Source organism: Dendropsophus ebraccatus, chromosome 3, assembly GCF_027789765.1.
Source record: "Dendropsophus ebraccatus isolate aDenEbr1 chromosome 3, aDenEbr1.pat, whole genome shotgun sequence".
In the NCBI taxonomy this organism is placed as follows: domain Eukaryota; kingdom Metazoa; phylum Chordata; class Amphibia; order Anura; family Hylidae; genus Dendropsophus; species Dendropsophus ebraccatus.
Window position 1 is genome coordinate 7,567,402 of NC_091456.1, and position 279,928 is coordinate 7,847,329.

General features: G+C 44.9%; 3 protein-coding genes and 1 long non-coding RNA gene across 7 annotated transcripts; 2 read left to right on the forward strand and 2 right to left on the reverse strand.

Moving 5' to 3' along the window:
* Positions 1-23,566: 23,566 nt before the first annotated feature.
* Positions 23,567-163,176, forward strand: HECTD4 (HECT domain E3 ubiquitin protein ligase 4). 2 transcript variants are annotated; one of them, XM_069960760.1, is made up of 76 exons: positions 23,567-24,023; positions 44,654-45,168; positions 46,229-46,318; positions 49,789-49,919; positions 52,933-53,041; positions 53,930-54,068; positions 55,852-56,022; positions 57,145-57,337; positions 58,349-58,510; positions 59,573-59,686; positions 60,537-60,677; positions 61,974-62,206; positions 64,664-64,809; positions 67,279-67,349; positions 81,332-81,437; positions 81,647-81,767; positions 83,690-83,818; positions 86,771-86,895; positions 87,808-87,961; positions 88,999-89,099; positions 91,401-91,599; positions 91,757-91,876; positions 94,711-94,815; positions 95,895-96,058; positions 96,430-96,663; positions 97,588-97,780; positions 99,961-100,065; positions 100,166-100,254; positions 100,824-100,999; positions 101,139-101,274; positions 102,243-102,384; positions 102,489-102,655; positions 104,640-104,786; positions 105,748-105,932; positions 106,787-106,940; positions 108,841-109,121; positions 109,918-110,107; positions 110,712-110,793; positions 111,240-111,442; positions 111,735-111,870; positions 112,039-112,221; positions 113,132-113,296; positions 115,893-116,062; positions 116,929-117,044; positions 117,844-117,947; positions 118,030-118,191; positions 118,287-118,435; positions 119,317-119,396; positions 119,982-120,145; positions 121,577-121,814; positions 121,929-122,065; positions 122,682-122,808; positions 123,748-123,885; positions 125,223-125,359; positions 127,422-127,582; positions 127,750-127,931; positions 128,087-128,292; positions 129,072-129,202; positions 129,399-129,604; positions 129,689-129,868; positions 131,387-132,681; positions 133,734-133,941; positions 134,731-134,954; positions 147,335-147,486; positions 148,433-148,536; positions 148,629-148,752; positions 149,440-149,630; positions 150,516-150,662; positions 151,528-151,647; positions 151,796-151,951; positions 153,972-154,075; positions 154,965-155,186; positions 155,349-155,515; positions 157,238-157,433; positions 160,351-160,573; positions 160,725-163,176. In XM_069960760.1, exons 1-76 carry the CDS (start codon positions 23,874-23,876, stop codon positions 160,859-160,861), a joined length of 13,215 nt encoding a protein of 4,404 aa, XP_069816861.1. In that variant the 5' UTR covers positions 23,567-23,873; the 3' UTR covers positions 160,862-163,176. The 2 variants fall into 2 exon arrangements, with proteins under 2 accessions (XP_069816861.1, XP_069816862.1); XM_069960761.1 differs by having other exon boundaries at positions 83,690-83,812.
* On the reverse strand, positions 127,362-134,967 carry LOC138785160 (uncharacterized). The gene is made up of 3 exons (XR_011362080.1): positions 134,900-134,967; positions 129,680-129,846; positions 127,362-127,512 (listed from the first exon to the last, which is right to left on the reverse strand). It is a non-coding gene; the product is annotated as an uncharacterized lncRNA (long non-coding RNA).
* A 15,744-nt stretch (positions 163,177-178,920) lies between the features above and the next one.
* Positions 178,921-205,322, reverse strand: TRAFD1 (TRAF-type zinc finger domain containing 1). Of its 3 annotated transcripts, none has more exons than XM_069960763.1 (12): positions 205,214-205,279; positions 201,210-201,262; positions 200,275-200,410; positions 198,210-198,263; positions 193,950-194,331; positions 192,616-192,873; positions 188,497-188,567; positions 188,221-188,391; positions 187,266-187,407; positions 186,040-186,262; positions 183,289-183,310; positions 178,921-180,699 (listed from the first exon to the last, which is right to left on the reverse strand). In XM_069960763.1, the coding sequence occupies exons 2-12, from the start codon at positions 201,251-201,253 to the stop codon at positions 180,649-180,651; spliced, it is 1,554 nt and encodes a 517-aa protein (XP_069816864.1). In that variant the 5' UTR covers positions 201,254-201,262; positions 205,214-205,279; the 3' UTR covers positions 178,921-180,648. The 3 variants fall into 3 exon arrangements, with proteins under 3 accessions (XP_069816864.1, XP_069816863.1, XP_069816865.1); XM_069960762.1 differs by lacking the exon at positions 205,214-205,279 and adding an exon at positions 204,928-205,149 and having other exon boundaries at positions 201,210-201,264; XM_069960764.1 differs by lacking the exon at positions 183,289-183,310 and having other exon boundaries at positions 201,210-201,264; positions 205,214-205,322.
* An 18,906-nt stretch (positions 205,323-224,228) lies between these two features.
* Positions 224,229-267,702, forward strand: NAA25 (N-alpha-acetyltransferase 25, NatB auxiliary subunit). The gene is made up of 24 exons (XM_069960765.1): positions 224,229-224,352; positions 239,746-239,831; positions 240,330-240,468; positions 241,891-242,009; positions 243,122-243,196; positions 244,175-244,282; positions 247,512-247,590; positions 248,217-248,328; positions 249,046-249,135; positions 250,513-250,682; positions 251,777-251,889; positions 252,920-253,127; positions 254,288-254,374; positions 254,524-254,704; positions 255,019-255,118; positions 255,495-255,646; positions 255,895-256,020; positions 257,588-257,831; positions 257,931-258,054; positions 261,546-261,611; positions 261,697-261,794; positions 263,655-263,762; positions 264,381-264,527; positions 265,992-267,702. Exons 1-24 carry the CDS (start codon positions 224,295-224,297, stop codon positions 266,112-266,114), a joined length of 2,913 nt encoding a protein of 970 aa, XP_069816866.1. The 5' UTR covers positions 224,229-224,294; the 3' UTR covers positions 266,115-267,702.
* The last annotated feature ends 12,226 nt before the right edge of the window (positions 267,703-279,928 follow it).

A 279,928-nucleotide genomic window follows, 5' to 3' on the forward strand; every position in this document is an offset into this window, starting at 1 on the left:
TCAGTTTTCTCAGTATTGTTAGGGTGCTATTACTGCAGGTTTGCCCAGGTTTTGTGAAGATTAAAAGCTAAAACATGTGGATAATGTCATGGATGTCAAACTCGGGCCGTCCAGCTGTTGCAAGACTACAAACGCCCTTAGGCTGGGTTCACACTGCGTTTTTGCAATCTGTTTTTTTTCATCCATTTTTTGGAAAAAACGGATGCATTAGTGTGCATCCGTTTTTCCATTGACTTCCATTGTGTAAAAAAAAAAAAAAAAAAAAAAAAGGATCCTTTTTACGGACACAAAAGTAGTGTCAGCTACGTTTTTGCATCCGTTAAAAAAAAAGGATCCGTTTTGATCCCTTTTTTTTTTTTTTTTTTTTTTTTTTTTTTTTTTTACAATAGAAGTCAATGGAAAAACCGATGGACACAAATGCATCTGTTTTTTGCAAAAAAACGGATGAAAAAAACTGCTAAAACGCAGTGTGAACCCAGCCTTACCGACAATAGGGTGTAAATATACGCCCTTTGTCGTTAAAGGGAACCTGGCATTCTGGCGCAGAGCCCGCCCGACCCCCAGTGGAGCCCTGGATACTTACCCTTTGCTGGAAATCCTGTACCTGAAGCCGGTCCCGGGACGGAGATATCGCCGTGTGCGTGCACCAGAGATGAGTCAGACGCCCATAGAGAATGATGGCTCTGGTCATTCTCTATTTGCATCGGACTCATCTCAGGTAATTGGCATACAGCGTGCGCTCAGCTTCGGACACCTATATCTCCATCCAGGGACTGGATCCAGGAGTGGGACTTGCAGCAAAGGGTAAGTATCCAGGGCTCCACCGGGGGGTTGGGCAGGCTCTGCGCCGGAATCCCGGGTGACAGGTTCTCTTCAACCCCTTTGCGTCCCATGACGTATCTGATACGTCATGGTGCCGCTGGGGGAGTTCAGAGCAGCGCTCTGAACGGTGCTGCTCCCGGCAAGGGTCCCATTGCTGCGGCGGCTAATTAAGCCTCTAAATGCAGCTGTCAAACCTGACAGCTGCATTTAGATGCTGTGCTTCCGGTGTCTAGTGGGACGGATCTCCCCCCCCCCCCGTGTTTCCGGCCTAGCTGGGACACAGTGTCGCAATGATGCTGATCCCGACTCGGTAATACATTGCTACATTGCACTGGCCTGCAGCAGGCCACTGCAATGGATGACCGATGCAATGGATGACAGATCTAATGGATCTTTGCAGTGTATATACAAGTCCACCAAGGGGTCTTCTAGTTAAAGTAAAAAAAATAAATAAAAAATTATTTAAAAAAATCCCCTCCCCTATTAAAAGTTCAAATCACCCCCCTTTTCTGATTTTATAAATAAACAAATAAACATGTTTGGTATCGCTCCACGTGTAATTGCCCGAACTATTAACCACATTCCTGATCTCACACTGTAAACGGCGTCAGCGCAAAAAAATTCCACAGTGCAAAATTGCGCATATTTGGTCGCATCAAATCCAGAAAAAAATGTAATAAAAATGATCAAAAAGTCGCATATGCGCAATCAAGGTACCGACAGAAAGAACACATCATGGCGCAAAAAGTGACATCTGACACAGACCCATAGACCAAAGGATAAAAGCGTTATAAGACGGAATGGAGCGATTTTAAGTGACGTATATTTGTTAACAATGGTTTGAATTTTTTATAAGCAATCAAATAAAATAAAAGTTATACATGTTACATATCGTTGTAATCGTAACAACTTGAGGAACATATATAACAAGTCCGTTTTACCCCAGGACGAACGGCATAAACACGAAACTCCCTGGAATTAAAACAAATTCCTTTTTTTTTCAATTTGACAGCGCGAATAATTTTTTTTTACGGTTTTGCAGCATATTTTATGGGAAAATTCAGCCTGTCATTGCAAAGTACAATTGGTGTTGCAAAAAATAAGGGCTCATGTGGGTCTCTAGGTGAAAAAATGCAACTGCTATGGCCTTTTAAACATAAAGTGGAAAAAGCAAAAGCGCAAAAACGAAAATTGGCTTTGACCTTAAAGGGGTAGTGCGGCGCTAAGAAATTATTCACAGAATAACACACATTACAAAGTTATACAACTTTGTAATGTATGTTATGTCTGTGAATGGCCCCCTTCCCTGTGTCCCCCCCACCCACGCACGCGTACCCGGAAGTGTGGTGCATTATACATACCTGATCCGTGTCGCACCCGTCCGCCATCTTGTGCCACGACGTCATCTTCTGGCGGCCGGCCAAAGCTCTCCGATCATCCCGAGTGCCGGCCGCCCTCTGCCGCATCATCAGATGCTTAGCCGCGATTGGCTGAGCATAACTGTGCTCAGCCAATCGCGGCAGAGAGCGGCCGGCACATGGGACGATCGGAGAGCTTCGGCCGGTCGTCCGAACATGACGTTGTGGCACAGAAGATCGGGGACGGGGGTCGGCACGTGACAGGTATGTATAATGCACCACACTTTCGGGTACACGTGCGGGGGTGGGGGGACACAGGGAAGGGGGCGATTCACAGACATAACATACATTACAAAGTTGTATAACTTTGTAATGTGTGTTATTCTGTGAATAATTTCTTAGCGCCTCACTAACCCTTTAAGGGGTTAAGGGTGCATTCACACATACAGGATCCGCAACATCTTTGATGGTGTATTCTCTACCTGTAACACCACACAGCACACTGTATTCTCTACCTGTAACACCACACAGCACGCTGTATTCTCTACCTGTAACACCACACAGCACGCTGTATTCTCTACCTGTAACACCACACAGCACTGTATTCTCTACCTGTAACACCACACAGCACACTGTATTCTCTACCTGTAACACCACACAGCACAGCACTGTATTCTCTACCTGTAACACCACACAGCACGCTGTATTCTCTACCTGTAACACTACACAGCACACTGTATTCTCTACCTGTAACACCACACAGCGCTGTATTCTCTACCTGTAACACCACACAGCGCTGTATTCTCTACCTGTAACACCACACAGCACGCTGTATTCTCTACCTGTAACACTACACAGCACACTGTATTCTCTACCTGTAACACCACACAGCGCTCTGTATTCTCTACCTGTAACAGCACACAGCACCCTGTATTCTCTCCCTGTAACACCGCACAGCACGCTGTATTCTCTACCTGTAACACCACACAGCACTGTATTCTCTACCTGTAACACCACACAGCACAGCACTGTATTCTCTACCTGTAACACCACACAGCACGCTGTATTCTCTACCTGTAACACTACACAGCACACTGTATTCTCTACCTGTAACACCACACAGCGCTGTATTCTCTACCTGTAACACCACACAGCACCCTGTATTCTCTCCCTGTAACACCGCACAGCACACTGTATTCTCTACCTGTAACACCACACAGCACGCTGTATTCTCTACCTGTAACACCACACAGCACACTGTATTCTCTACCTGTAACACCACACAGCACGCTGTATTCTCTACCTGTAACACCACACAGCACACTGTATTCTCTACCTGTAACACCACACAACACTGTATTCTCTACCTGTAACACCACACAGCACTGTATTCTCTACCTGTAACACAACACTGTATTCTCTACCTGTAACACCACACAGCACTGTATTCTCTACCTGTAACACCACACAGCACGCTGTATTCTCTACCTGTAACACCACACAGCACGCTGTATTCTCTACCTGTAACACCACACAGCACGCTGTATTCTCTACCTGTAACACCACACAGTGCTGTATTCTCTACCTGTAACACCACACAGCACACAGTAACTACCTGTAATACCACACAGCACTGTATTCTCTACCTGTAACACTACACAGCACTGTATTCTCTACCTGTAACACCACACAGCACACTGTATTCTCTACCTGTAACACCACACAGCACGCTGTATTCTCTACCTGTAACATCTCACAGCACCCTGTATCCTCTACCTGTAACACCACACAGCACGCTGTATTCTCTACCTGTAACATCTCACAGCACCCTGTATTCTCTACCTGTAACACCACACAGCACGCTGTATTCTCTACCTGTAACACCACACAGCACTGTATTCTCTACCTGTAACACAACACAGCACTGTATTCTCTACCTGTAACACCACACAGCACGCTGTATTCCCTACCTGTAACACTATGCAGCACGCTGTATTCTCTACCTGTAACACTATGCAGCACGCTGTATTCTCTACCTGTAACACCACACAGCACACTGTATTCTCTACCTGTAACACCACACAGCACACTGTATTCTCTACCTGTAACACCACACAGCACGCTGTATTCTCTACCTGTAATTCCACACAGCACGCTGTATTCTCTACCTGTAACACCACACAGCACACTGTATTCTCTACCTGTAACACCACACAGCACGCTGTATTCTCTACCTGTAACACCACACAGCACTGTATTCTCTACCTGTAACACCACACAGCACGCTCTATTCTCTACCTGTAACACCACACAGCACGCTGTATTCTCTACCTGTAACACCGCACAGCACACTGTATTCTCTACCTGTAACACCACACAGCACGCTGTATCCTCTACCTGTAACACCACACAGCACGCTGTATTCTCTACCTGTAACACCGCACAGCACGCTGTATTCTCTACCTGTAACACAGCACGCTGTATTCTCTACCTGTAACACCACACAGCACGCTGTATTCTCTACCTGTAACACCACACAGCACGCTGTATTCTCTACCTGTAACACCACACAGCGCTGTATCCTCTACCTGTAACACCATACAGCACGCTGTATTCTCTACCTGTAACACCACACAGCACACTGTATTCTCTACCTGTAACACCACACAGCACGCTGTATTCTCTACCTGTAACACCACACAGCACGCTGTATTCTCTACCTGTAACACCACACAGCACTGTATTCTCTACCTGTAACACCACACAGCACGCTGTATTTTCTACCTGTAACACCACACAGCACTGTATTCTCTACCTGTAACACCACACAGCACGCTGTATTTTCTACCTGTAACACCACACAGCACACTGTATTCTCTACCTGTAACACCACACAGCACGCTGTATTCTCTACCTGTAACACCACACAGCACGCTGTATTCTCTACCTGTAACACCACACAGCACTGTATTCTCTACCTGTAACACCACACAGCACTGTATTCTCTACCTGTAACACCACACTGTATTCTCTACCTGTAACACCACACAGCACACTGTATTCTCTACCTGTAACACCACACAGCACGCTGTATTCTCTACCTGTAACACCACACAGCACGCTGTATTCTCTACCTGTAACACCACACAGCACTGTATACTCTACCTGTAACACCACACAGCACGCTGTATTCTCTACCTGTAACACCACACAGCGCTGTATTCTCTACCTGTAACACCACACAGCACACTGTATTTTCTACATGTAACACCACACAGTGCTGTACAGGGGGAGGAGAGCTTCAAACTGCTTTTTCATGATAAAAATGCATTTTTCGGCTAATAAACCGAATTACAAAGTTTCTTAAAATTGCTTCTACTATTGATTTCTGCAAAAAAAAAATGTAAACGACAGTGATGCTTTAAAAATAAGTGGTATGACTGTAGACAATAAAAGATTACACAGGGAGCTGTAGATGTGATATGTTTGGACCTGGGGAGGTTAAATTGTGCAGGTGGATGGTGCGACCGTGCAGATCTGTGCGTCTTTTCGTGCTAGATCCGGCATGGAACGCTCCTATAGATTGCTGCCTCGGAGACCGGAGACAAATGATCCATTCCTGCAGTTCGTATTTCTACACAGCCCCTATAGTGGCTCCTATGAATGGAGTTATCTGTTACACGCTAGCAAGCGTAGCTGAAGTCAGCTGATTCTGGATTTTATGAATGGCAGGTCCTCTGCTATATCCAGGTGGTGAGTCGCCAACTCCGTGACTATGTAGTTTATACTTTCCGTCATTATTAAGAATATTTTTACTTTGGATACCTTGGTGCACCCTCAAATGGACTTTAAAAGAGGTGTATTTATAAAAGGACACTTATATGGACACTTAATATGGACACTTTGCACATAAGTAAGCACAAGCTGTAAAGACTTCTGATTGACATCACAAATAGCCTATCACAGTAAAGGGCCCATTATCTACAACTGTATTTAAAGGAGACCCCAGTCCCAGAGATGAGTCCAACGCCCATAGAGAATGACTGAGCAGTAGAGATGAGCGAACCTGGAGCATGCTGGAGTCAATCCGAATCCGAACTTTCGGCATTTGATTAGCGGTGGCTGCTGAAGTTGGATAAAGCCCTAAGGTTATGTGGAAATCATGGATATAGTCATTGGCTGTATCCATAAATAGATAGACAGATAGATAGATAGATAGATAGATAGATAGATAGATAGATAGGAGATAGATAGATAGATAGATAGATAGATAGATAGATAGATAGATAGATAGATAGCAGATAGATAGATAGGAGATAGATAGATAGAAGATAGATAGGAGATAGATAGATAGATAGATAGATAGATAGATAGATAGATAGATAGATAGATAGGAGATAGATAGATAGCAGATAGATAGGAGATAGATAGATAGGAGATAGATAGATAGATAGATAGATAGATAGATAGCAGATAGATAGATAGGAGATAGATAGATAGAAGATAGATAGGAGATAGATAGATAGATAGATAGATAGATAGATAGATAGGAGATAGATAGATAGCAGATAGATAGGAGATAGATAGATAGGAGATAGATAGATAGAAGATAGATAGGAGATAGATAGATAGATAGATAGATAGATAGATAGATAGATAGATAGATAGATAGGAGTGGCTGTAAAACAGCAGAAGATACAGACACATACTGTGATTCCTGTAATCGCATCATATCTGCTTTTTATTGCAAAGATTAAAAGTACTGTAGTAGCAAAACCACCAAGAGTAGCTGTCCTGCTGGGGTAAATTCTGCAGTGCAGATCACCTTGTCCTGTGGGGTTTGGTTGGACCATTACACTGCTGCTGTAGATTACAGTGGGATAATTGCCAGCAAATCCAGAACACCAATGACATGTCATAAGTTTTTTGTAACAAAAGTGACACTTTAATAAAATGGAAATGCCCCTTTAACTTTGAATTATAATAAGGGTATGTGCACACAGAGTAATTTTGATGGAAACTCCGTTGCGGAATTCTCAGCTCGCGCCCGCGGACTGCGGTTGGCGTGTGTCTCCGCCCCTGTCATAGACTCCATTCTCTGCACGGGCGGATTGTTTCATCCATCCAAAGAATGATCAAGTTCATTCTTTGAACGGATGAAAGAATCTACCCATGCAGAGAATAGAGTCTATGATACGTACTGAGATGCACGCCAGCCGCAGTCCGCGGGCGCGAGCTGAGAATTCCGCAACAGAGTTTCCGTCAAAATGACTCTGTGTGCACATACCCTAAGGCAGAAAGAGGTGGTTGGCAAACAATGCTTTGTTACATTTCTGATAGCATTATCAGTGCTGACTTTAGTGTATAGCTGGTACAACTATGTATTTCAACTCCAACTGTTTTGTAATATTACGTTTGGTGGTAGGTTTCAAAAAATGTCACTGTGTGGCCCTGGTTTACATATTTATTTCATGAAGTAAAGCATATATCTCACAAGGTAACAACTTATAATCTATAACTACCAATTTATAAACAAATTTTTTAAAAAGGAATATTTAAAAAAAATTATGTTCTAACTAAATAAATAAATAAATAACTTCTTTCTGGTTCTTTATTGTACAAACGACAAACACAGATGATCAGGAGGTTACAGAGCAATAGCAGGTGTATTCTATTAGAGCGACGGCCATTTTTACGGCCTCAACAGCCTGAATGTCTCAGTTGTTCTCAAAGGCAAAAAAGTCAAATGGTCTTTTATCAAACTTTTGCCTTTTATACTTTTTTTTTAAACTCTGTGAGCGGAAGTCTACACAGTTGTATCTTCAGTAACATCTTTAACAACAAGTTCAGTTATTCAAACTCTATCAAAATGACTTACCTCCGAGACACCGTCCGCAGCACTGATGAACTTCAACTTCATTCGAATAGCTCTCCGCATCTGCATTCAAGGACTTTTGTGAGTACAATATCGACCGGACCAGTAAGCTAACACCATTTCTAACCACATCATCGGGATCTTAATTATATGTATATCGACATACAGGATCATCATACACACATTTTTCAAGGACTACAGTGGTACCTCCGTTTAAGAGTAACTTGAGTTGAGAGAGTTTTGTAAGAAGAGATCACAGTGGGGGAGGGGCATGGTCTGCATAGCGGGGTCTACAGCCCTGTACTCAGAAACCGGAAGTCTCCCTCACCTTCCAAATCATAGCAGATCCATTTCAGGCTGGGGCTTACATCAGGGGACAGGACTGTAGAGGTAATTTCTTCATAGCTGTAACCCCTCTCACCCTCTTGTGTTTCCCATCCTCTCCATTCCTGCTATAATGTGCCTACACTCAGCTATACATACTGCTGCTATGATATGCCTGCACTTACACTCAGCTATACACACTGCAGCTTTAATCTGCCTGCACTTACACTCAGCTATACACACTGCTGTATAGAGAAGTTTCTCTCTCTGTCCTCCTGCAAAGCTCTGATTCTCACTTCCTGATTGGTCCATGCTGAACACACACCCCTACCCCACTGCTGTCATGTGACCACACAGACCTCTGACAGCAGCCCTGCTTCTTTATTCTAGCCTGTTGTACTACGCTACTGCATTATAGGGATCTGCAGTTCCATCCTGTATCTACAAACTGCTGCTGTGTTATCAGGGTTATGCAGTTACTATATATTATACTCAACATGCTGATTGCTATACTGTACAGTGACTTATATATCACATATCCAGCTGCTGTGTTATCAGGGTTATACAGTTACTATACATTATATACCACATGCTGAATGCTATACTGTACAGTAACTTATTTATCACATATCCAGCTGCTGTGTTATCAGGGTTATGCAGTTACTATACATTATACACCACATGCTGCTATACTGTACAGTAACTTATATATCACATATCCAGCTGCTGCTGTGTTATCAGGGTTATACAGTTACTATACATTATACACCACATGCTGATTGCTATACTGTACAGTAACTTATATATCACATATCCAGCTGCTGTGTTATCAGGGTTATACAGTTACTATACATTATACACCACATGCTGATTGCTATACTGTACAGTAACTTATATATCACAGACTCAGCTGTTTCTCATTGTTTGTTTCATTTGTTTTACATGTTATTCAGAATAAAACATGATTATTTTTGGGGTGTGGAACCAATTGTCTGCATATCAAAAATTGTTATGGGAAAATTTGTTTTGGTTTAACCCTTTGAGGACCAAGCCCAAATTGACCCAGTGGACCGCGCAAATTTAAACCCCCCCCCCCCTTCTAAGAGCTCTAGCACTTTCATTTTTAATATCTACAGCGCCATGTAAGACTTTTTTTTTCCTGGAATAGTTGTACTATGTAATGGCGTCTTTCATTCTACCATAACATGTATGACGGAATCCCAAATATATTATTTATGAAGATATAAATAGGTGAAATCGTAAAAAATGCAATATGGTAACGTTTGGGGGGTTCCTGTGTCTACATAATGCACTATACGGTAAAAGCCACATAATACCATTATTCTATAGGTCAGTCCGAACACAACCACATGCAGGTTACACAGATTTTCTAATGTTATATTTTTTTTTTATGAAATCCTTTTTTTTTTTTTGCAATTAATAAAATGGGCCTATTGTGACGCTTATAACGGTTTTATTTTTTCACCTACGGGGCTGCATGGGGTGTAATTTTTTCCGCCATGATCTCGAGTTTTTATTAATACCATATTTGTGAAGATCGAACGTTTTGATCACTTTTTATTATTTTTTTTTTTTATATATATAAAATGTAACAAAAAAAATTGGTAATCCTGGCACTTTTTTCCCTCTTTTCGTCTACGCCGTTCACCGTTAGTAATGACGCTTGTTACTTTTTAATAGATCTAACATTTACGCACACTATGGTATATTATGGTTTATTTATTTTCATATGTTTTATTTATATAATGGGAAAGGGGGGTGATTTAAACTTCTAAAGTGACTCTGTACCCACAATCTGACCCCTCCAAACCACTTGTACCTTCGGATAGCTGCTTTTAATCCAAGATCTGTCCGGGGGTCCGTTCGGCAGGTGATGCAGTTATTGTCCTAAAAAAATACTTTTAAACTTGCAGCCCTGTGCCAAACGGGCGTATCTGTGCCCTAACTTTGCCCCACCCCTCCGTCCCTTCTCCCCACCCTCTTCATCATTAGGAATGCCACTGAAACATTTTCTCCATGCTGAACATTGCACAGGTGATTAACGATCCAGCCCATCTGCCGGGCTGCAACAGGTGGGGAATAGGAGGCAATCTGCCTGGAGCATTCCTAATGCTGAAGAGGGTGGGGAGGAGGGACGGAGGGGTGGTGCAAAATTAGGGCACAAGTTTAAAAGTATTTTTTTTAGGACAATAACTGCATCACCTGCCGAACGGACCGCAGGACAGATCTTGGATTAAAAGCAGCTATCCGAAGGTACAAGTGGTTTAGAGGGGTCAGATTATGGGTACAGAGTCACTTTAAATCCGCTTGGGGGACTTTTACCTGCAATTATTACATTATACACACTGATCATTGCTATGCCATAGGCATAGCATTGATCAGTGTCATAGGCAATCTGCTGGTTAAAGGGGGACTCCGGATAAGGAAAATTTGTTTTCTATTAAAAGTACATTACAAGTTATATAGATGTGTCTATATAATGTATTACTGTATCTGTACGGTTCTGCTACACTGGTAGCTGATAGAAATCCAGGAAGTGAAGAAAAATGGCCCCTGTGCACATCCACATTGTCTCCTGCTCCTTCTGCTCTCCCCTCTTAGGAGACAAATGTTCCATGCCTCTGTCTCACATTGTGTGTGATTGCTGAGGACAGGCTGATGATGCAGAGAGGGGGGAAGACGTGATTCACCATCTCTGACCGTCCAGAATCAGGTTTTTCAACTTCGCTGATTGTGCAAAACTCTGCAGTGACATTAGGGCTGTGTTCACACATGCTGGAGTTTCATTGCAGTACTGCAGCATCTTCATAAAAATGATGCAGTAACACAAGTAAATGCTAAACGGCAAAGAGGATGAGAGCCGGCACTGCCAATCCCACCTGGAGAAAAAACAAGGCATAAACAATATATCACATGTAAGATAATATCGGATAAAGTCTTTACTGTGGGAATCAACTTCAAAGATAAAAGATGCTTATTCATAATATGTGTGTGGAGAAAAGAAAAGAAATTTTTTTAAAAAAAAAGTTCTTTGCTTTATTCCAATATCAGCGTTACAGGTAGAGAATACAGTGTGTTGTGTGGTGCAAATAATTCAGTAACACAATGAAACTGCAATGTGTGAACACAGCCTAGGCGGAGGACTGTGATGAACAGCTGAGGGAAAGCATTGCATTCTGGAACCTGTAGTACTGAGTACATCTGCTCAACCAGGAAGGACAGAAACACAAAACAGAACAAAACCCCCCAAAACAAATGGATTAATAACTGGGATATATAGGTAAAATAGGTAAGTAATGCTTCTTTTCATTTTTTTTACCTCTACCTGGAGTTCCCCTTCAAGCCTGCCTGTGGCAGACTTAACCAGCAGAGCGACGATCGGACGGCAAGGAGGAAGATGAGAGACCTCCGGTGGTACGACCTCCGGCAGTGTGACTGCGGGCGTCCCGATCGGTAAGTGACAGAGGACTGCCCCGTCACTTACACTTAAATGCTGCGTCCGCGATCGCTGCGTTTAAGGGGTTAATGACACGCTGCTGCCTGCCAGTAACAGTGAGGTACCGGCTGCTCACTGTAGCTGGCCCCCACCTCCTATGAAGCACGCTCCGCTCCGAAACGCGCTTCATAGGAAAGGACGTACCGGTACGTTGGGGAAAGACTTCCAGGGCGTACCGGTACGTCAGGGACAGACTTCCAGGGTGTACCGGTACGTCGGGGACAGACTTCCAGGCCATACCGGTACGTCCTTGGTCGTCTAGGGGTTAAGAGTGGATTTGGATTACAAGCGCGGTCCCAGAACTCATTTATCAACTTAGCACTACTAATGCACGTATCTTCCCATTTTATTATTTTATTTTAATTATTATGTAAGAACTTACGCGAGGATCGTACGCGGCGCCGTATAAAATGAACCAGACCATTGTTTGAGGACGAAAATGCCGTAACTTACGCCCGTAGTGTAACATGTGGTCCCGTACGTAGTGGTGATTTCTTTAATTTGCCAGCTTTTTGTGCCGATCCAAAAGGTTCTGTGGGGTGTCCGGGGCTAGCCGAAGATTTCCAAGTAAAAGACCGTTTTTAGATCGCTACGTAGGGCGCTCGGGAAGCGTAAGTAGACTTCGGGCATAAGTTCGTGCTCCGTACGTAGCCGGCCGCAAATAGCGTAAATCCCCGGCCGCAGTTTACAGCGTATATGTCCGGACATATACGCAGTGTGACCATAGCCTCATGGTGCGTTTACACAGGCAGATTTATCGGACCAATTTTGGAAGCCAAAGTCAGGAATGGACTTGAAAAGACAGGGAATCTCAGTCTTTCCTTTATGACCTGCACCCTGTTTATAGTCTGTTCCTGGCTTTGGCTTCAAAAATCTGTCAGATAAATCTCTCTGTGTAAACCGCCCGGATGATCTTTAGCGCCGCTTAGTTCTGATGCGGGCGCATCTGCATGCGCCTGCATCAGAACTCCCCACTGCACATAGTGTGCACTGATAGGGTCTTCTACGGCGCCGCTAGTGATCCCAGCCGGAGTGTATACTATGTAAATACACTCCGGACGGGATTCCCTCAGAAGGCAGCACTACGTAAGTTCCGTGGGAATAACAGCCATTGTAACAACGGCTGTGATTCCCACAGAACTTACGTTGTGTGAACATAGCCTAAAGCCCCTATTTCACGGGCCAACTTGAGGAGCAAACGAGCGCTCTCAGCGCTCGTTTGCTCCTCGTTCCCCACTCGCTGTCGCCGATATTCCACACGGCAGCAGCGAGCGGGTGAGTCCGGGGAGGGCCGGGGGAAGCTGCGGGAGAGCTGCCCAGGTGATCACTAGATCGTCCGGGCAGCCCATAACATACGGCAGCTTCGAATACGGACGATAATCGTTCCGTGGAATAGGGCCTTAAGGGTGCGTTCACACTGAGGAATGTACACGGAGAGGTCCCCGCGGATTCCACTGCTCGCCACTGGTGGCACCTCTACCTGACCTATAGACTCCATTCTATGGTCAGGCAGATTACGCCATCTTCCCAAAGAATTGACATGTCCATTGAAGTCTATGGCACGGGCGGAGATGCATGCAGGAGTGAGCAGTGTAATCTGTGGTGGGTTACCCGCACAGATTCAGTAGTGTGCAGGTACCCTAACAGATATGCCTTCAGCTTCAGTACTCACTAGGGAGCTATTAGCAGGTCACCCGCTGATAGTTCCCCTTTAACTCCGGTTCAGGTTATAGCACTCATCACACTCATGCACTGCAGACATCTGCAAGAATGTAACATTGTTCTTTATGAACTGCTTTAAAGTAGTAAATCATACAATCATTAGATAGCAAATAAGTAGTCCTTAAGAGAAATATAGCAGCACTTAAGGCCCTATTCCACGGAACGATTATTGGCCGTTACGGACGATAATCGTCCCATGGAATAGGAGGCAACGATCAGCCGACATCGTTCATGTTGGCTGATCATTGAAGTCTTTTGTCTTACATGTTGAAAGACAAACAACTTATATAGCAACGATCTGCTGCCGTCGCGCCGTGGACCGCCGCTATATGCTATGGGCTGCCTGGGTGATCAGCGATCACCCGGGCAGCCCCCCCCGGGCCTTCCTGCACTCACCCGCTCTCTGCTGCTGCTTGGAGTAGCGACAGCAGCGAGCAGGGAACGAGGAGCAAATGAGCGCTCGTTTGCTCCCCATTGTCGGCCCGTGGAATAGGGCCTTTACCAAATTATAGTGGCTTGGATGCTTTATTTCAGGAAGGTACAAACAATAAAAGCAGGTGCATTCCAATAGAGAAAGCACATGGAATTAGATTGCATATACTGATCTATGCTATGCCATAGCATAGCATAGATCAGTGTTATCGGCGACCTATGCATAGTGCCTGCCGGAGAGCAGACTCTATACATAGATCGCCCATCCGACAGGATGGAGGTAAGTGGATTAGCCAATTTTCGTTTTTGCGCTTTAGTTTTTTCCTCCTTTTGTTTAAAAGGCCATAGCACTTGCATTTTGTCACCTACAGACCCAGATGAGCCCTTGTTTTTTGCGCACCAATTCTACTTTACAACGGCTGACTTAATTATTCCATTAAAATATGCTGCGAAACCAGAAAAAAATTATGTGCGTGGTGAAATTGAAAATAAAATGCAATTTTTTATTAATTTTGGGGGGTTTTGTGTTTACACCGTTTACCCTATGGTAAAACTGACGTTATTTATACTCCTCATGACAGTATGATTACAACGATATGCAGCTTGCATAACTTTTATTTTATTTGAGAACTTAAAAAATTAAAACCTTTAAAAAAAAAACCCTTCTTTAAAATGTCTCTATTCCCATCCTTATAACGCCTTTACCCTTTGGTCTATGAGGTTATGTAAGGTGTCATTTTTTGCACCATGATCTGTACTTTCTATCGGTACCTTGCTTGCGTATATGCCACTTTTTGATCACTTTTTATTACAATTTTTCTGGATTTAATGGAACCAAAAATAAGAAATTTTGCACTTTGGCGGGTTTTTGCACTTACGGCTTTATCGTGCGAGATCAGGAATTTGATAATTTAAATGTTTGAGGGATTACGCATGCGGGGATACCAAATATGTTTATTTATTTTTATTTATAGAATGGGAAAAGGGGGGGCGATTTAAGCTTTTATTAGGGCAGGGATTTTTTTTATTATTTTTTGTTTACAAAGAAAGGTGTAGATCAGCCTTATAACAAGAGGGGTTCAGAATCCTACTATACTTAGTTCTTTAAATTATCCATCTTCCTTCCAGGTTCCCCCAGGTACATCCTCTTTAACTTTACACAGGGATAGAACGAGCAAGCCAGTGCCACAGTCCGTTTTTCAAACCGCGGCCCGGTTCCCTTGTACGGCACCGCTCAATCCACAGTTACCGGCCGGTGCTCAAGCACTGAAGGCAGGCCGGCCCGCCCCCAGTGGGAGGGAATTCCCTCCCCTCTATGACGCAGCTCCATTGATTCTAACAGAGCCGCGTCATTGAGGGGAGGGAATTCCCTCCCGCTGGGGGCAGCCCGACCTGCCGCCAGTGCTTGAGCACCGGCCGGTAACCGTGGATTGAATGGCACCGTACACGGGAATCGGGCTGCGGTTCGAAAAACGGACCGTGGCACCGACTTGCCTGTGACAGCGCCATTCTATCCCTGTGTCAGGTTAAAGAGGATGTACCTGGTGGTACATCCTCTTTAAGGCCCTATTACCCAAATGGTCAATAATCGCTTTGGGTAATAAAAGGCAACAATCAGCCGACATACATGAAGTCAGCTGATCATTGTCTTTCAACATCTTCTTCAAGAGGCCGGCCGGATCGCTCCAGCCCTCCCTCATGCAGGCCCGCTCTGGCTTGTCATCAGCTGCTCAGCCGCAAATGGCTGAGCATACCATTGCTCAGCCAATCGCGGCTGAGCATCTGATGAAGCGCCAGAGGAAGGCCGGCATGTGGGAGGGCTGGAGCGGTCTGGCCGGCCTCATGAAGATGACGACCCAAGATGGCGGCCGGGGTCGACAGAGATTGCGTGAGTATAATGCACCACACTCCCAGGGGTGGGGGGAACATGGGGAAGGGGGCCTTTCACTTAAATAACACACATTACAAAGTTGTATGTATAATCTGATGCTATGTGCAGATGTAAGTTATGTGGCATATGTTTTTTTCTTTTTTTGTTGGAATGTACAATACTATTTCTTCTTTTATATGGAAAATTATATTTAAAGAGGACCTGTCACCCCTGGTGCCGGGGTAACAGGCTCCCGACCCCCGCTAGAGCCCCTCATACTTACTTGATCTGCCTCTGAGATGAGTCCGACGCTCAATTCATTCTCTATGAGTGGCGGACTCACCTAAGTGGCGCGCGCGATATCTCCGTCCCGGGACCGGACGAAGAAGTGGGACCCCGCGATCAAGTAAGTATGAGGGGAGCCTGTCACCCCGGCATCGGGGGTGAAAGGTCCTCTTTAAATAAGGAATTAAAAAAAAAAAACTACATTCTATGACAACATTCTAAGCCAATATTCTATGTCAACACAGTAATATTATGTGGGCTGGGGGGGTAGTTTGTGTGACAGGGCTGATATTTTGTCCCAGTTCGGTCCTGGCAGATTGTCACACTGGGGGCAGGAGGGCCCATCTCCAGTTCTTCAGGTGCCGAGAATAGACCCGCGCCATGCCTGAGAATGCCTCACACCGGTCTATTGATATAAAATCTTAAAGCAATGTACTTGATGGTACATTCACTCATTGAACTTAATGGGAGCCGATGTTTTATTATTGATTTCAGTGAATTTGTGGAAATTTTTTCCTTTTGACACTTTAAAGTTTAATGCAGCTGTAACCGCGACCCGACAGTCACATGATCCACCTCAAACGTCGTTTATGTCCTTACTGGTACTAACTTTCCTGGCTGGACCCCTGAATCACCATGTAGCCCCCAACCTCACAGCAATAGCCGCTTATGTCGGGGAAGACAATGAAGGGGATCTGGTGGGCTCCCCAGTGGTAACAACCGATCACAGAGGGTCCCAGCAGTGGCTCACGTATTACTAATCCATATATATATATATATATATATATATACACAGTTAGGGCCAGAAATATTTGGACAGTAACACAATTTTCACGAGTTGGGCTCTGCATGCCACCTCATTGGATTTGAAATGAAACCTCTACAACAGAATTCAAGTGCAGATTGTAATGTTTAATTTGAAGGGTTGAACAAAAATATCTGATAGAAAATGTAGGAATTGTACACATTTCTTTACAAACACTCCACATTTTAGGAGCTCAAAAGTACAAATAAACATAACCCAAACAAAATATATTTTTTTCAATATTTTGTTGCGAATCCTTTGGAGGCAATCACTGCCTTCAGTCTGGAACCCATGGACATCACCAAACACTGGGTTTCCTCCTTCTTAATGCTTTGCCAGGCCTTTACAGCCTCAGCCTTCAGGTCTTGCTTGTTTGTGGGTCTTTCCGTCTTAAGTCTGGATTTGAGCAAGTGAAATGCATGCTCAATTGGGTTAAGATCTGGTGATTGACTTGGCCATTGCAGAATGTTCCACTTTTTTGCACTCATGAACTCCTGGGTAGCTTTGGCTGTATGCTTGGGGTCATTGTCCATCTGTACTATGAAGCGCCGTCCGATCAACTTTGCAGCATTTGGCTGAATCTGGGCTGAAAGTATATCCCGGTTCACTTCAGAATTCATCCAGCTGCTCTTGTCTGCTGTTATGTCATCAATAAACACAAGTGACCCAGTGCCATTGAAAGCCATGCATGCCCATGGCATCACGTTGCCTCCACCATGTTTTACAGAGGATGTGGTGTGCCTTGGATCATGTGCCGTTCCCTTTCTTCTCCAAACTTTTTTCTTCCCATCATTTTGGTACAGGTTGATCTTTGTCTCATCTGTCCATAGAATACTTTTCCAGAACTGAGCTGGCTTCTTGAGGTGTTTTTCGGCAAATTTGCATCTAGATGTGAACCCTTTCTATTTACTTTCATGGAGTCTTCTCTTTACTGTTGACTCAGAGCCAGATACACCTACTTCCCTGAGAGTGTTCTGGACTTCAGTTGATGTTGTGAACGGGTTCTTCACCAAAGAAAGTATGCGGCGATCATCCACCACTGTTGTCTTCCGTGGACGCCCAGGCCTTTTTGAGTTCCCAAGCTCATCAGTCAATTCCTTTTTCTCAGAATGTACCCGACTGTTGATTTTGCTACTCCAAGCATGTCTGCTATCTCTCGGATTTTTTCTTTTTTTTCAGCCTCAGGATGTTCTGCTTCACCTCAATTGAGAGTTCCTTTGACCGCATGTTGTCTGGTCACAGCAACAGCTTCCAAATGCAAAACCACACACCTGTAATGAACCCCAGACCTTTTAACTACTTCATTGATTAAAGGTTAACGAGGGAGACGCCTTCAGAGTAAAGGCCCTTTTACACATAAAGATTATCTGACAGATTATCTGCCAAAGATTTGAAGCCAAAGCCTGGAATGGACTATAAACAGAGATCAAGTCATAAAGGAAAGCCTGAGATTTTTCCTCTTTTCAAATCCATTCCTGGTTTTGGCTTCAAATCTGTCAGATAATCTTTCTGTGTAAAAGGGCCCTTAATTGCAGCCCTAATGGTGGTTTTACATGGAACGATATTCGTTCGAACTTGCATGATAACGATCGAATTCGAACGATAATCGCACGTGTTAACGCAGCGAACGATCAAACGACGAGCAAGAAATCGTTCATTTTGATCTTTCAACATGTTCTCAAATCATCGTTGATCATTCGCAAAAAATTCGCAGATTGTTCAGTGTAAACAGTCTTTCAATGATTTCCCCTATGTGTGAGATAGGCTTAAGCGATCGCAAAACGAATATTCCGTACGATGTATCGTTCCGTCTAAACGCCGATCGTTATAAAAAAAAAAAACGTTCATTCAAAATCGTTAATCATGCGATCGGGCGAATTATCGCTCCGTGTAAAACCACCATTAGAGTCCATTGTCCAATTACTTTTGGTCCCTTAAAAAAGAGGAGGCTATGCATTACACAGCTATGATTCCTAAACCCTTTTTCCGATTTGGATGTGGAAACTCTCACTTTCATCCCATATTATATATATATAATTGTATTTCTAAACATGTTTTTGTAAACAGCTAAAATAACAAAACTTGTATCACTGTCCAAACATTTCCGGCCCTAACTGTATATATAGGTGTACCCAATGGTACCAGTCCTTGTATACATGTATATATGGACTGGTACCATATATATATATATATATATATATATATATATATATATACATATACATACAGTGAGGGTGACATCCACAGGACCCCTCCATGAACCGTGGAGAGCACCGGGGTCACATGACCAGGATACCTCAGCATTAGCCCCCTGTATATATCCATTGTTGGCAATGACAGAGGTCAAACGTTTTCTGTAAGTCTTCACAAGGTTGGCACACACTGTTGTTGGTATGTTGGCCCATTCTTCCATGCAGATCTCCTCTAGAGCAGTGATGTTTTGGGGCTGTCGCTTGGCAACACGGACTTTCAACTCCCTCCAAAGGTTTTCTATAGGGTTGAGATCTGGAGACTGGCTAGGCCACTCCAGGACCTTGAAATGCTTCTTATCAAGCTACTCCTTCGTTGCCCTGGCGGTGTGCTTTGGATCATTGTCATGTTGAAAGACACGTTTCATAGAGAATGACGGAGCGTCGGACTCACCTGTCATTCTCTATGAGAGTTGGACTCATCTGAGGAGCGCGCACGCCGGGCTTCGGGCGCTGATATCTCAGTCACCCGACCGGCTCAAGAAGCGGGACCCGGCGGGATCAGGTGAGTATAGGGTGCTCCAGCGGGGGGTCGGGAGCCTGTCACTCCGGCATGGGGGTGACAGGTCCTCTTTAACCCCTTAAGGTCAAAGCCTATTTTCGTTTTTGCGCTTTTGCTTATTCCATTTTAAGTTTAAAAGTCCATAGCGCTTGCATTTTTTCACCTAGACGTATATGAGCGCTTATTTTTTGCGAAACCAATTGTACTTTGCAATGACAGGCATTGTTTTTCCATAACATATGCTGCGAAACCGGAAAAAAATCATTTGCGCTGTCAAATTGAAAAAAAAAACGAATTTGTTTTGATTTCGGGGAGTTTTGCATTTACGCCGTTCGTCCTATGGTAAAACTGACTTGTTATGCATGTTCCTCAAGTCGTTACGATTACAATGATATATAACATGTATAACTTATATTGTATCGGATGGCCTGTAAAAAATTCAAACCATTGTTAACAAATATACGTTCCTTAAAATCGCTCCATTCCCAGGCTTATAGCGCTTTTATCCTTTGGTCTATGGGGCTGTGTCAGGTGTCATTTTTTGCGGCATGATGCGTTCTTTCTATCGGTACCTTGATTGCGCATATACGACTTTTTGATCGTTTTTCATTACATTTTTTCTGGATTTGATGCAACCAAAAATGCGCAATTTTGCACTTTGGAATTTTTTTGCGCTGACGCCGTTTACCGTGTGAGATCAGGAATGTGATTAATTAATAGTTCGGGCGATTACGCGTGCGGCGATACTAAATATGTTTATTTATTTATTAATTTATATTTATAAAATGGGAAAAGGGGGGTGATTTGGACTTTTATTAGGGGAGGGGATTTTTTATTAATAAAAACACTTTTTTACATTTTTTTTTACTGTAACTAGAAGCCCCCCTGGGGGACTTGTATATAGACAGCACTGATCTCTCATAGAGATCAATGCTGTGTATATACACAGCAAAGATCGATTAGATCGGTCATAGATTACTATGGCCTGCTGCAGGCCATAGCAATCTATTGCAGAGCCGGGATCAGCGTCATTCCGACGCTGAGGCCCGACACGGGCAGAAGAACGGATCTCCCCCCCGCGATCGCATCGCGGGGGGGAGATCCGAGCCACTAGACACCAGGGATAGTGTGTACAAAGCCTCTAAGTGCAGCTGTCAGGTTTGACAGCTGCACTTAGAGGCTTAATTAGCCGGCGCGGCAACGGGACCCGCGCCGGCTAACAGAGGCACTGCCCGGCTGCACAAGCCAGCCAGGATCAGCGCCGTTCAGAGTGGGGTCCCGGCGGGACCCCGCTCTGAACACCCCCCGCGGCACCATGACGTATCAGATACGTCATGGGTCGCTAAGGGGTTAAAGAAGAAGTTACAGGTCTGTGAGAGCCAGAAATCTTGATTGTTTGTAGGTGACCAAAAACTTATTTTCCACCATAATTTGCAAATAAATTCTTACAAAATCAGACAATGTGATTTTCTGGATTTGTTTTATCATTTGGTCTCCCATAGTTGAGGTCTACCTATGGTGTCAATTACAGACGCCTCTCATCTTTTTAAGTGGAAGAACTTGCACTATTGGTGACTGACTAAATACTTTTTTTCCCCACTGTATGTGTGTTGTGCCCCCTGGATACATGGCGTGAGCCCGGGTGACGGGTAGGTGGTCGGCCCGTGCCCTCACCTCTCCCCTCACACGGCGGCTGCCCCCCCTCCCTGGCCCGTGCCCTCACCTCTCCCCTCACACGGCGGATGCCCCCCTCCCTGGCCCATGCCCTCACCTCTCCCCTCACACAGCGGCTGCCCCCCCCCTCCCCGTGCCCTTACCTCCCCCCTCACACGGCGGCTGCCCCCCTCCCTGGCCCGTGCCCTCACCTCTCCCCTCACACAGCGGCTGCCCCCCTCCCCGGTCCGTGCTCTCACACGGCGGCTGCCCCCCTCCCCGGTCCGTGCCCTCACACGGCGGCTGCCCCCCCTCCCCATGCCCTCACCTCTCCCCTCACACGGCGGCTGCCCCCGTCCCTCACTTCTCCCCTCACACGACGGCTGCCCCCCCTTACCGGCCCGTGCCCTCACCTCTCCCCGGCCCGTGCCCTCACCTTTCCCCTCACATGACAGCTGCCCCCCCCTTACCGGCCCGTGCCCTCACCTCTCCCCTCACACGGCGGCTGCCCCCCCTCGCCGTGCCCTCACCTCTCTCCCCGGCCCGTCCCCTCACCTCTCCCCGGCCCGTGCCCTCACCTCTCCCCTCACACGGCGGCTGCCCCCCTCCCTGGACTGTGCCCTCACCTCTCCCCCCCGACCCGTGCCCTCACCTCTCCCCGGCTTGTGCCCTCACCTCTCCCCTCAAACGGCGGCTGCCCCCCTCCCAGGCCCATGCCCTCACCTCTCCCCCCGGCCCGTGCCCTCACCTCTCCCCTCACACGGCGGCTGCCCCCCTCCCCATGCCCTCACCTCTCCCCTCACACGGCGGCTGCCCCCACCTCTCCCCTCACACGGCGGCTGCCCCCCCCTTACCGGCCCCTGCCCTCACCTCTCCCCTCACACGGCGGCTACCCCCCCTTACCGGCCCCTGCCCTCACCTCTCCCCTCACACGGCGGCTGCCCCCCCTTACCGGCCCCTGCCCTCACCTCTCCCCTCACACGGCGGCTGCCCCCCCTTACCGGCCCCTGCCCTCACCTCTCCCCTCACACGGCGGCTGCCCCCCCTTACCGGCCCCTGCCCTCACCTCTCCCCTCACACGGCGGCTGCCCCCCTTACCGGCCCCTGCCCTCACCTCTCCCCTCACATGGCAGCTGCCCCCCCCCCCACCTCTCCCCTCACACGGCGGCTGCCCCCCTCCCCGGCCGGTGCCCTCACCTCTCCCCGGCCCTGCCCTCACCTCTCCCCTCACACGGCGGCTGCCCCCCTCCCCGGCCGGTGCCCTCACCTCTCCCCGGCCCTGCCCTCACCTCTCCCCTCACACGGCGGCTGCCCCCCTCCCCGGCCGGTGCCCTCACCTCTCCCCTCACACGGCGGCTGCCCCCCCTCCCCGTGCCCTCACCTCTCCCCGGCCCTGCCCTCACCTCTCCCCTCACACGGCGGCTGCCCTCACCTCTCCCCGGCCCTGCCCTCACCTCTCCCCTCACACGGCGGCTGCCCCCCTCCCCGGCCGGTGCCCTCACCTCTCCCCTCACACGGCGGCTGCCCCCCCTCCCCGTGCCCTCACCTCTCCCCGGCCCTGCCCTCACCTCTCCCCTCACACGGCGGCTGCCCTCACCTCTCCCCGGCCCGTGCCCTCACCTCTCCCCGGCCCTGCCCTCACCTCTGCCCTCACATCTCCCCTCACACGGCGGCTGCCCCCCCTCCTCGTGCCCTCACCTCTCCCCGGCCCTGCCCTCACCTCTCCCCTCACACGGCGGCTGCCCTCACCTCTCCCCGGCCCTGCCCTCACCTCTGCCCTCACATCTCCCCTCACACGGCGGCTGCCCCCCCCTCCCCGGCCGGTGCCCTCACATCTCCCCTCACACGGCGGCTGCCCCCCTCCCCGGCCGGTGCCCTCACATCTCCCCTCACACGGCGGCTGCCCCCCTCCCCGGCCGGTGCCCTCACCTCTCCCCGGCCCTGCCCTCACCTCTGCACTCACCTCTGCCCTCACCTCTCCCCTCACACGGCGGCTGCCCCCCTCCCCGGCCGGTGCCCTCACCTCTCCCCGGCCCTGCCCTCACCTCTCCCCTCACACGGCGGCTGCCCTCACCGCTGCCCTCACCTCTCCCCTCACACGGCGGCTGCCCCCCCCTCCCCGGCCGCTCTCAGCAGCAGCAGCAGCAGCAGCAGGTAGAGGCAGCGCGGTGCACGCCGGGATCGCCTCTCCAGCCAATATGGCGTCTCTGTGACAGCTGTGCCGCTGCTGCTGCGGTCCCGGTCACCGGTGTGTGTGTTACGGAGGGCTCCCGGTGCAGTGTCCTTGCAGCCGGTAGCTCGGAGGTCTTCATCGGTCCCCTGCCTGGCCGCGGGGGTCCCGGGCGGAGGAGCTGAGCGGCGGCTGCCCCACCCTGCACCGTGTGTGATGCTGCGGGTCACCGGGTGTGAGTGACGGGCAGGGGATGAGGGAGCGGCCCGCGGGCTGACCACAGCAAGACATGGGCTCGGTGGCGGCCGGGGATTCGGCCCAGTGGCTCTCGGTGAAGGAGGAGACCATCTTCTTACATGACGGGCTCATTCGGGTCACCGATTTGGCCGAACTACCGAGCGAGATCGGGGTGTCGGAGGCCGGGGACACGGAGCTGGAGGTAACGGGGGCGCCTCATCCGCCGGGGGGGGGGGGGGGGGGGGTTATCGTGTCACAGACTGTCATATCGCGACATACCGGGATAGCAGACTGTCCATAGTCAGGGGGCATGTGAGATGGGGGCCCCCCATATTATACAGGAGAAGGGGGGCCCCCATAATATACAGGAGAAGGGGGGCCCCCATAATATACAGGAGAAGGGGGGCCCCCATAATATACAGGAGAAGGGGGCCCCCATAATATACAGGAGAAGGGGGGCCCCATAATATACAGGAGAAGGGGGGCCCCATAATATACAGGAGAAGGGGGGACCCCATATTATACAGGAGAAGGGGGCCCCCATAATATACAGGAGAAGGGGGCCCCCATAATATACAGGAGAAGGGGGGCCCCATAATATACAGAAGGAGGGCCCCCATAATATACAGAAGGGGGCCCCCATAATATACAGGAGAAGGGGGCCCCCATAATATACAGGAGAAGGGGGCCCCCATAATATACAGGAGAAGGGGGCCCCCATAATATACAGGAGAAGGGGGCCCCCATAATATACAGGAGAAGGGGGCCCCCATAATATACAGGAGAAGGGGGCCCCCATAATATACAGGAGAAGGGGGCCCCCATAATATACAGGAGAAGGGGGCCCCCATAATATACAGGAGAAGGGGGCCCCCATAATATACAGGAGAAGGGGGCCCCCATAATATACAGGAGAAGGGGGCCCCCATAATATACAGGAGAAGGGGGCCCCCATAATATACAGGAGAAGGGGGCCCCCATAATATACAGGAGAAGGGGGCCCCCATAATATACAGGAGAAGGGGGCCCCCATAATATACAGGAGAAGGGGGACCCCCATATTATACAGATCATAGAAGGGGGCCCCCATAATATATACGAGAAAGGGGCCCCCATAATATACAGAAGGGGGACCCCCATAATATACACCTCATAGGAGAAGGGGGGCCCATAATATACAGGAGAAGGGGGGGGGCATAATATTCAGATCATAAAAGGGGTCCCCCATAATATATGGATCATAGGAGAAGGGGGACCCCCATAATAATACAGAAGGGGGCCCCCATAATATACAGAAGGGGGCCCCCATAATATACAGAAGGGGGACCCCCATAATATACACCTCATAGGAGAAGGGGGGCCCATAATATACAAATCATAGGAGAAGGGTGCCCCCATAATATACAGATCATGAAAGGGGGACCCCCATAATATACAGATCATAGGAGAAGGGGGACCCCATAATATACACAAGGGGGCCCCCATAATATACAGGAGAAGGGGGACCCCCATAATATACACCTCATAGGAGAAGGGGGACCCCCATAATATACAGGAGAAGGGGGACCCCCATAATATACACCTCATAGAAGGGGGAACCCCCATAATACACTGGAGAAGGGGCCCCCCATAATATACAGGAGAAGGGGGACCCCCATAATATACACCTCATAGGAGAAGGGGGCATAATATACAGATCATAGGAGAAGGGGGCCCCAATAATATACAGCTCATAGGAGAAGGGGGGGGGCACCATAATATACAGATCATAGGAGAAGGGGGACCCCCATAATATACAGATCATAGAAGGGGGACCCCCATAATATACACCTCATAGGAGAAGGGGGCATAATATACAGATCATAGGAGAAGGGGGCCCCCATAATATATAGGAGATCATAGAAGGGGGGCCCCAATAATATACAGCTCATAGGAGAAGGGGGGGCACCATAATATACAGATCATAGGAGAAGGGGGACCCCCATAATATACAGATCATAGAAGGGGGACCCCCATAATATACACCTCATAGGAGAAGGGGGCATAATATACAGATCATAGGAGAAGGGGGCCCCCATAATATACAGGAGAAGGGGGGGCCCATAATATACAGGAGAAGGGGGCCCCATAATATACAGATCATAGAAGAGGGACCCCATAATATATAGGAGAAGGGGGCCCCCATAAAATACAGGAGATCATAGAAGAGGGATCCCATAATATATAGAAGGCGACCCCCATAAAATACAGGAGATCATAGAAGGGGAACCCCATAATATATAGGAGAAGGGGACCCCCACAATATACAGGAGATGATAGAAGGGGGACCCATAATGTATAGGAGAAGGGGGCCGCATAATATACAGATTATAGGAGAAGGGGACCCCCATAATATACAGGAGATCATAGAAGAGGGATCCCCATAATATACAGGAGATGATAGAAGGGGGACCCCCACAATATACAGATGATAGAAGGGGGACCCATAATGTATAGAAGGGGGCCCTCATAATATACAGATTATAGGAGAAGGGGACCCCCATAATATACAGGAGATCATAGAAGAGGGATCCCATAATATATAGGAGAAGGGGACCCCCATAATATACAGGAGATCAAAGAAGGGGGACCCTATAATATACAAGATAGGGGGGGCCCCATAATATATAGATCATAGAAGGGGGACCCCATAATATATAGGAGATCATAGAAGAGGGACCCCATAATATACAGATCATAGGAGAAGAGGGCCCCCATAATATACAGATCGTAGAAGGGGGACCCCATAATATACAGATCATAGAAGGGGGACCCCCATAATATACAGATCATAGAAGAAGGGGGACCCCTATAATATACAGATCATAGGAGAAGGGGGACCTCAAATAATTTACAGATGATAGAAGGGGGACCCCTATAATATACAGATGATAGAAAAAAGGTGACCCCAATAATATACAGAATATACTAAAGAGGGACCCCCTAATATACAGATCATATGAGGAGAGGGACCCCCATAATATACAGATCATATGAGGAAAGGGACCCCCAATAATATACAGATCATATGAGGAGAGGGATCCCCCAATAAAATACAGGAGATCACACATATGGGAAGAGGGACCCCAAGAATATACAGGAGATCATAGAAGGGGTCCACCAATAATATACAGGTTACACATCATATGAAGAGAGGGACTGCCAATAATATACATATCACATAGATCATGTGGGAAGAGGGACCCCCAATAATACACAGGAGATCACACTGATCATATGAGGAGGGAGCCCCCCAATAATATACAGGAGATCACATAGACCACGCAGATCATAAGATTCCTGATCTATTCCCCATATCATGTATACATCTCCTGGGACTGTGATCTATATAAGCTGCTGTTATTGCTGATATTACACAGGTCAGCATGGTCTCTCCTGCACTAAGGTGACATTGGTACAGGATAGCATACAGCTGCCTATAGAAGTGATGACTGGGATCCCTATGGGGCGTGATGACTGGGAACCCTATGGGGAGTGAGGACTGGGATCGCTATGGGGAGTGAGGACTGGGATCGCTATGGGGAGTGATGACTGGGATCCCTATGGCGAGTGATGACTGGGATCCCTATGGCGAGTGATGACTGGGATCCCTATGGCGAGTGATGACTGGGATCCCTATGGCGAGTGATGACTGGGAACCCTGTGGTGAGTGATGATCCCTATGGTGAGTGATGACTGGGATCTTTATGGCAAGTGATGACTGGGAACCCTGTGGTGAGTGATGATCCCTATGGTGAGTGATGACAGTGAACGCTTTGGCACTGATGGCTGTATGATGAGTGTATGTATCTGCCCCTGTGATGCTCCCGATGAGCCATTGTGTGGGGATCAGCACACATGGAGGCTCCCGGCTGAGGCCTTTGTACTGAGCTCTGGGAGAGCAGGTGCTCTTCTCTCTCCTAATGATGAGCGCTCCTAATAGTCGGCCTCCTTCTCTAGAAATCTGCGGCATCTGTTCAGGTTGTCAGGCGCTGACTCTCTGTGACAGAATGAGCTCATTTTGATTTCAGCATTAGGATATTGTGCCTGGGGGAAGGTACACGCGTGACGTACCGGGGCAGGGGAAGATACACGCGTGACGTACCGGGGCAGGGGAAGATACACGCGTGACACACCGGGGCAGGGGAAGATACACGCGTGACGCACCGGGGCAGGGGAAGATACACGCGTGACGCACCGGGGCAGGGGAAGATACACGCGTGACGCACCGGGGCAGGGGAAGATACACGCGTGACGCACCGGGGCAGGGGAAGATACACGCGTGACGCACCGGGGCAGGGGAAGATACACGCGTGACGCACCGGGGCAGGGGAAGATACACGCGTGACGCACCGGGGCAGGGGAAGATACACGCGTGACGCACCGGGGCAGGGGAAGATACACGCGTGACGCACCGGGGCAGGGGAAGATACACGCGTGACGCACCGGGGCAGGGGAAGATACACGCGTGACGCACCGGGGCAGGGGAAGATACACGCGTGACGCATCGGGGCAGGGGAAGAGCATGCAGATACCCCAGGACGTGTCATACATAGTGCACCTGTCCTGGTTGGGGTATGGTGGCAGCTATAAGAAGGGGCAGATATGGTGACAGCTTAGAAACATGGAGGAGACACCTATAGATCATCCACATCTATGTATTCTTCTTATATCTAGTGAACAGTATTCTTTCCGGAAAGATCGGGTTGTGTAACAGAGAAGAATGGAGAATGTCCCAATGTATGTAAAGTGCTGCGGATCTATATATAATATTATAAGAGTGCACAGATAGCCCATGTGATCCCCCCGGGGTTAGTAATAAAGTGTCAGCAACACCGATTATTATGTTTTTGTACTTTCTATTCTTGTGAACTGAACCGATATTGAAGAATAAATGCAACAAAGGTGTAAAAAAAAAAAAAAAACACAGCAAACCATAAAATGTATTTATATGCAGTGTGAACAGCCAGAGCCTGTACTGGGGCAGTGAAGCCACACACATAGACACACACTGATCCTGTTATTATATTTGATTACATTATTGTATTTATTTTCATTTTATATTTAATGTTTTATACATTTTATATTGTAATGAGTGTGACTGATGAGGTGCAGATATCGCCTCCATACACTGAACCTTGTCCAGCTGGGATCATTCTGCCACTAAGTGACTGGAACTATATGAGAGCCGGACTTTGTACCCTCCTGCAGTATAGATGAATATTACTGGGAAATAAACTGCTTGCTGGCGGACTGCGTGTGGTCTCGTAGAGTGACTGAGCCTGCCGCAGTGTATAGTGCAAAACTGTGTAACACCAATATGTAGTGTGAATTTTTGGTGTGTATGTATGTAATATATATATATAAATTTCTTTTTTTTTATTTATTTATCAGGGGTAACAATACTCCTTTTTTTTTTTTTTTTTTTTTCATCAGTTTTTACAAAAAACTGATGCATTTGTGTACATCCGTTTGACCAAGTTTTTGTGTAAGTTAAAAAAGGACACGTTTTGATCCATTTTTCTTTTTAAAATCGAAGTCAATGGAAATACGGATCAAAGTGGATGCACACAAATGCATCAGTATTTTTTTTTGGGGAAAAACGGATGAAAAAAACATATTGTGAACCCAGCCTTAGGCAGCAGATATACAGTCAGCTGCTGATACATAGGTGCTGACCCCTGTCTGCTGCTCATAGTGCTATAATGGGGGTGTGAGGGACAGAGCTCGTCCATGGAAAATTATATTTTGGACTGATGTGTCACTTTTTCTTTTACATTATGTGGATGGGCAGTTTGTGTGCACGGCTTTATCTGGAGAAGAGATGGCAGGACAAAACGCTATGGGACCCTATGTGACGCACTGGGCCGTGTTCTGCTAGGAAATATTGGCTAGTGCTGAGCGGATCTCTCCAAATGTTTGGGTTCAGCAACGTTATCCGTATGCTCACTGTTGAAAACGCCATAGTCCATAGACTGTATCCACCAGGACTTCGTTTGGCGGTATCCAACTTCTGCAGCTGCGGGGAATGAAACGCTGAGTGTTCAGATAAGGTGAATAACCCGAGCGTTTTGACAGATCTGCTCATCACTAGTTGTGGCTTTCAGGTGGATGTTACTTTGACGTGTACCTTCTACCCAATCATTGCTCTTGATGACGTATATCATAGCAGCAGTGTTATCTATAACATCATGTCTATTTGCAATTGGCATTTTTACTGGTGGTCTTTTCCCCCCAATTCTTCAATGGAAATCCTGGAATCAAATAATGAAAATAATGAAAAAATGAAAAAAAAAAACAAAAAAAACGTGCAGGGTATAAAGCATCAGAGATGGCCAGACTACAGACTATGGCCAAGATCACACATTGTATTTTTCATTAAACAGCGGTCTTTGTTGCTGGTTTGTAATAAATGCCGTTGTTTAACCCTTTGAGGACCAGGCCCAAAATGACCCAGTGGACCGCGCAAATTTTGATCATTGCGGCTTTCGTTTTTCCCTCCTCCCCTTCTAAGAGCTCCAGCACTTTCAGTTTTCTATCTACAAGCCATGTAATGGCTTATTTGTTACAGGAATAGTTGTACTGTGTAATGGCGTCTTTCATTTTACCATAACATGTATGACGGAATCCCAAATATATTATTTATGAAGATATAAATTGGTGAAATCGTAAAAAAGAATGCAATATGGTAACGTTTGGGGGGTTCCTGTGTCTACGTAATGCACTATATGGTAAAAGCGACATGATATTATTATTCTATAGGTCAGTCCGAACACAACCATATGCAGGTTACACAGATTCTCTAATGTTATATATATTTTTTTTATTAAATCCTTTTTTTGGCAATTAGTTAATAATATAATGGCCCTATTGCGACGCTTATAACGGTTTTATTTTTTCCCCTATGAGGCTGTATGGGGCATCATTTTTTCCGCCATGATGTCTAGTTTTTATTAATACCATATTTGTGAAGATCGCTTTTTATGAATTTTTTAATATATATAATGTAACATAAAATGGATAAAATGGGTAATCCGCGCACTTTTTTCCCTCTTTTCGTCTACGCCATTCTCCGTTCGCAATGACGCTTGTTATACTTTAATAGATCGGACAATTACGCACGCTACGGTATATTATATGTTTATTTATTTATTTTTATATGTTTTATTCATATAATGGGAAGGGGGGGGTGATTTAAACTTTTATTGGGGGAGGGGTTTTGGGGTAGTGTAATAGTGTTTTTAACTTTTTTTTTTTTACACATTTGAAGTCCCTTTGAGGGACTTTTACATTCACTACTTGGATTTCTACACTGATGATTGCTATGCCATAGGCATAGCATTGATCAGTGTTATCGGCGATCTGCTCATTGAGCCTGCCTGTGCAGGCTCAGTGCAGCAGATCGCCGATCGGACCACACGGAGGCAGGTGAGAGACCTCCGGCAGTCCGTTTTAACGTTCGGGACCCCCGCAGTCACACTGCGGGGGTCCCGATCGGTAAGTGAAAGGGGACTCCCCCTGTCACTTATACTTAAAGCGTAACTGTCATGTTTTTTTTTATTGCAGAAATCAGTAGTATAAGCGATTTTAAGAAACTCTGTAATAGGTTTCATCAGCCAAAAAAGCCTCCTTCTGTACTCAAGAAGCAATCTCCCAGCCTCCCCCCCCCCCCCCCCCCCCCGACTTCAAACACGTCTTCATTACAGAGAAGCCAGTGAAGACGGGCTCTGCTCTCTTCATTGTAAGCCTATGAAGGGGGGAGGGGCTGAGGGAGATGAGGGAGCAGGAAGAGGTGACATGAAGGTCAGCTGTTTGTAGACTCTCTGGGCACCTAAAACGCTAAATTCAGGTGTCAGAAAGGTCAGTGCTTATCTATGAACTTACTGAGAGAAGATTGCAGGGTGTTGTGCTGTGCAGGACTGCTCCGTGCTCACTCACTCCTAACAGCCCCTCCCCTCTCCATAGCCACATAATGGAGACAGAAATCCTGCTTCATTTGATGTGAGGGGGGAGGCTGGGAGATTGCTTTTTCAGTACAGAAGGAAACTCTTTTAGTACATAAAACCTATTAGAGTTTCTTAAAATCGCTTGTACTGTTGATATTTAATGTTTTCAGAAAAATGGTCCTGAAATGACAGTTACGCTTTAAACGCCGCGGTCGCGCTTTGGCGTTTAAGGGGTTAATGACACGCGGCAGCGCGATCGCTGCAGCATGTCATTACCGGTGAGGTCCCGGCTGCTGATTGCAGCCGACCCCCACCTGCTGTGAAGCGCGCTCTGCTCCGGAGCGCGCTTCATAGCCGGAGAAACACCCAGGACGTAGAGTTACGTCCAGGGTAGTCTGGTGACAGACTTCCATGACGTAACTCTACGTCCTGGGTCGTCTAGGGGTTAAAGACAGTGAACAATTACACTGCAGTCTATGGAACCACGGTCGTAGTGTAAACACACTGTATACACTACGGCCGGGATTCCATGGGGCCGCACAGAAAACTGACAGTTCTATTCAGTGAACAGCGACTGGGCACACAATGTAAAGTACGGATCCCGGCCCTCCATGGCCTTAGGCTATGTTCCCACTCAGTATTTTTCAACCAAAAACAGGAGTGGATTGAAATGTTCTCTCACTGTTAAATTTAGTTGATTGCCGTCATTTAATGGCAAATAAGGTCTGTTGTTTTAAAACAATGGCGGTTGTTTTAAGAGGACCAGGCCCAAAATGACCCAGTGGACCGCGCAAATTTTGATCTTAGTGTTTCCATTTTTCCCTCCTCCCCTTCTAAGAGCTCTAGCACTTTCAGTTTTTTATCTACAGGGCCATGTAATGGCTTATTTGTTACAGGAATAGTTGTACTTTGTAATGGCGTCTTTCATTTTACCATAACATGTATGATGGAATCCCAAATATATTATTTATGAAGATATAAATTGGTGAAATCGCAAAAAAGAATGCAATATGGTAACGTTTGGGGGGTTCCTGTGTCCACGTAATGTAATATATGGTAACAGCGACATGATACTATTACTCTATAGGTCAGTCCGAACACAACCATATGCAGGTTACACAGATTCTCTAATGTTATATATATTTTTTAAATGAAATCCTTTTTTTTGGCAATTAATTATAAATAAAATGGGCCTATTGTGACGCTTATAACGGTTTTATTTTTTCCCCTATGAGGCTGTATGAGGTGTCATTTTTTCCGCCATGATCTCTAGTTTTTATTAATACCATATTTGTGAAGATCGGACGTTTTGATCACTTTTTATAACATTTTTTTTATATATAATGTAACATAAAATCGGTAATCCGCGCACTTTTTTCCCTCTTTTCGTGCACGCCATTTACCGTTCGCAATGACGCTTGTTATATTTTAATAGATCGGACAATTACGCACACTACGGTATATTATATGTTTATTTGTTTATTTATTTTAATATGTTTTATTTATATAATGGGAAAGGGGGGTGATTTCAACTTTTATTGGGGGAGGGGTTTTGGGGTAGTGTGTTAGTGTTTTTAACTTTTTTTTTTTTTACACATTTGAAGTCCCTTTGGGGGACTTTTACATCCAGTACTTGGATTTTTACACTGATGAATGCTATGGCATAGGCATAGCATTGATCAGTGTTATCGGCGATCTGCTCATTGAGCCTGCCTGTGCAGGCTCAGTTTAGCAGATTGCCGATCGGACCGCACGGAGGCAGGTGAGAGACCTCCGGCGGCCCGTTTTACCGATCGTGACCCCCGCAGTCACACAGTGACTCCCCCTGTCACTAACACTTAAACGCCGCGGTCGCGCCGCAATGCGGCGTTTAAGGAGTCAATGACACGCGGCAGCGCGATCGCTGCAGCGTGTCATTACCGGTGGGGTCCCGGCTGCTGATTGCAGCCGTCCCCCACCTGCTATGAAGCGCGCTCCGCTCCGGAGCACGCTTCATAGCGGGAGAAACACCCAGGGCGTACAGTTACGCCCTAGGTCGTCTGGGGACAGACTTCCAGGGCGTAACTATACGCCCTGGGTCGTCTAGGGGTTAAAGTGTCACTGTCGTTTACATTTTATTTTTTTGCAGAAACCAATAGTACGGGCGATTTTCAGAAACTTTGTATTTTGATTTATTAGCCGAAAAGTGCATTTTTATCATGAGAACACAGTTTAAGGCTGGGTTCACACTACGTATATTTGAGGCTGTATAGCAACCAAAACCAGGAGTGGATTGAAAACACAGAAAGGATCTGTTCACATAATGTTGTAATTGAGTGGATGGCCGCCATTTAATGGCAAATATTTGCTGTTATTTTAAAACAACGGCTGTTATATTGAAATAATGGTCGTTATTTACTGTTATATGGCGGCCATCCACTCAATTTAACCATTGTGTGAACAGATCCTTTCTGGGTTTTCAATCCACTCCTGGTTTTGGTTGCTATGAGGACCTGACATGAGGACCAAATACAGCCTGATATATACATAGTGTGAACCCAGCCTGAAGGAGGGAGAAGAGGCACCAAAACAGGACAACAAAGAGTTAATTTACAGCTACATCACCGGGCTATCTCCTCTGAGGTCAGCACTGACCTCTCTGACCTCTGAATACTGGCTTTCACACAGATCTTACTGTGTAATAATTTGTTCTCTGCTCTCTGCTGCTTCCTCCCCCCTCCCCTCTCCATACGTTACACAGGGCTCAACTGATGTAAAAGAGATTTCCTGATAATGAGCAGTGGATGAGAAAGAGAGGGGTTGGGACCTGGGGAAAGTCTTTTTGAATGCAGATAACGGCATATTTGCCTAATAAACCCAACTACAAAGTTTCTTAAAATCGCCTGGACTGCAAAAAAATGAACCGACAGTGACACTTCACAGTAACTGTAATGATTTGCCATCAAATGGCGGCTATCCACTAAATTATAACAGTGTGTAAACATAGCCTTTTTTTTTTTTTTTAGCCCCGAGAAATGAAACGTGTGCCAGGCAGGTATATACCATGAGATGTATGACCAGGTTGGCTCAGAATATCATATTTATGTACTAGGACGCCACGGTATGCCTGGGATTTCTCTTTTGGATTCCATATCAGAAATTGGAGCATGGGCGTCCCATGTTACTAAAGTGTTCGCTCCTGGAAAGAATGAGGAGAGAGTATCCCCATAATACTTGCCATACAGAGACTATTGGCGGCTCGGTGATGACTGTTGTTGTGTAGTACAGAGCTGTGAGACACTGGGTAACACTCCTTCTGCGTGTGTTCACATGGTCCGGATTTGCCACATAACATTTTCACCGCTCTTGTCATGCCTGTTTTCCATCCGTCGTGTTGCACCGTCCCAGGGTGCTCTTTGCCGCTCTTTGACTCCCACTGTCTGTTTTTTCTTCTGAGCAATTGGTGGCAGCATTATAGCGATTGAATAGACTGAGCACAAAGACTTTACAGCTCTGCAAACTGTATACAAAGTCGGGTGGGTGTCGATTATTTTTCTTTCTTAAATTACAATCTAAATAATAACTGTTTATAGAGATTTAGAGTATAGAGCTTAAAGGGAATGTACCACTTTACAGGCTAGATCAGGTGTTACATATCGCCCAATCTGCGCCACCACGCTGAATCCGCTGCAGCGGTTCTTATCCTAGTTGGTCGTCCAGTTTCCATTATTTTTGCCTGATTTGTGATATGGTCAGTTGTGCCCAGGAGGTAAGCCCAGAAACAGTAGTTTAAAGATATCTCCTACCTCTTCCCTGATGAGATGCTCCTCCTGGTCTCCTCAGCCCCACCTCCAGTATCCTGCCCGGCCTGTCAGTGTGGCAGCAGCATCTCCCAGCGTCATCATAGCCGTCATGAGAGTGGGTTATGTGTCCTACATAAATTTTGGGGGGCAAAATTTTCACCGAACTTCTCCTTTAAAGTCTGTGTTAGGCCTCATGCACAGGTTCCATGCGTGGTCTGTATATATGGATGGTGTGCAACGGAACGGATTATTATCACAGCTCTGAGTCAGTTTCAGTAAACGACCACGAGGATTTAAACTGATTCCAAGATCCTGTTGCTGGGAGTTTTAATAATCCTTACATAGGAGACACATGGTTTCTTCCATATAACCATCTGTGCTTCCAGGGGTTAGGAAAACCTAATGTATTGCTGCTCTGCACCCTCTCCCATCCCTGACCCTGCTTGGTTGTCAGTCAGGGTTTGCAGCTAATGGTGCGTTTACACAGAGAGATTTATCTGACAGATTTTTTAAGCCAAAGCCAGGAACAGACTATAAACAGGGTGCAGGTCATAAAGGAAAGACTGAGATTCCCTGTCTTTTTAAATCCATTCCTGACTTTGGCTTCCGAAATTGGTCAGATAAATCTGCCTGTGTAAACGCACCATTAGGGTGGTTTTACATGGAACGATTATCGTTCGAAAAATCGTTTGGATTTGAATGATAATTGTTTAGTGTAATAGCAGACAACGATTAAATCACCAATGTGAAATCATTGGTCGTTTAATAGAATTTGAACCTATTTTTAGCGTTGATCATTCGCAAAATCCACATTGTAGCAAAATCTGAAAGAATAAAAAACATTGAAAGTGTTGCTGTTCCTTGGTATTTTTCTGTGTGCACAATCCATCAGGGTTTGGACATTACTGCTGGAACCTGGTCTCCCCCCCCAAACCCCCCCCCCCCGATCTAGATGAGACCATAGAACCTCTATAAGGCTCCAATCCATAACACTGCATGAATATTTTATATGTAACTAAACTCAACTTTTTTTTTTTTTTTCTTTTAACCATTGACTGTGAAGCCATTAAAGCCCACAGTAAGCAGAAGGGACGTTTTATTGTCTTTTTTGGCTATGCGGAGCCTGATGGATATTGATGAAGAGAATGGGCCGCTCTGTAGTTTGATGCTCTCTTTGTAGAGAATGCTCTATGAACGTCGCGGTGTTTTTGCGGGGACGTTGCTGTTTTCTCGTTTTCTCTGACAATAACACATCAGCAGCAGTGTGCAGCGGCCAGATAGCAGCATGACCGCCTCTCCCTCTGGATGCACAACCCACCCAGCAGCTAAGAAAAGCCGACTTCCAGTAATAGCTGATGGCTTATTTATAGAGCCTGGAATAATTACAGAATGGAAGGTGATGCGTCAGCCTGGCTGGTTGGCTAATGCTTTTCAGGGATAGCGCTCCAGCGCATTAGGGTGATCCCCGGACTGATGGGACCATGTTAGTACCATGTTAGTATCATGTGCTGTGTGTTTCTGGTAGGTGGCGGACATAGAGGCAACTGCAGCTTCATCCTCACAAAGAAATAACACAATCATAGTTTTTTTTCTGATTATAATAGGTTGCTGGTGTTTTTGGACCCCCTACCCTAAGGGTACTATTACACGGGCCGATAATAACTGTAAGCGAGCACCGATCTGCACTCGTTTACTGGGCCTATTACACGGCCTGATAATCCTTACTGATGTCCTTGCAGCCCTTGCTTAGGCTGGGTTCACACTACGTATATTTCAGTCAGTATTGTGGTCCTCTTATTGCAACCAAAACCAGGAGTGGATTGAAAACACAGAAAGGCTCTGTCCACACAATGGTGAAATTCAGTGGATGGCCGCCATTTAATGGCAAATATTTGCTGTTATTTTAAAACAACGGCTGTTATATTGGAATAATGGCCGTTATTTACTGTTATATGGCGGCCATCCACTCAATTTCACCATTGTGTGAACAGATCCTTTCTGTGTTTTTAATCCACTCCTGGTTTTGGTTGCAATATGAGGCCCACAATACTGACTGAAATATACGTAGTGTGAACCCAGCCTAAAACTGTATCCATTACCTATCCATGTTACAGGGCTCCTCTTGCCTTACGCTCTGCTTCTCACCCGGTCCTGCATGCTGCAGCTCCAGAGCGGCCTATCTGAGCTGACAGGCTGCTCAGCCAATCACTGGTCGCGATGGTCCCGGCCTGTGATTGGCTGAGCGGCCTGTCAGCTCAGACAGGCCGCTCTGAAGCTGGAGCACGCGGGACCCGGGGAGAAGCAGAGCGCAAGGCAAGAGCCCTGCAACATGGATAGGTAATGAATACAGTTTGGAAATCATCAGCCACTGGCCACGCATCGCTGTTAAACGTAACGATGCGCGGTCGGCGCACGACAATTATAGGTCCAAACCTATATCAACGATGTCATTGGCTGATCGTTGTGTTTATTATGCTGTTTGATAATCGTCCGGATAGGGCCGATTATAGTTCTGTGTAATAGGGCCCTAACCCACACAGATATATGCTGAAGCTGCAGGGGGTATTATCTGACATCTTGTGCAGTGTTAGACTAGGTTGAAGTTGCATTTTTGTATATGTTTTACTGTTTCCATTACAGTAATTTACAGAAATGTAGTTTTAGATTTGTAATTTTACTTCTATCAAAAAAAAATTCAGTCTTCCAGTGCTTATCAGCTGCTGTATGTCCTGCAGGAAGTGGTGTATTCTCTCCTGTCTGACACAGTGCTCTCTGCTGCCACCTCTGTCAATGTCAGGAACTGTCATGCCTGGACGCTCAGCGCATACTATACTTCCTAATCCTTTTCATTCTTTATACATTGTTATACGGGATTAGTGCCTGTTATGTTCTTGTTCTTATTCTTGTTTGTACTTTGATGGTTACTATGTTTTATGCCGATGAGCACTGTTATAGATATATGGATCTCTTGCTTTTCTGTATACATTGTTTCTTACTTGTTTTGTCTGTGATATAACGCATATGTCTTTGATGCAACTTTAATATGATGTTGTAATTTTGAAATTTTTGATATGAAAGTTAAATAAAAATATTAAAACAGAAAACCTCTCCTGCTCTGGACAGTTCCTGACATGGACAGAGGTGGCAGCAGAGAGCACTGTGTCAGACTGGAAATAATACACCACTTCCTGCAGGACATACAGCAGTTAATAAGTACCAGAAGACTTGGTATTTTTTAATAGAAGTAAATTACAAATCTATTTAACTTTGTGGCATCAGGTTATTTGAAGTATTTTTTTTCCCCTGTGGACTACCCCTTTAAGGAAAAAAAAAATCAATAATTTAAATTTTTTGCTACCGGTCCTACTGTGTGTCCCGGGATGACATCTTTCGCTTGCTTTATACTGCTGCTTTTCCGCAGTGGATGCGTCCATGTCAGTGGGGGATGACTCCTGTCCTGCACACATCTGGTGAGAGCGCTGCTTCTGGTCGCTCTCCTTTACAGCCTCTGACTACTTGTCAATCTAATAGCATGGCAGATGGCCAAAGAGGTAGTAAGCGTCAGATAGGGTCTCGTGAGATGCCCATCGCTGGCACAGGAGGACAGGGATGGAATTGTTTAGGACTTGTTTGGCTTGGCTTGATTGACGTCTGTACTGTAATAGTCATAGGGCAGCCCCTCAGTGGATGTTTTCCCCATGTCTGACTCTTTTTAAAGGGGTACTCCCAACGAAAATATTTTTCTTTCAGTTAAACTAGTTTCAGAAAGTTATATAAATTTGTATTTTAGTTTTATTTAAAAATCTCCGGTCTTCCAGTACTTACCAGCTGCTGTATGTCCTACAGGAAGTGGTGTATTCTCTCCAGTCTGACACAGTGCTCTCTGCTGCCACCTCTGTCCATGTCAGACACTGTCCAGAGCAGGTGAGAATGAGGCCTAAAGGTTCCTATACACAGAACAGCAAGGTTAGGCCACGGCTGCTGATTCTAGTGGGTGCAGAAGTAGCCGCTTGTGTCTGCGGGGGTATCAGGTTTTTAAAATGTCCCATCCTTTGTTCCTTTGGGAAATAAGCCACTTCAGAGCAGCTTATTCCCGTTGAGAACACATGGACACCTGTCCGAGCCGTGTGTGTATTCCGGCAGTACTTCCGCCCACTCTAGTCCTAATGTCTTCTAATAACTGATAGATATCTGTGAATGATAAGGTATGGAGCTCTGTTCCCTCACTGACCTGTACCAGGCGGCAGCGCTGTAACCATGGTCCCTGCCGCCAGGAGAGGTCCGATTCCTCATACATCTCTCTGCAGAGAACTCAGAGTAAATGATCTATCAAGGATTGTGATGTATGTGAGTGGGGTGGGGGGGAGAGGGTTCACTCCATCTGGCTGTATGTGAGGCGGGAGGGGGGGGGTCACTCCATTTGCCTGTATGTTAGGTGGGTGGGGGGGGGGGGTCACTCCATCTGGCTATATGTGAGGTGGGGGGGGGGGTGTCACTCCATCTGGCTATATGTGAGGTGGGGGGGATCACTCCATCTGGCTATATGTGAGGGGGGGGGTCACTCCATCTGGCTGTATATGGGGTGTGGAGGGGTCACTCCATCTGGCTATATGTGAGGTGGGAGGGGGGGGTCACTCCATTTGCCTGTATGTTAGGTGGGGGGGGGGGGGGGTCACTCCATCTTCTGGCTGTATATGGGGTGTGGAGGGGTCACTCCATCTGGCTATATGTGAGGTGGGGGGATCGCTCCATCTGGCTATATGTGAGGTGGGGGGATCGCTCCATCTGGCTATATGTGAGGTGGGGGGGGGTCACTCCATCTGGCTATATGTGAGGTGGGGGGGTCACTCCATCTGGCTATATGTGAGGTGGGGGGGATCACTCCATCTGGCTATATGTGAGGTGGGGGGGGTCACTCCATCAGGCTATATGTGAGGTGGGGGGGGGGTGTCACTCCATCTGGCTATATGTGAGGTGGGGGGATCACTCCATCTGGCTATATGTGAGGTGGGGGGATCGCTCCATCTGGCTATATGTGAGGTGGGGGGATCGCTCCATCTGGCTATATGTGAGGGGGGGGGGGTCACTCCATCAGGCTATATGTGAGGGGGGGGGTCACTCCATCAGGCTATATGTGAGGGGGGGGGGTCACTCCATCTGGCTATATGTGAGGGGGGGGGGGTCACTCCATCAGGCTATATGTGAGGTGGGGGGGGGGGTCACTCCATCAGGCTATATGTGAGGTAGGGGGGTCACTCCATCAGGCTATATGTGAGGTGGGGGGGTCACTCTATCTGGCTATATGTGAGGTGGGGGGGGGGAGGGGGTCACTCCATCTGGCTATATGTGAGGTGGGGGGGGGGGAGGGGGTCACTCCATCTGGCTATATGTGAGGTGGGGGGGGGGAGGGGGTCACTCCATCTGGCTATATGTAAGGTGGCGGGGGGAGTGGCACGGTCACTCCATTAGGCTACCTATACATACAGTTATTACAGCTTTCTCGTGTTATTAGGGGGGATTATCTAGTATGTCTCGGTGATGAATGACATAGTTGTGTTCCTGAGCATCTCACTATTACTATTGCTTTAAGCACTTAGACCTACACATGCAGGGATTGGATAGTGACTGGTTCACCCACCTTTACCTGCACTGCCTTATTTATAAAGATGGCGGGACCACTGTAACAATGATGCACTTTGCCCCTCTGCCTTTTGGTCTCGCACCCCCTCCTAATAGTCTGTAAGCTGATGCATGCGAGCAGGACCATCACTCCTCATGTATGGATAAATATATGAAGATCTCTGTAACGTCTATTGTTGTCTATGTATGGACCCCCAGAATTGTAAAGTGCTGCGGAATCTGTTGGCGCTATATTAATAAAAACTATTATAATTATTATTCTCACTATTACTATTGCTTTCTCACCACTATTGCAGTAAAGTCATACGGAGCGTTGGTCTTTTAGATGTGACTTTCCTAGCAGCTTCCATCCCGTTCCATCCGTGTTCGGCCTATTACTTCTGTCCGTTACTCTCATCATGCACAGGCTATCTGGTGGATCCTACTATCAGCAACCTTTCTTTCCCCCATACAAAGCCTCCTCATTGTACCTCTCTGGGGAGTCACATGACCGTGCACTTACAATGCAGGCAGTGACTGTAGCTGTGCAGCTTCTGGACTGCATGCATTCTCTATTAGGGTTCTGACACCATCTAGAATGCCGGAGACCTTTCTTGTTTCTGTACACAGATCATTTACCATTCACACAATATCCTGCTGCGGCATCCAGGAGCATTGGCGGAGTCTCCTCCCTGTCTTCTGTACTTGGCACATGGCGTGTTGTATAAACCTCTGGTGATGCTGCTGTAATATGTGCACAATAAGCACTTACCTGTGTACTCACTGTATATACTGACAGCAGCTCCCTGTGTACTCACTGTATATACTGACAGCAGCTCCCTGTGTACTCACTGTATATACTGACAGCAGCTCCCTGTGTACTCACTGTATATACTGACAGCAGCTCCCTGTGTACTCACTGTATATACTGACAGCAGCTCCCTGTGTACTCACTGTATATACTGACAGCAGCTCCCTGTGTACTCACTGTATATACTGACAGCAGCTCCCTGTGTACTCACTGTATATACTGACAGCAGCTCTCTGTGTACTCACTGTATATACTGACAGTAGCTCCCTGTGTACTCACTGTATATACTGACAGCAGCTCCCTGTGTACTCACTGTATATACTGACAGCAGCTCCCTGTTTACTCACTGTATATACTGACAGCAGCTCTCTGTGTACTCACTGTATATACTGACAGCAGCTCCCTGTGTACTCACTGTATATACTGACAGCAGCTCCCTGTGTACTTACTGTATATACTGACAGCAGCTCCCTGTGTACTCACTGTATATACTGACAGCAGCTCCCTGTGTACTCACTGTATATACTGACAGCAGCTCCCTGTGTACTCACTGTATATACTGACAGCAGCTCCCTGTGTACTCACTGTATATACTGACAGCAGCTCCCTGTGTACTCACTGTATATTCTGACAGCAGCTCCCTGTACTCACTGTATATTCTGACAGCAGCTCCCTGTGTACTCACTGTATATTCTGACAGCAGCTCCCTGTGTACTCACTGTATATTCTGACAGCAGCTCCCTGTACTCACTGTATATTCTGACAGCAGCTCCCTGTACTCACTGTATATTCTGACAGCAGCTCCCTGTGTACCTAATAGAGCTTAAGTCAAGCTCCCCTCCTCCAGGCTGTTCTGTCCTGCTCTGTGGTGATTCTGTCCATAAGATGGCCAACATGGGGGAGCATATGACTGTGCCCCTCCCCCAGTGTCCTCCATTGGCATATACAGGCTCACCAGTGGATACTGGGGGTGGGGCATGATAACGTGCACCTCCATGTCAGCCATCTTATGGACAGACTCGCCACAGAGCAGGGCAGCACAGCCTGGAGGAGGGGAGTCTTGATTTTAGCTCTATGAAGCACACAGGGAGCTGTAAATGCAGGTACTAATACTGGACAGTGAAAAATTAACTATAAAGTGGACAACCCCTTTAAGGGCTTGTTCATATATTCTATCTAGATGTAGATATCTATTTAAGGTCATACTCTTCTCTTCTGCCCTGATCCCCTGCTTCGGAGCCCTGGTGCTTTCTAAATCTTTATGCTTCCAATAACTTGCTGACTTTGCAGGAACTTCTCATTCCGCCAAGCAGCTTCTGAGGCAGGACATTGCTGCGGCCAGTCATTGGCTGAGCAGGCAGGTCCAGCAGGGTTGCAATGTCATCAGAAGCAGAGCATCAGATAGTGAGACACGTCGGAACGGCAGGGGAGAGGAGGAGGAGAATAAGACAAGAAACAATCAGAGAAGAATGCGGCATTATTAAACAGAGCAATAATCGGCAGAATCAGGCTGATATCGCTCCTTGTAATAAAGACAACAATAAGCCGAAGAGCTGATCATCAGCTGATCACTGTCTTTTAGCAAGTTTAAAAATCATCGGCCGACCATGCATCGCTACAGCTACGGCTGATGATTATGTATATAAAATAATAAAGCTGTTACTTACCTGATCACGTTCTCCGATGTCCTTCAGCCTTGTATGTTGACCGCTGCTGTCACTTCTGCTCCCGTCTCTAAAGTGACAGGCCGCTCAGCCAATCACAATCGGGGAAAAACAGGCCTGTGTGATACGGCCCTAAGATGGTTGGCATTAGGAAGGTTGGGTACTTATTGCTTTGAGGGAAGTGCTTCATTTGATTGTTTAGCATTGTGGATAAATTCTCTATGTTGCGGACATGTTGCTTTCGAGCATATAAATCATTGATGAATGGGGTGTGGGCACGTTCAGTGCTTTGCAGTAAGACAATGTGCTGCTGTGGTGGGATGGAGTAGTCCTGTAAGAGTTGTGAGGCAGATTGTCAGTTAAGTAATATTAAAGGGGTAGTCCACAAAAATATAATTTCTTTCGAATCACCTGGTGCTATTAAGTGCCAGAGATTTTTTTATTTACTTCTAATCTGGAGTCTTTCTGTACTTATCAGCTGCTGTGTGTCCTACAGGAAGTGGTGTATTCTCTCTATTCTGACACAGTGCTCTCTGCTGCCACCTCTGTCCATGTCAGGAACTGTCCAGAGCAGTAGAAAATCCCCATAGAAAACCTCTCCTGCTCTGGACAGTTCCTGACATGGACAGAGGTGGCAGCAGAGAGCACTGTGTCAGACTGGAGAGAATACACCACTTCCTGTAGGACATACAGCAGCTGATAGGTACTGGAAGACTGGAGATATTTTAATAGAAATAAATTACAAATCTCTGGCACTAGGTAATTTGAAAGAATTTTTTTGGGTGAACTTCTCCTCTAAATAGATTAATTTAAATGCTGGGTTGGAAGCCCCTTTTAACGTATGACCACAGATCTACCGGATCAGCTTATTGATATGTGCGGAGTGTTCTTCCAGAGATCTGTGACCTGCATTACTCTTTGCATTTAGTGCCTTTTTATTTCTAACCTGATTTATTCCTTTTTTTCTGTAGATTTTGACATTTGAGACCAAGAACCCTACTGAATTAGCAGAACGCTTAAGAGCCGTGTGTGGGAACCAGAGCAATGCTTACGCACGATTACTTGAATATCGGCTCAATGCTTTGCGCGGACTCTGGAACGCACAGCGTCAGCTGGCTCTGGAAGAGCAGCACGAACGGGACGGCTCAGACGAAGAAACCCTGGCACTGCTCAAACGGCAAGGCTTGTTACAGCAACCTGAACAGGCTCCATTCACTTCGCGGATGGGACTCTTGCTGGTCTTTCCTCTTATACAGTCTCAGAGTAAAACAGACCCCTCTCTTTGTAACATAACCGCTGAGGTGCTATTGAATTGCCTTCGGGACTGTCAGCCATTAAGTTTGACTAAAGAACCAGCAGACTGCTTGAATGGGATTGAGTCTTTGCTTTGCTCCTGGTTAGAAGACACATCTACACCGGACCAGCAAGTCGCTTACAAGCAGAAGGAGAACTCTGCCGCAGCTCTAGTCGCATTGGCGTGTGCAAGGTAAGCGTAGCCTGGGCTGCAAGGAAACATGCATCCTGTGATGCTCGCAGAGAAGACCTGCACCCCGTCTGTCAACATGATTCCCTGCAGCACAGTATAGATCTACTGTGCAGCTCACAAAGCATATACCAGCCACGGCTGCAGCAGTAGTTTTAATATGCTGCCCGAGTCTGCGAGAGGTGGCAACTAGTCACTGCTCTCTGCCTGTTAGCACACAGTGCGGGGATGATTAGCCACTAATGGGTCTCCCTGCCTGTCAATCATCCCCGCATTGTGCACTGACAGGCAGACAGCCGTGACTAGTTACAGACGGCCCCCCGCCCAGTTGACTAGTTGCCACCTCTCTCACAACATCGTGCAGTGGAATAAAACCTCCTTTTCTCCTTTGTAAAGTTACTGCTGCGCCCAGGGATAGTATATACTCCGGGAGCTGCACAGTAGATCTGTACTGTGCTGCAGGGAACCGTATCAGCACCATCATACTGATTGGTTCCCTTTAAAGTTATAATATGAAGCCTTGCACAGAACATAGGAGGATAGTATCAGGATGTCAGCTCCTGAGGCCCGAAGGATAATGGCGCTGACAGATTGTGTTAGCTGTTTCTCCGTAGAAATGAATGGGGAAAGCTGCGCACGTGTGGCCACCTTTTCATTCCTCAGGGGTCTGTATATTATTCTGCCTCTGAGTGAACTGTACGTGTAACATTAAAGGAGTTGTCCAGACTGTAAAAATTGTGACCTATCCTCCAGCTCCCAGTCCCCCTGTCGACTTCATATTTCCTATTAGCTAGTACTGAGGCCTCCTAACATTGCTTATGTTTCCTAACATTGCTCCATCAAAGTGATTGGTCTTGCTGCAACTACTCCCAGTATATGCTGGTATGCCAATATATATTACAGGCTAGGTCCCGTTTATGATGTGGACCTAGCCTAAAAGTTACTGATGTCTTCGTGCATCGATGTCTATTCCTCCTTATGTCACGGCTGCTGTTTTGTTCCTTAGCACATACTCATAGGTATTTTTTTACTGTTTTGATAATTTATTTGTGTTCTCTTTTAGAGGGTCGTTGAAAACCTTCATTCACACTGTACACTTACTACAAAAACAGACTGATTTAGGATCCCTGCCAGTGGCAGATGTATTGTATAGGTGAGTACAACTCCATTGTTATATATATATATATATATATATATATATATATATATATATATATATATATACATACATACATACATATATTTATATAAATATGGGCTGTATTACATTGTGAATACTCCTTTACTGAGCTCATACACGGCTCGATTATTGTGCAACAAGGGATATATATATATATATATATACACACTCATTGGCCACTTTATTAGGTACACCTGTCCAACTGCATGTTACCACTTAATTTCTAATCAGCCAATCACATGGCGGCAACTCAGTGCATTTAGGCATGTAGACATGGTCAAGACAATCTCCTGCAGTTCAAACCGAGCATCAGTATGGGGAAGAAAGGTGATTTGAGGGCCTTTGAACGTGGCATGGTTGTTGGTGCCAGAAGGGCTGGTCTGAGTATTTCAGTAACTGCTGATCTACTGGGATTTTCACGCACAACCATCTCTAGGGTTTACAGAGAATGGTCCGAAAAAGAAAAAACATCCAGTGAGCGGCAGTTCTGTGGGCGGAAATGCCTTGTTGATGCCAGAGGTCAGAGGAGAATGGGCAGACTGGTTCGAGCTGATAGAAAGGCAACAGTGACTCAAATAGCCAACCGTTACAACCAAGGTAGGCAGAAGAGCATCTCTGAACGCACAGTACGGCCAACTTTGAGGCAGATGGGCTACAGCAGCAGAAGACCACACCGGGTGCCACTCCTTTCAGCTAAAAACAGGAAACTGAGGCTACAATTTGCACAAGCTCATCGAAATTGGACAGTAGAAGATTGGAAAAACGTTGCCTGGTCTGATGAGTCTCGATTTCTGCTGCGACATTCGGATGGTAGGGTCAGAATTTGGCGTCAACAACATGAAAGCATGGATCCATCCTGCCTTGTATCAACGGTTCAGGCTGGTGGTGGTGGTGTCATGGTGTGGGGAATATTTTCTTGGCACTCTTTGGGCCCCTTGGTACCAATTGAACATCATTGCAACGCCACAGCCTACCTGAGTATTGTTGCTGACCATGTCCATCCCTTTATGACCACAATGGACCCAACATCTGATGGCTACTTTCAGCAGGATAATGCGCCATGTCATAAAGCTAGAATCATCTCAGACTGGTTTCTTAAACATGACAATGAGGTCACTGTACTCAAATGGCCTCCACAGTCACCAGATCTCAATCCAATAGAGCATCTTTGGGATGTGGTGGAACGGGAGATTCGCATCATGGATGTGCAGCCGACAAATCTGCGGCAACTGTGTGATACCATCATGTCACTATGGAACAAAATATCTGAGGAATGTTTCCAGCACCTTGTTGAATCTATGCCACCAAGAATTAAGGCAGTTCTGAAGGCAAAAGGGGGTCCAACCTGTTACTAGCATGGTGTACCTAATAAAGTGGCCGGTGAGGCTCCCCGTAATCCTCCCGCCTTGTTCCTGTGTTCCCCACTCACCTCCGCCGTCTCTGGCACTTCTGGCCAAACATTGGCTGAGATAGGACAACATGGCAGCGAGTGGTTGACTGAGAGGCCTGTTACTGCAGAGACTAGAAAAGAAGTGCTGGAGGTGGCTGAGGGGGAAGGGGACACAGGAACAAGGCTGGAGGACACCGGGGGAGCCATGCCAGGTAAGTATAATCTTAAATTTTTCTTTACCCTCGCATCCTCAGCCATGCATCACGGTTAAACGGAGCGATATACAGAAAATGATTTTTAAACATTTTAAAAGACAACGATCTGCTTGTCACCTGATGATTTTCTTTATTATATGAAGTGATAATCCATCTGATTCAGCAGATTATCGCTTTGTGTAATAGGACCCTATAAGAAAGTGACAAGGAAAGCATTCTATTGATTTCCGCTATTGACTTCCTTGATGAGATTTCACTTGTACTTCTCTTCCACTATGGAAAATCTGTTAGAATGAACTCGTAATTCTATTCGAGATTTCTTCTCCACAAACACGGGACTTGTGATTGTTCATATAATCTAGCTATGCCACCATCAGAGATACCATTCCAAACATTCTTGTGACCTAGTAAGCAATCCTCTGTGAGCAGCGGCCTTAGTAGGGGCTGACGGCCTCCTAGGTGAATTTTAGACCTGGTCATGGCATAAGAAATTTATCAGGACCTATCCTGATTTACCCCCATCCCCCTGATGTCAGTGTTGTTTCATATTTTATTTCCAAACAAAAGAATGCCCAAATAGTTCAGTCCTGAACGCACATAGAAATATATATTACACCAAAACAAAGATACACAAGGGATCAAAAAAGTGCAGGACAATCACAAATAAATATAATTGTATTCTTTATTTAGGTAAATTGGTTGTGGTTGTGTGTGACGCACTGTGTCACATGATCGGCGTTTGGGTCAGGTGCGCTCTTTGGTCACGTGTCCGCGTTTGCGGTCATGTGACCGGAGTTTGCCGGCATAATTTCCGGTAGCGTGTGACGCACTGTGTCACATGATCGGCACGTACTTCCGGTTTTCTCCGTCATACTCTCCTCCTTGATTTCATTGTTACCATCAGGGTGAGTTACTCCACCTGTGCTGAGGTGCTTTGATTGGCTACATCCAGTATAAAAGAATGAGGTTTTCCCCTCATTACTCATATCCCTTGACAAAGCGAGCCACGCGAAACGTGCGTAGGGTGAGTAGGTGTGTGGGACTTGTTGCAATACACGCATCCTCCTAGTCTGTATCTGTATTTATATATTTTTTGGTGATTTCACCTGAGTGTGTTGCTCATTCAGCAACTGCAGCTTTAAATAGGTTTTTTACCTTGTATACTTTATCTTTCGCTGCTAATCACTACTGCTTACATTACTTGTGCCTGTATTGCCACAGTTATTTTAGTCTTTATTAACTTCCATGCATGTGCAATATATGATCTCATAAAAACATTTTTCTATGTCCCCTCACCAATTTATGTATTTGGTTCTGTTTCATTCCATCAACCTCTTTTCATCTTTTTTCATTCATTTTTGTATGTATTTTAAATTAAAATTACCTAAATAAAGAATACAATTATATTTATTTGTGATATTCCTGCACTTTTTTGATCCCTTGTGGATCTTTGTTTTGGTGTCATATTTTATTTGCAGAAATCAATAGTCCAGGCGATTTTAAGAAACTTTTTAATTGGGTTTATTAGGCAAATATGTTATTATCTGCATTCAAAAAGACTGATGCTGTTACACAATCCTCAGGGGCCCAGAACAAGTATGGATATTTTTTGCTCTTTCTTTAAAGTTAGAGGCGGCATCCGCAACAAGCAAATAAGCGTCTTCTTCTGCTGTCCATACATAGTGCGGCCATAGCACAGCATGTTCTCTCCCCTATGAATAATGAATGTTTGCATGTCCCGTGCTGCTTACCTTCTTTTCAGTCTTGTTCTTTTTGCTTCTTAATTCACTTAAACTGCAGGCAGATTCTCCTGTTCAGATGTGTTACTTTTTCTCCAGGTTGCTGCTTCTGGAAGGAGGGCCGGGATCTCCCTCTTGTTTACTTGGAAGCAAGCACATTGTATCCTGGGGTTTTGAGGATATGCTTCCAGCTCCCGATGGGACCAGTGGCTCAAACAATGAAAACAAAGGTGAATGGTCATTGCTCTAAACTAAGATAGGAAGTAAATGGCCTCTCTAAGGGCTGTATTACACGGCCTGATATTAAAGGAGTTGTATATCAAAATCTTTTTTTCTTTCAAATCAACTTGTGCCAGAGATTTGTAATTTACTTCTATTAGAAAAATCTTCAGTCTTTCAGTACTTATCTGCTGCTGTATGTCCTGCAGGAAGTGGTGTATTCTTTCTAGTCGAACATGGTGCTCTCTGCTGCCACCTTTGTCCATGTCAGGAACTGTCCAGAGCAGGAGAGGTTTTCTATGAGGATTTGCTACTGCTCTGGACAGTTCCTGACATGGACAGAGGTGGCAGCGGAGAGCACCGTGTCAGACTGGAGAGAATACATAACTTCCTGCAGGACATACAGCAGTTGATAAGTACTGGAAGACTTGGGATTTTAAGAAATGACAAATTTGATTTGAAAGTACATTTTTTTGGGTGAACTACCCCTTTAACGATAAGCGAGCACTGCTTGCTTACAGAACCTATTATACATAAACGTGCTACCTATTATGTGGCTTGATTATCGTGCCTTAAGGGCTGGGTGTGTATGTGTGTATATAATATGTATATGAATAATGAGTGAGTGTGTGTGTGTGTATGTGTGTATATATATAAATGCGCTACCTATTGCATGTAGCGATGCGTGTGATGATTTTTAAACTTGCTCAAAGACAATGATCAGCCGATGATCGCCTCTTTGGCGGATTGTTGTCTTTATTACACTGAGCAGTACCGGCCTGATTTGGCTGGTTATCACTCCAAGTAATAGGGCCCTAAAACCATCTATAGATATCTTACCCTGGAAATCAATTTCCAACCCATTAAAGGGTTTTTCCGCCTCTTTAAAATTTTTGATATTTTGCTGCAGACAAACGGAAAATAACGAAGAGCGGCGCCTCCAGTGTCCCCACACTGGTCGCAGCCACCGCCACTTCTGAGACAGACTTATCTTGGGAGTGACAGCTGATCTGCTCAGCCAATCACTGATTTAATTGGCTGAGTCATTGATTGGCTGAGTGGGCTGTCACTCCAGAGAGGAGTTCACCGCAGAAGAACGCTGGGAGAGCGCAGAGAGATAAGCATAGGTGTTAGATTTTTTGTTAATTTTAAAACGCCTGATAACCCCTTTAAAGGCCTTTGAAACATGACTAGAATCTTACACCTCTGTTTTGGGGTTCTTACTCCATCATTATATACAGGGTGCTTGCTTAAGGCCCTAAAAAAAAAAAAAAAATCATCTATATTTAGATGAATAATCCATTTTGACTGGTGTTACTATCTTAATACCTAAAAGTCTTCTAGCTGTGTCGGATTGTGCTGCTATGGTAACTCCGTTCCAATCTCTTCACCAGAGTTTTTTCCTTTTCCATGAAATCTAAGGGTATCTGCATGTTGGAATTTAATTCTTAGAAAAAATGTACTGGGTTAGCGAAAGTAAATCCCAACTCACAGGGCTCTGAGGGGGGTGTTGTGCCCCACCAAATGAGATGAGAATGGGCACTTCAAGTGATGCACTCGCCATTTAGTAAATAAAACATTATAGTTAGACTTCACTAATAGGTGGCAATGAAGCTTGGGAAGTCAGGCTGCAAATGTCAGGGTTAATCACTACAGCATTGCCAGCAAGTGCTCTCCTTTAGGGTCCATTTACACAGAAAGATTATTTGACAGATTATCTGCCAAAAATTTGAAGCCAAAGCCAGAAGCAGACTATAAACAGAGATCAGGTCATACAGGAAAGCCTGAGATTTCTCCTCTTTTGAAATCCATTTCTGGCTTTGGCTTCAAATCTTTGGCAGATAATCTGTCAGATAATCTCTATGTGTAAATGGACCCTTAGATCTGACACTGATGCAGCTCATTTACAGCAGGTCAGTTAAAGGGAATGTGTCACCTAAATTTCTTTTTACTGATTAGAGTCAGATATTAAAACTTGTTCTTTTATTGTAATTATTTTTTCTGACTGTATTTTTATTTATTTCACTTTTTGTACATTATTATGGGGGCGGCCATATTGCCTGGGCTGTTCTTAACAGCATTTAGTGACATGCTTTACATGCCAGACTCATTGACATAGAAGACTATAGACAGACTATGTCCCCTTGAGATGAATGTGAGACATTACTGAGCGCTCTGTGACCTGTGAAGAGGTCATTCCACAGAGAGCTGCTATTGTCTCCTCTATCTACTGGTGTCACATGACGCCGCAATGCTGTACAGATCACTTTACAGCAGCCTCCTCTTATCACCATAGACACAACAGGAAGTCTCAACTTAGTTTTAGCCCCAGTGGTGAGAAAGGAAACTGCAAGATATCAAAATTATTTTATACTATAGATAGAAAAATGGAAAATTAGCAAAAAGTCACCAAAAATTCTTTTAAAATATGTTAAAAGCGAATGGACCATTAGGTAAATCACTTTAATATTTTTACATCAATAGTCTGGTGGCGGTGCAGATATGCCAGTGCCGCGGTCCTTTTCTTGAACTGCGGCTTGGTTCCCATGCACGGCGCCAGTATATTTCTGGGAATCGGCTTAGCCTGACGCACTGGAGGTGGGCGCCCTTCCACCCCCGGTGTGACCAAATCCCTCCCCTATGTGATGGAGCTTCATTGATTCTAAGAGAGCCACGCCACAGAGGAGACGGCAGAACATTACACTGGTTAGTCACCTTCTGATGACACATTCCCTTTAAGAAACTTCATAACCAGGAGTCACACAGGATCAGATTGTGTGAGCAAGAAGTCTTCATATCACTGACCAGCTAGATCAGTAAATGGGCTTTTTTAGTTCCTTAGGGAAGCAGAGGAATTATACAGCATATATATTGTTGCCTGTATAGGAGGGATTGTCTATGGGGAGCAAAAATGGAAGCCGCATACTTAAAAAACCCGAGCTGCGGCCAAGAGCTCATTCACACCTCTGTAGCTGGAACCATATGTGCCAGAAAATCTCTTCCTAATTTAGTCTTCTATTACAGATGCAGACTTGGGACGCTGCCTTGCATCTGATGGACTTTACTTATACACAACTAACTCAGTGGGGAGAGGCTTGAGTAAGCTTGGCTCTGGACTGCATGGCACTTTACGGTAAGTACGGTTACAGTGCGGGATTCTAGGAATTTTAAACAGCCATTTTTTTTAAAGCATAGATGATAAACTCAGGCCCTCCAGCTGTTACTGATCTCACCTTGTCTCCCGTCTGAGACTACTGTGATCCTGAGATACAGAGAGTGTTAGTAGTATGAAGTGTGTGTTTCACTCCCTGGCTGGATGAACAATTGACTGTTTTTGCTCCATTGATTGTAATGGAGTGAACAAGTCACATTGGATTGACAGCCAGGGATATGCATATCTCAGGATTGAAGAGGGTCTCAAGAGTGAGACCTGATGCAATCAGTAACTTTTGACATATATGACAGTAATACTTTCAAGCAGACCTGTCAGCAGGTAATTGGGTAAAAAAAAAAGCCGAGGGCGGGATAAAGCTTCTTTTCGCAGTTCAGGGGAATAATTATTATTTTTTTTTAAGGAGAACTCCATGCAGGGGTGATTTTTGGCAAAGTGCTGGTTAGGGGGAGGATAAAAAAACATAACATGCTCTCACCTCCCCCGCTCCAGCCCTGGTGTCGGTATCCTGCAGCTCAGTCAACGACTGAGGCGGAACCCTGCTACGGACGCTCACTGGCTGAGCGGGGCTGGCACGTTATATCCCAGGTCCTCACTCAGACCCCAAAGCAGCCGGAACTAGGGGACTGGAGCTGCAGGATAACGACAGCTGCGCCAGAGCACGGATTGTAAGAGCATGTTAATCCTTTCATCCTGCCCAGCACTCTGCAATCCCAGCTTAGAGTCCTCCTTTACTCTTTTATCTGAGGTTTAGGTGTCCAGGGGGTGTTCCCAGCACAGCAAGAGCCCAGGGTTATCCAACTACTCCTATTCACCACCAGTCACTAATGCTGTGGAATTAATTTTCAGGGGTTTTGTCTACTGTCGAAATGAAGAGCTGGAAGCTGGCTGGGTTGCGTATGGAAGTGGCAAGCTGCTTCACCGACCAGCATCTTTTGACAATAAGCCTCACTTTCTTTTCCAAATAATTGATCAGTACACGCTGCAGGTAACTATGACAAGAGAAATACATGCTTTGTGGGTTTCTATTTAATCTGGGCAGTATTGCATCGTTACAACCATAATATGTAAACACAGCCTTAAAGGGGTACTTCAGGCAAACTTAAAAAAAAAACACAAAGGAGGGGGGTGGGGGCATTGGTAACATAACAATCTAGTGAAACTTACCCATTCTGGTGCCACTGCTTAATGTCGCCCTTTGGACTCCTGGTTCCTGTTTCATACCAACCCAACAGAAACTACCCACTCAGCCAGCCAGTGACTGCAGAGGTGTCCTGCCTCAGTTACCAATAGGGTAAGCGGGCATTTCTGGGTGGGGCTATAACACAGATCACAGAAACCTGAGACACAGGGGACCAGCAAATGACTGTGAGCGGTCGTGCTGCGCTGTGGGGGCACCGGGACAGGTAAGTATCACTTGATTGTTATGTTCCCACCACACCGGTTAATAAAAAGCTTTACGGTTTTTAGAACCTGAGAAGAAAAACAAAAATGAAAAAATTGTCAGTTGTACTACACAATGAACGGCGTACAAACGGAGGCGTTTTGCCTGATGAAGGGGAGGAGAAAATAATTAAAACAAAAAAATGAACATTTGCACCATTCTCTAAGGGCCTTCAGAGTTGATTTCCGGCTTGACCATACTTCTTATTAGAGATGAGCGAAGGGGGATTCGTTTTCGATATTTTAATCCTACTTTCTACTCCCTCTCTGAAGAGGGTGGATACAGCCCGAGGATCGCATGGACTACATGGATACAGCCTGGTTCACATGTTCTGTAGTTGGCAAATTTAGGTCCCATTGATTTCTATTGGGTTATTTACACCCGTCATCAGTGTTACAGATCCACAGTCTGTGCTGCAAAAAAACAACACATAATTGGCTATTTGATTCTCCCATAGAAGTCAATGGAATCTGTGATTTTTACGGACTGTTCGTAACTTCGACAAAAAAAATTACGAATTATGGAACATTTTTTTTCCGTATTGGGGGCGAGATTGTGGACACTGACCTAATGAGGCTTTAGGCTGTGTTCACACTACCTTTTTGCAATCCGTTTTTTGCAAAAAATTGATGAGATAAAAACGGATGCAACTGTGTGCATCCGTTTTGATCCATTTTTCCATTGACTTCCATTATAAAAAAAACCCTAGATCAAAACGTTCCGTTTTTGGGGGGGGGGACACAAAAATGAGGTTGACCACGTTTTTGTGTCCGTTAAAAAAAACGCATCCATTTTGATCCGTTCTCTTTTTATAATGGATGTCAATGGCAAAACGGATGCACACAGTTGCATCCTTTTTTTTTTTATCAGTTTTTCATCCGTTTTTTGCAAAAAACATAGTGTGAACCCAGCCTTACTGAGGATTTCTTGATGCTGTTCTGACAGAACTCCTGCTTAGATCAGGTCTGCATTGCGCTGGGCCTTTAAATCCTAAAGTGCTGAGTCTTCTGTGGGATCAGCAGCTTAAAATTAAAATAACTTTTTGCTGAACCATGTAGCAATATGATCCACCAGCTAAAGAAGCAACGAGGGTATTGTCATAAGAAAGCCCAGTATAATAATAGCCTGCGTTACAAAGGCGATGTCTCCTCCTCACACTGTGGTAGATACGTCTTAAAGGAGAATGCTGACACAGCTGGACCGCATGGGGGATATTACTAGACAATGTATGAATAGATGAGTAAAACAATAAATGATGTGCGGGAAAGCAGTCAATGTCAATTCATCGGGGGCCGAGTGATGGATTTCTTCTTCTCTTCTTCCTCAGATCTCTCAGATAATCACCATGCCAGCCAATCATTTTCCTGTCGGGAGCAACATGACCACTGTACACCTATGTTCTGACGGCTCTTACTTTTACTGGGTTTGGTCTCCAGCAAGTCTGAACGAAAAGACTCCAAAGGGCCACTCTGTTTTCATGGACATCTTTGAACTAAATGTGAGATTTGAAAAGTTTGAGTTTTCTGTGGTCAGTACGGGCTATAGAACTATAGCTGTCTCCGGTTTGTGCCTTACTTGTTTGGTTGCTGATAGGTACATTTTGCCCCTCTATTAAGCAATCGAACAGTGAAATTGCAGTTTTTACCTACTGGGTTTCTGTTTCCGATGAGTTTTAGTTTTTTTTCTTTAAAGAGACACTGTCAGTAGGTTTATAATATCCTATCTAAGGGTAACATAAACTAGTGACAGAGAAGCTGAGCAGAATGCCACATCCATTACATTGTCCTTTGCAGCTCATTTAGAGAGATCCTCCTGAATAACAATTATCTCAATTATGTGTGATCAATAGTCCTGGGTATTCATGAGCAGCAGCAAACTCCACCCACCAGCTGCTAATTGGCAGTTATTTATGCATGCTGTGTATAGGCAGTTAAAGGTCAATCAGCAGCAGGGGGGGAGGGGTGTGGCAAGAATCCCATTTTCCTGCATCCTCTTTTGCATATTCATGTTTCCCAGGGGGCAGTGCACCTAGGACTTCAATGCTTTGAGCGCTTTCACTAGCAGTCGGCAGTGTTGTCGTTTGGCTGGTCTCCCTGAGATCAGAGATGTGTACCTGCATGTTAGGAGAATAGCTAAACAGAATGATCTAAGTAATACACCGATCTGTTCAGCATTTCTGCCACTAGTCTAGCTGCCCTCATTTAGGGGAAGCATAAACCTAGTGACAGATTTCCTTTAATAATGGAGATTTGATGACTGATGTAAACGGTCTCAGTACTCTCTCTCTGGTTATAAGTGGGATTCTCATTGGGAGTGCCCACAGCGATCAGATATTTATCACCTGTTCTATGGATAGACAATGGATTTTGGTTGTGGCAAAAGAAGTCTGGAGAAAAATTTTATTAAAGTATTGTATTGCCCACCAAAAGTTATGCAAATCCCCAATATACACTTATTACGGGAAATGCTTATAAAGTGCTTTTTTCCCTGCACTTACTACTGCATCAAGGCTTCACTCCCTGGATAACATGGTGATTTTTGTATTGTTCTTGCAGTGCTTATAAGCCAAGGAGACCATTTTATTAGTACTATTTAATCATAGCATATATATATTTCCTAGGCTGAAAATGGTGTCTACACAGCCAGTCCTCTTCATGAGCGCATCATACTGATGAGGAAAGAGGGAGAATCTGCGAAAAGTATCAATGAAATGCTGCTCAGTAGATTGTCTAGATATAGAGCTTCACCTTCAGCAACTCTGGCCGCCCTTACTGGCTCGACAATCTCGAACACTCTAAAAGAGGACCAAACTGGTGAGTGTTCCCTAAGATTTTATACAATAGAGGCTCATGGGAGTTATTTCTAGAGGTTTAAGCTAGGAGGAGTTGGTACAGGGCAACTATCAGCAGGTTAGGCGACTCTAAGCTGCTGATACCCCCTATTGCACAGGATAATACAGGTAATGACGGGAAAGAGACCAGCGGGATGATGATGATGATTCACATTCCACATCCCGGTGGTCTCTCTCCCATCCCGCACCAGAGCTGTTACCAGAGGTCACCCAGTTTCACGCTTCCGTCCCCGCACAGTCCAGCCCACACTTCTGTATGTTAGACAGTAGGTCGTGATGTCACCATTTTTGCTGGGCAATAACATACTTAAATATGTGTTGGCCGGACTTCTCCTTTAAAGGGACAATGCTATCTAATCTATCATCATCATGTTAAAGAGCTGGAAGAACTGAGCAGAGTGATATATGTATCTTTATGGGAAAAAAAATCTGTATAACCTGTAACATGTTGATTAATATCCCTGATCATTTTGTGTTAAGGAGTCCAGTGGGCGGAGTCACTCAATCGACTGGACTCTTTAGCCTGGAAACATTAGAGATTTCTATCAATAAATTACACGTTTTATAAATTTTTTCCCTATAAAGATAGATATATGTATGTGTATATATATCATTCTGCTCTATAACATGAGTAGTCAGTCATCAGTTTTAAAATTTTGATATAAAATTCTCACTGAAGTTTACAAGATCTCTAAAGGCGCTTGCTTTGTAGTGAAGCAGTTGGTGCGTCCCATCAAATCCTTGACGTTTGCTCTGATCACATTTATGTCGATCCTTCGGTTACAAAATCCGTCAGACCCAGCGTTGAGTTAGTTGGGTAAATCGAGTACTTTTGTTCTTGGTTCCAGCAAAGCTTAAAGCCTTATGGGGAAATGCTTTGTTGGTAACTAACCCCACGCTAGTGAGCAGCTCACTTGTTGTTAGAGTGTTACCTAATGGTCAGAGTGTAAACCTGTCTTGTAATATCTTGTAGCTGCAAACACAAGCTGCGGCCTTCCTCTGAAGATATTACGGAAGACGCCTATGTACACATGTGGAACATACCTGGTACTTATTGTTCCACCTCCAGGAGGCTCAGGAAGTTCAGCAACAAGGTCTCTGTTTGGTGGAACCAGCGGCTTGTCATCACTAAAAAGTAGGTCATTAAATCCATGTACTTATTCAGATTTTTCTCTTGTTGCATGTATGCTGAGTTACCATTGCTGAAGATGGATTCTCTAGTAAGTCTATGGAGTCCTTCTCCTGCAGTGAAACCGAGAGCAGAAAGCGAGAGAAGCACTTAGCCGAGTACTTCTCCCTGCTCTTTCTGGCAATTGGTGGGAGTCTGAACACCCAGGCCCTGATCGAAAAAAATTAATGTCTTTTTGAAATGTCAAAAGTTTTTTTGTTTCATGTAAAAAAAAAAAATGTATATCTGATTTCTGAGAGTATTGGGAAAAGAAGGCGTCATGGTCCAGCATATTAGACTAAACTCGCATCAATTGTCAAAACAGTGAAAACTGCAGCTTTAACCCACACTGCGTTTTTGCAATCCGTTTTATGGATGGACGTGCATTTGTGCGAATCCGCTTTTTTTTCAGTTTTTTCATTAACTTCCATTAACGCATCATTTATTATTTTTTTTTGCATACATAAAAGCATGGTTCACCACATGTGTACGTTAAAGGAAAACGGATGCGTATTGTGATTTTTTTATTTTTTTTTTAATTGTGTAAGTCAATGAAAAATCCGATAAAAACGAATTTACACAAATGCAACCGTTATTTATCCGTTGTTTTTTTTTTTTTTCTTTATAAAACGGATTGCAAAATCACAGTGTAAACCTAGCCTTAGTGAGACATGTCAATTCTTTGGGTGGAACGCCGAATCCAGACGGAATTTCGGATGGAAATTTCCACTGTGTGCACTAATGTGCAGAAATGCAATAGAAAACAAAGGGGGCTAATTTTTTACGGATGGAATTTTGTACGGATTCTGTGCGCATTTTAGCGCAGAATCTTCTCAAAATTCTGCGAGAATTGCTCAGTGTGCACACACACTAAAGCCAAAACCATGCTGTGACCGCTGTACGTGTATGTGTACCCTTATACAGTATGTACAGATTTGTATCCTCTGTATGCTTCTATGTGTTCTGTATAAGCCAAAAAATAATCATTTTATTGCTAATCTTTTGTCGTTCATGTATTCTTTCTTTCAGTTCTGGCTTCCAGCCTGGTGTTTAACATTTCTGATGGACAGTTCACAAATCGGGCTGACCTTATTGATGCTGCCGGCAGCTCCCTGGGCCGCGGGGCACTAGTCACCGGACTGGGTAAGAGTTAAGGTGTTCGCTGTATGAAGAAAGAGAAGCTGTACATTTTGAGTTAGGCTGGGTTCACACTAGGTTTTTTTCATCCGTTTATTTCATGCATTTGTAAGCCTCCATTTTTCCATTGACTTCTGTTATAAAAAAAAAAATGTATCAAAACGCATCATGTTTTTTTTTTTTTTAACTTGCAAAAAATTGTGGTCGACCACATTTTTGTGTATGTTAAAAGAAAAGGATGCGTTTTGATCCCATTTTTTATAACCGAAGTCAATGGAAAAATGGATTAAAACTGAGGCTTACGAATGCTTCCGTTTTTTACAAAACCAGATGAAATAAATCGATGAAAAAAAAATGTAGTGTGAGCCCAGCCTTAGTATATAGAAGTGGTGTTAGTAAAACAACATATACCTAGCTTAGCATTGCTGCTGTCTTCATGTGGCCACTTGGTTGGCTCAGGTAAGACAAGTCAGGAATTTCATCCGTGGGCCCTGTTCACACATCTGTATTTTGGGTCAGCAATGGTGGACAGAACATGAGAGGACGGATAGATTTTAATGGCCCCGTTTACAGGTCCGAACATGTATATAGGGCTGTGATCCGGGACGGAAAGACAGGTCCTGGTGTTGATCTGTCCCACATTTGTGGCACTGACACTATCTTGTATGTAATGGTCTGTGAATTGCGGAGCACTACAGACGTGTGAATGAGGCCTTAGGATTAGCTCACTATTTTGCATGTGCAGCTTGTGTTTCCCCTCTTGCCCGGGATGGGGGAGGGGGGTGTCGTATCTTATGCTTCTGTACTTTTGTGGAGATTTTGTGATGATAAAATCTTGTTTGCTGTGTGATTGTAGGTGCTTGTTATGATACGATGAATAACATGATCTGGACCTGCTCCAATGATTACATTGACCAGTGGTGTAATCCAGGTAACCAGGCTTTCCATGTAGTGTGTCAGAGACTTGGAGTCACTCACATCATTGCTGACCCCAAAGGTAAATCTCCATGTATTTCTGATGCAATCTGAAATGTAATATGAAATATAATGCACAGGACTAAATATCTACAGAATATTTAGTGTTAGGATAAGTGTTTATACTGGAATTCACCTGTAAGAAAAGAAGAATACCTGGCAACTTAACCTGACAGGACTCGACTGTTGAAGGGCTCTACTATATTTCATGTCAATTAAACCCATATATATATTTTTCCAATGTATTATTCAGAATTTAGAGGGGGGTACTCCGTCGAAAATCTTTTTATTTCAACTCTACTGATTTTAGAAAGTTTATATAGATTTGTAATTTACTTCTATTTAAAAATCTCCATTCTTCCAGTTCTTATCAGCTGCTGTATGTCCTGCAGGAAATTTTGTTTTCTTTCCAGTGTGACACAGCGCTCTCTGCTGCCACCTCTGTCCATGTCAGGAACTGTCCAGAGCAGCAGCAAATCCCCATAGAAAACCTCTACCGCTTTGGACAGTGTCAGACTGGAAAGTATACACTACTTCCTGCAGGACATACAGCAGCTGATAAGTACTGGAAGACTGGAGACTTTTAAATAGAAGTAAATTACAAATCTATGTAACTTTCTGAAACCATTTGATCTGATTTTCGCTGGAGTACCTTATGGAGTAGTTTAACTCTATTTTTGGTACATGGTTGTGGGGGCAGCCATCTTGCCTGAGCTGCTGTTAGAGAGGTTTTTCAGCTGTAACGTGTCAGAAGTTTAGAGGGGTTATCCAGCGCTACAGAAACATGGCCACTTTCTTCCAGAGACAGCACCGCTCTTGTCTCCAGCTTGGGCGGGGTTTTGCTGCTCAGTTCCATTTAAAGTGAATGGAGCTTAATTGCAAACCGACCTGAACTGGAGACAAGAGTCGTGCTAGTGCTGTCTCTGAAAGAAAGTGGCCATGTTTCTGTAGCACTGGATAACCCCTTAAAATAATAGTTAAGGTACAGTTTGAAGAGACTATGTGCCCTATGTAAGGCTGCCTTCACATGTTCACTGATTTTCAAGGTCCTGTTGTTTCACGGATCTGTGAAAAAAAACAGATAGTGTGAATAACGCAATAGAAAGCAATGGGCTATAAAATCCATGGAAAGTATGAATAAGGCCTAGAAAGGTTCCAGCAGGGGGTTGTGCCCCTTTTTTTAATGAAATCTTTCTTTACCTCTGCGTCTCTTTTCTCAGTGTTTCATAGCAACCAGTCGGCAATTCCCATGAAGCCGTTGACATTGTCGTCCTCTATTTTTGTTCTCCGATTTAATGCTGTATGATATTTTTTGCAGGAGAGGCGGTAACCACCAATGAGGTTATAAACCAGTTACTTCATCACGTGGGCGCCATGTGCATTCATCAGCTCAACCTCTTGGCCAATAGCAGCAGCTTACCTATCACAACCTTCCTAGGAAAACAACATCCGATTGAGTCGCATCACCTGAGCAGCATATGTGATATCATGGAGAAAGCGATGGTTAACGGAGATAAATGTATCATCCGCTGCATCCTTGTGGTGTTTCAGGTACTTTAAATTTAATAGGGAAGTTTGCTGATGAAGTTGTATGGAAAATAGTCCCTGGCTGGAGTTTGGCTACATGGTAAGGGGTGGGTTCACACACAACGTATCCGGTGCGGATCCCTTCACTTTTAACTTTCAATGAGATTACATACTCGCAGCATAATTGTCATCCCACTGCGAGTATATAAAAGGTAGCCCCCCTTAAGGAAAATATCCAGCGAAAATTTTTTAAGTGTTGTATTGCCCCCAAAAAGTTATGCAAATCACCAATCTACACTTATTACAGGAAATGCTTATACAGCACTTTTTTTCCCTGCACTTACTACTGCATCAAGGCTTCACTTCCTGGATAAACATGGCGACGTCACTTCCTGGATAAACATGGCGGCGTCACTTCCTGGATAAACATGGCGACGTCACCACCCGACTCCAAGAGCTGTGCGGGCTGTGGCTGCTGGAGAGGATGGTGGCAGCAGCCACAGCCCACATAGCTCTGGGAGTCGGGTGGTGACATCGCCATGTTACCCAGGAAGTGACATCACCATGTTACCCAGGAAGTGACTTTATTAGCATTTTCTGTAATAAGTGTATAATGGGGATTTTTATAACTTTTGGGGGGCACTGCAATACTAAAACATTTTGCTTGACTTCTCCTTTAAGCCCCCAGTATATACAATACCTGCTCCACATTCTGCTTGCTTTGAGGGTTCCTGGCATCTGGATGTCCCGCTCAGCCAATCAGTGCACTTCCCCACCGCAGCCACTGATTGGCTGAGCCGGAAATTCCAGACATCGAATACGTTATGTGTGAAGCCACCCTAAAAGGGATCTGTTACTCACTGCATGTGTTCAAAGGACTTGACAATATAGTATACTTACTCACTCTATCTATATATGCCTTAATGTGTCCTGCGTCGGTTTGTAACAGAAATCCTGTCACCACGTGCTTCAATTAACAAATCACACACTAAGGGTCCCAAAACACAAGCCGATGACAGCCCGATCAATGTAACCTGTGCCGGTCTGCTAGATCAGCGCTCGTTTACCGAGCCTATTAAGACTGCTCAGCAATCGTTTAACAAGGGATATATGTATATATTCATTAGCGATGTTCGTGCAGCTCTGTTAATACCTCTCCACGCTCCCGGTTTTCTCCTGCCTGCAACTTCAAAGCGGTCTCTGAGCTGGCAGGCCGCTCAGCCAATCACTGGCCAGGACCACCGCGGCGCTAGGAAACAAGCAGAGGACAGGAGAAGTCCAGAAGAATGAAGAAGTAGGGGGAGGTTTATCAAACTGTTGTAAAGTAGAATTGTCTTCGTTGCCCCTAGCAACCAATCAGAGTACACCCTTCATTTTTCAAAGAACCAGTTTGATAACTCTCCCCCGTAATATATAATAGTTCATTCAATCCAGCTATTACACATAGTGATGCTCGGTCAGTGGCTGATGATTTTAGGTCTGGACCTAAAGATGTGATCAGCCGAAGATTGTTGTCTGTTACACGGAGAGATTAACGGCCAAATCACGCTCCATAAAATAGGCCCTAAGGCATACTGGACTGTACCTTTCATAACCGTACAGTCCTCTCCCTTCTCTTGCTGGGAGACCATTGACATCAGTGAAGGGCAGAAGAAGAAGCTGGATGTGATGTGCACATGACATCCAGCTTCCCCTACAACTGGATGACTTCCAGTACTACCATACCTGGCCAGAAGACTCAACCGCAGGACCTTCCATGATATCATCAGCATGTGATCGAGGGAGAAGGTGCAGGTCACAGGGTCTTAAAGCGCACCCATTCTGCTTTTTTTTTTTTTTTAAGAAACCAACAGGGATTGTGATCCCAAACTTGTGCTCTATGCTCCCTCTATGCTGATATTTGGGCTTTTCTCTGTTTAAAAAAAGAGGCCAAACACCAGAAGTTCCCGTCCTTTGTGTACTCACACAAGGAAAGACACCTGTCCATCATGCAGGTTGTATCACTTAGAATTATCAAAAGTTAATAATATAATTATGCTCTTTTGTTATGCACCAATTCAGTCAGTATAGTGTCACTGTGTGGTTACAGAGGTTTTGGTGCTGTGTGACAGGAGAGCTGACCATACAATGCAAGCTCCACCACTGAATGTGGATGCTCAGCAGCTGTATACATGTGCAGTGGAGACTTGTCCTGCTCCGTGCACGCTCAGGAATGGCTGTCAATCAATTTCAAGCCATGTCTGTCAGCAAAGGACTGAGAATTCCTGTGTTTGGTCTTCTTTTATTTTGAACAGGGAAAAGACCAAAAATCGCCGAAGCATGGAGCACAATGTGGACACAATATGTATAAGCTGGATTTAAACATAGAATACAATAGTAAAGATTGGTTGAAATTGGAGGTTGTTAACCAAACTTGATACAATTGATGACTAGTTACTAGGTCGCCTGTTATATTACAATGCTACAATACTGTGTTTGCAGGTTGTGTTCAAGTTTTTCCTTAACCCCCAAACTGAGAGGAACAGAGATACCATCCGGAGAGCTGGATTGTTGCTTTGGCAGCTGCTTATGGCACCAAAGGACCAAATCTGCCCAGAAATCCAGAAGGAGGTCTGTCTGGCTATTAGGTAGGTTACCCAGGCTCCATTTACATATGTTCTGGCACATAACACCTTTTTGTGGTATATTCTAATTCTGTGTATCTTCTCATTTCCTTTTTCATATCTCTTCTCCTCCCCCCCCCCCCCCCAAAAAAAAAAAATAAAAAAAATGCAAAATTTAGTACAAAAGTTTAGGTGAAAATATTTTGGTCCATTTGGTTATGATATCGTACTATAGATTTCTCCGGCCATAGCTACAACCCAATATGGCCTCTGCCAAGAAAACTAGAATAGGTCTATCTTGTTTCAGTCAGGTCTGTGTGCTCTGGGTAGTGGCCCCATATAATGGTCTCAGGCCTAGGCTCGGCTCATGGTCTGAACATATGCAGGTTTATTTTTTCTTGTACTCAAACTTGGAAAATGGCCATTATGGTAATGGTATATGTAGTGACTTCAGGCCATCCATGCACAGATACATGTGGTATAACATTTTCACCTTTTTCTGCTGTATCTGTGCTATAGAGGGTGTTGGCTTGGCTTCTTAGCTTCTATAATATTAATACTAGGGGCTTATTTATGGATAGTTATTTCTGTGAACATCAACACATCTACATATTCTAACACCAGTTTAAAGCGGCACTATCAGTATGTTCGGGCCAGTGAACCTGCCAGCCGCTAATGACCGTAAGACTGCAGTGCTGCTGTTCTTTCTCCCCTGGGGTCCGGTACTGTGCCGATATTTGACAATTCCAGATATGCTAATTAGGGTGTTCTGCGCATTTGGGGTGTTCCCCGTCTGCCCGGACACCCGCTCAGCCCATCTAGCCTGCCTCCCCCAGCCCGCCTTCTATGCATATTCATATATGCAGAGTTAGGCATGTGCAGGGAGCAGCCTGTAACAAGCGGCCTAACTATGCATATATGAATATGCATAGAAGGTGGGCCGGGGGGAGGCAGGCTAGGTGGGCTGAGCGGGTGCTCCAAGCAGAGGGGGATGCCCCAAATGCTCGGAACACCCTAATTAGCATATCGGAATTATCAAATATTTTCATATATTTCAGTGCCACAAACAGCGGCACTGCAGTCCTACGATAATTAGCGGCTGGCGCATATCAGCAGGTTCACTGGCCCGAACCTGCTGATAGTGCCGCTTTAAGGGAATGTGTCATCAGAAAATGACATTGTACAAATAATGTTTTTGTTATGTTTCCATTTTTCCGTCTATATTATAAAATAATCCTGATATCTTGCTGTTCTCATTCTCACCACTGGGGCTAAAACTAAGCTAAGACTTCCTGTTGTGTCTGTGGTGATAAAAGGAGGATGCTGTAAAGTGATCTGTACAGCATTGCAGCATCATGTGACACCAGTAGATAGAGGAGACAATAGCAGCTCCCTGTGGAATGACCTCTTCACAGGTCACAGAGCGCGCTCAGTAATGTCTCACATTCATCTCAAGGACACAGAGTCTGTCTTGTTGTCTATGTCCATGAGTCTTGCTGTAAAGCATGTGACTAAATGTTTTTAAGAACAGCCCAGACAATATGGCCGCCCCCATAACAATGTACAGAAAGTGAAATAACAAAAATTACAGTCAGAAAATTAGAGACAGATTAGAAAAAAAAACCTGTAAGGGTGCGTTCACACCTACAGGATCTGCAGCAGATTTGATGCTGTGTTCAGTTATTTAAATGAAATCTGCTGCAGAAAATCAGCTGCAGATCCTGTAGGTGTGAACGCACCATAAAAGAAGTTTTAGTAACTGATTCTTAACAGTAAAAGAAAATTTAGGTGACACCTTCCCTTTAATGTCATTCAACTCAAACACAAGTAGAAAAAGTCTTTTCGACAGCAGTTCTGTGTTTATAGGTGGTGCTCGTAGTAAGAGAAAAATCCCAGCAATATTACGAAAGTTCAATCTCCGCACTCACCATAATGCTTCATAATATTTATTGTAGAAAAAAATTCAATTGATGAAGGCTTGACGCCGAAACGTCCAGTTGCCGTTGTATTTTTGTGATGATTTTTTTATTTTTTTTACAATAAATATTATGAAGTATTATGGTGAGTGCCGAGATTGAACTTTTATAATTCAATTCAAACACGTCATATATTATTCACAGCAATGACTATGTGACCATGACTAAAGGCCGGTAGTGCTCGTATGACCTCGTATGACCCATTATGTCTGTCCAGCCTTGTAGAAGGCCAGTAAGCAGCATGTCTGGAAATCTCAGGCCGCTCATCCGCACATAGATAGAACGCTGTAGGTCTCCTGTTATTGTCCGATCAGCCTGTTTAGCCTCTGCAGACTGCGGCACATCCCAAGTATAATAGCTGAATGATGAGAGATTTACAGTCCTGTCCTCCTGCCATGCTGTACATGGAGATATGAGACATCTGTTAGGGTAAATTATACGACTGCAGCGTGTGTCTGCACTAATGGATGTCCTTTAACGTTAGTGTCCTGACCTTGACTTTTTTTCTTTGATGCAGCTTCGGCTTAAACATTTTAAACCCAGGAGAGATGGAGATCAATAACTTACTCAAGCTGATCTTAACCGAAGGTAAGAACATCTTTGTATAGCACAATCAATCATACGCCATTTATTTAGATTGTAATATTTAATGCGGGATGATAGATTTATTAAGCCAGACATGTAGATGATGTCTACTTAACCCTTTAAGGACATGGCCCATTTTCGTTTTTACGTTTTCGGTTTTTCCTCCTTGTGTTTAAAAGGCCATAGCACTTGCATTTTTCCACCTAGAAACCCACATGAGCCCTTATTTTTTGCGTCACTAATTGTACTTTGCAATTACAGGCTGAATTTTTGCATAAAGTACACTGCGAAACCAGAAAAAAATTCGAAGTGTGGTGAAATTGAAAAAATAAACGCATTTCTTTTATTTGGGGGAAATGTGTTTTTACGCCATTCACCCTGGGGTAAAACTGACTTGTTATGCATGTTCCTCAAGTCGTTACGATTAAAACGATATATAACATGTATAACTTATATTGTATCTGATGGCCTGTAAAAAATTCAAACCGTTGTTAACCAATATACGTTCCTTAAAATCGCTCCATTCCCAGGCTTATAGCGCTTTTATCCTTTGGTCTATGGGGCTGTGCGAGGTGTCATTTTTTGCGCCATGATTTGATCTTTCTATCGGTACCTTGATTGCCCATATACGTCTTTTTGATCGCTTTTTATTACATTTTTTCTGGATTTGATGCGACCAAAAATGCGCAATTTTGCACTTTGGGATTTTTTTGCGCTGACGTCGTTTACCGTACGAGATCAGGAATGTGATTAATTAATAGTTCGGGCGATTACGCACGCGGCGATAGCAAACATGTTTATTTATTTATTTATTTGTTTACTTTTATTTAAAACCTGGGAAAAGGGGGGTGATTCAGACTTTTATTAGGGGAGGGGGCTTTTTACTATTAACAACACTTTTTTTTTTTTTTTACACATATACTAGAAGCCCCCCTGGGGGACTTCTAGTATATACACTTGGATCTCTCATTGAGATCTCTGCAGCATAGATATGCTGCAGAGATCCATGAGATCGGCACTCGTTTGCTTTCGGCTGCTGCAGCCGGAAGTAAACGAGTGCCGAGCCGAGGACGGCGCCATCTTGGACGCGTCCCCGGCCGGCATCAGTAACGGAGATCGCTCCTCCGGGACAAGGTCCCGGAGGAGCGATCTCCCCCACTAGACACCAGGGAAACGTTGCCTCCGGTAATCGGAGGCAGCTGTCAACTTTGACAGCTGCCTCCGATTAGCTAATTAGCGGGCACGGCGATCAGACCGTGCCCGCTAATAGCGGCGGTCCCGGGCTACACGCGGCACCCGGGATCGCGGCACTTCAAAGCGGGGCCGCCGCGCGGCCCCGCTTTGAAGTGCAAGTGAGGACATAGGACGTACCGGTACGTCCTATGTCCTTAAGAGGTTAAAGGGGTAGTTCAACAAAAAAAAAAATTAAGTGTCAGAGATTTGTAATTTACTTCTATTAAAAAAAATCTCCAGTCTGACACAGTGCTCTCTGCTGCCACCTCTGTCCATGTCAGGAACTGTCCAGAGCAGGAGAGGTTTTCTATGGGGTTTGCTGCTGCTCTGGACAGTTCCTGACATGGAGAGGTACAGAGGTACTATGTATAGTGCTGTGGAATATGTTGGTGTTATGTAAAATAAAAGGGAAAATGGAATTCTCCCCCGATCAGTGTAACAAAGGGACAGCTTAGCTAGAATAGCCGACTCTGCAGTGTGAAGATAATGCCGCACAACGGCATGAACCAGCTCTCGCAGTTCTCTGCACAATATCTAGTCTGGAGAAGAGGAGTCGAAATTCTGTTTTCTTGTGCCTGTCATTGGGGGACACAGCACCAGTGGGTATAGGCTACTGCCACTAGGAGGCGACACTAGACAGAAGAAGAAGTGACTCCGCCTGGCAGCCTATACCCCTCCTACAGACACCAGGCTAACTCAGTTTTAGTCTAGTGTCCGTATGAGGTAGACACAGGTGCCACGCACCTCTTTATTATTTTAGTTTTATTTCTTTTTCTTTCTTTCTAGGTTATCAGGGGGACCGTCGGCGTGGGCTGCCACACCAGACGTAGCCTCCCCCTGAGGGTGCACTGGAAGTTTTCACTTCCCATGCGCCGGTCACCCGTCCCCCATTGCCAGCTCCCTGCGCAGGATGCCGGTACCCCACCCAGGTGCGAGGTTACCGAGGGGGTGACCCTGCGAGCACCCGAAGACGCCGGACAGGTGAGTAGTCCTGTCCTTGGGGGGGGGGGGGGTCATCCTGGCTAGGGCAACCAGTAGCCTCTTGCCTGCTCTCCCTAGTCCCCATTGCCACAGTGCACACTTCCCTGCAGCGCAGCCCTCTCTCCTCTATCCCCTGTCCTACTGGACAGGTTGTCTCCTGATCCCCCTTCTCATCTCCCTCCTAGCCTGGGCTGATGCCCACCCCCTTTCATCCAGGAGCCACTGCAGCCCGCAGCGGCTTCATAAGGGACAGCTGGGGGATTGCTGGGCTCCTCTCTCCCTTTCTGGTCGCGTTTTCTGGCGCTCCGCGCCGCCGTCTCACTGCCGCCGGCCTGCCCCACAAATTTAGGCCCCGGCTTCTGCCGGAGCTAGGCCGCGTCGGCGCACGCTAGTGACGTCACTGGGGGCGGGACGCCCGCCCGTTTTTCGGCTCCTCCCGCCACAGCCCTTTCTCCTATTGGCTACTCTGTAGCCCCCACCTTTTTCCTCCTTGCCCCCTCCCTTCCTCCTCTTGCCGGCAGCAGCTTCAGCTCGTGGCCTCCTGCTGTTATCTCTGCCAGTACAGCAGCCTCAGCTCCCTGTGCACAGCAGCAGTCTAGCATCCAGTGCAGCTATTCCAGCGTGCACCAGCTACAGCTTCCAGTGCAGTCGTTCCAGTGCAGCTCCAGCATCCAGTGCAGTCGTTCCAGTGCAGCTCCAGCATCCAGTGCGGCAGCAGCTCCAGCATCCAGTGCGGCGGCAACTCCAGGGTCTGGTAGGCTCACCCAGTGGGTGATATTCCCCTCCTCCACTCCCCAGGCTAACAGCCCTAACTACCATGTCTGGTCCCCGGGATGACCCCCCTAGGCAGCTCGCTCCCGCGGCTGTGGCGACACACTTTGCGTGTGCTCGTTGCAATAAGAAATTCCCCTGTGGTCAGCCTGATTCCCTCTGCCTGCTATGCCTTAACCCTGGTGCCACTTCCCAGGAGGCCCCCCCTCCAGGTCCTGATGTAGCTTCTCCTGAGTGGGCTAGATCCCTGTCCCAGGCGATCGGTGACCTCTCTAAGCTGTCGCAGGTCATGATCCATGCCATTGAGCGGTTGCCCTCCCAGGCGCCTCCAGCAGCAGGACCCTCCAGGGTATCTCCTGACTCCCCTTCCAGAGGACGGTCTCATAAGAGACCTAGACTCTCTGTCTCACGGTCGCCCTCTAGGTGTTCCTCAGACCTTTCTCCTCCCAGATCCACTGCAGGCGGTTCCGCTTCCCAGCGACCCCTCTCCGCCACCTCGGGGGACCCCTCTGACTCTGCTTCAGAGTCTGACAGGGAGGATCAGCTGGCCTCTGCAGTGCAAGCCTTGATCCGTGCAGTGCGAGACACCTTACATATTGAGGAGGAGTCCTCTTCTACCTCCAAGAGTGAGGTTTCCTTCCGTCGCCAGAAGCGACAGCCATTGGTTTTTCCCAGCCATAAGGATTTTGAGGACCTCCTAGCCAAGGAGTGGAATCACCCTGACCGGCGGATTCCATCCTCTAAGCGTGCCGAGGCTTTGTTTCCCTTCTCCCCTGACCTGGTCACTACATGGACAGTGCCCCCATCTGTGGATCCTCCAGTTTCTCGACTCTCCAAGTCAACTACTCTGCCTCTGGCAGATGGTGCTTCACTCACTGACCCGGTGGACAAGAAAATCGACGCTTTTTCGAAGTCTGTCTTTGTTGCAGCTGGTTCGGCCCTACGTCCTACCTTTGCTGCATCCTGGGTCAGCAAGGCTTGTTCCTCTTGGGCCAGGCAGTTAGTCCATGACCTCTCCCTGGACACCCCGCGTGAGGATCTCCTGTCTCTGGCCTCACAAATTCTACATGCGTCCAAATACTTGTGCGACGCTTCTCAGGAAGCTGCTCGTTTGTCTGCGCGGGCCCTGGCAAACTCTGTAGCCATCCGACGCTCTGTCTGGTTAAAATGCTGGTCAGCTGACGCCGCCTCCAAGAAGGCTCTGACTTCTCTTCCCTTTGCAGGAAACAGACTTTTTGGGGAGCGGCTGGATAAAATAATCTCGGACGCTACGGGGGGGAAGAGCTCCTTGCTTCCTCAAAACCGATCCCGGCGCCCTCAGCCTCCCAGGCGTTCCAGCCGTTTCCGCTCTTTTGAGCCTCCGGCACGTCGTCGCCCGGCTAAGGATACGCCTCCAGCTCCTTCTAGGAAGCCCTCCTTCAAACCCCGCCCCATCTGGCAGCCCCGTTCTCGCCCTTCTAAGGGTCCTGCACCCAAGTCTTCTTCCTGAGGGTCCTTCACCACTCGGGTCTCTCCCTCAAGTAGGGGGTCGTCTGCTCTCCTTCAAGGAGATTTGGCTCGCCCATGTGTCCGATGTGTGGGCTCGGGAGGTGGTGTCCTCAGGGTACAAAATCGAGTTTGTGTGCATTCCACCTCCTCGCTTTTTTCCATCAAATCTCCCACGCTCTTCGGCACGGCTTTCCAAGCTTTTTCGGGCGGTTCAGAATCTCCTAGCTCAAGGAGTTGTGGTCCCAGTTCCTCCCTCCGAGCACTTCCAGGGATTCTATTCCAATCTGTTCACAGTCCCCAAAAAGGACGGCTCGGTCCGTCCTATCCTGGATTTGAAACGGCTGAACAGGTTTGTTCGCCTTCGGCGGTTCCGCATGGAATCCTTGCGGTCGGTGGTCGCGTCTCTAGAGCAGGACGAATTTCTTGCTTCTATAGACATCCGCGACGCCTATCTGCATGTTCCCATCGCAGCCAGTCATCAACGTTTCCTACGTTTCGCCGTCGGTTCTGGACATTTCCAGTTCGTTGCCCTGCCCTTCGGGCTCGCCACGGCGCCTCGGGTCTTTACCAAGATCCTTGCACCTTTGATGGCTCTGCTTCGGTCAAAGGGGGTGGCTGTCCTGCCATACCTGGACGACCTTTTGGTAAAGGGCCGCTCCAAGCAGGACACTTTGTCCAGCCTCCAGATCACACTCGATCTCTTGACCAATTTCGTTTGGGTGATCAATTATCAAAAATCTTCCCTACTTCCCTCCCGCTCTATGGAGTTTCTCGGGATGCTATTCAACACCGAGATGGCCCGCGTCCTCCAAACAAAGTTGCCTCCCTGCGCTCGGCAGTCTCTCTGCTCCGCTCGGGCGCCCCCTGTTCGATTCGCCTTTGCATGCGAGTCCTGGGCAAGATGGTCTCCTCTTTCGAGGCGATCCCCTTTGCTCAGTTTCATTCGCGCCCTCTGCAGCAAGCGATTCTGTCGCAGTGGGACAGGTCCCCTCTGTCTCTCCACAAGAAGATCCTCCTGTCCCCTGCTGATCGCAGGGAGCTTCTTTGGTGGTTGACGTCTCCGGTGGTCCTCCTCGGCCGCTCGTTCCTCCCCCTCAATTGGCTGGTCGTCTCTACGGATGCCAGCCTGTCCGGGTGGGGGGCTGTCTTCGGGAGCCACACAGCTCAGGGCTCTTGGTCGCCGACAGAGGCTCGGCTTCACATCAATATCCTAGAGCTCCGGGCCATCTTTCTCGCCCTGTCTCAGTGGACCGATCGCCTGAGGGGTTATCCGGTCCGTGTTCAGACCGACAACGTCACCGCCGTTGCCTATCTGAACCGTCAAGGCGGCACCAGGAGCCGCTCTGTCATGACCGAGGCCGCTCGCATTCTCCGTTGGGCGGAGCGGGTTGTTCCAGCTCTCTCGGCAGTCCACATTCCCGGGGTGGACAATTGGGCGGCGGACTACCTCAGCCGCGAAAGACTGGATCAGGGCGAATGGGCTCTACATCCCGAGGTGTTTCTTCAAATCTGCCGGCGGTGGGGATCCCCAGATGTGGATCTCTTCGCCTCCAGGCTGAACCACAAACTCCCCATCTATGTGACTCGGGCCCGGGATCCTTGCGCGTTCGCGGTCGACGCCTTGGTGACCCCATGGGAGCAGTTCTCCCTGGTTTACGCCTTTCCTCCTCTGCCCATTCTCCCACGAGTCCTGAAGCGCATCAAGGCACTCGGCGTTCCCGCCATTCTTGTCGCTCCAGACTGGCCGCGCCGGTCCTGGTACGCCGACGTAGTGCACCTCCTGGCCGACGCCCCCTGGCGCCTTCCCCTGCGGGACGACCTCCTTTCACAAGGGCCAATATTCCACCCCAATTTACCTCAGCTGAGTTTGACGGCGTGGCTGTTGAGGCCGCAGTGTTGAGGTTTCGTGGGTTCTCGGAACCAGTCATCCAAACCATGCTTAAGGCCCGTAAGCCTCAGTCAGCTCGGGTCTACCATCGCGTGTGGAAGGCCTTCTTTTCTTGGTGCGAACAGAATAATTTTCACCCCTTGGTGTGTTCCACGCCCAAGATTCTTTCCTTTTTACAGTCCGGGCTGGATAAAGGCCTCAGTCATTCCACTTTGCGTTCGCAGATTTCCGCCCTGTCTGTTCTTTTTCAGCGGGCTCTAGCTTTCCGCCCCCAGGTGAAGACCTTTCTTCAGGGGGTGGTCCATTTGGCCCCTCCTTTTCGTCAGCCTTTAGGCCCTGGGACCTTAATTTAGTCCTCGAGGTTCTGCAAGGTCCTCCCTTTGAGCCTCTTCGGGAGGTGTCTCTTTGTTTCCTTTCTTGGAAAGTCGCCTTCCTGGTGGCGGTTACCTCCATCCGTAGGGTGTCTGAACTGGCAGCGCTCTCTTGTCGCTCCCCTTATCTGGTCCTTCACAAGGACAAGGTGGTGCTTCGTCCTCTTCCTTCCTTCCTGCCGGAGGTCGTGTCTGCATTCCACCTTAATGAGGACATCATTCTCCCCTCTTTTTGCCCTGCGCCCTCCCATCCTAGGGAACGGTCCCTGCATTGTTTGGACCTTGTCCGGGCCATACGGATCTAATTGTCAGTCACTGCTTCCTTCCGCCGCTCGGATTCCTTGTTCGTGGTCCCGTCGGGTCCGCGCAAGGGGCTGGCGGCTTCCAAGACCACCATTGGGCGTTGGATCAGGGCAGCCATCGCAGAGGCCTACCGCGTTCGTGGCAGGGCTCCTCCTTTTCGGGTCACCGCTCATTCTACTCGAGCTGTGGGGGCCTCTTGGGCGGTTCGCCATCAGGCCTCAGTGTCCCAGGTCTGCAAGGCCGCCACCTGGTCTTCAGTTCACACTTTTTCAAAGTTTTATCAGGTCCATATCCTGGCTTCCTCTGACGCCAGTCTGGGCCGCAAGGTTCTGCAGGCCGCCGTGCGTTAGGCAGGCCGCATGGGGATTGTAATCTTCTTTCCCCACCCTCTGGGACTGCTTTTGTACGTCCCACTGGTGCTGTGTCCCCCAATGACAGGCACAAGAAAAGAGGATTTTTTTGTACTCACCGTAAAATCCCTTTCTTGTGGCTTCATTGGGGGACACAGCTCCCACCCTGTTTGAGGTTGTGCTCCCGGGGCTTGTTCTGTTCTTGGGGTTTTTTGTTCCCGGGACCAGCCTGGTTTTTTTGCCTGTTTTTGTTACTACTTTCTACTGCTTGTGACTAAACTGAGTTAGCCTGGTGTCTGTAGGAGGGGTATAGGCTGCCAGGCGGAGTCACTTCTTCTTCTGTCTAGTGTCGCCTCCTAGTGGCAGTAGCCTATACCCACTGGTGCTGTGTCCCCCAATGAAGCCACAAGAAAGGGATTTTACGGTGAGTACAAAAAAATCCTCTTTTAGTGATCTGTAAGGGTCATGTATGGCATGTCCTAGTGAACCATGATCTCTTTATCTTTTTTTTTTTCTTTTTTATACCACATTTTATGACGGCAGAAAAACAGGTACAAGGGGCACATCCCCAAGAATGTCAGATCATAAGATGCACAGAAGACATAGAATGTTTACATGGAAAAATGCATGAAGTAGGGCTGGGCGATATTGGCCTAAGTTAATATCGCGGTATATCGTAGATGTAGCCGCGGTAATGATAATTGAACTATAATTATGACACGCCCTGTTGGCAAGCCACACCCCTTTTTCAAGCCACGCCCATTTGGCCATGTCAAACTGACGATTTTGTTTCAATTATTTTTTTTTTAAAAGGGAACTCACTGAGCAGCAACACAAGGCTGGGCCATTTACTCTATAGTCATTATTATTATTTGTCATTATTAGGGGGTCTCAGAAGAGACCTGGACGTGTATAACCAGGTATACAGCCATACCTGTATATACACATCCTGTATTGTGTACATAGCTGTATACCTGTGTGTACACGTCCCGTAAAGTGTACCTAGCAGTATACCTATATGTACACGTCCTGTAGTATGTACATGGCTGTATACACACATCCTGTAGTGTGTACATACGACAGGACGTGTATTTACAGGTATACAGCCATGTACACACTACAGCTGTAGGAGCAGTGCAGACTAGGAAAGCTGGGTGACAACCCCTGTAGGAGCAGTGCAGACTAGGATAGCTGGGTACAACCCCTGTAGGAGCAGTGCAGACTAGGATAGCTAGGTACAACCCCTGTAGGAGCAGTCCTCTTGATCTGACTGAGGAAAATATTCCCCCTCAGATGTGTCATCTGTTTTTATGCCGGAAAGTCGCAGGTTGGTATATCCCACAAGCTGCGCCATATTGTAGCGTATGCACTGCATTAAAATCTATTATGATCAGGTACTGCTGTAAGACAGACCTTCCCATATATACACACACACTGAGGCTATGTTCACATTGATGTCACATTCCATTATCACTTACAGAAATAAAATATGGAACCCAACAGCCCCCCTGTCTGTTCTTGGGGTTCACCAGGTGCAGGTGGTGGTCATGTGTGGCTGGATCCTGCACTGTTCTCAACGAAAACTTGGACACAGGTGTGAAAAGAACAATAAAGTGACAGTACAATAAAGTGACCAGATCACAAGGGGTCCAATCCCATGTAAACAAAGCTCCAGCTCCTGCTAATTGTCAGCGCTATATAGCAAGTAGGCCATGTGATAGCTTCACACTAGGATAGATTCTCCATTTAAATCTCAATTTTTTTCCCCTTTATGCTAAATAAACAGAACATTTTTCTGCCTGCAGCGTCAGATGAAATTTGAGACAACAACTGTATTGCTTCCCAGTGTACCAGTGCTCCCCCTGTGCCCCGATGTAGTAGACAAGCCTCCTTCATAAGTAGGTTTGCCAAATATGTGCCAATCTGTGCCCCCATATAGTATAGGAGATCTTTGTGCTTCCATCTAGGTAGGGTGTAGTAGTGGAGGTATAGTGGATAAGGGTTGTAATAGTACAGGTATAGATATGGGGTGTAGTGGTAGTACAGGTATAGATGAGGGGTGTAGTAATAGTACAGGTACAGATGAGGGGTGTAGTAGTAGTAGTACAGGTACAGATGAGGGGTGTAGTAGTACAGGTACAGATGAGGGGTGTAGTAATAGTAGAGGTATAGATGAGGGGTGTAGTAGTAGTACAGGTACAGATGAGGGGTGTAGTAATAGTACAGGTACAGATGAGGGGTGTAGTAATAGTACAGGTACAGATGAGGGGTGTAGTAGTACAGGTATAGATGAGGGGTGTAGTAGTACAGGTACAGATGAGGGGTGCAGCAGTAGTAGTAGTACAGGTACTGATGAGGGGTGTAGTAATAGTACAGGTATAGATGAGGGGTGTAGTAGTAGTACAGGTAAAGATGAGGGGTGCAGTAGTAGTAGTACAGGTACTGATGAGGGGTGTAGTAATAGTACAGGTATAGATGAGGGGTGTAGTAGTAGTACAGGTATAGATGAGGGGTGTAGTAGTAGTACAGGTAAAGATGAGGGGTGTAGTAATAGTACAGGTATAGATGAGGGGTGTAGTAATAGTACAGGTACAGATGAGGGGTGTAGTAATAGTACAGGTACACATGAGGGGTGTAGTAGTACAGGTATAGATGAGGGGTGCAGTAGTAGTAGTACAGGTACAGATGAGGGGTGTAGTAGTACAGGTACAGATGAGGGGTGTAGTAATAGTACAGGTACAGATGAGGGGTGTAGTAGTAGTACAGGTATAGATGAGGGGTGTAGTAGTAGTACAGGTAAAGATGAGGGGTGTAGTAATAGTACAGGTATAGATGAGGGGTGTAGTAATAGTACAGGTACACATGAGGGGTGTAGTAGTACAGGTATAGATGAGGGGTGCAGTAGTAGTAGTACAGGTACAGATGAGGGGTGTAGTAGTACAGGTATAGATGAGGGGTGTAGTAATAGTACAGGTACAGATGAGGGGTGTAGTAATAGTACAGGTACACATGAGGGGTGTAGTAGTACAGGTATAGTTGAGGGGCAGACTGGCGGGCGCTCACACTAATCAGCTGTTTGAAGGGCCTGCAGCCTTTTTAAACAGCTGATCAGCAAGTGAGCTGACATGCTGACCCCCACCATACCGATACTTGTGGCCTATCCTGAGGATATATATTTTTTTTTTTAAAGATTGGATAGCCACTTTAGGCCACAATCTCACATGCATGCAAATGCATTCTAATCCCAGAAACATTGTGCAACTGCTGGAGAATGCCATTGGTTAGGTTTCAAGCACATGTGTTTGCATGCATGTGGTAATGTGGCCTTAGGGTACAAACACACGCAGCAGATACGCAGCAGATTTGATGCTGTGTTCAGTTATTTAGATCTAATCTGCTGCGTATCGCAGCAGTAAATACGCAGCGTGTAAGCCGTGTGTGTTTGTACCCTTAAAAGGGGTTGGCTATCTTATAGCTGTTCTTAAATAAAATAGCATTGTTAAAAATATTGGATTTACTGCCTCTGTGCTGTATTAGGGTACAAACACACACAGCGTATACGCAGCAGATACGCAGCAGATTTGGTGGTGCAGATTTGATACTGTGTTCAGTTATTTAGATCTAATCTGCTGCGTATCGCAGCAGTAAATACACAGCGTATATGCCGTGTGTGTTTGTACCCTAATAAAACTTTACACCTGTTGTCCCTCATTATAGCGGCCATCTAGATGGCTTTCCTCTGCCTCTCCACAGCGGTGCAATGCATCCACAAAACAGGCACAGTTATGCAGCTGTTGGGTATGCTGGGGGCAGTAGTTATGCGCCGTTTCAGCTATGATGGATGCTGGGGGTAGTAGTTATGCACCGTTTCAGCTATGATGGATGCTGGGGGCAGTAGTTATGCACTGTTTCAGCTGTTGGGTATGCTGGGGGCAGTAGTTATGCACTGTTTCAGCTGTTGGGTATGCTGGGGGCAGTAGTTATGCACTGTTTCAGCTGTTGGGTATGCTGGGGGCAGTAGTTATGCACTGTATCAGCTGTTAGGTATGCTGGGGGCAGTAGTTATGCACTGTTTAGCTGTTGCGTATGCTGGGGGCAGTAGTTATGCACTGTATCAGCTGTTGGGTATGCTGGGGGCAGTAGTTATGCACTGTTTCAGCTGTTGGGTATGCTGGGGGCAGTAGTTATGCACTGTATCAGCTGTTGGGTATGCTGGGGGCAGTAGTTATGCACTGTATCAGCTGTTGGGTATGCTGGGGGCAGTAGTTATGCACTGTTTAGCTGTTGGGTATGCTGGGGGCAGTAGTTATGCAGTGTTTTAGCTGTTGGGGTATGCTGGGGGCAGTAGTTATGCACTGTTTAGCTGTTGGGTATGCTGGGGGCAGTAGTTATGCACTGTATCAGCTGTTGGGTATGCTGGGGGCAGTAATTATGCACTGTTTCAGCTGTTGGGTATGCTGGGGGCAGTAGTTATGCACTGTTTCAGCTGTTGGGTATGCTGGGGGCAGTAGTTATGCACTGTATCAGCTGTTGGGTATGCTGGGGGCAGTAGTTATGCACTGTTTAGCTGTTGGGTATGCTGGGGGCAGTAGTTATGCACTGTATCAGCTGTTGGGTATGCTGGGGGCAGTAGTTATGCACTGTTTAGCTGTTGGGTATGCTGGGGGCAGTAGTTATGCACTGTTTAGCTGTTGGGTATGCTGGGGGCAGTAGTTATGCACTGTATCAGCTGTTGGGTATGCTGGGGGCAGTAGTTATGCACTGTTTAGCTGTTGGGTATGCTGGGGGCAGTAGTTATGCACTGTTTAGCTGTTGGGTATGCTGGGGGCAGTAGTTATGCAGTGTTTTAGCTGTTGGGGTATGCTGGGGGCAGTAGTTATGCACTGTTTAGCTGTTGGGTATGCTGGGGGCAGTAGTTATGCACTGTATCAGCTGTTGGGTATGCTGGGGGCAGTAGTTATGCACTGTTTAGCTGTTGGGTATGCTGGGGGCAGTAGTTATGCACTGTATCAGCTGTTGGGTATGCTGGGGGCAGTAGTTATGCACTGTTTAGCTGTTGGGTATGCTGGGGGCAGTAGTTATGCACTGTTTAGCTGTTGGGTATGCTGGGGGCAGTAGTTATGCACTGTTTAGCTGTTGGGGTATGCTGGGGGCAGTAGTTATGCACTGTTTCAGCTGTTGGGTATGCTGGGAGTAGTAGCTAGACAGAGGAGAGAGAAGACTTACAGCATGGGAAAAGGATACTGGACGCTGCAGGAGTTGCTGAGGAGGGAGGAGGCACACGACCTGGCAGAGGTCACAGGTCACCACACAGAACACCGCAGCTGACTGATTTCTGTCCTGATGACCTGTCCGAGACAGACCAGCAGGCTGCAATGTCGGGGGCTGCAGCGTCCTCCTCACACACCCTGCTTCCCTGTCAGTGTGATGAATTGATTCCCACCGCATTATCACTGATCTCCGCAGCGGCAGACTCCTCAGTCCCGGCCTCCCCCACCTCACAGCCGCGCTGATCCTCACAGGCACATCTCCTCCTCCGCTCTCTGCATTGCCACCACTGCCCCAATCACAGGAACTCAGCTGTCCCTGCGGCCTCCTCCTCCTCCAGAGACCGGAGAGCTCGTTCCGCTATAGGAAGGAGCAGGTCAGTGCCGGCTTCAGCAGCTAGAGCAGCTTCGATTAATCGCCCAGCCCTACTTCACACCCCTCTATCTCCAGCCTCTGGCACCCCCGCAGCGGTACTCTGGGACCTCTCCCTATAACTGCGCGCAGCCCCCTCCCCAGCACGGCACCTGTTGGCGTCAGTGCTCGGTTCACCGCCGGTCCCCGCATCGCGTCTCAAGGCAAGGGAGCGCAGCCCGGGACCCCCAGCACTGCATGCTGTATATAGAAGATGGCCGGAAGGTAAGTATAACCTGTCAGTGTCCCGGGGCGGGCGGGTGAAAATACCGCAGATACCGTCCTGGCGAACTTGAGGTCGGTTAACCGAGGCCAGGGACGGTATCGGTATTTTCACGGTATATCGCCCAGCCCTAGCATGAAGTACATTGACATAACATCTATGTATAAGCTGGTCTAAATTCAGGCAACTAGAGGACGGGCCCCTCACCCCTTCCAACCGCTTTACCACCAAGGGTCTAATAGGACCCTTAGAGACCCAGGACTCCTGCTGCTCCCTTTTTGCTGTACGTGGCCGGACCTTGCCTTCTGTTTCCATGGATTACCATTGGACAAAAGGGGAAGACATGTCAAAACTTGATCCATCTAAGCTAGAATATTTCTGTGCAAAAAAAAAAAATGTTTTCAGCAACAGGAAAGCAAGCCTTCCATGTAATTTATTCTTCATGACAAGCTGGTGGGTCTGCCGGATTCCGAAATATCCCACATTAATGATCTGTAGGCAGCTGATGTATTCACCAGAAAACACGTCAGGGAACATCTATAAGGCAATGTCTATCTATAAGGCAATTGGGAATATCTATAAGGCAATGTACGCCGTTGATTGATTCTTCCATCCATTTCAAATCATGTCCAACAGATATAGACAGCAAAAAACTGGAAACCCTAGACATTTAATATTCAATCTATTTGATTTTATAGGTGACCGGAATTGTGGACTTTCCCAACTGCGAGATGTTATTTTGACCAACTTGACTGAACAGCTTCAGAATAACAGGTTTGGGAGCGACGAAGATGAACATTACAGGTACATTCAGCTGCCAGTGGCCAGAACATTGTACAGGCAGGCTGGGTCAGGGCATCAGTACTTCTGCACAATGGAGTTGTTGAATGGCATCTTCTAGTTCTGTACATCTCTAAATCTATATTTGCTATAAAATATTTAGGAATGCTAAAGAACATTCGAATAGGGGACCTTGACACATAATGGTTTATTTCAGATTTTTTTTTTTTTAGGCTAAATGATGAATTATTGCACTATATTTTGAAGATTGTTGTTCGTGAATCTTGTGTTCTGATCACCAAGTGCCAAACTGTGTCTAAAGAAGAATTCCAAAGACTCTTATCAACTGTGCCTGTAAGACCAGCGCTCGCTATATATATTCTGTAGTTTGCATTTCTTTCTACCATCGCTTTCTTCTGTGTTTATTGCATTTCCAAGCATGTAAAAGTTTCACATCGGTGGTCGTTTTTTTTTCTTTTTCCAAAACACCTTGCAATTCACTAATCAGTCACTCTTAAAAAAAAAAAAAAAAAAAAAAAAAATATATATATATATATATATATATATATATATATATATATATATATATAAACATGTAGAGATGGATTAGCACACTGTGGGATCAGGTTACAGCTGCCTTTGAGAGTCTATAAAGACGGGAGAGGAAGAGACACACAAGAAAAGCATCATAGCATCCAGTCCCTACCTCCTAGCTTAGGGGCAACTGAGAATTGGGGTAGTATTATGAGGGCCGATAATAACTCTAAATGAGCGTCGATCTGCTATTACACGGCAAGATAATCGTTTAACAAGGGCTGCATGGACATCGTTACTGATGTCCTTGCAGCCCTTGCTTAAACTGTATACTTTACCTATCCATGCTGCAGGGCTCCTCTTGCGCTCTGCTTCTCTCCGGGTCCCGCGCTCTCCAGCTTCAGAGTGGCCTATCTAAGCTGACAGGCCGCTCAGCCAATCACTGGCCGCGGCGGTCCCGGACTGTGATTGGCTGAGCGGCCTGTCAGCTGAGACAGGCCACTCTGAAGCTGGAGTGTGCGGGACCCGGAGAGAAGCAGAGCGCAAGAGGAGCCCTGCAGCATGGATAGGTAAAGTATGCACTTTGCATATCGTCAGCCACCGGCCGTGCACTGTTATTACACGTAGCGATGCGTGGTCGGCGCCCAACAATTATAGGTCCAAACTTATTTCAACAATCAGGCGATGATCGCTGTCATCGGCTGATCGTTGTGTTTATCACACGGAGCGATTATCGGACGGATATCGTTCCGTGTAATAGGGCCCCTAGAGATAAAGCCTGCAGAGGGGAAAACTAGTAAAAATGCTGGATACCCGTTATATAGTGTGTGGAAATATACCTCTCTGAGCAGCAAATTATGACTCTTTAGCAATATATATTATTTTCAAATAATTTCCCCAGTGCATTAATTCCCATTGCATATGATGTATTGGATGTAAATGGGCAGTGTTCAGATAGGGACCAATCAGGAGAACAAACCAGGAGAAGTCTAGGCGTTCACTCCCGGCTCAGTGTAGTTTTCTGAATGCATAGACTTTCCTTATGCAGCCATCCAGGTCACATGGCACAGAGCTGAGAGAGATCACGCAGGGTGTAGACTTCTCCCAGCTCATTCTCCTCAGTTGTGGCCTGAACATGCACACCATGACCAATCAAAACTTTTCTAAAGTTTTTTTTCCTTTCTTTAGTGGTACTTCAAAAAATTTTTTTTTTTTTTTAATCAGCTGGTGCCTGAAAGTGCCAGAGATCTTTAATTTACTTCTATTAAAAAATCTCCAGTCTTCCAGTACTTATCAGCTGCTGTATGTCTTGCAGGAAGTGGTGTATTCTTTCCAGTCTGACACAGTGCTCTCTGCTGCCACCTCTGTCCATGTCAGGAACTGTCCAGAGCAGGAGAGATTTTCTATGGGGACTTGCTGCTGCTCTAGACAGTTCCTGACAGGTGGCAGCAGAAAGCACTGTGTCAGACTGGAAAGAATACACCACATCCTGCAGGACATACAGCAGCTGATAAGTACAAGATACATATAATTTACATATAAGTAAATTACAAATCTCTGGCACTTAATGGGACCAGTTGATTTGAAAGAGAAAACATTTTAGTGAACTCCCCCTTTAATGTTAGAAAAGTACTGTATAAAGATGCTGGTTTAGCAGGTTGCTGCAGAAATCTGTGCAGTGGTGAAGGAGGAGATCTCTGTATTGTTCTTCACACATTTAAAATATCTTTGTGTGTTTTAAGGTTGCCTCCCCATGCCTGCGCTATCTGATGGCTGTACAAAATCACCTACTTAGTAATACTGTCTTAATCAAACCTGATGAGAGTGATGACAGTGACAGCTCCCTGCAAGGGGAGACATTGAAGGTACAGGTAAACACCACATTTTATTCTAATAATGGTTTTTTTGTTTGTCAATGTCGCTTGTAGATCATTTCATTGTCATCCGCTCCCATATCCTAGTGACCACTCTATGGTAAATAGAGAAGACTGCAGTGTCTGATTTCCTTTAGCGTATACACGTCTTGCTGGTGCATACATGCTATATTGATCATTTTTGGTCAGAGCGAGCATCGATCCTCCCAACAACCTCCGATGTGTCTTTGAATTAGATATTAGGAGATGTTGTTCTGGAAAGCTGCAAAAACATAGTGTCCCAGAACAAAGAGACCAAGTAGCAATGTCTACACAATGAGGGCTGTGTATACAATTTATTATTCATATATCTTGGGGTTTATTATATGGAGTATTTTGGAGTATATTTGATATATTCTTTGATTAGAAATAAATGCATAACAATGTAGTTTTGCATTATGCTCGCTTTATTTTTATCTTTTTCTATGTTTAAATCAGCGGTCTACATGAAGGCATGCTCTTTGTTATGCAACAATTCAGTCAGTATAATATCACTGGTGCTGTGTGATAGGAGAGCTGACCATACGATGCAAGCACCCCATTGGCAGGGTAGAGAGACACTTAGTGACCACATGTATAGTGTTGATTTAAACATAGAAAGCAGCTCGCAAAGACAGTCCCTGTTGTTTTCTCAAATAATTTTTTCCTATCTGCGTTTCTTTAAAACCTAGATGTTAAAGGTACTGTGCTATTGTAAATTTCTGTCTGCATTGTCTGAAACCCCAAGAGTTGGACCGCTGCTTTACATGTTTCTGTCCCCGATGTCCTCTGTACACGTCTGTTGTATGCTCAGGTGTGTCTGAACCAGATTGTTCGGCATTTAATTACCGGTGGCTGAAGAAGTTTGATGCCGCCCTCGGGAGTCCTAGAAAGCCAGCATACAGCCTATGGCCTATGACTGTATCCATGTTTTCTAGATGGCCTTAGGGCTGCATCCGACTTCTTCAGCCACTAGTAATCCAATGCATAGAGTTTGGGTTTGGATGAACCGGAGCATGCCTGGGGTTCGCTCACTCTAGAGTGGATCTGTCAGCTGCAATTCACGTATCAAACTGCTGATGGTGTTAGGAACCTTTTATATATCCGTCTGCACTTCCAGAACATAGAATAGTGGCTTTACTCCCCTGTGCATAGTGTCAGAGGCTTTCCCCAGCTCCTGTTGTGCTGCGAGCTGGGCTGCCTCCTCTCTTCCCTTCCCATCCCTGTCTCTGCTTGGGATTCCATTTTTAGCTGATAGGCTTTCCAGCTTACAAAAGAGATTTTCATTTTCCACATCTAATGAAAGAGAAGTGAATTAGTCATTTTCCAGTAATTCATTATAATGGAAAGCAGCTCCCTGATACTGCAGAGTCTGCCGGCTACAGGACCTGATCATACATATATGTATGCTGTTGTATGTCTCCTCGCTGTCCAGCCATTGTTAGGTCGGTTCTTGTCTCTTTGCTGATCACAGTCTGTTTTTCTGTGTTTTCTGTAGAAGGTTCTAGAAAACACCTTTACAATATCTGTACTCTGCACAATGAGTCTATTACAACAGACAATGGTAGTTCTGCCAAATAGACGGCTCATCTGAGTATTAGGCTTGCTGCTCTTTTTTTTAATATATACTGAACTTACACACAGCTCGATTTTAAACACACTGATACCTATAGGACTCACTACATTAGTAACTCTAATGCTCACGATCCCCAATAGTTGTGTCACAATTTTTGTGCAGTAGCTTAAAGTGTCACTGTCGTTTTATTTTTTTTTTGCAGAAATCAATAGTACAGGCGTTTTTAAGAAACTTTGTAATTGGGTTTATTAGCCAAAAAATGCATTTTTATCATGAAAAAGCAGTTTGAAGCTCACCCCTGTCCTCATGGTTCTCTTATGGAGAGGGGAGGGGTGGAGGGAGATGAGGCACCAAAACAGGACAACAAAGAGTTAATTTACAGCTACATCACCGGGCTATCTCCTCTGAAGTCAGCACTGACCTCTCTGACCGCTGAATACCGGCTTTCACACAGGTCCCACTGTGTAATCCTTTGTTCTCTGCTGACTAATCTCCCTCCTCCCCCCTCCCCTCTCCATAGCTTACACAGGGCCCGACTGATGTAAAAGAGTTGAGATTTCCTGATAATGAGCAGTGAATGAGAGAGAGGAGGGGGGGGGACCTGGGAAAAGTCTTTTTGAATGCAGATAATGGCAGATTCGCCAAATAAACCAAATACAAAGTTTCTTAAAATTTCCTGGACTATTCATTTCTGCAGGAAAAAAAAATATGACAGTCATGCGGTCGTGCCTCCATTGTGCAACGCCATGCCCTCTTTGCCACAAGTTGCACCTAAACGCAATGCAGATTGGTCAAAAATTGCTAAATTGATTCAGCATTGCTAGGTAGAGATGAGTGAATTTACAGTACAATCGAATCGCTTCGCCGTCTCGGCAGTCAGCTTATCAGCCGGCTGCCTTTGAAGTTCATGCCAATCTGTGCCACTCTGCCCTGGGTGCCTGGAAAAGCTGGATCCAGTCCTGGGAGAAGTCTCTCAGGGCTGGATCCAGCTTTTCCAGCCATCCGGGGTGGAGCAGAACGGACTTCAGAGGCAGCCGGCTGATAAGCAGATTGCTGAGCTAGCGATTCGATTTGTTTGTACTGTAAATTGTCTCATCTTTATTGCTAGATAATAGACTGAACCAGACTGACAAACTGTTATATGAAGAACAATATAAACTAACATCCCAGTTATATGCATCAGTTTTTGCCACTGACCTGAAACGCTGAAGTAGTTTTTAAACTTTTTGGCCGTTTTTATTCGACCGCCACACTAACAAACATTTAGCTGCATTTTTGTATTCAGATGTATATTAACTAATCTAGGATGTGTTTGGTTTCTTTATTCTCTTTATTCCCCCCTTCCTCATATTTAGGAACTCCAGACCAGCATTCTAGGCTTAGCAACGCAAATACTAACAGGATGTGATGAAGTCCTTGAAATGCTCCAACGTGTGACAACTGCGGTCATCAACAGTGATATTCTGGACAGGGACGTTAGGTATGTCAGTGTGTTACTGCTTTACCCACAGCAATTATCTGAGCTCCTATTTGGCGCCTTATTCCTTTAATTTAGTGAAACCTTCATAGTGTTGGTTTTTTTGGTTGTTTTTTTTTTGTCATTTTTGAGAAAATTGTAAAATAACTTGTGTCTCCTTTTATGGGGATTAGGCTTCAGATTGGCAAATAAATAACCATTTTGGCACAGTGTGAATGATTTTATTGCTTTTGTGTTTTGTATATTACATACTAGTGATGAGACATGTTGGTACAGTAGCACTAACATTTAAACAGTTTCAGAGCTCCCGGCATCCTCATTTATAATGGGTACAATACTGTAAAACACAATAAAGCAGCCATACTTACCTGTCTGCGCTCCTTCCGATGCTTGCCCCCCCTCAGTGACAGCTCACTTAGCCAATCTTCGGCTGCAGTAGGGCAGTGATTGGCTAAACAGGCTGTCAGTCAGCAAGTGACCAGAGCTGGCTTACATTGGGAGGAGCGCAGACAGGCAAGTATTGTTTCCTATTGCTTTTTTTTTTCGTTCAAGTTTTTTATATTTTGTTCCTTGAAGGGATTTTTAAATGAAATATACAGAAATTTGAACGAAAAAATGTAACAAAGTATTCTGGCTATTGCCGACGTCTCACTGAAGTTCTAATGTGTCTTGTAGGAACCTATTAGGTTTTTTTTTTGTTCTAATTTTTGTATATTTTGTTTACAATCCCTTCAAGAGATGAAATATACAAACGTCAGAACAAAAAAATGTAATGGGTTTTGCCTGAAAGACGACTTTTTAAATAACATAATTTAGGATCTCTATTTAGTTTCAGCTATACACAATGGGTATGCGTGGGAAATAATAATCATGGCTTATTCTTATTACACATTTAATCATTACAATTTATTTCAGATTAAAGGGTTTAGAACAAATTACAAAGTCCACCATGCTTGGCCATCTCCTTCCTGTTCTCCTAACATCCCTCATGCACCCAAACCTACAGACTTTAACAATGGCGGACGCTCTGATGCCGCAGCTGGTACAGCTGGTGCTCTACACCAGTCAGGTGAGGAAAGCGCATTGTACTCATCACTGAAATGATCACGCTATGTCAAGTAATGTACTGTTAAGGATATCATATTTTGTTATTAGACAGGAATAGACCAGAATCTGACTTTTGACTTTCCTTTGTATTTTCCATTAAGAGGTAGCCTATATATAAGAGGTAGCCTATCTGCTAGAGATGCAATGTGGTAAAGACCTCAAAACACACACACAAAGGGGAAAAGATTGTAAGCCTTTTGGCCTTCAAAGGGGGGACTGTAAAGGATGTGACATCGTTTTATATATAGTGAAGCAATTACAATATGACGCTGACCTGCTAAACACTTAGAAATGTTACATTCCTGAAAGTTCATGTAAGTAACACTAGTGCTATGCAAGTAACTCTTTTCATACCTTAGCCAGTGAAATAATGACACAAGCCTTAGTAGAAGAAAACCTGGCCCCAGGATATATACTGCCTACCATCTTTGAATAAAGGAGATCCACCTTAACCAACAATGTGTTATTTTGGTTTCTCCGGGCACACTTTAAACTATAACTGTTAACTTGGAACAGACAGTCAATATGACGGCGCTCTTGAGGTGCATCCATGACAGTACAAAGGAATATTCCAATTAATATTTTCCTGTTACATGTTTTAGTGAGCATAATAGTTTAGTGTGTATGATAGATAGCCAACTGGGTGTTACCAGCTGGGGGGAGGCGTGTCCTTGCAATGTCAGCTATGACTGGATAGTCTCAGATTGTGTAGGGAGTAGGGACACCCAGTTGTCTATTTAGTTGTATAGAGGAACGGCAAAATAGAATAACTAAAAGAAAAGATGTTTCAGAATTGATATTTCATGGGAAATATAAGTATTTACTAAAACTACTACCACTTTAAAAGGGTTATTTAAAAAAAGGACCTATCGTGCTCACTCATGTTAGTTTGTGTTACGTTATTTTTTTAGGAAAATAAACAGTTCCTCTTCATCCTCATGTTATTATTGAACTTGCTTTGTTTTAAATTGCTTGTATTTTTGTTTTTTATGTTTTCAGACCGCTCTGCTGCTTAAAACCCAGTGCACAACTCTGGCAGATATCGGGAACTCTCCAAGCGGAATATCTGACCAGAAGAGCAAATTATTACCCGATGATAGGTACATTATATTCTGTTAATATGTGACCAAAATAAAGAATTTGGTTTTAATAATTTTTTATCTAGTTCATAACACACGGGACCTTGGCATCACTGACACCCGGGATATCTGTGTGTAAATCGTTCAGCTTCAGGAGGTTATAAGAATTATTGAGAATTCTGTGCTACTTAGACACTTGACACTTAGCTGTAGCAGGGAGGGTAAGGGTCCATTAGAAAGATTATCTGACAGATTATCTGTCAAAGATTTGAAGCCAAAGCCAGAAACAGACTATAAACAGAGGTCAGGTCTTAATGGAGAAGTTTGGCCAAAAGTATTTTTTAAAATGGTATTACATAAGGAAAGTTAGACAAATTCCTAATATACACGTATTATAGGAAATGCACATATACTGCTATTGCACTCACCTATCCCACACCTGCTCCTCTAGCCCCCCAAGGACCCCCCTCACTCGTGCATCCCGCCGGCCGCCCTCTCCACTCTCTCTCCCGCTGCAGTCAATGACTGTGGCTGGAGAAAAACAGCAGGGACCAAGGTACAGCAGCGCTCTATGCCCGGTCTTGGGTGCAGCAGAGAGAGAGCTGCTATACCGTGGTTCCTGCTGAGAAATTGAAGTCTGCCTGCCTACTAAATTGAGGAAAATATCAGTATATATGCGTTTCCCATAATAAGTGTATTTTAGGAATTTGTCCGTTCGCCATCCCCCCACCACCGCCCCGATCGCCCATCCAATCCCCCACCCCCCCGCTCCGATCGCCGCCGCTCCGATCGCCCCCCCCCCCCCTCTCCGATCGCCACCCCCGCCGCTCCGGTGTAGTGATAGGTGCAGTGGCCTGCTTTATTCTGTAATGGCACTGCCGCATATAATGTGTGACCTCCTTAATGACTACAAAATCTGGGATCTATATTCAAACTGTGTTAGCAACATCGCTAAGCAAGCATTACTAAACCGAACCAAGTGTACTAGCTTATAGAGCACCGTGTACCGCTCTGTCCTTACATTTAGGGTACAAACCCACACACCGTATACGCAGCAAATACGCAGCAGTTTGATGGTGAAGATTTGATGCTGTGTTCAGTTATTTAGATCTAATCTGCTGCGTATTTGCTGCGTATCGCAGCAGTAAATACGCTGTGTATACAGTGTGTGGGCTTGTACCCTTAAGGAATATTCTACTCAGGTAAAATACATGTTAAATCATGAACTCCCTTCTGGCGACTAACAATTCATTCCAGGCATGTCGTTACTTTTTCTTTCTCCTTTCCCCAGTTCTAAGCTGCTGATTTCTGCGGATGACAGAGAAATTTGTGTGGGAGCTTCTCTCTGTCTCCTCCTCCTCCCCCCTCCCATCCTAGACAGCACATGTAAAGAGCTGCCTGGTTGGCTGATTCTACACACTGTAATGGGGGAGAGTTTAACATTACTGACCTTACATTGATTAACCTTCCCGACATTACAGAGTGCAGAAACAGCTGACCAGGAAAACTTTTTACATGAGCCGTCTCAAAAGGGAGGGGGAGGAGAAAACAGCAGTTGAGAACTGGTGGAAGGAGACTGAAAAGGTAATAACAAGTATGGAATGAAATGTTAGTCTCCAGGAGGAAACTGTAGACCGGGCTCTCTGGTGGGCTCTCAGCAAAATGTTATGTAAGCATCCCAGACTCTACAACTATAAACATGTTTGGGGCCTATATTTTATAGGCACTTAGTCTGGTATATGTTTATATGATATTTAACACCACATAGATAAGTTAAAGTGACCCACAATCTGACCCCCAAAAACCGCTTGTACCTTTAGATAGCTGCTTTTAATCCAAGATCTGTCCTGGGGTCCGTTCGGCAGGTGATGCAGTTATTGTCCTAAAAAACTACTTTTAAACTTGCAGCCCTGTGTGAAATTGGCGTGGCCTAGAGTGTATGTGCTCTAGGATTGCGACAACCCTCAATCTCTCCTCCCCGCACTGCTCATCATTAGGAATGCCCCTAGAACTATTTTTTTTATTCATCACCTATTTGAACACTGCACACGTGCCTTAACAATCCAGCACCTGTGCAGTGTTCAGACAGGTGATGAATAGGAGAAGTTGTTCCAGGGGCATTCCTAATAATGAGGAGGGTGGGGAGGGGAGACGGAGGGTTGTCGCAATCCTAGAGCATGAGTATTAGCAGTATTTATGTGACCAAATAAATGTCTGCTCACAGTTTCCTTAGATGCAAATCCGATACTACTACTTATGTATGAATTATTATCATTATAATTATTTTTTTTGTGCGGACATAATAAGCCTTTTGCATTGTAGGATATTGGAAGAGAAAGAGGAGCCAGGCTTTCTGACAGGTCTGAAGATTCCTGCCCCATGGGCTGCTGGGAAGACTGTAGAGACAGCACATCCTGTTAGAGATAACTACAAGTTTAAGGAAAGTGTTCATATACCAGGAGCTCGGTGTCTCTATCTGCGCTTTGATAGCAGATGTTCTTCCCAATACGATTATGACAAGGTAGGTTAGTGATTGGTTTCCTCGCTGTGGTACAGCCGCCTTTTTCCATTACTAATTCCATTAGATGTGTCCTTAGCCCTTGTTTATTAGATGCAGAGGTATGAACAGGGCTTTATCCAATGTAAAATATGTTTTCTTTCCTCACAATTCTGAATAGCTGGTGATTTATGCTGGTCCCAATACTAACAGTCGGAAAGTAGCAGAATATGGTGGAAACACTTTAGGATATGGAAGTAGAAGTGTTCTGGGAACTGGCTGGCCAAAGGATTTGGTGAAGGTAAGCTTGTGGTATCTTTTTGCTTTTTGCTGTTGTGTTACTAATAAAGCCTGTTCATGCTGCTTTATCTGAGGGCATTAAAGGGTGACTCCAGCAAAAAAAAAAAAATCTTTAAAATCAACTGGTTATTTAGATTTGTAATTTACGTCTGTGAAAAATCTTCCGTCTTTAGTACTTAGCAGCTGCTGTATGTCCTGAAGGAAGGTGTGTATTCTTTGCAGTCTGACACAGTGCTCTCTGCTGCCACCTCTGTTTATGAAGGACTGGAGATTTTTTATTTTTTTTTAAATAGAAAGTTATATTGATTTGAAAATTACTTATGACACCCGTTGATTTTAAAGAAAAGATATTGCTAGAGTACCCTTTTAAATATCACAATTATCTAGCGATAAAATCATTATATCATTTAAATTTAAAGAGGATGTACCATTAGGTACATCCTCTTTAATCTGACCCTGGGATAGAACGGTGCTGTCATGGAGAAGCTGGTGCCGCAGTCTGTTTTTTGAACCGTGTCCCGGTTCCCGTGTATGGTGCAGTTTTATCCACGGGTACTGGGCTGGGGTGAAGCACAAGTGGCAGGCCGGCCCTCCCCCCAGTGGGAGGGAATTCTCTTCCCTGTATGAAGCGGCTCCATTAGAATCAATGGAGATGCGTCATAGTGGGGTGGGGAATTCCGCCCACTGGGGGAGGGTTGGCCCGCCTCCTATGCTTCACCCCAGCCCGACAGCTGTGGATAGAATGGCGCCGTACACTGGAACGGGCCACGGTTCAAAAAATGGACCACGGCACCAGCTTCCCTGTGACAGCGTCGTTCTATCCCTGGGTCAGATTAAAGAGGATGTACCTGATGGTACATCCTCTTTAAGCAAGAAATGTTTTGGCGTGAACACGGCCTTATCTCGGCAGTGACAGCCCGCTCAGCCAGTCGCTGACTGAGACGGGATAGTGCTGCAGCCAGTGATTGACTGAGCACGCTCTCATTGCAGAGATAAGTTAATCTCTGAAGTGGCTGGGCTGCAGTCAGCGGGGACGGGGAGAGTTAAGCCTAGGCCCTTTATTATTTTCTATATAACTGCAGCTATACAGCAACCCCTTATAATCTGTAAGTATAAGTGATGTGGGGAATTATTTCTGCGTAGATTCTCAAAGAATTTCTGGGAAACACACACACATATACACACACACACACACACACACACACATACACACAATTGGCAGTGTTCCCCGCATTAGTGTGTGGGCAGGTAAGCTGGTCTCGGTGTCTTTTCCTTTGTTCGAATTTTCTCTGCTATAAACTCGGTAATAATGTCACCCAGGCTTATGCAGCATTAGAGAGAGGTACAGTTACAAAGGCCAGAGTTGTAGAATGGTTGCATTGTAGCTTTATGCGGTTCAGGGAAGAAAAAGAGCGCTGCACCTCACACCTATGGCTGATACTAGTGCCCCTAGGCTAAATAAAAAACACATCAGAATTTTGTGTATGAATTGATCAAGCCATACTGCCCCATGTACCTCGTGCCGGTATCTGATACACATGGGTCCCTACACTAAGTCCACACCGTGCCAGTCAGTGGCTACCAACCCCGCAGGCGTGCACAGTCAGGGAACGGGGGCCATGGGACGGCCCTGTGACCCCCATGCCACAGGACCAGACCCAAAAACACCACACCAGAATCCGGCCAGCACCGCCGGCGGAGAAGGTCGCCCCCAAACAGCACAAGTCTGGATGAGGTATTGCGCTCACCATAGCTGCTGCAGACAGAATGGGAAAATACAGCATTGTTGCTTTATATTAGAGCGTTTTTCTGGGACTTGATACATTGATGGTCTGTCCTGGGGTCGTCAATGTTTGATCAGCTGTTCGGCAGAACCGCGGCTCCAGCATATATACAATAAATGGGCCAGAAGCAAATAGGCCATCATTTTTAAAAGTCTAGGAAAACCCCTTTAAGGTTGCAACAATGGAACCCTTTGTGGTTCTGCAAATGTAGATCACTGTAGTGATGTCACCAAACTGACCAACAGAAAGCAAATAAAAGGGTTGTCCAGCCTTTAAAAATTAATGGCATATCGTCAAGAAAAACATGGCCTCACATACACGTTATACGATCTACTGCTTCCCAGCAAAATCTCATTTGCCATCAGGTAGGTAGAATACATTTTGATCAATCTGTACAGGCCCACTTGCCGTTTAAGTCGCTAAACGGCAAGTGGGCCTGTACAGATTGAAGTGGGTCCTGCTAGAGCGCTCTTACCTGCATTGCCGTACTATCAGTAGTGGTAATACAACATACTACAGAAGTCGTATAGACAGGAGTGCTGGTAAATATTAAAAAGGCTGTTGCCCCTTCATACAGATTTTTGCCAGGGGACCAGGATTTGGAACCCCCTCTTATATTGATGGCATGTCATAAGTTTAAACTATAGTTTTAAAAGACTAGATAACCCCTTTAATTTCCATTAAGTATATTATGTAGGAAAGCAGAACATCCACAGTAAGGCATTAGTCACACGTTCGCAATTGAGGACAGGCTACCAACCCACTGAATAGCCCTGTTCACACACCCGTACGTTTTACGGGGCCTTGATCAATGCCAGCAGAACACCTGACAGGTCCTGGTATGGACCATGATTACAGCATGGATCACCATTCACCAGTGAATGAGTCCCTGTATGGGTCCATAGCTATAGAATTTCAAGTAGAATACATGTCAAATTAAGCATGGATTCCACTTGAAATTCCTCCCCTATTCCTCAGTGTGAACATTCCCTTAGAATGGCTGAACCCTGTCTGTCAAAAGCAGTGAATGTTGTGTGTTCTGTGTTGTCAGGTAGAGGGCGACACTGTTACATTCTCCTTTGAGATGAGAAGCGGCCGTGAACACAATACTCCCGATAAAGCCATGTGGGGATTCTCCTGCACTGTCCGAGCTCAGGTGAGTCTATTTGTGTCGACCAAGTGCTTTAACCTGGTTGTGTATAATAGCATGGTGGTAATGAAAAGCTCTATCCTATACCAAAGGCACCGCAGTTGCTCAGGAAATGTTTAAAGCTTTATTTATCACAATAAAAAAAAAAAATCCATTCATGGCAGCAGAATATATGAGGGACCATCCAGGAAACACACCATGATAAATTCATCATGAGAGGAGGCCGTGCCCTGAAGTGAGGCACCAAGCGGCTAAGACTTTCCTGCTCTCTTATGGGGTAGAGAGTCATGTTTGATAAACCAAGTAATTTACAAGCATCTACAGAATCACCTTGGATAGTGACAGGAACACTTTAAAGTGTCACTGACATATACATTTTTTTAAGTACAGGCGATTTTAAGAAACTTTGTAATTGGGTTTATTAGACGAAAAATGCATTTTTATTATGAAAAAGCAGTGTGAAGCTCTCCCCCTGTCTTCATTGTTCTCTATGGAGAGGGGAGGGGTGGAGGGAGGGAGATGAACCAAAACAGGACAACAAAGAGTTAATTTACAGCTACATCACAGGGCTATCTCCTCTGAAGTCAGCACTGACCTCTCTGACCTCTGAATACTGGCTTTCATACAGGTCCCACTGTGTAAAGCTTTGTTCTCTGCTCTCTGCTGCCAACTAATCTCCATCCTCCCCCCTCCCCTCTCCATAGAACAGACAGCATCCGACTGATGTAAACAAGACATGATTTCCTTATAATAGACTGAATTAAAGAGAGGAGGAAGGGGAGGACCTGGGGAAAGTCTTTTTAAATGCAGATAATGGCATATTTGCCTAATAAACCCAATAACAATGTTTCTTAAAATCACCTGGACTATTGATTTCTGCAAAAAAAAAACGATAGTGACACTTTAAATGCTTAAACTTCTGTTGTAATAGAGTAGTAAATGACTAGTTCTGCTGTGTGTTAGAATCCAGGTCCATCCTTTCCACCTATGTAGTGGGTATGAGGGAGGTGCGATCTCTAGTGACTGTAAAATGTAATTACTTCCGGAATTGACCTTTCCTTTCTGTCATCATCTTACCCTTGTAGGAGTCCTCAGAGGATGTGTCAGGTGGTCTGCCGTTTTTGGTTGATCTTGCTTTAGGATTGTCTGTTCTGGCTTGTTCCATGCTCAGAATATTATACAACGGGCCGGAGATCACGAAAGAAGAATTGACTTGTCATGATCTTTTAAGGTCAAAACTTTTACAGAGGCAAGTATCTTCCTTCTATGGCTAGTCAAGTTGCTAATGAACTCACTGTGAATAACCCTCCCAGCATTACAAAAAGCTACAATGTTGCAGATACAGGGACTTGTTTACATCAGCTGTCTCAGAAGGGAGGAGGGGGAAACAGAGAGAGAAGCTGAAAGCAGCATCTCAGAACTGGGGGAAGGAGACTGAATAGATAATAAGTATGGAAGGAATTGTTAGTCTCGCCATGGGCAGCAACAGAGCAAAAGTTTTTTTTGAGTGGAGTACCCCTTTAATATCTGCAATTGTCTCCTTAGTCGTAAATGTGATTTTATATGTTGCATGTATGTTTTGTTATATGGGTTAACAACTGGATCCCTCTCTGTTTGAAGGTGTCAGTGGCAAGTAGAAGCAAATGGTGCATTATCCCCGGCACTCACCCCAAGTCCGTCTCCTCTGCCACTTACCATAGAAGAAGATCGAGAATTTACTTATCCTTCTGATATACTTTTGCCACCATCCGGAAATTACTTTGAGCTGCCTAGAATCAGACTTCCTCCTGGGATCATGATCAAATTGCGGGAAATATCTGGTCGTGCCCGGCCTCAGTTTAGGCCAAGTATAAAGTAAGATATCACCACTTTGACAGTATGTTGTCGTCCCCCCCCCCCCCCCCCACCCCACACTCTTGTCTTTTTATGTGGGCACAGTAAGATAATTAGTTTTTATGTTTTTTGTTTTTTTTTGTCTTTTTGGAAGGATACTTTAGTGACTTTTGATTCATGGCTTGTTCTCCAAATTTTGCCTCCCATAACCAATTTTTTTAAAGACGCAAGACGTCATCTGGGCCAAACAAATCAAAAGGAATGATTTGACTGTACATACAGACTCAGAGCGAGAACGGCGCTATCATAGGTAAGCCGGTGCCGCAGTCTTTTTCGAACCGCGCCCCGGTTCCCCTGTACGGCGCCGTTCTTTCCACGGTTACCGGACGGTGCTCAAGCACTGGAGGTAGGCTGGCCCGCCCCCAGTGGGAGGGAATTAATTCTAACGGAGCCACGTCATAGAGGGGAGGGAATTCCCTCCCAATGGGGGCGGGCTGGCCTACCTCCAGTGCTTGAGTACCGTCTGGTAACCGTGGAAAGAACGGCACCGGCTTCCCCGTGACGGCACTGTTCTATCCCTGTGTCAGGTTAAAGAGGACGTACCTGGTGGTACATCCTCTTTTATGGTGCTGAGAGTTCCTGATATGGAAAGAGGGCGACAATATCACTTTAAATTCATCTAGTAAAATGAAAGCGGAGCTGTGATTGATCACTATGGGCAAATCAGACTCTTTTTTTTCAGACAGATGGATCCATTTGGGCCATGTGTCCAGTTGTAAAGTCCGTCTGATGACCAGATCATTTGGATATCCTGTTACTCATCCGTGCCTTTGTCTCTTTCCTGTCTTCCTCTTTACTTGCCTTCACTTCTTTTGATATCTCATGAGTGTAAGTTGTTTTGCTCTTTCAAACATGTAAAGCTATATCCACTCTATATACATACAGGGAGGTAATCCAGCCAGATGTAATGGAAGAAATGGTAGTATCCTGTGTCATTAAGCACTTAAATTTGGTTGATGCTCTCCAGTCCCTGATAAACTATCAGTATCGAGAGGAGCATCTAGAGGAGTATGACTTGTTGTGTAAAATAATGGGAGAAACATTCAAGAAACTCAATGCAATGGAAAGACAATTACAGGTAAACCTGGTTGTATTCTGTTATAAAGATTAAATAAGAAATCAAATACCACAGTACTGTGCGTCCTTCAGGAAGAGCAATATTACTAATGATAATAAGTCTGCTTGTATGGGATACAAAGTATAACAGTATAACACGCCCTCTGGACCAGTGGCTGTGCAGGGTGTTGGTGCGAGATGGCAGCTGTTGGGGGGGGGGGGTTGGTTTGGGGGGTTGTGTTGGTGCAGGGCCAGGGGCTGGTACGGCGGCGGCTGTCTGTGGGTCGGTTAGTGGGTCAGTTGGTGTTGGTGTGAGCCGTACCCTGAAGGCAGATAACGCTTGACCAGGGTGGTCTTCGTAGCAGCTGCGTGGTCTGCCTCCGTGATAGCTACGCCAGTGCCGCTCAGCCTTGCTTACTGGCTGCGGCGCTGTCCAATCTCAGTTAGTCAGTGAATGGCTGAGCAGAGTGACAGCCCACTCTGCCAATCACTGACTGACTGACTGAGAAGGGCCAGCACCGTGACCAGTGATTGCATGAGCGGGCTGTCACTCTTGAGACACAAGAGTGACAGCCTGCTCGGCCAATCACCAGCTGCAGCCCTGTCTGTTCTCAGTCAGTCAGTGATTGGCAGAGTGGGCTGTCACTCTCCGCTCTCCGTGGTTGGATGAGCATGCGGCTGAAGACACAGAAGAGGACGCCGATGAGCATAGACAGGTATGTATTGATTTGTTAAGTTCGGTTAGCAAATCTTGCGCTAAAAATCCGCAAAATTTTTTTAACGCTTCGCTCATCTCTAGTCACTGAGCTGTATTGTCAGTTGCTGCAATTGGCCATCTCATCTGCAGAATTCTTACAGTATAACAAGCCTCGTCTGTAAAAGCCAGGGGCATAATGGGCAATATAGGAACCAAGTCAGAGGAGAAGGAACCTCTACATTATATTGCACGGTCTAAAATATTGGAGTGCCACTTCTGGGGCTGAGATGGTTAAAATGTCATAATATACAAAATGAAGCGTTATCCACCTGCTAAACCCCACAGGTCTTTGGTTACTTTCTCTCTGCAGTTTCAGGCCCATATACCCATGTTACTGCTGCATCCAGTCACTTGGCCTGGTATACGGACATTGATGCTCTCACAACTGACCTTTGTATCCTGTACTGTAGTAAAGTGCCGGAGTAGTCGAGAATTTATCAGTTTAGTAAGACTTTTTGTTGTTTGCAATCACTTTCTCTTTTAGCCTTTGTTTTCCTTTTTCTTGAAACCCCTTTTAAAGGAGAAGTTACGCTAGAAAACGGTCATAATACAGAATGTATACTTGTGCCCCCCCCACAATGCTGCCTTACTGCTGTCTGACAGCCACTGGCCTCCTTCAGGTCTTGCTGCTGCAACGTCACCACCCAGCTGATGGATTGCATGCTCAGCCAATCGGTGACTAGGACGGGACACCGCTGCATTCCTTGAGTGGCTGAGCGGGCAATCCATTAGCGGGACCATGACATTGCAGCAGTTGTGTCGGGAGAAAATGACATCCGGCGGCTGTTAGCGAGCAGTGAGAGCACCGCTACAGGGACAGGTAAGTATATTTTCTTTATTATGCTGCCGCATCCCCATGCCTGCAGGTGATTTTTTTTTTTCATTTTGCTGGATTTTTCCTTTTAAGCTTTGTTAACACAACATATTTTTTATTGCAAGAACAGCCGTTGTTTGCAATTAAAACAACGGCCGTTCTTGTCATAGGAAAAATCTGTTGCATTGAAGTTAATGCAGACAGCAATCGATCACACAATGTGTTGAACAACAGCTGGTGTTTGCCACACCCCATGGAAATAATTGACACTTCAATTATCTCTGGCCGTTGTGCATTGATTTCAGTGCTATTTTTAATGGAAAAATGGCCGTTGTTTTAAAAGCCAAACAACGGCCAATGTCCGTACTGTCTGTGAACATAGCCATAACCTTATTTTGTTAAGCTATTACAGATAAAAACTTATTTGATTTGTGTTCCAGGTTTATTTCATGTATCGATCTCATTCACTCTATCACTGTACTGTGCAGCTTTCCTCTACATTTGTGTCTGTTACAATTCTTGATTCCAAATGATAAATTTCTTACAATAAGAACTAGTATTTAATTTATAAATAGGGCAACAAATACTGATGAACCTTTTAGATATATAGATTTTTTTAATCTGTTGGCAGAGTGTTGCTGAGCTGGAGCAGAAATGGCACAGCGAGGTGGAGGATGCATCAAATGGCAAACTGGAGAACAATGCTCCATTCTTTTATGACTATCATTTCAATGAGGTAAGCAGAGCCCTCATCCCTTCTCTATACAGCAAGCCTCATTTTACGTATTATCAACTATCCTGTTGTATTAATTCCTTTTTTTATATTATATCCTTAGAGTAAAGTAAAAGAATTAGAGCTGTTATGTTCAATGAAAGAAATTATTTTTGATGGCAGTGATCCTGAGAATATGGTCTTATCTCTCAGGTAAGTTACCTAAAGCTAAATTGTGCTGACACACTGTAACAATATATCTATATCTGTGGAGTAAGCAAAAGACACAAGTCCAGCGAGAACCGAAGATCCACGGTTTACAGGTCAGGTAACACGGGGAGGTGTGAGCAGGCATGGGTGCCTACCTGCTAAGTCCGGTTTGGGATTAACCCCTTCTTTCGGCCAGGAGGGGTTAACCGTACCGTAAACAACCATACCAGGTAGGCACTCGCGCCTGGTCACACATCACCTCCCTGTGTTCTCTGGCCTGTAATAAGCCGTGGATCTTCGATTCTCGGTGAGTGCTGGACTTGTGTCTCTTGCTTACTCCATCTGTCTCTTATCAGTTCGTCTTATGCAGCCTGTACGAAGCCCTGTTATAGTGCTGCCGCTCACACTGGGCTGGTCCTAGTTCACATTGAAGCGCCCCTCACATCGCCAGTGCCAGCGTCTGTGTCTTGTGTTTGCATATGTATATCTATCGGTATTGTCCCATCTATGTCATATAAATGACCCAGAAAATAACTTACCCAGATTTCATTGTAGTTTTGTTTTGTTTTTAGAGAGAAGTTTTTCCAGGATGTGAACTCCAGCGCCCAGCGATCCTCCCATGCCATGGCAAAAACCAAAATTCTGGTGAAGAGTTTGATGAATCGGGCAGAGTTACTGCTGCATGTTACCATAGCAGCACAATCCGGCATCACTAGAAGTATATCTGGCACACCTACAGAGCCTCCAAGTATGGGGAAAAAAAACAATTTAAATATATATATATATATATATATATATATATATATATATATATATATTAAAATAAAATAAAATTGCGACTGTTTTTAATTTTTTTTTTAATTTTTTTTTTTTTTTACATATTTCAGCTTGTAAATCTATATCTGAGGCCAAGGTGATCTCCCATGCAATGCGTCAGCCAGTCTTCCTGCGGAGTATGTCTGCACCCTCTGACCTAGAAATGATCGGAAGTAATGATCTGGAGTTTAATAGATCAAATTCAAGGTAGACATCATGTGTTTGTGTTTTTCCCTCATTCCCACATACTCTTTACAGCTAGCCACACATGGTTCTGTGTTTCAGCCCAACATCGACCTATTATTGACCTGTTTATGGCCAGAAGATGATGGCTAAAAGCAATTGGTGGCATAAAGTTATAGGTCTTTTTGTTATTATGTTACTGAAAGACATGTTAAAGGGTTACTGTCCTCAGAGGTATTCTACTCAAACATAACCTTTCATATGTTGCTGCCTATAGTAAGACTAACATTTCCTTCCACACTTGGTATTATCTATTCAGTCTCCTTCCCCCAGTTCTGAGCTGCTGCTTTCTATACATCAGCCGTCTCTGAAGGGAGGGGGGAGGATGGGGAGAGGGAGAGAAAAGCTCACACACAGATTTTCGTGTCTTCAGCAGAAAGCAGCAGCTGAGAACTGGGGGAAGGAGACTAAATAGATAATAACAAGTATGGAAGGAATTGTTACTCTCACCATGGGCAGCAACATAAGGAAATTTATGATTAAGCAGAATAACCCTTTAGGGTGCGTTCACACATACAGGATCTGCTGCAGATTTGATGGTGCAGATTTGAAGCTGCAGATTTGCTTTGAATCTGCAACTTCAAATCTGCGCCAACAAATCTGCTGCAGATCCTGTACATGTGAACACACCCTTAAAGGGTTTTTCCCCCCATCTGGAGAAGTTATACCTTATCCACAGTATCTACAGGATAGGGCATAACTAAGACATCACTGGGTCCCCCCGGGATGTATGGGGACCTCAAATTCCTGTCTAAATGAAGCTGTGGGCTGCGCATGCATGCTGCCGCTCCATTCATTCTTTATGACGCCGCTGAAGAGAGATGAATGTAGCAGGGATTTCAGGGTTGCCATGCACGAGATCACTCATAACATTTGCTATCTGTTTTGAGGTCTCTTAATAATCACCCGTTCTCTGTATTGCCACTTTCCAGGAGACGGAACGCAGCCAGTCACAGGAGCAGCTCTTTTACACTTCTGCAGTCCCTGGCCATTGAAGATAGCCGAGATAAACCCACATACAGTGTCCTGCTAGGTCAGCTGTTTGCATTCATCGGGACCAATCCTGACCAAGCTGTAAGTCAGACGGCATTTTTAGGAATACCTGATCGGTATTTAGTTTGGTCACATGGTAATTTAGAACCTATATTAATTATACGAATTGTTCTTCCTCACTTAAGGTGTCCAGTAGTGGCTTTCTGCTCGCTGCTCAGACAAGATGGCGTCGTGGAAATACTCGCAAACAAGCCCTAGTGCACATGAGGGAGCTGCTTACTGCTGCGGTTCGTGTTGGAGGAGTAACGCATCTGGTTGGACCGGTCACTATGGTGCTGCAAGGAGGACCAAGGCAAGATCATGTTTTTCCATTATTTTTGAATAGAGACATTTACAGGTAGTAATACAGAGGTCACATCTCACTGTAAGGGGACAGCCGCACGCTGTGAACCCACTGCCTGGGGTAGAAAATCCTCTGCCTATACAATAACATCAAAATGAATGAAAACTGAAAGTATGCACCAAACTGCCGTGTGGAGATTGGTCTCACATGTTACACCCATGGCGTGTCCTTTAATGTTGTGTGTCGGCTTCTCAGTTATTGCAGATTTTTCCTGTTGACTTTATTGGGAAAGTCTCAATAAATCGCAGCAGTTGTGCATCTTGCCCCAGAAACTTCCCCAACAGGGAATCTAAATACAATAGGGGGTATCTTTCCTTGTGGGGTCCTCAGCTTGTCCGGGCATTAGGCTATGTTCACACTGAGGAAAAGGCGAGAAAGTTCAAGCTGAATCCGTGCTTACTTTTACGTGTATGCTGCTTGAAATTTCACCTGTAAAATAGGTACAGAGCAAGGTCCTATTGTGTTCAATGGAATTTCGGCTCTGTTGTTCCCACAGTGGAATCTACGTGTGGAATGTTCCGCCAAGGGTCCAAGGAGGTTGGGAGTGACAGAGCACGGGGAATAGCCTGAAGCTACACTCAGGAGGCGTTGTGGTTGCCACTACATAGCCGGACCTCCCGTGCATCGGGGACGGCACATATTCAACCACCCGTACTCGAAACAGTGGTACGCTATCAGGACTTCTACCACTAGCTCTTAGTCCTATTGGTGGGGTTAAATCTCGGATATTGCGGACCAACCGCAGAGAGCGACACACCAATAATAGGACAAAAAAGAGATGCATATGAGAGCGCAATATTAAATACCGGATTACTCAAAGCCTGGACTAGTGTGCAGATCCTTAACTGGCGGTGACATTAACCCCAGGACACAATAAGCAATATTGTTTTGCGTCTTATTGCACAGACTCATTAACCCCATATCAACCAGTACTTAAAAGTGTAGCGCAACAAAGAGACACCTATTTTAACAAGGAGCACTGTAAATAAAAGTTGCACATTGGTGAAACGTTTTAATACATACAAAATAAAAGTTACGTTTTCCTTTTGGGGAAATAAAGGTAATTTTGTAATTTGCAAGGGTCCGCTTTTCGGCCAAAGATTTGGCATGTCAGTTCTTTGGGCGGATTCCACTCGAGAAATCCCATAAAAGTCATTGGGAAAATTTGCACTCGAATTCCGCAGCTATTCAGCAGGTATTCCGCCAGAGCTGAAGAAAAGGAAATTTCAAGCAGAAAACTTTCCACTTCAATTCCTCACCTATTCCTCAGTGGGAACAATACCGTTAAAGGGGTTATCCACACTTACAAAAACAAAGGCCGTTCCCCCCCCCCCCCCCCCCCCCCCCCCCCCCCGAAACAGCAGCCCTTTTGTCCTCCATTTAAGCGTCATTTTCAAAATCCTCCTGGTGCCATCTTTTAGTTGCAAAACCATTTTTTATTTTTCATCAGTGGTGTCAATGAGGCGGAGCCTAGAGCGTCCATCCCCTAGGCCTGCAAAGCCTCTCTGGTTGTATTCTCTGCCTCTGGTAATGTCCCCTAATCTAGACCTGTGCTTTTATCATTGTGCATGCGCTTTACCGACCCAAGACAAAGCAGACTGGCTTCTCATCCCCAGGCACAAGCACGATGAGAGATGCTCTAAAGTATTACCAGGGACAGATAATACAACCAGAGAGGTGGCGCAGGCCGAGGCCACGAACGCTCTAGGCCCTGACTCATTGACATCGCTGATTAGAATTTAGAAAAATCTGGGAAGAACATCACCTTATCCAATGATTGGTACCAGTGGTTTGGAAGGGGGTTGGGTCAATTGATACAGATTCACTTCAAAGTAAATAAAGCTGAACTGTAATACCACACACAACCTGGGGACAGGGGTGGCGCCTTTTTTGCTAGAAAGTTGCAGTTTTCTAAAAGATGTTTTTCTCACAGAATTGAAGAGCTTACATGCGGAGGAATGGTGGAACAAGTCCAAGAAGCTTTTGGAGAGACAATGACTTCAGTTGTTTCATTGTGTGCCCGCTATCCTATTGCCTGTGCTAACAGCATAGGTCTCCTATGCACCATACCTTATACAAGGTAAGCTAAGGCACCATACACTTTCAATACTTGACGGTCTTCCACATTCACTGGAGCGTTCAGCGTGGCCAAGCTTTCCTGTGTCTTCGATGGGTAGGGCTCTATGTTCGCTATGGGCAGAGCGCTCTCTAAGCCGACTGCCAAGCTAACAAAGCGGTTCGCTTCATTTGTACTGTAGATTCTCTCATCTCTAACCAAAACTGGGACGTCACTTTAAGGGTACCTTTACACGTACTTGATCTACTGTGGATTTGTTTCTCCAATATAAATAAAAAACTAAAATCGGCAGAATCAGATCTGCAGCAGATCAAGTATGTGTGAACGTTCCTATAAATATGTATTTACTTTAAAAGGGATATTCAGGTGTAAATGAACACTTGGAATATTTATTTGATCTCTACAATGAGACCCCGGACTCCTTTGTTTTGAATTGAGAGGCGAGTCGGCCACCACTCCATTTATTGTCTCTGGAGCTGCAGGAGACAGCAGGGTGTGACTGGAGCTCCAATAGAGAGCCAATGGAGCGGCGACCTGGTGGTGGAGTCAGGGCCCCATTCTGGAGATTGCGGGACCCAGCACATGGATCACTCCACAATCTCACACCTCTCATTCTGTTCTCTGGATAATGGGATAAGTTAAAGGAGAAGTCGGGGCGGCGTTTTTTGTTTTTTTTTTCCTTCAAAAGAGTTTGGGCGGAGGGGGCTAAACATAAGAACATGCACTTACCTCCCCGGGTCCAGCGCTGGGGTCCGCTATTCTCCACTGGCCTCTGACTGGCTGGTGGGCCTGACACGTCACGACCCGGTTCCCTGCTCAGACCAGTAAGTGGTGTTTCTTGGAGTCTTTCTTGGTGTTTTTTATTTTATTCATTCTTTTAGCGTAAAATGAAAATTCATTCAGGACTGTTTGCTTTCTCCGAAAACTATGTTTAAAATGTATTACTGTTCTGTTTATCATGAAGGAGTGAAGAGAAGTGCTTGGTACGAAGTGGATTAGTGCAACTCATGGACAGATTATGTAGCTTGAGCAACCAGACCGAGTCAAGCTCCAGCGAAAAACAGACCAAGAAGCAGAAAGTGGCAACAATGGCCTGGGCAGCATTCCAGGTCCTAGCCAACAGATGTGTGGAGTGGGAGAAGGAGGAAGGTTAGTGCCCTTTTCCAGCTATAACATGTATAGATGAATGTGTCTGCACTGGAGATGTAGGTGGCTATTGCAGTCTTGTACGTGTTATAGCACATGCTCTTGCTTGCCTTCTGTAGCTTGATCCTTATAATTTAGCTTAAAGTGTACCTGTCAGTATAAAAGGTTTTTTTGACATGTCAGAGAGATATACCTGGTCCAGGTCTAAATGCAGAGAGCAGAGCTGCCTGCAGTGTTGTCCTCCCCTTACTCATTCTCATGATAGTCCAGGGTCTCAACACTCAGACTCGGACTAACAAAACTTTTGACAATTTTTGACAGTTTCCCTAGAATACATTGCTTTCCCTCATTTCTCCATCACAGCCCCGCTTACTTTCCTCACACAGCACTTTTGCAACCAGAGCTATTGCAGAACATCTCATTTTACAGCAGACTATTGCACAACCAGGTTGCAGCACCTGCTGCATTCACTTCTTGTCAGCTCTTTCTGAGGCATCTTTTATCCCAAGGCAGTAAACGCTCCTCATTTCCCTAAAAGTCCCAATAAAGATGTATATGTGACAAGGAGATAATGATGGGGGCTGTTGGGGCCTGTCAGAGGGGATGACATCACTAAGGGGACAGGGCTTAAACCTAGAGACATGATCCAGCCAAGCCTCCTAAGGCCGCAAAGGATGATGCGATTTCTCAGAGCAGATAGAAGAACAGGGAAGCAGTTCATTGATTTTTCTAATATTGGGATTGCTTATTATGTGATTTCCACTTCATTTTAATGATTTTTTTTTAATTCTGCCAATGTGAATGAAGTATGAAGAATGTTTTCATTTTTACTACTTTGTTGCTGTCGCTATTCATAGGAGGATCCACAGAGGCTGTACATTCGGGTTTGGCTCGACAAGTGTCCACTCTCCTCACCAACCATCTGGCACGAGCCACTGAGTGCTGTGGGAACCAGGCTGCTGGAAATGATGCACTTCAAGACGTCCTCAGTCTTCTTAATGATCTGTCAAGGTAATAGCTTTGGAGGGAGGGGCAACATGGCTAGGCGGGGAGGAAGCGTGGCCTCCCCCCACACCTCATTCATCAAGAACTATGCCCGCTGGCAAGCGTAAATCACGCTTACACAAAGCAGATACACAGAGCAAATGTAGATTTGTGCTGCAATGTATGGGAAGAAAGGATATGCAAAATAGCTCTCACACCACTTGAGCAAAGAGATGTTTCTTCAAGTCTCGCTCAGTCAAGGAGCCTTAAAACATTGACTGGGAATTTTATGCCAAGCCAAACAATCTTTCCAAAAGGAAAGATTTCCCATCTGCAGATAGCTATTTTGGGATTTTTGCCCCCCATCAGTGCAGAGCAGGGTGTTGGTTGGCTAGTGAGAGGTCTATCGACGTGGGTCAAAGGGGTAGTTACTCTCCTTAAGGAGAGCCCGTCATAAAGACGTGTGGAGACTTACGCAACAGGCGCAGGGCCAGTCCAGATTTACTAGGAGTACGCCTCTTAGTAAATCCGGCTGTGGAAAAGGGGACGGGGCTTTATTTAAGACTGGTATACCAGTCCCCCTAAATTTCCTGTGGGTAGGGGACAATTATCAGCAGGTTAGAGGAATCTAACCTGCTATGTCCCTATTGCACAGGATGAAGGTATATCTCTTACCCTCCTCCTCAGCACAGTTCCATTGCAGGTAGTCTTTTGCTCCTCAGTCCTGTCCCCATAGCGCTACTCTGGCCCGCTCTATTCATTAACATTAGAAAGGGGCAGTTCAGCGATATGGGGGCAGGCAGTGCTCAACGGTCTTATTGGACTGTGGAGCAAAAGACTAGTCTAGACTAGATTCATCTAACCTGTTAATAGTTCCCCTTCAAAACTGAAAACCCTTTAAGTCAGGCATGTCCAAAGTCCGGCCCGCGGGCCGCAAATGTTCGAAATGTCCGAACTTTTATGGCCCCCCAGGTATCCAGCAGCAGCAGATACCTTGCGGCTTTGCCGATGCCGCTCTCGTCGCCACGCCACTCTAGTGCACGGAAAAGGAAAGCCGAAATCTTGCCATGTCCGAGATTTCGGCTTTCCTTTTTCGTGCACTAGAGTACTGAGTACTGACATCTCGGACACTGCGAGATTTCGGCTTTCCGAGATTTCAGTACTGAGTACTGACGGTGATCCGGCCAGCTGGAGATCTCGCACGTCGTGAGTTCTAGGGCTGGAGATTCTTACAACTCCTCAGAGGTTAAGGAGGCTGATGACCTCAGCTTAGTTATATATAACTTATATAAATAATATATATTAAAAGTTCCAACGCCACCCTACTCTTCCAGAAGGGTTAGACCAGCAGGGTCCTCAAACAAAATATTTCTGCAGCCATACATAGGTAGTGGTAGTCTCTGAAGAGGAGTTGGCTACTGTAGGCAAGGAAAAGCAGGGCTATACACTCACGATACATAAAGGGAGCATAAAGGAATCTGTGGTAGCAAGCTGTCATACCCTTCATTAACCCCTGACTGCCTTTCACTGTGCTATAATTCCATTATCTGATGTGTGACTATTTCACAGCTTGCTATTATCTGCCTGTGTTATAAAACATATAGCATGTAAAATGGTCGGCCCTCGCACATGTTCACTTCATCAAATTTGGCACTCTTCGAAAAAAGTTTGGGCATGCCTGCTTTAAGTGATAGTCAGCTAAATGGACAAAAAATTGTATAATTTACCCATAACAACCAGGGACAGCTCAGCTTCCATTTTACAAGAACAGGAAGAAATGCTAAGCTATGATTGGTTGCTATGAACAAATCAGACCAGTTTTTATCTCGGAAAGATTGATAAATCTGGGCCATAGCTGGTTGCGTGTGTGTCAGTTTGATTATTTATTACATTCACCGATTTTATAATAACTTTTTTTTTTTCACAGGAGTCAAATAGGTAAAGCAATACTGAGCCAGCCCGCTTGCGTCTCCAAGCTCCTCTCGTTGCTGCTGGATCAGCGGCCATCCCCAAAGCTGGTCCTCATAATCCTCCAGCTGTGCCGTGCAGCTCTGCCTCTCATGAGTGTGGAAGACTGTGGCAATGTGGAGCTTCCTCCATGGAGCTACTCTGTTCCATCGCTTAACAGCGAGCAAGAAGATCCTAGTGACCCAGCTTCAAAGATTGCATCACTCTTATTGGCAAAACTGGCTGACTATGTAGTACCAGGTAAATTAAGAATGAATACACAAAGGGGGTAATTGATCCTATTAAAAATGACTATTGATCCGATATTTTGTATAGCATTACCACAGTCTCGCTTAGTGAGGCCCTCACTTTTACTTAGGTTGTACCGTACATCAGCCTGTACTGTTACTTAGTTTGTACCATCCTGTTCTGTTACTTAGGTTGTACCGTACACCAGCCTGTACTGTTACTTAGGTTGTGCCGTACACCAGCCTTCCTACCTAAAACTAGAGTCTGTAAGAAAGCGCTGTGTAATACATGTGAATTACAAGTGTCCAACAAAGGGTTGCCTTTACATGACACACTGAATTGAAGGGCCGGGTCACATAGTCTTTGCATCATTTGTACAACCAGGAAAAATGGCAGCACAGAAATGTTTATATCTGTTACTATCAGCGCTGCTGTGTGATCCGGCACTGTCGGCTCCTGTTTTGCCACCAATGTAACTGCCGGCCACTGCCCACCTCCTTCCAGAATAAGTGACAGCCGGAGTAGGCGGGGCGGTGTCCTGAAGACACCGCGGTGGCCCGGAGTTGACAATACCAGATCACACAGCAGTGCAGACCATCAGTATGCAATACTTACCAATATATACATTTGTGCTGTCAGTTTCCCTGGCTGCACATCTATTTACCCAGGAGGATGTGTGGCTGATAATGATCAATTTTAATGCTTCCTCAAAAGATGCAATCACTGATCCCCGCTAGCAGTGATAAGTGTGAAGACTTAATGGTGAGTGCTTATCACTTCTTATAACACTTCTTCCTCTTTGCTGCAGGATGCCAGACGGTTCTCTCCCCAACAGCATCTGAACCAGACAGCAGTCTATCCAAAAGCAGCCCCAAAGGTTCTCAGAAGGGCGAGAAAGATAGCGGCGAAGAGAGTGAAGCAGTCGATGGCAAACTCTCCATCTTCATTCACAAGCGAGAAGATCAGTCGTCTCATGAAGTCCTGCAGCCTTTACTGAGGTAATAAAGCTAATGTGTCTTATCCATTCCAGCATAGCCGAGAGGAAAATGACTCCTTCAGCCGTAGTTGGGATAATGTTAGCTTATTTCCATGGACGTTGGGGTGGGGGTCCTATACTCTTAGATTATTCAGGCTCTTAGTTATGCCGTATCTTATGCTATATTCTCATTCAGTACAATTATCAGAAATTACTTTTTTCCCAAATGTATGCCGCCCATAAAATTGTGGCAGCATGCTGGCTCGGTGGTTAGAGATCAAACCCTTGTCACAGATATCTGTAATAATTTTGTATGTCCAACCAGAACATCAACTCGTTTCAGAAAGTTATACAGATTTGTAATTTACTTCTATTTAAACATCTTACAGTACTTATCAACTGCTGTATGTCCTGTAGGAAGTTGTGTATTCTTTTCAGTGTGACACAGTGCTCTCTGCTGCAACCTTTGTCCACCTTTGCTCCTACATTGGTCACATGCCGGCTATAGTACTCGTGTTCTCATAAGGCATTGGTTTGAATGGAGCCTCACAGGCCACTGAGCCCAGGGGCATTCCTAGTTTCTGTAGTTTCTCCCCTGGGTAACACTTATTTCTCTACTTTTATAGTAGTTCTGAGGGTCGTCCATTCCGTCTTGGCACTGGTGCAAACATGGAAAAAGTGGTGAAAATGGATCGAGATATGACTAAAGTTAGTAATTAAATTTATTAATTTTGTACTTTTTAACTTATTGTATTTTGTGTTGTCGCCTATGTGTATTGTTAAAGTGTAACTGTCAATTAATTATTATTTTTTTTTTTTTTGCAGAAATCAATAGTACAAGCGATTTTAAGAAACTCTGTAATAGGTTTTATAGGACAAAAAAGGCTCCTTTCTGTACTCTGGGCTGCCTTTTCTCCTCTCTGCGCTCACTCATCCCCCTTGTTTCCTCCCCTCTCCATAGAGCATAATGGGCACGGAAATCCTGCTTCTTCTGAAGTGTGTGGGGGGGTTGGAAAACAGCTTTCTGAGTACAGAAGGAAACTCTTTTGCTTAATAAAGCCTATTATAGAGTTTCTTAAAATCGCTTGTACTATTGATATTAATTGATTTCTGAAAAATGACATTTACATATTGTATTTATGTGTTGTGCACAGAGCGGCTGCTGTGAGGTTATTACTGAAGAGTCTGCTGCTGCGCTGCGCAAAGCAACCAAATGGGCCCAGTCTGGTTTAATAGTCAGCGTAGGACCGCCCGTGGAAACGGTCAGCCCAGAAACTGCGAGTGGTCTTTCTACTGGAGACAAGAAGAAAACTGCCCAGACTTCTGTCTGTAGGGAGAGAAATTCTGATCTTGCAAGGTACTGATATGTGTTAACATGCTAAAAATTTCGAATACAAGTATAGTTTCACAAAATGTCACCACCAGATGGCAGAATATTATCTTAAAGGGGAACTCCAGCAATCCTATAAATATATAATTATTTACCTGATAGTACATTCTCTTTAACCAGAGTTCTCCTTTAAGCCAGCATTTAGTCTTATCTTGCTCCTCAAGACAATACCTTTCATCTGACCATTTGATGCATTGTATGTATTGGTTTTCTAAGGTTCTTATTTCTAATATCCCTGCCGAATGATTTGTGTTCGTAGAACTGATCCTGTCCGCCCTTTCATCAGTGGACATGTAGCGAACAGCATGGCTGCTGAAGTCATTGCCTTACTTCATAGTTTGCTGATGGCTCCAGAGTCAAACGCAGCCCAGATATGGACAACCACAGCCGAGAAGGTGATCAGTCTTACGGATGTCTTTATCTCACAACCATTTCCCAGTGTGTGATTCCATTTTCATGGCTTATTGAGAATTGTACATGGCGACATATACTTGTTAGCTTTAAAGACTTTTGTTTGTAGTATTTGAAATTGTAGACTGATTATTTTTCCTTCTCCGACGTAGGTTCTTTCCCGCGCCCTCATGCATATTCCACAGCTGGGCAAGTATGCTGAGAGCATATTGGAGAATGGGAGTGGTAGTGGCAGGAAGCTGGCCAAACTGCAGAGCATTGCACGACAAGCTGTTGCTGCTCTCTGTGCCCTCGGAGGGTTCAAGGAGACTATCAAAATTGGTTCTGAGGTCCAGGTAATGTGGTTGATGTGTTAAACATAATCTGTGCCATAGATTTCAGTGCTAGGACAACTGCCTACCTGGCCACTGCATCAAATGGTACGTTTATGCCAGAGATTTGTAATTTACTTCTATTAAAAAATCTCAGGTCTTCTAGTACTTGTCAGCTGCTGTGAGTCCTGCAGGAAGTGCTGTATTCTTTTAGCCTGGAGAGCAGAAGAGTTTTTCTATGGAGATTTGCTACTGCTCTGGACAGTTCCTGACATGGACAGAGGTGGCAGCAGAGAGCATTGTGTCAGACTGGAGAGAATACACCACTTCCTGAAGGACATACAGCAGCTGATAAGTACTGGAAGGCTTGAGATTTTTTTAATAGAAGTAAATTACAATCTCTGGCACCAGTTGATTTGAAAGCGGAAAAAAATTGTGAAGAACCCCTTTAAAGAAGTCCTCCTCCTAAATCCTTGTATTTGCCCCTTTCCCCAGAATCCTGCAGGATGGCATATATACTCACCTGTGATGAAAGCTTTTCTTCGGTGTGGTGTAATTTGGGAGTTATGACGCTGTTCACATTCCACAGCTCTTTCGGCCTTCTTCATTCTTCTGACCGGAAATCAGGGTCTTTAATGCATCTCTGTGAGACCGCTTTCATAGAGATGCATAAAAAGCTCTGACTTCTCGCCTCTGAAGAAAGAAGAGGTCATGTGAGCACCAGTGAGAATCGAACGGCGTTGTAGCACAGGGATAACACCGCGCAACGGCAAAGGGTTCGTCATGGGTGAGTATGCATGCCAGCCTACAGAGGTGGGGGGACAATAAAAGTATATTGGGGGGAGGGCTTCTCTACCCTGTATTTAGTATTCATGTCAGCTGTTTGTCAGGCTTCAAAGGGATTCAAGTCTATATTCTCCTCTTGCTCCATTAGGTACTTGGTAAAGGTGTATCTGGCAGTGTCGGAGTGGTTGTATCTATAAATGAACAAGAAGGTATTGCAACTGTGAAATTTCCATCCCTAGATTTTAGAAAATCTTCTAAAGCATCTGATACACTGACTATCCCATTATTTAGACTCTCTGTCCCACGCTCAGAGGTAAGAAGGTCTATTTTTTTAAGTGTATATAAATGTAATAGCAGTTTTCTTTTTTACTTCAGCCAGCTAAATATAGTGAACCCTCCCTGAGATGCTTATACCATGGAACTATAATACCATGGTAATGGGGACTGCTCATCTCTGGGGAATCGGGTTAGTTTATTTTGCTCTGATAAGATCCATTAAAGAAAAAAATAAGGCTGGGTCCACACTACGTTTTTGCAATCCGTTTTTTTCATCCATTTTTGCAAAAAAAAACGGATGGAAAAAACGGTTGCATTTGTGTGCATCCTTCCTTTGATTGACTTCCATTATAAAAAGAAGGATCAAAACGCATCAGTTTTTTTTTTTAACGTACACAAAAATGTAGCTGACCTTACTTTTGTGTACGATCCATTTTGAACCTTTTTTTTTTCATAATGGAATTCAATTAAAAAAAGGGATCAAAATGGATGCACACACATGCAACCGTTTTTCCATCCATCCATTTTTATTCTTTTTTTGCCAAAAAATGGATTGCAAAAATGTAGTGTTATCCCCCTATCCACAGGATAGAGGATGATTAGCTGACCGTTAGGGATCAATGCAACCTCACTGATCCAGAATATTGTCACTTGTCACCCAAGTGAACAGTGTTGCAGCATGCATGCCTGACCGACCTCCACTATTGTCTATGGGACTTCTGAACATTAGCAAGATGGACTCTGGAAGTCCCAGAGCAGTGACCAAGCATATGCAGTGCAGCTCTATTCACTCAGGGGACAATTGACTTCAGTTCTTGTGATCAATATAACTATCAGTATAATTGAGTATATCAGTCACCGCTGCATTGTTTGCTATCTGTAAAGTTTCTATCTTAATCCCTAGTTTATTACTGTGTCACAAGTTGTTGTATGCATGTATTACTCAGTATATAGAAATCCATTATCTAGCAATGATATGTTTTGTTGGAGATGTTGTCTTTCACACAGCTGCTGTTCCAGAGTCTTCTGGCGCCCTGCTGCCCATCTCTTCCCCCTGCGGTCTGAGACCAGGAGTCAGAGCCGGACCTGTCCATTACCATCACTGAGGTGGGATACCACTGGGCTGGAGGTAATGGTGAGCAGCGGGGAACTGGAAGCTCCAGGAATGGGAGCTGTGGGAGACCCAGGGAGGCAAGTATGACTTTAGTTTTTACAACATCCCCAGCAACATAGAAAAAAAAGACTTAATTACACCACGACCCCCCTTTAAGCATTGTCTAGCCACCTACAGCTCTCTGGACCTCTTTGTCCTTTTCCCATCCTCAAAACCCTCTACAACAAACCAGTTTCTAGGATTCATTAAAGGGGAACTATCAGCAGGTTAGAAAAGGGGAACTATCAGCAGGTTAGACAACCTTAACCTGTTAATAGGCCCGTATTGTGCACGGGGCGCCGAGGAGGAAGGCCTCTTACCTTCCTCCTTGGTGCTATTCCCGTGCTGTTAGCAGTGTAATCTTTGGTCCGGAGCCCCACATAGAGTCCATCTCGCCTAACTGTGCTCTGGACCAAGGATTACACTGCTAACCGCATGGGAACAGCCCCGAGGAGCAGGGGGGGGGGGGGGTTTTACCAGGTTAGGTTTGTCTGACCTATAGTTCCTCTTTAATGCTCTCCTGGAATAGCACCTATTTGCTCAGAGAGAAGACATCAGTCACAGTCATTACTTTGCTCCGAGTCCAGGGTTGATCTGACTGTACAGATTTACATGATATATATAAAGAGCTGTCGCAGTGTAGGTCCATTGCACTAGGCGAGTGTGTAGTGTTTCAGAGGAATTCTGTAGTAGACATTTGGGTCGGTAAATACATGTCACCTGTGACTGATCCTGACACATTCTGTAGATCCCTGTGATCCAGATGCTGCACACTATTGTTTCACAGAACTGACAAGTGTGGCTGAGGGTGATTAGATGTGTCGGCTTTATAGTCCTTTAGTAGACAAAGTACACAATCCAAAGACGACCTCCTGACCGAATGTAACACCATACGTCCCTGATAAGGGGTGTGATAACATGAAGTCCAGTCTTATGCTGTCCTAGGTGATGATATTATTATAAGGCAGGTAGCAGCCCCCTTTGTATCGTATCGTATACTATATTGCTATTCCTGAAAGCCTTTCTAGGTGAATGCTGTTGTTGTTGTTATTATACCATTTTATTAGTTGATTACATTACTTAAGATCGTAAAGACTTTGTGACTTAAAAATAAGATGTGTCTCTACATTTGCCTGAATAAAGCAGTTCTATGCAGCGTTCTTGTTTCTTGTGTCTCGGACACAGAATCCTCTAGTAATCCGAGCACAACCTTGGTTTATTCAGGCAAGAGGGATACAACTCATTTTCCCATAAAATGGTGCTGAGCTGTCATGTCTGCTCTCTCTGCCTGTTCTGTAGACGCCTCTGGTAGCTCAGCACATGACAGTGCACCTTTTTATTGATAACTATCTGTAAGATTCCAATTACTATAGTGGAGATTAAAACCGAAATGAAAACTCCAGATAATGACGTCCCTCATTTCTTAGAAACTAACTGCTTGAATTTAACTTTTTGCCGCACCAATATCCACCCCCATCAGGCATTACCTCTTCATAAACTGTCCATTACTGAGAAGGTAGTGCAGGCAGTCCAGTCCATGTTACTCCCCCAGGAGGGATGCCTGTCTATTCACACCTCACTTCCTGCAACAGGAGATGCCTCAACTCCCGTCATGGCCGTGGTTCGGCTTCTTGCAGAGATCAGGACAAGGTAAGAATCTGTGCTGCTCTCATACAGTATACCGGTTCTATATTTATGTATTGCTCTTCTACTTTCTATTAAAGGGGTATTCCACTCAAGTAAAATACATGTTTAATCATTCCCCCAACAATGTATTGCATACATATTATCATGTTTTCAGTCTCCTTTCCCAGTTCTGATTCTGCTGAAGACACAGAAAACTGTTTACATCAGCCCTCTCAGAAAGTAGGGGGGAGAGAGAGAACAGCTCATACACAGTTTTCTTTGTCTTCAGCACTTTAAAGGAGTACTCCCTTGAAAATATTTTTCTTTCAAATCGACAGGTTTCAAAAAAGTTATATAGATTTGTATTTTACTTCTATTTAAAAATCTCAAGTTTTCAAAGAAAGAAAAACATCTATCCTATGAAATTTTTTTCTGTGTCCCTCCCCAGCTGTTTCTGCACTCTGTGATGCCGGGAGGCTTAATCACAGTAAGGTCACATGTAACTAGATAAACTCGCCTGCATTACAGAGTGCAGAAACAGCCAGAGACACTGTTTAAATGAGCTGTCTTGCAAGGAGGAGAGGGGGTGAGATGGAGAGAACAGCTCACACACAGTTTTCTGTGTCTTCAGCACAAAGCAGCAGCTCAGAACTGGGGGAAGGGGACTGGAAAGGTAATGACAGGTATGGAATGAACTTTTAATCTCCAAATGGCACGATGATTTAACGCGTGGAATACCCCTTTAAGTTCTTTTTTTAGTCCTCTGTGAAACATTAAATTACCAGCCGTACTTCTTTTAACTACAAGATGATTGATGTGAGCTGCTTTTATGCCTTTGTGTCCTAGCTCTTATGTGATCATTGTGATCTTGATGTTTTCCCCTTTCTTAGAGCTTGTCTGGTCATGGCTCAGCTGTTAGAGGACAGCTCATTCTGTGAAGAATTCATACAGCAGTGCCCTGCCGCAGTAGAAGTGCTCAATTTAGTGGCCCAGGAGTGTAGTCCTGGTAAGTCTGCAGTGTTAGATAAGGTAAAACTTCTGGATTACAATCTTCTTACTGCTTTGTTTTCCCATCTGGCCCCCCCTTTCTCAGAGGAGTTTCCTGAGCCGTATGGTGCCAGGAGATAAAAGCTGTCACTGATGTCAGCTGCCGTCCTTTAACTCTTTAGATAAGTGGGCTTTGCAAGACTTTGATATTGATGTCCTGTTCTTAAAATTTGCCATCAGTATCAGATCAGTGGGTGTCTGACTCCTGGCACCCCCCATCTATTGGGTAACTGAAGGGGCTATGATGCTCTTACTGAAGTATATGCCATCACATATCAGAGTCCCATAACCCATAAAAGTCCAATACTACAAACACCTTTTGACAAATTCATACCGAGCACGGGCTTCCAGTATGTAACTATAGAAGACCAGACCGTTTCTTCCCACCTTCCATGTGACCTGTAGATACTTTGTCCTGCAGTGCACTGTGACCGCTCTTTGACTGAAGCACCTACACGTTAAAGGGATTATCCAGCGCTACAAAAGCATGGCCACTTTCTTCCAGAGACAGCACCTCTCTTGTCTCCAATTTGGGTGAAAGTTTTGCAACTCCCTTGAAGTGGAGCTTAAATGTAAACCACACATGAAGTAGAGACTAGAGCGGTGCTGTCTCTGGAAGAAAGCACCCATGTTTTTGTAGCTCTGAAGAACCCTTTAACTGATTCTGCCATTTGCTCTTTAATGTTTATTTCCTTATTGAGCTAATGGTAACCTTGTTGGTGGCAATAGATAATTTTTCTTTTTTTTGTTAATTTCAGGTGAACGCTTGTCTGTGGTGGAAGTCCAGTGTGAAAGACTGAGGATGTTATATCGGGATTGTGCTCGACCACCGCCACCACCTCTCCAGACTGAGCGTAGACTGGTAAGGATTTTGAATACTAGTTATTCGATGGTTACATAAAGCTTGTATTGCTGGGTAATGCAGTCTGTTTTATCGGTAACAGCCCAAAGAGATCACCTGGTGCCCGTCCCGTGTGTTCCCACCAGTGCGAGCCTGCATGTTCTCATCACATCTGACAGCTGTAACTTTCCTGGCCGACCCAAGTGCAGGAGGAGGTTTACCACGGGGGACCTTTATCTATGCAACGTCACCTGTACCAGTACAAGTAAGACTTTCCTGATACTTGTGTATGAACATCCCCCCCTTTCCCTTTATAATCAGTATGAACAGCTTTACTGTTTTCATTTTTTTGTTTGATAGGCTCCATCTTTTTATTGGGAGATTGAAATAGTGTCTTATGGAGATATAGATGATGACACTGGTCCAATTGTCTCATTTGGATTTGCAACAGAAGCAGAAAAGCGTGATGGTGCATGGACTAATCCTGTGGGTACATGTCTATTTCACAAGTAAGTGTTAACGGAGAAGTCCTGTGAAACAAAAAAAACAAAAAAAGGCAGGGTGTGCGGAAACATAATTAAAAAAGTATACTTGCCTGTCCCCATGCTTCACAGTGCTGCTCCTCTAGCTGCAATGTTGCAGCCCGGCTAATGGACTGCCCGCTCAGCCAATCACTGACTAGGGTGGGACACCGCCCTAGTGTGCAGTCCATCAGCTGTGTAGCAGCTGGTGTAGCCGGGTACGTCACATACCCAGATACCGCTCTAGAGGGACACGAGGACAGGTAAGTATGCTTTGTTTATTATGTTCCCACACCCTCCTGCCATGGGACTTTTTTTGAATGGTCATTGCATGTTAAATTAACTATCCTCTAGTCCAGCTGCTGCGATATCATGATCTCAAGAACTTAGTCTTTATCAGCATGGCAGCTCGTTCATTCACGTCACCACTCCATTCATTGTCTATGGCAATGCTTCTCAATTCCAGTCCTCAGGCCTCACCAACAGGTCGTGTTTTGAGGGTATCCCATACAAAGACACCTGTGAGAATACGTGATGCACTGAGTATAATTATATCACCTGTGACATACTAAGGAAATCCTCAAACCATGAACTGTTGGTGAGGCCTGAGGACTGGTAGTCTGCAAATGGGTTAAAAAATCTGCTTCTGAATTTAGAATATATAACTGTGTGTATAAGACTATGTTCACACTACGGCAACAACGGCCGTACTTTGTACTCCTGTGAACACTGCCCATTGATCTATGGGATCCTGGCCGGAGCGTATACACATCGTATCACGGAACGACCGGTCGTTCACGTAATGTGAACATAGCCTAATAGTAGATAGAAATAAAAATGATCTTACCAGTTCTCCTTTCTCCTTTTAGCAATGGGCGAGCCGTGCATTACAATGGGTCAAGTCTTTTGCAGTGGAAGAGTGTGCGGCTAGATGTAGCGCTCTCTCCTGGTATGGTCTATAGATATATATTGATGTCCAGTTTTTGTGTTTATTTGCACACATTCTGTTCTATGTTCATTGTTATAGACTAAGAATATGATTGTTCTATGCTCATTGTTGCAGACTAAGAATATGATTGTTCTATGCTCATTGTTGCAGACTAAGAATATGATTGTTCTATGCTCATTGTTACAGACTAAGAATAAGATTGTTCTATGCTCATTGTTACAGACTAAGAATAAGATTGTTCTATGCTCATTGTTACAGACTAAGAATAAAATTGTTCTATGCTCATTGTTACAGACTAAGAATATGATTGTTCTATGCTCATTGTTACAGACTAAGAATAAGATTGTTCTATGCTCATTGTTACAGACTAAGAATAAGATTGTTCTATGCTCATTGTTACAGACTAAGAATAAAATTGTTCTATGCTCATTGTTACAGACTAAGAATAAGATTGTTCTATGCTCATTGTTACAGACTAAGAATAAGATTGTTCTATGCTCATTGTTACAGACTAAGAATATGATTGTTCTATGCTCATTGTTGCAGACTAAGAATATAATTGATAAACTGAACTGATTTTTATAGGGGATGTTGCTGGGATTGGTTGGGAGAGAACAGAAGGCACGCCGCCACCTCCAGGCCAGCCTGCAAAGGGAAGGGTTTACTTTACCTACTGTGGACAAAGGCTCGGACCCTACTTAGAAGATGTTTCTGGAGGAATGTGGCCAGTTGTACATATTCAGAAGAAGGTAAATAATTCTACATAGTTCTCCTGTGGAAGTGCCAGGCATTTCTTTCTTGGAACGCCCCTTAAGGAGTAGTTAACAAAAATGTTTTTCTTCCAAATTAACTGGTGGCAAAAAGTGCCAGAAAATTATCATTTATTTCTTAAAAAAAAAAAAAATCAGGAAGTGGTGTATTCTTTCCAGTCTGGAGTGCAGAAGAGGTATTCGATGGGGATTTGCTGCTGCACTGGACAGTTCCTGACATGGACAGAGGTGGCAGCAGAGAGCACTGTGTCAGACTGGAGAGATTGCAGCACTTTCTGTAGAACATACAGCAGCTAATAAGCACTGGAAGACTTAAGATTTTTTTAATAGAAGTGATCTCTCTCAATTACAAATTTATGGATTTTTCTTGCACCAATTGGTGTGAAAGAATTTTTTTTTTGTGAACTACCCCTTTAATACCTTTGCTTAGAATTCTCCCAAGTAATCTAGCCAATAAACAGTAAGAGTAGCTATGTGTACTTACTAGGAAACTGCAGTCCATTCACTGTAAGTCCAGGCAGGTTGCAAGCTTAAGTATTTTGGCCAAAATTTGATCTCGGTATACTTCATATTCGTCATGTTTTTCAGGCTGTAGTCTAGTTTACAGATCTAGTTTACGGAGGAAGCGTGGGGTGTCAGTAGTTGTCTGGCATATTTAGAAGGTGCTGAGCAGCCCACATAGAGAGTATAGTAAGCTGTAAGCCAGCATGGTGTGCAACATGTACCTGATATAGACCCCTTATGTAGGTGAAGTCCAGCAAAAATTTTATTAAAGTATTGTATTGCCCCCCCCCCCAAAAGTTATACAATGTACCAATATACACTTATCATGGGAAATGCACATAAAGTGCCTTTTTCCGTGCACTTACTACTGCATCAAGGCTTCACTTCCTGGATAACGTGGTGATGTCACTTCCTGGATAACATGGTGATGTCACTTCCTGGATAGCATGGTGATATCACTTCCCGGATAACATGGTGATGTCACAACCCTACTCCCAGAGCTGTGCGGGCTGTGGCTGCTGGAGAGGATGATGGCAGGGGCACACTGAGGGACACAGGACACTGTAAGAACACTTAACCTCCCTCTGCCATCATCCTCCCCAGCAACCACAGCCCTCACAGCTCTGGGAGTCTGGTCGTGACATCACCATGTTATCCAGGAAGTGACATCACCATGTTATCCAGGAAGTGAAGCCTTGATGCAGTAGTAAGTGCAGGAAAAAAAAGCACTTTAATAATTGGGGACTTGTATGACTTTTGTCATAGCATTTGCCGATTTAGCATTATGGCTCGCCTGTATCATGTTAGGAACTTGCGTTTTACCCGCCCTTGTTCCGTCTTTCAAACAGAGTAAATGATTGCAAGAAGTCACATGGAAGCCATCATTTATGATTCATTTTTTCACAGAATACAAAGATCCGGGCAAACTTTGGATCACGTCAGTTTTCTTTTGCTGAGGGTCAGGCTCATCGTAACGCTGCCGACTTATGCATCGACCTGGCTGAAGAAATCAGCGCAAACTTTGAAGCCTTACCTTTTGCTATGGCGTCAGACAGTGACAATGATGCAGGAACCAGCATAGCATCTGACCCAGGAAACCATGGCCCTCCATGCCGCATTGCTGCAGTAGCCACTGTTTTACAGCGTAAGCACCAGTACTCTTTGGGAGTGTTGTATTGTATTACACAGGAACCCCTCACCTCTGGTATGTGTTATACTAACCTTTCTCTGTACATTTGTCCCCTTCTTCTTTTTTCAGAGTATGACAGTGATGCTTCCTGCAGATATAAGGTGGAACTGAGCTATGAAAACTTTACTACATCTGGTCCCGATCCACATCCCCCTCCTATTGCAGATGATGAAAGCGATGACGACGATGATGATGACATGCCACGGGTCAGAGAGTTTAAAAATATTTTGTATGCTCACTTCTTTAATACATTAGCGTGGGTTTTCTGGGATAAATCAATCATTAACCATCCCGCTCCCCGACTGCTGTGGGGACATGTGACCAATGTATACTTACCTGTCCCGCTCCCCCACTGCTGCTGAATTTAGGGCCGCACAGTCTTCGCATTGTCAGTATTTTGGAAACATCTGGTGACGTCCCACTCCTTCCCACTCAGGGGGGGAGACCGGGCAGCCTGTGATCCAGCAGCAGCAGGGGAGCAGGACAGGTAAGTATACATAGCTCACATGTCCCCGCAGCAGTGGAAGGATCATTAATGACCAGTTTATTCCGGACAAACCACTTTAATAATGGAAAAATAACATTTGTAATGGACATATTTTGTCTTTCCAGCTTGGGCTTTTTAGACATAAGAATTTCCAACTTTTACATATAGGGTTTCGTAAATGGATTTAGTGATTCGCTTTCACCCCAAACACTGGTCTCTTAGGTTTCCTGTTGTTTCCTGATAATGTTACTGGGGACATGATGGACATGTACAAAATGCTGTGATAGCAGTCTATTGTTACAGAACTCATTGTAATCCGTCTCTGCATTGTACAGGAGGATCACTATGCCTTACTGGTGAAAGCTTGGGAGACCAAAGTATTTCCAACCATTCGGAGACGTTTTCGTAACGAGGCTGAGAGAAAATCCGGCCTGGACCAGATTAAGGGAGCTCTGCAGCTTGGTATGAAACCTGTGGTATTTGATGTTATCGATTTGGTTTATAATTTTGGGTTGAAATATATTAATATAAAATTGCTTCCATGTATTGGTACCTGCTTATATTGCTCAGATGTAACTCAATAAAACATATTACCGCAAACTTCAAAGGTTACATATGACCGTAAAAAGTTAATTCTCACTGATACAGCAGAGTACATTATCGGTTCACAGCGGCATGCAGACAAGCTCCAATAATGCACAAGGATGGTCACACAGGTACAAAATTAAAGGGGTAAAACATTTCTCAGATCAACTGGTGTCAGAAAGTTATATAGATTTGTAAATTACTTCTATTTATAAATCTCCAGTCTTCCAGTACTTATCAGCTGCTTTATGTCCTGCAGGAAGTGGCGTATTCTCTCCAGTCTGACACGGTGCTCTCTGCTGCCACCTCTGTCCATGTCAGAAACTGTCCAGAGCAGCAGAGGTTTTCTATGGGGATTTGCTGTTGTCGGGAATTGTATAACTTTCAAACACCAGTTGATTTAAAAGGGTACTCTAGTGGGTTTTTATTTTTAAAGTGTTATCCAGGATTTAAAAAAAAAAAAACAGCTACTTTCTTGTATACACAGCACCACCCCTGTTACCAGGTTGTGTGTGGTATTACCACCCGGCTCTAATCACTTCACTGGAACTGAGCTGTAAAACCCCACACCTAAACTCAGGATGAGATTGGTGCTTTTTCTAGGAGAAAGTGGCCATGTTTTTCTAACAGCCATTTAGGCACCTGTCATCTTGAAAGGGGTGGCAGCACACAGAGAAGGCCACTGACCTGTGTTCTTATGAATAGACCCACTTTCCCCTTTGTTTTAGTGTGACCTGGGATTGACGTTTAACGCAGACTGGTTATTGCTTCATGGATGTACTCTTTTTATATCCATCATTTTGTTTTGTATTACAGGAATGGTGGATATAGCAAGGCAGACAGTTGAGTTTTTGTATGAGGAAAACGGAGGAATCCCCAGAGATCTGTATCTTCCAACCATTGAAGACATCAAGGATGAGGCAAATAAATTCACTATTGACAAAGTTCGGAAAGGTATAACATTTTCCAATTATTTTTTTTTCTTTTTAATTATAATGAATGATATTGCCACATGCACAATTTTTTCAATACGTCTAACAAATGCTCTCACGACCATCTCACAGCAATGTGCAGCTTGACGTAGCATGTAGCTAGGGACGTGGGACATGTATATATTCTTCAGTCATTTGGAAATGCCTCTAATAAAAAAAATTCTACCTGAAATAAGTTATATAGTACTAAGGCTCTGTTCACACTCTGAAACAGATCACTGATCTCAGAAAATCCAGCAGCCAGCGGGGAGAATTTGATAGCAAGCACGCACTTACCTCTCGTGGTGCCTGCAGTGAGCGGCAGGACCAGCTTCGGGACCCTGCTGGAAGGCCTTTTCCCCCGAGCTGTGATGACGTCATGACTGTCAGCTGATTTGACTGTCTCAGCCAATCAGTGACTGGAGCGCTCAAATACAGTGACATCCTAGGTGCATTGCTCCCTGGGAAATACAAATATGCAAAAAAAAGAGAGTCTGTGGAGTCTCATTTAGGAGTCTCGAAACACGGGACGAGACGGGATAAAGAAACAAGTGGATATGGACCAATTAAAGAACAATAGCACACCTGTAGGGATGCATATTCCATGATCCGGCCTGCACCCACTGACTGAACCAACTCGGTGCAATCTGATCCAGTTGAGCATAGTATCTCTGTGGTAATCAGTGGTCATATGACCACAGCCTATCCACTAGAGGCCACGTGCAACTCATGTAAATGTCTCCACTGTAGAAGACTAGGGAGGCCAAAGCATCACAGTGCTAAAAAGAATCTGTTACACTACAATATCTAAGAGGTATGTAATGCAGGTAGAGAGCGTCATCCAATGTGGAATAGTGGTTGGATAAGGCGTCAGTGTAACTATTTATAATACCGAGCGAAACAGCTGATGTAAACAGGTCCATAGTCTGCTTTATCTGCAACATTGTAGCTTGAGTTGTAGCAGTGAGTTCATCAGTAAATTGACCTCAGATTAACCCTTCCACCATTACAAAGAAGCTACAATGTTGCAGATACAGCCAGCCAGGGACTTATTTACTTGAGCCATCTCAGAAGGCCAGGGGGGTGGGGGGGAGTGGGAGACAAAGAGAGAGGATCACACACAGAGTATTGTGTCGTCAGCAGAAAGCAGCAGCTGAGAACTGGGGGAAGGAGAGTAAATAGATAATAACAAGTATGGAAGGAATTGTTAGTCTCACCATGGGAAGCAACATATCAAAAGTTATATATGACTGGAATGCCCCTTTACTATGCTTTATATCAGTTTATTCTGTTATAACTGAACGCTCATTATACCTTTAGGGCTTACTGTTGTCATCAGATCACCTGACAGCAACAATGTCGCCAGCACGGCTGTGGGAACTGCACTACCAAAATTTGCCATCAGGGGTATGCTAAAAACCTTCTCCCTGCATGGAGTGGTTCTGGATGTGGATTCGGTAAGAGAGCATATTTTTCTGTTCCTTTAATACCTGTGTCTAACATGGGCAACCTTTAGAGAGACTGCGCAGCACCTCTCCTTGCCACCCAAACTTATTCTGATACATGGCAGGGGTGGGAAAGTTGCTGGGACAAAGTCCTGGCAGGTATTGTTTTCATACCCTTTGAATCAGAATTAATGTGCGATACCTATGGGACGTCAGATGATTGTGTCAGTATCTGTTCCATCTGGGACGTCAGATGATTGTGTCAGTATATGTTCCATCTGGGACGTCAGATGATTGTGTCAGCATCTGTTCTATCTGGGACGTCAGATGATTGTGTCAGTATCTGTTCCATCTGGGACGTTAGATGATTGTGTCAGTATATGTTCCATCTGGGACGTCAGATGATTGTGTCAGTATCTGTTCTATCTGGAGTGCAGCTTTATTTATCCGAGTCAGATTGGGCAGCAGAGCGATTCTGCATAATGGCTTTAGCCTTAACAGGGTATTACCATCGCAAATTGTTATCCCTTATCCATATTATAGAGGATAAGAAGTTGTGATCACCATGGGGGTCCCAGCAGACTCCTCCTCATGGATTAAATTGTCCACAATCAACAATTCCAATCATTCTCTGTGGGACCGCATAACACTTCCCAGTTGTAACAGCCCTTAAGGGTACTATTACACGGTACTATAATCGGCTGATCATTGATATAGGTTTGGACCTATAATTGTCGGGCACCGACCACACATTGATACGTGTAATAGCAGTGCGCAGCTGGCGGCTGACCATTTGATAAGTGGATACATTACCAATCCAGGCTGCAGGGCTCCTCTTGCGCTCTGCTTCTCCCCGGGTCCCGCACGCTGCAGCTTCAGAGCGGCCGGTCTCAGCTGACAGGCCGCTCAGCCAATCACAGGCCAGGACCGCAGCGATCAGTGATTGGCTGAGTGGCCGCTCTGAAGATGGAGCACAGAGGACCCGGAGAGAAGCGGACCGCAAGAGGAGCCCTGCAGCATGGACAGGTAATGTATAGTTTAAGCAAGGGCATCCATGTCCATGCAGCCCTTGTTAAACGATTATCAGGCCGCGTAATAGGCTCAGTAAACGAGTGCCGATCTAGCAGATCGGTCCTCGTTTACAGTTATTATCGGGCCCCCATCGGCCCATGTAATACGACCCTAAGAGAAACTATGGAAGCCTGACCGCGCACACACTGTACACATTGTTCATTTTGGAACAATTCTTAGGATTAGAGTGATCCCAGCAGTCAGACAACCCCTCATCATCTTTTTATCCTGTATCTCATGGAAGAGGGGTTAACAATTAGACATATGAATACCCCTTTAAGTTATTAGATATTTGTGGTTTGCAGCAATGATTTCAGCTAGTGTCCTATTCTAAAGGGCTGTAAAATGTCTCTGGCTTTGAGGACCACCACCGTAAATTATGAAAAATATAAATATGGAATGTTGCTTTTTTTTCAGACAGGTTATCTTAGCTCATCTAATACACATTGATCACCTGTATTCCTGAATTGTTATTTGTTTCACCCCAGTTCAGCCACATCCGTACATTTTATTACTGCAGCTGGGTCATGTGATCCCTGTTCTGACAACCAGAAAATTTCTTGCGCACATATGTAGGCAAAAAGTTGGTCTCTCCCATCTCTTCTGTGTACACATTCTCTAGTGTGTCATATGCGTGATAAGACTCCACCCCCTCTTCCTCTATAAAGCCAGAGGCATCATGGGAAGTGTAGGCTGCATTAGAGGAATCATAACTGTGAGGAAATATATATCTGGAATTAACCCGTCATTTCTGTCATTGGTCAGAATGCTCAAACTCGTTTGCGCCTGATAGAATTTCCTGATAAATTGCACAATGGAACGCATAAAATTTAGGATTCCTAAGAGTAATATATATTGTAAGCGAAAACCATGTCCGATGCTCCAAAATGTATTTTAACAAGCCCTATACACCACACATATCACTGATGTATAAACCCTTTTTAGTAGCCGGGGTTTCCACCTTGTGTTCTAGCAGTATTTGCTATGTTTTGTATGTGTCCAGGTAAATGAATTGGTGCAAGTAGAGACATATCTTCGGAGTGAAGGGGTCTTAGTCCGATACTGGTATCCGATAGACATGCTGGAGCGTCCACCTGTGGGATACAGAAGAATGGCCACCAATGGTTTAGTGACTTTAGATAGTACAAACATCCAGATTCACAGGTATGTGGCAGTTTATAGCAAGAAGAAAATCGCTACGGGTATCATACCATAATAATGACATGTATTAGTAACTGCTCGAGCCCAAGTACATCTGCAATCCTTATAAAATCTCAAACTGTTACACACCTCATCTAAAGAAAAATTCTATCTCTCGGTCCTCAATTTAGGGAACTACTAAGATGCGAATCTGCACTGGCCAGACTTTACTGCCGTGTTGCGTTACTCAATATCTTTGCACCAAAGTCTCCGCACACATTTACTCGCTTGTTCCATATTCCTGCTATTCGGGACATCACATTGGAGCATCTCCAGCTCCTGTCCAATCAGCTTCTAACGCCTCCCCTTCCTGGTAAGTATATACGTTACTCCTTCTTTGTTACTTAGTGTGTTGATAGTGGAATGTATTGTTTCCTTTTCTTTGTCGGGGTGAATGTTCTGTCTAGTTGTGCCATATTTGTGATTTAAGACTTTTTCTACATTTCCAACACGTTGTTGTGTTCACAGATGGCACCATTAGCTCCTCGTCTATCCTTATAGCACAGTCCTTGCAGCACTGCATCCATTCTCAGAACTGCTCGACCACAGACCTCTTCTATCAGGGCAATGCTCAATCAATCAGAGAATGGCTTGGGGTGGCCATCACTAGAGCCTTACACCAAGGGGAAGACAGTCTTCTGGAACTTACAAAACAGATCTGTTCATTCCTACAGGTTAGTGAGTCGTGTCAAGCGGATTTGTCAAAATGTTCGGGTTTGCCAACATTATCAAAACTCTATATTTTGTAGATAAAAGCAGAGGCAGGGTTGCTCCACAGGTAACGTCCCGTTTTGTGCGCCACGCGCTTCCTTACTTGTTACCTCAGGCCAGTGGAAGCGCGTGATGCGCGAAATGGGCCGTTGCCTGTGGAACACCCCTGCTACCTCTGTGATGTCCCCCACTGTTACATGTCGGTGATCTGCTGCAAATAAACAACCATATTGCATGAAGATGTGAGTGCCGCTGATTTTATCTACAAAATACTGTATGATTGGATCTACTTTACAGCAGAGCACCACACTGGTCAGCTGACATCTGACCCCATTGAGTTGGCTCCCAACTCCGCACACACCTGGTTCAGCGAGCATGTGAGTTGGGCAGTGCCGGATTATTACTCCTTCCTTGTGGTATTATCAAAACACGAATGCTCTGCGTTTGATTCCACGCGGCTGCAGAAGTTTGATGCCATCCTTAGGAGTCCTTGAAAACAGGGATGCAATTCCTGGCAGCTCTAGGACAGCATCCAATTTCTTCAGCCGCGGGGAAGCAAATAGCGAGCTTTCAGGTTTGAATATGGTGCCAAACCCAAACATTTTAACAGATCCACATGACATTACTAGTGAGCTAATAGTCTATTGAGGACTGTGTATCCCAGTCATACATCTTAGGGATTCTTATCCTACAAATGAATACGGTATTGCAGAACATTTATTTTTATTTAATTTTTTTTTAGAATGCTCCAGAGCAATTTCCATCAGAAGAATTTCCAGTCACTGAATCCAAAGTCAGTATGGATGTTAATTTTCCTGGAGCAGCATTTGTCGTGGTGTCTTGTAAGGAAAGCCAGTCTGGGTTCCGCAAAGAGTAAGTGATGCAGCCGACCAGGCTATAAGGCGAGCACTTCCTGTCCAGGATCCCCTTTAATGTCTTGTGACACTGAGATGTTAGTGGACGGCATGTGTTCATCAATTATTAGAATTCTCTTTTTCCATAATTTTTTCCCTTTAAGTTGACTTTAATGAGTATGACTGCTTACATTTTACATTTCTTTTTGCTCTAGTTCTTCTTTGTATAAAGCTCCCTGGGCTCGAGTTCTGCTCTACGGCCTTGGTCATAAAGTGAAGCGAAATGGACAACTGAATTTAATCGAGTCAGCATGTTACCCACGAGACGCCTCCCCTAGCAATACAGGCCTCACACCACCGCCAACAACCAACCAATACCCAACATCAATCATTCCTACGGACAAGATCCATGTCAAACTTGGTATATAGCGCCTGCTAAATATTCTTTATACTGATGTATTTCTGTCAGTCACGGTTATTGGTAATTATTATTTACCTGTTCCAGGTGTGTCTCCAGCTCCAGGAGCGGTGCTGGTAATTCATTCCCTTCCGCTGGAATTTCCACTTGCCATGGCTTTTACGGAGCAGGTCTTATCATGGAAGCTTGAAGATGTAGATGAGAAGTCAGAAGATGAACTTGATACCATTCCTCCGTCTGTCCTCCTGCAAGTGGTGGAATTTTCATGTAAGAAAAACAGATTTTTTTTTTTTACGTGTTCTTAGTTGGTACAATGTGTGTTTGTTAAGAAAATGTTATATAACGTTACTGGTGTAAGAAAAGTTTTCTCTATAAAAGTGAGGATTTTAGGAGAAGATACAGGACAAGAACATTAGACTTAAAATATTTTGTATTTTGGAAGAATTTTCTTTTAAATGGTATGACTGATAGAATATCATTTATTGTTTGTCACTGGGGGTTTAGGGGGCACTTACAGGGATTATCCAGCACTACCTTACCAACCCCTGCCTGCCTCCTGGATCTCCCGCTCCAGCAACGTCACAACCCGGCTGATGCATTGCCCGCTCAGCCAGTCAGTAACTGGGGCAGGCCACTGCTGCAGTCACAGGCTGGCCAAGCAAGCGATCCATCACCTAGGTTGGGTACTTTCTCCCAGGTCGAGATGACACCTGAAACTGGGAGAAAGTGAGTTCCAGCGGCAGTCGATGAGCCTGAGACGCGCCACTTCGGGGCATGGGGACATGTAAATAGAGCTGCTTAACTATGTTTCCCCCTGCCTCTGCCTGCAGTCAGAGTTCCCTTTTAAAGGGTTTTCCAATTCCATCCATTGCTGGCCTGTTCTTACTATAGGCCATCAGTATCTGATCAGCTGTGTGCCAACTTGGTTACATCTGCCAATTACCTGTTCTACAAGGCTGCCACAGGAGGATCTGCACTGGCTCCATTCACTACATAGTGGCTGTGCCTGGTTACTGCAGCTCAGCTTTTATTTACTCCTACAAGAACAGAGCTACAGTATCCCGGGGTAGGCCGTCATTATGTGGAATTGGAAAACCCCTTTAACTGCATAAGTCAAGTTAGTTTTAGTAATTGGACTTTAAACTGGTGTTTAATATCCTGATTATATATAGTAATAAGACATGTTGAAGTGATATTGCCCCCCCCCCTTTCCATATCAGGAGTTCTCAGCACCATTCTAATGCTTATATTCTGGACAGTTCATATCTTAACGTATAAAGGATTTCTTGCTAGTCGTGAATGTTGTTGGTGGACAGTGCTGTATGGGCGGGGCTTCACATCTGTCCTACCCCATATCCCCCCTACCTCTATACAATAAACCCTGCCCCCTCTGTGACATGATTGCCACCTCAGCCCTCGCCCCCCTCTCCAGCATCATCAGAATGGGCCGACCTAGAGGTCTAGTCACAGAGTGGTCGGTCCATTCCGATAATGCTGCTGGTGTGGGCGGGACCTTATCGCTGATGACGTCACTGGGGGCATGGCACCAATGTAGGCGGGGATATGGGGCAGGACGGCTGTGAATCCCCGCCTATACAGCACTCCACTAACAGAGACAACCAAGAAATCCTTTACACGATAAGTTATGAACTGTCCAGAATATAAGCTTAAAAATGATGCTGAGAACTCCTGATACAGAAAGGTGGGGGACAATATCACTTTAAACCTCACTTCAGTAAATACATTACATACATACAAAAAATTTCTTTTGTGAATCCGATTTAGGTAATTTGCTGTGGACCACAGACTTGGCTGCTGTTATAAAGGAGTTACTATTCCACTTGTTGGCCGAACTGCTCCGTAAAATTCACCACCTTGAGCAGAAGAAGAATCCCGCAGGCTTGTCGTCTTCAATAGCTCTTCAGCTTAATCCGTGCCTGGCAATGCTTATGGCTCTACAAACTGAGTTACGCAAGTTGTACGATGAGGAGACCCAAAACTGGAGTTCTGGAAATGCATGTGGGGGCGCTGCTTCCGGGGCTACTGAGCACGGACGTTTCTCGACCTATTTCCATGCTCTGATGGAGGTTTGCCTGGCTGTGGCCGAAGTTACTCTTCCTATCAATATGAGTTCTGCAGTAAGTGTGATGACCTCCGCACCTGCAACAAATCTTAGCGACTCGTCATCATCCTCTTCTTCTTCTCCTGGGCAAACTCCACAAAGTCCAAGCCTGCTTTCAAAGAGGAAGAAAGTTAAGATCAAGCGTGAAAAAACGACATCGGCAAAGCGCACGTCGTCACGGGGTGCTGAGAATGACCCGGCCCTGCTTAGTATGGGCGGCAGTAAGCCAGAAGATATGCTGTGGTTCCACAGGGCGCTAACTCTACTCATGATTCTTAGACATCTAACCAATAAAGATCCGCAGGGATTGGGTGTTACAAATGATGCCATAGCGGATGCCAGTCAGGCGCTTGTCGGACCCACGGCACATAGCCGCTTGCTTGTCATTTCTGGTATTCCTACTCACCTAGAAGAATCCGTTGTGAGAGGTGCCATTAGAAAAGCTTGCAATGCCCATGGCGGTGTTTTTAAAGATGAGATATACATCCCCCTTCAGGATGTCGAAACAACAAAAACCAAAGAGAGAACTGAAGGAGCTGAATGCAAAACCGAAGCCGATAAAGCTCCTGGAGTCCCAGCGCCTGATAACATGGATATTAGTAGTTCCAGCAGCGTGACCCCAGCAGTTAGTGTCAGCGCTTCTGCCTCCACTAGTCAGGCTTCCTTGTGTAGCTCTCAGGGAGTTTCACAAGCTACCAGTGAAGCCTCTATGGAGCAGTTTGTGCCGGAGCTTGCTGTACCTCCAGGTCTATTGGAACCAAATGCAGTGTCGAGCCAGGAGAGCCTGGACCTTTCCATCTGCAGTACCGGAAGTATGGGCAGTTTGGGAAGTCTTGTGGAACAACTCGATAATGTAGATACCACCTCTTTACCAGATGTTGGATCCATGTTTACAGCAGGCTTACTGGACAACCAGTCTTCGGTGTCGAGGCCCATCAAAGGTTTTGCAGTTGTGGAGGTATTTCTCTGCCCTTCTTACTTATCCATTGCTTCCGATAACTATATTGCTGATTCTGTCCAAAAGTTTGGACAAATTTACAGTACTGATACAGAAGTTGCATGAAGCGATACAGCTAGTTATGTTGACAACTAAGGGTCCTATTACACAGAGCGATTTTTAATGATTAACGACTAACAATAAACGATCGCAAACTAGATTGTTTATCATTAACCTGAAATCGTTCACCATATTACACAGAACGATGGTCGTTAGTTACGATCGTTACTACAATCGTTATTGCAATCATTCCTATGATCGTTTATTCCTTCTGATCCCAGCAAAACAATGGACAATGTGCAATTACACTGAATGATTAGTGAAAAAATGCGGAACTTGAGCGAAGGAATGTGGAATTACAGTGAACGATTAGCGAACGATTAACAATGATTTTAGGTTTAGTTCTAAATCAACGACATACTAACGATTTTTCGATCGTCGCCTGCAATTACACAGAATGATTATCGTTTAAATTTGAAGGATATAACGATTTTTTGCACGATAATTGTCTCGTGTGATAGGGCCTAAGTACATTAAATGAACACTGTAGTATCGATAGCTCAGTGAAGTTAGGTCCTTTTCTCCAATCCTTCTGTGTTTGGGCTGTTGAACGGGCCCTGGGCTGCGGCTCCGCTACTACAGCCAGCTCCCGCCATCTTGCTCGTAGTCTACTCGATTCTAGTGACCTCACTCCTTTCAATAAGTCCTGGTACTAATAAGAGTCAAACAAGGATCGAACACGTTTCACTGGTCTCCGGCGGCCTTCATCAGAGATGAAGCTCCTAGCTGTAGCGCTTTATGCAACTTCTGTGTCAGGTGTGAACCATCCCCTATTTAGTTGCATGTAACAGCAGCCTGCATACTACTTCCCTCTGCTGTTCCAAAAAATTTCAACTTTGCTAGAACCAGTCGGTGTCTGTGTAACAAAGTTATGAGCTCTTCTGTATTAGATACTTTTTCTTGAAACCACCAGTGAAATTATTTTCTGATTATATTTTATTTTTGTATTTTAGGTACGTTCTCGAGCCAAAATAGAAAAAATAAGAGCCAGCTTGTTTAACAGCAGTGATCTCATTGGTTTATCCAGTCTGGACGGTGAGGATGAGCTCATGGAAATGTCTACAGAAGAAATCCTCACAGTCTCCACTGTAAATCAGAGCTTATTCGATACACAAGGAATTCCGGGTTTGGGAGATTATTTTACAGACAAGTCCTTGAAAGGTTTGCTTGACTTTATCAATTATCTAATGTTCTGTTCTATTAGTCTATCTAATAAATAATTGCTTATAGCAAGATGAAGTTAAAAATAAGATCATCCAAAATTATCATCGTTGTTTAAATGGTGTGCACACAGTCATCCTGCTGACATTGTAACATCAGAGGGAATGTGTCAATGTAGATAACACAGTATCTGTTACAACAGGTAATGGTCACATGACCCTTCTCCCTGCCTGCACAGTGAACTCTGCAAAAGCCACAGAGCATGCCTAGAACACTTTCCCATTGAACTCAAAGGGGGACATGTATCAAGGCAAAACGGCGTACTTTTTTGCGGAAAAGGGGTGATTTGCGAATATTTTATTCCTTAAACGGCCATTTGCGAATAAAATATTCGCAAATTGCCCCTTTCCGCCGAGTACGCCGGGGGGGGCGGGGAGGGGATGTGGAGGGGGCAGAACAGGGGCGCGGACTCTGAGTCCGCGCGATTTATCATTTTTAACACTAAAATATACCGAGGCAGTCCGCCTCTACATAAAGCTCCGTAGCGCCGGAGATGCGGGTACATTTATAAGTCCGGCGTAAAAAACGCCGGACTTAATAAATATCCCCCATAGTCTTCTGTTTCTAGAGGCAGAAAATGGAATTTGTAGAAAAAATACTTTACATTTTCTAGAAAAAGAAATTGTGTGAGGATAACTTTTTATGCTAGACAACTGGAACTTGTCGGAGAGTAGCACTGGAATGACAGCACCCATTTATTTAAAAAAAAAAAATTGTGCTTTCTTTTAGGCGACAAGTTGGTCCCAGAAGCCAGAGACGTCCTCACAGAAATATTCAAGAGTTGCATTCATGCTGAGCAGATGTTAAGCCTGACTCCTCCTAAGTACATCAAAGTATCAGATATTTATCTCAGCAAAGAGCAAATCAATTCACAGACGCCAGGAAATCTGCTTCATACCTTCTTTACAAATGTTCGACCACCAAAAAAAGTCTTGGAAGATCAGCTGACACAGGTATATCCTTTTCTAGTCAGACAGGTTCTATGTCAGTAATACAGTAATATCTGTACTAGTCATGGGATGGGGGTAGTCCGTCAAACAGTGAAAGTTCAGTTATTTATTTATTGGATACTAGAAAATGTACCCGGCGCTGCCCGGGTATAAAGTGTCAGTGTGTTAATTAGATTTGTTCTAAGGTGCCCAGGAGGCCAAGCTAAAGGTATTGTTTCATCTGAGTTAATCAGTGGAATTAGTGTATACCTGTAGTGCATAGTTGGAGGGGTTCTGTATACCCACAATGTATAGTTTTTAGGGGTCTCGCATATCTGTAGTGCATAGTTGGGGGGGCTGTATACTTATAGTGTATAGTTGAGGGAGGTCCTGTATACCTGCAGTGTACAGTTGGTGAAGGTCCTGTATACCTATACTGTATAGTTCGGGGGTCCTGTATACCTGTAGTATATAGTTGGTGCTGTATACCTGTAATGTATAGTTGGTGGAGGTCTTGTATACCTGTAGTTTATAGTTTGAGGGTCCTGGATACCTGTAGTGTATAATTGGTGGAGGTCTTGTATACCTGTAGTATATAGTTCGGGGGTCCTGTATACCTGTAGTAAATAGTTTGAGGGTCCTGTATAACTATAGTATAGAGTTGGTGGAGGTCCTGTATACCTGTAGTGTATAGTTTGGGGTCCGATATACCTGTAGTATATAGCTGGTGGAGTTCCTGTATACCTATAGTATATTTGGGGTCCTGTATACTTGTAGTATAGAGTTGGTGTAGGTGCTGTATACCTGTATTATAGAGTTGGTGTAGGTCCTGTATACCTGTAGTGTATAGTTTTGGGGTCCTGTATACCTGTAGTGTATAGTTGGTGGAGGTCCTGTATACCTGAAGTATATAGTTGGTGGAGGTCCTGTATACCTGTAGTATATAGTTTTGGGGTCCTGTATACCTGTAGTGTAAAGTTTGGGGTCCTGTATACCTGTAGTATATAGTTTTGTGGAGGTCCCGTGCACTTGTAGTATATAGTTTTGGGGTCCTGTATACCTGTAGTGTCCTGTATACCTGCAGGGTTGTATTTACCCGTATGGCAGTGTTATTCAGTCACAGAGTGTCGGTATTGGTCATGTCTGGTATGGGGGTGTTATCCAGTCACAGTATGGCGGTATTGGTCAGGTCTGGTGTGGCGGTGTTACCCAGTCACAGTTTGCCGGTATTGGTCAGGTCTGGTATGGCAGTGTTATCCAGTCACAGTATGGCGGTATTGGTCAGGTCTTATATGACAGTGTTATCCAGTCACAGTATGGCGGTATTGGTCAGGTCTGGTGTGGCAGTGTTATCCAGTCACAGTATGGCGGTATTGGTCAGGTCTGGTGTGGCAGTGTTATCCAGTCACAGTATGGCGGTATTGGTCAGGTCTGGTGTGGCAGTGTTATCCAGTCACAGTATGGCGGTATTGGTCAGGTCTGGTATGGCAGTGTTATCCATCACAGTATGGCGGTATTGGTCAGGTCTGGCAGTGTTATCCAGTCACAGTATGGCGGTATTGGTCAGGTCTGGTATGACAGTGTTATCCAGCACAGTATGGCGGTATTGGTCAGGTCTGGTGTAGCAGTGTTACCCAGTCACAGTTTGGTATATCTGTTGTGCCCTGTATATACATGTACTGTATGGATGGAGTAGGGGGTCCTGTATATACATGTACTGTATAGATGGAGTAGGGGGTCCTGTATATACATGTCCTGTATAGATGGAGTAGGGGGTCCTGTATATACATGTCCTGTATAGATGGAGTAGGGGGTCCTGTATATACATGTCCTGTATAGATGGAGTAGGGGGTCCTGTATATACATGTCCTGTATAGATGGAGTAGGGGGTCCTGTATATACATGTCCTGTATAGATGGAGTAGGGGGTCCTGTATATACATGTCCTGTATAGATGGAGTAGGGGGTCCTGTATATACATGTCCTGTATAGATGGAGTAGGGGGTCCTGTATATACATGTACTGTATAGATGGAGTAGGGGGTCCTGTATATACATGTCCTGTATAGATGGAGTAGGGGGTCCTGTATATACATGTCCTGTATAGATGGAGTAGGGGGTCCTGTATATACATGTCCTGTATAGATGGAGTAGGGGGTCCTGTATATACATGTCCTGTATAGATGGAGTAGGGGGTCCTGTATATACATGTCCTGTATAGATGGAGTAGGGGGTCCTGTATATACATGTCCTGTATAGATGGAGTAGGGGGTCCTGTATATACATGTCCTGTATAGATGGAGTAGGGGGTCCTGTATATACATGTCCTGTATAGATGGAGTAGGGGGTCCTGTATATACATGTCCTGTATAGATGGAGTAGGGGGTCCTGTATATACATGTCCTGTATAGATGGAGTAGGGGGTCCTGTATATACATGTCCTGTATAGATGGAGTAGGGGGTCCTGTATATACATGTCCTGTATAGATGGAGTAGGGGGTCCTGTATATACATGTCCTGTATAGATGGAGTAGGGGGTCCTGTATATACATGTCCTGTATAGATGGAGTAGGGGGTCCTGTATATACATGTCCTGTATAGATGGAGTAGGGGGTCCTGTATATACATGTCCTGTATTGATGGAGTAGGGGGTCCTGTATATACATGTCCTGTATAGATGGAGTAGGGGGTCCTGTATATACATGTCCTGTATAGATGGAGTAGGGGGTCCTGTATATACATGTCATGTATAGAGGGAGTAGGGGGTCCTGTATATACATGTCCTGTATAGATGGAGTAGGGGGTCCTGTATATACATGTCCTGTATAGTTGGAGTAGGGGGTCCTGTATATACATGTCCTGTATAGATGGAGTAGGGGGTCCTGTATATACATGTCCTGTATAGATGGAGTAGGGGGTCCTGTATATACATGTCCTGTATAGATGGAGTAGGGGGTCCTGTATATACATGTCCTGTATAGATGGAGTAGGGGGTCCTGTATATACATGTCCTGTATAGATGGAGTAGGGGGTCCTGTATATACATGTCCTGTATAGATGGAGTAGGGGGTCCTGTATATACATGTCCTGTATAGATGGAGTAGGGGGTCCTGTATATACATGTCCTGTATAGATGGAGTAGGGGGTCCTGTATATACATGTCCTGTATAGATGGAGTAGGGGGTCCTGTATATACATGTCCTGTATAGATGGAGTAGGGGGTCCTGTATATACATGTCCTGTATAGATGGAGTAGGGGGTCCTGTATATACATGTCCTGTATAGATGGAGTAGGGGGTCCTGTATATACATGTCCTGTATAGATGGAGTAGGGGGTCCTGTATATACATGTCCTGTATAGATGGAGTAGGGGGTCCTGTATATACATGTCCTGTATAGATGGAGTAGGGGGTCCTGTATATACATGTCCTGTATAGATGGAGTAGGGGGTCCTGTATATACATGTCCTGTATAGATGGAGTAGGGGGTCCTGTATATACATGTCCTGTATAGATGGAGTAGGGGGTCCTGTATATACATGTCCTGTATAGATGGAGTAGGGGGTCCTGTATATACATGTCCTGTATAGATGGAGTAGGGGGTCCTGTATATACATGTCCTGTATAGATGGAGTAGGGGGTCCTGTATATACATGTCCTGTATAGATGGAGTAGGGGGTCCTGTATATACATGTCCTGTATTGTTGGAGTAGGGGGTCCTGTATATACATGTCCTGTATAGATGGAGTAGGGGGTCCTGTATATACATGTCCTGTATAGATGGAGTAGGGGGTCCTGTATATACATGTCCTGTATAGATGGAGTAGGGGGTCCTGTATATACATGTCCTGTATAGATGGAGTAGGGGGTCCTGTATATACATGTCCTGTATAGATGGAGTAGGGGGTCCTGTATATACATGTCCTGTATAGATGGAGTAGGGGGTCCTGTATATACATGTCCTGTATAGATGGAGTAGGGGGTCCTGTATATACATGTCCTGTATAGATGGAGTAGGGGGTCCTGTATATACATGTCCTGTATAGATGGAGTAGGGGGTCCTGTATATACATGTCCTGTATAGATGGAGTAGGGGGTCCTGTATATACATGTCCTGTATAGATGGAGTAGGGGGTCCTGTATATACATGTCCTGTATAGATGGAGTAGGGGGTCCTGTATATACATGTCCTGTATAGATGGAGTAGGGGGTCCTGTATATACATGTCCTGTATAGATGGAGTAGGGGGTCCTGTATATACATGTCCTGTATAGATGGAGTAGGGGGTCCTGTATATACATGTCCTGTATAGATGGAGTAGGGGGTCCTGTATATACATGTCCTGTATAGATGGAGTAGGGGGTCCTGTATATACATGTCCTGTATAGATGGAGTAGGGGGTCCTGTATATACATGTCCTGTATAGATGGAGTAGGGGGTCCTGTATATACATGTCCTGTATAGATGGAGTAGGGGGTCCTGTATATACATGTCCTGTATAGATGGAGTAGGGGGTCCTGTATATACATGTCCTGTATAGATGGAGTAGGGGGTCCTGTATATACATGTCCTGTATAGATGGAGTAGGGGGTCCTGTATATACATGTCCTGTATAGATGGAGTAGGGGGTCCTGTATATACATGTCCTGTATAGATGGAGTAGGGGGTCCTGTATATACATGTCCTGTATAGATGGAGTAGGGGGTCCTGTATATACATGTCCTGTATAGATGGAGTAGGGGGTCCTGTATATACATGTCCTGTATAGATGGAGTAGGGGGTCCTGTATATACATGTCCTGTATAGATGGAGTAGGGGGTCCTGTATATACATGTCCTGTATAGATGGAGTAGGGGGTCCTGTATATACATGTCCTGTATAGATGGAGTAGGGGGTCCTGTATATACATGTCCTGTATAGATGGAGTAGGGGGTCCTGTATATACATGTCCTGTATAGATGGAGTAGGGGGTCCTGTATATACATGTCCTGTATAGATGGAGTAGGGGGTCCTGTATATACATGTCCTGTATAGATGGAGTAGGGGGTCCTGTATATACATGTCCTGTATAGATGGAGTAGGGGGTCCTGTATATACATGTCCTGTATAGATGGAGTAGGGGGTCCTGTATATACATGTCCTGTATAGATGGAGTAGGGGGTCCTGTATATACATGTCCTGTATAGATGGAGTAGGGGGTCCTGTATATACATGTCCTGTATAGATGGAGTAGGGGGTCCTGTATATACATGTCCTGTATAGATGGAGTAGGGGGTCCTGTATATACATGTCCTGTATAGATGGAGTAGGGGGTCCTGTATATACATGTCCTGTATAGATGGAGTAGGGGGTCCTGTATATACATGTCCTGTATAGATGGAGTAGGGGGTCCTGTATATACATGTCCTGTATAGATGGAGTAGGGGGTCCTGTATATACATGTCCTGTATAGATGGAGTAGGGGGTCCTGTATATACATGTCCTGTATAGATGGAGTAGGGGGTCCTGTATATACATGTCCTGTATAGATGGAGTAGGGGGTCCTGTATATACATGTCCTGTATAGATGGAGTAGGGGGTCCTGTATATACATGTCCTGTATAGATGGAGTAGGGGGTCCTGTATATACATGTCCTGTATAGATGGAGTAGGGGGTCCTGTATATACATGTCCTGTATAGATGGAGTAGGGGGTCCTGTATATACATGTCCTGTATAGATGGAGTAGGGGGTCCTGTATATACATGTCCTGTATAGATGGAGTAGGGGGTCCTGTATATACATGTCCTGTATAGATGGAGTAGGGGGTCCTGTATATACATGTCCTGTATAGATGGAGTAGGGGGTCCTGTATATACATGTCCTGTATAGATGGAGTAGGGGGTCCTGTATATACATGTCCTGTATAGATGGAGTAGGGGGTCCTGTATATACATGTCCTGTATAGATGGAGTAGGGGGTCCTGTATATACATGTCCTGTATAGATGGAGTAGGGGGTCCTGTATATACATGTCCTGTATAGATGGAGTAGGGGGTCCTGTATATACATGTCCTGTATAGATGGAGTAGGGGGTCCTGTATATACATGTCCTGTATAGATGGAGTAGGGGGTCCTGTATATACATGTCCTGTATAGATGGAGTAGGGGGTCCTGTATATACATGTCCTGTATAGATGGAGTAGGGGGTCCTGTATATACATGTCCTGTATAGATGGAGTAGGGGGTCCTGTATATACATGTCCTGTATAGATGGAGTAGGGGGTCCTGTATATACATGTCCTGTATAGATGGAGTAGGGGGTCCTGTATATACATGTCCTGTATAGATGGAGTAGGGGGTCCTGTATATACATGTCCTGTATAGATGGAGTAGGGGGTCCTGTATATACATGTCCTGTATAGATGGAGTAGGGGGTCCTGTATATACATGTCCTGTATAGATGGAGTAGGGGGTCCTGTATATACATGTCCTGTATAGATGGAGTAGGGGGTCCTGTATATACATGTCCTGTATAGATGGAGTAGGGGGTCCTGTATATACATGTCCTGTATAGATGGAGTAGGGGGTCCTGTATATACATGTCCTGTATAGATGGAGTAGGGGGTCCTGTATATACATGTCCTGTATAGATGGAGTAGGGGGTCCTGTATATACATGTCCTGTATAGATGGAGTAGGGGGTCCTGTATATACATGTCCTGTATAGATGGAGTAGGGGGTCCTGTATATACATGTCCTGTATAGATGGAGTAGGGGGTCCTGTATATACATGTCCTGTATAGATGGAGTAGGGGGTCCTGTATATACATGTCCTGTATAGATGGAGTAGGGGGTCCTGTATATACATGTCCTGTATAGATGGAGTAGGGGGTCCTGTATATACATGTCCTGTATAGATGGAGTAGGGGGTCCTGTATATACATGTCCTGTATAGATGGAGTAGGGGGTCCTGTATATACATGTCCTGTATAGATGGAGTAGGGGGTCCTGTATATACATGTCCTGTATAGATGGAGTAGGGGGTCCTGTATATACATGTCCTGTATAGATGGAGTAGGGGGTCCTGTATATACATGTCCTGTATAGATGGAGTAGGGGGTCCTGTATATACATGTCCTGTATAGATGGAGTAGGGGGTCCTGTATATACATGTCCTGTATAGATGGAGTAGGGGGTCCTGTATATACATGTCCTGTATAGATGGAGTAGGGGGTCCTGTATATACATGTCCTGTATAGATGGAGTAGGGGGTCCTGTATATACATGTCCTGTATAGATGGAGTAGGGGGTCCTGTATATACATGTCCTGTATAGATGGAGTAGGGGGTCCTGTATATACATGTCCTGTATAGATGGAGTAGGGGGTCCTGTATATACATGTCCTGTATAGATGGAGTAGGGGGTCCTGTATATACATGTCCTGTATAGATGGAGTAGGGGGTCCTGTATATACATGTCCTGTATAGATGGAGTAGGGGGTCCTGTATATACATGTCCTGTATAGATGGAGTAGGGGGTCCTGTATATACATGTCCTGTATAGATGGAGTAGGGGGTCCTGTATATACATGTCCTGTATAGATGGAGTAGGGGGTCCTGTATATACATGTCCTGTATAGATGGAGTAGGGGGTCCTGTATATACATGTCCTGTATAGATGGAGTAGGGGGTCCTGTATATACATGTCCTGTATAGATGGAGTAGGGGGTCCTGTATATACATGTCCTGTATAGATGGAGTAGGGGGTCCTGTATATACATGTCCTGTATAGATGGAGTAGGGGGTCCTGTATATACATGTCCTGTATAGATGGAGTAGGGGGTCCTGTATATACATGTCCTGTATAGATGGAGTAGGGGGTCCTGTATATACATGTCCTGTATAGATGGAGTAGGGGGTCCTGTATATACATGTCCTGTATAGATGGAGTAGGGGGTCCTGTATATACATGTCCTGTATAGATGGAGTAGGGGGTCCTGTATATACATGTCCTGTATAGATGGAGTAGGGGGTCCTGTATATACATGTCCTGTATAGATGGAGTAGGGGGTCCTGTATATACATGTCCTGTATAGATGGAGTAGGGGGTCCTGTATATACATGTCCTGTATAGATGGAGTAGGGGGTCCTGTATATACATGTCCTGTATAGATGGAGTAGGGGGTCCTGTATATACATGTCCTGTATAGATGGAGTAGGGGGTCCTGTATATACATGTCCTGTATGGATGGAGTAGGGGGTCCTGTATATACATGTCCTGTATGGATGGAGTAGGGGGTCCTGTATATACATGTCCTGTATGGATGGAGTAGGGGGTCCTGTATATACATGTCCTGTATGGATGGAGTAGGGGGTCCTGTATATACATGTCCTGTATTGATGGAGTAGGGGGTCCTGTATATACATGTCCTGTATAGATGGAGTAGGGGGTCCTGTATATACATGTCCTGTATGGATGGAGTAGGGGGTCCTGTATATACATGTCCTGTATGGATGGAGTAGGGGGTCCTGTATATACATGTCCTGTATGGATGGAGTAGGGGGTCCTGTATATACATGTCCTGTATAGATGGAGTAGGGGGTCCTGTATATACATGTCCTGTATGGATGGAGTAGGGGGTCCTGTATATACATGTCCTGTATGGATGGAGTAGGGGGTCCTGTATATACATGTCCTGTATAGATGGAGTAGGGGGTCCTGTATATACATGTCCTGTATCGATGGAGTAGGGGGTCCTGTATATACATGTCCTGTATTGATGGAGTAGGGGGTCCTGTATATACATGTCCTGTATGGATGGAGTAGGGGGTCCTGTATATACATGTCCTGTATAGATGGAGTAGGGGGTCCTGTATATACATGTCCTGTATGGATGGAGTAGGGGGTCCTGTATATACATGTCCTGTATGGATGGAGTAGGGGGTCCTGTATATACATGTCCTGTATGGATGGAGTAGGGGGTCCTGTATATACATGTCCTGTATGGATGGAGTAGGGGGTCCTGTATATACATGTCCTGTATGGATGGAGTAGGGGGTCCTGTATATACATGTCCTGTATGGATGGAGTAGGGGGTCCTGTATATACATGTCCTGTATGGATGGAGTAGGGGGTCCTGTATATACATGTCCTGTATGGATGGAGTAGGGGGTCCTGTATATACATGTCCTGTATAGATGGAGTAGGGGGTCCTGTATATACATGTCCTGTATAGATGGAGTAGGGGGTCCTGTATATACATGTCCTGTATAGATGGAGTAGGGGGTCCTGTATATACATGTCCTGTATGGATGGAGTAGGGGGTCCTGTATATACATGTCCTGTATTGATGGAGTAGGGGGTCCTGTATATACATGTCCTGTATGGATGGAGTAGGGGGTCCTGTATATACATGTCCTGTATGGATGGAGTAGGGGGTCCTGTATATACATGTCCTGTATAGATGGAGTAGGGGGTCCTGTATATACATGTCCTGTATAGATGGAGTAGGGGGTCCTGTATATACATGTCCTGTATAGATGGAGTAGGGGGTCCTGTATATACATGTCCTGTATGGATGGAGTAGGGGGTCCTGTATATACATGTCCTGTATTGATGGAGTAGGGGGTCCTGTATATACATGTCCTGTATAGATGGAGTAGGGGGTCCTGTATATACATGTCCTGTATAGATGGAGTAGGGGGTCCTGTATATACATGTCCTGTATGGATGGAGTAGGGGGTCCTGTATATACATGTCCTGTATGGATGGAGTAGGGGGTCCTGTATATACATGTCCTGTATGGATGGAGTAGGGGGTCCTGTATATACATGTCCGGTATGGATGGAGTAGGGGGTCCTGTATATACATGTCCTGTATGGATGGAGTAGGGGGTCCTGTATATACATGTCCTGTATGGATGGAGTAGGGGGGTCCTGTATATACATGTCCTGTATGGATGGAGTAGGGGGTCCTGTATATACATGTCCTGTATGGATGGAGTAGGGGGTCCTGTATATACATGTCCTGTATGGATGGAGTAGGGGGTCCTGTATATACATGTCCTGTATAGATGGAGTAGGGGGTCCTGTATATACATGTCCTGTATGGATGGAGTAGGGGGTCCTGTATATACATGTCCTGTATGGATGGAGTAGGGGGTCCTGTATATACATGTCCTGTATGGATGGAGTAGGGGGTCCTGTATATACATGTCCTGTATTGATGGAGTAGGGGGTCCTGTATATACATGTCCTGTATGGATGGAGTAGGGGGTCCTGTATATACATGTCCTGTATGGATGGAGTAGGGGGTCCTGTATATACATGTCCTGTATGGATGGAGTAGGGGTCCTGTATATACATGTCCTGTATGGATGGAGTAGGGGGTCCTGTATATACATGTCCTGTATGGATGGAGTAGGGGGTCCTGTATATACATGTCCTGTATGGATGGAGTAGGGGGTCCTGTATATACATGTCCTGTAGGTGGAGTAGGGGGTCCTTATATACATGTCCTGTATGGATGGAGTAGGGGTCCTGTATATACATGTCCTGTATGGATGGAGTAGGGGGTCCTGTATATACATGTCCTGTATGGATGGAGTAGGGGGTCCTGTATATACATGTCCTGTATGGATGGAGTAGGGGGTCCTGTATATACATGTCCTGTATGGATGGAGTAGGGGGTCCTGTATATACATGTCCTGTATGGATGGAGTAGGGGGTCCTGTATATACATGTCCTGTATGGATGGAGTAGGGGGTCCTGTATATACATGTCCTGTATGGATGGAGTAGGGGGTCCTGTATATACATGTCCTGTATGGATGGAGTAGGGGGTCCTGTATATACATGTCCTGTATGGATGGAGTAGGGGGTCCTGTATATACATGTCCTGTATGGATGGAGTAGGGGGTCCTGTATATACATGTCCTGTATGGATGGAGTAGGGGGTCCTGTATATACATGTCCTGTATGGATGGAGTAGGGGGTCCTGTATATACATGTCCTGTATGGATGGAGTAGGGGGTCCTGTATATACATGTCCTGTATGGATGGAGTAGGGGGTCCTGTATATACATGTCCTGTATGGATGGAGTAGGGGGTCCTGTATATACATGTCCTGTATGGATGGAGTAGGGGGTCCTGTATATACATGTCCTGTATGGATGGAGTAGGGGGTCCTGTATATACATGTCCTGTATGGATGGAGTAGGGGGTCCTGTATATACATGTCCTGTATGGATGGAGTAGGGGGTCCTGTATATACATGTCCTGTATGGATGGAGTAGGGGGTCCTGTATATACATGTCCTGTATGGATGGAGTAGGGGGTCCTGTATATACATGTCCTGTATGGATGGAGTAGGGGGTCCTGTATATACATGTCCTGTATGGATGGAGTAGGGGGTCCTGTATATACATGTCCGGTATGGATGGAGTAGGGGGTCCTGTATATACATGTCCTGTATGGATGGAGTAGGGGGTCCTGTATATACATGTCCTGTATGGATGGAGTAGGGGGTCCTGTATATACATGTCCTGTATGGATGGAGTAGGGGGTCCTGTATATACATGTCCTGTATGGATGGAGTAGGGGGTCCTGTATATACATGTCCTGTATAGTTGGAGTAGGGGGTCTACCAGTTATTACTGTGGATGTTGTGAGGCAGCTTCCCTAGCAACCATTGCTCCCTGTGAAAATGAAAGCAGTAATCCTATTGGTTGCTAAGGCTCCAACTGCCGTGTCTGCTGCAGCTAATTATATCACCTGTGTTTGCAGTGAGGAGATTTTCCCATTCATCTCTATGGGGCGCTCTTTCCCCTCCCCCTCCCCTCCTGTACATCTGGCGGGGACGGGACCTTCGCAATAACCTTCCCGGGCACCCAATGTATCTGTGGGCCAAATTTGGGGTCAAACGGTTCAGGCGTTTGGAAGTCTATAGAGGACAGACAGACAGACAGACAGACAGACTTTGATTTTTATGATATAGATAATATATTGTAAAATAAATCCTGGGGTCCATTCCTCTGCGATACTGACTACTATTAAAGTCTATAGGCATGATTTTGTATCTACTGTACTCTCTGACTTATCAAAGTTCCCCTTTCTGTTCTTTCAGAGTGGCCTAATATTCTGATCGTTCAGCATTTGACCACTGGTGGCTAAAGAAGTTGGATGCAGCCCTAGGGAGTCCAGGATAACATGGATGCAGCCAACTTCTTCAGCCACTGCTATTCAAATGCCAAACAATTGGAATTGAGTATGCTCCAGTTGCAGTTTTTTCTTAGAGATATTATTTTCCTGCAGACCGAGCAAAATTAAAATACTGAAAAATCTATCTATGTAACATTTTATTTTTTCTTCTAAAAGCATATTGTATAAAGCATATTGTATAATTCACGGTAATTGTTCTTATCTACTAAAGATCCTGCGGAAGTATGGTGTTCCAAAACCAAAGTTTGACAAAAGTAAATATAGTAAAACTGGAAAGGAACAGCACCCGGTAAAAGTCGTAAGCACAAAGAGGCCAGTGGGCAAGCCGTCTGCTAAAGACAAGGCTGTGCTGAATAGTGTGCGGTGAGTATTATGGAGTAGACATGGACATGCAGTAATACATTGTAAAGAGAGAGAGAGATTTTTTTCTTTCACCATCAGGAAAGCTTTTACATAAACTTTTTGTGGGTTTTTTTTGTGGTGAAACATGTTTTCGGTGGATGTGATGAGGAGTGTTGCTGTATGCCGGCCATTCTGCTGTAAATGGGGCCTTTATTCTGCTAAAAGAATTAGGTGGACAGTCTAAGAGATTTTGGACGGGCATTTTAAGTGATGAATATTGAATAATTTAAAGTGTACATGAACAGTCATCGGAAAATTAAAAACGTGCATGGTTTTGTTACATAAACCTTCAGAATGCATATACACAGTTTTCTCCTACACATAGCACTAAGGGTTTTTTTATACACATAGTACTATCTAAGACACAGTACTACCCCCCCACACACACTCCCATGCTACCTGCTAGGGACAGAATTCCCCTAACAGGCAGTGGACAGCAGTGTTCAGGGAAGTGAGACACCTAGTGGCCAAGACCTTTTTTTTTTTTCTGGGTTGCGGAGTAATTTTTAGTAGTTGTTTTTAAACAGTGACCACCTAAGGTTATATTCACACATAACATACCTGTAATATCGTGCTACATAAATCCTTATAAATAAATAGATGTTCACAGCATCAGGTCGGCAGCAGATAATCTACGTGTGAATGTGCCCCAATATTACAATTTGCTAATATGTAGATGAAATGGCTCCATGGTAAAGCTTCTCTTTGAATTTATGTCACCTTATAGATACATATGTCACCGTATAGATATACTGTATATGTCTCCCTATTGATAGGTCACCTTATGGACATATAGGTCACCTTATTGATAGTTCATCTTATAGATATGTCACCTTATTGACAGGTCACCTTATAGATATATATGTCACCTTATTGACTCCGAATAAGAAAAAGTATTTTTTTACAGAACTGCCCTAAGTGAAAAGAAGCCAATTGTGAAACCGAAATCTCCTGACAAGAGCAGACCAGATGACAAAGACCCTGATAAATCTCCAACTAAGAAGCAAGAAAGTATGTTACAGTTTATGGGTGGGTGTGGATGGGTTTGTATATGTTCACATTGTGTCCGTCATTTTTACATGTATCTTTGTGCTGCTGTTTAGTTGCAGAGGAGAAGTTTCTAACACTAGATGGATTCCAGAAATTTGTGGTTGATAAAGCGAAGCAGGACATTAGAAGCATCTGGAGGGCCATTTTGTCCTGTGGGTATGACCTGCACTATGAAAGGTATGAACTTGTCTGCATTGACCCTTAAAGGGGTTATCCAGCGCTACAAAAACATGACCACTTTCCCCCTCTCTTGTCTCCAGATTGGGTGGGGTTTGAAACTCAGTTCCATTGCTTAATTGCAAACCACATCTGAACTGTAGATAAGAGAGGGGGAAAAGTAGCCATGTTTTTGTAGTGCTTGATAACCCTTTTAAATGGAACCAGTCATCCATTTTCCCATTGCCCTAACCACAGGCGCACTAAATGGTGTGGCGTTTCAGAAAGGGCATTAGAAATAGAATTTATTAAAATACAGCTGTTGCTTCAAGATGCCTGGGCAATCACCACTGGCTTTTCCTCTCCCCATTGGATTTAAAGCGATTAATTAATTTATTTATTTTTTCAAATCAACTCATTTCAGAAAGTTGTATTGATTTGTAAACTACTTATGTTAAAAATCTCCAGTCTTCCAGTACTTATCAGCTGCTGTATGTCCTGGAGTATTCTTTCCAGCCTGACACAGTGCTCTCTGCTGCCACCTCTGTCCATGTCAGGAACTGTCCAAAGCAGCAGCAAATCCACGGGTGCTGTCATGGTCTCAAAGAAATGAAATGACTGATTAGTAATTTATGTTTTTAATTAAGGATTTCCTCATTTGGAGCTTAGCCTTCCCGTGTCTGTAAAGTCCTTTGTCTCTTTATGTAGATGTGCCTGCATTGATACACGACATGCTCAAAAATCCAGTAGAAAATGGACCCTTGAAATGGATGTGGCTCTGGTTCAATATATCAACCGACTTTGCCGTCACCTTGCAATAACACCAGCCAGGCTGCACCCTCATGAGGTCTACTTGGATATGTCTGATACTGCTGATCCCAGAGTGTCCTGTCTACTAAGTAAGTGGCTTATTGCTTCATGGTGAAAGGAGAAGTCTAGTAAATATAATAATGTGCAGGCAAGGGGAACATAATAAACAAGCGTTACTTACTGCCCCTCAAGTGCCGCATCTTAGGCTCCAGGACCCCTGTCTGAACTCATTTTCCTATGAGTTGCGATGTCATCAATTTTTTGTTGGTTGGAGTTGGAGAACCCTAACTCTTAGGGGCCTATTCCACAGAGCGATTCGGCCGATTATCTCTCCGTGGAATAGAGACAACAATCAGCCAAAGACACGATCATTAGCTGATCGTTTATTAAGGTTCAAACCTAAAATCATCAGGCACCGACCACGCATTGCTGTGTGGAATAGCGATGCGCGGGCAGTGCCTGATGATTTCAAAAGCACCATACATTACCTAAGCATGTTGCAAGGCACCAAAGGTGCTGCTGCGCGCGGGACCGGGAGGAAGAAGGAGTGCAGGAGAAGACCGGCAACATGTTTAGGTAAGTATGGTGTTTAAAACAAGGGCTGCAAGGAAATCGATAACGATGTCCCTGCAGCCCTCGCTAAACAAAGAATAGGCCCAGTAAAAGAGCGCCGATATAGCAGATCTGCCCTCGTTTACATTATTGATCGGGCCCCCATCGGCCCATGGAATAGGACCCCTTGATTGTAATTCAAACAGACTTTAGTGGTGCAGCCACTACTCTGTTAAATCCTATGGTGTCCAGTCCCCATTAACCTCCAGAGGTGGAAGCTGCAGTTGTCAGACATTTGTGGCATATCCTGTTTTTTTATTTTAATGGGAAACCCCTTCTATATATACTTAGATACAAGCAGTATGTATTATGACAAATCCATGTCATTTAAATTTGTTTGTCATTTTTTTGTGTCTATATAGATGTCCCTATTGAGAGTCTTCGGCTCCGCTTTGCCCTTCTTCAGTCACTGAACACCACTTTAGAAACTTTCTTCCTGCCTCTTGTGGAGTTACGGCAAACAGAGATGTATATGCACAGTATCGCGGCTTTGCTGCAACAAGCAAAAGGTGTGAAAATGAACGGTCATGTGGAAACAGCTTGTCGCTTGCATCGGTCCTGTTTACAGGCGGTTATTTTACTGTGGCCCATGCTTGTAAAGGGCCCATACCAGGGCCGACTGATTATTTTAATTTGTAGCCATTGTTATTAAACTGAAAGTTCTAATGTTCAGGAAGCAATGCCTCTCTTGGTAACCTGAAGTTAAAGTTGACTGACTATTTTATGGTGGTTTTTATGTAAGAAATTAAAATTCCGCCGACTGACGTCACGCAGATGCTTCATGGGATTATTCAAGTAAATAAGAATCAGTTTACAGGGAATTTGTCACTAGATTTATGCTGCCTTAAATGAGGGCGACATAAACTAGTGATATAAATGCTGAACAGAACAATGTATTACCTGTATCATTCTGTTCAGCCATTCTCCTAATATGCAGGAGAATAGCATTCTTGCCGCACCCCTCCCCCTGCCCTCCAGCTGCTGAGTGATAGTTAACTGCCTATACACAGTATGGATAAATAACTGTCAGTCAGCAGCTGATGGCCAGAGATTTATGCTTCTCATGAATATACAGGACTCATGAGCTCATGCACATAATGGAGAGGACTACTTATTGTCCATGTTATTCAGGAGGAGATCTCTGGATCAGCTGCACAGAACAATGTAAGTGGATACATCATTCTGTTCAGCTTCTGTCACTAGTCTACGCCACCCTGAGATAGGGCACATTAATCTACTGAGTCTTTTTAAGCAGTGAGGTTGAACGACAACTACTTGTTTATCTTTATGTGCAAATACGGTTTATTGTGTGTGCGCCACTTGGGGTCTTAAAGGGGTAATATGTGCTAATAGCTTTGTGTATTCTGCAAACAGGACTGATCTTCTATGATACAAAAATAACAGTGATGAATCGGGTGTTAAATGCGACTGTGCAGAGAACCGCTGACCATGCAGCCCCAGAGATCAGCCTTGATCCGCTGGAAATTGTAGGAGGTAAAGAAATTCCATGTCTATTGCCTATGTATCTGATGAACAGACCATTAACATCAGATCTTTCACCATAATTTACAGCAGCCTTTATGTTACCTACGTTATGTATTTTGCTCCAGCCTCTGAATTTTTTGTTTTACTTCTCCCATAGGTGAAATCCGGGGCTCTGAGAACTCCTACTTCTGCCAAGCAGCTCGACAGCTGGCATGTATACCATCGTCCCAGCTCTGTGTCAAACTAGCCAGCGGAGGTGATCCAACCTACGCCTTCAATATCCGCTTCACTGGGGAAGAGGTGCATGGAACAAGTGAGTGGCTTCTGACTATGCGCTTTCTCTCTAGGATAGTGTATAATTGGGAAGGGGACGTTCTGCTCAGACGTTTGAATAGACATTCAGGTAACACTTATAACTGTACATTGTGGTGTGGAATTGATATGAAGAAAACAATAGTAATAGGTCCCTGCCCCAGTACCATGTTGTGTACTGATCAGCATGGAGAGACACAGCCGAGTTAACCGTCCCACCCCCAGCACGTTATGTGCACATGCCCTATTCAAATTGATAGGTCTTGTGCATGGAGCTCCCTGCCTACAGCTGAGTCTCTCCATGCTGGTTTGTGGAAAGGACTCAGCAGGGTATCATGGCAGTGACCCTTTAGGTTTTTTTGTTTAACTTTTTTAGTATAAGTGGAAATTAAATTATAACTCTATAATTTACAAAAAAAATAACAATTGTCAACTGAATCCTCTTCAGATTTACATTCTAATTAAAGGGGTATTCCACTGAAACATAACGTTTGATATGTTGCTGCCCATGGTGAGACTAAAAATTCCTTCCATACTTGTTATTATCTATTCAGTCTCCTTCCCCCAGTTCTCAGCTGCTGCTTTCTGCTGAAAACTGACAAAACTGTGTGTGTGCTTTTCTTTCCATCTCCCCTCCCTTCTGAGACAACTGTTGTAAACAAGTCCCTGGCAGGCTTTATCTGCAACATTGTAGCTTCTTTGTAATGCTGGAACGGTCATTCTGAGGTCAAGTTACTAATGAACTCACTGTCAATAACCCTTCCAGCATTACAAAGAAGCTATAATGTTGCAGATAAAGCCTGCCAGGGACTTGTTTACAACAGTTGTCTCAGAAAGGAAGGGAGGAGGAGGAGACAGAGAGAAAAGCTCACACACAGATTTTTCAGTTTTCAGTTTTACATCTTTATATAAAAGTAAATAAATTATTTTTTTTACTCTTTATTTTTTCCAAGCACTGATTCCCCGGAGAGGTTTGGTTTAACCCCTTAGCGACCCATGACGTACTTGGTACGTCATGGTGCTGCAGGGGGAGTTCAGAGAGGGGTCCCGCCGGGACCCTGCTTTGAACGGCGCTGCTCCCGGCTGATATGTGCAGCCGGGGAGCGCCTCTATTAGCCGGTGCGGGACCCGTCAAACCTGACAGCTGCATTGAAGTACTTCAGACCTCACTTCCCTGGTGTCTAGTGGGACGGATCGCATCGCGGGGGGGAAATCCGTTCTTCTGCCCATGCTGGGCCTCACAGTGATGCTGAACCCTGCTCAGCAATACATTGCAATGCATCACCGATCTAATGGATCTTTGCTGTGTATATAGATAGCATTGGTCTCTATGAGAGATCAGTGCTGTGTATATACAAGTCCACCAGGGGGACTTCTAGTTAATGTAAAAAAAAAAAAAAAAAGGAAAGTGTTTCTATTAATAAAAAATCCCCTCCCCTTATAAAAGTCCAAATCACCCCCCTTTTCCCATTTTATAAATAAACAAATAAATAAACTTATTTAGTATCGCCGCTCGCGTAATCGCCTAAACTATTAAATTATCACATTCCTGATCTCGCACGGTAAACGGCGTAAGCGCAAAAAAAAAACATATATAACAAGTCAGTTTTACCCCAGGGCGAACAGCGTAAATGCAAAACTCCCCAAAATCCAAACAAATTCCGTTTTTTTTTGTTTTTTTTTCAATTTGACAGCGCAAATGATTTTTCCGGTTTCGCAGCATATTTTATGGAAAAATAATGCCTATCATTGCAAAGTACAATTGGTTTTGCGAAAAAAAAAAAAGGGCTTTTATGGGTCTCTTGGTGAATAAATGCAAGCGCTATGGGCTTTTAAACATAAAGTGGAAAAAGCAATAGTGCAAAAACGAAAATTGGCTTTGACCTTAAGGGGTTAAAGACTAAACGATTTGATGGCGGATCCATTACATTTAACAGTTTTTTTCTGTACAGCTGATCATCTATTATTATGCTTAAAACCAATAATGTCGTTTGTATGTAATAATTGTCATTGTTTCATAGGCGGATCATTCCGGCATTTCCTCTGGCAAGTGTGTAAGGAACTCCAGAGCTCCTCCTTGTCCCTTCTGCTTCTATGTCCCAGCTCTGCTGTTAATAAGAATAAGGTGAGTCCTCAGTAAGGTGCTCTTTAACCTCTAATCCCTGCACTTAGAGGTGCAAGGAAAACAGCTTAAGGGTATAAACCCACACACCGTATATGCAGCGTATTTACTGCTGCGATACGCAGCAAACTCGCAGCAAACTCGCAGCAGATTAGATCTAAATAACTGAACACAGCATCAAATCTGTACCAACAAATCTGCTGCGTATTTGTTGCATATCTGCTGCGTATACGGTGTGTGGGTTTATACCCTAAAGGGGTTTTCCACTTTATAGTAAAATAGGTCAGTACAAAGTATTAGTAACTGTACTCACTGTATATACTGACAGCAGCTTCCTGTGTACCTCATAGAGCTAAAACCAGACTCCCCTCCTCCAGGCTGTGGTGCCCTGCTCTGTTTTGTTTCAGTCCATAAAATGGCCGACATGGAGGACCATGTGACCATGCCCTGTCCACTGTGTCATACATAGACATATACAGACTCAGTGGTGGACACTGGGGGTGGATCCTGGTCACATGCTCCTCCATGTCAGCAATCTTATGGACCAAAACACCACAGAGCAGGGCAGCCCAGCCTGGAGGAGGAGAGTCTGATTTTAGCTGTATAATGTACATAGAGAGCTGCTGTCCGTAAGTGCAGTGAATACACTTACTAATACTGTGCACTGAGCAATTTTACTATAAAGTGGCCAACCCCTTTAAGGCTCGGTTTGCACTGAGGAATTGGCGCCAAAATTCATGTAACTGGTGCAGAAAAGGTCGAACAGCATCCGATTGGTAGTCCTCAATCTTTATTGAGAGCTAAGCTTACAGAGATGCAACGTTTCAACCCCCTCTGTCTCAGTCCAATTCTGTCATTACTTATTATATACGCACATCATTGTGTTTTACAGGGGAAATACCTACTTACTCCCAGTCCTATAACCTATGCAGAGGAGCAGTTGCTCCATTTCTTTGGTCAGCTCCTGGGTATAGCTATCCGAGCGGACGTGCCCCTTCCTCTTGACCTTTTGCCCTGCTTTTGGAAAATGCTTGTCGGAGAACCACTGGATCCTGAAGCAGATCTTTATGAAGCCGATATTCTAACCCACAACTACATCAAGAAGTTTGAAAATGTACTGTAAATCTTTCATATACCTGTTGTGTCTGATGTCATCTTGGTTCACCTACCTGTTCCTTGTACTGTTGGCCCTTTTGCCCTATTCTTGTATATATGTATTGGTGCTTTTACACTTTAGGTTGACTTTCCTAAAATCTTTTTCTTGTTGCTTCTATAGATAAATGATGAGGCTGAACTAGAAGCACTATGTGCGGAAATAGCATCCCAGCATCTTCCTTCCGAGAGTCCTGACTCCCCCAACAAACCAAGCTGTAAATTTACCTACCCGACAATGACCGGGGAGGAAGTGGAGCTGTGTACAAATGGACGACACATTCCTGTTATGTGAGTACCTGATGTTATGAGCATTGAGAACTGTAAAGTGCTGCGGAATATGTTGGCGCCATATAAATACAAGTTATTATTAGGATCACTTCACCCAAATCGTACCAAATCACTAAGGGTGGGGGAAACTATATTATAGGCCATCCACATCCATAAGGTCCGGAAAATTACGTACGTGTGACCTAAGGCTAAGCTCACACGATGTGTCACAGAACAGCCACACTCTGTGAAATTTAACCCGGCTGGTACTGCAGTACCGGACAGATGTACATCATTTTTTTCTAATTGGAAACCAGGCAGATAGGGGTGTGACCGCATTCCAAATAGCCATTGCAGACAATGTGAAGTCCGTCCGGAGACGCACTTTACACTGTCTGTTTTGTGCGGCTGCTATTTAATGAATAGCAACCGCACAAAACTGACATGTCAGTTTTCTGTGTGGCCACATGGAATCCCGGCCAGAGTGTATACACTCCATCCAGGATTCCATAGTAATGAAAGCTAACAGCCACTTCATTAAATAACGGCTGTTGTTGCAAACCTGTTTCAGCAAGTTCTGGTATCATTTGCAGGGGGACAATCACTCACTCTTTTCCCAACCACAGTCAAAGGATCTGATGACAATAAAAGTAAATATTTCACTATACACAGGCACGAACACAATTGTCTCATGCTGTAGGATTTTACATGGATCCTCTGGAGAGTAAAGTATATACCTTCACTCCCCTCTATGTCTCCCTATGAGGTCACACATATCTCCAGGTCTTGGATTGTTCCTAAAGACGTGTGTAACCTCAGTGGGAGACGCAGCAATGCAAAGCAGATTCAGCAGCGTCCTATCCTTGCCACCCCCTCCCCCCCAACAAACTAGGAATTGAAGAGGGGACGCAGCAGAGCTGAACTGTATGTTCACAGTAGCTGAGAATACCCCTTTAACATAGTATGGGAAATAGGGAGAGAGGGGCTTAAAAGGGCTGAGGGAGACTGTCGGTGGCTGGGCAGCTGAGTTATCGTAGGTTGTAGCCTGTTCCGAAAAGATGGGTTTTCATGTTGCTTTTCAAGGCCTTTATGTAGGTCACAGCCGGATGTGGGTAGTGTGTTTAGAGGATGGGGACGGCTCGAAGAGATCTTGGAGGTGGTTATGTGAGAAGTGGGACAAAGAAAGAGTCTAGGCGGAGGTTTGTGACAATGAGCGTTTGCTTGGGAGGTCACAGGTGTGTGGATGGGGACAGATTGTGGACGGGTTTAAAGGGTCATTAGTTAAGCCCCTTTCATGGTAACAACGAAAAGAGTGGAGGGAAGAAGAAAACTAAGGTAGCCTGTGGGTCCATGGAGGCTTCACTTCAAAATACTATAAGATTACAATCCCCCTTAAAGGAGTTGTCCAATCTGAGAGAATATTTGTGTAAAGGCAAACACTGGTATGAAAAAATAGTTATACTCGGCTGCCCTCATCCCCCGCCATGTCCACAGGAAATATCTGTTTAGCCCAATACTGGCTGTAGAGGTCGCCTTGCCTCATGAAAGAATTGGCTCAGTGGGCATTCCCTGTGCGTTAGGATAAAATCAGCCGGTACTGAGCATAGTCGGCGTGGACACCGCAACCAGTGCCTGTACACAAGTATTTTGTGGGGCTGGACACCCCCTTTAATACCATAATTATGCAGTTACTGACATCATACCGGTGTATTCTGAATAGTTGTCTGGTGCTTTATCTTATAGCTGGGAGAACAAGGATATATACGCCGCTGGAATCCGAAATCTCCGCATGCGTGAGCTAAAGAACCAGGAGTGTATGAACGCTGTACGTGCAGGTCTGGGCTCCATCATCCCCCTGCAGCTGCTAACCAGCCTGACAGCCCTGGAGATGGAGCTCCGAACATGTGGGCTGCCATTCATCAATCTGGAGTTTTTAAAGGTATTACAAACTAAGTGTCAGGCCTAAACCTAGTAATGATAGAGATCATTGAACCTTATGCAACATTTAATTCCCTGCGGCCAGGGCCGTTTTAATACATTGGTGGGCCCAGTGCACAGCCCTCAAGAGTGGGCCCCCCTTCCCTTTCGGCACATTGTATAATGTACTGAATTTGCCCCCACACTGTATCAAGAGCCCCAATACATACAGTAGTTACCTTATAACACTATTTCCACCATACAGTGATTACATATTACATAAAAACTGCACTGAACAAAACAGAAAGATATCACCAATGATACCATTACATAATACCGCCACATCATGACCCCTAACACTACAATCCTATAACAGAGTGCAGTTACATCCAGTGACTCACCGGGGGCGTCTTCTCCGATCAGAGTCTGTCACCTTTTCTTTTTCTCTCCATCCAGCCTGGGCCACCTTGAAGTCTTCTCCTGGCTGTGAATCTTCTCTCCAGAATCTGCCAGACAAATATTTTAGGCTCCAACACATACAGTAGTTAGGTCCCTTGTACCCCTTTATAGTAGTTACACCCCTCTGTACCCCTATATAGTTACACCCCTCTGTGCCTCCATAGTTTTAAGGTGTCCCTGTAGTATATAGCCCCTCATGTACTCCTCCAGTTATATACAGCCCTCCTGTGCGCTCCCCCATTAGTATATAGCCCCCCTGTGCACTCTCCCCAGTAGTGTATAGCCCCCCCTGTGCTCTCCCACAATAGTATATAGCCCCCCTGTGCTCTCCCACAATAGTATATAGCCCCCCTGTGCTCTCCCCCAATAGTATATAGCCCCCCTGTGCTCTCCAATAGTATATAGACCCCTATGCTCTCCCACAATAGTATATAGCCCCCCTGTGCTCTCCCCCAATAGTATATAGCCCCCCTGTGCTCCCCCCAATAGTATATAGCCCCCTGTGCTCTCCCCCAATAGTATATAGCCCCCCTGTGCTCCCCCCAATAGTATATAGCCCCCCTGTGCTCTCCATAATATATAGCCCCCCTGTGCTCTCCCCCATAGTATATAGACCCCTGTGCTCTCCCACAATAGTATATAGCCCCCCTGTGCTCTCCCACAATAGTATATAGCCCCCCTGTGCTCTCCCCCAATAGTATATAGCCCCCCTGTGCTCTCCAATAGTATATAGACCCCTATGCTCTCCCACAATAGTATATAGCCCCCCCCCGTGCTCTCCCCCAATAGTATATAGCCCCCCTGTGCTCTCCCCCATAGTATATAGACCCCTGTGCTCCTCAATAGTATATAGCTTCCTGTGCTCCCCAATAGTATATAGCCCCCTGTGCTCCTCAATAGTATATAGCTTCCTGTGCTCCCCAATAGTATATAGACCCCTGTGCTCCCCAATAGTATATAGCTCCCCTGTGCTCCCCAGTAGTATATAGCCCCCTGTGCTCCCCAGTAGTATATAGCTCCCCTGTGCTCCCCAGTAGTATATAGCCCCCCTGTGCTCTCCATAATATATAGCCCCCCTGTGCTCTCCCCCATAGTATATAGCCCCCTGTGCTCCCCAGTAGTATATAGCCCCCTGTGCTCCCCAGTAGTATATAGCTCCCCTGTGCTCCCCAGTAGTATATAGCTCCCCTGTGCTCCCCAGTAGTATATAGTCCCCTGTGCTCCCCCATAGTATATAGCTCCTTTGTGCTCCCCCATAGTATATAGACCCCTGTGCTCCCCCATAGTATATAGACCCCTGTGCTCCCCACTAGTATATAGCCCCCCTGTGCTCCCCCATAGTATATAGCTCCCCTGTGCTCCCCCATAGTATATAGCTCCCCCATAGTATATAGCTCCCCTGTGCTCCCCCATAGTATATAGCTCCCCTGTGCTCCCCCATAGTATATAGCCCCCTGTGCTCCCCCATAGTATATAGCTCCCCTGTGCTCCCCCATAGTATATAGCCCCCTGTGCTCCCCCATTGTATATAGCTCCCTGTGCTCCCCAGTAGTATATAGCCCCCTGTGCTCCCCAGTAGTATATAGCCCCCTGTGCTCCCCCATAGTATATAGCCCCCTGTGCCCCCCATAGTATATAGCCCCCTGTGCTCCCCCATAGTATATAGCCCCCTGTGCTCCCCCATAGTATATAGCCCCCTGTGCTCCCCCATAGTATATAGCCCCCTGTGCTCCCCCATAGTATATAGCCCCCTGTCCTCCCCCATAGTATATAGCCCCCTGTCCTCCCCCATAGTATATAGCCCCCTGTGCCCCCCATAGTATATAGAACCCTGTGCCCCCCCATAGTATATAGCCCCCTGTGCCCCCCCCATAGTATATAGCTCCCCCTCCCATATAACATTGAAAAAAACAAACACTGTTACTCACCTAGGTCCACGCGTTCCTCTTCTCTTCCCTCTTGTGGCCGCACTTCCTCCGGTCACAAGAGACCGCAGGAAGTGCGGCCACAAGAGTGACTGACAGGGAGGGAGCCAATGGCTCTCTCTCTGTCAGTGTCGCTGCAGGGGGGGCCCTGCAGGGGGCGCCATGGAGGGGTAAGTAGATTACCCATCCATGGCGCTCCCCCCTGACAGGCTGGTGGCCGCAGCGCTGTGCGACCGCATTGGTCGCACATAGCAACGGCCGGCCTGCTCGGGGGGGCCCCTTTAACCAATGGGCCCGGTGCACGTGCACCATGTGCCCTCTGGTTAAAGCGGCCCTGCCTGCGGCTAAAGAAGCTGGATGCAGCCCTAAAGAGTCCTGGAAAACATGGACATGGCCTATGGCCTATATCCATGTTTTCCAGGCAACATTAGGGCGGCAGCCAACAACTTCATCCACCAGTAATCAAATACTGCACGAGAGTCCTTCATCTCTAGTAATGAAGTGTGAATTATTTCATTCCATCCCTCAATGCTCCATTCCTTTGTCCTGTTATAGGCTCACACCATGTATCAAGTCGGCCTTATGGAGACTGATCAGCACATTGAGTTTTTCTGGTGTGCTTTGGAGATGTTTACTCAGGAAGAACTTTGTAAGTTCATTAAATTTGCCTGCAATCAGGAGCGCATTCCCTTCACCTGCCCGTGTAAAGATGGGGGGCCCGATACTGCACATGTGCCCCCGTACCCCATGAAGATTGCACCACCTGATGGAGCTACAGGTAAAAACACACAAGTCACTTTGTATGGGATTTATTTTCTGTTGAAATGTATGTTATATAGTGTTGTGGCGTATGTTATGTTTTTTGCATTATCACCATTGACCGATCACAGACAAATTTGAAATTGACCTTGGAACATACCATTGTTCAGGTTCCCCAGACTCCAGGTACATCCGTGTGGAGACCTGCATGTTCATGATAAAGCTCCCGCAGTACTCGTCCCTCGAGATCATGCTGGAGAAACTGAGGCATGCCATTCATTATCGAGAAGACCCTCTCAGTGGTTGACCCTAACCTAGCAAACAAGAGGAGAAAGGAGAAGAGCGGACTGTTTATGTGGGAGCTCTTACAGCTCACAAGCTCGCCCCATGGACAGAACCCAAGGAAACAAGATGGCTGAACTTTTTGTTTTGTTCTGCCCAAACCTGCACATTTACCTTTGTATTTGTGAAGTCTCTGGTGGGGTTTTTGCCTTGTTTGTGAAATGTTTGTAGAATAATTTTAGTACCGATGATGTGAGCAGACGACTTGATTTACTCCTCAAATACACAAGAGTCTCGGCGCTTTTGATGTTTTGGGGCGATTTAAAAAAAAAAAATTATTTTATACATTGACCGGAGGAACATGAACAAAAGAGAACTGGGTGATCTGTAAATAAGAATCCACAACGTGATATAATGAAATGATAAATTATTTCCAGAGTACAGGAATGTAACACACTGGATAGAGAGCTGTGAAAAAAAAAAAAGTTTGGTTATTTTTTTATTTTTAGTTATTTTGCAAAATGATATTTAAGTTATAATCGTTCTAATAAGCACTGGAAATAGCTGTGAAGGGAATTCACCATCTTAGTGGTCTGAGCTTTTCTCAGTATATATAGGAGCACGAGCTGCACAGGAATTTTTTTTTTTTTTTTTGCTACTTTTTTTTTAATTTAAACCATTGGTTTTATTTGAGATTTCCTGATTAATATTTAGGCTGTGATGGGTCCAGCTGATGGTGAACATTCACTAGAGAACTTGAATCTGTGGCCTTACGCTGGTGAGAATTAGATGGTGTCGGAGCACATGCAGAGTTCTACACAATGCACTGTATTTATTAAGGGCTTGGACCATACGCAGCACAGAGTATATGGCAGACATGATTTGGTGTGGGTAGACTTTTTGCGGTTCGTTTTGCCCCCATGCTTTGTGATTATCGGAATAAGCACAGGACTCGATAATTGTCAATGGAAAAGTTGGATCTTCCCGATAGACCAGGAGGCTCAGAGTTAGAATTTATATGATACTGAACATTGAGCACCAGGGCGTTTAGGAAGTATCTGGTATTATCAACCTGACCTGTCAGTCATCCTGAAGTTACTTATTCCGACTTGTTAATGAGTAAATGGTAATAACACTACTTGACCAAGTGACGCTGCATTGCACTAACCCTTTCAGGTACATTACACTAGAATGTATCAATAAGGTAAGGTTCCACCATGAACTGTATTTTAGTGGGTAGATGCACCCGATCTAGTTAGATGATCCTGTTCACTGGATATTGATGCATACAATCCCTTGCTGACTTGACTAATAATGAAAAGTGATGTTGCACGTTCAGTCAGTGCCGTATTGCACCTCCAGCTTGCAAAGCGACAGACGCTCTTGCACCAGTTCAGAATAGGTCCATATGCTGGGGATATTTTCAGTATTATCTATGCAGAGGCAACCGAGATCAGCAACTGATCCTCTACCATAGCATACATGTCCTGGGGCAATGCTGCCGTTATTCAGTTTACAAAGCATCCATGTAAGTGGTCTCTGGAAATGGCCTATAACATCAGAAGGGTTGTCACCGTCCCATGAGGTCTAGCTATAGCATCAGTAGGGTTGTCACCTTCCCATGGGGTCTAGCTATAGCATCAGTAGGGTTGTCACCTTCCCATGGGGTCTAGCTATAGCATCAGTAGGGTTGTCACCTTCCCATGGGGTCTAGCTATAGCATCAGTAGGGTTGTCACCTTTCCCATGGGGTGCTAAGAAGAGTGTAAAGCTTTACCATGTATACGAGAGATGGAGATTTATCTACAACAACGCCTCAAAGTACAAGATGCCATGGAAGCCCTTTATAGTAGATGGATACCGAGAACCCTGTCCTGTGCCCACGTCACTAATATAAGGCAAAAGACCGCTGCAATAGCGAGAACTACAAGCTGGAAGAACAATATGGAGCTCGGCTTTTTTTGGTTGATAAGTACGTGTGAAAGCCTTATCCTACAATGGAGACTGGAGGTCGCAGTCTCTTATAAACCCCACCAGTCTTGCCAGATACAAGGTTCCTTATGATGGCACTGCGGGTGGAGGGCAGCGGCCCACCTGACATAGAAACACTTTAGCAATGGGTTAAAGTGCAACATATCTACTTTCTGAGCCCTGCGAGTGCGCTGTACAGTCAATGTATATTTATTATTGCAGTTATCTATGGTTGCATATAACAAATCCTTTAACTCGATGCCATTCCCCTTGTCTGTACCGGTATATAAAACACTGCTGTGTAAATGAAGCATACTAAACAAGGAAAGTGTCATGAGAATAAAAAAAAACAAAACTGATTTTGAATGTCCCCCAGTCTGACTTGTTTCTTATTCTGCACGCTACATTAGCTGACACAATGATACCCTGTGCTATACTGATCAATATGAGATAGATAGAGAGATAGATAGATAGATAGAGAGATAGATAGAGAGATAGATAGATAGGAGATAGATAGAGAGATAGATAGATAGATAGATAGGAGATGGATAGAGAGATAGGAGATAGATAGATAGATAGATAGGAGATAGATAGATAGATAGATAGATAGATAGATAGATAGGAGATAGATAGATAGATAGATAGATAGGAGATAGATAGATAGGAGATAGATAGATAGGAGATAGATAGATAGATAGTAGATAGATAGATAGATAGATAGGAGATAGATAGATAGATAGATAGGAGATAGATAGATAATAGATAGATAGATAGATAGATAGATAATAGATAGATAGGAGATAGATAGATAGGAGATAGATAGATAGATAGGAGATATAGCTCCTGCCCACGGAGGGCTCCTGACAATGAAGCAGCCTTCTGTGCACACATTATGCCTTATACTATCTAGTGACTACAGCATAATTCACAGGAACATTCTGGGCTTCAGAGACAAATTATAGCAGATCTGGATGCAGTCCGTAATCCAACAAGATATAGTAGGTTTAGAAGCCTTATTGCCTTTCTGTTTACCCAAAAAGATGATAAACAAGTTTTCCAAAGGTTGTATAAGGCTCTGAGGCAGCAAGAGCTTGCAATTCTCCAACTCTCATAACAGATGTAATTGGCAATAAAAACATAGGGGGAGATTTATCAAACATGGTGTAAAGTGAAACTGGCTCAGTCGCCCCTGACAACCAATCAGATTCCACCTTTCATTTTCCAAAGAGTCTGTGAGGAATGAGAGGTGGAATCTGATTGGTTGCTAGGGGCAACTGAGCCAGTTTCACTTTACACCATGTTTGATAAATCTCTGTAGTCTTCATAGTCAGATTAAGTAGAATTTCGGACAAGGGCTCAAAGGGTTCATTTCCTAAAACCTTTAAAACGAATGACAGGTCCCAAGGGTTCACCGGCCTACATACATGAGGACTAAGGGTGGGTTCATACTGAGGAATTTTTACGGATAATATCCGCGGAATTCTGCCGGCTCCATAGACACCATTCTATGGGCCGGCGTATTCCGCTATCCGCTGAAAGTAGTGACATGTCACTTCTTTCGGTGGATAGCAGAATACGCCGACCCATAGAATGGTGTCTATGGAGCTGGTGGAAAGGCGTGCTGCCGCGCGCGGACAGACAGCGGAATTCCGCTGATATTATCTGCGAGAATTCCTCAGTATGAACCCACCCTAAGGCAAGAGAAAAACTGACATAGCCGCCAACTGAACTCTGAGCGTGCTAGGTGATAGGCCCTTATCAAAGCTGTCCGGAAGAAATTCAAAAATTTGAGGTGTAGAAGGATCACTGGGGTCTACCTCCCTAGAAGAACACAAAGACTGGAAAGTTCTTGTAACTCTACCATACTGTTCAATCTCCAGGCTTTTAGACTGAGGGACTCCAGGTTGTGGCATCTCTGTGTGCCCTGACACACCAGGTTGTGAACTGCTGGAAGTCTCCAATATGTTCCCTTGCTCATAGTCATGAGCTGGGCAGACCAGGACCTCTTTGGCTAAAACGGTATGACCACCATTACCGAGGCCTGGTCCTGACTAATTGTCTTCAACACTTCGGGGATTACGGCAGTTGGCGTAAAGATGAAGGCCAGGCTGAAATTCCAAGAAGTTTCTTAGAAGTCCTGCCACACACAAGAACAAAATAAAACTCATGGTAATGGAGGGGTTCTACCTTTATACCTAAAGGGGGTGGCGGTTAATGAATTTAATTGTGTACTATTGAAGATTCCTTTGTCCTGTCCAGCACACAGGGGCGAGAATACCCGGTTATTGTGCCGCTGGGGGGGGCGTAAGGGGATGAAGTTATGACAGATACGTTTATAACCAGCAAAACATGGTCCGAAGTATTTGTGTTAATGTAAATAAGGTACAGTCCATTTTATGCATCTCTAGAAGGACAATTTGAAACACAAAAATAATAAAAGAAACCGGTGTATGCTGTAGATTCTGTTCATCATGAACATATGAGGCCTTGTGATTAACCCTTTAAGGACTGAGCCAATTTTCGTTTTTGCGTTTTCATTTTTTTCTCCTTGTGTTTAAAAGGCCATAGCACTTGCATTTTTCCACCTAGAAACCCATATGAGCCCTTATTTTTTGCATCACTAATTGTACTTTGCAATGACAGGCTGAATTTTTGCATAAAGTACACTGCGAAACCAGAAAAAAATTTAAGGTGTGGTGAAATAAAAAAACACGCATTTCTTTTATTTGGGGGGTATTTGCATTTACGCCATTCGCCCTGGGGTAAAACTGACTTGTTATGCATGTTCCTCAAGTCGTTACGATTAAAACAATATATAACATGTATAACTTTCATTGTATCTGATGGCCGGTAAAAAATTCAAACCTTTGTTAACAAATATACGTTCCTTAAAATTGCTCTATTCCCAGGCTTATAGCGCTTTTATCCTTTGGTCTATGTGGCTGTGTCATTTTTTGCGCCATGATGTTTACTTTCTATCGGTACCTTGATTGCGCACATACGACTTTTTGATCGCTTTTTATTACATTTTTTCTGGATTTGATGCAACCAAAAATGCGCAATTTTGCACTTTGGGATTTTTTTGCGCTTACCCCCCTGGGGTTAGGGTTATTCCTCCCTGGGGTTAGGGTTATTCCCCCCTGGGGTTAGGGTTATTCCTTCCTGGGGTTAGGGTTATTCCCCCCTGGGGTTAGGGTTATTCCTCCCTGGGGTTAGGGTTATTCCCCCTGGGGTTAGGGTTATTCCCCCCTGGGGTTAGGGTTATTCCCCCCTGGGGTTAGGGTTATTCCCCCTGGGGTTAGGGTTATTCCCCCTAGGGGACTTCTAGTATATACTCTTTGATCTCTCATTGAGATCTTTGCTGTATACTTATACAGCAAAGATCAATTAGATCGGCACTCGTTTGCTTTCGGCTGCTTCAGACAAAAATAAACGAGTGCCGCTCTGAACGCCTCCTACGGACATATGACGTACGGGTACGTCATATGTCCTTAAGAGGTTAAAGGGGTTATCCAGCGCTACAAAAACATGGCCACTTTTCCCCCTACTGTTGTCTCCAGTTCAGGTGCGGTTTGCAATTAAGCTCCATTTACTTCAATGGAACCGAGTTTCAGAACCTGCACCCAAACTGGAGACAACAGTAGGGGGAAAGTGGCCATGTTTATGTAGCGCTGGATAACCCCTTTAAAAACATTCCACGTGCCAAACAGAAACATAGAAAAACACACACGTGGCATGCAGCTATCGTTTGTGCATCCCAGCCGCACAATTGATTGTACCTTGGCCGAGAATCGTGCTGTGTAAGAGGACCTTAAAGGCCCCCATACCCCTTCAATAACTGACGGCTGAACAACTGACGTCCGTCCTCCCTATACACAGTGTGTGGCCTGGACAAGCGTCCTTGCATTCTCTATGTGGAGGGGTAATATAGTGATATCTCTGCAGCCCTAGCTTTAAAAGTGTAAAATAATAAAGTTTACTTACCTCTCCGCGCTCCTAGGTGACCGTAAAGCTTCTCCCACAGCCGCCGCTGATGCATCTAAAGTGGTCTCTGAAGTGACAGGCCGCCAGTGATTGAGTGCTTCAAACGTGCCAGTAGGGGCTGAAGTGAGCGGTGAGAAGCTAGAAGGACACGGGGACTTTATTATCGAGGTTATCCAGTGGTAAAAAAAACATGGCCACTTTCTTCCAGAGACAGCAACGCTTATGTCTCCACTTTGGGTGGGGTTTGCAACTCCGTTTCATTGAAGTGAATGGAGCTTAATTGCAATCCACACCTGAACCGGAGACAAGAGTGGTGCTGTCTTTGGGAAAAAGTGGCCATGTTTTTGTAATGCTGGATAACCCCTCTAAATTTGCTAAAAGACAATGATCAGCTCTTCAGCTGATCATCGTCTTTATTACACAGAGTGATAATCTGACGAATGGAATTGGCAGATAATCGCTCCGTGTAATAGGGCTCTTTCTCCTATAGGCTGCATTCACACTGCCTCTTTTTCTGTGAAAAACACCAATAAAAACCTCATGGCTTTTTTTTTTTTCTTTCAAAAACGCCAGCTGCCAGATGTTTGTTGGGAATCAATGGAAGTTTATGTTTTCCCTTGCACATATGGGGGGAGATTTATCCAACATGGTGTAAAGTGAAACTGGCCCAGTTGACCCCGGTAACCAATCAGAGTCCTCCTTTCATTTTCCAAAGAGTCTGTGAGGAATGAAAGGTGGAATCTGATTGGTTGCTAGGGGCAACTGAGCCAGTTTCACTTTATACCATGTTTGATAAATCTCCCCCATGATGATTTTATTTTGTGGTGTTTTTCCTCTTCTCTTTGACATTTTTGCAGCTCTGTGGCAGTTTTTTACAAAAACACAGCAGTCTGAGGGTTTGGCAGTTTTTCGGCAAACTTCAGCGGTTTTCACCCATAGACTTCAATGGAAGTCTACGGACCGGAAGAAAAAGGAGCACTGCCCCTCACACCCATGGCTGACACTAATGCCACTCAGCTACATTTAAAAACCAACGTCAGGATGTTGATATATAATTTGATCAAACCATATTGCCCCATGTACCACGTGCAGGTCCACTGGTTCACATGGGTCCCTACACCAACTCACCACCGCGTCGGTCAGCGACCACCAACCCCGCAAAGCGTGCACAAACAGGGAAGGGGGGCCATAGGACGGCCCTGCAACCCCCTTGCTACAGGAACAATCCCTAAGGCCCCCCCATAACCCAGCAGGCACCGCCGGCGGAGAAGGCTGCCGCCAAACAACACAAGTGTGAACAAGGTCTAAAACACTCATCATCAGTGGCTGATTGTAATGTGGGCACTTTGGGCGGCCGCCCGAGTCTCCGGGGGGGCCCACGCCGCCCACATTATAATCCGCCACGGCTGATGCGCGGCTGCCAGGGGTGTCCCGTCCTATCCCCGGCAGCGCGTGCATCAGAGAGCTCCCCGTGCGCCTGTGGCTGTGACTTCCGGCGCACGGGGAGCTCTCTGATGCGCGCGCTGTCGGGGATAGGACGGGACACCCCCGGCAGCCGCACATCAGCTGGAGGCTGCAGAAGGAGAGAGGCTTGACGGGAACGAACGAGTTGAGTTGTGTTGTTTTTTGGGGGGTTTTGTGTTATCTGCTGGGGGGGGGGGAGAAAGGGGGACCATCTATAAGGGGAGGGGGGAGAAAGGGGGACCATCTATAAGGGAGGGGGGAGAGGGGGGACCAGCTATAGGGGGGGGAAAGGGGGACCATCTATAAGGAGGGAAGAGGGTGACCATCTATAAGGGGGAAAAGGGGGACCATCTCCTATAGTATTAGCACCCTCACCTCCTGACATCCTCTGTGCTGCTGTGACCTCCCCTACAAGATCAGCACCCTCCTCTCCTGACATCCTCTGTGCTGCTGTGACCTCCCCTATAAGATCAGCCCCCTCCTCTCCTGGCATCCTCTGTGCTGCTGGGACCTCCCCTATAAGATCAGCACCCTCCTCTCCTGACATCCTCTGTGCTGCTGGGACCCTGCGACCTCCCCTATAAGATCAGTCCCCTCCTCTCCTGACATCCTCTGTGCTGCTGGGACCTCTCCTATAAGATCAGCACCCTCCTCTCCTGACATCCTGTGCTGCTGTGTCCTCCCCTATAAGATTAGAACCCTCCTCTCCTGACATCCTCTGTGCTGCTGTGACCTCCCCTATAAGATCAGCACCCTCCTCTCCTGACATCCTCTGTGCTGCTGGGACCCTGCGACCTCCCCTATAAGATCAGTCCCCTCCTCTCCTGACATCCTCTGTGCTGCTGGGACCTCTCCTATAAGATCAGCACCCTCCTCTCCTGACATCCTCTGTGCTGCTTGGACCTCTCCTATAAGATCAGCCCCCTCCTCTCCTGACATCCTCTGTGCTGCTGTGTCCTCCCCTATAAGATCAGCACCCTCCTCTCCTGACATCCTGTGCTGCTGTGTCCTCCCCTATAAGATTAGCACCCTCCTCTCCTGACATCCTCTGTGCTGCTGTGACCTCCCCTATAAGATCAGCACCCTCCTCTCCTGACATCCTCTGTGCTGCTGGGACCCTGCGACCTCCCCTATAAGATCAGTCCCCTCCTCTCCTGACATCCTCTGTGCTGCTGGGACCTCTCCTATAAGATCAGCACCCTCCTCTCCTGACATCCTCTGTGCTGCTTGGACCTCTCCTATAAGATCAGCCCCCTCCTCTCCTGACATCCTCTGTGCTGCTGGGACCCTGCGACCTCCCCTATAAGATCAGTCCCCTCCTCTCCTGACATCCTCTGTGCTGCTGGGACCTCTCCTATAAGATCAGCACCCTCCTCTCCTGACATCCTCTGTGCTGCTGGGACCTTCCCTATAAGATCAGCACCCTCCTCTGCTGACATCCTCTGTGCTGCTGGGACCTCTCCTATAAGATCCGCACCCTCCTCTCCTGACATCCTCTGTGCTGCTGGGACATCTCCTATAAGATCAGTCCCCTCCTCTCCTGACATCCTCTGTGCTGCTTGGACCTCTCCTATAAGATCAGCCCCCTCCTCTCCTGACATCCTCTGTGCTGCTGTGACCTTCCCTATAAGATCAGCCCCCTCCTCTCCTGACATCCTCTGTGCAGCAAGGGACCAAACATTATGTTTATTGGGGCCATCAGGGAGGGGAGGCAGGCAGTGTTTATTGGGGACAGCATTGGCGGGGGCAGTAGTGGATTATAATGTGGGCGGATTGACTGGGGGGGGCCCAGGGTACATTTAATCCGCCACTGCTCACCATTACTCCTGCAGGTAGAATGGGAAAAATAGGAGGGATAGGTCATGTGTGCCCAGGTGTCTCCTGCTGATTGCGGTCATGTGGGTCTTACCAGTGTAGCGTAGAGACCCGTGTGAACCAGTGGACCTGCACGTGGTACACGGGGCATTATGGTTTGATCAAATTATATACCAACATCCTGGCGTTGGTTTTTAAAATTAGCCGAGTGGCATTAGTATCAGCCATAGGTGTGATGTGCAGTAGCTCCCTTCTCTCCATGTCGCATTCGATGGAAGTCTTCAGCTCCACTAAAAAACGCCATAGCTTATGCATATGTTTTTTTTTTTTAGTGGTGCTTTTCAGGGAGAAAAGCACTACTGTCTGGTACCCAGGGGGTTAACTTAACCCCCTGTGGACCAGCCTGTGGTCCAGGGGGTGATAGTCTGGTCCACAAGAGGGACTTACCCTCCAGTCGTCTTCTGATCAGCGGCTGCCGTAGGAATACTGCTTCAGCCGCTGATTGGCTAAGATGGCGATGCTCAACCAATCAGCAGCTGCAGCAGTGTCCTGTCTGCAGCTGCTGATTCCCAGGCTCCATCTTTGAAGAGGCAAGCCTGGCACACTTGTATCTCAGTGTTCCAGGCTCTGCTGAAGATAGAAGATAGCGGGGTGAGTATAAATATATAATAATATAATAATTAACCCTTTCTGGGGCGGGTGCATTTGGGGTCAGCATTTTGACTCGAACACCATGTGTTGCATAGAGATGACCGAACAGCGGAAAAAACTAGGTTCGATCGAACTCGAACCGAGCCGAACCTTCCACATTTAATTCCTGATGCCTTCACGGTCCTTGTGGAAGGAGGGAATTTACAGCCTATTACCTAGGCATCAGGAATCAAATGCGGAAGGTCTGGCTAGGTTAAAGTGACTCTGTACCCACAATCTGACCCCCCAAACCACTTGTACCGTCGGATAGCCGCTTTTAATCCAAGATCTGTCCTGGGGTCCGTTCGGCAGGTGATGCAGTTATTGTCCTAAAAAACAACTTTTAAACTGGCAGCCCCGTGCTCTACAGCTGGAGCTTAGAGTATCTGTGCCCTAACTTTGCACCACCCCTCCGTTTCTCCTCCCCACCCTCTTCACCATTTTTCCTATTCCTCTGCAGTGAAAACTACACAGGTGCCTTAACGATCCAGCCCATGTGCCGGGCTGCCACAGCTGATGAATAGGAGGCAATCTGCCTGGAGCATTCCTAAAGATGGGGAGGAGGGACGGAGAGGTTGTGCCAGCCTAATGCATTAACAATCTAAGCCACGGCCAAAAGGCACGGGGCTGCGAGTTTAAAAGTTGTTTTCTAGGACAATAACTGCATCACCTGCCAAACGGACCGCAGGACAGATTTTGGATTAAAAGCGGCTATCCGAAGGTACAAGTGGTTTGGGGGGGGGGGTCAGATTGTGGGTACAGAGTCACCAAATCTAGCTTTTTCCACCGATGGATCAAGCCTAGTGTTGCATTGGCGTTTTTGTGTCCATTAGTCTTGCTGTAAATCGTATTGTCAAATGTTATTGAAAGCTTGGATGACACCTACTGTATAAGGAAACCATTTGCCATTGCTATGTTATGTCATATGACAATAAAAAATGGGTGTAATTTAGAACAAAATAACACTATATGGTTTTCGCCATTATACAATCACATTTCTCAACTCTCTCCTAGGAACAACTAATAATGAAATCTAAAAATGTTCTAAAACATATAATTAGCATATAACTAGGAAAGAAACAGGGCAGATTCTAGGTTTTCTGCTGCCTGAGGCGAAACCTAAACAATCCAGCTCCTCCATACATCACTCTGTTCCAGCACTACCTTCCATGCTTGGAGGACAGGAAGAGTTGTAAAGTTTCCAATTCCGCCAGTGTGTAACCAATTCTTAAATCTTTATTGCTTCTCCCAGAATAAAAGCCCCTGATATATAGAAGAGTAAATGAATTGTGACTGCTCCTGGTGATCTTATTCATGGTCATACTACTATTACATATAAATGGGCAGCGATCACTTGTATGGGGACACAGGTCATGGGGGTCAATGAAGTTAGTGATGTGTAGCAGACAGTATCATTTATGGCTGCCCCCCTGAGTGGTAAACTCATCTCAAAGACTAGGGATGAGCGAACACAATATTAGCGAAGCACTTCGCCACGCTCAGCTGTTGACTTGTCAGCCGACTGCCTTTGAACTCCGCTCCGGGTGACGGGAAAAGCTGGATGCAGTCCTGGGGAACTTCTACTAGGACTGCATCCAGCTTTCCCAGTCCTCCAGAGAGCTGCTACGCTGTCCCATCTCAACCATTAATTGGCTGAGTGTCCGGTCACTGCAGAAATGGGTTCAGAAGTGTTGGTGGCGGCTGTGGTTAGTGAGGATTCCCAGAACACCAGGGGAGCGTGGAGAGGTGAGTAACATGTTTATCATTCTCTATATACCAGAGTACCCCTCTCATCAGCTATGCACCCCCTATTACACTGAGCGGTACTTGGTCGGCGGCCAATGATTTTTAAACATGTTGGAAGACAACAATCAGCTGATGATTGGCTTCTCGTCTTTATTACAGAGCAATATCTGCCCAATACGGCCTGATAATAGGGCCCAAGGATGCACCTCCAATCAATTTAAACTTTTTAGTCCTCACTGCTGAACTCTGTTTTCTTGTAACCTACTTACTACCTTTTCATTTTATGTGTGTTCCCTTTATAGTTACATAATTAATAAGGTTAGAAATAAAAGTTCCACCTACTGTCTAGATTCAGAGAAAGGCAAATCTGCGCTGCGGAATCTGTTGGCGCTATACAAATAAATATTATTATTATTATTATTATTATGAGGCCGATGCCAATTGCCCCTCACAGGGAGAAAAATTCCTTCCTGACTCCAAAATGTCAATCAGAATAAATCCTCCGATCAGTGTCCTATCACATGTCATCTAATGCCCATAACTTGTAATATTATATTTATCAAGAAAAGCCTCCAGGCCTCCCTTGTACTTATATAATGGCCGTATCAGCATCATGTGGCAGAGAGTTCTATAGTCTCACTGCTTTTTTTTTTTTTTTTTTTTTGTATCATTCTCCGATACACCACTTCCTTTTCCGTCGCGCTATCCCCAGTCCACCTTCCCACCGTACCACCCAACTCGTAGCATTACTATACCTATTACTCATCATCTACCTCACGCCCTGATCGCCCCTCCTGACCCCAGACACCCAGCCCTGCTCCTCAACCCATTACCTTCTACCACTTCCGGGGTTCATTTCTCAGCCAGGATCCATTAATATGACTTCAATCTTCATAGTCTTTATTGTATACAATATTAATCATCAAAAAATGTGTCTAACTAAGCGAGCAGGACGCGAGGAACCCGCCCCATCTATTCTCTCTTTTTGTTACTAAGGTGGTGGGGACATGGAATAGCCCTCAGGTTACATCCACTACACTATTAATATATCTATCTCCTTTTGCTAATCATGTCTTTACATGCAAAGGTCCATGTTATTCTTCCCCAAGCGCCCCCCCAACCCCCCCCCCCCCTGACCTCCAGTAAGTCTGTAGGATAGGACAGTCCCAAAATATATGGGGTAGGGTCCCCCGGTCCCGAGAGCAACGCCAGCACGTCATGGACACCTGAGGGAAAATGCGGTGTAGTAAGTCTGGGGTATGGTACCAGTACATTAAAATTTTGAACTGATTTTCCTTATAGGACACACAGGAGGATGATTTGGCTGCTCGAGACCAAATAATACTCCAGATCTCGGGACAGCTCCCTGCCTAGATAAGATTCCCATTTGGTCATATATGTATGTTTAGAAGAGGGAGTGTCCGCAGAGGGTGCCAAAAGGTCATATATGTCTGAGATCAAACCCCTAGTAGACTTCGTACATTTACATAACCACTCAAACGGGGTAGGCTTGGAGACCGGTTCCGTCCCGTGGAGATCCTCCAGCCACCGAGCGAATACAGCATAATAGGGGTAAGCCTGTGGTGGAAAAAGGTATCTATCACATAACTTTGCAAAAGGTAACAGCTTTCTTTGAAATATATCCACGACGTCCGCCAGGTGGAAAAGCTTAGCTGCTTGCCAGGGTCTAATCATGTGCCCCCGCATACTATCAGGGATATTAGGGTTATAGAGGATAGGGACTAGCGGTGTTCTGGAGGATCTCAACGGGAAAAGCCGCCCAGCGGAAACCCACACATCTCTAGTGTGCTTCATAGGGCCTAAAAGAGCAGGACCAGAACCCCCTGTCAGGGGAGACCAAAGTAAAGCACAGGGGTGGGTTGGAGCAATCCATAGTTTTTCTATCTCAAACCACCTCGAGAAGGCCTGGAGGGTCGTCCAGGATGGGATTCTACGCAAGTGAGTAGCCAAATAATACCGGTACAAGTCAGGGACTCCCAAACCCCCTCTAGTGGTTTTAGAGAGCATTACTGAGTTAGGGATCCTATGACGGCCTTTATTCCATATAAATCTGAACAAGGTGGACTGGACACTCCTAAGGGCAGATCTAGCAATAGGAATCGGAAGGGTCTCCATGAGATACAGTATCTTGGGTAAAATGGACATCTTCACCGCCGTAATCCTACCAAAGAAAGAGAGAGGTAAGGATGCCCATTTAGTAACAAGGCCTGTGACTTCCTTAAAAAGAGGGAGGAAGTTAGCCTTGAATAAAGTAGAAAAGGAAGGTGTGATATTGGTCCCTAAGTATCTAAGCGACTTATCTCGCCACGTGAAGGGGTACGTTCGTTTAAGGGTCTCTACAACTGTCTTAGGTAGGTTAATAGCCAGGGCTTCAGTCTTTGTCTGGTTAACCTTATATCCCGACAATTTCCCATAGCTGTCAAGAATCCTATAGAGATTTGGGAATCTGATTATATCTTAACGTACATATATCTTTCCTCCCTCTGTAATAACTCCAACAGCCAATAGTGGGGATCTAGGACCTTCATTACCTCTTTGAGTTGACTATTCCCAAGCAAAGGTGTAAAGTGATATGAGCCATAGTTATTTTCATATTTTCTTAGGTTTCACCAGATTTACAAACATTGGGAACAGTGTATTTCTCGGATACTTATCCTCCTTTTTCATCGCAAGGAAATCAAAAATATTTTGTGCTAACCCGCCTTGTTGTTTTACCCACTTTCCTAGGAACTCTACATCTTTCCAGGTTACTAACCATGTTGTCAGTATTGCTTTATAATACCTGAAAAAATCTGGCACCCCTAGTCCGCCCTCTTCCTCCTTCAGTCTCAGATCCGTCAACTTCAACCTGACCCTCTTCCTGTTTCATATAAGCTCATTTAGTATTCTGTCTATCCTCTGAAATCCATTCTTCCCAAGCCATATGGGAGCCGCTGAGAAGACATATCAAGTGTGGGAGCCAGATCATGTTAGTTATGGCAATCTTGTCTGATCTTGGTAAGAGTAACCTATTCCACACTTGAGCTTGCTGTTCCATCTTGCTTAATCTGGGGTCCATGTCCAGCTCCCCATACCTGCCGACAACCATATCCCCAGTTATTTACAGGTTTTCTCCACTCTAATACTTTGTATTTCTGAGACATTATCCATCAACATCCGCAACAGTAGTAGCACAGATTTTGCCCAATTAATTCTTAGACCGGAATGATCTCCAAACCGGCCCTCCTCCTCCATTACATGCCTAATTTGATCCATTTCAAGAATACTTCTCCAATACCAAACCTCAGCAACAGCTCCCACACATAGGGCCACTCCACACTGTCAAAGGCTATAGCCGCGTCCAAGGACAGCATGGAGTGGCCCCCTCATCTCTCTGCTGCTTGAATATTTGCTTGCGCATTCATATTATCATTGTGCGCAGATCTTCGGGGAATAAAACCACATTGCTATTTACCTACCTCACTGCTCTTACAGTAAAAAATATATTGTTTAATAGTCTCATTGGCCTTACTGTAAAAAATCTGTGTCTGTGCTGGTGGTGAAACCTTCTTTTCTCTAGACGTAGAGGATGCCCCCTTGTCATGGTTACGGGCCGGGTGTAAGGAATTCACTAGAAAGATCTCGGTACGTCTTTTCCTAGACTAAATAGCCCCAAGCTTGATAACCTGTCCCCTCCTCAGCATCGGAACCAGGTAAGTCATGATATATATATATATATATATATATATATATATATATAAATATTTATATATATATATATATATATATACACAGGGCCGTTTCTGTGGCATCTGCCGCCTGAGGCAAACCTCAGGCGGCCGCCCCACACTAGCAAACCCCCCCCCCCCAAGCCAGAGCTGCATTCCGGCGGGGTACAGAGGGGTCCAAAAAAATGTATCCAGTTTAAAAGTGCATAACTTGCAAACTAATTGACGGAATTGTCTCATATTTGGTAGTGTACTGGTTTGTAGTTCCGTCACCACACAAGCGTTGTATTGTTTTGTCAGATCGCCGGATAGTCTGTGTTGTGTTCGTAGTTGCACCTAGTTACTCGAGTAACCATGGCTGTCGCAAGGCTTACATTCGATGAAAGGAAGTCAGTTTTGAAGTGGTATTTTAAGTACGAAAACATTAATGAGGTTCAACGGCAATGGCGGAGTGAGTATCAAACAGGGCCACCGACACGTTTAACGATTCGTCGCATTCTAAACAAATTTGAGGCCGAAGGCTGTTAAAGATGTACACAAACAACGATCTGGACGACCTGTAACAGTAACAAGTGCAGCTAACTCCCGTCGTGTGTTACAACAATTCACTCGCTCACCACAGAAGTCTTGGAGACAGTGTGTCCGTGAAACTGGAGTGAGTCGCTCAAGTGTTCGGGGAATTTTGAAGACAGCAAAGTGGAAGTGCTACATCCCACGATTGCTACACGCAATGAACGAGGACGACCCAGATCATAGAATGGAGTACTGCGAGTGCTTTAACAACATGGTGCGCAACGATGACGAGTTTGCAGAGATGATTGTGTGGTCTGATGAGGCATAGTTCAAACTCAATGGTACAGTAAATCGCCACAATTGCATCTACTGGGCCGCCGAAAATCCGAACGTCCATGTCGAAAAAGCCGTGAATTTGCCAGGAGTAAATGTGTGGTGTGGGTTGTCGTACCGGGGCTTGATTGGGCCATTCTTCTTTGACGGCACAGTTACCGGTGAGGTGTACCTTCATAAGCTTCAGACATCCATTTTACCTGCCATCCGAGACCTGTATGGAGACGGAAGATTTTACTTTCAACAAGATGGTTCTACAGCCCACTACCAACATCGTGTTAGGGCGTATGTCGAAGAAAATCTACCAGGAAGATGAATCGCACATTGGATGAACTTCGAGAATCCATCCTACATTCATGTGCAAATATCGAACTGAACACGATGCAGTCAGTAGTTCGTGCTGCAGTTCGGCGGCATCGTTTGTGTGTGGATGTGAATGGTGACCATTTCGAACACCTACAGTGATATCTTTAAGTTGGACTTTAAGCTACACTTTCACCAGATATGAGACAACTCCGTCAATTAGTTTGCAAGTTATAGACTTTTAAACAGTGGATAAATTTTTTTGGACCACTCTGTGTATTAGATATAGATAGATAGATAGATAGATAGATATAGATATATATATATATAGATATATATATATATATCTATATCTATCTCAATCACACACACACACACACACACACACACACTAGTGCTCAGTGCTTTACACAGTATATTCCATATGTGGTCTGACCAGTGATTTATAAAGAGGCAAAACTATATTCTGATCTTTAGTATCTCAGCTTCTTCTGATGTATCCCATGATTTCATTAGCCTTGGCAGCCGCTGAGTTTACTGTCCACCAATACCCCCAGGTCCTTTTTGGAAGTAGTTTTACCCAGAGTTTTATTATTTAGAACATAACTGTACTTATTATTTCTACGGCCCAAATACATAACCTTACATCTATCCACATAACTTAATTTGTCATTTCTCTGCCCAAGCCTCCAGCTTCTCCAATCCCTCTGTAACATTTTATTATCCTCCTCTGTGGTGATTACTCACTTAACTATCATCTGCAAATATAGACATTCTACTCTGTAGCCCCTCTACAAGATCCTTAATAAACATATTAAAAAGTGGACCCAACACTGGCCCCTGCGGTACCCCACTAGTAACTGTGATCCAATCAGAGTATGTTCCATCAACGACCACGCTCTGTTTCACATCACTCAGTTACCTTTTTACATATATTTTCCCTTGTCCCAGCATCCTCATTTTATAGACCAACCTTTATATTATTTTAATTAAGATACTTCTGTATAGCATCTCTTACAAAACCCTCAAATACTTTACCCACTATAGATGTTAGAACTACAGGCCTATAGTTTCCAGAATCACTTTTTAAACCTTACTTGAATACTGATACCACATTAGCTATGCGCCAGAATCTTCAAAATATTAGGAATAAGGGTCTGGGTAATACAGTACTTGAGATGGATGCCTTCTGGGCCCGGTGATTTGTGGATTTTAATGCTGGTTGTGCACTTGTGTTTTAGGCAGGTGCGATTTCTTGGAGGATTTAAATCATACCTACTACTGTTGCCTGTAAGGATTTTACTCTGTGAATACAGTAGAGAAGTATTTAGTAGATTGACCTTTTCCTCATCCTCCTCCACCATTATATCCAGATTAATTTAAGGGAACCACTTTTTTTTTTTTTTTTTAAGTTTAAATCCTGTTTCCCTGTAACACTGGATTTTCTAACAATATAGATTCCTGACAGTTTAACTTTTTCTATGTACATAGTAGTCCATTGAATACTAAATAGTAAGTAGACCAAGAAAAAAAAAAAAAACTGTCAAATGCGCATTTAATATTTTATTCACTGTTATATAAAATACATTTAAAATAAGCAACCCCCAAAATACAGCATAGAAACATCTGTTATAAAGTATCAAAAGTAGAGAAAATACACCAGTTATTTGTACACCCAGTATGAAAAGGTTCACTGAAAATCAGGCACTTGGCTGGATTGCAGTCTCCATTACTCTAAGCTTAGTTCATAGTTCATTTTACAACATAATTCCGTCTCTTGCATAGAAGTGATGGATCCACTTTAAGACATTTGAGAAGTTATTTTTCTACCTGTAATTTGGAATTTTTCCTCTCCCTGGCCACCTCCAGCTGCCGCAAACAGACTGGTCGGGTCTGAGGATCCCACAGATGGAACCACATTATCCTATGCAATAAATGTCCTAGATGGGAACACCTCTTTAAGGTGGATGTACGGACATGTCAGATGAACCTTGGCTGAATCTGACAATTTTGCTGGTACCAAGTAATGTGTAAGATGGTGTCACAACCCGGGGGGGGGGGGGGGGAGGTAGAAAAAAAAAAAATCAGCGTGTTATCGTGGCCTATCCTTCTCACATAGAGATGCCACTGCCAGACAGCTCATCTCCCCGCTGAGGACACATGCACGCTCGGCTGGGCTGAGTACGCATGTGTATGGCGGGGGGGGGGGGGGGAATGTTGGGTCAGGAGAAATACCAATTGGCCTTCAGTTAAAAGTGCCGCCTTTTGGGATCATCATATTCATCAATTCCTTGTAAAATTAATAAATATATATTAATCAAAGTCTCCAACCTGATATTTCTGTTCTGTATACAAGTCAGCAGCGAGAGGTTCAGCCACACGTCTACTAAATGGTAGAACAGCAGGTAAACATATATATTCACAAAGAAACAAACTCCGAAATATTCATCCCAGATGCCCCGGACATTTTACAAGACAGAATCCTGTAATTTCCATGACAATTGAGGCTGGATTTTAGTGTAAGTCATTAATGCTAAGTATTACATGGAAATATTGCTTTATATTAAAGGGGTTCTCAGATTTAACCTTACTTGTCCACTTAACCACAGGATAGGAGACAAGTATAAGATTGCGGTGGGTCTGACCTCCATACACCCTGGGGATCTCTCATTCGGCACCCCAGCTCCTTTGTTATGAATGGGGCAGCAGGTCGGCGTGTGACCATTCATTCTCTATGGAGTGCAGCACTTGGCTCTTTCTGGTGGCTCTATACAGAATGAATGGAGCAGAGTGTCACACGCACGGAGGTCTGACTCTCCCCGTGATATCATACTTGTCCTCTATCCTGTATATAGGAGACAAGCTAGGTTAAATCAGAATACCCCTTTAAGGTTCATAAATTGAGTAGGTCAGGTTAACAAACCCTATCAGACCACGGAGCTCAGCTCTAAAACCCAATGATAACAGCCAATACTAAGTCACTAAGCTGAATCACACTGTACAGGTAAGTAAATGCACCCTGCTCAGTTCATACATCCCCATTCTTACACATAAGAGCGCTTTCTGGGGCTGTAACATGTAGGACACATACAAAGAGGTATATACAAAGACACATGACAGACAGTAAGATACAGCCTTCATCTGCCACCATCTACATAAGGAAGCCAGGGAAGGGCTGGGCCTGCACTCTGTACAGCACTGCAGCTCTATAGGACGTCCATTATACAAGTTGAACAGAAGATTATAATGCTCGCAGAGCGGGACTGTTACTCCTCCTTGTCAACGTTTTCTGATCTTGTGTTCATCTTCCTCTCCGGCTAAAAGGAGAAAATACCCACAAATTACAGAACGCTGATGTCATCACAACGTGGCCTCATTCACACCTCCGTATGTTTTTGTGGACTATATTATAAAAGTTAGCAATTTTTTTGGCCCGCAATCCAGAAAAAACATCCATAGTGCACATTGGGGTCATACATTTGTATAATTTGTAAAGTGCTGGTTATTAAAGGGGTATTCCAGCAAGAATGTTCTTCTTTCAAATCATCTGGTTTCAGAAAATTATATAGATTTGTAATTTACTTCTTTTACTACTTAATCTCCACTCTTCCAGCACTTATCAGCTGCTGTGTGTTCTGCAGAAAATGTTTTCTTTCCAGTCCGACAGTGCTCTCTGCTGCCACCTCTGTCCATGTCAGGAACTGCCCAGAGCAGCAGCAAATGCCCATAGAAAACCTCTCTTTTCACCTTAATTCTTTTCTAATTGCTTTATTACTCGTTTATTATTTGTTTATGAACATACTATTAATACATGTATGAACATAATACATGCAGACTTATTTCACTTTTATGAATAACTCTAAAGACATATCGCTGGATTATATGTCACCGTATGTTTTATTGTTTACTTTTCCTTGTTTTTCTTTATACCTTATTTGTACAATGTGCTATATATATTGTCTGCTATGTTTACAAAATTCTATTGAAAAAACTCAATAAAATATATTGAAACAGAAAACCTCTCCTGCTCTGGACAGTTCCAGACATGGACAGAGGTGGCAGCAGAGAGCACTGTGTCAGACTTGAAAGAATACACCACTTCCTGCAGGACACGCAGCAGCTGATAAGTACCGGAAGACTGAAGATTTTTTTTAATAGAAGTAAATTGCAAATCCATATACATTTCTGAAACCAGTCAATAAGAAAGTACTAACTTTACCCACCCCTAAAAAAGGTCACAATCGCTTGGCCACCATTTTCCTTGCCATTTGCAGCCATTTACTAGTTAAAATGGCAGAGCTCCTCAAATTCAGACATACTGGCAATTAGTACAAACCTTTATTCAGAATACATGGAATGAATCCATACCTCTAACTCATGTTGTGGTGGCCGGGGATGGAGATCCCTCTGAAAAACCTATAGCCACAAAATGTATTCATCTTACTCAGTTATTGGCCTTAGAAGACTTACTTCTCATAAAGGTTATGTGGCAGGAGGAGAGGGAATCTATGAAACACTTTTGTAATACTGTTTGGTATCAGACGTTGGAGGCAAAGGACAGCCTAGGAGTACTCAGAGTTCCTTAATTATATTAGAGATAGAGATTCTTTATCTACATTTCTTTCTATCCTGTAGAGCATTTTTTTTGTTCTTTATAGCAAAATTGTTTTCAAACTTACTATATTGTATCCTATTTATATCTTCCTTTGATATGTAACTGTATTGTTATTGATAAAATTTGAAAAATCCAATAAAATTATTTGGGAAAAAAAAGAAAAAAAAAAAATTATCTTTTGCCCACGACCACACCATGTTTTCTTTGGCCATTTTACAGCCATTTTTGAATGGCTGTGGTTTCGCGCTCAGATAACAACGTTATTTCACACCAACGGCCATTATATGCTGAATAGCGGCTGTTGTTTTTGAAACAACAGACATTATTTGGGTGAAAAATTGCTGCCATCCAAAAAAAAAAAAAGCCAAAAAAAGATGTGTGGTTTTAGCCCATCTGCATTTTCAACCCACTCCTGGTTTTGCCTAAAAAATTCTGAACAAACGACTGACTGAAATGTTATATGTGAATGTAGTCTTAGGCTATACAACAAATATCTACAAATAACAGCCATTATTTTGCCTCAAACAGCCCAAAAAGGATGTGGACGTAGCCTTAGGCTATGTTCACATTTGGTATGAGATCGGCCGGTCTCAGAAAAGATCATCCCGGTACTGGCCAGATAATCTTTTGCACCGCCGAGTTCTGATGCGGGCGCTTCAGTGCACGCCTGCATCGGACCTGCATCGGACTCCGTGGTGTGCACGGACAAGGTTTTCTGCGGCTGATATGAGTGAGTGGCGGCCGTGGAGGACTGACATGTCAGTTTTCTGCAGCGCCACTGGGGGGTTCCGGCCGGGTGTATACCATGTGTGTGCACTGCGGCCAGGTTTCCCTCGGCCTGCAGCACGGCGTGGGTTCCGTGCCGGTTACGGCTGTGGCAACGACGGCAGTGATTGGTGCGGAGCTTGTGTTGTGTGAACATGGCCTTAGACTGTAAAAGGATATAGAATGTAGGTGACACTGCTAGATTTATTCATTTTCTACGGTGAATTTGAACAATGACTTACCTCAGTTGGATTTTTTACACAAAAAAAAAAATATATAAATGGCAGAGCTAAAACTGTGATGTCACAAAAAACAGACCCCATTGACTTCTATTGGTGTCAGTGCCACAATTGGTATGTGCACTAGGACATGTCCTTTCTTTTTGCGTCGAGGATCACAGATCTGCAAATATTGCGGACATGTGAATGGGTTCTAAATTCGTGCGTAATTGCGGATGTGTGAATGAGGCCTAAGAATATTAGATTGCCTAGCCGAACCTGAGTGTGGGCATTGGTGGCTTTCTTACCTTGTTTCTGGTGCTGGCACCCCTGCAGAGAGGAGAAATACATCTTAATGTACAGATACAGTCAGCACACAATCCTTAGGGGTCTGCTAATGGGGTGTTCTTATCTGGGACACCCAGAGACATTGCATACACATCTAAATTATTTTGGTTACTGCTGTAGATGTGGCCTCCACTATCACGCCAAGTCAAAACAGTCACATAGAAAGAAAGTCAACATCATTTCGCTCCTAAACAGATTTTCTATTTACTAAACAAATAAAGTCCCATCAGCACAGGTGTAGCAGTCATATACGGGTGGTCCTGGCTGGTGCCGAGCAGACTTCACAAAAGTGTCCGGGTTTGGAGAAGCATTTTACTCCCGACATCTGAAGTTGGATGCAGCCCGAGATTTGTTTGGAAAACACAGATCCAGCCTACAGCCTGTGGCTGTATCCAGATTTTCCAGGACTCCCTAGGGTGTCATCCAACTTCTCCAGATGTCGGAGTTAAATGCTGAACAACTTCTCCAAATCCGGACGCTTGCATGAAGTACCAGCTCAACACTAGTCCTGGTGCCTAAAGGTGCTCAAAGGCTAAACCTCTGCTCCCAATAACCTCCTTAAAGGGAAATGTGAACCTGCTGATATCTCCCCACCTCCTCTTCCCTGTGCCGCCATCCATATCTTCCTATGTGCTGCCGTTTTCGTGAAACAATCTTCAATTGATAAGTAAGTTAGATCTTTAGGAGCACTGGGGCGTTCCACAGCCCCCAAGTGCACCCCCTCCCAAGTGCACACCTACTTAGGCACGCATACTTAATCCTTTAAGGACCATGCCAATTTATAGTTTTGATTTTTTTCCTCCTCGTCTTCTAAGAGCTATAACTCCCATGGCAGAATCTATGTATTGATCACCGATCTGACTGCTGGGAGGAAGGTAAGGGACCTCCGGCAGTCAGAACGATTGGAAACCCCGCAGTCACACTGCGAGGGTCCTCATCGGTTAGAGACAGGAGTGGAGCACCTGTCACTGACATTTAAATGCCCCAGCACTGCAAGGGTTAATGGTGGGCGGCCTGTCATTAAAAATGAGGACCTGGCTGCTGATCGCGGCCGATCTCCATATGCTATGATGTGAGCTCCTGAGGTCACTTCATAGCGCCACCAGACCCACTGGCCAACTGGTACGTCATGGGTCCTTAAGGGGTTAAAGGGGTACTCCAATTGAGAGTTAACCCTGTACAATCCCCACCCATAATCTAAGCTTGTGTGTAACAGGTTTCTATTACATGAATTGGTCGGTTTGTCTGCAGCTCATCCTGACTCTCTGACACCCTAAAGTTGTTGAAAATCCTCACTGCCTGCTCCACTCTTCAGTCCTCCCCATCTCTTCTGAGACCAAACTCATATGATCTCTGTCTCTTCTGTTGCCAGGCAAGCTGTGACACCTCATTTGTAATAGATAGATAGATAGATAGATAGATAGATAGATAGATAGATAGATAGGAGAGAGATAGATAGATAGATAGATAGATAGATAGATAGATAGATAGATAGATAGATAGATAGGAGATAGATGGATAGATGGGAGATAGATAGATAGGAGATAGATAGATAGATAGATAGGAGATAGATGGATAGATGGGAGATAGATAGATAGGAGATAGATAGATAGATAGATAGATAAGAGATAGATAGATAGATAGATAGATAGATAGATGATAGATAGATAGATAGATAGATAATAGAGAGATAGATAGATAGATAGATAGATAGATAGATAGATAGATAGGAGATAGATGGATAGATAGATAGATAGATAGATAGATAGATAGATAGGAGATAGATAGATAGATAGATAGATAGGAGATAGATAGGAGATAGATAGATAGATAGATAGATAGATAGATAGATAGATAGATAGGAGATAGATAGGAGATAGATAGATAGATAGATAGATAGGAGATAGATAGAGAGATAGATAGATAGGAGATAGATAGATAGGAGATAGATAGATAGATAGATAGATAGGAGATAGATAGATAGATAGATAGATAGGAGATAGATAGATAGATAGATAGATAGATAGATAGATAGATAGATAGATAGATAGATAGGAGATAGATGGATAGATAGATAGGAGATAGATAGATAGATAGATAGATAGATAGATAGATAGATAGATAGATAGATATTTTTTTACAGTGTAAAGCAGAAGCAGATTGAGCCAGTGATAGGCAAATACTACAAGATAAGGTGGATACTTAGCAGTTGGCTCTGAAATGAAATGCATGCTGGGAAATGTTGTATGCTGGCCGGCACCATCTTGAATATAGAACGGCTTTTAGAAAAATGTTTAACCCAGGAACGGTGGCAGCTAGATAGATGGGAGAGGGCTCAAAACACTCAGGAGGACTTGGTGGACTATGCACATCAAAGGCCTACCTGCTTATGAATAAGTAGGCGTGCACTTAAGCCAAGCAATGCATGGGGGGGGGGGGTGAGGAGGAATACCCCCAGTGCTTCTAAAGGGCCTATTTATATAATTACGTTTAACAAAAACAGCAGCACATAAGAAGATATCAAAGCAACACAGGGAGGAGAATGTAGGGAGCTACAGGGAGATAGCAGGATCGTCTGCATGAAGCTGCTGATAGTTTCCCTTAAAGATCTGGTTTTAAAAATGGGGAAAATAAGTGGTAGCAAAATTCTGCAGCTAGTTAAAATAAATTTATGTCCTAAAACATAAGCATCAACATAGAGACGGGGCTACCTGTTTGACGCTCCTCCTGTAGGACCAAAAACATCCTGATATTGGTTCCTGACCATTCTGGCATTCTCCTCCATGTTCTTTTTTCTCATCTCGTCAAGGCTGGAGTGACGGGTGGTACTGGAACGATACAGAGCATCAATTCTGCTGTGATCCCTCTGTGCGCTGTTATCTGCTGCCCCCCTTATTGGGTTCCTAGAATAGATTGGAGTATTGCTTCCAAGTGCTGATACAGAGGAGAAAACAAACCAGTTATTTTATAGTTATATAACAATACTGTCTATGCTCAGCCAAAGTTATAAAGAAGAGGACAGCGGTGGACAGTGGGTAGCCTCAGAAACAGCAGCTGCGGCAGAGCGGAAGGGGTAAGTATACAGCTCCGCTATGTCCGCAGCAACATAACAGATTAGCACTTAAAGGGGTATTCCACTCAAACATAGCTTTTGATATGTTGCTGCCCATGGTGAGACTAACAATTCCTTACATACTTGTTATTATCTATTCAGTCTCCTTTCCCCAAGTTCTCAGCTGCTGCTTTCTGCTGAAGACACAAAAATGTGTGTGTGAGCCTCTCTGTCTCCCCCTCTTCCCCCCTCCCTTTTAAGACAGGTGATGTAAACAAGGCCCTGTCAGGCTGTATCTGTAACATTGTGGCTTCTTTGTAATGCTGGGAGGGATAATCACAGTGAGTTCATCAGCAACTTGACCTCAGAATAACCCTTCCGGCATTACAAAGAAGCTACAATGTTGCAGATAAGGCCTGCCAGGGACTTGTTTACATCATCTGTCTCAGAAGGGAGGCACGGGAGACAGAGAAAAAAAGCTCACTCACAGATCGTTGAGTCTTCAGCAGAAAACAGCAGTTGAGAACTGGGGGAAGGAGACTGAATAGATAATAACAAGTATGGAAGGAATTGTTAGTCTCACCATGGGAAGCAACATATCAGAAGTAATGTTTGAGTGGAATAGCCCTCTAATAAAAAAAGAACTTTTGCAGCATATTAGAGGTCAGCCATATTGGAATGATTATTACTTTGATCAAGGTCTGGCCATATCCAACAAGGGTTTGTCTGGTTTATAGAAACCCATTTTAAGATGCTTGCTAGTTTTAGAAATCTGTGATGGTCTGAGCCCAATGACCCTATCAGCATTATCTGAAGTATGGGTTTGTCTTGTCGGAAGATGAGTTTAGGTGGATTTACCATTTATTTATTTTGTATTCAACAAACCTGTTTGGCGGCCCAGTGACTGGGAGGCTGCCGGACCCCGGTGACTTCTGTGCTCGTCCTCCGCTGGGGAGACATTATCGGCAAATGTTTGAGTTGAAAACTGAGATGTTTTCTCAGAGTTTGGCCCCATGTCACACTGATCCTATAATAAACCAATAACCGCAATTAGGATCTATGCTCCTGTATTAAAGGGAATTTTCTTTTACGGATTAGAGTCAGATACTAAAACTCTGTTATTCTGAACTGCTTCAATTTTCTGTCTTTTCTTTTCATTCACTCGTTGTACATTGTTATGGGGGCGGCCATATTGCCTGGGCTGCTAACAGCATTTAGTGACATGCTTTACAGCAAGTCTCATGGACATAGACGACAATAGACAGAGTCTGTCCCCTTGAGATGAACGTGAAACATTACTGAGCGCGCTCTGTGACCTGTGAAGAGGTCATTCCACAGGGAGCTGCTATTGTCTCCACTATCTACTGGTGTCACATGACGCTGCAATGCTGTACAGATCACTTTACAGCAGCCTCCTCTTATCACCACAGACACAACAGGAAGTCTCAACTTGGTTGTAGCCCCAGTGGTGAGAATGAGAACTGCAAGATCTCAGGATTATTTTATAATATAGATAGAGAAACAGAAAATTTGAAAAAATGTCAACAAAAATTCTTTAAAAATATGGGGATGGGGAACCTTTGGTCCTCCAGCTGTTGCAAAACTGCAATTCCCATCATGCCTGGACAGCCAAATCTTTAGCTGTCCAGGCATGATAGGAATAGTAGTTTTGCAACAGCTGGAGGGGTGAAGGATCCCCATCCCTGGCCTAGGGACATGCAGAGTGTATTCATAGCCCCATCATTCATTGCTGGATTACCTTTCCTTTATAGACTGGAATAGGCTAATTCTCTATTGTCTATCTAATCACAGTAGAGAAAGCTGCAGATAGTGCAGGTACCTGGTGGTGGAACAGGATATCCCCTTCCATGAGAATGCCACAGAATTCACACGGAATGAGGACGCTCTGGTGTCTGTCAGCAGGAGGGGGGGATGATCGGAGATTGAAGTCCAGTGGAGGACTGGGAGAATCCCGTCTAACAGAGGAAAAGACACCGGGCCGGCAACCAGACTGCAAACAAGGAAAAGGACAAATGTCAAGTACACCAGTCATTTCTACACTTAATGGAGAAAAAAAAAGTGCGACCACAATGACAGTAATGGAAGAGACAGATACCTGGTGTAAGATCAGATCCTCCTCAGGGAAGAGCTCCTCACAGAACTCACAGGGTAGTTGAATGGCATCAGCTGCAGAGATGTAAAACAACATAACCAACTCAGACTTGGCTGTGACTATAAGGGTAATGGTGCGTTTACACAGACAGATTTATCTGACAGACGTTTAAAGCCAAAGCCAGGAATGGATGTGAAAAGAGGAGAAATCTCAGTCTTTCCTTTATGACCTGTTCTCTGTTTATAGTCTGTTCCTAACTTTGGCTTCAAAAATCTGTCAGATGAATCTTTCTGTGTAAACGCACCCTTAGGCCTAGTGCACAAATAGATTTTAGGTAGAAAAAAAGGCAAAAAGCTGATTGTGCCCCTTAAAGGGGTACTCCGGAGAGAAAAAAAATGTTTTCAAATCAACTGGTGTCAGAAAGTTATATAGATTTGTAATTGACTTCTATTTAAATATCTCCAGTCTTTCAGTACATATCAGCTACTGTATGTCCTGCAGGAAGTGGTTAATTCTCTCCAGTCTGACACAGTGCTCTTTGCTGCCACCTCTGTCCATGTCAGGAACTGTCCAGAGCAGCAGCAAATCCCCATAGAAAACCTCTCCTGCTCTGGACAGTTCCTGACATGGACAGAGGTGGCAGCAGAGAGTGCTGTGTCAGACTGGAAAGAATACACCACTTCCTGCAGGACATACAGCAGCTGATAAGTACTGGAAGACTGGAGATTTTTTTGATGGAAGTAATCTACAAATCTATATAACTTTCTGCCACTAAATTACCCCTTTAAAGTGTACGTGTCATAATGTACACTGAGCGGTTTGGTGTGCGGTCCATTCTACTGCCGGGAGTTCGGGCATTCATGGATATGACCACACAGGTCGGTTCCGTGACTAAGCCTCATTCTGATCCAATAGGGCTCGCACACAGAACCGACCTAGCGTGGTTGCATCTATGGATGCCCAAACTCCCGGCAGCAGAATGGACCGCACAGCAATCAGGTCAGTGCACATTATGACAGGTATGCTTTAAAACCAGAATGCACTGGTGTGAATAAAAGCGAAATTTTCTTGGATGTGCTGCCTCAACACTGCTTTTTCTGGTTTAAAACCAGAACGGATTCTGCCTGCGATTGAGTTCAACGCTATTTCTGCAACTGTTCACAAACAGTAATTTCCACACAGACAATGCAGACACGGACGTGAATTCCACCTGAAGTTCTGACATGGCTCTTCTTGATACAGAATCAGCTAGCAGACATCCAGAGTCAATGGAAATCTATAAATCTGCTTCGATTCTGGTCGTTTCTACTTTAAGACTATGTTCCCACACACAGTATTTTTAGTTAGTATTTTGCAACCAAAACCAGGAGTGGATTAAAAACACAGAAAGGCTATGTTCACAGACTGCTGAAATTAAGCAGATGGTCGCCATTTAAAGGAGAAGTCCGGCAAATTTTTTTTATCAAAGTGTTGTATTGCCCCCAAAAGTTATACAAATCCCCAATATACACTTCTTACAGGAAATGCTTATAAAGTGCTTTTTTCCCTGCACTTACTACTGCATCAAGGCTTCACTTCCTGGATAACATGGTGAGGTCACTTCCTGGATAACATAGTGATGTCACTTCCTGGATAACATGGCGATGTCACTTCCTGGGTAACATGATGATGTCACTTCCTAGATAACATGGTGATGTCACTTCCTGGATAACATGGTGAAGTCACTTCCTGGATAACACGGTGATGTCACCTCCTGGATAACATGGTGATGTCACTTCCTGGATAACATGGTGAGGTCACTTCTTGGATAACATGGGGATGTCACTTCCTGGATAACATGGGGATGTCACTTCCTGGATAACATGGGGATGTCACTTCCTGGATAACATGGGGATGTCACTTCCTGGATAACATGGGGATGTCACTTCCTGGATAACATGGGGATGTCACTTCCTGGATAACATGGGGATGTCACTTCCTGGATAACATGGGGATGTCACTTCCTGGATAACATGGTCATGTCACTTCCTGGATAACATGGTGATGTCACTTCCTGGATAACACGGTGATATCATGACCCGACTCCCAGAGCTGTGCGGGCGGTGGCTGCTGGAGAGGATGATGGCAGAGGGATGCTCAGTGTCCCTCCAGTGCCCTGTATCCCTCAGTGTCCACCCGCCATCATCTTTTCCAGCAGCCACAGCCCGCACAGCTCTGGGAGTCGGGTCGTGACATCACCATGTTATCCAGGAAGTGACATCACCATGTTATCCAGGAAGTGACATGACCATGTTATCCAGGAAGTGACATCACTATGTTATCCAGGAAGTGACATCACCATGTTATCCAGGAAGTGACATCACCATGTTTTCCAGGAAGTGACATCACTATGTTATCCAGGAAGTGACATCACCATGTTATCTATGAAGTGAAGCCTTGATACAGTAGTTAGTGCAGAAAAAAAGCACTTTATAAGCATTTCCCATAATAAGTGTATATTGGGGATTTGTATAACTTTTGGGGGGCAATACAATACTTTAATTAAAAATTTCGCCGGACTTCTCCTTCTTATTTCCCATTAAATGGCGGCCATCCGGTTAATTTCAACAGTGTGTGAACATAGCCGTTCTGTGTTTTTAACCCCTTAACGACAAAGGGTGTATAGGTACGCCCTATTGCCGGTAAGGGCGTTCAGAGCGGGGCCGCGCGGCGACCCCGCTCTGAACCGCGGCGGTCCCGGGTGCCTTGTGTAGCCCGGGACCGTAGGTATTAGCGGGCACGGTCCGATCGCCGGGACCGCTAATGCAGTAATCAGATGCAGCTGTCAAACATGACAGCTGCATCCGATTACCGGATCCAGCATCTCCCTGGTGTCTAGTGGCGGAGATTGCTCCTCCGGGATGTTATCCCGGAGGAGCGATCTCCGTTTCTGAAGCCGGAAGGGGACCGCTTCAAGATGGCGCCGTCCCCGACTCGGCACTCGTTTGTTTCCGGCTGCAGCGGCCGAAAGCAAACGAGTGCCGATCTCATGGATCTCTGCAGCATATCTATGCTGCAGAGATCTCAATGAGAGATCAAAGTGTATATACTAGAAGTCCCCCAGGGGGGAATAACCCTAACCCCAGGGGGAATAACCCTAACCCCAGGGGGGCTTCTAGTATATGTGTAAAAAAAAATAAGAAAAGTGTTGTTGTGAATAAAAAGCCCCCTCCCCTAATAAAAGTCTGAATCACCCCCCTTTTCCCAGGTTATAAATAAAAGTAAATAAATAAACAAACATGTTTGCTATCACCGCGTCCGTAATCGCCCGAACTATTAATTAATCACATTCCTGATCTCGTACGGTTAACGGCGTAAGCGCAAAAAAATCCCAAAGTGCAAAATTGCGCATTTTTGGTCGCATCAAATCCAGAAAAATTATAATAAAAAGCAATCAAAAAGTCGTATATGCGCAATCAAGGTACCGATAGAAAGAATACATCATGGCGCAAAGAATGACACCTCACACAGCCCCATAGACCAAAGGATAAAAGCGCTATAAGCCTGGGAATGGAGCGGTTTTAAGTGACGCATATTTGTTGACAATGGTTTGAATTTTTTACAGGCCATCCGATACAATATAAGTTATACATGTTACATATCGTTTTAATCGTAACGACTTGAGGAACGTGCATAACAAGTCAGTTTTACCCCAGGGCGAATGGCGTAAAAACACATTTCCCCCAAATAAACAAAATGCGGGGTTTTTTTTCAATTTCACCACACTTTGAATTTTTTTCTGGTTTTGCAGTGTACTTTATGCAAAAATTGAGCCTGTCATTGCAAAGTACAATTAGTGACGCAAAAAATAAGGGCTCATGTGGGTTTCTAGGTGGAAAAATGCAAGTGCTATGGCCTTTTATGCACAAGGAGGAAAAAACGAAAACGCAAAAATCGAAATTGGCTCTGTCCTTAAGGGGTTAATCCACTCCTGGTTTCGGTTGCAAAATACTGACTACAAATACTGTGTGTGGGAACATCGCCTATTTCAGCATTGAACAGAATTTCAGAACTGAAATCAAAAAGAGTTTATAATATTGCATTTCACTGCTAGGCCCTAGGGTAGGTAGAAGTGCCACTTACTAGTAGGCGGGCTGGATGAATTTAAGTGCATAGATTCATTACGGGGGAAAAAGTTGGATTTATTTTGTCCTCGGACATTAGTCTTCATTTTATTATCTTTGCAGTAGAAATCGGACCACAAGTCCAGGTCATTGTCAGCAAAGGGATCGGCAGGCTCCGGAGCAGCTTGTGTATTCTTACGGCTTTGAGAGTGGGAATTCCGGAATGTTCTGGACCTTTCTTCCTGACCTAAAAAATCCAGATTAGTCGAGTGTCTCCCTAAAATATAACAGATCACATTAGATATACACAGAACATATTTAATAAGATATGGCAAATGTCATTCTGAGGATCCTTTTAGAAACACAAGATTTCTCAGCTGCGAACAGCCACAAAGGAGTGCCGATCAGCGAGATCAGTGCTCGTTTTCAGTGCCTCTTACACGGCATGAGAAGTCTAGCAGCCGGGCTGCACAAACAATCCCTGTTTCATTCGTGCAGTTATGGAAACTAACAGCACAGATATGTATATAGGATATACATAAAGCATATGCATATATCTGTGCTGTCAGTTTCCATATTACACAGCAGTACATACTTACCTAGTGCGCTGCTGCGCCATCCTATTCTCTGTCTCTCCTGCCCAGCCGCTGTGTCTTTAGAATGATCGACAGCCGGAGGGGCAGGGGCCTGCAAACATTCGGCTGCAGCTGGACAGGAGAGCCACAGAATAGGATGCCGCAGCAGAGTATTAGGTAAGTATGTACTGCTCTGTGATATGGAAACTGACAGCACAAATATCTATATAGGATATACCTGTAACTGTGCTGTCAGTTTCCATATCACATAGCAGTACATACTTACCTAGTGCGCTGCTGCAACATCCTATTCTCTGTCTCTTCCACCCAGCCACTGGGTCTTCAGAATGATTGACAGCCAGAGGCAGAGGGGCCTAAAAAATTCGGCTGAAGCTGGATGGGAGATCTGCAGAATAGGATGCCACAGCAGCGCACTAGGTAAGTATGTACTGCTCTGTGATATGGAACCTGACATCAGGCAGTTTCCCTTTATCGTCATCGGCCTCACACCCCTTGTTTACACAGGAAGATGTGCAGCAGATGATGATAAATTGTAAAGCCTGCTCTAAATAAACCAGTAGCCGAGGATCAGGCTTTTGCCCCATCCTCAGCTGATTGCTGTCACTTTTAACCGGACCGATTATTGGCCAATCGTTTCTAGCAACAGTCATGGCCGATAATCTGCCTGTTTAAAAGCCCCTTGACATGTATCAAAGATTCATAGTCTGATTTGCCTCAATCATATCTGCAGTAAAGCGTCAGTGCTGCAAAATCTCACCTGTGTTTTGGTTTATGTCATCAAATCTCTTTAAGGACTGGGTTAAAATGGATCTTCCATAAAATCGGTCTGGGACGTGTCTTGGTAGCCGAGAATAAAGATCATCAGTGAACGTTCTCCTAGTGTTCAGCCCGGTCAGTGACGGCACCTCGTATTCCCTGCTGTCCGCCCAGCTATTCACTCTCACGGGATTCTTCTGCTGCTTCACTTTACCACACACAGCCGGGTGTTCCTTCAGCTCCTTTATCATCACACTGGAGCCGCACTTTTCACACGGCTCCGTCCTGGCTCCGCAATAATCTTCATGGTTTTCTAGCGTATTGAAGGTCACTTCCAGCTCACAAAACTGGCATTGAACCAGACGCAGAGGGCAAGAAGATTTCTGCAAAAATGAATGTAAAAAAAAAAAAAACCTTTCATATTGGTATACTCTGAGGTGCTAGAATAGCTAGAATAAAGGGGTAATCCAGCAAAAATCTATTTATTTTCAATCAACTGGTTTCAGAAAGTTATATAGATTTGTAACTTACTGCTACTTAAAAATCTCCAGTCTTCCTGTACTTATCAGCTGCTGTAGGTCCTGCAGGAAGTGTTGTTTTCTTTTCAGCCTGACACAGTGCTGATAAGTACTGGAAGAGGGGAGATAGAAGTAAATGACTAATCTGTATAACTTTCTGAAACCAGTTGATTTGAAAAAAAAAAAAAGGTTTTATTCGGAGTACCCCTTAACCTCTTAAGGACATAGGACGTACCGGTACGTCCTATGTCCTCACTTGCACTTCAAAGCGGGGCCGCGCGGCGGCCCCGCTTTGAAGTGCCGCGATCCCGGGTGCCGCGAGTAGCCCGGGACCGCCGCTATTAGCGGGCACGGTCTGATCGCCGTGCCCGCTAATTAGCTAATCGGAGGCAGCTGTCAAAGTTGACAGCTGCCTCCGATTACCGGAGGCAACGTTTCCCTGGTGTCTAGTGGGGGAGATCGCTCCTCCGGGACCTTGTCCCGGAGGAGCGATCTCCGTTACTGATGCCGGCCGGGGACGCGTCCAAGATGGCGCCGTCCTCGGCTCGGCACTCGTTCGTTTTCGGCTGCAGCAGCCGAAAGCAAACGAGTGCCGATCTCATGGATCTCTGCAGCATATCTATGCTGCAGAGATCTCAATGAGAGATCACAGTGTATATACTAGAAGTCCCCTAGGGGGGCTTCTAGTATATGTGTAAAAAAAAAAAAAAAAGTGTTGTTAATAGTAAAAAGCCCCCTCCCCTAATAAAAGTCTGAATCACCCCCCTTTTCCCAGGTTTTAAATAAAAGTAAACAAATAAATAAATAAATAAACATGTTTGCTATTGCCGCGTGCGTAATCGCCCGAACTATTAATTAATCACATTCCTGATCTCGTACGGTAAACGGCGTCAGCGCAAAAAAATCCCAAAGTGCAAAATTGCGCATTTTTGGTCGCATCAAATCCAGAAAAAATTTAATAAAAAGCGATCAAAAAGACGTATATGGGCAATCAAGGTACCGATAGAAAGATCAAATCATGGCGCAAAAAATGACACCTCGCACAGCCCCATAGACCAAAGGATAAAAGCGCTATAAGCCTGGGAATGGAGCGATTTTAAGGAACGTATATTGGTTAACAACGGTTTGAATTTTTTACAGGCCATCAGATACAATATAAGTTATACATGTTATATATCGTTTTAATCGTAACGACTTGAGGAACATGCATAACAAGTCAGTTTTACCCCAGGGTGAATGGCGTAAAAACACATTTCCCCCAAATAAAAGAAATGCGTTTTTTTTTTCAATTTCACCACACTTCGAATTTTTTTCTGGTTTCGCAGTGTACTTTATGCAAAAATTCAGCCTGTAATTGCAAAGTACAATTAGTGACGCAAAAAATAAGGGGTCATGTGGGTTTCTAGGTGGAAAAATGCAAGTGCTATGACCTTTTAAACACAAGGAGGAAAAACCGAAAACGTAAAAACGAAAATGGGCCATGTCCTTAAAGGGTTAAAGCTTAGATGTTAGGGCCCTATCATCTTTAAAGGAGATGTCTGGTTCAGACATTTTTTTTTTTTCAAAAGAGTCGGGGAGGAGGTGGCATAACATGAACCTACCTCCCTGGCTCCAGCGCCGGGGTGCGATGTCCTTCCCGATCCCCTTCCTGCTCTGAGTGGGGATCCTTAGCGAAGGACAGTGGATCCCAGCACTGGAGACGGGGAGGTAGGTGCATGTTATGTTCCGCCACCTCCTCCCCGGCTATTTAAAAAAAAAAAAAAATAAATGTCCGACACCAGATTTCTCCTTTAATCCTTTCCAGTCAGTAACATGTATATATACGTTCCTGCACTGACGGGGCTTCTGATGTGTGCGGGACCGCTGCAGTGAGAGAGGTCCCGCACACATCAGTGTGTCTGTGGCCGGAGGTGATGAGAGGCAGCTGCGTCTCATTAACCCCTTAAAGTTTAAATTCCCCCCTTGTCCATTATAAAAATATTAAAAAATAAATATATATATCGTAGCGTGTGGAATTGTCCAATCTATTAAAATATAACATTATTATTCTCGCACGGTGAATGGTGTAAACAGTAAAAAAAAAAAAACACACCAGGATTGCTGATTTGAATAAATTATATAGCAGAAAAAATAATAAAAAGCTAATCAAAAAATTTCTGTTGCACCAATATGATATTAATAAAAACTAGAGATCATGGCGCAAAAAAAAATGACTCCCCAATCAGCCCTGTAGATGGAAAAATAAAAGCGCTCTGGCTGTTAGAAGGCGGAGAGGAACATTGCACTAATCTGACCCGGACCTTTATGCATCAAAGGGCTCTGTCTTGAAGGGGTTAATACCAGAGATAATTCCTGAATATTGCCTGGACGCAAGCAGGGACACATCACTCTGTATGATACTTATATAGGTGCTTACTGACAAGGTCCTGATGAGAGAACTGGAAGTAAATGCGACAGTCTAATGCGGCCTTTGGTACAGGGTGCAGGGGTGCGCTGTGTTACCACCAGATATAATAAGGCTGGATATAGGCCACATAAGGCTCGCCATACAGAAACATGTGCCATCAGCTAAAGTAGATTAGTCCCCTGTTACTTCTCCTCTCCAATGTTGGACATGTTGCTTCTTGTCTAACATGGTGAACTGGTTTGTTGAGTTTCTCATCTGGCAGCGAGAACTTAGCAGCTGTAGCCCCGACATTCCCCAACTACAGCCGCCACTAAAACATAAAACTATTACATTAGACTAGAAGCTAAAACCAGAGCGGTGGCATCTCTCTTCTCTCTCATTCTATAGGTTAATAATTAAAGGGCGTTATGCTGTATAGAATATAGTTTACTTAAATGACTATATATAGAGACCTATATACTGTCTATACAAGGAGGAGAGCTGCACAGCTGTGTAACAACAATCCTAAATCTGCCCATAGAAAGGAAAACTAGGAAAAGATGAAAATGACCTTTAAGAGAGGTTCTGTGATGAATGTCAGTGGAAGGGAGGGACAGTGGTTTTACAAGGCGGAGTTCCCCCTCTAGTTTTTGACAGGCACTCTATCTATACTACAGGGAGCTAGGAAATAGGAAATAAATTATATATATATATCCTATCTCCCTATACCATTGCAAGTTAATAAAGCAGACACAGATTTGCCGACTTAATCTTAAAGGTAAACTAAAAGCAGCTTAGAGGAATCTAACCTTATGTTAAACTTCCATAGAGCAGGAACCGCTAAGGAAGGTAGTTTACTTCCTTTCACCCTCAGCGTCATTCAAGTCAATACACACAATAGGGCATTTGTATCTCAGCTTGTTACCCCCCCCCCCCCCCCCCCCCCCTTAGTAAAGGGGATAAACCGGGCTTCCGACTACCAGGACGTCCACCAATCCCAAGAATGGGAAAGCGATTATCTAGCAATGAATGGGGCGCTACAAGGTATGCACAGCCACCACAGCCTGCGCTCTAGTCATTCTCTAAGGAAGAGCAATTGTAGAGCACTCCATGATCTTATGATAGAACCCGGCTCCCATAGCAAGATGGAGAGAGCAGTGAGCTGGAGAGAGAAGCATCCAGCTAAGACTGGGTTCACACTAAGTTTTTGCAATCCGTTATTGGCAAAAAATGGAGGAAAAAAACGATGCAAAAAAACGGACGTCAAGTGAATTTCAATGTAACGACCATTAAAGAAAAAAAAAAAAAAATAAATGATGACACCCATAAGAATAATGCATTATAAGCACCAACCAACCTCATGCTCCTCCAGCGCACACTTCTCCACCGTCTTGTTACATTTGCAAGTCACCTGCAATATATAAAGGAAAGGTCTATTATATCCAATGGTCCCGGTGTATACAGTGTATGTGCTCTGTCCGTCATTGGAATATTTTATACATAGTTTACAGATCGCACAAATTATTATTGTTATTACACTAATGTAACATGGAATAAGCGCTTTTTATTTTTCATTTAAAGAGTTTTAAAAGCTCCAATATCTGAATCTGGACACACAGATCTCATCAATGGCATAGTGACATAGAAACAGTATAACAGAAAGCTGTAGAACCGTGCACCACATAATGCTTAGGTAAAACCAGACAAAATATTTAAAGGGCGCCTCTAAACGCATCTAAAATGGTGGCAATCAATTATTGTTAAGGGGAGGGGGGCTAGCTCATGAATGCAAAAGATTGAAATGGAATGTGTCATCAAATAATGACTGAATGAATTATGTTTTAATGTTAAAAAAACATTAAGAATTTTTTCCTATCTATATTATAAAATAATCCTGAGATCTTGCAGTTCTCATTCCCGCCACTGGACCTAAAACTAAGCTGAGACTTCCTGTTGTGTCTGTGGTGATAAGAGGAGGCTACTGTAAAGTGATCTGTACGGCATTGCAGCGTCATGTGACACCAGTAGAAAGAGGAGACAATAGCAGCTCCCTGTGAGAATGACCTCTTCACAGGTCACAGAGCGCTCAGTAATGTCTCACATTCCTCTCAAGGGGACAGAGTCTGTCTATTGTTGTCTATGTCCATGAGTCTTGCTGTAAAGCATGTCACTAAATGCAGTTAAAAACAGCTCAGGCAATATGGCCATCCCCCATAACAACGTGCAAAAAGGGAAATAAAAACAGATTAGAATAAAAGAAAAAGTTTTAGTGCCTGACTATTCAGTAAAAGAAAATTTAGGTGACACATTCCCTTTAAAGGACTTGTCTGGCCTAAACGAACAGTGCGGTATACTTACCTGTCAAAAAAAAAAAAAAAAAAAGTAAGGCCCTCTTCACATGTCTGTGACAGTACTTACGGTAAGGAAATACTGATCCGGAAACCATCTATGTTACCTGGCTGTAAAAACGGAGGAGGCGGAAAAAAACTTAAAAAAAAAATAAATATATACATACCATACTCACCAGCTGCATGCTGCAGCTGTGTTCTCCATCGCTCTTTTCCCTTTGTGAAGTCACCTATGCACTGCAACGCTGGAAAGGAGGTAGCGGCCTCTTGTGGCCAGAAGTATAATGCTACCTACCGACCAAAGAGTCATTGAAAGGTGCCAATGGCGCTCAGTCTGTCAATCACAGCGTCACATTTAATTGTATGTACGTTCCTGATTAGTAATGTATACAGTTAAAGGGCCAGCGTTAGCACAGAGCGGCACTTACGTGGGTGCTAGCGCTGCCCTGGGCTGCCATGTAATGCAACCGGAATTCTGGATGCCACCATAGGATTCTATGGGGCATCTGTGCCGGAATTCCAGACAAATATAAGACCTGTCCTATATCTGCCTGGAGCTGTTTTCCAGCACTGACATCGTCCAGGAAGAATCCTGAAGGGCATCCGAGCCCAATAGGACCCTATGAGTCAGGAAAGGATCCGGATAGATTTTCCTGACCTGTGCATGGGACCTTAGAATGCAACAATGGGAAATAAGGTCAGAATTGGCTTGGTCACTGAAGAGTTAAAGGGGTATTCTAGTGACATATTGCTGGAGCTAGTAAAAAAAGAAATGTAAAAATGTATACTTACCCACCATGGTCCCTGGCGGTGCCTGTCCTCTGCCCGCTCAGCCAATCACTGGTCACAGCACTGTCTCCTGCCTTGCACCCCACAAAACTCTTAACTATTCTTTCCTTTCAGCCATCAACCAAATAGCACAATAACTATTATTCTACCTGGCTACAAAGACATCACTGATAATATAAAACAGTTCTGTAAGTGCATTATGGCGGCCAATCAGAATCATTTTAAGTACTTCAAATCACATCACTAATAAAAAAAACAACAACAACCCTTGTGACCTTTTCTTACCAGGGCATGCTCACTGTCATAGTGATCCTTCATGTCACTTGTGGGAATTGGCTCTTGGCACATCTTGCAGATAGAGATATTGCGTCTGCAATGGATCTCATGGATGGTAAAATTATCCGCAGGAATGTCACGCTTACTAGGGAAACAATACAAAAAGAACATAGCTTCTAAAACTCAGTTACATCAAACCCTTAAACCTAAAACATTTCTAGATCGTAGCCGTTTCTTCCATACGCATTTACAGCTCAATAAAGGGGTACTCCGGAGGGATTTTTTTTTTTTAAATAAGTGGCAGAAAGTTGTATAGATTTGTAATTTACTTTTATTTAAAAAAATTGTGTGGGGGGGGAGGAGGCTACTTTTTAGGGTAAGTGCTCCACTAAGGGAGAGAACTGGGGTTAGAGTGAAGGGACCAGAACTGTCTGTAGTTTCTGTAATCCTACTTACTATCACAGCTTAGATACATAAATGAAGCCGTGAAGCAGGGATGGGGAACCTTCCGGCCTCCAGCTGTTGCAAAACTACAATACCCATCATGCCTGGACAGCCGGAGGCCACATAAACATAAACCTAGTGACAGATTCCCTTTAAAGCTCCAGCCCGATCCCCTCTAAAAGCCAGTGCCGTAACTTCATGTGCAGTATTCTCTAATGTTCTGCCCCCCACACCATAGAGCATTACAGGCCTTGCCATCTTTCTATACGGACACATAGGGGTCAATTCTAGGATCTGACCAACGTTCCATTGTATTGTAGACTCAGCGCTGGAATAGTCCCCCCTGTATTACATACAGAAACAGTCATAGACGGCTCTGACAAGGCCCGCTTTTTTATGACCCCCTTAATAAACCTATCCCTGTTATAACACGGCCTCAGCCCCCCCCCCCCCCCCCCCCCCCCGCCCAGGACAAGCGGCCATTATCGGCCATTACTCACCAGTTCCCGCACAGCCGCGTCTCCTGCTCAGCACTGGAAGCCATTGTCAGCGTCTCTGAGGAGAACAGCACAGTTACTATCACTTTCATTTCTTGTTTATGGAAAGAAAAGGGAACGGACGCTCTTCAGAAATCCCCTCCTGTATAACAGGCAGCAACGTCCTCTGCACATGCCATTAACCCTTACAGGATGGGGGCACATGAACACAGCCAAATAATAGAGCAGAGCTGCACGCTCCCGTAATGTGGCACCCATGAAAACCAATAGCTTACACTATACCCTCAGAACAGGCACAGAGGTTTACCATCACTCGTAGTAGACATACTGGGATTGATAGTGGGCATACTGGGATTGATAGTGGACATACTGGGATTGATAGTGGGCATACTGGTGATTGCGACCGTTTTTAAGATCGCTCAAGCCCATCTCACACACTGATTACACAAAGCGATGTGCAAATTTTTAGCGAACGACCATTTGAGAACATGTAGAAAGATCACAATGAACAATTTCTCGCTCGTTGCTTGATCGTTCGCTCAAATGCGATCGTTATCGCGTAAATTCGAAGGATAATCGTTCCGTGTGAATGCACCATTAGGTGATGTTAATGAAGGACGGCCGGACGGCTATTAAATAATAACTGCAAATAAATTTTGGGAAAAAACTTTTGACATGTCATAGAAACATCAAAGAAACATATCAATGGTTTTGATTGGTACCGATCGGGAGCTGCAGCGCATCCTCTCCCCGCTCTGCGTCAGGCTCCATAGACTTACATTATAGACTCTCTTCTCGACACAGAGCGGCATGGACCGCACTGCAGCTCCCGATCAGTACAGCTGTGAATCCTCACACTCTGACCAATCAAAACTATTGACAACTCTCTATAACATATCAGAAGTGATGCATGCAGTGCACAGGAGCAGGGAGCCCGGCAATAGATAGGAGTCCCTGCTCCTGTAATAATCGCCATGGTGCACTGTACCGCTACATCTGGACTGGACTGGACACACCACTATAACCCTATAATGTTGGAGGCTGAATGTTCTCCTTGGTGATTATTACACAGAACTGCTTTGCGAGTTAAAACTAGAACAAGTTGGACCTGTCACCTCCGTGTGACGTAACCCGTCCGAGTCAGGAGGAGCCGGAACAAAGACATTATAATCAGCTGAATTACACGGCCGTTCACACACAGCAGATGCGAGGCCTCCTGTGTCTGAACATCAGGTCCGTTCACATGAATGGTGGGAATGTAAAGATGAATGGGAGGGTCAGAGGTCTGCACCATGTGACCTCTCCCGCAGGCACAGGGTTCTCTTATTTTTACCCATATTCTGGGATGTAAAATGGCGGCTCACATTGAATCCCCCATCAGTTTAGTTTAACGTCCCCAATAACTCCTTCACACGACCAATAAAACAAATAACGTACAGACCCATAGTCAGGTTATTTTTTGTCTCCAGTTTTGGTGCAGGTTTTGCAGCCCAGTTCCACTGAAGTGAATAGAGCTTAAAGGGGTACTCCAGCGAAAATATTTTTCTTTCAAATCATATAGATTTGTAGTTTACTTTCATTTAAAAATCTACAACCTTCCATTACTTATCAGCTGCTGTATGCCCTGCAGGAAGTTGTGTATTCTTTCCAGTCTGACACAGTGCTCTCTGCTGCCACCTCTGTCCATGTCAGGAACTGTCCAGAGCAGGAGAGGTTTTCTATGGGGATTTGCTGCTGCTCTGGACAGTTCCTGACATGGACAGAGGTGGCAGCAGAGAGCACTGTGTCAGACTGGAGAGAATACACCACTTCCTGCAGGACATACAGCAGCTGGTAAGTACTGGAAGACTGGAGATTTTTTTACATAGAAGATTGTAGATCTATATAACTTTCTGAAACCAGTTCATTTGAAAGAAAATGATTTTTGCTGGAGTACCCCTTTAATTGCAAACCCCACCTGACCTGGGGACAGGAGCGCTGCTGTCTCTGGAAGAAAGCGGCCGTGTTTTTATAACCCTGGATAATCCCTTTATACTGTTCATAACTACAGACAGTACACAGATGGGAACATCGGGTTGTGTGAATTAGTCCTTAGTCAGGGTACACTCCGCATTTTCTGTATATATGTATAAAACACATAGAGCCACAGTGATCATTAAACAAAAAAAAAAACTTGCAAATGATACATCCGGCTAATAAAGTAACTAACATGAAACCTCGTCCGCTCCAAGTGGTAAAAAAAAAGAAAAACGCAACGCCAAATTAGCCAAAATAACAGCGCAAAGAGAACGAAGTGTGCCGCATAGCTGTTATATAGTATCATGTACAGCAGAATCACTTTCCCGCTGACTTATATTTAAACAAAAAAATTACCGCAACATACGTGCCTGTTTTTGTTGTTGCCGGAGTCAATGGCGTCCAGAGGCCACTACACGTTATATACCGAAAAATAAATCACAAAATGAAGAGACAAAGTGCGGTATATTGATCCAGGTTTCTATGAATGTGCCATGTGATGTCAGCGCTCCGTGATGTGATGTCAGCGCTCCGTGATGTGATGTCAGCGCTCCGTGATGTGATGTCAGCGCTCCGTGATGTCACTGCCATGTGTTTCGGTGTCACTATCCTTTGGGGTACAAACACACACACTGTATAGCAGCAAATTAGATCTAAATAACTGAACACATCAAATCTGCTGCGTACACGGTGTGTGTGTTTGTACCCTTGATGTGATGTCACTGTGATGTGATGTCACTGTGATGTGATGTGATGTCACTGCCCTGTGATGTGATGTCACTGCCCTGTGATGTGATGTCACTGCCCTGTCATATGATGTCACTGAGATGTGATGTCACTGCCCTGTGATGTGATGTCACTGCCCTGTGATGTGATGTCACTGCCCTGTGATGTGATGTCACTGCCCTGTGATGTGATGTCACTGCCCTGTGATGTGATGTCACTGCCCTGTGATGTGATGTCACTGCCCTGTCATATGATGTCACTGCCCTGTGATGTCACTGCCCTGTGATGTGATGTCACTGCCCTGTCATGTGATGTCACTGCCCTGTCATGTGATGTCACTGCCCTGTCATGTGATGTCACTGCCCTGCGATGTGATGTCACTGCCCTGTGATGTGATGTCACTGCCCTGTGATGTGATGTCACTGCCCTGTGATGTCACTGCCCTGTGATGTCACTGCCCTGTGATGTCACTGCCCTGTGATGTCACTGCCCTGTGATGTCACTGCCCTGTGATGTCACTGCCCTGTGATGTCACTGCCCTGTGATGTCACTGCCCTGTGATGTCACTGCCCTGTGATGTCACTGCCCTGTGATGTGATGTCACTGCCCTGTGATGTGATGTCACTGCCCTGTGATGTGATGTCACTGCCCTGTGATGTGATGTCACTGCCCTGTGATGTCACTGCCCTGTGATGTCACTGCCCTGTGATGTCACTGCCCTGTCATGTGATGTCACTGCCCTGTCATGTGATGTCACTGCCCTGTCATGTGATGTCACTGCCCTGTCATGTGATGTCACTGCCCTGTCATGTGATGTCACTGCCCTGTCATGTGATGTCACTGCCCTGTGATGTGATGTCACTGCCCTGTCATGTGATGTCACTGCCCTGCACTCAGCTCATCCTGCACGGACATGGCTGCCAGGAGAGGTGCCAGTCACATGACCTCCTAGCACCCTGCCACCCTCAGTGCCCCTTACCCGGGTGTCTCCAGCTGTTGCTGCCCTGCACGCTGGGAGTTGTGGTGCAGCTTCAGATGATGCGGTTATTATAGACCCGGGCGCGGTGCACTGACTGCGTCTTCTCTGGAAACCGAAACTAGCCGGCACTTGTTGCTGTAATCTCTCCCTGAATCACCATGACACAGGAGAAGCCCGGAGCCCTGCCCTGATAGCGGCCTGCTGGGACATGTAGTGCGGGGGGTCCGCAGCACCAGGCGGGGGGCCCTGAGACCCGCCGCTATAACCGGGGGAGCTGCATTGTTACCTGATCGCAGAACACCCGGCTGTCACCAACGGCTTCTCCGCTCCTCAACACACACAGCCCCAATGAGCTGGAGACGCCGCGCTGACGTCACGGTCATCTGACCAGTCACATGGGTGGGAGGAGCCGTAAAGTTTCGTTTGCTGCGGCTAATGGTGGTTTTGTTTCTCTTGTTGTTGTAAAAAAACAAACAACAAAAAAAACCATTGCATTCTGGGGGTTGTAGTTTTTTTTAGACGCCGGAACACGTTTGAATAGATGCTATGGCATTTGTATGGGAGGGAGAACCATGGTGTGTATGTCATGTATGGATAGTATGGGTTAAAGGGGAAGTTCACGCAGAAAAAAAAAATCCTTTCAAATCAACTGGTGCCCAGGTGGTCCGAGCAGCCGTCTGTATCGCCCATATTATCATAGGCTGCAATGTTTGTGGGCAAGCTCAAGAAAATGTATTGATTTCCTTAGTATGGCAAAAAAGTTTGACATGTCTGCTGTACATAATATAATGTGTGCAGCCATCGATAACTCACACACCATGCAATGACTTGTACACATTATCCCTGTGTAGTGGCTGTTTACCATTTAGCTGCCATAGATGCTTTCTCAGTGTTAGAAATAGCAGCAGGGAGGAAGTTACACACCATATCAAATAGTAGACAGTTGGGAGATAAACCTAGGAGGACAGCTCACATAGACTGGAGAGCAGGTATAAGGCACGGGAGGATCATATATGCTGTGTATATAGGCCGAGCTCACATGGTATGCTATAGAGGTTGTTAAAGAGAAAGTAAGCAACATTTTAATAAAGAGCTATGGAGAAAGTTTTTTTGCACCATAATAAGTAGGTAAGTACAGAATACAATTTAAAGGGGTTATCCAGCGCTACAAAAACATGGCCACTTTTCCCCCTCTCTTGTCTCCAGGTTGGGTGGGGTTTTGAAACTCAGTTCCATTGAAGTAAATGGAGCTTAAAGGGGTACTCCAGCAGGGGGGCACTTTTGTGCTGGGACCGGAGGAGGAGGAGGCCGAGGGAAAAGACTTCCACTCACCTCCCCGGTCCCAGTGGCGGGTCCCGTTTTTGTAGCACTGGATAACCCCTTTAAAGCGACTCTGTACCCCTGAACCGGACACGGTGTGACCTCTACAATGTTGTACCAGCGGTTTCACGGTGGCTGCAGGTACAGAATCACTTTAAACTATTTACTCAGTAAAGGAAAATCTAGGCAATACATTCCCTTTAAGATAATTTCATGCCTCACTCGACAAGATGGTGTGACATAGAGGGAAAGAGGGCATGGTATATTGGCAATGGTGGGGGCAGCTGAAATGGGCACAATCATTAAACTTTTGACATGGCTCTCTTGATTGGTGGGGGTCTAAACGGACTATACCGGCCTTACATAAAGCCCCGCCCCCATTTCCCAGACTGATTTACTAAGAGGCCGCACAATTGAACAGTGTAATGCTGCGTTTACAGGGAACGATTATCGTGCAAATTCGCAAGATAGCCATCGAATTCAAACAATAATCGTACGTGTAACCGCAGCTAACGATCAAACGACAAGCGCAAAATCGTTTATTTTGATCTTTCAACAAGTTCTCAAATCGTCGTTGATCGTTTACAAAAAATTTGCAGATTGTTCCGTGTAAACTGTCGTTCACCGATTTTACCAATGTGCGAGATAGGCTTAAGCGATCGCAAAACGAATTTCCGTACGATATATCGTACCGTCTAAACGCTGATCGTTATGAAAAAAAATCATTACTCTGAAATCGTTAATCGTACGATCAGGCGAATTATCGTTCCGTGTAAACGTAGCATAACATAAATGTTGTTTATGCTTTATATTAGTCTATTTTTGGTATTTCATCTGTATTATATACAAAAGGGAACCTACTAATAAAAAACAAAAAAACACCTGTGAGAGACAGAATCTATAGAACATTCCAGATAATCACATTGTGGGATTTATAAACAATTATTCACCATTTTATGTGTGTCTCCTCCTTAGTTGTCCCGGCTGTGTGTTTCCTCCTTAGTTGTCCCGGCTGTGTGTTTCCTCCTTAGTTGTCCCGGCTGTGTGTTTCCTCCTTAGTTGTCCCGGCTGTGTGTTTCCTCCTTTGTTGTCCCGGCTGTGTGTCTCCTCCTTAGTTGTCCCGGCTGTGTGTCTCCTCCTTAGTTGTCCCGGCTGGGGATTTCCTCCTTAGTTGTCCCGGCTGTGTGTTTCCTCCTTAGTTGTCCCGACTGTGTGTATCCTCCTTAGTTGTCCCGGCTGTGTGTTTCCTCCTTAGTTGTCCCGGCTGTGGGTTTCTTTCTTAGTTGTCCCGGCTGTGGGTTTCCTCCTTAGTTGTCCCGGCTGTGTGTCTCCTCCTTAGTTGTCCCGGCTGGGGATTTCCTCCTTAGTTGTCCCGGCTGTGTGTTTCCTCCTTAGTTGTCCCGACTGTGTGTATCCTCCTTAGTTGTCTCGGCTGTGTGTTTCCTCCTTAGTTGTCCCGGCTGTGGGTTTCCTCCTTAGTTGTCCCGGCTGTGTGTTTCCTCCTTAGTTGTCCAGGCTGTGTGTTTCCTCCTTAGTTGTCCCGGCTGTGTGTTTCCTCCTTAGTTGTCCCGGCTGTGTGTTTCCACCTTAGTTGTCCCTGCTGTGTGTTTCCTCCTTAATTGTCCCGGCTGTGTGTTTCCTCCTTAGTTGTCCCGGCTGTGTTTCCTCCTTAGTTGTCCCGGCTGTGTGTTTCCTCCTTAGTTGTCCCGGCTGTGTTTCCTCCTTAGTTGTCCCGGCTGTGTTTCCTCCTTAGTTGTCCCGGCTGTGTTTCCTCCTTAGTTGTCCCGGCTGTGTTTCCTCCTTAGTTGTCCCGGCTGTGTTTCCTCCTTAGTTGTCCCGGCTGTGTTTCCTCCTTAGTTGTCCCGGCTGTGTGTTTCCTCCTTAGTTGTCCCGGCTGTGGGTTTTCTCCTTAGTTGTCCCGGCTGTGTGTTTCCTCCTTAGTTGTCTCGGCTGTGTGTTTCCTCCTTAGTTGTCCCGGCTGTGGGTTTCCTCCTTAGTTGTCCCAGCTGTGGGTTTCCTCCTTAATTGTCCCGGCTGTGTGTTTCCTCCTTAGTTGTCTCGGCTGTGGGTTTCCTCCTTAGTTGTCCAGGCTGTGTGTTTCCTCCTTAGTTGTCCTGTGTGTTTCCTCCTTAGTTGTCCCGGCTGGGGGTCTCCTCCTAAGTTGTCCTGTGTGTATCCTCCTTAGTTGTCCCGGCTGTGTGTTTCCTCCTTAGTTGTCCTGTGTGTTTCCTCCTTAGTTGTCCCGGCTGGGGGTCTCCTCCTAAGTTGTCCTGTGTGTATCCTCCTTAGCTGTTCAGGCTGTGTGTTTCCTGTTTAGTTGTCCCGGCTGTGTGTTTCCTCCTTAGTTGTCCCGGCTGTGTGTTTCCTCCTTAGTTGTCCCGGTTGGGGGTGTCCTCCTTAGTTGTCCTGTGTGTCTCCTCCTAAGTTGTCCTGTGTGTCTTCTCCTTAGTTGTCCTGTGTGTCTCCTCCTAAGTTGTCCTGTGTGTCTCCTCCTTAGTTGTCCCGGCTGTGTGTCTCCTCCTTAGTTGTCCCGGCTGTGTGTCTCCTCATTAGTTGTCCCGGCTGTGTGTCTCCTCCTTAGTTGTCCCGGCTGTGTGTCTCCTCCTTAGTTGTCCTGGCTTTGTGTTTCCTCCTTAGTTGTCCTGTGTGTTTCCTCCTTAGTTGTCCCGGCTGTGTGTTTCCTATTTAGTTGTCCCGGCTGGGGGTCTCCTCCTTAGTTGTCCTGTGTGTCTCCTCCTTAGTTGTCCCCGCTGTGTGTTTCCTCCTTAGTTGTCCTGGCTTTGTGTTTCCTCCTTAGTTGTCCTGTGTGTTTCCTCCTTAGTTGTCCTGGCTGGGAGCCTCCTCCTTAGTTGTCCCGGCTGTGTGTTTCCACCTTAGTTGTCCCTGCTGTGTGATTCCTCCTTAATTGTCCCTGCTGTGTGTTTCCTCCTTAATTGTCCCAGCTGTGTGTTTCCTCCTTAGTTGTCCCGGCTGTGGGTTTCCTCCTTAGTTGTCCCGGCTGGGGGTTTCCTCCTTAGTTGTCCCGGCTGTGTGTTTCCTCCTTAGTTGTCCCGGCTGTGTGTTTCCTCCTTAGTTGTCCCGGCTGGGGGTTTCCTCCTTAGTTGTCACAGCTGTGTGTTTCCTCCTTAGTTGTCCCGGCTGTGTGTTTCCTCCTTAGTTGTCCCAGCTGTGTGTCTCCTCCTTAGTTGTCCCGGCTGTGTGTTTCCTCCTTAGTTGCCCCTGCTGTGTGTTTCCTCCTTAGTTGTCCCGACTGTGGGTTTCCTCCTTAGTTGTCCCAGCTGTGTGTTTCCTCCTTAGTTGTCCCGGCTGTGTGTTTCCTCCTTAATTGCCCCTGCTGTGTGTTTCCTCCTTAGTTATCCCGGCTGTGTGTTTCCTCCTTAGTTGCCCCCGCTGTGTATTTCCTCCTTAGTTGTCTCGGCTGTGTGTTTCCTCCTTAGTTATCCCGGCTGTGGGTTTTCTCCTTAGTTGTCCCAGCTGTGGGTTTCCTCCTTAGTTGTCCCGGCTGTGTGTTTCCTCCTTAGTTGTCTCGGCTGTGGGTTTCCTCCTTAGTTGTCTCGGCTGTGTGTTTCCTCCTTAGTTGTCCCGGCTGTGTGTTTCCTCCTTAGTTGTCCCGGCTGTGGGTTTCCTCCTTAGTTGTCCTAGCTGTTTCCTCCTTAGTTGTCCCGGCTGTGTGTTTCCTCCTTAGTTGTCCTAGCTGTTTCCTCCTTAGTTGTCCTGTGTTTTTCCTCCTTAGTTGTCCTGGCTGGGGGTCTCCTCCTTAGTTGTCCCGGCTGTGGGTTTCCTCCTTAGTTGTCCTGTGTGTTTCCTCCTTAGTTGTCCTGTGTGTTTCCTCCTTAGTTGTCCCGGCTGGGGGTCTCCTCCTTAGTTGTCCCGGCTGTGGGTTTCCTCCTTAGTTGTCCTAGCTGTTTCCTCCTTAGTTGTCCTGTGTGTTTCCTCCTTAGTTGTCCCGGCTGGGGGTCTCCTCCTTAGTTGTCCCGGCTGGGGGTCTCCTCCTTAGTTGCCCCCGCTGTGTGTTTCCTCCTTAGTTGCCCCCGCAGTGTGTTTCCTCCTTAGTTGTCCCGGCTGTGTGTTTCCTCCTTAGTTGTCCCGACTGTGTTTCCACCTTAGTTGTCCCTGCTGTGTGTTTCCTCCTTAGTTGTCCCGACTGTGTTTCCACCTTAGTTGTCCCTGCTGTGTGTTTCCTCCTTAATTGTCCCTGCTGTGTGTTTCCTCCTTAGTTGTCCCGGCTGTGTGTTTCCTCCTTAGTTGTCCCGGCTGTGTGTTTCCTCCTTAGTTGTCCCGGCTGTGTGTTTCCTTCTTAGTTGTCCCGGCTGGGGGTTTCCTCCTTAGTTGTCCCGGCTGTGGGTTTCCTCCTTAGTTGTCCCGGCTGTGTGTTTCCTCCTTAGTTGTCCCGGCTGTGTGTTTCCTCCTTAGTTGTCCCGGCTGTGTGTTTCCTCCTTAGTTGTCCCGGCTGGGGGTTTCCTCCTTAGTTGTCCCGGCTGTGTGTTTCCTTCTTAGTTATCCCGGCTGTGTGTTTCCTCCTTAGTTGTCCCGGCTGTGTGTTTCCTCCTTAGTTGTCCCGGCTGGGGGTTTCCTCCTTAGTTGTCCCGGCTGGGGGTTTCCTCCTTAGTTGTCCCGGCTGTGTGTTTCCTCCTTAGTTGTCCCGGCTGTGTGTTTCCTCCTTAGTTGTCCCGGCTGTGTGTTTCCTCCTTAGTTGTCCCGGCTGGGGGTTTCCTCCTTAGTTGTCCCAGCTGTGTGTCTCCTCCTTAGTTGTCCCGGCTGTGTGTTTCCCCCTTAGTTGTCCCGGCTGTGTGTTTCCTCCTTAGTTGTCCCGGCTGTGTGTTTCCTCCTTAGTTGTCCCGGCTGTGGGTCTCCTTAGTTGTCCCGGCTGTGTGTTTTCTCCTTAGTTGTCCTGGCTGTGTGTCTCCTCCTTAGTTGTCCCAGCTATGTGTTTCCTCCTTAGTTGTCCCGGCTGTTTGTTTCCTCCTTAGTTGTCCCGGCTGTGTGTTTCCTCCTTAGTTGTCCCGGCTGTGTGTCTCCTCCTTAGTTGTCCCGGCTGTGTGTTTCCTCCTTAGTTGTCCCGGCTGTGTGTTTCCTCCTTAGTTGTCCCGGCTGTGTGTTTCCTCCTTAGTTGTCCCGGCTGTGTGTCTCCTCCTTAGTTGTCACGGCTGTGTGTTTCCTCCTTAGTTGTCCCGGCTGTGTGTTTCCTCCTTAGTTGTCCCGGCTGTGGCTTTTCTCCTTAGTTGTCCCAGCTGTGTGTCTCCTCCTTAGTTGTCCCGACTGTGTGTTTCCTCCTTAGTTGTCCCGGCTGTGTGTCTCCTCCTTAGTTGTCCCGGCTGTGGGTTTCCTCCTTTGTTGTCCCGGCTGTGTGTTTCCTCCTTAGTTGTCCCTGCTGTGGCTTTTCTCCTTAGTTGTCCCAGCTGTGTGTTTCCTCCTTAGTTGTCCAGGCTGTGGGTTTCCTCCTTAGTTGTCCCGGCTGTGTGTTTCCTCCTTAGTTGTCTTGGCTGTGTGTTTCCTCCTTAGTTGTCCTGTGTGTTTCCTCCTTAGTTGTCCCTGCTGTGTGTTTCCTCCTTAGTTGTCCAGGCTGGGGGTCTCCTCCTTAGTTGTCCTGTGTGTCTTCTCCTTAGTTGTCCTGGCTTTGTGTTTCCTCCTTAGTTTTCCCAGCTGTTTCCTCCTTAGGTGTCCTGTGTGTCTCCTCCTTAGTTGTCCCGGCTGTGTGTTTCCTCCTTAGTTGTCCCGGCTGTGTGTTTCCTCCTTAGTTGTCCCGGCTGTGTGTTTCCTCCTTAGTTGTCCCGGCTGTGTGTTTCCTCCTTAGTTGTCCCGGCTGTGTGTTTCCTCCTGAGTTGTCCCGGCTGTGTGTTTCCTCCTGAGTTGTCCCGGCTGTGTGTTTCCTCCTTAGTTGTCCCGGCTGTGTGTGCCTCCTTTGGATCATTCAGTCATTGTTGACGTCTCACGGTCCTGGACATGTGCCGGTGTGAGCAGGGGGATCTTGCAGGCCCTGCTGGATTATAATCTATGACGTTGTAGTGTTTTACTAACTGTAATCTTTGAGACTCTTCATACGTCAGTGACCAGGTCCTCCCAAGTAGTCCTGGGTTGATTTCTGACCTTTTTCAGAACCATCCTTACCCCACGAAGATAGATCTTGCATGGAGCAATAGAACAAGGGAGACTGACAGTCATTTTGTGTTTCTTCCATTTTTCTAATAATTGTGCCAACAGTTATTGCCTTCTCACCAAGTTATTTCCATTGTCCTGTAGCCCATCCCAGCCTTGTGCAGGTCTCCAATTTTGTCCCTAGTGTCCTTAGACAGATTTTTGGTCTTGGCCACGGTGGAAGGGTTGAAGTGGGATTGAGTTTGTGGACAGTTGATTTTTTTATACAGTTAACATGTTGAAAAAGGTGCAATTAATACAGGTAATGAGTGCAGAGTAGGAGGAGCTTCCTAAAGGGGTTGGTCACTTTATAGTAAAATTGTTCAGTGTACAGTATTAGTAAGTGTACTCACAGCACTTCCTGACAGCAGCATCCTGTTAGGGGAGTCTGTTAAAATCTGAATCCCCTCCTCCAGGCCGTGCTGTCCGGCTCTGTGGTGATCCTGTTCATAAGATTGCTGACATGGAGGAGAATGTGACTGTGCCCTGCCCCCAGTCAGGGCCATTTTAATACATTGGTGGGCCCGGTGCACAGCCCTCAATAGCCCCCCTGTGCACTTCCCAATAATATATAGCCCCCCCCCCTGTGCACTCCCCAATAATACATAGCCCCTCTGTGCACTCCCCAATAATACATAGCCCCGCTGTGCGCTCCCCCAGTAGTATATAGCCCCTCTGTGCACTCCCCCAGTAGTATATAGCTCCCCTGTGCTTTCCCAATAGTATATAGCCCCCCCCCTGTGTGCTCCCCCAGAAGTATAAAGCTACCCTGTGCACTCCCCAATAATATATAGCCCCCCTGTGCGCTCCCCCAGAAGTATATAGCTACTCTGTGCACTCCCCAATAATATATAGCCCCCCCTGTGCGATCTCCCAGAAGTATATAGCTACCCTGTGCACTCCCAAGTAGTATATATCCCCCTGTGCATGCCCCCAATAGTATATAGACCCCCTGAGTTCCCCTAATAGTATATAACCCCCCTGTGTGTTCCCCCAATAGTATATAGCTCCCCCTGTGTGTTCCCCATAAGTATATAGACCCCCTGTGCTCCCCGATAGTATATAGCCCTCCCTGTGCCACCCCATGCACTCCCCCAAGTATATAGCGCCCCCCATGTATATAGCACCCCCCTGTGTTCTCCCCCTCCAATATAACATAAACATAACAAACAATTATACTCACCTGGGGCCATGCGTTCCTCTTCACTTTCTTGTGGCCGCACTGCAGCGGTCACAAGAGGCCGCACTCCCATTACCCTGGTGCTGGCGCCCAGTGACGTCACTCGGCGCAGACACCAGAGGGACAGTGCAGCCTCTTGTAACCGCAGGAAGTGCAGCCACAAGATCGACTGACAGGGAGGGAGCCAATGGCTCTCTCTCTGTCAGTGCTGCTGCTGAAGGTAGCTATGAGCGCTCGTACAATGTACAGCGCAGCAGCGGGAAGGGGGGGGAGGGGGGGGGGGAGGTCCGCGTGAAAGCCATAATTCTTGCTGGTTGGCCAGTGACCAAATCCTTATTTCATGCAGTAAAATGCAAATTGATTATTCAAAAATAATACAATGTAATAATGCAGTGTAGATACGATAAATATTACTCACCTCACCATTGTTTGTAGATGAGAAAGCTTGCAAAATCGGCAGTGTATCACATACTTATTTTGAGCACTGTAGATAGATAGATAGATAGATAGATAGATAGATAGATAGATAGATAGGAGATAGATAGATAGATAGATAGATAGATAGATAGATAGATAGGAGATAGATAGATAGATAGATAGATAGATAGATAGATAGATAGATAGATAGGAGATAGGAGATAGATAGATACAGGGGCGTAGCTAAAGGTTGATGGGCCCTGGTGCAAAATGTTAGCTTGGGGCCCCCCCCATCTCACCCGATCAGGCAAAGTCCTATCTAACGTTATATCCAATTACTCTAATGTGCCACCATGTTCTAATGTCACTGCCTCCACCTCATGTACTGCACTACTGCCCCCTATAGATAATGGACTGTACTGTGTCATTGTCTAATCATTGTATTCCAATCTTTGACTCTACAGCTGAAAAACTACAACTCTCATCATGAACTGCCAGTTGGATATGATGGGGGTTGTAGTGCTGCAACCTGAAGAGCCAAATGCTGCAAAACTCCCATAATAAACTATCAGCAGGGCACGATGAAGTTTGAACTTCTGCAACCTGGAGAAGTCACCTGATATCACCTGCAGTCCTATGTAACACCACAGATAACAGTGATATCCCTCTGAGTACAGATAATGTAGTAGATGTCACATGCAGTCCTATGTAACACCACAGATAACACAGTGATATCTCTGAGTACAGATCATGCAGTAGTCACCTGCAGTCCTATGTAACAGCACAGATAACACAGTGATATCTCTGAGTACAGATAATGTAGTAGTCACCTGCAGTCCTATGTAACACCACAGACAACACAGTGATATCTCTGAGTACAGATAATGTAGATATAGACCCCCTGTGTAGCCCCCCATAGTATAGACCCCCTGTGTAGCCCCCCCCACAGTATAGACCCCCTGTGTAGCCCCCCCACAGTATAGACCCCCTGCGTAGATCCCCCACAGTATAGACCCCCTGTGTAACCCTCTCATAGTATAGACCCCCTGTGTAGCCCCCCTCCCATAGTATAGACCCCTTGTGCAGCCCCCCCAGTATAGACCCTTTGTGCAGCCCCCCCAGTATAGACCCCTTGTCCAGCCCCCCCAGTATAGACCCCTTGTGCAGCCCCCCTCATAGTATAGACCCCTTGTGCAGCCACCCCCAGTATAGACCCCTTGTGCAGCCACCCCCAGTATAGACCCCTTGTGCAGCCAAGCCCCCGCCCCCCAGTATAGACCCCTTGTGCAGCCCCACCCCAGTATAGACCCCTTGTGCAGCCCCCCCCAGTATAGACCCCTTGTGCAGCCCCCCCAGTATAGACCCCTTGTGCAGCCCCCCCCCCTGTATAGACCCCTTGTGCAGCCCCCCCCCTGTATAGACCCCTTGTGCAGCCCCCCCCCCCAGTATAGACCCCTTGTGCAGCCCCCCACAAAAAAATAAAAAAATAAAAAAAATAAACTCACCTCACCTGGATCCTTGATCTCCCTCAGGCCTGGCAGCTTCTCTTCAGTTCAGTGAGCTTCCGGGATGCCGGCCCCGGCCGGAAGCTCACTGATGCAGGACCGCGGCGCCCGGATTTCTCCTCTCTACTGCACGGCGGCTGACATGTGACGTGATGACGTCACATGTCAGCTGCCGAGGAGTAGGAGAAGTCCCGGCGCCGCGGTCCTGCATCAGTGAGCTTCCGGCCGGGGCCGGCATCCCGGAAGCTCACTGAACTGAAAGAGGTCCGGGGGGCATATCCCCTGCCGCCCCCCCCGGATTGGGGGAGCACAGGAGGAAGTGGCAAGGGGGGCCGTGTGGGCCCCCCTAGCATAGGGGCCCGGTCGCCATGGCGACCCCCTGCGACCCCTATAGCTACGCCACTGGATAGATAGATAGATAGATAGATAGATAGATAGATAGATAGATAGAAGATAGATAGATAGATAGATAGATAGATAGATAGATAGATAGATAGAAGATAGATAGATAGGAGATAGATAGATAGAAGATAGATAGATAGGAGATAGATAGGAGATAGATAGATAGATAGATAGATAGATAGGAGATAGATAGATAGAAGATAGATAGATAGATAATAGATAGATAGATAGATAGATAGATAGATAGATAGATAGGAGATAGATAGGTAGGAGATAGATAGATAGAAGATAGATAGATAGATAATAGATAGATAGATAGATAGATAGGAGATAGATAGGTAGGAGATAGATAGATAGATAGATAGATAGATAGATAGATGATATATAGATATATAGATAGATAGATAGATAGATAGATAGATAGATAGATAGGAGATAGATAGGAGATAGATAGATAGATAGATAGATAGATAGATAACTTGATAGGTAGGTAGAAGACACTCTGTCAGCAGGTTTATGGTGTCCTATCTCAGGGTAGCACAGACTAATGACGAGAAGCTAAACAGAATGATGTATCCCAGTAGTCCTGGATATTCATGAGAAGCCAAAAACTCCGCCCACCATCTGCTGATTGGCAGTTATCTATCCATGCTGTGTATAGGCAGTCACCTTTCAATCAGCAGCTGGAAGGCGGGGGGAGGGGTACAGCAACAATCCTATTTACCTGCATATTAAGAGAACGGCTGAACAAAATGATGTAAGTAATACACCGATCTGTTCAGCATTTCTGCCCTCATTTAAGGCAGAATAAACCTAGTGACAGTCTCCCTTTAAGAAATTCTACCATACAATGCACACTCAATCATAACACCCGTACCACATGAAATCTGGGATAAAATGCCATAATAATACCATAACACAATACCCATGATGATCATATATGTTAAGAAAGTAAAGCCGATAAGAAAAACTGTATATGTGGTGGTCAGTAGCTTTGGGGGAGTTTAGGGTCACTTGGGCACTTGTCACAGTAGCCTGGAGTGGTGTTAGACCCACCCTGGACTGTCGGCACTGCCACAGCACAGAGAAAGAGGATAACCCAAGTGTACAGAGGTGTGTAGTGCAGGTGCTGAAAGAGTAAACCAGAGTCCAGTGCGTTTGACAAAAATAGGATACTTTACTGGAGAGTAACTTGGTGCAAACAGTACATGTGATGACAGTATGGTGGTACAGTACAAATCTTTACAGAAAACTTAAGTGCGGACAGTTGAGAAGGAACCGGTACTTGTAGAAGTAGGTGCTTTGCAGTAAAGAGAGAGGAGAGGAGTTTCCAGAGGGGCCCTGCCCAATGTAGTAGTGTGCTCTGCAGGAACAGGTGAAGTAACAGAAGAGGTGAAAGAGAATGCTCATACTCATGGATGTCTTGTTGTCTCTGAGGAGGGTGATACAAGCCCCAGTCCGTGTTATCTGGTCAAAGCAGACTCCCGAGATTACCCAGTTGTCCTGGACTGCGCAGTGGGATACGTAGACGTACTGTAGCTTTGTCCCACTGGCGTCAGTTCCTATTGCGTCAGGTAACTGCCTTTCAGGTTTTTAAGAGGTTCTTGGCATGGTCAAGGTGAATCCCCATTTGGTTTCTCTCCTCAACTGTAACTTAGCACTGCATAGCTAGATGGTTGCTTGCTTAAAGAAAGTCGTTAGATTGCTGTCCCTGTGTCCCTGATAGTGACCTGGCCAAAGCCAGGCCCTGGCTTAACTTCTCTAGAGACTCTGCAGCTAGCTTCCTCACACACTGAAGACTAACTGAGAACTCAATACTTCCTCCCACCAAGAACTAACTTCTCCTACAGGGGCTATCTAAACCCTTCTGTGAGTGTGTGAGAAAGAGAAGATAGGATAGGATAGAGAAAGCACCCGCATCTGTGACTGGCCAATACATGTCATGTGACATATAACATAGTTAACCCTTGTACCTTCAGCTGGCTCCTCACACATACAATATAAATAACAAATACAAGTAGCGACACTTGCTCAGGTGCCAAGGGACAGCACCCTGTGCTAGGACACCACATATACATTATATTTTATAGTCTAGTTGTCAGTAAGAAGCGCCATCTCTATAGACACTGAATCCCTGCAGTCTGCACCTACATTCTTTATAGTACAATAGGTGCCGCAGCATTGGAGGAAACAGATTGTAGGACAGTGAAAGGCAGTCAAGATATTCCAAGAAAAACAATAAGCTAGAAATTTGTTTATTTGCCAATGAACCTTGGACTGAACCTTTGTCCACCCTTCTCCATCAGCATTCACTCTTATCTAGAACACTGCTGTTATTACGTGGGATCTGTGTATTAGAGATTTGTTAGAATAACAAGTAAACACAATATCTTCAGGATACAGAAAAGGGATCATGCAGAACCTTCCTTTTGTGTATTGATGGAGCCAGAGAAGATCGAAAGGAGCATAATCTTAAGCATAATGTGGTAATAAAATGTTGTCAACATCCCATACCAAAATGATCTCATTTTAGGGCAACCCCAACAAACATAAAGCACAGTTCCGTGATCCGCTTCACATCACCAGTGCATTTCCAGAACCAATGGGAATATTAACTATGGTTTCATGGGGAAAGCCGTCCCATCTTGTCATCACATCAGTGCAGTTAGACAGCCAGCTTGCAACACTAAAGGGGTTATATATAGAAAACAATAAAGAGCCTATACTTACCTCTCCACACTCCCCTGATGTCCTGACGCTGATGTTCCCTGCTAACCACACAGCCTCCACTTCTGAGACACGTCGCAGAAAAATGCCGCAGCAGCAAGTGTCAGGACTCACATTTATACTTGGTTGGGGTGGTATACTGCTGCAGTCAGTGACTGGGGTGGTATACTGCTGCAGTCAGTGACTGGGGTGGTATAATGCTGCAGTCAGTGACTGGTGTGGTATACTGCTGCAGTCAGTGACTGGGGTGGTATACTGCTGCAGTCAGTGACTGGGGTGGTATACTGCTGCACTCAGTGACTGGGGTGGTATACTGCTGCAGTCAGTGACTGGGGTGGTATAATGCTGCAGTCAGTGACTGGTGTGGTATACTACTGTAGTTGTGGTGTTCTTTCTCATGTACCCCTGTTGCAAAAGCTTTTTCTCCAGGTTAAGTGGTGATGAAGGTATTTTAGCGTTTCGCAACAAGATGTCAGTGTTTAATATGTATGCTCTTATGTATTGCACAGCTGAAGCCAACAAAGGGTTACTGTTTTATATGTACGATGTGCTTTTCCTAACCTATGGGGGATGCTCTTTCTTTCTAGCCTATAACTCTTCTTCTTTTCCTTGCTTACATTCCTTTCCACCACTCATAGAGTCCATTGCATAGCCCCTGTAGGAAGTTACTTGGTGGGAGAAGGTGTAGCATCAGTCTTACCCAGACTCTTGTGGGAGAAGGACACACAGAACAGACGTCCCTGCTGTAGCCAAGCCAGGGCCTGGCTCTGCCAGGACCCTTGTCCGGGACAAGTTCAGTACAGTTCAGTCTTGTCTGAGTCTAAGACACACGTGTATGCAGAACCAACCAGAGACACTCAGTTCTATCAGTCTATATACTCTATCTATTATGCAGTGCTAGACACTAACAAGGGAGAAGAGTCGGCGATAATCCTAGCCCACGCCGTAAACCAGTCTAAAAGGTGCAGGGCAGTATCCTGATACACATAGGAACTAGCCTGGATAGAACAAAGCTACCAAGAAGGTCTATGTATCCTATCTTGCAGTGCATGTAACCAGGAAGACTCAGACACTTAGCTTCACCCAGATAACCACGGCTGGGGCTTGTATCACCCTATTAGGATGGGAAGCTCAACACTGTAAGGCAGAAGGTGTTCAGACTATAGTCTAGTCAAGGGTACAAGTAAACGTCTCACTATAAAGTCTATCTCCTCACATTTCGGCAGAGTACAGTTCTACATTAGGTTGGGACTCCCTTGACAAACTCCTCTACACTGTTCTGCTCTGCTCTAAACTCTTCAAGCACCGCTACAACTACCTCTACTCTACTTCTGCAAACATTTCCTCAGCACAGCCAAGTTCAAGCACTAAAGTCTGTACAAAGATTTATCTATTTGCTGCCACAGTGTATTGTACTTCCAAGAGACTGCACAGTAAAGCTGTTATATTTTTTCATCACTGGGACTCAGTCATCTTTTCCTTTGCACCAGCACCTATACACATGAGCCGCACACCTTGGGTCATTTTTCCCCTTTCTGTGGGAGGCGGTACTGATAGTCTGGGTGGGGCAATTGCCACTCAGGACTACAATGACAAGAGCCCAAGGGACCCATAACAACCCGGCAGGTCACCGACCATTGGGCCACACTAAAGCAGGTACTGGTGTCACAACACTTACATCACTGGCTGAGTACCACACCACATAGTCAGTGACTGGCTGAGCGGGCAATCCATCCGCTGGGTTGAGTACTTTCACTCAAGTAGCAGTAGTCAAGTAGCAGGAAGCCAGGGGAAAACGAGTTGTGGCGGTTATCAGAGAGCTGGAGATGCGGTGCTGCGGGGCCATGGGGACAGGTAAGTATACTTTCTTGATCATGTTCCCCCTTCCCTGTGCAGTATTTTTCCCCACCACAATACTCCTTGACCTGTCAGCAGCTTTGTGCTGACTACAGTAACGGCCGTGTATAGAAGGGCTTCTAACAGGAGATATAACCGCACTCAGATATAAGCTTTGGAAATGTTATGTAACTAGGAGATAAAGCCCATGGGACGTTCCCGCTACTCTAACACTGCTATGCCTGCATGTAAACATTCACTCGACAGGTTGAATGTTGCTGGGCTTTTGCAGCCCAGGGGAACGCCCCATGGGTTTAAGCTCCTAAAATGCATAAAACTTCCTAAGCTTATATCTCAACATATATCAACATATCTCAACATATGTGACCAGGACAGGACCAGGCTGTGACACCAGTACATAGATAAGACCAGGGGCGTTCCTTGTGCCGGGGACGTTGGTGGCACCTCCCTGGACCTCACACAGCAGGGTTGGCTAGTGCACCACGTGACCCCCACCCACAGACCGTCACCTGGCCAGGCTGCGGCCCGCCCCCACAGTCTGCGCTAATCTGAGGTCCAATGGTGCCCACGAGGCTCTCCCCTTGCCACTGCACTCTCTTGTGACCGCAAGCATTGATGCTCACACTGCTGGGGATAGGACGGGACACTCCCGGCAGCTGCGCATCAGCCGGGGCCAGACCAGGAGGAGAGAAGCTCGATGGGGGAGAGGGGGCCATCTATAAGGGGGTATAAGTAAGGGGGGGAGAGGGGGCCATCTATAAGGGGGTATAAGTAAGGGGGGGAGAGGGGGCCATCTATAAGGGGGTATAAGTAAGGGGGGGAGAGGGGGCCATCTATAAGGGGTATAAGTAAGAGGGGGCCATCTATAAGGGGGTATAAGTAAGGGGGGGAGAGGGGGCCATCTATAAGGGGGTATAAGTAAGGGGGGGAGAGGGGGCCATCTATAAGGGGGTATAAATAAGGGGGGGAGAGGGGGTCATCTATAAGGGGTATAAGTAAGAGGGGGCCATCTATAAGGGGGTATAAGTAAGGGGGGGAGAGGGGGCCATCTATAAGGGGGTATAAGTAAGGGGGGGAGAGGGGGCCATCTATAAGGAGGGAAGAGAGGTCCATCTATAAGGGGGGAGGGGGGCCATCTATAAGGGGGGGAGGGGGGCATCTATAAGGGGGTATGAGTAAGGGAGGGGGAGAGGGGGCCATCTATAAGGAGGGGAGAGAGGTCCAACTATAAGGGGGTATAAGTAAGGGGGGGGGGGAGGGGGCCATCTATAAGGGGGGAGGGGGGCCATCTATAAGGGGGGGAGGGGGGCATCTATAAGGGAGTATAAGTAAGGGAGGGGGAGAGGGGGCCATCTATAAGAAGGGGAGAAAGGGGGCCATCTATAAGGGGGTATAAGTAAGGGGGGAAGGGGCCATCTATAAGGGGTATAAGTAAGGGAGGGGGAGAGGGGGCCATCTATAAGGGTGTATAAGTAAAGGGGGGATAGGGAGCCATCTATAAGGGGGGGGGGCATCTATAAGAAGGGGAGAGAGGGGGCCATCTATAAGGGGGTATAAGTAAAGGGGGAATAGGGAGCCATCTATAGGGGGAGGGGGGCCATCTATAAGGGGGGGGAGAGGGGGCCATCAATAAGGGGGGAGAGAGGGGCCCATGTATAAGGGGGTATAAGTAAAGGGGGGATAGGGAGCCATCTATAAGGGGGGGTGGGCATCTATAAGGGGGGGGGGAGCGAGGGGACCATCTATAAGGGGACAACATAGGTGAGTGCTTTTATCAAGATTCGCCCTGTAGTCCAAATTACCTAGAAACTCCCCTGGATAAGACATAACCAGGCTGTGACACCAGTATACAGATAAGACAGGACAGGGCTGTGACACCAGTATATAGATAAGACAGGACAGGCTGTAACACCAGTATATAGATAAGACAGGACCGGGCTGTGACACCAGTATATAGATAAGACAGGACAGGCTGTAACACCAGCATATAGATAAGACAGAAACGGGCTGTGACACCAGTATATAGATAAGACAGGACCAGGTTGTGACACCAGTATATAGATAAGACAGGACAAGGCTGTGACACCAGTATATAGATAAGACAGGGCAGGGCTGTGACACCATTATATAGATAAGACAGGACAGGGCTGTGACACCATTATATAGATAAGACAGGACAGGGCTGTGACACCAGTATATAGATAAGACAGGACCAGGCTGTGATACCAGTATATAAATAAGACAGGACAGGGCTGTGACACCAGTATATAGATAAGACATAACCAGGCTGTGATATCAGTATATAGATAAGACAGGACTAGGCTGTGATACCAGTATATAGATAAGACAGGACCAGGCTGTGATACCAGTATATAGATAAGACAGGACCAGGTTGTGACACCAGTATATAGATAAGACAGAACTGGGCTGTGACACCAGTATATAGATAAGACAGGACCAGGTTGTGACACCAGTATATAGATAAGACAGGACCAGGCTGCTGACAATAAGCTGACAGTCAGAGCTCAATAAAGGAAGAGGTGGTTGCCAGAGTTCTGGCTTTGCCCTGTAGAAGCAGCCATGGAGATGAGGGGCACAGAGGGCAGGGGGCACAGGGGGCAGGGCACAGGACACAGAGGGCAGGGCACAGGGGCCACAGGACACAGAGGGCACAGGACACAGAGGGCACAGGACACAGAGGGCACAGGACACAGAGGGCACAGGACACAGAGGGCAGGGCACAGGGGGCAGGGCACAGGACACAGAGGGCAGGGCACAGAGGGCAGGGCACAGGGGGCAGGGCACAGAGGGCAGGGCACAGGGGGCAGGACACAGAGGGCAGGGCACAGGGGGCACGGGGCACAGGACACAGGGGGCAGGGCACAGGGGGCACGGGGCACAGGACACAGAGGGCAGGGCACAGGGGGCAGGACACAGGGGGCAGGGCACAGGGGGCACAGGACACAGAGGGCAGGGCACAGGGGGCAGGACACAGAGGGCAGGGCACAGGGGGCAGGGCACAGGTTGCAGGGCACAGAACACAGAGGGCAGGGCACAGGGGGCACAGGACACAGAGGGCAGGGCACAGGGGGCAGGACACAGAGGGCAGGGCACAGGGGGCAGGGCACAGGGGGCAGGACACAGGGGGCAGGACACAGAGGGCAGGGCACAGAGGGCAGGGCACAGGGGGCAGGGCACAGGGGGCAGGGCACAGGACACAGAGGGCAGGGCACAGAGGGCAGGGCACAGAGGGCAGGGCACAGGGGGCAGGGCACAGGGGGCAGGGCACAGGACACAGGGGGCAGGACACAGAGGGCAGGGCACAGAGGGCAGGGCACAGGGGGCAGGGCACAGGGGGCAGGGCACAGGACACAGAGGGCAGGGCACAGGGGGCACAGGACACAGAGGGCAGGGCACAGGGGGCAGGACACAGAGGGCAGGGCACAGGGGGCAGGACACAGAGGGCAGGACACAGGGGGCACAGGGGGCAGGACACAGAGGGCAGGGCACAGGGGGCAGGGCACAGGTTGCAGGGCACAGGACACAGAGGGCAGGGCACAGGGGGCACAGGACACAGAGGGCAGGGCACAGGGGGCAGGGCACAGGGGGCAGGGCACAGGACACAGAGGGCAGGGCACAGGGGGCACGGGGCACAGGACACAGAGGGCAGGGCACAGGGGGCAGGGCACAGGACACAGAGGGCAGGGCACAGGGGGCAGGCGCCCGGCTGAGGTGACAGGATCCATCACACAGCTGCGCTGTCCCTTTAACGCCGCCGTACGCTTCCTGCCGCGCATGCGCACTCGCGTTCTGCGCTTGTCATCATGGCGGCGCGGGGCCATGTGCAGGACCCCAACGACAGGCGGCTCAGACCGATATACGGTGAGTGTCCGGGGCCTGCGAGGCGGGGAGTGACGGGCGCTAACACCCAGAGGAGCTGAGAAACACACCGGGGCAGTGACGGGAGCGAAGGAAGACACCGGGCGGGTGTGAGAGCTAGGCCTGCACCGGGCACCGGGATCCCCGCGGATGAATGGCTGCTGCCTGAGGAGACTGAGAATCCCGGGCTCATCCGGGCACCTGAGGCGGAGTCCTGCGCCCAGTGTCACATGGCCGTGTGTGCAGCCTATGTATATATGTATGTGTGTGTGTATATACCTGCAGCCCCTATACATCTATATACGTGTGTGTGTATATACCTGCAGCCCCTATACATCTATATACGTGTGTGTGTATATACCTGCAGCCCCTATACATCTATATACGTGTGTGTGTATACCTGCAGCCCCTATACATCTATATACGTGTGTGTGTATATACCTGCAGCTCCTATACATCTATATACATGTGTGTGTGTATATACCTGCAGCCCCTATACATCTATATACGTGTGTGTGTATATACCTGCAGCTCCTATACATCTATATACGTGTGTGTGTATACCTGCAGCTCCTATACATCTATATACGTGTGTGTGTATATACCTGCAGCTCCTATACATCTATATACGTGTGTGTATATACCTGCAGCTCCTATACATCTATATAAGTGTGTATATACCTGCAGCCTCTATACATCTATATACGTGTGTGTGTGTATATATGTATACCTGCAGCCCCTATACATCTATATACGTGTGTGTATATACCTTCAGCCCCTATACATCTATATACGTGTGTGTGTATATACCTGCAGCCCCTATACATCTATATACGTGTGTGTGTGTATATATACCTGCAGCCCCTATACATCTATATACGTGTGTGTATTTACCTGCAGCCCCTATACATCTATATACGTGTGTATATACCTGCAGCTCCTATACATCTATATACGTGTGTGCATATACCTGCAGCCCCTATACATCTATATACGTGTGTGTATTTACCTGCAGCTCCTATACATCTATATACGTGTGTGTATATACCTGCAGCTCCTATACATCTATATACGTGTGTATATACCTGCAGCTCCTATACATCTATATACGTGTGTTTGTATATACCTGCAGCTCCTATACATCTATATACGTGTGTTTGTATATACCTGCAGCTCCTATACATCTATATACGTGTGTGTGTGTATATACCTGCAGCTCCTTTACATCTATATACGTGTGTGTGTATATACCTGCAGCCCCTATACATCTATATACGTGTGTGTGTATATACCTGCAGCCCCTATACATCTATATATGTGTGTGTGTGTATTTACCTGCAGCTCCTATACATCTATATACGTGTGTATATACCTGCAGCTCCTATACATCTATATACGTGTGTATATACCTGCAGCTCCTATACATCTATATACGTGTGTGTGTATATACCTGCAGCTCCTATACATCTATATACGTGTGTGTGTGTATATACCTGCAGCTCCTTTACATCTATATACGTGTGTGTGTATATACCTGCAGCTCCTTTACATCTATATACATGTGTGCGTGCGGCCTGGCCCCTATACATCTATATACATGTGTGCGTGCGGCCCCTATACATCTATATACGTGTGTGTACAGTGTATGTGCGGCTCTACACTGGAGTCATGTCATGGGCTCCTGCTCTGTGATGGGGGGGGGGGCGGCTGGGGCTGCATATAGGTGCAGTGAGGGGCTAATGGTGGTATATATATGGCTGGCTAGTGAGGTATGTGGATGGCTATTGGTGGTATACAGCATGTGCTGCCTGCTATGTGAGTCAGCTGTGCCCTCTGGTATATACCTGTATCCGCTCTCATACACCTCAGACTCTGCTCCTTAGTTTCCTCTGGTATCCTGTGCGCTGTTATCTGAGTGTTTGTGTGTATGAATCTCTCCGCAGCGCATGGTCCCCGTCAGACATTCATCACCGATGGGGACCGAACACTGAAGAGCACGTAGCATCCCGCTATAGGTGGCTTAAAGGGAATCTGTCAGCTGTAGTTCGCCAAAGCCAGGAATGGATATGAAAAGAGGAGAAATCTCAGGCTTCCCTTTATGACCTGTTGCCCGTTTTACAGTCTGTTCCTGGCTTTGGCTTCAGAAATCTGTCAGATAATATGTTGGTGTAAAAGGGCAGATCAGGAGCTTGGGGAAGCACAGATATATATATAATCAGGTGTCTCCTTGAAATAACCCTTATATACCGGGGTCAGCTGTTTAGCATGTCAGATGCAGCTGACAGATTCCGATCATGGTTGGTGGCGCCTCCGGGGTGTCAGACTGCGTCCCTCCAGCTGTTACTGAACTACAATTCCCATCATGCCTGACTAAAGCTTTGGCTGTCCACACATGATGGGTATTGTAGTTCTGTAACAGCTGGAGGGCCGCAGTCTGACCCCTGTGGTGTAGAGCAAATCAAAGTATTCGGCAATATTATCTGCGCTTGATTCCCCGCAGCTGCAGAAGTTGGATGCCTGGAAAACATGGAGACCTCCTATGGCTTTGTTCACACAACGTATTTTTATGAAAAGAACGGCTGCTGTTTTCAGTTAAAACAAGATAAACACACATTGTGTGAGCAAAGGCCGTTGTTTGTATTGACTTTAGTACAACACATTTCTCTCTCGAGAATGGCCGTTGTTCACTACAACCGTGGAAACAATTGACATGTTGATTATTTCCAGCTTTTGTGCATTGATTTCAATGCAACAGTGGCCGTTGTTAGTAAAAGGTGTCATGTTTGTACAATGTGTGAACGTAGCCTATGGCTGTACCCGTGTTTTCCAGGACTCCCTCTGGCTGCATCCAACTTCTGCAGCTGCGGGGACTAAAACACAGTTCTGATAACACCAAAGCGTTGTGACAGGTCCGCTCAGCACTACTCCTGAATGTTTGCGCGCAGACGCAGCTGCTGACGGCCGGTTAAGTTGCTGTGGGACCAAGCTAGTCAGCTGTACTATGTGATTTCTTTCATGAACACAAATCACATCCGGCAAAAATCTTTTCCTTTCAAATCAACTGGTTTCAGAAAGTTATATAGATTTGTAATTTACTTCTGTATAAAAATCTCATGTCTTCCAGTACTTATCAGCTGCCGTATGTCCTGCAGGAAGTGGTGTATTCTTTCCAGTCTGACACAGTGCTCTCTGCTGCCACCTCTGTCCATGTCAAGAACTTTACAAAGCAGCATCAAATCTCCATAGAAAACCTCTCCAGCTCGGGACAGTTCCTGACATGGACAGAGGTGGCAGCAGAGAACACTGTGTCAGACTAGAGAGATTACATCACCTCCTGCAGGACATACAGCAGCTGATAAGTACTGGAAGACTAAAGATTTTTAAACAGAAGTAAATTGCAAATTTATATAACTTTCTGAAATCAGTTTATTTGAAAGAAAGAGAGTACTCCTTTAAGGTTCTATTACACACACACACACAGGTTTATCTGACAGATTTTTGAAGCCAAAGCCAGGAACAGACTATAACCAGAGAACAGAAAGCCTAAGATTTCTCCTCTTTTCCAATCCATTCCTGGCTTTGGCTTCAGTTAGCAGATGTGTCTGTGTAATAGTCACGGTGTGGGTACATGGCTGCCCCCTCCCTCTTACCCCGCGTGGCCCAGTTGGGGTCAGCACATGTCTGGGGGTCGTGCTCCCTCACCTGCTTGTTCTAGTTTAGCTGCAGCGTCGCTGTCATCTCTGGAATGCGGCTTCCGTCTGTCCGTGGATCCCGTCGGCCGCTGTCACACACCGCAGCTTTATTTGGAAATCTGTCAGTGCAGAAGTATAGGAGCAGGTTCACACTGCGCTTCTAGTTCTGAGTAACATATATCTGGTATTTTAGTCAATATTTTTGTTATTTTTCAAAATCAGAAGTGAAACCGACACCAATGAAATGATGATGGGGAAGGTTTGCACAGTTTGTGTTGGTTGAAAAAATACTGTGGAAATACTGAGCGTTACGGAGGTTTTCCACTCAAAACTAACTTGTCCCAAGTAAACGATTGTGAGGGGTCCGACCTCTGTACCCCCGGCGATCAGATCAGAGTCTGGCTCCTTTGTTTGAATACAGCCGTGGGTACGGCACAGTATGGCTCCAGTCATTCTCTATGGAGCCACCGGGGGACAATCGAGATCGCCGGGAAGGGGGGGGGTACAGAGGTTGGACCCGCACCACACCAGTAAACACTGTGTGACCCGCACCACAGTCTCCTGGCGGCACATGCGTAATGGTGCATTTACACACAGATTTTTGAAGCCAAAGCCAGGAATGGATTTGAAAAGAGGAGAAATCTCAGTCTTTCCTTTATAACCTGTTCTCTGGTTATAGTCTGTTCCTGGCTTTGGCTTAAAAAATCTGTCTGTGTAAACCCACCCTATGACTCCTTTTCACATTCCTCTAAGAAATTGAAGGCTTGATGGGCCTCTCCAGCTATAAACTACTTTTTATAGTCGTGCGGTCTTTCATTTTTCAGTCTTTCATTCAACACTGTGATTTTATGGTGGTAGAGGGGTAAATAAATGTTTGCGCACAAACATTCATTCAAATTTTTTGGTCAACAGTCCCTTTAAGTGATAGTTTGAGCGAGTGCCGCTAGCATTTCATTTTTATCCGTTGTGTCACGGTAGTCATGTATACGGTATATTCATAGTCAGGTTGGTGGAAGTGCTGAAAAATCCTCTTCCCATATGTGTTGGTGCTGGACGGAGGCGGCAGAGTGACCGGAGGTGGGTGTCACTGCCGCGTAGGGTATTTACTATCTGAGCGTACCATTTGTCACTCGTATGTTCTATATGGAGAAGCTCATCCGCTGTTATGACCAGTTGTCGCTGTCGGGTCACACACAGGAGCTTCTCTGGGATTCCTACATAGTAGTTTCTGAGCAACAGGTGGTCGCATCGGGGTCTTCCATATATCTGACGCACGTGCTGCCTGGTCTCATGATCAGTATATAGACTTAAGTGTTTCTTGGTGATGGTGGAGGTGATCGCCTAGGCAGCCCATAGGGGATAGCGGCAGACTGCTGCCGCCGCTTCTATTCCACGGAGTGACGGCAGCAGATCGCTGCTATTAGTCATTTGTCTTTCAACATGTTAAAAGACAAACGACAGCAATGATCAGCCGACATAATTCATGTTACCTTCTATTATACAGGACGATTATCAGCCGAATAAGCTCTCTAGCTCTGTTCCCGGCAGTTAACCCTTTAGATGCTGCGGTCAGTAGAATTGCAGCATCTATAGGGGAGAATTCTCCCTCTGTTCACCATCAGAGCCCCAGTGGTAGCTGTGACAATCAGAGGCTTCCAGTTTCATAGCTACAGAAGCAGATCTGTACTGACAGACGCATAGCTGTATCAGTACAGTCCCGTGAAGATTTAATTATACCACCTGATGCCGGGAGGCCTGCGATTCCACAGCACGGCTGCACAGTGCTTCATGGGACGTGTGCTAGAGGCCTTAGATTGCCCCAGCACAGCATTACGTAGGCCGCTAGAGCAAGAACCACTTACTCTGCTAAATAACAGCCAGGAAGGCTATCATGTCGTCATCTTCACTCTAGAAGTACTGACACAGCGGGACACCTCCAGTATTTACAGTACAGCAGTATCCTATAAAGAAAAGAGAAGGTGCACAGCACGCCATAGAGCAGGGGTGCACAATTCGCAGCCCTCCAGTTGTTGCCAGACTACAATTCCCATCATGCCTGGTTTTCCAAGGGGTTTCCTGGCTTGTTGAAAACAATAGTTTTGCAGCCTTTGGAAATCCGCAAGTTGTGCCCCCCTGCCATAGAGCGACACCTGGTGTGATGGTATTAGTGGCACACATGTCAGGTGGGTAACTTCTAGGCTGCCTTTACACAGATTTATCTGACAGATCATTGAAGCCAAAGCCAGGAACAACAGACTATAGACAGAACAGGTCATAAAGGAAAGACTGAGATTTCTCCTCTTTTCAAATCAGTTCCTGGCTTTGGCTTCAGAAGTCTGTCAGATAAATCTGTCTGTGTTATAGGGCCCTAAGTCTGGCTGTGCATATCTCTAATAAGCCGTGAAATAAAGCTGGAAGCTCCGGCTGTTCCTTCAGCAATGCTCCAGCACACACAGATGAGGCAATGCAAGACTGCTCTCTCCATCAGCTGCATGCTAGGACCACGGTCACACCTTCTGGACGGCCATAGGATTTAGGTGATGTCTTCTGTCTGTGCCATTATTATTATCTTTTTTTTAATGTGAACTCATCCTAATAGTTTGTAGCTGTCCATTATCTCTTAAGCAGGTGTTAATCTGGCTTCCACAGTGAATAACTATTTAAAGGGATTTAAAGCTCACCATATAGGCTGCTGTCACACACCGCAGTTTAGCTACTGCTGCAGTTATTGAGCTAAAGCCGGGAGTGTATCCAGCAGGAAGAGGTAGAAACATAGATGATTGTTGGCAGAGGAAGCCCCCCCCTCCCCCCGCACTCCATCTAGTCTGAACTTATATTATTTCCCTTCTTATTATCTTAATATGTATGTATATACCAGGCAGTTACATTGTTGTTGTAGATTTAGCAACCACATCTGCTGGAAGTTTATTCCAAGTATCTACTACTCTTTCAGTAAAGTAATAGTTTCTCATGTTGCTTCTGCTCTTTCCCCCAAATAACCTCTCACTGTGTCCTCTTGTTCTTAAAATCAGTTTGTAATAAAAACACTTCTCTTCTGAACTTTATTTAGTCCTGTAATATATATATATATATATATATATATATATATATATATATATATATATATATATATATATATAGGGTTCTGTCACGTCCTCCTTTCCCTTCTTCCTCCTGTAACATATATAAAGGTTTCCATCATGTCATCCTTTCCCTTCTTCCTCCTGTAACATATATAAAGGTTTCCATCATGTCATCCTTTCCCTTCTTCCTCCTGTAACATATATAAAGGTTTCCATCATGTCCTCCCTTTCCCTTCTTCCCTCCTGTAACATATATAAAGGTTTCCATCATGTCCTCCCTTTCCCTTCTTCCTCCTGTAACATATATAAAGGTTTCCATCATGTCCTCCCATTTCCTTCTTCCTCCTGTAACATATATAAAGGTTTCCATCATGCCCCCCCTCCCTTTCGCTTCTTCCTCCTGTAACATATATAAAGGTTTCCATCATGTCCCCCCTTTCCCTTCTTCTTCCTGTAACATATATAAAGGTTTCCATCATGTCCTCCCTTTCCCTTCTTCCTCCTGTAACATATATAAAGGTTTCCATCATGTTCTCCCTTTCCCTTCTTCCTCTAGACTATACAGATTTAGATCCTTAAAGGAAACCTGTCACCCCCCATGCCGGGGTGACAGGCTCCCAACCCCCTGTTAGATCCCCCTATACATACCTCATCGCGCCAGGTCCCACTTCCTGAGCCGGTCAGGTGACTGAGATTTCAGCGCCCGAAGCCTGGCGCACGCGCTCACAGGAGAGTCCGATGCCCGTAGAGAATGACGGAGCATCGGACTCTATTCATTCTCTATGAGCATCGGACTCTCCTGTGAGTGCGTGCGCCAGGCTTCGGGCGCTGAAATCTCAGTCACCCGACTGGCTCAGGAAGTGGGACCTGGCACGATGAGGTATGTATACAGGGATCTAACGGGGGGGGGGGGGGGGGGGGGGCGGGAGCCTGTCACCCCGACACGGGGGTGACAGGTCCTCTTTAAGTCTTTCCTGATATGTTTTATGCCTCACACCCTCCACCATTCTTGTAGCCGTCTTTGGACCCGTTCTATTTTCTCAGTATCTTCCTGTAGGTGAGGTCTCCAGAACTGGCCAAGTATCCACATGTGATGTCACTAGAGCTGTATACAGCAGGATCACAATCTCCTCTTCCTACTAGTTATACTATATATATATATATATATATATACCTGTTGCCAAGGGGTGCCTCCCAGTGGGGAGAGCACCAAACCACCCTGAGGGATATCTGGCTGTTCCCGTGTTTTGAGACTCGTAACTGGGGCTCCATGGACCCCTTCTTTGCATATTCAAATTTTGTGTGTGTGTAATATATATATATATGGCCTCGTGACCTTTTGTGACACGAATCGCGCCAATAGCCCGATACCAATCAATGGGCCCTAAATTGTCTGTGATTGCATATCAGCAGTCACGGGCAACTTTGCGGCACATGTGAATAAGGCCCTAATTTCACATGTCCCATAAAGTTGCTTGAGATTACAGATCCACAATCACGAACAATTTTCAGGTCCAAATGGCGCACAAACAGCAGATCGGCACTTACTACACGTGGCGCGGCTTACTTTAGTGATGTTTTACCTAAAGGTAACGTATCCACTTCTTTACGCTTTTTGTACAACTGTATCAATCTTCATGTCTCGGTTGCTTCTCAGCCGGCCAATAATGATAGAAAAGATGTGAATAGTTCTCGTTCCTTCAGAGGAGGGAAGAAATGGCGTCCTCATATTTATCACTGGCCGCAGCTCCCCAGTTTCCCCTTCATTAAATGTACAAGGCAGATACCATGAGTAATGTGCAGGATGAAGCCGGGAACATAGCTGGCTCCCGTCCATGGATTACCCAAGACCTGCGCCTCCTGCACACGGCCGCCCGTGGCTCCGAGCCATGAACAACTAATGAAATCAGAGGAAAGGGCTCCGGAGAGGGGCGGCACATGGGCACAACACAATGCCCATACCACTGCATACATCTATTAGCTGCTTTGTATCTAATGATGACGTGAAGCACACCCAACCAGCTCAACCGCATTTCCACGTTCATGGCGCATTTACACTATGGAATCCTTGCGGATAATATCCTGTAGATTCCACCGTAGATTCAAGCGGGGGGAGCGGCGGAATCCACAGGATATTATCCGCAAAGATTCCATAGAGTGAACGTGCCCTTACCAAGTGCACTGAGGATTTTCTATTCACCTCCGTCAATGTCAGGGACTGTCCAGAGCAGGAGAGGTTTTCTATGGGGATTTGCTGCTGCTCTGGACAGTTCCTGACATGGACAGAGGTGGCAGCAGAGAGCACTGTGTCAGACTGAAGAGAATACACCTCTTCCTGCAAGACATACAGCAGCTGATAAGTACTGGGAGGGTTCAGGATGCAATTGTGTGCAATTCGTTTGGATCTCTTTTTTTTCCATTATTGAAAAAAAGGATAAAAACGGATGTTTTTTTTCTTCCCCTTTTTGTGATTGACCACGTTTTTGTGTACGTTAAAAGTAACCATTTAAAAACGGATCCGTCAAACGGACTGCAAAAACACGACGTGAACCCGGCCTAACAAAAATAAAAAGAGCTTTTGCGAATGGCCTGAAATCATTTACAATAATACGCAGAACGATAGTCGGTAATCGTGATCGTCCGTACACCGAAAGATTTGCGAACGATAAACGACCAATTTGTGATCAACTCCTGAATGAGTTTTTGTTGGTTGTTTGACCGTTGCCGGCGGACACACCGAAAGATTATAACTTGGATTTCTCCGGTGTATGAAGACAATTTTTTGGCTCCATTTTTAATTGATCATTGATTTGTTCACTTGGGGCCAATCTCTAGGAGTGTGCTCGGTACTTGAGATGAGGTTGGGGTTCGTACAAACCCGAACGCTAGGCTTTTGAATCTGGCTGTCTGCCCGCCCCGTGGAGTAGGTGGATACAGCCCGAGTTCTGGTGGATTATACTTCCGCAACCTACAGTGTGAATAGCAGCGTGCTTCCCCATTAAAAAAGTAGGACACGTTTTTGCGTTGGACAACATGTCTATACTGCAGAAATTAGTTTTATCTATAATATATATTTTATATCTATTATAAAATTATATTTAATTTTGGGTGGATTGTCTTATAGGTGTTCATACATTTACTGCAACGTATGGTGTGTTTTTTTTTTTTTTTTTTTTTTTTTTTACAGAAATGGATTATTTATTTTATTTTTTGAACTCTCATCCCTTTTAGTTCTAATGTAAATGCTTTGGGTTTGCCATGTGCTTATAAACCACCAACCACTCGTGTTATACACGTCAGCTGTCCGTCTGACTCTGTACCATAAATAGAGAAGCAGCTGTCACGCCATGCTGGTCCTTCCGCCATTTCACTTAGCATTATTAAAGGGGCACTCCAGAGAAAATCTATTTCTTTGAAATCAACTGGTTTCAGAAAGTTATCTAGATTTGTAATTTACTTAAAAAATCTCCAGTCTTCCAGTACTTATCAGCTGCTGTATGTCCTGCAAAAAGTGGTGTATTCTCTCCAGTCTGACACAGTGCTCTCTGCTGCCACCTCTGTCCATGTCAGGAACTGTCCAGAGCAGCAGCAAATCCCCATAGAAAACCTCTCCTGCTCTGGACAGTTCCTGACATGGACAGAGGTGGCAGCAGAGAACACTGTGTCAGACTGAAGAGAATACACTACTTCCTGCAGGACATACAGCAGCTGATAAGTACTGGAAGACTGAAGATTTTTAGATAGATTTGTAATTTACTTCTATCTAACTTTTTGAAACCAGTTGATTTGAAAGAAGTACCCTTTAATCAGATTTACCTTCTCTGACTACTTGCATCTGTTTGCTCTGTTCATTGTGATCACCTGCTTAGTTCCTCTGTATTGCGGCCTCAGCTATTCTGGTACAGATGGTTCCTTCAGACACTCAGCAGCTATTTTGGGCGCCGTTTCTCTTCGCTTCTGCAAAGCGATTACGTTTTGTCCGCACTTCAGCGATTCCAATTTTCACCTAGCACGGTGCAGGAAAATGTGGAATTTTACACAGCAACAAATGTGATTCCTTAAAGAGAATGTACCATCATTTTACCTTAATCAATCGCCGGTGGTCATAGAGGGGAGAGGATATTGCCGCCTCCTCCTCCTTCCCCCTGCCATCCCTGACCCTTCTGGGGACTCGGCTTCCAGGTGTCAATCAAGCAGAGAAGGGAGAGATGAGATATTCTAGCTTGTATTTATTCAGCAGCTCACCAATACAAACTTCTGACGTGTCACAAGTCTAATTGAAAAGGTTGTTGACAAAAAAAAATCTTTCCAATCAACTGGTGACAAAGTTTAGATTTAATTTTTTTTTTTTTAAATATTAGTAAATTACAAATCTCTGGCAGTCTTCCAGTACTTATCAGCAGCTGTATTTCCTGCAGGAAGTTTTGTATTATTTCCAGTCTGACACAGTGCTCTCTGCTGCCACCTCTGTCCATGTCAGGAACTGTCCAGAGCAGCAGTAAATCCCCATAGAAAACCTTTTTCTGCTCTGGACAGTTCCTGACATGGACAGAGGTGGCAGCAGAGAGCACGGTGTCAGACTGGAGAGAATACACCACTTCCTGCAGGACATACAGCAGCTGATAAGTACTGGAAGACTGGAGATTGTTTAATAGAAGTAAGGGGCCTATTCCACAGGAGCGATAATCGGCCAAATCGGCCCCATTTGAGAACGATCAGCCGATGACACGATCATTGGCTGATCATTCTCGAATGGGGCCGATTCATTTAGTTCATTTAGTAAATTTAGATTCAGACCTAAAATCGTTGTTCGCCACCAGTGCATCACTACGGTTGAATAGCTGTGCGCGGTGGCGACCGACGATTTCAGCAGAACCATACATTACCTGTCCGGGCAGCAGATCATCTTCCTGGTCCCGCGCGGCAGCATCGGCTTCGGAGTGGGGCTGTCTATTGAAAAAGAAGGGTGACAGGTCCTCAAGGAAGACTGTATAGGTGTAAAATGGTATAAAACATAAGGTTTATTTACTATATAAATCGTCGTCTATAATAAATACATGATAAACTAATACGTCATAGAAAAATTGAAAAAGCAGTTTATATGTTGCAAATAGACAGAAAAAACTTCAAGGAAAAGGCATAAAATCATAAAAGGATAGAATAAGTAGTTATAGAGCCAATAAACTTTGGGGTGATCAGCCTCATGAGGTATTGGAAAATATAAAAATTGTAAGTATATAAAAAATTATGAGTATTGTACTTTCTTATCCATAATAATGTATTAAGATGGTTCTTCTCTAATTCATTGTCCTACTATAGATACCGCTATCATGTACTGTCCTTGTCCTATAATTTATCACAGAAACACTACTCAAATCAGTCTGTCTATTATTCTCAATTACTATAATTTAGACTATACATCTTTATCTACTATGTTTATCAGTCCACGTATATATTGTACGCTATCATCGTGTATTTATATACATATTTTTATGCATTACTTGTCTTATACAATTCATTCAGCTATTACAACCCAGTCCATGTATTCCAGACCATTGCTTTGCACTGTCTATCAATTAATGGCCTAATTACAGAACATCAGTTACCAATAAATGGCCCAATTACAAGACTCTGACTTGAATAAGTATCGGACAGTTGCAGGTCCAGCACTACTACTAACTTGCTGCTGAGGAAAATGTCTAGGGAGACTTTGAAACGCGTCCAGCTTGATTTACACTTATATGACTAATTTTTGATCTTTTTTGCCGCACAAGTGGACTTACCGCCAAAAATACCCACGAGGTCCGGCGGCCAACAAAGCACAATACGCATGCGCAGGTTTTTTCCATTACAAAAGGAGCTTCTACTCATTGCCCACGTGAGCGCCTGAAGTGCTGACAGCAACCAGAAACATCACGCACCGACAGCAGCTTATACCAGGATACTCCATCAGCCTGACACCGCAAGGAGATTCCAAAGCCGCCACACGGGTGAGCGGTGCACACAGCACCACTAACTTACCACATCCAGTAAGATTTGATTGAGTAATCGGGCCGAGCTACACTAAACAACTATCCTAACTTTCTTCTAAGAAGCCGGCTATTATCCGATGAATGACTTTTTGCTGCACATTGCAGAGCTTACAACATCAAAAGACGCGCTCGCCAACGGGCTCTATGTTCTGTACATATATCACCAGCGCAGATTTATAACAATCCACTTTTACGGCTAAACTAAATACTCATAATTTTTTATATATTTACAATTTTTATATTTTCCAATACCTCGTGAGGCTGATCACCCCGAGGTTTATTGGCTCTATAACTATTTATTCTATCCTTTTATGATTTTATGCCTTTTCCTTGAAGTTTTTTCTGTCTATTTGCAACATATAAACTGCTTTTTCAATTTTTCTATGACGTATTAGTTTATCATGTATTTATTATAGACGACGATTTATATAGTAAATAAACCTTATGTATTATACCATTTTACACCTATACAGTCTTCCTTGAGGACCTGTCACCCTTCTTTTTCAATAGTCACTTCCCCTCCTAGGGTATAGGAGAATGACAGGTTTACCTTGTTAGACTTTCTATCTGTTGATCTCACACATAACCTTTCGTATTTCGCTGGTTTAGCTGTCTGTCAGTTCAATCACTGGCCGGGACTGCCGCGGCCAGTGATTGGCTGAGCAGTCTGTCAGTTCAGACAGCCCCGCTCCGAAGCCGATGGTGCCGCGCGGGACCGGGAGAAGACCTGCGGCCCGGACAGGTAATGTATGAAACGAGGGCTGCAAGGACATCGGTAACGATCTCCCTGCAGCCCTTGTTTCACAATCGGGCCGTGGAATAGGCCCAGTGAACGAGCGCTGATCTAGCAGATCGGCGCTCGTTTACGTCGTTGATCGGGTCCTGCTCGTCCGGTGGAATAGGACCCTAAGTTACAAATCTCTGACCTGTTTGGCTGGTGTACGTTGCATGTATATATCTCTTTATCTGGATTGAGCAGTGTAGTGCTTATTCTTTCCATATCCCGCAGACAAATCGCACTGGTGGAACGGCCTGGACGTGTCTTGTCTATATACTGGAGTTACCTCTTATTGTAATCCTGCCAGGGATGATAGTGAGGAGGCATTGTCCTCGTATTGTAATCCTGCCTGTGATGATAGTGAGGAGGCATTGTCCTCTTATTGTAATCCTGTCTGTGATGATGGTGAGGAGGCATTGTCCTCTTATTGTAATCCTGCCTGTGATGATAGTGAGGAGGCATTGTCCTCTTATTGTAATCCTGCCTGTGATGATAGTGAGGAGGCTTTGTCCTCTTATTGTAATCCTGCCTGTGATGATAGTGAGGAGGCATTGTCCTCTTATTAGGCCAGACTGAGAAATACAAGGTTTCAGGATTATTTTAAAATAGAAAACTGGAAAAAAAAAAATCACAAATAATTCTTAAAAAATAAATGGGTTGTGACCACAGCTCATTGTCTGATGCTACATTGTTCCCTGTAATTGTTGATCCTCTCGGCCTAATACACGGCTCCCATGAGTGTCTGTCTGCTGTATAGGTCCTAGTAAAGGAATCGCAGGTGTCGGCCTAATCCCTATAGCTAATAATGGCTTTTATAATAATTATATGTAAGCAGCTGAAATCTTCCGGAGTCATCCGCTGTCATGTAGGTCAGGCTGGTGACAGCGCCGAGTGTTATGGCAGATTAGAGGGATGGATTTATGGGATTGTATGAGGTTTCCTATGAGCAGTGTGAGAAGGAAGACGCTACGCCTGACTCGTCATATCTTTTGATGATTTAGTTTTTATCTGTTTCCCTTTTTAAAGAGAGTTAAGAAAAAAAACCCATTTCAAATCAACTAGTGCAAGAGATTTATAATTTAATTCTATTAAAAAAATCAAGTTTTCCAGTACTTATCAGCTGCTGTATGTCCTGCAGGTAGTGGTGAATTCTCTCCAGTCTGACACAGTGTTTTCTGCTGCCCCCTCTGTCCATGTCAGGAACTGTCCAGAGCAGGAGAGGTTTTCTATAGGGATTTGCTGCTGCTGCTCTGGAAAGTTCCTGACATGAACAGAGGTGGCAGCAGAGAGCACTGTGTCAGATTGGAGAAAATACACCACTTCCTGCAGGTCATACAGCAGTTGATAAGTATTGGATTTTTAAGGGTGCGTTCACACCTACAGGATCCGCAGCAGATTTGATGGGGCAGATTTGATGCGGTGTTCAGCTATTTAAATGAAATCTGCTGCGGATCCGGTAAGTGTGAACGTACCCTTAAAAGAAGTAAATTGCTAATCTCCAGCACTTTCTGACACCATTTAAAAGAATTTTTTTAAATTTGCCTGGAGTTCCCCTTTAAATGTGTTCAGAACGCTTTGGAAACCATTGCCCCCAGTCCTCCCCGAATACCTGGTCAGTGTTGTTGGGGTGATCGGCAACATCACAGCTATTGGGGGGCAATTTGGGTTTCATGGCATTCAGAATAAATATGTAGAAACACGGCCTGACCACTCCTACGTGTCAATTTCAATACAGCGAAGCCGTCCCCAAAAAATCTTAAATATTCTATAGCAAGTGACCTGAATAAAACTCCTCACTACATATCTTACAGATTACCTGGACAATGGGAACAACAAGATGGCTATCCAGCAGGCTGAGAAGCTGCTTAAGAAACATAAAGACCTGCACTGTGCCAAGGTGGGTACCAGACAGTCGTCCTTAATTGTATCCGGGGCTGGGAGATGTTGTATTCTCTCCAGTCTGACACAGTGCTCTCTGCTGCCACCTCTGTCCATGTCAGGAACTGTCTAGAGCAGCAGCAAATCCCCATAAAAAACCTCTCTGGCTCTGAACAGCTCCTGACATGGACAGAGGTGGCAGCAGAGAGCACTGTGTCCGCCTGGAGAGAATAAACCACTTCCCGCAGGACATACAGCAGCTGATAAGTAATGGAAAACTAAAAAAATTTTTTATTAGAATTAAATTACAAATCTCTGGCACTTTCTGTCACCAGTTAGTTTGAAAGAATAACATTTTAGGGTGAACAACCCCTTTAATTTGACTAATAGCCCAGCCCCACTAGTATCCTATCAATAATCTGCTCCTATCATGTAGAGAAGTGAGCAGGATTAGTAATATATTCTAATATATATATTGTGTGACTGTTTGCACAGTCTCTAATTCTCTGTCTCTTAGGTTCTCAAAGCGATCGGGTTACAGCGTACCGGCAAACAGGAAGAAGCCTTTGTACTTGCCCAAGAGGTAGCGGCCCTGGAGCCCACCGACGACAACTCCTTACAGGCGCTTACTATATTGTACAGGGAAATGCACAGACGTAAGACCATTAGATCTTTTCACTACAGCGTCTTAAGTCGCCGTCCTCTTGTCTTCCAGGCGGCCATACTGAATAACGATAATGCAGCGTTGCTTTGGATTAGTATGTCCTGATAATTCTCCAGTTCACAGGCTCCAGTGCTGGGCAGAAACCATTGGGGCTAATGGGTTAATGCAAAGCAATGAAAAACACAGCTGTATTTAGATTTCAGTCACTTTAGGAATGGAGTTGGAAATACCATGTTAAAGCGACTCTGTACCCACAATGTGCCCCCCGTCAGATACCGTCAGATAGCTGCTTTTAATACAAGATCTGTCCTGGGGGCCGTTCGGCAGGGGATGCAGTTATTGTCCTAAAAAAACAACTTTTAAACTGGCAGCCCTGTGCCCTATGGGAGTGGCCTAGATTGTGTATGTATTAGGCTGGCACAACCTCTCTGTCCCTCCTCCCCACCCTCCTCATCATTAGGAATGCTCCTAATGCTGCCGATTGTCTCCTATTCATCAGCTGTGTGAATACTGAACATGGGCTGGATTGTTAAGGCACCTGTGCAAATGTTCAGCATGGAGAAAATGTTCTAGTGGCATTCCTAATGAAGAAGAGGGTGGGGAGGAGGGATGGAGTGGTGCAAAGTTAGGGCACAGATACTCCCGTTGGGCACAGGGCTGCAAGTTTTAAAGTTTTTTATGAAAATAACTGCATCACCTGCTGAACAGACCGCAGGACGGATCTTGGATTAAAAGCAGCTCTCCGAAGGTACAAGTGGTTTGGGGGGTCAGATTGTGGGTACAGAGTCGCTTTAAAGGTGTTATCCCGGCTTTATCGATGGACCTGTCCAATGCTATATTACCCTCTTGAAATAATCCTCATATCTTGCAGTTCTCATTCTCACCACTGGGGCTAAAACTAAGCTGAGACTTCCTGTTGTGTCTGTGGTGATAAGAGGAGGCTGCTGTAAAGTGATCTGTAAAAGTGATTGCAGCATCATGTGACCCCAGTAGATAGAGGAGACAATAGCAGCTCCCTGTGGAATGACCTCTTCACAGGTCACAGAGCGCTCAGTAATGTCTCACATTTATCTCAAGGGATCACAGTATGTCTATTATAGTCTATGTCCATGAGTCTTGCTGTAAAAGCATGTCACTGTTAAAAAAGCTCAGGTAATATGGCCACCCCCATAACAATGTACAAATAGTGAAATTAAAAAAAATTTACAGTCAGAAAATGGAAAAAGATTATAATAAAAGAACAATTGTTAGTGTCTGACTCTAATCAGTAACAGAAAATATAGGAGACACATTCCCTCCAATGTCTTTTACAGGTGGCTTTCACTCTCGTTCCTGTCCATGTTCTTGTTTTTACCTTTTTGTGCTTCTATTATAGGTATAAATGCTAAATCCACGTTTTCTGCTTGTATTTTAGCGGAGCTGGTCACTAAGTTATATGAGGCGGCTGTAAGGAAAGTCCCGAGCAGTGAGGAATATCATTCTCACCTCTTCATGGCGTATGCTAGAGTAGGGGAATACAAGAAGATGCAGCAGGTACCACTAGGTTTACATTACATTAGTCAGTAAGCAGCGGGTTTCTGTTGCATTCACTGCGTGTTTTCACGTCTTCTATGGGAATTGGAGGGATACAGTGAATACATTTTAAATATTGTTTTTTATTTTTCTTTTAAATCAACTGTCAGAAAGTTATATAGTAATTTTTTCTATTTAAAAGTATTCCAGTACTTAGTAGTATGTCCTACAGGAAGTGGTGTATTCTCTCCAGTCTAATGGTCCTATTCCATGGAGTGATAATCGGCCCGATTCGGCTGATTATTGCTCCGTGGAATAGAAAGAACCATCAGCTGATGATCGTGTCATCGGTTAATTGTTTATTTAGGTTCAAACCTAAAATCATCGGGCACCTACCGCGCATCGCTGCCTGGAATAGTGATGCGCGGCGGGCCACCGGCGATTCCACAAGCACCATACTTTACCTACACATGTTGCAGGGCTTCTCCTGCACTCCTTCTTCCTCCTGGTCCGGTGAGCAGCAGCAGCTTCAGTGCGGCCTGACAGACTGCTCAGCCAATCACTGGTCAGGACCGCCGTGGAGCGCAGGAGAAGACCTGCAACATGTTTAGGTAAAGTATTGTGTTCAAACAAGGGCTGCAAGGAAATAGGTAACAATGTCCCTGCAGCCCTCGCTAAACAATTATTGGGCTGTGTAATAGGCCGATCTAGCAGATCAGCATTTGTTTACATTATTGATCAAGCCCCCATCGGCCTGTGGAATAGGACCCTTACACAGTGCTCTCTGCTGCCACCTCTGTCCAGAGCAGCAGCAAATCCCCATAGAAAGCCTCTCCTGCTCTGGACAGTTTCTGACATGGACAGAGGTGGCAGCAGAGAGCACTGTGTCAGACTGGAGAGAATACTCCACTTCCTGCAGGACATACAGCAGCTGATAAGTACTGGAAGTCTGGAGATTTTTAAATGGAAGAAAATTACAAAGCTTTATAAGTTTCAGATACCAGGATGTGTATTTTTATTTTTCAAATACAATACATATCTATGGGCATCTCTGCTGCAATAATTTTTTTTTTATGTAGCCGTAGCCTGTATATATGACGACAACTTCAGTACTCTTGTATCTTGTTTTGCAGGCGGGGATGGCACTTTACAAAATTGTTCCAAAAAACCCTTACTACTTCTGGTCGGTGATGAGTTTAATCATGCAGGTGGGCACTTACTACAGGTCTATTGTTTCTGCTGGTATCCCTATTATTGTGTAACCGCTACATGATGTTGCCCTTTATTGTACTGTTATGTGTACTTGACCATTAGCTGCAGTGTCACAGTGGTTATATTCTGTGTGCTTGTTGCCTCATCAGGAACTGGTGTCCACACTAGAGAATTGCTCTCACATCCTGTGTGATACAAGTGAGGCAGCCCTGTGTATCATACATGTAGAGCTCCTGGACATTTCCTCCTACACTCTTTTTTTTTTTCTATCTCCCCAAAATACACATAACTCTAAAGTGGTTTTCTGGTCTTCAATGGGTGTTTCTATAAGATAGGGGATAACAAAACTGTTAGACGAGGGTCCGACCACTGATCCTGAGAACAATTTGACTATTCAGCATGCCCACCGCGCCATTCATACTCTATGGTTACCACCAAACACTTAAAGGCAATCTGTCACTAGGTGAATGACGCCATAAATGAGGGCAGCATAAACTAGTGACAGAAATGCTGCACAGATCGGTGTATTACCTACATCATTCTGTTAAGCCGTTCTCCTAATATGCAGGAGAATAGGATTCTTGCCACACCCCTCCGCCCGCCCTCCAGCTGCTGATTGACAGGTGACTACCTATACACAGCGTGGATAGATAACTGCCAATCAGCAAAAGGTGGGCGGAGTTTTCTGCTTTTCATGAATATCTAGGACTACTGGGCTCATGCACATAATGGAGAGGAGGAGGAGGAGGAGATCTCTGGATTCCCAGTGATTAGCGAGTTGGGGGATAACAAGCCCAGATAGACATACCCTTTTTGTTCAGAAATCTGCATATGCTAATGTACATGTAATGTACCTGACCAGTGCCGACCAGTGCTGCCATCCCGTAAACTGGCCGGTTCCTTTACAGTTCTAAAGTTTCTGTTTCCTTTGTATCTGTGTAGTTTGTAATGTTCTGTTCTCTATATCTATTCAGTCTATTTCAGCCCAAGATGAGAAGCTTTCCAAAACAATGTTTTTGCCTCTGGCTGAAAGAATGGTTGAAAAAATGGTCAAAGAGGATAAGATTGAAGCAGAGGCCGAGGTGAGGACGTTGTATATCATAAAACAGAGTGGGGAGATTCCCAGCAGTGGTGACGCTATTCTGTATTAACCCCTTCAAGACCAAGCCTATTTGCACCTAAAAGACCAGGCTCATTTTTCAAAATCTGACCTGTCTCACTTTATGCGCTTATAGCTCAGTGATGCTTTAACGTATGCTAGCGATTCTGAGATTGTTTTTTCGTCACATATGGCACTTTATATTAGTGGCAAAATTTGGTCACTACTTTGTGTGTTTTTTGTGAAAAACATCAAAATATCATGAAAAATTTAAAAAATTAGCATTTTATGAACTTTGAAATTCTCTGCTTCTAAAAAAAGAAAGTTGTATTACATAAATTAGTTACTAAGTCACATTACCAATATGTGCTCTTTATTCTGGCTTCATTTCATAAACATATTTTACTTTTTTAGGGTGTTATGGGGCTTAGAAATTTATCAGCAAATTACCACATTTTCGTGAAAGTTTCCAAAACTGATTTTTTTTTAGGGACCAGTTCTTATTTTAAGTTTATTTAGGAGGTTTGTATACTGGAAACCCCCATAAGTGACCCCATTTTGGAAACTAGACACCTTAAAGAATTAATCTAGGGGTATAATGAGCATTTTAACCCTACAGGGGCTGGAGGAAAGTATTTACCATTAGGCCGTAAAAAAAATGAAAAATTAAAATTTTCCAATAATATATACATTTAGATTAAAGTTTCTCATTTTCAAAAGGAACAAGAGAAAAAAGTACCCCAAAATTTGTAACGCAGGTTCTCCTGAGTAGAACGGTACCCCTTATGTGGGCATAAACCACTGTATGGGCACACAGCAGGGCTCAGAAGGAAAGGAGCGCCAATTAGCTTTTCCATTGCAGATTTTTCTGAAGAAGTTTCTGAGCGCCAGGTGTGTTTGCAGAGCCCCTATAGTGCCAGCGGAGTAAAATCTCGCCATAAGCCACCCCTTTTTGGAAAGTGCACCCCTCATAGAATTTATTTTGGGGTGTGGTGAGCATTTTGACCCCACAGGTATTAGAGGAAAGTATTCAAAAGTAGACAGTAAAAATGAAAAACTCGAATTTTTCCAATAATCTGTTCCTTTAGTTTGAAATTTCTCAATTTCACGAGGAACAAGAGAAAAAAAGTACCCCAAAATTTGTAACGCAGGTTCTCCTAAGTAGAACGGTACCCCATATGTGGGCATAAACCACTGTATGGGCACACAGCCGGGCTCAGAAGGGAAGGAGCGCCAATTAGCATTTTCTCTGCAGATTTTTCTGAAGAAGTTTCTGAGCGCCAGGTGCGTTTGCAGAGCCCCTGTAATGTCTACAGAATAGAATCCCCCCAAAAGTCACCCATTTCGGAAAGTACACCCCTCAAAGAATTCATCTTGGGGTAGGATGAGCATTTTGGCCCCACAGGTATTAGAGGAAAGTATTCAAAATTGGCCAGTAAAAATGAAAAACTTGAATTTTTCCAAAAATATGTTGGTTTAGTTTGAAATTTCTAAATTTCACAAGGAACAGGAGAAAAAAATGTACCCCAAAATCTGTAACGCAGGTTCTCCTGAGTACAATGGTACCCCATATGTGGGCATAAACCACTGTATGGGCACACAGCAGGGCTCAGAAGGGAAGGAGTGCCAATTTGCTGGAGCAAAACCGCAGCTAGTAACAGTTATTAGAACAGCGCAGTTACTAAAATACAATAAAAAAATTAGATTACAGGTAATGTGGGGTGGTTACGGGCAGTCTGGGGTGGTTACGGGCAGTCTGGGGTGGTTACGGGCAGTCTGGGGTGGTTACGGATAAACTGAAGTGCTAATAGGTAATCTGAGGTGGGTACCTGTAATCTGGCGTGGTTACAGGCAATCTGGAGGGGGTCACTGGCAAGGTGCGGTGGTCAGAGGCGACGTGCGGTGGTCAGAGGCGACGTGCGGTGGTTGCGTGCAATCTGGGGGGTGGGGGGGGACATCACTTTTTATCCCCTGTCACCAATCATTCATGGTGACAGGGGATAAAAAGTGCCGGCGGCACATGGCACAAGCGATCAGCGGTATATAGTATATACCGCTGATCGCTTGTACCGGGACCCCACAGGGGGGGGTCCCGATGACTGCCCCATGCTCTCCGCTACCTCCGGTGGCGGAGAGCATGGGGCTTTCATTCATTTTTCTTTTTTTGATCACTGTGAACAGACATTAGTCTGTTCACAGTGATCGCGGCGGCCATCTTGGATCCGATGGCCGCCGTGGGAGGGGGGGTTAGTGACTGGGGCACTAGGGGGCTGATCTGGGGTCTGATTTTTACTTATTTCATCTCCCCCCGGCGGCGGCCCATTAATGGGCACTAATGGGCATCGGCCCATTAGTGACCGCCGTTTCGGTGGTCACTAAGGGGTTAATGGGGGTCAGCTGCGGAATCGCAGCTAATCCTCATTATCTCCGGTGCTGTACACAGATGAGAGCGGGATCGCGATCCCGTTCTCATCACAAAGCCCCCTCAAGTCAGGAACGTATATGTACATTCCTACTGCATGGGGCATGTGCAGTAGGAACGTATATATACAGATGGCTGACGTGAAGGGGTTAATAATGGTTTTACATACGATTGTTCAGACTGGAGAACCATTTAGTGTTTAACTTTTTTTTTTTTTTTTACAAGTTTTACTTCCAGGGTTACTCTGGGGAAGAAAAGTGTTCAAAATGAACTGGTGTGAAAGTTTTACATTTATTTTTAAAAAAAAGTCTTCCGAAACTTATCAGCTGCTGTATGCCCTGCAGGAAGTGATGTATTATTTCCAGTCTGACACAGTGCTCTCTGCTGCCTCCTCTGTCCATGTCGAGAACTGTCCAGAGCAGGAGAGGTTTTCTATGGGGATTTGCTGCTGCTCTGGACAGTTCCTGACATGGACAGAGGTGGCAGCAGAGAGCACTGTGTCAGAATGTAGAGAATACACCACTTCTTGCAGGACATACAGCAGCTGATAAGTACTGCAAGACTGGAGATTTTTAAAATAGAATTAAATTACAACTCCATATAACTTTCTGAAACCAGTTGATGTCAAAGAAAGAACATTTCTGATTGTATCTCAGAATATTGCCCCTCATTGGCAGAGATGATGAAGATTTTAAGTAAATTGAAAAGTATATGGGAAAGTTGTATTATTTTTAGCCAATTTTTATCATTAATGAAAATATTCATAAAATCTTGAAATGTGTAATTGTAGGTGGAATTGTACTATATGATCTTAGAGCGCCTGGGGAAGCACGAGGAAGCCTTGGAGGTTATCAGAGGAAAACTTGGAGGTATGGATCCCTCTGTTTTTTTTGGCTAGACTGCTTTACTGTCCTTTTGTTAAATTTTTTTTTTTTTTCTTTTTTTTTCCTCCTGCTTCACTCCATATATGATCACTATAACATGGTACATCAGATTTACGACGGCAAAAAATTAAAAACAAATTCCAGTTATCCATCACTTATCAGCTGCTGTATGTCTTACAGGAAGTTTCCAGTCTGACATAGTGCTCTCTGGTGCCACCTCTGTCCATGTCAGTAACTGTCCAGAGCAGGAGAGGTTTTCTATGGGGATTTGCTGCTGCTCTGGACAGTTCCTGACATGGACAGAGGTGGCAGCAGAGAGCACTGTGTCAGACTGGAGAGAATACACCACTTCCTGCAGGACATACAGCAGCTGATAAGTACTGGAAGACTGGAGATTTTTTAATAGAAGTAATTTGTGTAACTTTTCTACACCAGTTGATTTGACAATATTTTATTTCCACTGGAGTACCCCTTTAACTGGAAAACTCCTGCTGTATCCCTTTTCCACTTTACTTTGCATTTTATATTTTGTTCCAATCCTTTTCTTACAAAAATTATGTATGTATAGCCGCAACAAATCTAGAAGTTCTCTTTGTATTATTGATGCACAGATAAGTTGACCAGTGAACTTCAGAGCCGAGAAAACAAGTGTATGGCGATGTACAAGAAGCTGTGCCGGTGGCCTGAGTGCAACGCCCTCTCCAAAAGACTGCTGCTACTAAAGTGAGTCCCTGGGTGACCAGAGCAGCACGCCTCTGTGTTAGGGTACTATTACACAGAACGATAATCAGCCCTTTCCGGACGATTATCGTTCTGTTTAATAAAAACAACAATCAGCCGATGACAACGATCATTGGCTGATGTTCATATAGGTGTGGACCTATAATTGTCGGGCACCGACCGCGCATTGCTACGTGTAATAGCGGTGCATGGCTGACGATTTGCAAAGTGCATACATTACCTATACATGGTCCAGGGCTCCTCTTGCGCTCTGCTTCTCCCCCTGGTACCACGCGCTGCAGCTTCAGAGCGGCCTGTCTGAGTTGACAGGCCGCTCAGCCAATCACTGTCCGGGACCACCGCGGCCTGTCAGCTAAGACAGGCCACTCTGAAGCTGCAGCGCGTGGGACCCGGGGAGAAGTGAACCAGAAGAAGACCATGGATAGGTAATGTATGCAGTTTAAGCAAGGTCTGCAAGGACATCGGTTATGATGTCCATGCAGCCCTTGTTAAACGATTATCGGGACGTGGAATAGGCCTAGTAAACGAGCTCCGATCTAGCAGATAAGTTATCGGGCCCCCATCCGGCCATGTAATAGTACCCTTAGTTTATAAGATTGCTGGCATTCATTATATATGTCTGTATAGTGATGGATTAATATTGGCACTTGGGATAAGGTGTGAAACATTGACAGCCGCTACTTTGTTGTTTCCTTTTAGCTCAGATGACTGGCAGTTCTATCTGTCTTACTTTGATTCTGTCTTTTACCTTATTGATGAGGCCTGGACCCCACCAGCAGAAGGCTCAATGTAAGTCTCCACATAGGCTTATAAAGTGGTGATGTTTAAAAAAAATAATAATAATAATCATTTTCATTGCACATGATGCAGGAAAATTTGAAGTTTTTTTTTATTTTTTTAAATAAGCTTATTTTATTTTCTACCTCGAAAGGATAAGGCCCTCTCCTTGTTTGTCCCATAGCTCCTCTCTTACATGGCTATATAGTTTGCAGCAGGGTAAATAGGGGGCCAGCTACCGTGCCAGGCTCCAATGGTGCAAATATGTAGTTATTCTATGACCAGACTTGAACAAAAAGACTGTATTGTATGGTAAGAAGCATTGCTGCAAGCTTCACATGGGTTAATAGATTTTCACATTATTTTGGACTTTTTGGTGTGCGGCTGCATTTTCTGGCTAATCCTGTTACATGACCGCCATACCGTCCACTAGTGTTTTTTGCCCCCACAAATTTTTAGCCATCGTTTCTGCCAGGATTTGTACCTTTTCACGGTCTACCTTCTGTTTCATCTTCCTTTAGGGTGCGTTCACACTTGCAGGATCCACAGCAGATGTGATGTTGTGCTCAGTTATTTAGTTACATTGATATCTGCGCCATCATATCTGCTGCGGATCCTGAAGTGTGAACACACCCTAAAAAAGGTAAGTCCGTCCTATAAAGATGGTCTACTGTCTAAGTATTGTTACACATAATTCCCATAATTTTTTTTTTTTATGTAAATTGTACAGCTGGTGTAGCCCTGAAAGTTATGCCGTTCACATAACTCCAGAAGCTACAAAGTTGGGTGGTTTGTGGGGGTACGCCATTTGTGCAGGTCAGTGGGAGTTGTGCTAGTTGCATTACTCCTGTGCTTCAGGTGTTTTTTTTTTTTATTTATTTTATGCTGCAAACAGGTTGGAGGGTGTCCCTTTAACTGAAATGTAAATCTTCGCGTTGCTTCTCTTAAAAGGGGTTGTCCACCAAAAATTTTTCTTTCAGATCAACTGGTCCCAGCAAGTGCCAGAGATTTCTAATTTACTTTTATGGAAAAAAAAAATCTCCAGTCTTCCAGTACTTATCAGCCAATGTATGTCCTGCAGGAAGTGGTGTATTCTCTCCAGTCTGACACAGTGCTCTCTGCTGCCACCTCTGTCCATGTCAGGAACTTTCCAGAGCAGCAGCAAATCCCCCTGCTCTCCAAACTGGACATAATACAACTTCCTGTGGGGCATACAGCAGCTGATAAGTACTGGAAGACTTAAGATTTTTTAATATAAGTAAATTACAAATCCCTGGCACTTGCTGGGACCAGTTGGTTTGAAAGAAAAAAATTTGGGGGGGTGAACAAACCCTTTAAGTTTTAGTTTTCAGATGTTATGTCTTCTGCATTAACATATTTTTTTCACAGGTCACTGGAAGGAAATCTCGACTACACTACTGAACAGGTAGTTCGGTTTATAGAAGAACAGATAGAAGCAGATTCAAAGAATCTTCGTCCACTTCGGGGGCCGTATTTGGCCAAATTTGAGCTGATTCGTCGGCTGAGACAGAGGGGCTGCAGTGAGGAGTACAAGCTGGGTGAGTCTGACGCCAAATAGAGGTCTGTGGATTTTCTTTGGATACTGATTGTCTCATAGAATAAATCACTTGCTGGGTGATTCTGTAACTGTGATGAATCTGCTGGACAATATCAGGCCCTCTGAATTACCCATCCTGTACATTCATTATTGGGCCATGTACCTACATCATATACTCAATGACAAAAAAAAAAATTATATATATATATATATATATATATATATATATATATATATATATATATATATATATATATATATATATATTTATTACACCAAGGAAGAGTTGTTGGAATCAAAGTTTTGGGTATTCCCATCTCCTCTGGCTCGTCAGGTTAAACATTTTTGCAACCAGAAACAAAGATTGTCAGCAGAAAAATCCCCCTGCTCCATTGTGTCTGCCCCTATATTACTACCTTTATTATTATCTAAGGATAGATATATGTATGTACCAGGCAGGTTTACATTCAGTTACTGTACATTTACCAAATCCATCTGCTGGATGTTTTTTTTCTAAGTATCTACTACGTAGAACATGGCCTTAAAGGGGTACTCCAGCAAAAATCTTTTTCTTTCAGATCAACTTGTTTCAGAAAGTTATAAATATTTGTAATTTACTTATATTTAAAAATCTCCACTCTTCCGGTACTTATCAGCTGCTGTATGTCCTGCAGGAAGTGGTGTATTCTCTCCAGTCTGGCACAGTGCTCTCTGCTGCCACCTCTGTCCATGTCAGGAACTGTCCAGAGCAGCAGCAAGTCCCCATAGAAAACCTCTCCTGCTCTGGACAGTTCCTGGCATGGACAGAGGTGGAAGCAGAGAGCACTGTCAGACTGGAGAGAATACACCACTTCACGCAAGACATACAGCAGCTGATAAGTACTGGAATATTAAAGATTTTTAAATAGAAGTAAATTACAAATCTGTATAACTTTCTGACACCAGTTGATTTGAAAGTTTTTTTTTTTAAGGGTTTTTTTTTTCCCCCTAAAGTGTTTTTTTTACCAATAAACATGCTGCTTTATTTACAGGTATCCTGTTATGGAAAAGGTTGAGTGTTGTTCATCTTTTTTTTTTCTTATTTTATTTGTTTAGGAGAGCCGGAGGATCTGATGTTCGAGTATTTCCTGAAGTTTGGGGACAAGCCTTGTTGTTTCACTGATCTGAAGGTTTTTGTGGATCTCCTTTCTTCCAGTCAGCACTCCAGTGTAAGTAATTAATAAATTTGAAGACTGTAGAAGTTTTTTTTTTTTTTTTTTTTTTTTTTTTCACAACCCAAATATTTTTTCTGTTTTTCTGAATATTTTATGGAAAAATTGAGTGTTGCAAAGTACAATTGATGTGGCAAAAAAATAAGTACTCGAGGGTCTGTAGTTGGAAAAATTGAAGTGCTATGGCCTTTTAAAGCGACTCTGTACCCACAATCTGACCCCCGGCCCCCCCCCCCCCCAACCACTTGTACCATCGGATAGCTGCTTTTAATACAAGATCTGTCATGTGGTCCATTCAGCAGGTGATGCAGTTATTGTCCTAAAATACAATTTTTAAACTGGCAGCCCCGTGCCCAACGGCTGGGTCTTAGAATGTCTATGCATTAGGCTGGCACAACCTCTCCGTCCCTCCTCCCCACCCTCCTCATCATTAGGAATGCTCCAGGCAGATTGCCTCCTATTCCTCACCTTTGTCAGCCCGGCACTTGGGCGGGATCGTTAAGGCACCTGTGCAATGTTCAGACAGGAGAAAATGTTCCAGTGGACTTTACTAATGGTGAAGAGGGTGGGAAGGAGGGACGGAGGGGTGGTGCAAAGTCAGGGCACAGATACGCCCGTTGGGCACGGGGCTGCAAGTTTAAAAGTTGTTTTTTTAGGACAATAACTGCATCACCTGCCGAACGGACCCCAGGACAGATCTTGGATTAAATGCAGCTATCCGAAGGTACAAGAGGTTTGGGGGGTCAGATTGTGGGTACAGAGTCGCTTTAAACATGAGAAGAAAAAACAATGTATATGTATCTTCTCTATAACATGCTTCCTGCAGATGGGAGTGCGTTTTCAGTGTGATAGTTTTCCTTTAACCTGTTGGGGACTGAGTAAATTTTTGTTTTTGCACTTTTTTATTATGGAAGTTAGTGGAAAAACAGATGCACACTAATGCATCCGTTTTTCATCTTCATGAACAGAGAAATGCAGAATAAATGGTTAATAAATTAGTCTAACAACCTCCCTCCTTGTCTTGTAGTTTATAAACCGGTTGCTGGGATCGCTGCCGCTGTCTCCTCCAGCAGAGGGCGGTGTGGCGCTGCCGGAAGACATCAAGGCTATGCAGAGACATCTGTGTGTGGTTCAGCTTTCCAGGCTGCTAGGTCTCAGCCACAAGATGGAAAAGGCACAGAAGCAGGACGCTATAAGAGACGTCATTGTGAGATACAGACACGGCTTACAGTTTGGTTAGTATCTGTCATTTCAAATACTGCTCTTTGGTAATGAAAACCCTTAAGTTAATTTCTGTCAAGATGATTGTTGGCTTTAACATAACAATCATCTTAGCATTAATCAACCTGCCCCCATCCACAGGGAACAAATAAGAGATTGCAGGGGGATAGGGGAATTCCGACCCCTGTACACCCCCGCCCCCCAGCAATCTCCAGATTGGCTCCTGGCTGCTCTAATTTGAATGCAGCCGTGGGTACGGCATGTGACCTGCGGCTCTATTCATTCTCTAGCAGTGCAGAGTGCAGCACCTCCTTCCAAGGTTTGTTGTAGTGACTGAGTTTTGAAGCCCCTGAGACCACACCAGCCACTAAAATAGTGATTGTGCCGGATCTGGCACCTAGATCCTTACTGATCCAAACTTCTGACACCCCACTACGTCATGTCACAGTTTAACAGATTACTTATTTGGATGTCTCCGCTTCTCTTGTATAACCACTAATCCATAAAGGGCAACTCCAACTATATTTCTTCTTTCAAATAAACTGGTGTTAGAAAGTGCCAGAGATTTGTCATTTACTTCTATTAAAATAAAATCTTCAGTCTTCCAGTACTTATCAGCTGCTGTATGTCTCAGATATTCTATTGATTTTTTTTTTTTTTCTGATAAATAATCTGACAAAACCAGAATCCTGGTGCTTTTCCTTCCACCTTCTTTTTATTTACTCAATACTGGAATATTATTGTTATATGGTATGATATATAATGTGTTTAATTTATTTTTCATGTTTGTAGAAGAGGGTAATTTATACTATTATATATATAAAACAAAGGGCTTAAAACGCTTCAAATTTGCATATACAAATATAAAAATGGAAATAAAATATAAATAAAACTATACAAACATGGAGAGAGAGGTGCTGCTGCACCTCACACCTAGGGCTGATACTAATGCCACTCGGCTACATTTAAAAACCAACGCCAGGATGTTGGTATATAATATGATCAAACCATATTGCCTCATGTACCACGTGCAGGTCCACTGGTTCACATAAGTCCTCTAGTTTTAAACAGGGTCATAGACTCTCTCGGACTCATCGGCTTGATGTATTCACATTCTACCCAGCCCCATTTATACATATCTACATATATAACTGCTTTACTCTTCTATCCACAGGAAAATCTTGCTTGAAGACAGAGCTACAATTTTCTGACTACTACTGTTTAATAGGAGCACATATGCTGATGGATCTGTGGAGTGACGGTAAGTCTGTCTGGCTGTCTGCTGGCTTTGTGTAATGTCCCCAGGGGGGAAAAGTGAATGATCATTTCTGTTTTGTAACCAATTCAAAGACTATTAGTGTTTCTTTAAAGCAGTAAAAAAATTTTTTTTTTAATTGTGCCTATGTACAGGTGAGAACTGGGCCATATGGCAGTGTCTTGCTCTTCTGGAAGAAGGTTTAGGTAACAGCCCTTCAAACGCCCAGTTTAAACTGCTGCTTATTCGCATATACTGCGCACTGGGTGCATTTGAGCCAGCGATGGAACTGTACAGCAGCCTCGATGCCAAACACATACAGCACGACACCATTGGGTGAGTTATCCAGTGTGACGTTATGTCATTCTCGTATATAAATGCAGCACTGGAGCAGACAGTGGACCAGTTCTCCATAGTTGGACCATTCCATCTGTTTTAGATAGACTCCCTTTCCTGGATGCGGAGATGTGTTCTGTAGAGCCCTTCTGGTCGCTGCGTACTGCACCATGCATAATTCTTAGTTTTATCGTATTGGTCAATTATATGTATAACTGGTTACCTATTTGTGTTCAACATCTTTGGGTTCACTAGTAATATGTTACGGTTGGCGCCACGGAGCTAGAACATTAATGGATGTTGTTGCTTTACAGCTACCTGCTGACTCGCTTTGCAGCACCTTTGGGTCACTACACTGCTGCCTCACAATCCTGTAACGCCGCGCTTCGTTTTTTCCATTCTAACCAGAAAGATGTAAGTATGTTCGATGTGCGGGAGCTTCCATACTGAGGTTCTGACAAATGTTCTGTTTCTTTTTTTTCCAATATATAATAAACTGCAGTGCTAATTGGACAATTCCCTAAGCAACAATGCCAAAGGGCAATGATTTTTTTATTTATTTTTTTACATTTTTTGCATAGTGTTGATCTGTATTATCGGCGCTCTTCTTAGTGTCTGCCTGAGGCAGACTCTGTGAGAAGATCGCCGATTTGACAGAACAGAGGTAAGTATTCTTCCTCTATTTGTCAGAGAAACTGGCTTTTCCCAGTTCTGGTATTATATACGATACACTGCCAACTTTTATTGCAGTTTAGTTTGAATTATTAATTTTTGTGTTTTTAAATCTCAGACCTCAGAATATATTATACAAGCGTACAAATATGGAGCCTTTGAAAAAATCCCAGAATTCATTGCTTTTAGAAACCGGTTAAACAATTCGCTTCATTTTGCACAAGTTCGCACAGAACGAATGTTACTGGACCTCATACTTGACGCCAATATGTAAGTATTTAGGCTTTATTCAGAATAATAGCATTTACCTAGTGTCAGTATTCCTATGATGATCTAGGACCACTGACTAAAAGATCAAAGAACTGAATTCTGTGCAGTCCCTAGACTTCCCCCTATGTACATGATCCTACAACACAGGACTAGATCTCCAGGTTGATGCGATCAGTCCTCGGTTTAGTGTTTTATGTGTCGCTTTTATCAGTACATACATTCATTCTTCCTGACAATCTTTCCTTCAGATCCACTAGTTTAGAAGAGAATATAAAGTCCATGAGTCTGCACCCGGAGGAGGACGACATTCCATGGAAAGAGCTCAGAGATAACAGGGACCTGACTGTTCTTTTTAACTGGGATTCAAAGGACAGGTAAGACTATCTGCAGATGGTGGAAAGTGTTTGCACATTTATGTGTTCTCCAGTTAATCCCAATGGCCAATTAAACAAAGATGCCAGATGTTTAGCTAAACAGGGAGCTATGGAACGCAATGTATACAGAATATTTTGTTATTTTTATTTTATTAATGCATTTAATTTTTTTTCTTTAGTTAAAGGGGTAGTTTGCCAATTTTTTTTTTTTACTTTAAATTAACTGGTGCCAGAGATTTGTAATTTACTTCTATTAAAAAAATCTTAAGTCCTCCAGTACGTATCAGCTGCTGTATGTGGTGTATTGTCTCCAGTCTGCTGCCACCTCTGTCCGTGTCAGGAACTATCCAGAGCAGCAGCAAATTCCCATAGAAAACGTTTCCTGCTCTCCAGACTGGAAAGAATACACCACTTCCTGCAGGACATACAGCAGCTGGTAAGTACTAGAAGACTGGATATTTTTTAATAGAAGTAAATTACAAAACTCTGCCACTTTCTGACACCAGTTTATTTGAAAGAATTTTTTTATTTGGTGAACAACCCCTTTAATGGTGCGTTCACACCTACAGGATCTGCAGCTGATTTTCTGCAGCAGATTTCATTTAAATAACTGAACACAGCATCAAATCTGCTGCAGATCCTGTAGGTGTGAACGCACCCTAAAGGGGATTTATTAGCTGGATAGACAAATCTAACCTGCTATGTCCCTATTGCACAGGAGACACCAAAAAGACAAGCTGCACATCGCACCCATGGCTGACACGAAAGCTTATTCAGCTACATATAAAAACCAACATCAGAAGTTAGTATATAATTTGGCCAAACCATATTGCCTCATGTACCACGTGCAGGTCTTCTGATACACATGAGTCCCTAACCAAAAAACATCACTGTGCTGGTCAGCGACCACAATCCCCGCAAAACGTGCACAAGCAGAGAAGGGGGGCCACGGAATGGCCCCGCAACCCCATTGTCACAAGACCAGACCCTAAAAGGCCCCCCCAGACCCCACAGGCGCCACCGGCGGAAAAAGTGGACGCCAAGCAACACAAGTGTGGCTCCCCTTCTCTGCTTGCGCACGTTTTGCGAAGATTGTGGTCGCTGACCGGCACAGTGATGTTTTTTGGTTAGGGACTCATGTGTATCAGAAGACCTGCACGTGGTACATGAGGCAATATGGTTTGGCCAAATTATATACTAACTTCTGATGTTGGTTTTAAATATAGCTGAATAAGCTTTCGTGTCAGCCATGGGTGCGATGTGCAGCCATTTCTGTCTTTTTGGCTTGTGTATGTCTTAGTGTGTTACCTTCTCCCACATCCCTTTATATGTAAAGATATGTCGCTGATCTATTGTTGTGCACTACCTAATATATAGCAGGGGTAGGGAACCTTGGCTCTCCAGCTGTTGCAAAACTACAACTCCCATCATGCCTTGACAGCCTAAGCTTTAGCTATCCAGGCATGATGGGAGTTGTAGTTTGGCAATCTGGTATATAGAATTGGTAGTCTGGTATATAGTCTGGTATATAGAATTGTCATTGTACCCACGTTGTTGTCATCTTCAGAGACATGTCAGAAGAACATAAGCAGCTGTCACTGGAGGAAGAGCGGATCTGGCTGCTCATCCGATCACTGAGCTTAAGGTTGGTTAGTGGACTGACTACTCTCAATCATACAAGTGAACCGAAGAATTCGGCGAAAGCCACAGAGAATGGAGTCTCATCCAAGGTGGATACTGTCCGATCTTTGATACGACAGTACGAAGAGGCATTGGACTCCGCAAAGCAATTTCATGAAAAGAGAATTAAGGTAAATATCCCGTGTGTGTGTGTGACGTTAAAGTGATACACATGAAATTATTTTCTTCTATCCCTTTAAGCACTGATCTCCGTCTGTTTTATTACATAGTATCCATTTCTTGGGCCTCCATCCTCTCGACTCGCAGGGTTCTTAGGGAGCGGCAGCTGTCAGTGTCAGAGAGAGACTTTCCAGCTGGTGAATGAGATCTATGAGTTGGACACATGTGGAATAGGTAAGACTCCCTTATGGTTTTATGTATGCACTTGTTTCTTAACCCCTTCCCGTCTGAGGGCGTAACTGTACGACCCCCCTCTGAACCGCAGCGATCCTGGATCCCATGGCAATTAGTGGACACGGTCCAATCGCCGTGCCAGCTAATAAGTATTTTAAATGCAGCTGTCAAAGCTAACCCTAACCCCAGGGGGGGGGGGGGAATAACCCTAACCCCAGGGGGGGGAATAACCCTAACCCCAGGGGGGGGGAATAACCCTAACCCCAGGGGGGGGGAATAACCCTAACCCCAGGGGGACTTTTATTATGTGTGTAAAAAAGTAAATGTTTTTTTTTTTTTTTTTTTTTATTAATAAACCCCTTCCCTAATCAGTGTGAATAAACAAAGAAACAAATTTGATATCACCGCGTGCGTAATCGCCCAAACTATTAATTTATTTCATTCCTGATCTTGCACAGTAAATGGCGTAAGTGCAATTTTGCGCAAATTGCGCATTTTTGGTCACATCAGATCCAAAAAAATTGTAATAAAAAGCGATCAAAAAGCAAAAAGTCGCATCTGCACAATCAAGGTACCGATAGAAAGTACAGATCATGGCACAAAAAATGACACCTGAGACAGCCCCATAGACCAAAGGCTAAAAGCGCTATAAGCCTGGGAATAGAGTAACATTCATTTTTTTAAAAAAAGCTTTTAGTTTTTTAAAAGCCATCAAATAAAATAAAAATTATGCATGTTAGATATCGTTGAAAGCGTAACAACTTGAGGAACATATATCACAAGACAGGCAAACGGCGTAAATACAAACACTCCACAAATTTAAAAAAAAGTGTTTTGTTTTTTTTTTTCAATTTCATCACACATTTAATTTTTTTCTGGTTTTACAGAGTACTTTATGCAAAATTTAAGCCTGCCATTGCAAAGTTTAATTAGTGGCGCAAAAAATAAGGGCTCATGTGGGTCTGTAGGTGAAAAAATTGCTAACTGCTATGGCCTTTTAAGCACGAGGAGCAAAAGCGCAAAAAAAAAAAAAAAATTTGTCCGGTCCTGAAGGGGTTAAAGAGCATTGTTCGTCGCCTGCCTGCTTTGTTCCCTAGTTACATCTGTTCCTAGGAAAGCTGGCGGCTAGTACGTCCGCCACTGCAGCCTGTAACAGAGTTGTCCCCCAGCTCTCCCGCAGTCTTCTTTGGCAGATCTCCTCAGGGTTATGGGAGAGCCTTATAGTTTCCTCATGGCAGCCATATTGGTGGTCACCCAACTTTCCTGGGATCAGAAGTGAACAGAACTTTACAAAACTTGTCAGAAGGTGCTATGTATCCACCATAGGAGGAAGGCAAGCTGGGAGTTGAAGTGTTGCAGTTGCAGTGCATGCTGGGAGTTGCAGTCTTGCAACAGCTGGAGCTCCAAAGGTCTATACCAGGAATGGGGAACCTTCGGCCCTCCAGCTGTTGCAAAACTACAACTCCCATCATGCCTGGACAGCCAACGGCTGTCCAGGCATGATGGGAATTGTAGTTTTGCAACAGCTGGAGGGCCGAAGGTTCCCCATCCCTGGTCTATACAGAGCACCAGGACTGCAAAGAAAAGTAGAAATAGGTACAGAAAATCGAGATTTTAATCGAGAATCATCCATAATTTTATTTTTTTACTGTATCGCCCAGCTCTACCTTTAAACAATAAATAAGTTTCGTATGACTGTAAGCGCTGGTATTGGTTTCCTGATCACATGTTCCCTCCCATAGATCATAATTCATATTTTGTGGAAATCCCCTTTAATTGCCCTGACTGTTCATGTAGCTTGCAGCTTTAGGTGTGTTCAGTGTCAGTGTCACATGATGACCTTTCATAGTAAAAACAAGCTGTTTGCTTAGTAATGTGTATTGTCTCCCTCCTTTCCCCTCTCACAGACACTTCAGGTTAATAATCCACCGGCTTCGAGGTGTATTCTGACATACTCACATACTTTCATTATTTTCTTCCCTTTCTAAAAAAAGTTTTATTTCGTGCAGACCTTTCATGTAGATCAGGTGATGCGGCAGATGCAAAACCTAAGAGAATTGCCCTCTCAGAGGGCGATAAAATATTATTTAAAGCAGGTCGGTTTTTTACCATTTAAAGGAATTCCGTCCCTGGGCTTCTGCTATCGGTGGGTTATTATAAACCAGTGCCAGATTCTAACCATGTATTACTTACATTTTTTACTGTAGCCGATCCCGTTGTCAGATTGGCGATCCATGTAGAGTCTGCTCTCAGGCAGGCTCTATGCATAGATCACCGATAACATTGATCTATAGCATTAATCTGACCCGGACTTTTGTGCATCAAAGGGCTCTGTCTTGAAGGGTTAGAGAGGGCTTGTGTGTGTTTTTTTTTTTTGTTTTGTTTTTAACTTTTTCGTTTTTTTTGCACAATATTTTCTATCACCTGATGTGTGCTACAGGTAGTACTAAGAAAGCTTAGGAGCTGCTTCCAGAAGTCAGTACTTACCATTGCTGACTGGCATCAGTGATCATCACGCTGATTGCGGTCAGTAATGGTGTGTTTACACAGAGATTTATCTGACAGATCTTTGAAGCCAAAGCCATGAACAGACTATAAACAGGGAACAGGTCATAAAGGAAAGACTGAGATTTCTCCTCATATTAAATCCATTCCTGGCTTTGGCTTCAAATATCTGTCAGATAAATCTCTCTGTGTAAACGCACCATTATGCCTCTAAATGATGCAATCACCAGTGACCATGTCTGTCCGTCCCCTGGAACCATGACAGTAACAATGCTATAGTTCATACTTGCAAATCACTGATTTAACAAATGATTGCAGTCTCAATAAAAAAAATTAAATCATTCTCCGCCCTCGTTTCCTGTTTTTCAAATAAATTGAAAATTCCTGTGCTGTTGGCCCTTGTTTCCTTATGGGCCTATGTTGGGCTATAGTGACTCATGAAAAATTTAATACAAATTTTTGTAAACCAAATAAATTCAAACTTCCAAAAATCGCATTGTATTGCTGCAGGTCGCCGTGTCGAAACGATTAAAATAGAACGTTATTGATCCTGCATAGAGAATTGTTTAACCCCTTCCCTTCTCAGCCATTTTTTGCTTGGACTGCAGTTTTTTTCCTCCTCGTGTTTAATAGGCCAAAGCGCCTGTATTTTTTTCACCTACAGACCCACACGAGCCCCTATTTTTTGCGACACCAATTGTATTTTGCAATGACAGACCCAGCTGATGAACTGGCCGCTCAGCCTATCGGTGACTGGAGCGGCGTCCTGCTCCTGAACGGCCAGTCCGTCAGCCGGGTCGTGATGTGTCTGCGCTGGAGATCCCACTGTACCTGTGGCCACCGCTGGTTGGAGCATCATACTAACGTGTATGACTCTCATTGTGGATGTTGGCAGGCAGCATGGTGTCATGTGACAGTAGGGACACTTTATTCCGGCCGCCTCTCGTTTTATGGGTGACTTACTGATGCTTTTTTCCCCTTTACAGATGATAGTTGTGAAGTCCAAGAGAAAATTGGGAGCAGATTAAAATCTTCTCTAGGCCATCTGCAAGGTATTTTCCTGCGAGTGTGTTCAGTGTCATAGCTGGGAGCTGAATTTACTACATCTCACTTTTTTTTTATTTTTTGTTTTTGTAGAACTTTTTCAGCAATGTAAAGGAGACCTACTAGTCATCCAGGAGGGTTACTGTCATGTCTCACCCCATGTAATTGAGAACCTGGTCTTCTTTGTTGAGGTTAGTCTGTGTATGTTCTTACATCTGCCATTGTATATCTTATAAGAGGAGATACAGGAGGCAGCATCTGGATTGAATGTGTCGCATGCAGAGTTTTAGGAAAGGTTTCCCTACTTCAGGGTTAGGGAGCCTTGGGTCTCCAGCTTTTGCAAAACTACAACTCCCATCATGCCTGGAGAGCCAAAGCTTTAGCTTTGGGAGTTGTAGTTTTGCAACAGCCGGAGAGCCAAGGTTCCCTACCCCTGCCTTACTTTGTCCTAGTAGGATCCAGTCCTATTCTAGGTGACAAGTATACAACCCTTAATCTACAATATTATGGCGGTCTAAAAGCAGGTCTGCCAACTAAGGCGGCATGCACACGTCCCTGATATACAGCCAACTGTAAGTCACAGACTGAGCTCTTGAACCCTTACGGGACTCCCTTTTACGCAAAGTGTCACTGTTGGTTGTGTGTGTGTGTGTTTTTTTTTCCCCAGAAATAAATAGAACAGGTGATTTTAAGAAACTTTGTAATTGGGTTTATTAGGCAAATATGCCATTATCTGCATTCAAAAAGACTTTCCCCAGGTCCCCCCCTCTCTCTCTCTCACAGCTCATTATCAGGAAATCTCAACTCTTTTTTTACATCAGTCGAGCCCTGTCTGTTCTATGGAGAGGGGAGGGGGTGGAGGGATATAAGTCACCAGCAAAGAACAAAGGATTACACAGTGGGACCTGTGTGAAAGCCGGTATTCAGAGGTCAGAGAGGTCAGTGCTGACGTCAGAGGAGAGAGCCTGGTGGTGATACTGTAAATTAACTCTCTGTTGTCCTGTTTTGGTGCCTCATCTCCCTCCACCCCTCCCCTCTCCATAGAGACGGGGGGGGGGGGGGGGGATTTAAACTGCTTTTTCATGATAAAAATGCATTTTTTTTCGGCTAATAAACCTAATTACAAAGTTCCTTAAAATCGCCTGTACTATTTTTTTTTTTCCTGCAAAAAAAATAGTTTTGGCACTCTTGACGACACAATAAATCATGATGACTAAGTAAAGTCCGATAGCAGGTGCGTGCATCTCGCCTAACATTTCCTTCCAACCAAGTAGTTCAAAACATGGAGAAGTTCGGCCAAACCCATTTTTTTAGCAAGTGCTGGGGAGAGGATAAAAGAAATAACATGCTCTTTCCTTCCTGGCACTGGTTCTCCCGTCCCCAGTCGCTTCCTGGTCTGAGCGGGGACCTGGGCCGTGGCGTGTGAGGTCCGCGCAGCAAGTTGGCGGCCATAGTGGGGTCAAATCTGGGTAGCATAAACTAGTGACACAGAAGCTGAACAGAATGATGTATCACTTACATTGTCCTGTGCAGCTGATCCAGAGATCTCCTCCTGAATAACATGGACAATAAGTAGTCCTCTCCATTATGTGCATGAGCCCAGTAGTCCTGGATATTCATGAGCTCCGGCCCGCTCTGCCCACTGGCTGCTCATTGGCAGTTATCTATCCATGCTGTGTACAGGCAGTCATCTGTCAATCAGCATCTGGATGGCGGGCGAAGGGCTGCGGCAACAATCCTATTCTCCTGCATATTAGGAGAACGGCTGAACAGAATGATGTAAGTAATAACACCGATCTGTTCAGCATTTCTGTCACTGGTTTATGCTTCCCTTATTTAAGGTGGAATAAACCTAGTGACAGATTCCCTTTAAGTTGCTCTTTGAACCTTGTACAAGGGGAGGATTGGGTGTTTTACTGTTTTCTCAGTTAATCTACAAATGTAGCAGCTTCTAATTGAAGACAGATGACCGGTGGTTCATTGGTTTTGACCTCCTTGATCCCCGCAGGACCATTTCACATAAAGGTTTTTGTTTTTCTTTCTATTCTTAGACTATTTCGGTGGTTCTCTGGGTAGCTGCATATTTTGCTGGTGTCCTTAGGCCATTCAAATCAAATCTTCAAAAAAAGAAAAAGAAGAAAAAGGACGTCGGGACCACCGTAAGTGTGTGGGTCTTCCTGGCGACCTTGCTAGTGATGGCCTCTTTTTTTTTTTTTACTATACTAGATTATTGAAATTATTTTATTTATTTTTAAGCTGTTGTCGTATTTTGAACAAAAATAGATCTGTCATTGAATAGACCCTAACTGGGTTGATCACACAATCCTTTTTTTCTTTCAAATCAACTGGTGCCTAAAAGTGCAAGAGATTTGTAATTAACTTCGATTAAAATATCTCCAGTCTTCCTGTACTTATCAGCTGCTGTATGTCCTGCAGGAAGTGGTGTATACCTTCCAGTCTGACAGTGCTCTCTGCTGCCACCTCTGTTCATGTCAGGAACTGTCCAGAGCAGCAGCAAATCCCCGAAGAAAACCTCTCCTGCTCTCCAGACTGGAAAGAATATACCACTTCCTGCAGGACATACAGCAGCTGATAAGTTCTGGAAGACAAGACTTGATGATAGAAGTAAATTACAAATCTCATCATTATTTAAAAGAAAAACATTTTTGTGAACATCCCCTTTAATTTCCCCCATTAATCTAATAGATGCTTTTTATTGTTTCATGAACGAATCGCTTTGACTTCTGAAACCTTGTTGCTAATTCTCGCCCTTACAGCCTCCAGTGTTCACCGGCTTCCAGGATTACGTTACCGGGCTGCAAACTTTGCTTACAAATGTGACAGACTACATTAGGGATCTGGAGACCTCATTGCTAGCACTGAAAGTTGAAGATCTCTCCCTGAATAATGTCAATTTTACAGAGGTGGGTTGTAAGAAACTTGTCTATTCTACTGCACAGGTGTCAAGCTCAGGCCTCCAGCTGTTACAAAACTACAATGCCCATCATACCCGGACAGCCAAAGCTGCAGCATGATGGGAATTGTAGTTTTGCAACAGCCGGAGGGCCTGAGTTTGACCCCCCTGTTTTACATCATGCACTAAAGTATGTGAAGCCCTTATAGAGAGAGAGACATGTGGGGCAGTGTGTGTATATATATATTATATATATATATTAATTATACACACACACACACACACACACGTACGTACACACGTACCTTGGTTTAACAGTAACTTGGATTAAGAGCGTTTTGGTTTAAGAGTTCACAGTTTTTCAAAATTGTGACTTTGTTTAAGAGCATTGCTTTGGTGTAAGAGCTCCCTGTACTGGGTGGGAGGGGAGTGGAGGAGGGGCATGTTCTGTATAGCGGGGTCTACAGCACTGTACTCTGACCCAGGAAGTCTCCCTCACCTTCCAAATCATAGCAGATCCACTTCAGGCTGGGGCTTGCATCAGGGGACAGGATTGTGGAGGTAATCTCTTTATAGCTGTAACCCCTCTCTCCCCGGACAGAGAGTGCTACATGTATGTGCCCACATCTGTCCTGCTCATTCCTTCCTGCTCCCTGCAGTCTCTGTCCGCCCTTGGGTTTCCCATCCTCTCCATTATGGGGATCTGCAGTTCCATCCTGTATCTACAAACTGCTGCTGCTGTGTTATCAGGGTTATGCAGTTACTATACATTATACACCACATGCTGCTATACTGTACAGTAACTTATATATCACATATCCAGCTGCTGCTGTGTTATCAGGGTTATACAGTTACTATACATTATACACCACATGCTGCTATACTGTACAGTAACTTATATATCACATATCCAGCTGCTGCTGTGTTATCAGGGTTATACAGTTACTATACATTATACACCACATGCTGATTGCTATACTGTACAATAACTTATATATCACATATCCAGCTGCTGTGCTATCAGGGTTATACAGTTACTATACATTATACACCACATTCTGATTGCTATACTGTACAGTAACTTATATATCATATATCATATATATATATATATATATATATATATATATATATATATATATATATATATATATATATATAATATATATATATTCTGCTGTTTCTCATTGTTTCATCTGTCCAGAATAAAAAAATCATTATTTTTGGGGTGTGGAACCAATTATCTGCATTGCCATGATTCCTTATGGGAAAATTTGCTTTTGGTTTAAGAGGATTTGTATTACAAGCACGGTCCCGGAACGAATTATGCTCTGAATCCAAGGCACCACTGTGTGTGTGTTTATATTTATTATATATCTCTATATCGAGAGAGATGTCTTGCAGCCTTCGTCAGTTTCTTGCAGTTTCCATTTTCAAAAATGTAATTTTTTTTTCGCTATAATATTTTGTTCAGGAAGAGAAGAAGTTTACAAAGCTGTCGTCCGACAAGGTTCAGAGCAGCTACGTGCACTCGCTGCAAGAGGTCGGCGATCTCCTGCGGAAGAGACTCGAAACAATTAAGAAACTGAAACTTTAGAATGTGAATGAGAACTGTGCGTCTATATACACACCGAGCAGCTTCTGGCCGTCATCACAATCCAGAACTTCCCAAGAAAATGCATGAAGGACTTCAGCAATCTGATGACTTTGTTTTTTTGTTAAGTCTTGAATGAAATTTCTACAACCGATTTAAATTATTGTACATAAGGCGGGAGCCGCGGCCGCACCAGGCCACTTTTTATACATCGTCATGGACTGTCAGCAGTGACACCTTTTTTTTGCCCTTCATGCAACCTTGGAAACTTTGTACACGCAGCAATAGTCATTGGCTCAGTGCGAACAGTTGTTCCCATCACTAGGTAAATTTTTATTTATAATTTTTTTTTTTTTTTTTGAGGCTTTATCAAATCTTTCTTCCTTCTATTTATCTTTTACGCCTCTTTCCTTCCCTATACATGAATTGTATGTTTTGCAAATGGCCCCCTCCTTCTTCCCTTCCTAGTAGGTGTTTTAAATTATATAAAATAATGTTTTTTGAGAGCTTAAAACTTAGATTTTTAGTTGAAGTCAATGCCCAGATCATTGAAACGCTTATATACACAGCAGCTGGAACATAGGGTTGAGAATGACGGCCATCTATGGAGACGAGACACATGGTGGCTTCTTGACGTCATATACTTTGTACTTTGAGCGACTCGGTGGCCACTGTAAGCAGGTTGATGCGGCTGGTACCCCATTGTAACCATACAACATCTAGCTAGTTATCTATTTTAAGGGGTTCTTCACCCCCAAAAAATTCTTTCAAATCAACTAATTTACTTCTATTATTATCTTCCAGTACTTATCAGCTGCTGTATGTCCTGCAGGAAGTGGTGTATTCTTTCCAGTCTGACACAGTGCTCTCTGCTGCCACCTCTGTCCATGTCAGGAACTGGCCCATAGAAAACCACTCCTGTCCTCCAGACTGTAAAGAATAACACTTCCTGTAGGACATACAGCAGCTGATAAGTACTGGAAATAATTTTTTTTTTTTTTTTTTTGTTAACTATCCCTTTAACTTACACAAGCTTGAAGCCAATTCTACTTTGATCTTAGCTGTCAGCTAAACAAGCGACTAAGTTCTACAACGTGAGAACGTTTACCAGGCGCTACGTCAGGCCGGCGCTCCTTTTGCTTTCTACGGCCAGAAGACCCTTTCACTCTTCTTCAGGATCTGAAGTGGCTAGCTCCATTTTGCTAAGGATATTACAACATTTTTGTACGCTTATTTATGCAGCCCTGTCGCCATCCGAGCGCTGGTGTCTATTTATATGAATCTCTATGTGCGTATGTATATTTGTATAGTATACCATTCTGTACATATATGCATACAGGCGGACACGGATGGAATGAAACGCTCATCTCCGCCCTCTATGCAGATGAGTTGGCCAGCATGGACGGGAGACTTTTTAGTTTTTGGGTTGCCGGGTGACTTCCAGACTTTCGCCGATCCGTTTTCACGCGCGTGTACGAGAGGGCTCCGAGAGGCTGACAATCCGGACATTGTCACATATTGCAGACACGTTTTGTTAGTGACGCTAGGTGGTTGACAAGAGTATTTTTAAAATAAATCCCTATGTAATAAGCAGCGTCTCCCACTGGCTGGATTTGTTTGGGCTTTTTAAAGATGTCGACGCTTTTATGGTGGGAAATGGAAAAAAAAACCTGATGGTCGGGAGGCGGAACGGACAATTAAAGTGGAATTTGTGGTGTGAGAAAGAGCTTCACGAAATGATTCTTATGTTATTTATTTTTTCCTTTTAATAAAAAGATTTTCTTCATTGAGGCAGATGTATGAGCAGCGGCCGTCTGAGGTAAAAAAATATATCAACTTATCCCATTAGTTATAATACAGCGATGTACACCCTCTATACTGCGGCTCTGTACACCCTGTATACTACGGCTCTGTACACCCTGTATACTACGGCTCTGTACAACCTGTATACTGTATACTACAGCTCCGTACACCCTCTATACTGTATACTACAGCTGTGTACACCCTCCATACTGTATACCACAGCTGTGTACACCCTCTATACTGTATACTACGGCTCTGTACACCCTCTATACTGTATACTACGGCACTGTACACCCTCTATACTGTATACTACGGCACTGTACACCCTCTATACTGTATACTACGGCACTGTACACCCTCTATACTGTATACTACGGCACTGTACACCCTCTATACTGTATACTACGGCACTGTACACCCTCTATACTGTATACTACGGCACTGTACACCCTCTATACTGTATACTACGGCACTGTACACCCTCTATACTGTATACCACAGCTGTGTACACCCTCTATACTGTATACTACGGCTCTGTACACCCTCTATACTGTATACTACGGCTCTGTACACCCTCTATACTGTATACTACGGCACTGTACACCCTCTATACTGTATACTACGGCTCTGTACAACCTGTATACTGTATACTACAGCTCCGTACACCCTCTATACTGTATACTACAGCTCCGTACACCCTCTATACTGTATACTACAGCTGTGTACACCCTCCATACTGTATACTACAGCTGTGTACACCCTCCATACTGTATACTACAGCTGTGTACACCCTCCATACTGTATACCACAGCTGTGTACACCCTCCATACTGTATACTACAGCTGTGTACACCCTCCATACTGTATACCACAGCTGTGTACATCCTCTATACTGTATACTACAGCACTGTACACCCTCTATACTGTATACTACGGCTCTGTACACCCTCTATACTGCGGCTCTGTATACTACGGCTCTGTACAACCTGTATACTGTATACTACAGCTCTGTACACCCTCTATACTGTATACTACAGCTGTGTACACCCTCCATACTGTATACTACAGCTGTGTACACCCTCCATACTGTATACTACAGCTGTGTACACCCTCCATACTGTATACCACAACTGTGTACACCCTCTATACTGTATACTACGGCACTGTACACCCTCTATACTGTATACTACGGCACTGTACACCCTCTATACTGTATACTACGGCTCTGTACACCCTCCATACTGTGTACTACGGCTCCGTACACCCTGTATACTGTACACTGCGGCTCTGTACACGCTCTATACTGTATACTACAGCTGTGTACACCCTCCATACTGTATACCACAGCTGTGTACACCCTCCATACTGTATACCACAGCTGTGTACACCCTCCATACTGTATACCACAGCTGTGTACACCCTCCATACTGTATACCACAGCTGTGTACACCCTCCATACTGTATACCACAGCTGTGTACACCCTCTATACTGTATACTACGGCACTGTACACCCTCTATACTGTGGCTCTGTACACCCTGTATACTACAGCTCTGTACACCCTCTATACTGTATACTACTACTCTGTACACCTCTACCACTTTCCCTCTGTGGTTCAGTTCCATTAGAATGAATGGAGTAGTGTCACAGAGGGGAGGGGGGATACCTCCAGGGGGGGGCCCGTGCTTGGGAAAAGACCAGCGCAAGAAATGGGGAAGACGGTTAAAAAGAAAATGCACCACCGGCATTCTCGCGCTAATCGATTAAGGTAAAATAAAGCAGCGATGCATCTGATGTTACGTTCACTTTCAACTTTTACCCAAAATATATCATGCAAAAAAAAAAAGCCTAAAATTTTTCCAATAACACAAAAAAATAAGGTTTTTCTTCTTGTCCTAAATGGTGTTAATAGGACATGAGTTCACACTCCAAACGCGCCCTTTGTGTTGGTCAACATGACATTGGTATGAAAACTATTGGAAATGTGTTACCGCTGTCACGAGACTTCTACATGGTCCTTCACCCACTAAAATACTAGTTTTTAGGGCTGTAAATGTGAAGCTTGGGATAAAGTATATTGTGTTGTGAGAACCTGGACATAATAATTACCTAAGAGGAGCAGGTTAAAAGGAATTTGAAAACTTTTAGAGAAGACTTCCATAAATCACCGTCCTCCATTACTGCATTCCATTACTAGGTGAACATGACTGCTATATGAGGACTACACACACGCTTGACATCGGGGTTATGAGTGGATCTGCTGGTACTCTGTTAACATGTAAACTTTGACATCTATTACTTTAAAAAGTAATTCTTAGTGACCGCCGATACAACTTTACAGCGGTCACTACTGGGCCTTATTCTGATCCCATCCGCTTTTTATGGCGGGATCAGAATAAGTGTTTTAGTATGATGGCTGATCTCCTGCTGTAACTACAGGGAGCAGTAATTTCTGCTAGTTTAACCCATTATATACTGCTGTCAAATCATGACAACGGCAAAGAATCAAGAGGTAAGTGCATTATACTTACTGACCAGAAGTCTGGCGGCGAGGTCCTTGGCTTCTGATCGGCTCCATGGCAATTCCTTGTGCCTGCCATGGGTATGCCTCTACACAGCCATGCCAGAGGCATAATGCTGACACATACAATACTCTGCTTACAGTGGTAATGCAGTGAATGAAGTCAATTTAAATTTTTGCCTTCTTGTTTTTAAAAGACGATAGCGCTTGCATTTTTCATCTGCAGACCCACATGAATCTTCCTTTTTTTTTTTTGACACCAATAATACTTTGCTATATGCTGCAAAACAAGAAAAAAATATTGGTGCAGTGAAATTGGAAAGAAAAAGTGCATTTCTTTTGATTTGGGGATAGTTTCGTGTTTACACCATTTGCCCTATGGTAAAGCTGACATGGCATCTATGTTCCTCAAGTCAGTACGATTAAAACGATATCTAACTTGTATAACTTTATTTGCAGCTTCTAAAAAAATTAAAACTTTTTTTTTTAAGTTTCTAAAAAATTGCTCTATTCCCAGCCTTAAAGTTTTAAAACTACCAAAAATCCATTTGTTTTGGCGGTTTTTGTTCTGTATTGTGTTTCTGAGTCAGAGATTGTGAATCACTCAGGGTATTGGGGGATTCAGTGCCGCCTCCTGTGACATCACGCTCAGCCCCCTGTCTGCATCATCAGCCTGTGCTCAGCATAAAATAAATAAAATGTGAGACAGAGGCATGGAAGATTTGTCTCCTAAGAGGGGATAGCAGAAGGAGCAGGAGACAATGTGAATTGGCACAGAGGCCATTTTTCTTCACTTCCTGGATTTCAATCCGCTGCAAGTGTGGCAGAACGTACAGATACAGTAATACATTGTATAGACACATCTATATAACGGGAATGTAGAAAGGCAAATCAGCTCACCATGTGTGCAATAGTCAGTGGTGCTGGTCCTCAATTACGTCTGGAGCAGGTGGAAGGAAACAGAGATCCGGGCCATTTTCCGGTGGCAATAGGTAAAAAGTGGAAGTCCACAGCTCCAAGTAAAATGTAAAGTCTTTATTTAGAAATCCTCTTAAAATCCAAACATAACAATAAAAAACACGCCGACGCGTTTCAGGACACTGGTCCCTTAATCATGGCAAATTTATACTGAATATTACAAGCTTTTATAAGAGGATATGACCAGTATGTTACAAGGGACAAGGTTCCCTTGTAACATACTGGTCATATCCTCTTATAAAAGCTTGTAATATTCAGTATAAATTTGCCATGATTAAGGGACCAGTGTCCTGAAACGCGTCGGCGTGTTTTTTATTGTTATGTTTGGATTTTAAGAGGATTTCTAAATAAAGACTTTACATTTTACTTGGAGCTGTGGACTTCCACTTTTTACATCTATATAACGTTTAAGGGACTTTTAATAGAAAACAAGTTTTCCATATGTGGAGTTCCCCTTTAAAGGGGAACTCCAGGTAGAGGTTAAAAAAAAATGAAACTTCCACAGAAGCATAACGCATTACTTACCTATCTATTCCATTTTTTTGAAACTACCAAAAATCCAATTTTTTTTTTTTTTTTTTTAGGGGGGGGGGGGGGGGGTGTTCTGTTTTGTGTTTCTGTATTTCCTGGTTTATCAGTTGTACACAATATTACTGGTTCAAGAATGCACTGCTTTCCCTCAGCTGTTCCATCACAGTCCCCCACCCTGCCCATTCCCCGCCCAAATCTATTGCAGAACATCTAGGCTGTGTTCACACATTGCAGTTTTATTGTGTTACTGAATTATTTGCAGTAATTTATGATTTCATCGTGGTCCCAGCCAGCCCACCCACACAGCACGCTGTATTCTCTACCTGTAACACCACACAGCACGCTGTATTCTCTACCTGTAACACCACACAGCACGCTGTATTCTCTACCTGTAACACCACACAGCACGCTGTATTCTCTACCTGTAACACCACACAGCACGCTGTATTCTCTACCTGTAACACCACACAGCACGCTGTATTCTCTACCTGTAACACCACACAGCACTGTATTCTCTACCTGTAACACCACACAGCACGCTGTATTCTCTACCTGTAACACCACACAGCACTGTATTCTCTACCTGTAACACCACACAGCACGCTGTATTCTCTACCTGTAACACCACACAGCTCTCTGTATTCTCTATCTGTAACACCGCACAGCACTGTATTCTCTACCTGTAACACCACACAGCACGCTGTATTCTCTACCTGTAACACCACACAGCACGCTGTATTCTCTACCTGTAACACCACACAGCACGCTGTATTCTCTACCTGTAACACCACACAGCACGCTGTATTCTTTACCTGTAACACCACACAGCACGCTGTATTCTCTACCTGTAACACCGCACAGCACGCTGTATTCTCTACCTGTAACACCGCACAGCACTGTATTCTCTACCTGTAACACCACACAGCACCCTGTATTCTCTACCTGTAACACCACACAGCACCCTATTCTCTACCTGTAACACCAATATTGGAATAAAGTAAAGAACTTTTTGATTTTTTTTCTTTTCATTTCCACGCACATATTATAATCAAGCATTTGTTATCTTTGAAGTTGAGCTCCACAATAAGGCTCTGATTCTCTCTGCTGTTTAGCATCATTTACTTATGTTACTGCATTATTTTTGTGAATATGCTGTAGTACTGCAATGACACTCCAACATGTGTGAACATGGCCCTAATTTCACTACACGCTTCTGCACAATTAGAGAAATCAGTGCAGCACCTGCTTCTGGCCGGTCAGAGATGAGAATCACTTAGGGGATTGGGGGATCCAGCCTCGCCTCCTGTGACATCACGCCTTGCCCCCTGTCTGCATCATCAGCCTGTGCTCAGCAAACACACACAATGTGAGACAGAGGCATGGAAGATTTGTCTCCTAAGGGGGGATAGCAGAAGGAGCAGGAGACAATGTGGATTTGCACTGGGGCCCCTTTTTTTTTTTTTTTTTTTTTTTTTTTTTTTTTTTTACTTCCTGGATTTCTATCAGCTACCAGTGTGGCAGAACCATACAGATACAGTAATACATTGTATAGACACATCTATATAACAAAAGAAAAGATGAGTCTACCTCCCGGCCAGGTGGATGAATAGTGGAGCTTTATGTCTCACCTAAACACCGCGCACACACTGCGGCAACCCCCCCCCAACAGATCCGCCAATGCGTTTCAGCTGCTTAATGCAGCCTTAATCATGGCGCAGGTGATGCAGTTATTCTCCTAAAAAAAACAACTTTTAAACTTGCAGCCCTGTGTCAAACTGGCGGGGCTTAGAGTGTCTGTGCATTAGGCTGGCACACCCTCTCTGTCCCTCCTTATGATTAGGAATGCTCCAGCCAAGTATTCTTCTATTCCTCACTTGTCTGAACACTGCACAGGTGCCTTAATGATCCAGCCCATGTGCTGGGCTCACACAGCTAATGATGAGGAGGATGGAGAGGTTGTGCCAGCCTTAATGCACAGACACGCTAGGCCACGCCAGTTTGACACAGGGCTGCAGGTTTAAAAGTTGTTTTTATGACAATAACTGCATCACCTGCCGAAGGACCCCAGGACAGATCATGGATTAAAAGCAGCTATCCGACGGTACAAGAGGTTTGGAGTGAGCAGAGTCACTTGAACCCAAAAAAACACACAATAGTGACCAAATTTTGCCACTAACATAAAGTGAAAAAGAAAGAAAAAAAACATCTTGGTGAAAAAGGTCAGATTTTAAAAAATGAACTTGGTTATTAAGGCCCAAACTAGCTGACCTTGTAAAGAGGAACCAGACAGTGGCCCGGATGTACTTATGTGTCTCCAACAGAATTTTGGCTGAAAAGGTGGCATACTGGACTGGACTCCAGATATATTATGCCTTTTAGAGACTTTTCTGCCTGGTACAAACAGAGGCGTGGTTTATGAAAAAGGGTGTGGCCTACTTTGCACCAATAAAAAAAGGATTTGAATCTGGCTGAAAATTCGGGCAGACTTCAGGCATTGTAATAGCTGCTAAACTTTGCACCAAAAATGTAGACAGTCTTTAAATTGTAATCTGTCATTCCAAATAACTTTGCAATAGTGCAAGCGAAAATAAGAAACTCTGTAATAGGTTTTATTAGGCAAAATAGTTTCCCTTTGTACTGACAAGCCGGTTTTCCAGCTCCCTGGGCTTCAGATCTGTGCATTATCAGGCAAAGTGTCTTCACTACAGAGAGGCAAAGTAGATTGTTTTGCTGAGCCCATTATAACCTATGGAGGGGAGAGGGGCCAAGGGGATAAGTGAGCAGTAGGAGGAGAGAACCAGCCCTGCCATTTAAAGACTGACTGGCCACAGAAAACGCTGAATCCACAGGTCAGACTGCTCATTGCTGGTCTGGGAACTTGGTGAGGTAAGATTGCAGGATGTTGTGCTGTGCTGGCTCCTATACTGCAAACTGCAGGGTTGGTTCTCTCCTCTTCCTGCTCACTCATCCCCCTTGACCCCATCCATTGGTTATATTGGGCACAGCAAATCGGTCTTCACTTTGCTTCTTTTCAACAGAAAAGAAGTGTGTGTGGGGGTTGGGATAACAGCCTTGTTAGCTTTTGCCTAATAAAACCTATTACAAAGTTTCTTATAATCGCTTGTACTACTGATTTCGGCAGAGTTGTTTGACAGCTGCACTTGTGCAACAGATTTATCGAACAGCCTGATATATCTCGGACATTTAAAGATCGTCTAGTCTACGGCTGGGCTATATACCTCTATATATTTCTATGTCCCCGTCTGAGCTGCCCAGCCTGTCAGAGCACCCCCCCCCCCCAACCCGGCGTGAATGCTGCATATGTTAATGTCCTGGGGGGGGGGGGATGGGGTTGTGGCAATTTGAGGGGTCAGCTGTGTTATTGGAAAAGACATTTGGGGAGATTTATCAAACTGGTGTAAAGTAGAACAGGCCCAGTTGCCCCCGGCCTGTCATTGCAAAGTACAATTAGTGGCGCAACAAAATAAGGGCTCATGTGGGTTTCTAGGTGAAAAATTGCAAGTGCTATGGCCTTTTAAGCACAAGGAGGGAAAAACAAAAATGCAAAAAAAAAAACTGGCCTGGTCCTTAAGGGGTTAATGCTATTGGTAACATTTACATCACGCTTTATATTTATGTATTATAGTAAAACCTAAATGGGTAGTTCACAAAAAAATTCTTTCAAATTAACAGGTGCTAGAAAGTGTGAGAGATTTGTAGTTTACTTCTATTAAAAAAATTTCCAGTCTTCCAGTACTTATCTGTTGCTGTATGTCCTGCAGGAAGTGGTGTATTCTCTCCAGTCTGACACAGTGCTCTCTGCTGCCACCTCTGTCCATGTCAGGCACTGTCCAGAGCAGCAGCAAATCTCCATAGAAAACCTCTCCTGCTCTGGACAGTTCCTGACATGGACAGAGGTGGCAGCAGAGAGCACTGTGTCAGATTGAAAAGAATACACCACTTCCTGCGGGACATACAGTAGCTTATAAGTATGGTAAGATTTGAGATTTTTAAATAGAAGTAAATTACAAATCTGTATAACTTTCTGAAACCAGATGATTTTAAACAAAAAGTTTTTCGCTGGAGTTTCCCTTTAAAGTTCTTGCAACACAATTCATTTTTTCTTAAGAGGAGACTTCAATAAATCATCTTTCTCCATTACTACGTGAACATGACCGGTTTATGAGGACCGCATACATGCTTGACTTCAGGGTTAAAGGGTAACTACAATCTTTAGCGGGCGGCAGGATAGACTATTAAAAAAAGCCTGCTGCTGCATGGCTGGAGTGCAGTGGCAGTCTTCTTTATAGCATATCCTGCCATCCGCTAAAGATTGTAGTTACCATAGAAGGCAATAGTATCCCACTACATATAAAGAACGGCCATTGTTTTATATAAAAAATTGCATTGAAGTCTATGGACAGCTGCCGGAAATGAATGACATATATATGTAAATGGGTAAGTAACTGGGTAAGTGGATGTTATTGTTTTCACCCACCCCCTCCCAAGGTGTTGCTGAAAAAGGGGTCCTGGCCGGAATACCCCCTTAATGAAGGGGGGTGAACAGATCAGTGCACCAAGGGCTGTAGCCCCTCCCCCAGTGCACAGAACCACCTAATTAACATATTAAGAAAATGCAGGATAAGGCGCTGAAGATAAAGAGAAGAAAACTCGCTTCTTCAGCATTTCATGCTCTACGGGAAAATGGCGGCCGGTTAGATTCTTTTAACCTTTGTGACTTTCCCTTTAACTGTTTAAAAGCTGCAGGCAGCGCCATTCAAATATTATATAATAATATAATGTTATTGATCCTGCATGATGAACGGAGTATACAGGAGAAAAAAAAATATGGAATATCAGAATTCCTGAGTTTTGGTCACATCATTAAAACATTGATATGCAAAAAGATAGAAGTGTCTGCACCTCACACCTATGGCTGATAGGTCAGTGACCGCCAACTCCACCAAGCAAACAGGGGAGGGGGGCCACAGAATGGCCCTGCAACCCCACTGTCACAGGACCAAACCCCATGGCGGGGAAGGCGGCCTCCCTTCCCTGTTGTCGCCTACTTTGCAGGGTTGGCGATTACTGATCGGCACAGTGTTGTTTTGAGTGTAGGGAGTGTACTGAACGCGGTACATGGGTCAATATGGATTGATTAAATTGTATACCAACATCCTGCAGCTATATTTAAATCTGTTTAATATTAATAAAGAAAGCAAAATAATATTTTTCCATGACCCCCCCCCCCCCCCCCCCCCCAAAAAAAAAAAAAAAAGTTACATGAATCTCAAAATGGGGCATTAAAAATTTTAAATTCTTTAAAGAAAACACTGGAAAAAATATTCCTGGAGGGCAACAAAAGTAACTTACTTGGTCACTAAGGGATTAAACTATCACTTTAAAACTAATGTACCAGTTCGCTTTGTGATTTTTTAAATTTTTACTACCTGGTCCACATTGGCGCAGAGATCACAGTGGCGCGGTTCTAAACGCCACCCGGTTCTTACAATTAGTGCCGATTTTCTCATATTGTCCATGCATTGGAGGTGGGCCCTGTGACTCCAATGTAATGATATCCCCTACGTCAACAAGGGCCCACCTCCACTGCATAGAGCGGTGCGAATAAAGAAACTGGCGCCATTCGTGGTAACTGGGCAGCATTTTAAAAAATGGACTGAGCCACTGGAATCTCTGCGTCTGCGTCGACTAGGTAGTGAAAAAAAGATCACTAAGGCTGCATTCACACAGTCTGTGTTCTGTCCGTGAAACATGGATGTTGAATACCCGACCTGATCTGTTTCCCCGCCCGGCATGATGTATCAGTATCATGTCGGCAGTGGGAAAACTCTATGAATCTCAGCGGCATTGTAATGATAGAGCTGCAGCAATTCAAAGAACGTGGAACACGTGAATGCAGCCTAAGCGGACCGGTACATTCACTTTAAAAACTTTTGAGCGGTTAGAATTCTGGAAGCATCTAACAGTGTCAGCAGTTTGGAAAGTTTCCCTTCAAGTGATTTTTTTTTCTGTATGCTGATCACCTGAGGTCAGATATGGAAACCTTCACTTACCTCCATTATTCATTGTAGAGACAGGAGACTTATTTCCCTCCAGCTAAAATAGTTCAATAGGAGGCAGAATGCGAAATATTAGTCAGAGAGATTCACAAAAAGTCTTGTCTGACCTATACAAGATACAGACGGCATCAGGTTCATCTATATCTGCCCCTTTATAGATTCCCAGAGATGCTCACACAACCAGGGGGATCAGAAGATATAAGACAAATCATCTTCTAGGACTCGGGCAGTGACTGACAGACCCCATAGACTATAGCAAGATCCATTGTTTAGACAGAATGAAATAATGCTGCATGTGAATGATGGAAATTGGGACAGGGGCTCCTGGCAGAGACTTGTAATGTGTATTTATTTTTTCTGTTCCATATATATTAAAGTGTCACTGTCGGTATAACTTTCAAAATCTAAACCAACAGGGAATGCGATAGCATGTCTGCAATTTATTTTGTTCTTCTCCTGCTTTTTAACAATGCTATACTTACTGTATCCAGGTCCAGTCTCCTGAAGGCTGCTATATAACCGCTATACTTACTGTATCCAGGTCCAGTCTCCTGAAGGAAGCTATACTTACTGTATCCAGGTCCAGTCTCCTGAAGGCAGCTATATAACAGCTATACTTACTGTATCCAGGTCCAGTCTCCTGATGGCTGCTATATAACAGCTATACTTACTGTATCAAGGTCCAGTCTCCTGAAGGCAGCTATATAACAGCTATACTTACTGTATCCAGGTCCAGTCTCCTGAAGGCTGCTATATAACAGCTATACTTACTGTATCCAGGTTGTCTCCTGAAGGCAGCTATATGGCAGCTATATAACAGCTATACTTACTGTATCCAGGTCCAGTCTCCTGAAGCTTTTTAATCTTGTGTTGGTTAATAAAAAAACACTTAAGGCAGGAAGTCCCAGTCAACTGCACTCACAGAGAAGGCAGTCATGTGATTGATGGACACATTGAGCCTGGACACTGTACAGACCAGGACTTTCTGCATACAGTCTCTTTTTTATATAGCTGTTATATAGCTGCCTTCAGGAGACTGGACCTGTTTACAGTAAGTATAGCTGTTATATAGCTGCCTTCAGGAGACTGGACCTGGATACAGTAAGTATAGCTGTTATATAGCTGCCTTCAGGAGACTAGACCTGGATACAGTAAGTATAGCTGTTATATAGCTGCCTTCAGGAGACTGGACCTGGATACAGTAAGTATAGCTGTTATATAGCTGCCTTCAGGAGACTGGACCAGGATACAGTAAGTATAGCTGTTATATAGCAGCCATCAGGAGACTGGACCTGGATACAGTAAGTATAGCTGTTATATAGCTGCCTTCAGGAGACTGGACCTGGATACAGTAAGTATAACTGTTATATGAACAAAGAAAAAACTCAGCTCACCATAGGTGGTTTGTTGTGTGATGGTGGACATTCAGGCAGGAGCAAGTGGAGTGGTAGCGGGCCGCACCCGATAATAATGATAAAAAGGAAAAGATCCACAGCGTCCAAAAAAAGTTTTGTTGTCTTTATTATGAGGCATATAAAAAGTTACAAAAGATAAAAACGTAGGCCTACATGTTTCGGGGGAGCACACCTCCTTGATCACGGCTGCCATGAAGGGGAAATATTGTTTTTGTTACCCGGATAACCCCTTTAAGTTTTCCATAAATTTCCCCCGCAATTCAAATAACCCAATCTTTTTGTGAGTAGTGTATAAAGCGAGGTTTGTCTGTAGCACAACACATATTACTGTATGTAATTCCAGCCCAATAGTTTGTCTATAGGGTTACGTCCGTTGATCAGTATGAAGCGTCCGGGAATTCCCATACAGGAAATAAAATATATACCGCCCCTGTATAATATCCTCATCTGTGAATAACAAGCCGTGAGCAATCAATAGATTATTTCTTTTA

What these genes read in the sequence shown, in the direction of transcription:
- HECTD4 (XM_069960760.1), top strand. Translation starts at nt 23,874, where the DNA reads ATGGGCTCGGTGGCGGCCGGGGATTCGGCCCAGTGGCTCTCGGTGAAG. An exon ending in GGCTGACTATGTAGTACCAG is followed by an intron (nt 109,122 to 109,917) that starts GTAAATTAAGAA and finishes TCTTTGCTGCAG; the next exon opens with GATGCCAGACGGTTCTCTCC. An exon ending in CAGAGTGTCCTGTCTACTAA is followed by an intron (nt 149,631 to 150,515) that starts GTAAGTGGCTTA and finishes GTGTCTATATAG; the next exon opens with ATGTCCCTATTGAGAGTCTT.
- TRAFD1 (XM_069960763.1), bottom strand. Translation starts at nt 201,253, where the DNA reads ATGGCTTCCAGTGCTGAGCAGGAGACGCGGCTGTGCGGGAACTG. An exon ending in ACGCGGCTGTGCGGGAACTG is followed by an intron (nt 200,411 to 201,209) that starts GTGAGTAATGGC and finishes TTGTTTCCCTAG; the next exon opens with TAAGCGTGACATTCCTGCGG. An exon ending in TTCATCCAGCCCGCCTACTA is followed by an intron (nt 188,568 to 192,615) that starts GTAAGTGGCACT and finishes ACATCTCTGCAG; the next exon opens with CTGATGCCATTCAACTACCC.
- NAA25 (XM_069960765.1), top strand. Translation starts at nt 224,295, where the DNA reads ATGGCGGCGCGGGGCCATGTGCAGGACCCCAACGACAGGCGGCTCAGA. An exon ending in TTCATGAAAAGAGAATTAAG is followed by an intron (nt 257,832 to 257,930) that starts GTAAATATCCCG and finishes TTTATTACATAG; the next exon opens with TATCCATTTCTTGGGCCTCC. An exon ending in ACCTGGTCTTCTTTGTTGAG is followed by an intron (nt 261,795 to 263,654) that starts GTTAGTCTGTGT and finishes TTCTATTCTTAG; the next exon opens with ACTATTTCGGTGGTTCTCTG.